General features: G+C 37.4%; 1 protein-coding gene, 1 long non-coding RNA gene and 1 pseudogene across 10 annotated transcripts; 1 reads left to right on the forward strand and 2 right to left on the reverse strand.

The window, feature by feature from the left end:
• Nucleotides 1-27,843: 27,843 nt before the first annotated feature.
• LOC144365442 (uncharacterized) lies at nt 27,844-36,523 on the reverse strand. Of its 2 annotated transcripts, none has more exons than XR_013423873.1 (4): nt 36,295-36,523; nt 34,650-34,726; nt 33,076-33,199; nt 27,844-31,447 (listed from the first exon to the last, which is right to left on the reverse strand). It is a non-coding gene; the product is annotated as an uncharacterized LOC144365442 (long non-coding RNA). The 2 variants fall into 2 exon arrangements; XR_013423874.1 differs by having other exon boundaries at nt 27,844-32,414.
• A 4,249-nt stretch (nt 36,524-40,772) lies between these two features.
• LOC101971941 (small ribosomal subunit protein eS12 pseudogene) lies at nt 40,773-45,163 on the reverse strand (annotated as a pseudogene).
• A 55,138-nt stretch (nt 45,164-100,301) lies between these two features.
• Nucleotides 100,302-230,044, forward strand: Ubr5 (ubiquitin protein ligase E3 component n-recognin 5). Of its 8 annotated transcripts, none has more exons than XM_078016838.1 (59): nt 100,303-100,435; nt 139,014-139,058; nt 139,522-139,603; nt 140,026-140,102; nt 141,328-141,447; nt 154,371-154,560; nt 154,743-154,902; nt 156,052-156,201; nt 158,006-158,217; nt 168,734-168,850; nt 168,935-169,045; nt 169,669-169,823; nt 170,544-170,661; nt 174,384-174,568; nt 177,300-177,409; nt 178,521-178,633; nt 179,917-180,060; nt 180,157-180,268; nt 180,509-180,663; nt 180,906-181,103; nt 185,843-186,053; nt 186,936-187,062; nt 190,974-191,125; nt 191,577-191,672; nt 192,038-192,161; nt 192,517-192,614; nt 193,280-193,428; nt 193,917-194,008; nt 195,128-195,274; nt 195,373-195,491; nt 195,593-195,719; nt 195,815-195,944; nt 196,885-197,045; nt 197,133-197,372; nt 200,249-200,387; nt 200,963-201,074; nt 201,900-202,031; nt 202,389-202,646; nt 203,175-203,443; nt 203,614-203,825; nt 206,642-206,872; nt 207,360-207,433; nt 208,395-208,567; nt 208,653-208,766; nt 209,739-209,959; nt 211,348-211,468; nt 211,553-211,657; nt 214,385-214,628; nt 215,989-216,100; nt 216,718-216,862; nt 217,177-217,307; nt 219,007-219,067; nt 221,175-221,350; nt 221,798-221,882; nt 223,550-223,705; nt 224,056-224,169; nt 225,275-225,419; nt 226,921-227,006; nt 229,414-230,044. In XM_078016838.1, the coding sequence occupies exons 1-59, from the start codon at nt 100,374-100,376 to the stop codon at nt 229,624-229,626; spliced, it is 8,418 nt and encodes a 2,805-aa protein (XP_077872964.1). In that variant the 5' UTR covers nt 100,303-100,373; the 3' UTR covers nt 229,627-230,044. The 8 variants fall into 8 exon arrangements, 7 of the variants coding, with proteins under 7 accessions (XP_077872964.1, XP_077872965.1, XP_077872966.1 ...); XM_078016839.1 differs by having other exon boundaries at nt 211,553-211,651; XM_078016840.1 differs by having other exon boundaries at nt 200,249-200,372.
• The last annotated feature ends 9,460 nt before the right edge of the window (nt 230,045-239,504 follow it).

Raw genomic sequence — 239,504 nt, forward strand, 5'->3', positions numbered from 1 at the left:
GGCAAGGGCATGGGTCAAGAGCAAGGAGCCGAGGCTATGGGTGGGTTGCTTATTTTACTGCAGGTCTGTGGGAAGAGGAAAGAGATAGGAATTTGAGGATACAGAAAAGGATAGACTGAGCCTCTGTGTTCAATTCCCAGTACAAAAAATAAATAAAAATTTAAAAAATGAATTTAAATTCAGTGGTTACTTTTAGAAACCTGTGAGAACTTCTTGGTTCCTTTGGTCTTTTCCTCTTCCAGTTGTACCATCTGCCTGGATGGATCAGAGTCTTGCTAACCATATGTGGCTTCCCTTGGAAGTGTTAGGACATTTCCCCTCTCCAATGACCCTCCTCTTTGCAGAATGCACACCGGTTAGGTTCCTGTTCTCTAGGGTCCTCCTGATACCCCTGATCAGGAGGTGGGGTGATTCACTTGAGTTGTGGGGACCCTTAGAGGGGTCCTGTAATCCTGGCTGAGTGTGGAGAGCAAGAGTCAAAATATTGGCTATTTTTCCATTGCCCTTTTATTTTCCTTGGCTTCAGTGTTCATGTATCAATTGACCACCTATAAGGCCAAGTCCACCAGTGTCGAAATGAGAATAATGCATTTTAACCTTTTTTTTTTTGTACTGAGATTGAATCCAAGGAAGGTCTACCATCAAGCTATTAAGTAGAAGTTCAGGATGTCAGGGTACAAGATGGTGAAGTACAAGAAAAATGTAGGACAAGACAGAGATGAGTCATCATGTCTGTTTATGATCAGTCCCATTACCATGACAACTCCTGCCACTGAGGACTTAACAATTGCCCATAACAACTCCTGCCACAGGTTCTGTGTTCTAAAATAGTCAATAAGGAAAATTAGATACTACTCTTTTTCTTTCTTTTTTCTTTTCTTTTCTTTTTTTTTTTTTTTTTTTTTTGTACCAGGGATTGAACTCAGAAGCACTTAACCACTGAGCCACATCCCCAGCCCTTTTTTGTATTTTATTTAGAGCTGGGTTCTCACTGAGTTGCTGAGGCCTTCTCTAAGTTGCTGAGGCTGGCTTTGAACCGATGATCCTCTTGCCTGGGCCTCCCAAACCACTGGGATTACAGGTTTATACCACTATTCTAATTAGGTATTAAAAGGTAAGCAATGGGAGCAAATGGGGTAAAGTCTTCAATCAGGTCTATATAGGAAAGAGAAGGCCTCACAGCTCAGCATGTAAGACACTAATTTCCAGATATCTGGGCCTTGAGCCTATCTCTCTCTCTCTCTCCCTCTCTCTCGAAGGGCCCATTCTGCTCTATCTTACTGAGTGCTACTTTCACCTTCGCCTTCAATAAATCTGTACTTTACCTGTTAATTCTGTGTGTCTTGCTCAATTCTTTGCTTGGGACCCTAAGGACCTGAACCCCACATGGATACCCCAACAATAACAGAGCTACAACCCCAGTCCCCTTTTATTTTTTGAGACAGGATCTCACCAAGGTTCAAAGAGTCTCACTAAATTTCTGAGTCTGGCCTTAAACTTGCAATCCTCCTGCCTCAGACTCACAGCTAGTCAGTCTCATATCCTATCTGTCCTATTATGACTTATTATCTCAATTTAATTCAGGTTATTCTGTTATAAGTTGTATTTCTACAAAACAGTGATAGTAAATAGTTATAAGTTTTACAAGGAAAAGACAAAATGAACAAAACAAAATTAATGAGCAAAACCATTTAGTTTGTATAATAGTTTTGAACCAAGATACATACTTTTAAAAATAATGACACTAATGTACCTTTAATATCTTTTAGCCTCTACAAAAACCCATAATTTGTCAACTCAATTGCACATGAAATCTTGTATAGGTTCGATTTCTTTTTAAAACTCTTTCGCAGGGGCTGGGGATGTGGCTCAAGCGATAGTGCGCTCGCCTGGCATTCATGGGGCACTGGATTCGATCCTCAGCACCACATAAAAATAAAATAAAGATGTTGTGTCCACCAAAAACTAAAAAAAGTAAATAAAAAATTCTCTCTTAAAAAAAACTCTTTCGCAATCCTTAAATATCTATAATTTACTCAAACCTTTATTTTCGCATTATCTTTCTATTTTGGAATTACAATAGTCTATACAACAAAAAAATTATTATTGTGAACAGGACTTGAAATTTTAGGCTACTTAGGGTTATCTTCACATGGAGAACCGGCAAAAGGCAAAGCCTTATTACAGATGAGGCTGAACTTGCTCTTTTTATTTTGTAATGAGGATTGAACCCAGGGTTGCTCAACCATTGAGCCACATCCCCAGTCCTTTTTATTTTTTTATTTTGAGACAGTGATACCTGAAGAAAGATTTAGTCAGGCAGTCAGTGTAGTTAGGTAAATGGAGTCAGGTCAGATCCAGAAGGCCAATTTTGAGTTCAGGAAGTTGGAGATTGTCCCTCAGGGATTGAAATGTTAATTCCTTCAGAGCCCTTCCTCCACCCTTATCCAGAACCTGCACCTGCTCCAACCTGTAGCCAAGGTAACCTGTCCTAGGAATTGCCCCTCTCTACAGGGAGCTAAAAGGTTGTTAATGTGTCCTGGGTTGCACCATCCTGTCCTTCCTCCTTCAGCCCACCTGTTTCCCACCTTTTGGCCAACCCAATGACCATTCCTGGGCCTAGTCATCTCTGGAGGAAGGAGAGAAATAAGAGGAAGAGGCCAGGAGAACAAGGGAAGCCTAGGACATATAAAAAGGGCAGAACACCTGGCTTCTTGGGATACTAGGGTACCAGCTATGGGCCCCTTCTCCATCCAGGAAGAAGTCTATGATACCCCCTTTTAAATAAACCCTGCTTTATATGCTTGCCTTGGGGTGCTGAGGAAACCAGTATCCTAACTTCTAAGATCATAGTTCAGTTTTGCAGATTGTTGATTTTGTATAGAGTCATGAAGAATGCTTCTTTTGTGTCTGGCTTATTTTGCTCAAAGTCGTGCTTGTGAAATTCATTCATGTTGTTATATATAGCAGTAATTTATTCATCTTCATTGTGGTATGTGTTCTATAGTATAAATATACCAAATTTATTAATCTATTCTGTTGATGAACATTTAGCTTGCTTCCTTGTTTTGACCATAATTATATCTGCTATGAACATTTTTATATAAGTGTTTGGTATACCTATGTACAAACTTATATTGGGTACATATGGAGAAGTAAAATACCTGGAACATAAGGTATGGACATGTTCAACTTTTGTAAGTGCTATTGAACAATTTCCCAAGTGGTTGAATAAATTTCTATTCCATCCAACAATTAGATTTTACAATTTTCCTACATCTTCTCCAAAAAGGATTAGTGCTTTTTGTGTCCTATGTCCTATTTAAGAAACCTTACCTAATGTCAAAGGCATGAAAATAGTCTCACATTTTGTCATTGAGAAGACTTACTCTTTTGTCTTCACATTTAGATCTATAATGTGCTTGGAGGCCATATTTATGTATGGTGTGAGGTAGGGGTCAAGATTAATGTTCTTCCATTTGGACAACCATTTGGCTCAGTGTTGGGTGTGTGGGAGACTCCCCTTTCTCCCGAGAACCTCAAGGAATCCCTTACCCTCCCCCTCCTCTCCAAAGGGCACTGGAGAACTCCAGATTCAAGGGTTTTCTCAACCAATCCCCACAGGAGACATGTTTTGCTCACTGGTTGTTCCTGAGTCACCCTGCCAATCAGCACCCTCCAAGTTCTCTGTTACAAGCTGAAACTTGTAAGCACAGGCTCTCTTCCTGTCTTCCCTCTGCTCTCTTCCTCTCTTCCTCTTCTTCTTCTTCTTCTCTGCTCTCTCTCCCTTTCTGCCCTCCTCCTCTTCTCTCTCTGCTCTCTGCCTCTCCTTCGGGCAGCCCCCCCAATAAAATCTCTTGGTTGAATCTCCATCTTTGGTGAGTCACTTGCCTTTCACTCAGCACCATTTATTTGAAAAGATTGCTTTTTCCCACTGTTCAACAGAACCATTTCTTCTTTAGATTATATTGAAAGGGTAAAGTTTCTAAGCTGCAAAGCCTGAGTTAAAATGTAAAGGACCAGGCATTGTAAACCTACTTCTAAACTGCAAAGCCTGGGTTAAATTCCTGAGGCAGTTAAGACAATGCCCTACTGGCCATTTAGTTGATTTATAACCTAGGACCCTGTGTAGCCTGGCACGTAGGTGTTCAAGGCCCGACCCAGTCAGTTTGAATGTGTATCCCACTTAGGAGTGACCAATCACCCCCACCGGCCCTGTTCCCGCCAATGAATGTACTAATCAAGTCTAAGAATTGTTGTTTGATTTTCCCGAGGTGTATGGTGATTTGTTAAAGGAGACTGTGATGTGTGTAAAGTCCTCGCCCTCCCCAAAAAGTGTACTTAAGCACTGCTCAACCCCTGCCCGGGGCTCTGGGCTGCTCTCCCTTCTTGAGTGGGCATGGAGCCCCAGCATGCTGGAACAATAAATCCCCTTCTGCCAATTGCATGAGTGGTCTCTTGGTGGTCTCTTCCTCCGACGCTTTGCCGGTCCCTTACAATATGTCCACATATATAAGCCTGGTTTCCTTTAGGTAAATGGGGGTTAATGAAGAGGAGTTAAGAGGGGGCTTCTAGCATGCTTGAACTATTCCATTCTTTTATCTGGAAGGTGGTTACTTGATTGTAATAATCCATTCAATTGTACATGTATGCTATACACTTTCAGTATGCTTCTCTATGTCAATTTTTATTTTTATTTATTTTTATTATTAATAGTTTTCGGCAGATACAACATCTTTGTTTGTATGTGGTGCTGAGGATCGAACCCAGGCCGCACCCTTGCCTATGCCAGGCAAGCGCCCTACGGCTTGAGCCACATCCCCAGCCCTCTATGTCAATTTTTAAAAAACTTATTTTAACCCAGGTGTGGTGGTGCATACCCGTAATCCCAGCATCTTGGGAAATTGAGGCAGGAGGATTCAAAGTTTGAGGCCAGCCTCAGCAACTTAGTAAAACCCTGTTTCAAAATAAAAAATGAATGGAAGTGGGGATGTGGTTCAGTGGTAAAGGGCCTGGGCTCAATCCCTAGGGCCATAAATATAATTTTATTTTAGAAATGCATTAAAAATGTTCTGTTTTATCCATCTAATGTCACTAATCATCACATCCAGTAGTCTCTTTCTTACTTCTCATTCTCTTTTAGCCCACCTACACGATTTCCTACCCCCATACACTAGAAATGTTTCCTCCCATAATTCCTCTGGCAACTTTATTACTCAATGAATATTTCTTGAGTATCCATCATGTGCCAATCATTGGGCCAGGCAAAGAGTTTATGATATTGAATAAACTTGGCAAGAAACCTGTGGAGCTTCAGCTTCAGTGCAAAAAGCCTCTTAGACCAGTGTTTTGTCTTTTTTTTTTTTTTTTTTTTTTTTAAAGAGAGAGTGAGAGAGGAGAGAGAGAGAATTTTTAATATTTATTTTTTAGTTCTCGGCGGACACAACATCTTTGTTGGTATGTGGTGCTGAGGATCGAACCCAGGCCGCACGCATGCCAGGCGAGCGCGCTACCGCTTGAGCCACATCCCCAGCCCCCAGTGTTTTGTCTTTGTTTTGGTTTTTGGTGCTAATAATAGAACCCCAGAGGAACTTTACCCCTAAGCTACTTCCCAAGCAATTTCTTAAAATTTTATTTTGAGACAGTTCTCACTAAGTTTGCAAGACTGGCCTCAAACTTGTGATCCTTCTGCCTCACCTCCCAAGTCTCTGGGATTAAGGGTATACACTACCATGACCAATGAGGTAATTGATTCTTAACTGACTTTTCTTTTCACCTCCTACAATTTAGGCCTCCCAAAGACCTAGATTTAAACCCATTTCCCAAAATCGATTGTTTTTGCCCCTTTAATGACTCTAGCACTTCCCTCAGTATCCCTGGGTAAAAACCTCAGTGTATCACCAACGGTTGTCGATGATGAGTTCTGCTTCCTCACATTGAAGTTTGAACATTAGAGAAGCATGCCGAGGCAAGCATATGAAGCAGGGTTTATTTTAAAAAGTGCTAACATAGAGTTCTCCCAGGAGAGAGAAGGGGGCCATAGCTGGCATCCTGCTATCTCAAGAAGCGAGGTGTTGTGTCCTTTTTATATGTCCTAGGCTTCCTTTGTTCTCCTGCCCTCTTCCCTGACTCACTCATAATTGGCCTCCTTGATCCACCCTGACAAGATTGACCTATCTATACTGACTGCCTGTCTAATTCTGGCTTCAACAGTGACTCACTAAATTGCTCAGGCTTGCCTATCACTTGTGATCCTCCTGCCTCAGCCTCCTGAGTTGCTGGGATTAAAGGTATTTATTCTTAAAAGACAAAATTAAATGAGGTTTTTTTAAATTTAATAATTCATTTCAGAGCTGGGGATGTGGCTCAAGCGGTAGCGCGCTCGCCTGGCATGCGTGCGGCCCAGGTTCGATCCTCACATACAATCGAAGATGTTGTGACCGCCGATAACTAAAAAATAAATATTAAAATTCTCTCTCTCTCTTTAAAAAAAAAAAAATTCATTTCAACTACCATCCAACTTAGTTGAACAAAGTAGAAAACTTACCTCTCAAAACACAGAATTATTTAGCATAAATTTTGTGGGCATAGTCAAGGCCCAGTGAAAGCAGAAGGTCTAAAGATGAAGGTTGGGGTTGTGGCCCAGTGGCAGAGCACTCATCTAGCAAGTGTGAGGTACTGGTTTTGATTCTCAGCATGAAAAACTAGCCTCTACCTCAGAGCAAAGCCTGTCCAAGGAAGGGACATCACCTTTGCCCTTGGAAAGACCCACAGAGTACTCCTAGGCACATTCCCACCCTGCTGAGTTGTTTATCTACAAATAACCAGGAGAGATCTGCTGTGCCAGGTGTCCCTGACTCAGTCAGGCTAGGTGGGGATCCATAGCAACCCCCTAGCAGCCACCAATCAGCATGAGACAGGGAAATACCTGGGATGCCAGATGACCCTCCCAGTAGTTTATGGTGGTTGATAACATGTTGGGAAACCATGCAGTTCAGCATGTACACCCCTCTTGGCTTAAACCAATCAGTTCAAATGAATACCCCTTTTGTACTGACCAATCACCCCTACCCAACTTGTTCCCGCCAGTGAATGTGCTAATCATGTTTTAGAGTTGTTTGATTTTCCCTCGGTGTGTGATGATTTGCTAAGAGATGCTATGATGTATGTGGGGGTCCCTGCCTTCTCAAAAGAATGTATAAAACTGCTGCAAACCCTGGGCTCAGGGCCTCTCAGCCTCAATAGTTGCTGTGTGTGCACGTAGGACCGAGCTAGCTCGCAATAAATACCTCTTTGCTGTTTACATCCATCTTGGTCTCTGGTGGTCTTTTGGGGGTCCCGAATTCGAGCATAACAAGCACTGCATATAAATAAATTAAAATAAAGGTCCATTTGATACCGCTCGGTACTGTGATGAGTCCTTGCTTCCCAGAATGCTAAAGTGTAACACCAGAGAGGCACACCAGGTGTAGAGTGGAAAGTGAAAGGCTTTGTTAAAGGATAGCAGAGGAGAAGGGGACCTGAAAGGCAGAATCGTGGGATGGGGAGGTCTGATCTTTTTTTTTTTTTTTTTTTTTTTTGTCTTCCTACATTCCTGTCTTTTATCTTGCTTATTTCCCTCTCTCCAGCATGTGATGGGGGATGCAGGTGGGAAGGCCAAAAGGTGGAAAACAGGTGGGCCCATGGAGTCTGGAGGAGTGATCTGGGCAGGAAGGGCCTGGGGTGATTTAATTAGCAACTCCCTATTTGCTGGGAGCTGCTGGGAGCTGCTTCACTGTTCTTTAGGATGGGCCCAGGCCTTGGGACATTAGCATTTCAATCTTCCAGGTGTAGTTCTGATTTCAGGACTCAGATCAGACTCCATTTTCTTTATTAGACTCGATTTTCTTTATTAGACTTAATAAATTTACCTAGCTACACTAACTACCTACCTTTAAATCTTGCTTCACATTGACAACTAAATATATATATATATATTTAAAAAAAATATTTAAAAGATGGGGCTTGTGTGGCTGGGGTTGAGGCTCAGTGGTAGTGCATTTGCTTGGCATGTGTGAGGCACCGGATTTGATTCTCAGAATCGCATATAAATAAATAAAAATAAAGGTCTATCAAAAACATATAAAGATGGGGCTTGTTATGCTGGCTTAATAGCTTTTCCTGTTTTAAGAGCTAATCCATGGAAGAAGGCACGCTTACAAATGGAAATTTCTTTTGTAAAGGGTTAGGAAAATCATATTTGGAGATTTAGTAGATAAATCCTTGTAATCTAATTTATTTTGTTTTTACTCAGATGTAGCCCTTCAGTGAGAAGGCAAAGAGCTCTTTCTATACCCACTCAAACTGAAAAAGAATCCTTTGAGTTTTCCAAAGCTTTTTAATATAATTTCTTTCTAATTGTTTTTGAACTCTTTGTCAGAGGCTGTTCTGTTGTTTGGAGCAAAAGTCAAAAGGAGGGTTACAAGGTTACTTTCCAGAGAGTCCTCAATAGAACCAAGTAGCAACAAAGGAAAAGAGACTAAGATGAAACTTTCAATTTTTTTTTTCCTACAGTTTGCGTAAACTAGGTGTTGGGTGTCCACAAGCAGGGGACAAGAAAACTACAGCTGCTCACCAAGCAAAGTGCATGCCAGGTTTAGAATTCCAGAAACCAAAACAGAGTCTTGCACAAGTTGTCTTTTGTGTGACACAGGAAGTAGTAGTGAAAGACCCCTGTTTCCCTATCCAAGGAGAATCACACCAAACACTGGCTGCAAAAAGCAAGAGGGGTTTATTGAGACACAGGCGCCTGCGGGTGCCCAGCAGAACCTCAGCTGGAGCTTTGGTGAGCTGGCACACCGGGCTTGGGGATACAGAGATTTTTATAGGGTAAAGGGGCAGTTTTCGCGCGCGGTAAACAATAGGTTAATTTTAAACCCAGCATATAGGCTACCTAAAGGGCAAAGTTGTTTTTCACTGTATGTTACTGAAAAAGAACCACATAAAAGCTCCATATTTGCACTCTGGTCCTCCTGTCCCTGCTCATTCAGGCATGCCTTGGGACCTGGTCCTTTGTCCTTTCCCAACCGGTTACACCTAACTAATTATCTGAAAAACAGGTTTGTGACATGCTTCGGTGGTTTTGCAACTAGGCCTGACGTTGTTGGGCTGGGGTCTTTCAGTAGATTATGGAATAGAGAACAGATATGGGGGAGACCTCTGCCCTTGGGGACAGCCAGGACAGCATGGACCAATCATGGCTGACACTGACCAGGTTCAGTTGCCACGCATTGCCATGAGGTAGATCCTAGTCAACCATTATCCCTACTGTGGGTCACCTCATTAGGACTCTCTAAAGGGAGAGATCTCTTTGACCTTTAGTCCTAAGTGACTTTGAGAGCTAATTCTTAAATAATTGCTTAAGGTAAGAACACTTGAATAACTGGACTTTTTTTTTTTTTTTTTTTTTAAGATAGTAGTGGGAAAAATCCATTTTTCTTCCCATTTGCAGGACAAATTTCTGTTCTCTAATTTATACTGGGGCCAAGATATATTTCCGAAAAAAATTTTTTTTTTCTTTTCTCCTTAGTCCTCTGCCTTAAAATAATCTCCAAAGGGTGAGCTCTCAGGGATAAACATTGAATTACCCATGATCTTAGAATTTGCACCTTTCAAAGGTTTTGTTGTGTTGAGATGAATCTTCAGTTATCTGATTCTTGACAAAGGTGTCAAACCACACAAGGGAGAAAAGATAGCCTTTTAAAATAAATGGTACTGAGAAAACTGATTATCCATATGTAGAAGAATGAAACTAGACTCTCTCTCACCCTGCATAAAAATCAACTCAAAATGATCCAAGACCTCTGAATTAGACCAGAAAGTATGCAACTGCTAGAAGAAAACAAAGGATCAACATTCCAGCATGTAGGCACATGCAATAAGACCCCTAAAGCTCAGGAAATAATGCAAACAGTTAACAAATGGGATGGCATCAAATTAAAAACTTCTGCACAGAAAAGGAAACAATTGGGAATTCGAAGAGAGAATGCACAGAATGGGAGAAAACCTTTCCTAGCTACTGTTCTGATAGAGGATTAATACCTAGAATATGTAAAGAAGTTAAAATATACCAAAAAAAATCAAATAACCCAATTAATAAGTGGGAAAATGAACTAAACAGATAATTCCCCAAAGAGGAAATACAAATGGCCAACAAATATATAAAACATCCTTTACAATTAGGGAAATGCAAACTAAAAGTACACTGAGATTTCATCGCAGACCAGTCAGAATGGCAGTCATCAAGTATACAAATAGTAACAAATGCTAGAGAGGATGCGTGAAAAAAAGGAACTCTTACACAGTTGGATTGTAAATTAGTACAATCACTATGAAAATTGATATGGAACTTCCTCAAAAGACTAGGTATTTCCATATGACATTGTGTTTGCACTGAACATATATAGAGGTGGTTTTTTGGGTCATTAGTCCCTAAACAATTCAGTATAACAATTATTTACATAGCATTTACATTGTATTAGGCATAATAAATGATCTGGACATGATTTAAGGTCTATGTGAGGATTGCCACACATTGCCATGCAGACACTAGACTGTCCTATATGAAGGTTGGGAGCATCCTTGGATTTTGGTAGCTTCAGGGTTTTGGAACCAATCCCTCTCAGATATCAAGAGATGATGATATAATTTTAATTGAACATAATTACTGTTGAATAGTATCTTTAGGCTCCACTCTGCCTATTCTATACCCTTTGAAATATCCTTTATAATAAACTGGTAACTTAAGATTTTCCCTGAGATCTTTCAGCCATTCTAGCAAATAATGGAATAGGATGGGAACCTGTGGGAACCCCAATCAGAGGCAGTGGGCAGAAGTCAGGAGGCCTTGATCTGTGATTGGCATGTGGAGTGTGGGTGTCTTATAGGACTGAGTCCTTAACCTGTGGGATCAAATATATACTAGAAAGAAATGAAGAGTGTGTGAGTATAGAGAGGAAAACAGTTTGTTTTTTCTCATTATTAAGCTTGTACATGGTGAAGTTGGGTCAAACCAGAGTGACTAGCCCCACACCTGTGCTCATATATCATTTTATATCTTTGTGTTGTATTCTATAAATCAACTTTTCAATCTATTTTTCCATTATTTAGTCCATTTTGAACATCTTAAAGGTGATTTTTGAAATAACTCTCTGACTTCATTTGAATTTTTTTTTTTTTTTTTTTTTTTTTTTTTTTTGGTGGAGGGCGCTACTGGGGATTGAACTCAGGGGCACTCAACCACTGAGCCACATCCCTGGCCCTATTTTGTATTTTATTTAGAGACAGGGTCTCACTGAGTTGCTTAGCACTTCACTTTTGCTGAGGCTGGCTTTGAACTCTCCATCCTGCTGCCTCAGCCTCCCGAGCCTCTGGGATTATAGGAGTGCACCTCCTTACCTGGCTCACTTGACGTCTTGAGTCAGGCCATGTCTGCCAAGGCTCAGGCAAGTGTTGATGTATTTGCAATGCTTAAAAGATGAATTTGCTTTAAAAGAAGAAAGAAAAGAAAAACAAAGAAAGCAGAGTCACATTCCCTACTTTGAAGCCATAATAGAGGACCACAAGGTCAGGCCATGCAGTGATTCATAATGATACTTATTGTCTAAAAAAAAAAAAAAAAAGTTTAAATATTTTAGCTGAGTGCAGTGGTACACACCTGTGATCCCAGTGACTCTGGAGACCAGCCTCAGCAACATAGTGAGGCCCTCAGAAACTTAGTGAGACCCTATCTCAAAATAAAAGGCCTAGGAATGTAGCCTAGAGGTAAAATAATCCTGGGTTCAATCTCCACTACCAGAAAAAAAAAAAAAAAAATATATATATATATATATATATATATATATAATTTTTTTTGAGAAGCAATCATATTCAATTTTTTCAATGGTTAAAATGAAAAAAAGTTGGGGCTGGGGATGTGGCTCAAGCGGTAGCGCGTTCACCTGGCATGCGTGCAGCCCCGGGTTCAATCCTCAGCACCACATAAAAATAAAGATGTTGTGTCCTCCGAAAACTAAAAAATAAATATTAAAATTCTCTCTCTCTCTTTCTTTAAAAAAAAAATGAAAAAAAGCTATAACTATATCTCTGGTTAAAAAGATAAGAACAGGGGCTAAGGGTGTAGCTCAGTGGTATACACATGCCTTGGATTCAATCCCCAGCAGTCCCCTAAAAGATAAGCATTAGAGGTTAAAAAAAATATAGTCTAAAATAGATTACAAGTTCTATTTATAGTCTTGTTGAAAGTGGCATAATTATAAAACAGAAGTGGCTAAGTTAAAATTTGAGGCTGGGTATGGTAGCATACTCCTGTGATCCCAGTGATTTTGGAGGCTGAGGCAGGAGGATTTCAAGTTTGGAGTCAGCCTCAGCAATTTAACAAGACTCTGTCTTAAAATAAAAATAAAAAGGGCAGGGGCTGGGGATACAGGTGAGTTGGTAGAGTACTTCCTTGGCATGCCCAAGGCCCTGGGTTCAATCCTCAGCATGACAGAAAAATAAAAAGGGCAGTGGATATACTCCATGGTTAAGTGACTCTGAGTTCAATCCCTGGTACTAAACAAACAACCAAACAAGAAATTTTGGAGTCTTATATATTATAACAAGAAAAAACACCCATAAAAAAATAAACTTACTGAAAGTATTTGAGGGAAATGAACCAACAATTAAATGGTTATGATAGAAAATGCTCCACAAACCAAGCAGAAAACAATGAACCCCACCCCGCAAGGCAAAGGCAAGTCACAAAGAAAATATAAAAAATATTTGACTTCACAACAAGAGAAATACAAAAAGACACAAGAATGGAATAATTCAGAGGGTGATAATATCCCCAACACACTCCACCATCCCTGGCTGGTTTCCTCCACCCAGCTATGTCTTTGTTTCTCCTCCCTTTATTAGACACCTTTCAATTCCTTTCAATTTTATGGCACCAGCTGTTTCCTGTCAGGCCCTGTCTGGTGCCAGCAGTATGCATCAAATCAGAGATATGTTTATAAGTTCTTTTAAATACATAAGTTAACTAGCACCATTATTTAAGATAGCAAAAAGAGCCCAAAATAACCAAAATAAGAGACAAGCAATTTATTGTAACCTCTGTGTAGAATATACAAATACATCAGACTGGTGGTGTAGCTTTATGGAAGAATACTTCTCCACTATGCAGTAGGCCCTGGGTTCAATTCTCTGCACTGCAAATAAATAAATAAATAAATAAAAATTAAAAAATATGTATATATAATACATACTCACATGCACACACATATATAAAGAATATCATATTACTAAAGCACATTCACAGTACATTTCTAAATAAAAAATCCCACAAAATTGCCTGCTATGCTTGTACATGCCTGTAATCCCAGCTACTTGGGATGCTAAGGCACAAAGACCTCAAGTTTGAGGCCAGGCTGGGCAATCTAGGGAGACCCAGTTTCAAAATGAAAAAAAAAGTCTGCACTGTAGCTCGGTAGTAGAGTGCCTCTGAGTTCCATTCCCAATTACCTGAACAAATACCCCACAAAATACTACAGTATCACATTTTGTTAAAATTAAAAAAAAAAAAAAAGAGAGAGAGAGGCATAAATCATATACAATATTGCACTTTAATAAAAATTATATTAAAATGTACTTGTACATCTTTAAATACCATATGTGTCATATTGTGTTACCTTTATTTCATGTTATGAATAATTTATATACTTGCCAAATGTACATACATGTTACATTTATATATTATATACTAAATATACTACATAATATATACATATATAGTAATATAATGCTACTTTTTATTTTTAGTGTTACCAGGAATTGACCCAGGGCCTTGAAGCATGCTGGGCAAGCAGCTTTATCACTGAGCCATATCCCCAGCTCTATTTTATTTTTTATTTTGAGACAGGGTCTCACTAAGTTGCTTAAGGTCTTGATAAATTGCAGAGGCTGGCATTGAACTTGGATCCTCTTGTCTCAGCCTGGTATTACAGCAAGTGCCAGCACTCCTGACTAATGTCACTTTTGGAAATAAAATTTTTACATATCTATTTGTATGTGTTTTATGTCATGTATGTTACATATAACCCAAAATATATGTTACAGATAATGTGTATGTATGTGTGTGTATATATGTATACATTTATCTCGTTCCCAGGACTCAGCTGAGGTCATTTTGTCCTTTGGGACTGAAATAAAATTGGTTGTATTCTCTGGCCCAGGTTTATGGACATTGCAATGTATAGTGTCCTCATTTTATCCAAATTCCCAGGGGCTCCCTCTCAGCCCAGCTAGACTTCTCTTTCCCCTGCTCCAGCTCAGCAGTAAGGATGAAGCTATTAGGCTTGATTCTCTAAAACTACTTGCACAAGGCCAGTGAGCATGTGGGGTTTTTCCCTCAAGTTGAGATGCTGAATGGTGATGCCTTTCCTGTCCCAATGCTGGTCCAAGCAAGCACACAAGACACGCCCCCTCTAGGCTCTCTTGCCTCCAGCATCATCTTGTGCTAGCTCTTCACCTTCAGGCACTACAAATTGGACCCCCTACTTGATTCTGATGGATGTCAGGTCTGGGACAGAAGAGAACAAGAGGAAACTCTGCTGCTCTCAGACTGGGAATTGAACCCAAGGATGCTCTACTACAGAACTGCATCCCCAGCTCTTGAGTATTTTGAAATAAATTGCTAAAGCTGGCTTCAAACCTGGGATGATCCTCCTGCCCCAGGGTCCCAAGTAGCTGGGGTTACAGGTGACTGCCCCACACTGGCTTTACAGGTCTCCCCACCCAAACCCCCAGTGCTAGGGATTGTACCCAAGGCCTCACATATGCTAGGCAGCCGCTCTATCACTGCGCCACACCCCCAGACCAAGGGGAAACGCTTACCAAGGGTTATGTCATTATCTCGGCCAGTTTGCAAGGAAGGTATGTTAGCACCATACGGCGGAAGCTTCCAGAGCAATTTCTGAGTGAATCTGGGCTGTGTGGAGTACGATTCTTTCTGTGCCTCAGTTTCCTTATCTACAAAATTAGAATGACGCTAATATTTAATAAGGTTGCTGAGCATTAAATGAGTTAAATATAGGAGAATATCTTTGAACCTGGTTGTAGGCATAAGTTTCTTAGAGTTGATAAGTATGAAGTGCTTAGCTAGTGTTTAGCTCAGAAATACTGTTAAAGGTTAATTATTTGTTCTCTTCACATACACGAATTGTGTCCTCATGCCACCCCTCCCGTGAACATGCAGAAGCAGCTACACAGTTTGGTTTTTGAATCACATGTTTATACTTATATCTAATACTCGGGTTTCTCTTCAGTGATATAAATCTTTGTCTTTATGTCTGAATTACCAGAAGAATGCATTTCAAGATAAAGTGGATGGGATTTTAGTATTTCTATTTATTTTTTTATCTATCTATCTATGCCTTTTTAAGTTTGTATATTGAGCATTTGTTCTTTTTGTAATTATGGAAAATACTTTTGGAGAGGAGGTGCTGGGGTGTGGCTCAGCAGTAGACCGCTCACCTAGCACATGTGAGGCCCTGGGTTCAATCCTCATCACTACATAAAAAATAAATAAAATCAAGGTATTGTGTCCAACTTAAAAAGAAAAAAAAAAAAAAATATATATATATATATATATACTCCCCCCCCCCAAAAAAAAAAAAAAGAAAGGCAAGAGAAATTTCACTGGGTAACACTGAGTAGGCTAAGAGAAACATGTTCCTTGTGCTCTGTGAGTTGATTAAATCCCCAAACCAGGCAGGACTCTGGCTCCTTGGGAAATGGGTGGACTTTAAAAATTAATGATTTCCTGCTGTTTGCATCTCTGAAGAAACCTGTGATTATTTCTTGCTCTTCAGACTTGCCATTTCAGCATCTTGATAAACCAAACAAAGAGAAATTAAGTGTAGGATTCCTTTCCTTCCAACAAACCAAATTTTCCCCTTCGATTCCCAGATTTTAAGAGGCTTAGATTTTAAGCAGGCTTCCTATCCCTAATTGCTCTATTAATTTAATCTGCTCAAAGTCTCCCAGGAGTCTAAGTCATTGGTCTTTGGGGCTAGTCTAAGCTGGTCTCTTCTGCAGAGTTGAACTGAACTGTTTTACATGCTACCCAGAGTTCTATTTTGCTGGCTTTCTCCTTCCAAGAGGGTTTCTCTTGACCTAATTAAATGAGCTCTGGTATTTGTGCAAAGTTGCACACTAAGTGAAATGATGTGAACTTATTTTCCTTTCTCTAGTAGAGACTTGGAGCTACATATTTGTCCTAATTTTCTTGTTTTGGCTCCTGATCATTTCTCTGGTGGGCACTTAGTAGCTTCATGTGTAACTAGTGTGAATTGGTTCTTTGCTTGAAAATAGAGTTGAGCAAATTTGTTCATCTTTCTGAGACTTCATTTTCTCATCTGTAAGGTGGGGGTAAATATATGTGTATTTTTTTCCCCCCTAACAACTAACAAATAATCACAAACTTGGTAATTTAAAACATTACAAGGAAAGCTGGGTATGGTGGTGCACCCCTGTAATCCCAGTCAATTAAGAGGGTAAAGCCAAAAGATCATGAGGTCAAGGCTAGTCTGGGAAATTTATCAAGTCCTGTCTTCAAAAATAATAAAATACTAGTAATTTATCCTCTCATTGTTTGGGGGTGGTGGTGCTGGGGATTGAATGCAGGGGTACTCTACCTCTGATCCTCACCTCTGGCCCTTTTCATTTTGTATTTTAAGACAAGGTCTTGCTAAATTAACAAGGCTGGCCTCAAACTTGTGATCCTTCTGCCTCAGCCTCCCAAGCCCCTGGGATTACAGGCACATGTCACCAGGCCCACCCCCTCTCATGGCCCAAGGTACAGAATGGAACTATCAGCAGTGCCACTTTCTCTCAAAGGCTCTAGGGGAGAATTCTTCCAACTATTAAGTAAAACTGAGGGGAGGTCATTGTTTCCTCTTGCACCAGGCCTCAACAGAGGAGCGAGAAACCAAAATGGAGTCCCTCTCACTAAAGTTGTACTTCTAGCTGAAACTGAGCGGTTTATCTGACCTCCACGGAATCAAGATTAGAGAAATGACAGCCAAAGTTCCCAGACAGGTCTGTTTTTGTTTTTGTTGTTGCTGCTGTTTCTGTGTAGTGCTGGGATGGAACCCAGGGCCTGGTGTTTAGGCACCGCAGAGCTACATCCTCCACCCCAAGCCAGTTTCAATTAGCATGATAGCGAAGTTCCCTCTGCCTTAATCCCTACATGGAAAAGCTAACCTGAAATCACCTGATGTCAACCAATTCGTTATTTTCCTATTGTTCTGTCTCCGTGTCCCTGCCTTGTGAGGAGAGCAACTTTGAAGTGATAAGTATGCTCTTCATTTCATGTTTCTGATGTGTTCAGGCCTTTTCTGTGTATAAAACTAACCTCTTCTCCTTGACTCATTGGAATACTTATTCTACCTTATGGAATGAAGTGTTGCACTATTCTAGAGTCAAAAAATGGCTAGGCATGGTAAATCACCCCTGGGTTTAATATCCAGTACCAAAAAAAAAAAAAAAAAGACACCAGTCCTGATCTCATCCCCAAATCTGTGATCTTTAATTATATCTGCAAAGACTATTTCCAAATAAGGTCCCATTCACAGGTACCTGGGGTTATGATTTGGACATACCTTTCAGGAGGACATTATTCAACCACTATAATATATCAACCTTGTTAAGTATTAAAATTGACATCATTTATGTTTTGTTTTGCCTGTTGTGTTTGTGGTTATTTTTGTTTGTTTGTTTGACACTGGGGATTGAACCTGGGGCTTCATGCATGCTAGGGAAGTATTCTACCACTGAGCTACACATTACCAGCCACACATGATAATTTATGTAATGACCTAGCCTGACACACAACTAGTCAATAATAATATTGGTCCAGCCAATGATCATCACCAGTAATAATTACTTCCAGTCTGACACAGTTGAGCATGCCTGTAATCCTAGTGGCTCAAGAGGCTGAGGCACTAGGATTGAGACTTCAAAGCCAGCCTCAGCAAAAGCAAGATGCTAAGCAACTCATTGAGACCCTGTTTTTAAATAAAATACAAAATAGGGCTGGGGATGTGGCTCAGTGATTGAGTACTCCTGAATTCAATCCCCGGTACTCCCCCCTCCAAAAAAATTACTTTTTTTTTTTTTTTAAGAGAGAGTGAGAGAGGGGGAGAGAGAGATAATTTTTTTTTAATATTTATTTTTTAGTTATCGGCAGACACAACATCTTTGTTTGTATATGGTGCTGAGGATCGAACCCGGGCCACACGCATGCCAGGCGAGCGCGCTACCGCTTGAGCCACATCCCCAGCCCCTCAAAAATTACTTTTATTAAATGGTTACTTCCCTTGGGTCAGGCCTTAACACCCAGTTCTGGGCATAGTGGCCCATGCCTGTAATACCAGCAATTTGGGAGGCTGAAGCAGGAGGATCATAAATTCCAGGCCAGCCTCAGCAATTTAGCTAGACTTTGTTTCAAAATATGAATAAATAAGTAAATGTGAGAAACATGCTCATTTGTCCAAACCCAAAAGAATGACCTGAGAGGTAAAAGGTACCAAGAAAGCAAGGCTTTTAATGATGGTCTTGCAAAGTTGGGTGTCTAGGTGAGCAGGCACAGAGCAGTGACAAACAGCATTTTATTCCTTACTGCACAAGATCCCTCCCCTAGTTCCTCATTGGCTGAGTACTGTGGGTGTGCAATCTTCCTGAATGTCACCTCTGGGTGACACCTACTGTCTCCAGTTGGGTTTATGACATGTACTTTTTATATATTCTTTTTTTTTTTTCCTTTGGTGGTACTGGGGTTTGAACCCAGGGCTTTTTGACATGTACCTTTAGTTGACCCCACCTCTCTTTTTTCTGTTGTGGCAGGAAGGTCCTCTGGGCTGAGTGCATCTTGCAGTTTATCTCTGTTGGTCACCTCCTAATTGTCAAGGGGCTGTGAATTTGTCCCACTCCAGTGTTAACTGCTTTTAACGGTCCATTTTGTTCTCCCCTCTAGCTGTTTTTTTTTTTTTAATATTTATTTTTTAGTTTTCGGCAGACACAAGGTCTTTGTATGTGGTGCTGAGGATAGAATGCGGGTCGCACGCATGCAAGGCGAGCACACTACCACTTGAGCCACATCTCCAGCCCCAAGCTGCTTTTCTTAAATCTCAAATAATTTTACATTTAAGGCTAAATATTGCATTCTGAAAATGGACCATGGAATTACTGTTTCCCACTATAAATACCAGCCAGCCTGTGTGTCCTTCAGCATGCTCACTCCTTACAACTTCTCCAAGGAGATCAGGCCCCATTTTACAGATGAGCAAACCGAAGCCTTAGAAGCCTAAAGAGGCTGGTGGTGAGAGGCTGAACTAGGGTCCAACTCAGGCTTCTCTGACTCTGGAGCCCATGAGCTGCTGCACTTCATTGTCTCGTGTCATTTCTGCACCTTGGCTGTCGCCCAGCACCTCCTCCTCACCTCCTTTCACATTTTGCTCCTTGACCTAGAGCTGTGGAGTTTGATGGAAATAGTTAGCAATGGAAAGAGGAAAGTCCGGGAGAAGTTCCTCTGGGCCCCAGGTCTCCACCTGCTTGAGCATCCTGGTGAGAGGAAAGCTGGGTTTCCCCAGGGTGAGTGACCTGAGAGAGGCAGGTATGGGGGGCGGGGATTTTTTTTGTCCTCAGCTGGGAAGTGACTTGTCAGTTCTGCTGCACTTTACTGGTTGGAATTGAGTGACTAAGATGAGCTGATGCTAAAGGAGGGGAAATAGGTGCCACCTTTTGAAAGAAGAAGTGTCCATGAATCAGTGGACACATTTAAAAACTACCATACTCTTCCACAGGGTGGGGGAAGCAGATGTCCTTTGACTAAGAACTTAATCAGGCTGATATTTAGCCAAGCCATTGAAAGTAATGCCTGGAGCTGAGTTTAGGGGCAAGGACTGAGATTGTTACACATTAACAATAAGAATTTGAATCCTTTTATTTTTTTATTTTAATTTGTTATATATGACAGCAAATGCATAACAATTCAATTCATATTACACATATGGAGCACAATGTTTTTATATTTCTGGTTGTACACAAAGTAGAGTCACACCATTCGCGTCTTCATACATGTACTTAGGGTAACGATGTCCACCTCATTCTACCGTCTTTTCTACTCCCATACCCCCTCTTTTCCCCTCCTTCCCTTTTGCCCTATCTAGAGTTTATCTAATCCTCCCATGCCCCCCCAACCTTATTATGAATCAGCATCCTCATATCAAAGAAAACATTAGCCTTTGGTTTTTTGGGATTGGCTAACTTCACTTAGCATTATCTTCTCCAGTTCCATCCATTTACCTGCAAATGCCATGATTCTATTCTCTTTTATTGCTGAGTAATATTCCATTGTGTATATAGACCAAAGTTTATTTTTCCATTCATCTACTGAAGGGCATCTAGGTTGGTTCCACGGTTTAGCTATTGTGAATTGTGCTACAATGAACATTGATGTGGCTGTGTCCCTGTAGTGTTTTTAAATCCTTTGGGTATAGACCAAGGAGTGGGATAGCTGGGTCAAATGGTGGTTCCATTCCTGGTTTTCCAAGGATTCTCCATACTACTTTCCATATTGGCTGCACCATTTTGCAGTCCCACCAGCAATGTTATGAGTGTGCCTTTCCCCCACATCCTCACCAACACTTATTGTTGTTTGTATTCTTAATAGCTGCCATTCTGACTGGAGTGAGATGAAATCTTAGAGTAGTTTTGATTTGCATTTCTCTAATTGCTAGAGGTGTTGAACATTTTTTTATATATTTGTTAATTGATTGTACATCTTCTTCTGAGAAGTGTCTGTTCAGTTCCTTGGCCCATTTATGATTGGATTATTTGTTTGTTTTTTGATGTTAAGATTTTTGAGTTCTTTATATATCCTGGAGACTAGTGCTCTATCTGATGTGCATATGGTAAAAATTTGTTCCCAAATTGTAGGCTCTCTCTTCATGTGATTGATTGTTTCCTTTGCTGAGAAGAAGCTTTTTAGTTTGAATCCATCCCATTTATTGATTCTTGATGTTATTTCTTACACTTTAGGAGTCTTGTTAAGGAAGTCATGTCCTAAGCTGACATGATGATGATTTGGACCTGGATCTAATTCCCAGGTCCTTGATCCACTTTGAGTTGAGTTTTGTGCAGGGTGAGAGATAGGGATTTAATTTCATTTTGCTGCATATGTATTTCTAATTTTCAACCATTTGTTGAAGAGACTATCTTTTCTCCAAAGTATGTTTTTGGCACTTTTTTCTAGTATGAGAAAACTGTATTTATGGGTTTGTCTCTGTGTCCTCTATTCTGTACCATTGGTCTATGTGTGTGTTTTGATGCCAATACCATGTCATTTTTGTTACTATAGCTCTGTAGTATAGTTTGAGGTCTGGTACTGTGATGCCTCCTGCTTCACTCTTCTTGCTACGTATTGCTTTGGCTATTCTAGATCTCTTATTTTTTGAAATACATTTCATGATTACTTTTTCTATTTCTATGAGGAATGTCATTGGAACTTTAATTGTAATTGCATTAAATCTGTATAATGCTTTTTATATAGTGGCCATTTTGACAATATTAATTCTGACTATCTAAGAACAAGGGAGATCTTTCCATCTTCTAAGGTCTTCTTTAATTTCTTTCTTTAGTGTTCTGTAGTTTTATATCTTTCATCTCTTTTGTTAGGTTGATTCCCCAATTTTTTTTTTTTGAGGCTACTGTGAATGAGGCAGTTTTCCTAATTTTTCTTTCAGAGGGTTCATCAGTGATATACAGAAATGCCTTTGATTTATGGGTGTTGACTTTCTATTCTGCTACTTTGCGGAATTCATTTATTAGTTCTAGAAGTTTTCTGGTGGAATTTTTTGGATCCTCTAAATATAGAATCATATTGTTGGCAATAGTGATAGTTTGAGTTCTTCTTTTCCTATTTATATCCCTTTAATTTTTTTCATCTGTCTAATTGCTCTGGCTAGAGTTTCAAGGACTATGTTAAATAGAAGTGGTGAAAGAGGGCATCCGTGTCTTTTTCCAGTTTTTAGAGGGAATGCTTTCAATTTTTCTCCATTTAGAATGATGCTGGCCTTGGACTTAGCATAGATAGCTTTACAATGTTGAAGTATGTTCCTGTTATCCCTAGTTTTTCTAGTGTTTTGAACATGAAGTGGTGTTGTATCTTGTCAATGATTTATCTGCATCTATTGAGATGATAATATGGTTCTTATCTTTAAGTCTATTAATGTGATGTATTATGTTTATTGATTTCCCTGTGTTGAACGAACCTTGCATCCCTGGGATGAACCCCACTTGATTATGGTGCACTACCTTTTTATATGTTTTTGCATTTGATTTGCCAGAATTTTATTGAGAATTTTTGCATCTATGCTCATCAGAAATATTGGTTTGAAGTTTTCTTTCCTTGATGTGTCTTTGTCTAGTTTTGGTATCAGGGTGATACTAGCCTCACAAAATGAGTTTGAAAGGGTTCCTTTTCTCTTTCATGGAATAATTTGAAAAGTATTGGTATTAGTTCTTCTTTGAAGGTCTTATAGAACTCTTGAGAATCTGTCTGGTCCTGGGCTTTTCTTGCTTCATAAGCTTTTAATGAACCTTGAAATTGACCTATTCAAATTGTGCATGTCCTCCTGATTCAGTTTGGGTAGATCATATGTCTCTAGAAATTTGTCGATGTCTTCAAGATTTTCTATTTTATTTGAGAATAAGTTTTCAAAATACTTTCTAATTATCTTCTGTGTCTATCATGATATCTCCTTTTTCATCACAGATTTTAGTAATGTGAGTTTTCTCTCTCCTCTTCATTAGCATGGCAGTTTTATTTATTTTTTCAAAGCACTAACTTTTCATTTTGTCAATTTTTTCAATTATTTATTTTGTTTCGACTTCATTGATTTTAACTCTGATTTTAATTATTTCCTATCTTCTACTAATTTTGGTGTTGATTTGTTCTTTTTCTAGGGCTTTGAGTTGTGATGTTGTTGAGATGTTATTTGTTGACTTTTTATTCTTTATTGAATGAGCTCAATATAATTAACTTTCCTCTTAGCACTGCCTTCATAGTGTTCCAGAGATTTGGATATGTCGTATCATGTTCTCATTTACCTCTAAGAATTTTTTTATCTCCTCCCTGATGTTTGCTATCCATTATTCATTCAACAGCATATTATTTACTTTCCAGGTGTTGAAATAGCTTCTATTTTTTATTTTATTATTGATTTCTAATTTTATTCCAATATGATCTGATAGAATGCAGGTTAGTAGCTCTATTGTATTTGCTAAGAGTTGTTTTATGGCATAAAATATGGTCTATTTTAGAGAAGAAAGTATATTTGTTTTTTTTTTTTTTTTTTAGAGAGAGAGAGAAGTTTATTTATTTTTTAGGCAGACACAATATCTTTTTTTTGTATGTGGTGCTGAGGATCGAACCCGGGCCAAATGCATGCCAGGCGAGCGTGCTACTGCTTGAGCCACATCCCCAGCCCTGTATTTGCTTCTTGATGGATGAAATGTTCTATATATGTCTGTTAGGCCTAAATTATTGATTGTATTATTGAGTTCTATAGTTTCTTTGTTTAGTTTTTCTTTGGAAGATCTACCCAATGGTGAGAGAGGTATGTTACAGTTACCCAATTTTGTTGTGTGGTGGTCTATTTGATTCTTGAAATTGAGAAGAGTTTGTTTGATGTACATAGAAGCTCTATTGTTTGGGGCGTATATATTTATGATCATGATGTCTTGTTGATGTATGATTCCCTTAAGCAGTTTGAAATGTCCTTCTTTGTCCCTTTTGACTGACTAACTTTGGTTTGAAGTCCACTTTATCTGATATGAGGATGGAAATCCCTGCATGTTTATGCAGTCATGTGAGAGGTATGTTTCTTCCCATCCTTTCACCTTCAGTCTGTGGATGTCTCTTCCTATGAGATGAGTCTCTTAAAAGCAGCACATTGTTGGGTCTTTCTTTTTTTTTTTCCAACCTGCTGGTCTATATCTTTTGATTGATGAATCTAGGCCATTAACATTCAGGGTTATTATTGAGACATGATTTGTATTCCCAATTATTTTGGTTTAGTTTTGCCTTTTTAACTTGATTTGGTTTCTTTTTGATTGGCTTTTCCTTTAGTGTAGTTCCTCTCTTTGTTGATTTTAATTGTTGTTTTTCATTTCCTCCTCTTGGAATATTTTGCTAAGGATGTTCTATAGTGCAAACTTTCTAGTTTAAAATTCTAAAATTCTTTTAACTTTTGTTTATCACAGAAGGTTTTCATTTCATTATCAAATCTGAAGCTTAATTTTGCTGGATGTAAGATTTCTTGGTTGGCATCCATTTTCTTTCAGAGCTTGATATATGTTATTCTAGGACTTCCTATCTTTGAGGGTCTGGGTCAAGAAATATGCTCAGATCCAAATTGGTTTCCTCCTGTATGTAATCTGATACTTTTCTCTCATAGTCTTTAAAATTCTATCCTTATTCTGTATACTAGGGCATTTTCACTATAATGTGCCTTGGTGTGGATCTGATGTATTTTTGTACTTTTGGCATCCTTTAAGCTCCTTGTATTTCATTTTCCATTTCATTCTTCAGGTTTGGGAAATTTTCTGATAATTTATGCAGTCCATGTGCCTTCCTCTGTCCCGATAATTCTTAAATTTGGTCTTTTCGTGTTATCCCATAATTCTTGGAAGTTCTGTTCATTGTTTCTTACCGTCTTCACTGTGTGGTCAACTTTATTTTCAAAATTATATATTTTGTCTTCATTGCCTGAGATTCTGTCTTCTAAATGATCTAGTCTGTTGGTGATGCTTTTCTATTGAGTTTTTAATTTGGTTTATTGTTTCCTTCACTTTAAGGATTTCTGGGGTTTTTGTTTGTTTGTTTGTTTGTTTTGTTTTGTTTTGTTTTCAGAATCTCTGTCTCTTTATTGAAAAATCTTTTGCTGCCTGGGTTGGCGCTCTTATATCATCCTTTGCTTCACAGATCATTTTAATTATGTACATTCTGAACTCCTTCTCTGACATTTCTTCTATGCTGCCAGTGGATTCTAATATTGTAGCATCTTGGTTTGTTTGGGATGCTTTCTTCCCTTGTTTTTTGTTGTTTGTGTGTCTTCCCCTCTAGCAGGGGATTTGAGGGATTATAGTTTCTACCCTATAGACTTATAGTGACCCTGCTGGGTTCCAAAACCTTGCCTTTAAGGGGGAGATCAATATTAATAGCACCTCATGCAAACAATATGCAGCCTGAAACCAAATAGCTTCATTTGAGAAGTTTAAGAGTGCTGAGCACCCGGAACTGAGCCCCTGTAGAGAGCTGTTCTGTATGAGACAAATCAGGACCAGGAGATGAGAGCTGCAAGCACTGGGCCAGGTTGGTGGCTAGAGGTGGTGTAATGCCAGATTTGTGGAACACCAATAGACCTCCAGGAGCCGAATCCCATGCAATCACACAAGAGTCTTTATTGCAAACTCGAGCCTGGACTCACAATAGTTTCTGATGCAGGGGTCCTGAGTAGTGAGTCCTGACCCTTACTTAGTTCAGTGAGGATTTATAGGTTTTGGGGGGATACTCCATGTGTCACAACATCACGCAGCAAATCATTTCATATCAAACAACAACTCTTAACATTGATTAATGCATTCATTGGTGGGAACAAGTCAGGTAAGGGTGATTGGTTAGTACAAGTGGTGGATAGTTTGAACTGGATTGGTTTAGGCCACAGAGGGGTTGCTAGAGTGTTTATGCTAAACTGCAGGGTGGCCTAATCATGTTATCCATCACCTAAACTTGGGGGGGGGAGGGCGCTTGGTATTTCAGGTATCTTCCCTGTCTCACTCTGATTGGTTATTGCCAAGGTGGGAAATTAGGCCAAAAGCATTCCTTTTGATCTTTTCAGGAACTTGCATTTGCTGAGTCCAAGACGGCTGGTACAGACAATGACTCAGCAGGGTGGCTATTTGCCTAGGAATGCTCTGTGTGGCACAAGGGTCACTCCCCCACCCCACCCCCGCCTTTGGACAGGCCCTTGATCTGAGGTACAGGCTGGTTTTTCAAAAGTGAGTCACATCAGTTTCTCATTGGGGGTGGGGGGAAAATTGTAGGTACCTTGATGTCAGACTTCTAGGCTCTGGCCAGTGTCCCAAGATGGAGGCTGCCCCCACTAAAGATAGTTGACAGCAGTAGTGGAGGTAACCCAAGATGGTGCAGAGGTGTCACAAGATGGAGGCAACCACTTTCAGAGATGGAGCAGTGAGGGCAGGCCATGCAGTGCAGCACTGTGGCACGAGGTGCCGTGTCTCGCAGCTACCTCCAGGACCTATCCAGTGTCCCCAAATGGAGGCTACCACGTGGAGGGGGCTAAGGTGGGCATTGCAGTGTCCCAAGATGAAGGCTGCTGGGGGAGCCCTGTGTTGGTCGATGGGGAGCTGGGCGGGGTTCTATGCAGATATGGGGTTCTGTGCAGGCACACTGGCTGGAGGTCCGGCAGCACAGAAGCGCTGCTGCTGCTGAAAAACCATCCCCTACCTCAGAGCAAATCCCTGGGGACAGGATTCCCTGTGTTTCCCCTTTGCCAGCAAAGCAATAAACCTCCTTTTTCCTTTTTTTCTCAAAACCATGTCCTCATTATTGGATTGGCATCAGGGACAAGGACCGAGCTTTCTGCAACCCTAGGAAGAGCCAGGGACATCGCCCAGACCTGGAAAGAAAGTCAATCTTGCAAGTGAGCTGCCCAGCGCAGTCCCTGTGAAAGGGTAAAGTTTCTAAGCTACAAAGCCTGAATTAAAATGTAAAAGACTGGGCGTCGCAAAGTTCCTCTTCTACACCCAGAACCTGAAATTCCTGAGATAGTTAAAACAACATTAAGACAACGCCCTACTGGCCATTTAGCCTAGGGCCCTGTGCAGTTTGTCACAGGGCCCGAACCAATCAGTTTGAATGTGTACCCCGCTTAGGAGTGACCAATCACCCCCCCACACCTGTTCCCGCCAATGAATGTGCTAATCATGTCTCAGAGTTGTTGTTCAATTTTCCCTCGCCTCATGATGATTTGTTCTGATGTATGCAAAGCCTCTCCCCCCCCAAAAAAAGTGTACTTAAGCTCTGCTTGACCTCTGCTCTGGGCTCTGGGCTGCTCTCCCTTCCTGAGCGAGCTTTGGGCCTCAGCGTGCTGAATTAGGATCCTCTTCAATAAACTCCCTCCTGCTCATTGCATGAAGCTGGTCTCTTGTGGTCTCTTCCTCCGACGTTTCGCGGGACCCTTACACGTACAGTGAAACTGTTACCAAGCAGGACCCACAGGAGAGCCCTACACTTAGGAGAGAAGGGACTGTCCCAATTTCCAAAAGCAGCCTTTGGGCAGAGGGGATCATCATTAGCCAATCTACCATAGTACCAGGGATGGATATTGGCTCTTTGGTGTTTTATCAACTGTCTTTGGAGGATACAGTGTTTTCTGACAAAACCCTAAGATAATGTTGTTTTGCAGTTTTTCTTCATTATTTCAAGTCATTTGCTTTTATCTTTCATCATAAAGGAGGGTTAGGGAGGGAGGCCATTTGTGAGATTTGGACTTACTTAAGTCTGAAAAATAATTTGAATGTCCCTCCACTTCAGGCCTGCCATCAGCAGGGCAGCAGTAGCTCTGCTGTGTGCAGCTGCAGAACTGTGCCTCTGGAGAAACCAAGCTGCTGAGAAACCTCTTAGGAGAAAAACACCCCTGAAATTTTAATATTTCACAAACAACAACAAAAGATACCTTTTATGTCTCATCCATTCATCAACATCATTTTATTTATTTACAGAAATGAGTATTATGAATCGATTTACTGTGAGTCATTTCTGATCACCATTTATTAGGGATAAATATTTTTGTTATTCTTGGAGAAAAACAGATGAGTGGTATTCTGGAGTCCTTTTTAACTTTTACTAGATGAAATAATTAAAATGAATTATATTCCTTTTATTCATAAAAATATAAAGAACAAAACTTTTAAAATGAATGATCCATAGACTCCTTTTTAAATTTTATCTTTCATGAGTAACACATTAAAATACATACAAATAATGTGACATTTTAATGTTATTGTTCATTTTATATTTTTAAATTTTTAAAATTCTAATTTGTTATATATGACAGCAGAAGGCATTTCCATCAATATTACACATATACAGCACAACTTTTCATGTCTCTGGTTGTACACAGAGTAGAGTTACACCATTCGTGTCTTCATACATGCACTTAGGATACTGATGTCCATCTCAATCCACCATCTCTTTTACCCCCATGCCTCCTCCTTTCCCTCCCTTTCCTTTGCCTTATCTAGAGTTTATCTAATCTTCCCATGTTCCCCCTCCCAGTCCCACTATGTATCAGCCTCCTTATATCAGAGAAAACATTTGGCATTTGGGTTTTTGGGATTGGCTAACTTCACTTAGCATTATTTTCTCTAACTGCATCCATTTACCTGCAAAAACCATGATTTTATTCTCTTTTATTGCTGAGTAATATTCCATTGTGTATATAATACCACTTTTTTTTTTTTTTAAATTTCTGGGTGGGTGTTGATGGTCCCGCTGAGGCACCTGATAGTGCTGAGTGGGTGAGTAGCTGGGACCTACTCTGATGCTGAGCCCTGGAGCCCTGGACAGGCATGGTGCTTCCTGTTCGGGAGCAGGATTATCACATGCAGAGAAGCTGTATTCTCACTACTTGAGTCCCAGGTCATGGAGCAACACAGAATGCTGCCTCCCTCTGGCCCGCCATTTTGGATCTCCAACAAAAAACTTTTTGTCAAAAGCAGGCACTAAAAGAAAGAGAGTTAAATCTAGAAAGTGGTGTTTTGAAGCTTACATGTTGAAGGTCTCTCCAAGACTCTATTTGGCCAGGCTATTGTATATTTAAAAATCTTGCCAGCATTCTTTTTGTTTTCACCAGTATTTTCACCTGTTACCAAAAGCTTGGTCCTTGTCCCCAATGCCAATAACAAAGACATGTTTTGTTGTTGTTGTTGTTGTTGTTGTTGTTTTGGTTTGGTTTGGTTTTTTTGGGGGGGAGAGAAGTTTTATTGCTTTGTTCGCAAAGGAGAAACACAGGAAACTCATCCCAGAGGCTGTGATTCTGCCCACCAGGGAGAAAAGTGGGGTTTTAAAGAGGTGATGCAATGGTGTTCCCTGTCTGTAGTTGTCATTCACTTGTTAGTTTAGGATATTTTCCTTTCTGACATCTTCTGGTGCCATTCACAAAAGTCTGGATTACTTCTTCCTATGCTGGGTATGTGCTAAAGGACCCATAACTCTGCCTAATATGGGGAAGAAAGGTAATTCTGTTTCCTCTGAGATTAGGGAGTGGGGATACTAGGGAGGAGCAGAGAGAGGAAGAGAAACATGACCTTTGTTAAAAAAAGTTGCAGTGGCAGAGCAGCAAGGGCTATATTCAAGGCATAAAGTGGACCAGTGTTACAAACCCAGGGCTCCGGCATGCCAGGCAAGAATTCTGCCACCAAGTTACATCTCCAACCCTTTTTTTAAAATTATATTTTGAGGGCTGGGGTTGTAGCTCAGTGGTAGAGCACTTACCACACACACATAAGGCCCTGGGTTCGATCCTCAGCATCACATAAAAAAATAAGTGAATAAAAATAAAGATATTGTGTCCATCTACAACTTAAAAACATTTAAAATAAAATAAAATTATATTTTGAGACAGGGCCTCACTTATTTGCTGAGGTAGACCTTGAACTTGAGATCCTCCTGCCTCAGCCTCCTGAGTCACTGGGATTAAGAGTATACACCACATGTGGGTTATGTGCAGTTGGAGGCTAGAGTTTTTAAACAGCATATTGTCTGTGTTAAAAACAAACAAACAAAAAGAACTTCACTAGGAAAGGTCACTCAAAATAACTAAATGGTGAATAGACTTTAAAATGGATCCACCACCCACAGGATGCCTCCCCTTGACACTGAATTAAACACCTTCTCAAACAGTCATCCCTTCTTTTCTACATTTGTGTCTCCAAATAGATGCTGAATTCCATGAGCAGAGCAATATCTTTGCCAAAAGCTAGGTCCTTGTCTCTGATGCCAATTCAATAATGAGGACATGGTTTTGGGAAAAAAGAAAAAGGGTTATTGCTTTGCTAGCAAAAGAAAAACATAGAGGACTCTTGTCCCAGAGGCTGTGATTCTGCCCATCAGCAGGAACCCCAGGGCTTTTAAAGAGGTGATTTAAAGGCTACATTCCATGTTCTCTGGAGTTATAATTCACTTGCTAATTTGGGAGATAGTCATTTCTGAGATCTTCTGTTGCCCTTCCCAAAGTCTGGATTACTCTATTTTATGTGGGGTGTGTACTTCAGGACAGAAGACTCTGCCTAAGATGGGGAGGAAAGGTAGTCCAGTTTCCCCTGAGATAAGGGAGGGGAGAGATTAGGGAGGAGGGGGGAAAGAAGAAGAGAAAGAAACCTGTCCATTTTAAAAATAAGTTGCAGTGGCAGAGCAGCAAGGGCTATATTCAAAGCATGAAGAGGACCACTGTTACATTTTTCCCATGACAAATTCATCTAGTTCTCACTCTTCTTTGACCCGGTGGGGGGAGAGGGGCTCCAGCCATAACTTCAACTGGCCCTTCCAGAGGTTCCTTGGGTTCAGACCTCCTGCATCTAGGTTCCCATTTCCTTAAGTAATGGAAGAGTCAGAGAGAGCCTTCCCCCAACCCCTTGGGGGGCTGGAGATGGAGCACAGGACCCTGTGCACCACTCTACCACTGAGCTATACCCCCAGCACTCTTTGTTTTATTTTGAAACAGGGTCTCACCAAGTTGCCCAGGTTGGCCTTGAATTTACAATCCTCCTGCCCCAGCCTCCCAAGTAGCTGGAATTATAGGTGTGCACCACCACACCCGGCAGCAGGAAACTTCTTGCCTTTTCAGATTCAAAGAGGATTGTCTCAAGTATTCCATTGCACAGATTTTGGAAAACCCAGTGCTCTAAAACTTCTGCAAATTCCCAGGAGAGGGAAGTTCTGGGTACCTCTTGTTCTGACCTTCTGCTTCTGTGCAGTAGCTCAGTGTATGGTTCACTCACATGTCAGACTGGGTCATTTTTTTGTTTTGTTTTGTTTTCTATAAATTCACTTTGACATATCTTTGTGTGTAGCACATTTTACTTTTACTAAAAACTCAGGCAGATGGGAAATTTACATCACAGAAAATTAGGCATCTTAAAATTGAACATTAGCTGTCCTTCAGAGCCTCCTTGGACACATTCTAGAAAACATCCCTCAGCCATTTCTGCTGTTTTCTGCCAGGTTATATAATCTTCTCTAATCTTGTTGCCTTTTTTCTTCTTGCTTTTTTCCCTCTCTCTGGAGAAAGAAAAAAAAAAAAAACAGCAAGTGCACACACACACACATATTCTCTCCTTTTTTCTTTCTCTCTCACAAATAAATTTTTTCCTGTGTTTTCCAGGTCTCCCTTACATATTCAAGAACCATACTGAAGTTTTGAAATTTCCATTCTAAGGGAGAGCTCTTAAAGTCTAGACAAACCACCCCCCATCCCTAGCCTTTGCCTGGGTATTAGTAGGGGACTGTGGTGATGGGTTAGTTTTCTAGTTACTGGCTCCCAGTTTTCCCATCTGTGAAATGAAGAGGGGACAGCACTTTGCTTCATAGAATTGAAGTGAAAATGTGCCCTGACATAGTGTTTGGCACATACCACAAAGAGCAATGTTGCCTATTCTTGCTTATTCATTTTTTCCTGCCTAGCTAGAGCCTGTTTCAACATTTAGGCCCTGGCTGAGTGCCAGCACCCCAAGGAGACTTTTGTGAGCTTTCTCAGCCAGAACTCATACTTCCCCTTGGGATTCTTTGGATGTTGTTGTTTTGCTTTTGTTTCAGTATCAGGAATTTTTGAACCCAGAACTTCACACATGCTAGGTAACTGCTCTACCACTGAGCTACATTCCAGCTCTTTTAAATTTTTATTTTGAGACAAGGTCTTGTCAAGTTGCTCAGCTGGACTTGAACTGGAGGTCCTCCTGCCTCAACCTCTGGAGTCTGGGATTACAGGGATGTGCCTTTGTTCCCAGCTTTCCTCCTGGAATTCTTGTGGCACTGGGTTTACATTCCTTTTTTTTTTTTTTTTTTTAAAGAGAGAGTGAGAGGGGGGGGGGACAGAGAGAGAGAGAATTTTAACATTTATTTATTTTTTTCTTAGTTCTTGGCGGACACAACATCTTCGTTTGTATGTGGTGCTGAGGATCGAACCCGGGCCGCACGCATGCCAGGAGAGCGCGCTACCGCTTGAGCCACATCCCCAGCCCCTACATTCCTTTTTTTTTTTTTTTTTTTTTTTAAAGAGAGAGTGAGAGAGGGGAGAGAGAGAGAGAGAGAGAGAGAGAGAGAGAGAGAGAGAGAGAGAGAGAGAATTTTTAATATTTATTTTTTAGTTCTCGGCAGACACAACATCTTTGTTGGTATGTGGTGCTGAGGATCGAACCCGGGCCGCGCGCATGCCAGGCATGGCGCGCTACCGCTTGAGCCACATCCCCAGCCCCCTACATTCCTTTTTGATAAAGAGGAATGTAACAATGAGTAAGATGAACCTCTAAATGAGTTTATAATTTGGAGGGAAAGTGGATATGGGCATATAGACAAGGGAAATGATCTTAGGAAGCCAAGGATGGGTGGAGAAAAAAAGAGGGAGAAGGTAAATATCAGCTTCAAGGTATTAATTCAAAACCAGCAATGTAAATGCCAGCCCAGAATACTACTAATGCCAGCTCTTCAATTTTTTTTCACCAATTAAAAATTTACCAGGTACAGTTTTATTCCATGTGGATTATTTCAACATGTGTGTGTCCAATGAGGTCCATTCAGGGAGGTAGAACCACTGTGAATTATGGGATAAGGAATTTATCACAGAAAATGTATTTGGGGAGGTGGTAAAGGTCTGGAAAAGGAAGTTGAAGAATCAGAAATAAGTCACTAACCAGCCATGGCTTGCAGGGAAATCTGGAACCCAGTCACATCCAGGCGGCTGGCTCTTCATGACTGCCGCCGCGTGAGTTCTCACAGCATTTGCTGGCCGTCCTGGGGTTGCTGTTGTTGGCAGAGCTGGTGAATGGAAAAGACAGCAGGACCAAGAATGGGGAAGGATAAGGGCCAACTGGAACCTACTGGCATGTCTGTGGTCTGTCTCACCACCTCTCACCAGCAACCTCTAAAGCCCAATCTCTAAATCTCAAACAAGTTCACTTTGGGGCCAATTCAACCCAGAATCATACAAAGAAAGGAATTCTAGGAAACACTGGTCCCAGTATAACAATCCCAGGATGATATTCATTATGAATCTCATGTTCATTGGAGATTGGGAAAGAGACTGGTCATTAATATCTATTTCAGGGAACAAAGAGTAAAGAATATTAAGAGGGAAAAATTTTAGAATCTGGATGAATGGCAGGGTCGAAATTTCAGACTTATATATGTGGATGTATAATCTAAAAAAAAGATAGTTCTGTTGAACAGCGGGAAAGAGCAATCTTTTCAAATAAATGGTGCTGAGCCAATTGGTTGTCCAAATGGAATAACATTAATCTTGACCCCTACCTCACAACATACATAAATATGGCCTCCAAGCACATTATAGATCTAAATGTGAAGACAAAAGAGTAAATCTTCTCAATGACAAAATGTGAGACTATTTTCATGCCTTTGACATTAGGTAAGGTTTCTTAAATAGGACACAAAAAGCACTAATCCTTTTTGGAGAAGATGTAGGAAAATTGTAAAATCTAATTGTTGGATGGAATAGAAATTAATTCAACCACTTGGAAAATGGTTCAATAGCACTTACAAAAGTTGAACATGTCCATACCTTATGTTCCAGGTATTTTATTTCTCCATATGTACTCAATATAAATGTGTACATAGGTATACCAAACACTTATTTTTTTTTAATATTTATTTCTTTTTAGTTATTGGCGGACACAACATCTTTGTTTGTACGTGGTGCTGAGGATTGAACCCGGGCCGCACGCATGCCAGGCGAGCGCGCTAGCGCTTGAGCCACATCCCCAGCCCCTACCAAACACTTATATAAAAATGTTCACAGCAGATATAATTATGGTCAAAATAAGGAAGCAAACTAAAAGTCCATCAACGGAATAGATTAATTAATTTGGTATATTTATACTATAGAACACATACCACAATGAAGATGAATAAATTACTGCTATATACAACAACATGAATGAATTTCACAATCATAACTTTGAGCAAAATAAGCCAGACACAAATGAAGCATTCTTCATGACTCTATACAAAGTTAACAATTTGCAAAACTGAACTTATAACCTTAGAAGTTAGGATACTGGTTTCCTTTAGGTAATGGGGGTTAATGAAGAGGAGTTACGAGGGGGCTTCTAGCATGCTTGAAGTATTCCATTCTTTTATCTGGAAGGTAAATAATTCATTCAACTGTACATGTATGCTGTACACTTTCTGTATGCTTCTCTATGTCAATTTTTAAAAAAATTTATTTTATCCCAGGTGTGGTGGTGCATACCTGTAATCCCAGCAACTCGGGAAGTTGAGGCAGGAGGATTCCAAGTTTGAGACCAGCCTCAGCAACTTTGTGAAACCCTGTTTCAAAATAAAAAATGAATGGAACTGGGGATGTGGTTCAGTGGTAAAGGGCCCTGGGTTCAATCCCTAGGACCATAAATATAAATTTATTTTAGAAATGCATTAAAAAATGTTCTGTTTTATCCATCTAACGTCACCAATCATCACATCCAGTAGTCTCTTTCTTACTTCTCATTCTCTTTTAGCCCACCTACACTATTTCCTACCCCCATACATAGGAAATGTTTCCTCCTATAATTCCTCTGGCAACTTTATTACTCAATGAATATTTCTTGAGTATTCATCATGTGCCAATCGTTGGGCCGGGCAAAGAGTTTATCATAGTGAATAAACTTTATCATAGTGAATAAACATAGTGAATTCCTGCGGAGCTTCAGCTTCAGAGCAAAAAAACCTTCTAGACCAGTGTTTCTTGTTTTTGTTTTTTGGTGCTAAAAATAGAACCCAGAGGGACTTTACCCCTAAGCACTTTGTAAGTGCTATTAAACAATTTTCCAGCAATTTCTCAAATCCAGAAATTTCTTAAATTTTATTTTGAGGCAGGTCTCACTAAGTTTCCAAGGCTGGCCTCAAACTTGTGATCCTCCTGCCTTGACCTCCCAAGTCTCTGGGATTAAAGGTATACACTACCATGACCAATAAGATAATTGATTCTTTTTTTTTTTTAATTTTTTTTTTGAGAGAGAGAAAGAGAGGGGCTGGGGATGTGGCTCAAGCGGTAGCGCGCTTGCCTGGCATGCGTGCGGCCCGGGTTTGGTCCTCAGCACCAAATATAAAGTTGTTGTGTTCGCCGAAAACTAAAAAATAAATATTAAAAAAAAAAATTTAAAAAAAGAGAGAAAGAAAGAGAGAGAATTTTTTAAAATATTTACTTTATTTATTTATTTATTTATATTTTTTTTAAAGAGAGAGTGAGAGAGGAGAGAGAGAGAGAGAATTTTTAATATTTATTTTTTAGTTCTCGGCGGACACAACATCTTTGTTGGTATGTGGTGCTGAGGATCCAACCCGGGCCGAACGCATGCCAGGCGAGCGCGCTACCGCTTGAGCCACATCCCCAGCCCGGTAATGGATTCTTAACTGACTTTTCTTTTTACCTCCTACAATTTAGGCCTTCCAAAGAACTAGATTTAAACCTACTTCTCAAAATCGACTGCTTTTGCCCCTTTAATGACTATCACTTCCCACAATATCCCTGGGGTAAAAACCTCAGCGTCATCTGTCAACTTCCTCCACCCCACATTCAAAGATCCATTGCAACTGGCCCATCTCTACCTCCCAAATGTGCTCATCCACTCCCCACTTTTTTGTGCTCTGGAGTTTCCCTCCTCCCTCTGTTGCAATGGCCTCCTCACTTAGGATCCATTTGAAGACACTAAGTCACTCAGAGCAAAACTCAGACTCAAGTGACTAGCTAATTGTCGAAAAATCTGGTGAAGATAATGGAAACAGAGTTTCCAGGAACAACCCCCAACTCTTGGAATCCTACTGTCTCCATCAAAAACTGGAAAGCTACCACTGCCACTGAATCAACAAGTGCCACCAGTACCAAGCTGTTGCTGTACCTTCCATGCCAGCTGCAGAGATCCTCATCCAGAGGTAGCTATGGAGAAGTGTGGGAGTCACAGTTTCTAGCTGCCAGACTTTATCAGTAAAGGTTGAAATGGACGCTGGGCAAGCCCGTCTTGCAGGTCTTCGTACTTCCCTGCTCTTCCCTACCATTCCAATTTCATTCTCCTTCTTGCTGCTGAGCCTGATCATGTTGCTCCCTCGTTCAAAAGCCTCCAATGGTTAGGTCCTCTCCACTGAATTAGGTTGAGTCATCTTGTCTGTCATTCAAGGTCCTCTGTAATCAGATGCCAACCTATTTTCCTGTTTACACCCTGTTCCACTCCTGATTTCCTCTACCCCAGCCATGCATCATTCCCCAATGTATTCTGCTTTCTGCCACCGACTACTGCTTTCATGTATCCTCAACCCTTCCTACCATCTTCTCCCATTAAAATGTGAAATAGCTTTCTAACCCTATTCCAAAAGCCACTGCCTTTCCACTTCTCCCCTGATGCTCTTGACCAAAGGACTCCACCCAGAGCCAATCCTACCATATCAGGGAACCATAAAGCACAGTGGCCCTTCCTATCTGTGAGTTCCACATCCACAAACTCAACCAACGGTGGATAAAGATATAAAATGTGTGTATGTACTGAACATATACAGACTTTTTTTCTTGTCACTATTCCCTAAAAACTAGTATAATAGCTGGGTGTGGTGGTGCACCCTTGTAATCACAGCAGCTTGGGAGGCTGAAGCAGGAGGATCACAAGTTCAAAGCCAGCCTCAGCAACTTGGCGAGGCCCTAAATAACTTAGTGAGACCCTGTCTCAACATAAAATATAAAAAAGGTCAGGGGATGTGGTTCAGTGGTTAAGAGCCCCTATGTTCAATCCTGGTACCAAAAAAAAAAAAAAACAAAACCAAAACCAAAAAACCTGTTAAAACAACTATTTCCATATCATTTAAATTGCATTAGGTATTATAAGTCATCTAGGGGTGATTCAAAGTATTTGGGAAGATGTACATAGATTATATGCAAATATTACACATTTTATAGAAAGAACATGAGCATTTGAGGATTTTGGTATCCAAAGAGGACCAGGAATCCCCTAGGGATACCAAGGGACAACCAGAGTTATTCAGACATCATATCTAGAAACAAAAAGATGTGGGTTCAAGTCCTAGGTATGGCTGGGCAAGTGAGATATTTCTGAACTCAAAGCCTCAGTTTCTGCTCTGTAAACTGAAGATAATAATAGCAGCTACTTCACAGGTGGTTAGAAGGACTGGTTGAGATAAGCTGCTTTGCATCTCCTGTGTAGATGAGAGCTGCTATGAGTATTGCGTAATTTCTTGGCCACCTTCCCCCAGCTGCTCAACGAATACTTGCATAATGAATGGATAAGCCAAAATACACAGCAACTTTGACCTTAGGTAATCCAAGGTCAAACCAAAGTGACGTAGGTAGCTTCTCAGTAATAGGTCCCTGGGTGAGGTCAGATTAGGACACAGGAGTGAATAAATAAAGTTTTCACTTGTTTTGTCAAGTCAAGGGGCTTATCAAGATAAGAGGCTTGCTTATCAAGTATTCTGGAGCACAAACCTACCATAGCAAGTTACCAGTGTTTCACGGATTGAAAACAGTTCAGGAAGCTGCGTGAGGTGGCACACACCTGTAATTCCAGTGGTTTGGGAGGCTGAGACAGGAGGATTCCAAGTTCAAAGCCAGCTGTAGTAACTCAGCGAACCTTGTCTCTCAAAAAAAAAAAAAAAAGTATAAAAAGGTCTGAGGATGTGGTTTACTGGTTAGGCACCACTGGGTTCAATTCCTGGTACCAAAAAATTTTAAAATGCCTTTATTTGAAGGGTTCTTATCTCCATGCCCATAGAAGTAGCTTCCTAAACACAGACAATGGGAAGGAAGCAGGTCTTAGACCAGGAGCTTTCTCATCTGAGCCCAAGGGGAAAAAAATCATGCAATCTCAGATGCTGCTAGAGAAGTGTCTGTATGATAGGGCACAGACAGATGCGAATGGTGGGAACATAAGGTTAAGGGGGTAATTATATAAAATGGGCCTCTCTCTCATGCTTTCACTATTAAAAAGCAATTTACCTGTACCCTGCCTGGCTTAAGTCAACAGGATACATCACATTCCTCAGCAAACTACCTGTTAACTGCAGGAGAAATTTAGGCCCTGAAATGACAGCAAGAAGAACACAAGTTACCCTGAAGGGGGGTGACTTTTGTTACCCTTACACAGACCAGATCCTGGAATTTGGGGAGATAGGAATAATTCCCTCTGACCATGAAATCTGTAAGAGCAGGTTCCAATTAGAACTGCTAAAGATACATACTAAATTCATCACTGTAATTTTTTTCTGGAAAGAAGAATTCAACTAAGAACCAAGACAACTTGGATTTTTCTCTGTCATTTTTTCTTTCTTTCAATGAATGAAAAAAAAAAATTAAAGCCTTGAAGGACAAATATTAACAACTGAATTTACAAGGAAGTTTGGGCTATTTTAGGTTAAAAGCTCACTTTCCTATATTAAAAAGTTGCTTTTCTCAGAAAGCAAAATATGGCCTGTGTACTTGGTTTTGGACATATGGATGTGTGTGTTGTATTGAATGTGTCGGATGGGAAGAGAGTAGTGAAAAACTTGGATCATGTCCTTCAGGAAGATTCCAATTGCAGGCAACAGAAGTTAATGAATGCCATGACTTTAAAATTTGAACAAATAGCTAAGTTGAGGGGTTTTTTGTTGTTGTTGTTTCTTTTCTTTTCTTTTTTTTTTTTTTTTTTGGTGATGCTGGGTATTGGACATAAGGTCTTATACATGGTACCACTGAGCCACATCCCAGCTCATGGCTGATGTTCTTAAATGTCTAGGCCCTCTTTGACCCTTTGATGAAAGCTATGTCCTCTAGGTTCTAGGGGAAATGTAGATACATACAATTTGGCATAATTTCAAGGAGTTAGTAAACCCAAGGTTAAGGCTCCACACTACTACCCTATGGTTGGCTACTTTTGGTCTTCAGAACAACCAAGTAGAAATGTGTGGCAGAGGTAGCTTAGTGGTAGAGCACTTGTCTAGCATGTGTGAAATACTGGGTTCAATCCCAGCACTGCAGAAATTTAAAAAAGGAAGAAAAAAAAATCTATGATAGAGCAACCAAAAAGACTTATTAAAATATTAAACACAATGCTACCTTTGAAGAAAGGTTTGGAATATGTATGTGTGTGTGTGTGTGTGTGTGAAAGCTCTTGAGTTTGCATCCTGCACTGTAATGTAACTAAATCAAATCAATCTGTGAAACTTGAAACTTGAGCCGAGGAAATCCAGCTTCAGTCAGCCTCCCTGTCCTCAGAATCAGCCTCTATCAGCCTGGAGCAGGAAATTTACAGAAACCCATTTGTTCCTGCAGAAGGACTGTGCTATGTGTTCTCCTGCAGGGACAGGAGAGTGGTGGGCAGACTGGCCAAAGTGTCCAGCCTGCTGGCTGTAGGACCAGCCTCTGTCGCCCCTTGCTGGAAGGCCTTAGGGTTTCTCTTACTTTTATTAATTAATTAATTAATTATACTGAGGATTAAACCCCAGGGTGCTTTACCCCCCTCACCTACATCCACAGTTCTTTTTATTTTTTTATTTTGAGAGAGGGTCTTGCTAAGTTGTTGAGACTGTCCTTGAACTTGTGGTCCCCCTGCCTCAACCTCCTAAATCACTGGGATTACAGACATGTGCCACCAAATGAGGACCCAGCCTTTCTATCCAGAGCAGCCCCCTTTTCCTCCTGTCCTCGGCTAGGAGTCAGGTGGCTTTGTACATGAAATACCAAAATCCATTTTGGTATTTCAAGTTTTGAATTTGATGCCTAGCAAAGGAAGAAAAATAGAGAAAATTTAACTAAGAAATGTGAACATTTTTAGAGCTGCTGCATCTCTTCCAGTCGATGCTAAATTCTGCTGGGTGGAGGTGACAAGCCACCAGAGTCTGGGAGCTGAGTTTTCTTGTCAGCAGCATCCTGAAATCTGCATAGTGGCCAAACCCCTGGAGAATGCAGCAGACATTTGGAGGAAATTTAATCCCTTCCAATGACCTAAAGTCAGATGTAGCCTTAAATATTTTATAAAAAAATATTTACCAAAAAAAAAAAATTGTGACTTGGCAATAAATCACAGAATAGTACTCATTAAGGTTGCTTGCTGACAGGGACAGCTGAAATAATGATCTCGCCTGGAATTATTTTCAGGCCATGAAAAATCTATCAAGTTTTTTTTTTTTTTTTTAACCTAACCTATTCTGTAACGGCCAGGGGAAACCGAAGGGATCCTAAAGCACAATCAGCTCAACTCTGAAATACAGAGACATGAAGCAGCCCAGGTCTTTCTCACTCTGCTTATGTTGAAACAAGAAATATTAACATCACCATCCCTACAGCAACACAACTCTCCTTAAAAATTCCACTTCCATGGAGAAGGGTGGATCTTTATCTATAGACAAGCTTCACTTCCTGGGCCTCCCCTGGAATCTTCTGCTTAAGTTCTTCTTCAGCATGCCTACTCTGTTTCAAAATTAAAAATAACAAAAAATAGAAAGAAAGATTTCTGGGAAATGCACATAACACTCTTATGTCAACTCTCTGGTGAAAACATTTATTCCCCAAAACTATGCATCCAGATGGATCAAGGTCAAGATGACAGGTTATGGGCCCCATTGTACTAAATTTGGATGCCATGGCAGTTATAGTGACTCCCCTCTAGAGCAGTGGTTTTTCCAATTTGACCTTCACAGTCACCTTGAGGGCTAAGCACAGACCACTCAGCCTGCTTCCCTATCACCTCAATTTCTGTTCAGAGCTCTCGGTCCCAAAATTTACATTTCTTTCTTTCTTTCTTTTTTTTTTTCTTTTCAATTCTAGAGATTGAACCCCGGGGTACTTTACCACTGACTATATTCCCAGTTCAGTTTTTAAAAAATTTGAGGTAGGGTTTTTCTTTGTGATTCTCCTGCCTCAGTTTCAGGTAGCCTGTATCACCTCTATGTCTGATTAATATACAATTCCCTAGCAGTGGTTCCTCAACCTATCTGTCATCAAATTCACTTGGGAAACTTTTAAAAAATACATATCCTGGGGCTGGAACAGTAGCTCAGTAGTAAAGCATCTGCCTAGCATAGGCAAGATCCAATCCTCAGCACCACAAATAATAACAAATCTCAAAAAACATGTACAATACAGAAGACTAAAAATGTATTTTTTCTTGATATATATACAGAACTCCTACAAATCAACAAGAAAAGACCATTAACACAATAGAGAAAAAGAAAAAAGACATGAATAGGTGGTTCACACACTCATTAAAAAATTCAAAATATTTATAAATACATAAAATACAATTATTCCTGGATGTGGTGGTGTGTGCCTATAGTCCCAGCTGCTCAGGAAGCTAAGGTACAAAAATTGCTTAAGTTCAGGAGTTCAGGCTTTTTAGCTGACATATGCTTTTTAGATGGCTCTTTGTTCATATCTTATATTCCTTTGGACACGTTCCCTTTGACCCAGTGATTCCACTGTTCTGAATTCAGCATAGCAATGTCTTTTTTTTTAAATTTTTTAATATTTATTTTTTAGTTTTTGGCAGACACCACATCTTTGTTTGTATGTGGTGCTGAGGATCGAACCTGGGCCGCACGCATGCCAGGTGAGCGTGCTACCGCTTGAGCCACATCCCCAGCCCCAAGCATATCGATGTCTTAACACCTGTATGAAAATATATGCCTAGGCTCGGCTCAGTTCTACACCCCTATTATCCCTGTGACTCCGGAGGCTGAGGCAGGAGGATTGTAAATTTGAGGCCAACCTGGAAAGTTCAGTAAGACCCTGCTCTAATTAAAAATAAAAAGGGTCAAGGGATGTAGTTCAGTGATAGAGTGCCCCTAGACTCAATCCTCAATACAGGGTGGGGCTGGAGGTGGGGCAGAGAAGACATTTGAATAAGAAGTTTGCAGCAGCTGTTGCTTAGAATGCCAAAACCCAGAACAATCCAAATGTTTATCAGTAAGGAGTGGGTTTGGGCTTGGAATGCAGTTCAGTGGCAGTACTGGGGGATGGAATCCAGGTCCTCTACCACTGAGTTACATTCCCAGCCCTTTCTGTTTTTTTTTTTTTTTTTTAATTTTCAGACAAGGTCTAGTTAAGTTCCTGAGGCTGGCCTCAAACTTACAATCCTCATGTCTCAGCCTCTGAAGTAGCTGGCATTATAAGCCTGTGGCATCATACCCAGCCAGGAATTTATGTTAAAAAAAAAAAAAAGATGGGGACATGTCACAGGGACACAGGAGCCAAGTTAGAAGAGCTTCCAAGCTAGGGACAGTGTTGCATGCCTGAAATTCCAGCTACTCTAGAGGCTGGCACAGGAACACTAAGAATTTGAGGACAGCCTGGGCAATTAATGGGATCCTGTCTCAAAACAAAATTTTTTCAAAAAGCTGAAAATGCAGCTCAGAGGCAGAACACCCCTGGGTTCATTCAATCCCTAGTACCACAAAAAAACCAAAAACCATAAAAGAGCTTTCAAAGGCCAACACTGGAATATTGGAGCAATAAATAATATGGTATTAGATTACAATGCAGAGTATAAAGTAAATATTCATGAATCCACATTGGTATATACAAATGATTGAAAAAATAAATAAAGGGAGGAGAGACACATCTTTCTTACAGAAGAATTCTAAAAATTAGAAATGATTTATGTAGATGTCCCCTTCTCCAGGAAGGCTTAATTCCCACCTCCTCTTTGACGGTGTTTTTTTCTTCTTGACTTGCTTATTGTTGGGGAAGGAGAGGGAGTGAGAAATGATAAGGAAGATTGGCGATCGAGGTTAGCTGAAAAACCAGCCTCTACCTCAGAGCAAAGCCTCTCCAAGGAAGGGACATCATCTTTGTCCTTGGAAAGACCCACAAAGCACTCCTAGGCACATCCCCACCCTGCTAAGTGGTTTATCTACAAATAACAGGAGAGATCTGCTGTGCCAGGTGTCCCTGACTCAGGCTAGGTGGGGATCCATAGCAGCCCCCTAGCAGCCACTAATCAGCATGAGACAGGGAAATACCTGGGATGCCAGATGACCCACCCAGTAGTTTATGATGGTTGATAACGCGTTGGGAAACCATGTAGTTCAGCACGAACACCCCTTCTGGCTTAAACCAATCAGTTCAAATGAATACCCCTTTTGTACTGACCAATCACCCCTACCCAACTTGTTCCCGCCAGTGAATGTGCTAATCATGTTTTAGAGTTGTTATTTGATTTTCCCTCGGTGTGTGATGATTTGCTTAGACATGCTATGACATATGTGAGGGTCCCTGCCTTCTCCAAAGAATGTATAAAACTGCTGCAAACCCTGGGCTCAGGGCCTCTCAGTGTCACCAGTTGCTGTGTGTGCGTGGAGGACTGAGCTAGCTCGCAATAAACACCTCTTTGCTGTTTACATCGATCTTGGTCTCTGGTGGTCTTTTGGGGGTCCTGAATTCTAGCATAACAAGCCTCATGTGATAAGTCATGTTGATAGTATTTGGGGTGGGGGGTATCTTGGGGATTGAACCCAAAGGTGCTTTGTTATGTGCTACATCCACAGCCCTTTTAGTTTCCTTTTGTTGTTGTTTTGAGACAGGATCTCACTAAGTTGCTTAGGGTCTTGATAAATGGCAGAGGCTGGCCTTGAACTTGGATCCTCCCGCCTTAACCTCCCTCTATGCTGGGATTACAGGTGTGGGCCACTGCACCCAGCAATAGTGTGCACTTTTCTGTACTATTATTCCCCTGATCATAACCCCAGTCTAACAATGAGAAAAATACCTGATGAATCTAAATAGAGGAACATTCAACAAGACACCTGACAAGGACTCTCTAAAACTATCAAGGTCAAACTGTCAAGCAAAGAAACACTAGGAGACTATCCCAGACCAGAGGAAACCAAAAAGATATGATGATCAAATGTAATGCAGTATTCTGGGTGGGATCCTGGGAAGGAAAAAGATATTAGTGGAAGAACTCGTGAAATCCAAATAAAGTATACAATTTACTTAATAATTATATTCAAAACCAAAACTCCAGGAAATTCTTGGGTCACCTGCTTGGCTCCAGGCTGCTGTGAAGCACTTTGGCCACCACTGGAGAGAGTGGAGATTCTCAAACTTTGGTGCCAGTGAAATCCCCCAGAGGGGTTGTTAGTCCAATAGGCCCCCTTATGAGATTCTCATCAGTCCCATGATGAACTTGGGGATGTACCTTGTTTTTTTTTTTTTAAGAGAATCAAATTTGTAATTTGGTCATTTCCTGCATTTGATGTACGCTATTTTGGTTGGGCCCTGGGGATTAAGTCCAGGGGCACTTTTTGTTTTTTATTTTGCAGCAGGGTCTCACTAAATAGCCAAGGATCTTGCTAAATTGCTGAGGCTAGTCTCAGACTCAAGATCCTCCAGTCTCAGCCTCCCAAACCACTGGGATTACCCATGTGCGCCACTGCTCCCAGCTTGATGTACTCTTAGCCTGGGATTCTCTGTCATAGTCCTTAACTACCACACAATTGCAACTGACCACTCTAGTAGATTTTCCATCTCTGCCCACGCCTATCATTCCCATAGTTTCTTGTCATCATCAACATTAATTAGACTCATTTGATATTCAGCTCAAAGGACTTTCACCAGCTTGTTACACATAGGCTGTTACAATGAGATGCAAGCACACAAAGAAGAGTTTGGTGCTTGTCCAAGACGGGCAGCTTTGAGGATTCCATTGTGAAAGGTGCCTTTCAGAGCCTCTCATAAAGCAGTGTTAAGGTCCTGACACCGCCAGCAGCATTGCCTTCCTCCGTCATGGCTGTGGGTTCCAGGTAGAGCTGAATCTTTTTGGGGGGAAGGGTACCAGGCATTGAACTCAAGGACACTCGATCACTGAGCCACATCCCCAGCCCTATTTTGTATTTTATTTAGAGAAAGGGTCTCTCTGAGTTGCTTAGTGCCTCATTTTTGCTGAGGCTGGCTTTGAACTTGGGATCTTCCTGCCTCAGCCTCCCAAGCCACTGGGCTTACAGGTGTGTGCCACCATGCCCGGCTGGAGCTGAATCTTGAATGTAACTGAGTCTTTGCCTCCTCCTGACTGGGCAAAAGCTGGAAAAATGAGTATACCCTGTTTTTGATTTTTGGTTTGTTTGTTTTGCACACAGGGATGCTCTACCACTGAGCTACACCCCCAGCCCTTTTTTATTCTTATTTTGAGTCAGGGTATCACTAAGTTGCCCAGGCTAGCCTTGAACTTGCAATCTTCCTGCCTCAGCCTCCTGAGTCATGGGGATTACAGGCTTGTACTGCTGAGACCAACAGGACATGCATTGTTAATAAATTCTACTAGGGTTTCTGAGATGTCACATTTTGAACACACTGTACTGGAAACCAAAATCTGATATTCTACTCATAATTACTATACCCATCAATAAGATGTGAGTTCCCCTGGAACAAAAATCTGAAGATAGAAAGAGCATGAACTTCCATTTATTATGTGACATCTCCAGTCTATTTGGGGCACTCAATGAATTTCTTAATAGAATTCTTACACCATCTGACATGTGATAAGTGTGAAACGAACAAATACTGAAAATAAGGAATTAATAGGAAACCTGCTGACACATTGTCCCTTCTGATCATCCTGATCTAATAGGACCAGAAGAATCTATTTCCTTTGGCATTCAATTCTTTTATCTTACAATATAGGCATAATGATACCCGTAAGTTTGCTTGCAGAATTAGAGCCATTTCAGGGTGTTGTGTACTTCTTCCAGGGGAATCCCAAGTTCTCATTCTTCATGTTCTCCCTGCTCACAGTTCCTCTCCCTAGGATTCTCCCCAAACCAGTCTACAATCCCCACTCCACTCCAAAATACACATTCCTGGTTCAATCTGACCTTAGTTTTGCTGAAGGATTGTTTCCTTGCCCTGTCTCTGCTACTGGTAAGGACTCCTTCAGCCTGCTCCCAGAGGGCACTGTCCTTCTCCATCAGACTCCCAGCACCTGCATTCTGCATCTTTCCATTCCTGCTAAAATAAACTCTGTGTTGATAGGAAATATATCTGTCACATTTCTCACTGCCTGTCTAGCTCATGACATAGAGCATGGAGACATTAGGCGCTAAATATAAGAAAGCTATAAGAATGTTGAATGAGCCAGGTGCTGTGGCGCACACCTGTAATCTGCAACTTGGAAGGCTGAAAAAGGAGATTCATGAGTTCAAGGCCAGCCTCAGCAACTTAGCCAGACTCTGTCTCAAAATAAAAAATAAAAAGGGATAGAGATGTGGCTCAGTGGTAAAGTGGCCCTGGTTTCAGTCCTTACTATCCTATCATCACCAAAAAAAGTGAAATTTGAGAACTCTGAGTGAGTCATTTCAGTTGTAGGAAATTGGGAAGGCTCAATGGAATATGTACCATTTCTTTTGGAAATTAAAAGATAATTTAATTTAATATGTAAATGTGAATGCATAAGACCACAGGAACTGTCCCTCAACATAACCACATAATCATTCCAACAATATCATCATGACTTAATAAAAAGAGAACAGCATTCCTTTTCTGCTTTATTATTTTTAAATTTTATATGCATACATAATGTATGTATATAAAATTTTAATATATATGTTTATAAAACTATGTATATATATATTTTTTTGGTATTGGGTATTGAACCTAGAGAGGTTTTTACCACTATCTAGTGCTGTCTGCTCCATCCAATCTGGACCTTTAGTCATTCCTTTGCCCCCTGTATCTATGCCGAGTATGATACCCATCTCCACTTTGGTTATAGATTGTCTAGGTATTAAGATGCTTGTGTTCAAGAACCCTTATTTTGCTTAATAATGGCCCCAAACACAAGAGCAGTAATGCTGGAAACTCAGAGATGCCAAAAAGAAGGCTTAAAGTGCCTCCTTTAAGGGAAAAAGGTGGAAAGTTCTTGACTTTTACATTGTTGGGGGGACCGTAAATTATTACAACCTCTATGGAAATCAGTATGGAGGTTCCTCACAACACTAAGAATGAAACTGCCCCATGTCCCAGCTACACCACTCCTTGGAATTTATCCTAAAGTCATCATACAATAGTGATACAAGCATACCCATGTTTATAACAGCACAACACACAATAGCCAAACTAAGGAAACAGCCTAGGTGTCCATCAATGGATGAATGGATAAAAAAAAATGTGGTATATATACACAATGGAGTTTTATTCAGCCATAAAGAAAAGTGAAATTACAGCATTTGCAGGAAAATGGATGGAACTTAAGAACATCATGTTACATGAAATAAGCCAAACTCAGAAAATCAAGGGTCACATGTTTTCTCTCACATGTGGAAGATAGAGAGGAAAAAGGGAAAGGAGGGAGGCAGATCTTATGAAAATTGATGGGAGATCAGGAGAGCAAAGGAGAAGGATCGGGTGGAGATGGGGGGAGAGACAAATGAAAAGGGAAATACTGGGGGTGACATTGGCCAAATTATTTTGTTATATCCTGTGCATGTATTGCATGTATGAATATGTAACAATGAATTCCACCTTGGTGTATACTTATAATGCAACAATAAAAAATATGGGGAAAAGGTAAAAAGTCTTGATTTAATAAGGAAAGAAAAGCATTGTGTGCGAGTTGCTAAGAATTTACAGGACATTTTGAGAGATGTACACATAATTTTTATTGTAGGATATTGTTATAATTTGTCCTATTTTATTATTAGTGATGCTGTTAATCCATTACTGTGCCTACTTTTTTCTTTTTTCAGTACTAGGGATAGAACCCAGAGCCTCACATACACAAGGCAAATACCCTACTCCTGAACTACATTCTCAGCCCTTTTTAGACAACAGTGTGCTAAGTTACTGAGGCTGGGTTACAGGCATGCATTACCATGCCTGTAGCATACTCTTCCTATTTGCAGGACCCCGGGGTACTGGGGATTGAATCAGGGGTGTTCTGGCACTAACTCATATTTTTAACCCTTTTAAAATTTTATTTTGTATTTTGAGACAGCGTCTTGCTAGGTTGCAGAGGCTAACCTCAAACTTGCAATCTTCCTGCCTCAGTCTCTGGAGTAGCTGGGATATAATCATGTGCTTTATGTGACTATAAGTCATACTTAATTTTTAAATTAAACTTTATTATAGGTACATATGTATAGGAAAAATAACGTATAAATAGGATATGATACTAGCTGCAGTTTTAGGCATCTATTGGGGATAAGAAGGGGACTACTGTATACTTGTTTGCATATTCATCTACTGGACAAATATTCACTGAGCAGTTACTTTGCACCAAGTGATAGGCTGGGCACAGCAGATGCCAAGTGGATGAGAGATGAGCTTTTTCTTGAGGAGGTGGTGATAGGCTGTAAGTTGAGATACATGTCAACAAACCATTATATACAGAGGGTAGCAGCTGTGGGTGTAGGTCCAAAGTGATATGGGGCCTCTTCAGCAGAAGGATGGCTCAGGTTGGAAAGGTGAGCTAAACTCATGGAAGAGGTGATAGTGGGATTTGAGAGCAGGTAAAAGGTGTTTTTCTGCAGAACAACAGAGGAAAGTCATGCAAATGGAGGGAACACCAGTAAACAAGGTCAGAAGCTCGAAACAGCATGACAAAGGACAGGTGGTCTCCCAGTCACTGCTGTCGCCACAAAGGACATAAAGAGAATTGGCACAGCTCAGCGGTAGACCACATGCTCAGGATGCACAAGGCCCTGGGTTCAACCTATGGCACCATCAAAATAAATTAATAAATATAATTTGTCAAAAAAAATTATTTAAGACGTGTGAAAAACTGAATAGAATTTGCTTGAAAATTACAAAGAAAAATTATAGAAATCAGGTACAGTGGTGCACAGCTGGAGTCCTAGCCACCCTAGAGGCTGAGAGGAGAAGGGATCGCTTGAGCCTAGGAGTTTGAGACTAGTTTGGGCAACATAGTGAGATCCTGTCTAAAAAAAAAAAAAAAAAAAAAGAAAGGAAGGAAGAATGAAAGAAAGAAAGGAAAGAAGGAAGGAAGGAAGAGAAAGAAGTTATAGGGTGTAGCTAAGTGATAGAGCATCTATTTAGGATCTGCATTGCCCTGAGTTCAATCCCCAGTGCCAAAAATAAAATAAAATAAAACAAAACAAAAATTATCTATATTGTTATTATATAGGTAGTAATTGTGAGTCTGCTCTAATTTTTAGAACCAAAAAAAAAAAAAAACCAACTGAATTTATGTTTTGGGGTGGTATACTTTTCCCCAAAACCCTGTCCAGTGGCTCATTTGGCAGCTCTGCTGAAGGACTTCATTTTCCCCAGTGGCCTCCCTTAATCTTTTTTTTTGTCAGTATTTCTCTCTGGAAGACCTTGTTCTCAGCCTTGCCAATTTCTTCCTTTTTAGTTGTTTTCTGGTTAACTCAGTGTTTGCCTATGATTCTACCATTTCTACATCATTTTCATCAACTGTCTGAAACCTGCACAAAGGTTATTTACATTATCTCAATTTTTGTATCCCAAACTAAACAGAGATGCTTGGACAATGGTTACCAGCTCTGATGATACAGGAAAGAAGACTAAGTGTCCTCTCCTCTCAGTCATCAACACAGAATACAGGGGCCTACCCACCACCCCTTCAGATGCCAATTGCAAGTCCCAGGGGGTTTTATGTGAACTTCAGACACACAGGCTGTAAATAGGGTCCCCCAGCCTCTTCCTCAGTTTCCATTAGTTTCCTAGATTGGCTCACAGAACTTAAGGAATCCCATAACCATGCTTTTATAAAGGGAATTAGAAAGGGTACCAATGAAAATGAGATGGAGAGATGGATGGGGCAAAATATGGGGTTAGGGGGACAGAGTGTCCACCTAGGAACCTCCAAGAATCTAGCTATCCAGAGGCTCCCAGAACCCTGTTTCACTACATAGGCATGAATTATTGGCCATTGGTGATTAACCCAACCTTTAGCCTCTCTGCCTTCCCCAGACTCATCCTGCCGTAATCTTCCCACTGTCCAATTTGCCATCACGAAGCAACCTAGGGAATGACAGCCTTCAGTCAGCTCATTAGTACGGAAGAATGTATTTATCACTTTGGACACTTTAAGGACTTTAGAATGTGTATGTCAGGACCAAGTATATACAGTGGTCCTTCAATATCCCCAGAAGGATTGGTTCCAGGACCCTCAAGAGTCCCCAGATCCTCAGATACTTAGGATTCTTAGGAAAAAAATGGTATAGGGCCAGGCATGGTGGCACTTAGGAGGCTGAGGCAGAAGGATCACTTGAGCTTAGGACTTTAAGGCCAGCCTGGGCAACTTAGCAAAACCTCATCTCAAAAAAAAAAAAATAATAATAATAATAATTGCAAAAATAATTAAATGGTGCAGCATTTACATATAACTTATGCACATATCCCTATTATGGTTTGGCTATCAGGTACCCCTCAATTGTGTATTAATGCAGGAATATTGAGAGGCAAAATGATTAGATTGTGAGAACTGTAAACTAATCAGGCCATTCCATTAGTCCTAGCTTGAATGGATTAACTAAGTGGTAACTGTGGGCAGGTGGGTTGTGGCTGGAAGAGGTGGGTCATTGGGGATGTGCCTTGGAAGGATGCATCTTCCCTTTGGCCCCTCTCCCTCTCTCTGCCATGAAGTGAGGAGCTTTCCTCAGCTGCTGCCTTCCACCACAGTGTTCTACCTCATCTCAGGCCCAAACCAATGGAGTAGGACCACCATGGACTAAATCTCTGAAACCATAAACCAAAATAAACTTTTCCTCCTCTAAGTGGGTCTTGTTGGGTACTTTTGTCATAGCCACGTACACCTGACTGACACATTCCCGTTATCTTATTTATTTTTGCGGTGCTGGAGATCAAACCTGGGAACTGTATGCTAGCCAAATGCTCTACTACCGAGCTATATCCCCAGCCCTGAATTTTTTAATTTTTATTTTTTATCTGAGGCTGGTTGAATCTGCAGATACGGAGGGCTCACTATATTTCACAATATCACACAGCTGAAGAAGAACTGCTAGAGTTCCATGTGGCTAAAGTATTGAACGTGAGGCAGGCACAGTGGGAAAACTCTTTTGACTTTTGCCAACCGGAAGTCTTCAGCTAGTAACTGCAACTTTCTGACTTTCAGATTCTTCATCATCTACCTTGAGGAAGCTGTCACAGGAGTTCAACAAAACCACACAAGTGAGAAGAGCCGAACTTGTATCAGGAATATGACTGTCCCTCAGGAAATATTCATGTTCTTTCCCCACAATGCCTTGGATGTTCTGCATTACATTTTATTGATTGATCGACTTGTACACTGATCGATTTTTATCTTATCACTACTCTGTCAAATAAGTACAAAACCGCAGAGATGAACTTGTTATGCTGCAGGGGAATAAAGAGAGGAACTCTTTGTTGATTTTTTAAGACAATGTTACCCAAGAAGTTAGTTTCCCATTGAATAGAGAGATAAAAGCTGAACAAGAATGCAGGACATTACATATGCAGAGGATGATACTGCTGAGACTAAACAGAGCTGGCATCTGTGAGACATGCACAGACTTTTTATTCCAAGGCCATGGGATTCTGGAATCCATCCCTTCCTACATGTCATTTATTCTAAAGAAGTAAGTAAATTAGACAGTGAAACAGGAGAATCAGCCTGGCTCATTACAGCGATAAAATTGAATTTATAAATAAAAATAAGAAATGGAGCACATCCTGGAATCTTCTGAGAAATTATTGATAAATGTGGGACTGGATTGACAGCTCATCTGAAATGCAATTTTCTGTTTATTGTTCTCTAAAATCACTTCTGAATTCATGTTTTAATATATTTGTTTTTGGAATGTTTTATTTCCCTCAAGAATGAAGGGGTTCTTATTTGAAAATGAGCTAAGTGGTTTGCAACCATTTACAATGGAAATTTATATGCTGTGACAGTAGCCTAAATGTAACGTTTACCTTATATTATTCCAGTTACTTCAGAGGTACCTCAGAGACTAAATCTCACCAGCAAGTAAAGAATAAGGTCCTGGTATTCTTATGAGAAATTGAACAGTATAATGGAATTTGTTATCAAATCAGAATCTTAAGATCATGAACAGCATGAGGAAACGGATTTGAGATTTTGATCTTTGTGATTCATGTTCCAGCTATACAGTTACTACATAATAACAGTAACTCAAGAGAAATTGCCTGTCACATCTCTGAGGTGACTTTTCAGCTATTTTTCTTTAGGGTTAATTTTCTAGGTATAAGTTGCAAGGATGAATTATCACATTTAAAAAAGAAAAAAAATGCTGATAAGCCATATATTAATCATATACACCCTTGGTAAAAGTTGTAACCAAGAAATGGTCATGTAAGCATTAAAGGAATATTTAAGGAAATTATTGATTTGAGAACATTCATTTTGCAGAGCTGGACTAGATATAAACAATGAGACCCATTTGGAAATCTAAATTTCTCAATATCACTTTCAGAAATGATCCACTTATCATCTGTTACTTCCAATTCCCCAATAGAAGAGCTTTCTTTTCAGTGAATTTTTGAATATATAAGGAAACTTCTATAAACACATTAAAAAGAAACTAACTCAATAACCAAGGACCTGAATCAGCAGTTCACCGAAATAGAAACACAAATAGCTTTTAAAAATGAAAAATGCTTAAACGAGGCAATTGTTAAAGAAAAAAAAAAGTTGTGTAAGAAATGCAATCTGACCCACAACTTGGATCAGCAACAAATAATATTTATGTAATACGAAAACCCTAAACGTAACTAGCTTACTGAACAAAATGGACTTGGGAAAGGAAGCTGCCAACCTCCTCATCACCTTACTTTTGAGCCTCATTGATGAAATAACAGATAGTTTTTGTAGCTTTTCCAAGTATTTTTGGGTTATTAATGAATAGTCTCTCCCCCCACCCCAGGGTAACCCAGAGTTAATTTGATGTCAAAATATCCAGCTTTTATTCAATTTATACTTTTCCTCATCACAACTTAGACCTGACACAGGCTTCAAGTTTGCAGTGTTCAGGAAGCATACATACGGCTTCCAAATAAATTCAAGATTCCTAATTAAATATGAATTGTGAAAAACAACAAATACTTCTGGTAGAATCATGTCTCCAATAATATGTGAGATGTACTCATATTTTAAAGCATTTAGATATAACTGGCCATCCAGTTATTTTCATTTGCTCAACCGGGTGACTCTAGGTATAGGGTCAATGTCACATGTTCTATCTTGCTCACTGTGCTGCCCCCACTTATAGGCACACATGGAAAGGGTAGAAATCAGAGGAAGAAAAGCTCTTGATTTGCATAGTTGTCATTTGCCCTGAGTTCCCTCTTGGAGTATCAGATGTCCAAAGCTGACTCAAGGGACCAGTCCCATCTCTGGGGGTGTTTTAGATTAGTGACCTGGACCATTGACAACTGTCTCCTCAGCACATAGCCTCTGGTGGTTCACTCTTTGTTGAAATCATTTTTCACCCTTCCAGATGGTTCTGTTGGGTGAGAAACTTTTGATAGCAACCCAAGGGCAGCTTTCTTCCACAGCATCCAATCTAATTGCTGAGCGCAGTGGTGCACACCTGTAATCCCAGCAATTTTGGGGAGGTTGAAGCAGGAGGATCACAAGTTCAAAGCCAGGCTCAACAACTTGGCAAGGTTGTAAGCAACTTCTTAGTGAGAACTTAACTCAAAATAAAAAAATAAAAAGGGCTTGGGATGTGGTTTAGTGGTTAAATACCCCTAGCTTCAATCCCTGGTTACAAAACAAACAAACAAACAAAATCCAATCTCATCCACAGAAAACCATGTCCTCACTCCCCACATCCTTGGAAATGTTCAAACTTGATCATTATTCTGCTCGCAGGCAGGTTGCTCTGGCCAGCTTCTGGCCTTTGAATTTTCTTCCTTTCCTTCCTCCAAATTTCCAGGAACACCCATTGGTCTCTTGGAACCCGGTTCACTTGGTCTAGAACAAGTGGGAAGAGTCATTCTCCCAGCCAGCATTGGAGTCGGGGTGGGAAATATAACCCAGATGACCCTCTCCAAAGCAATCCTTGTTACTCACCCCTTCAACCCTCCGTTAATTCTTGGCCTTCTCTTTTTTATTTTTTTGTACCAGGATTGAACCCAGGGGCAATTGCCACTACACCACAGCCCAAGCCCTTTTTTATATTTTATTTAGAGACAGGGTCTCACTGAGTTATGGTCTTCTCTTTTATAGACTGAAGGTAGTTAGTGGCCAGAGCTGGAAAAATCACTCTGGGGCCATCTCATTTGCAAATGCTACATGGATTATCTAGAATCTCTGTTAGAATGTGGGGCTTCTTTTTACCTATTGTTCTCAGATTTAGAGTCTTAATTGAATTTCAAAGACTGAAAAAAATCTATTTTAAAAATCTATTATATAACTAAAAAATGGTTATATAATCATATTGTGTAGATGATGAGAGGGGAAGTGTGTATGTGGGGCGTGGATGAGGGTGAGATAAACCAAGCTTCTCATTTATCTTAACAGGGAGGCAGAAGAGAGTATCTAATACTGACAAATCAAGAAGTAGCAGCATGGGGCTGGGGTTATGGCTCAGTGGCAGAGTGCTTGCCTAGCATGGGTGAGGCACTGGGTTTGATTCTCAGCACCAAATATAAATTAATAAATAAAGATCCATCAACAACTAAAAATTAAAAACAAGAAAAGAAAGAAAGAAGTAGCAGCATAAGCACAACCTTAAAAATATGGAGCTAAATAGCAATAGAAGAGCCAAGTAGTTAGAAATGTTTGCCTTTAAATCCAGGCATGGTGACCCACACCTATAACTCCAGAGACTGCTGAAGCAGGAGGATCACAACTTCCAGGCCAGCCTCAGCAACACAATTTAGCAAGACCCTGTCTCAAAGCAAAAATAAAAAAGGACTGAGGTGTGACTCAGTGGTAGAATGACCCACTGCAAATGAGAGAGAGTAAGAAAGAAAGGGAAAGAAATAAAATCTTTGCCTTTAGGAAGTGAGACTGGGTGGGGGTTTTCAGATGAGACAAAGATAACTGCTGCTTCTCAATATAAACTTTTAAATATTAATTTTGAGCACTGTATTATTTTGATCACAATAAAACTATTTAAATGACAATTTTTTTCCAATACCACAAATAAAATATACAGTTATCAAAACGAATGAGATAGGGCGTGGGGGGGGTAGTTCAGTGGTAAAGCCCTTGCCTAGCATGCATGAGTCCCAGCAACAATCCCCAGCAACACTCCCCTCCCTCCCAGAAAAGAGGCAAAGGTATTACAATAACGATAGCTAACATGTACATAGTATTTGATGTGATCAGTTGTTGTCTTAAATTCTGGGTTTATATTAACTCATTTAATCTATGTATCTTATTTTCCTAGGGTTGCTGTAACAAACGTACATTCAATTGGGTGGTTTAGAACCAGAGAATTCATTGTTCCATGCAGGTCTGCAAGCTAGAAGTCAGAAATCCAGGTGTTGGCCTAACTGTGCTCCCCCTGAAACCTTAGGGTAAAGACCCCTCTTGACCTCTTTTAGATTCTGGTAGCTCCAGAAATTCCTTGGCTTGTGGCAGCATAACTCCAATCTTTACGGGGAGTTCTTCCTGTGTGCATGTCTATGTCTCTGTGCCCAAATTCCTCTCTTTTATTATTTATTTTTTTATTTGTTTGTTTGTGATGCTAGAGATTGGACCTAGGACCTATAGCATGTGCTAAATAAGTGCTATATCCCTGAGCCACATCCTCAGCCCTACCCCCACCTCTTTTAAGGATATCAGTCATATTGAATTAGGGCTGACCCTAACAACCTCATTTTAATTTGATTACCTCTGTAAAGACCCTATTTCCAAAAGAAGTCAAATTCTGAGGTATTAGAGGTTATTAGCACTTTAACATATCTTTTTGGGGGATACAAGCCAATCCATAATATTATACAAGGAGGGCTGGGGATGTGGCTCAAGCGGTAGTGCGCTCGCTCGCCTGGCATGCATGAGGCCCGGGTTCCATCCTCAGCACCACATACAAACAGAGATGTTGTGTCTGCCGAAAACTAAAAAATAAATATTAAAAGATTCTCTCTCTCTCTCTCTCTCTCTCTCTCTCTCTCTCTCTCTCTCTCTAAAAAAAAATATATATTATACAATGAGCCAAGCACCATTCTTACTGCAATTTTATAGATGAGGAAATCAGAGCACAGAGAAATTAGGTAATTTACCCAAGAAGACATGGCTAGTTAATTTAAACCCAAGAAGTTTAGCTCCCAAATCCTGGGCTCTTAACATCTAGACCACACTACTTTCCTACATTAAGCACACAAAGCAAGATCTGTGAGTAGATTATGCTATCCTTTGTGTGAAAAGAAATTAGGGATAGTTGGCTTTCAACTTGCGCCACAGAGCCCAGCTTTGTTTGGTCAAGGATCAAATAAATCCATGCATAACTAAAGAATCAAGTGTCTTAATCTAATTCAGATAAAATGTGTGTTTAGGCCACGCATGGTCCTGTATTCCTGTAATTCCAGCAGCTCAAGAAACTGAGGCAGTTTGATCGTGAGTTCAAAGCCAGCCTCAGCAACTTAGCGAGGCCAAAAGCAACTCAGTGAGACCCTGTCTTTAAATAAAATATTAAAAAGGGCTGTGCATGTGACTCAATCCCTTATACCAAAAAAAGAAAAGAAAAAAAGTCTGTTTAACACCAAAGCCCTCCAAGCTGCTAGGATCACTTGTTCCTTTATCACTAAAGTGAGAAACCCAGTGACCTCCTCTTATCCTAAAGCTTCTTGTGGGGCTTACATGTCACCTTGTCTCTTCTGACAGTATTTATTCTTCCCATCTCATTCCCTTCCTAGACTGCCCCCTTTCAAGATCTCCACCCACAGTAGTCACCGCCTAATGTGTACCATCTCTCTAAGGGCCAGGCTGGGATGACTCAGAGATCTCGTGAAGGTTCAGAGCTATGCAGGGAAATTACATCTCAAGGAAACTCAAAGAAAAAATCAGAAATGGAGTATTCTACATCCTTGTTCCTCACAATTCCTTAGTCATTCCCTTCCACTTTCTCTTCCAGTGGGCGCTAGGCTCCTCTGCTTCTGATTCCCCCATCTCTTCCCTGTCAAACCATCTGCCCTTGTTATGGTTTAGATGTGAGGTGTCCCCCAAAAGCTTATGTTTTTTTTTTTTAAATATTTATTTTTTTTAGTATTTGGCGGACACAACATCTTTGTATGTGGTGCTGAGGATCGAACCCGGGCCGCACGCATGCCAGGCGAGCGCGCTACCGCTTGAGCCACATCCCCAGCCCCCCAAAAGCTTATGTTGAGACAGTGTGAGAAGGTTTGGAGGAGAAATTATTGGATTATAAAAACCTTAACTCAATCAGTGAATGGGGATTAACTGAGTGGTAACTGAAGGTGGGTAGGGTGTGGTGGAGGAGGTGCATCATTGGGGGTATATCTTTAGGGTATTTATTTTGTATCTGGGGAGTGGAGTCTCTTTCTCTCTCTCTCTCTCTCTCTCTTTCTCTCTCTCTCTCTTTCTCTCTCTCTCTCTCTCTCTCTCTCTCTTTCTCTTTCTCTCTCTCTCTCTCTCTCTCTCTGTCTCTCTCTCTCTCTCTCTGCTTCCTGATAATCATGTGAGCTGCTTCCCTACACCACACTCTTCCGCCAGGATGTTCAGCCTCAGCGCTAGCCCTGAGAAATGGAGCTAGCTGTCTAGCTGTCTATGGACTGAGACCTCTGAAACCATGAGCCCATAAATAAACTTTTTCTCCCCTAAAATTTTACTGGTCAGTCTTTTAGTCACAATAGTGAAAAAAAGCAGACTAAAACAGCCTTTTAGTCCTCCAAACAAACTATTCTTGCTATACCAGGAGAGGGGAATAAAGAGAGAAAGAAGGGCCACATCTTTCTTCCCAAAAAGACCCACGCAAAACATTTCTATCCAGGAAGAGTTCTTCCTCCAGCTTTCTGAAAAATGACTTTTTCCCCCTCCCCACCGATGCAGACTTTGAGATCCATCTACAGTTCAACGAACACTAGTTCCTATATCCACCCTATTTCGAATGGAGCCTGTTCCCAGGATTGAACACACCATCCCTCTGTCTTCAGTTTTGCCTTCAGAATGAAGGCGTTGCCCTAAGGAGGGATTCAGTTGCCACATGTAAATGGTGGAGAACGGAGGCTGGCCTGGGAGCTCTTGGGGGGCTCCTGCTGTTACTCTCAGCTATTAAACTTGAGACACCAGTAGTTTCCTTGGGCTCCCACTGCATAATACTACAAACTAGGTGCTTTAAGGAACAGAAATCTATAAAAATAAAATTCTATGAAGACAAAAAAAAAAAAGAACAGAAATCTATTCTTTCACATTTTAGAGGCCGGAAGCTGTTATCAAATGCCATCTTCCATTTGAAGGCCCTAGAGGAGAATCCTTTGTTGCCCCTTCCTGCTATGATGGTTCCTGGCACTCTTTGACCTTCCTTGGCTTATAGTTACATTCCTCCAAACCTGACCCTAGCAGCACATGGTCGTCTTTGCTGTGTGTGTCTATACATGTCTGTGTGTTCACTTTCTTCTTTTCTTTTCCTTCCTTCCTTCCTTCCTTTCTTTCCTTTCTTTCTTTCTTCTTTCTTTTTTTTTTCCTTTTTTTGGTGCCTGGGCCAGAACCCGGGGTCCCATGCATGCTAAGCATGCACTCTACCACTGAGCTATATGCCAGCCCCTCTCTTCTTATAAGGAAACCTGTCACATTAGACTAAGGACCCACTCTAATTCAGTGTGACCTCATCTTAATTAATCACACCAACAAAAACCCTCTCTCAAAATAAAGTCACATTCCTGCTCTGAATAGACAGGAATTTTAAGGAGACACTGTTCAGCCCAGCACAGTTGACAGAGCCATATCTGAGGCTTAGAGTTCTATGCAACTCAGGCCAGAGCTGTCAGGGTCAGGTGCTGTTAGAGACCTGCTGGGTGGACTTCTCCAGCTCTTCCCAGTGCTTCCTGCCTTCTGGGCTTCAGCTACTTGCTGAGGCGGGCCTTGAGATCCTCCTGCCTAAGCCTCCTGAGGCACTGGGATTATAGGCATGTGTTAGGCAAACACTAACAATTAGGAAATAAACAGAAACTACTTCTTGGACCCAGGAATATCCAGAAGCTGAAGATTCAAGGAGAACAGAGACTCAGATCCTGTTCACTGAGCTACAATCCCTGAATGACTGAAGTCAGGTCCTGCTAAATTTCAAGAATGCTAAACTCTAATCATACACAGAAATGAGGTGAGGTCCCAAAGGAAGTACCAAGCAGGCTGAGCCAGACCATTCAGGCAATGACAATCAGATGCCCAGACTGCTGGGGCCCGCGGGAGGTGATCTGCAGGCCAATCATTCTTCAGAATTTGGTTAGAAACCTTAAGAACTCTGGTGCAATGTTAGTGTTTTTGCTCCTTTCTCTTTCTATGGCTCAGTTGCCTTTTGGTGTCCTGTAATTGGTATACTTACGAGATTTAAGAGTGTGATTAGGCTCCGTCATTTTGCCCCAATGATAAACTCCTGTTGAAAACCGGTTTGCCCTTGTGGTTTATCTCCCCTCCTCCTGCCAAACTCTCACCATAGCTACCATGTACTGAATATGTACTATGTGCGTGCCAGGCAATTATAACTTCTCACCATGTGTCACGAGGGAAGATTTGCTAGCTTCATTTGACAGATTAGGTTCAGGGAAGGTAAGTTACTGGCTGCAGACACCATTTTCATGTGGTCTGTCTAGGTGTTAACTATCATATTCTACCCCGGTCCTCAGCATGAACATCAGGAGGAGATCACTAGAAAAGAAAAAAAGACTGGGAGCCATACGTATCTGCCTTGGAGGCCTCATGGTTGGTGGGTAAACACACAAATGGTGAAGGTGGAGTGCTGGGGTCAGGCCCTTGCTCTGCCAGTGACTAGCTATGAGACTAGGAACCAAAGTTTTATGTTGGTCTTTTCTCGTCTATAAACTGGTTTGATGATACTAACCTAGGTCATTGGAAAACTCAAAAGACATGACACATGACAAACAACTAGACGAGTATAAGAACATTTGGAGAGCATTTTGGGAAGCTCTGTTGCTTGCCATCATTATTATGACTTTTCTCTTTTAACTGGCCATAGGATGGAACTGACATGCCCATCCTCAGCTTATCCCCATAGGGTCTCTCACTAGTGACTGCTCATAGAGCACACTGCACAACCCACGATGCCTGTCATTCATGTAAACTTCGATATGACTACTGTCTTTAAGTGGGGTGCATGGGTTCAACTCTTATCCTAAAACTGTTTTTTTAGGCATCCATTTGTAAAGTGCTCTCTTAAGCTTTTCATTTTTTTTTTAAAGAGAGAGGAGGGAGAGAGAGAGAGAGAGAGAGAGAATTTTAATATTTATTTTTTAGTTTTAGGCGGACACAACATCTTTGTTTGTATGTGGTGCTGAGGATCGAACCTGGGCCGCACGCATGCCAGGCAAGCGCGCTACCGCTTGAGCCACATCCCCAGCCCAAGCTTTGCATTTTTTAAAATTTATTTTTATGTTTTTATTTTTTTTAGGGATTAGGCACCGAACCCAGAGATACTTTACCACTGAGCTATATCTCTCTCCCTTTTTATTGTTTTTATTTTGAGACAGGGTCTCTCTAGGTTTTGGGGGACCTTGCTAAGTTGCTAAAGCTGCCCTAGAACTTGTGATCCTCTTGTCTCAGCTTTCCGAGCCACTGGGATCCTCCCCAAGCTTACCAGGGTCCCTGGAGAGGTTTCCACTTCTTCCCTCTCTAGCTCATTCCACGCCACTGGACTGCTGAGGTCACACCCTAGTGACAGCTTAGCTTCACCACCAGGGATGTCTGCATGTTGGGCTTCCCTGGTGCCAGCTGGCACCTGACCCCAGACATCACCCAACCAATCATCAGCCCAGAACAGCACTAATTCTCCAAGGCCCTGGGGGTCAGGCCCTCAGATCAGTCATTGGCCAATAGCCCTCCCTGGGCTAAAAACTCTCGAAGAATTTTTTTTTTTTCATTCTTAAGTATGGCTATGCTAACAATTAGACTGAAATAATACCTGCCATGAAGTAAGGCAAGAGTCCTTCAGGGAGCAGAAACACTGATCCCAAGTCCACTCTCCCAGTGGGTCTGGGAGGTTCTCTTCAGCCCCAGTTGTTCTAATAACCAGAGAGATTTATGGGGTTTTTTTTTTTTTTTTGGTTTTGTTTTTTTTTGCAATGTACAAAAGGGCTGCTAATGCTCAGGGCATATAATGGAGCAGAAGAACTAGATTATAAAAAGCACTGAGCGCTTAATTCCATTTGTGTTGTAATAACCACAAATCAATATGTTGTCCCTAAATACGTGAAGAAATGTTTGAAGGAAGTTTTCTTAAGTATCATCAGTGACTGAACTCATGATTTTTCCAGTTTGGATTTTGCTGCAGAAGACCATTTTACAGGGCTGAGTAGGCTCTCTTGAGCCCTGAGAGAGTCACATGACCCTACCCAGATGAAAAGGCACAATTAAAAGTGGCCTACCAGCTGCAAAGCAAGAAAGAGCACAGGGACTGGGGAATAGCTTGTTTTGGCTACAGCCCTGGGAGAGTCTCAAAAATCTGAGTCACTGAACCTCTAAGGTGGGGAACCCCCAGGGAAATGGGAGATGCTGGGGATGAGGGAGCAGGTGTTAGGGCTTCTTGCACAGGTCAGAGCCTCTTGGCCAAACCTGCAGTGGTCCTGCTTTGCCTGCCTTGGGCAGGTCAGTTCAGCGCTGCCAACATCAAATCACCCCTAGCTCTTAAGCTCTGGGTTAAAAGGTAAAAGCTGAGCACCACTTTTCAAGAAAGGATCACTAGGACTATTATTCCTCACTCTTTCCCTCTCCTCCCACCTTCTGCGTTTGGCATTTTTCCATGTCAGAAAGCAGATTTTCATTTGGGAACAGGCACATATAATACGTGCTAGGATACCAGCTACAGTGCTAAGTGCTAAATGTACATTTTAACATTGAATCTGCACAGCAATCTAAAGAGGTAGATGCTGTTAATGTTCTCATTTTCACAGGAAGAAACGGACTTAGACATCAAAGTGCCCGTCTGTGTCTTTAGCTTGTCTCCAACAACTTAAATTGAATATGGCATTTGGCTTTCATGGACATAAAATGAAAAGATGGTATTACTTGTTAAAAAAGTATGAAAGTATTGTCAGTGGTTATCTCTAGGTGATAGAATTTGGTGTAATTCTTTTTTTTTTTTTGCATTGCAATTCTTAGTATTATAAGAACTTCTTTTAAAACTATAAGCATGCTTCACTTTCATAGCCTAAAAACAGAGAAAGAAGACTTTTTTTTTTTTTTTGTACTGAGGGATTGAACACACCACTAAGCCACACACCCAGCCCTTTTTATTTTTTATCTTGAGACAGGGTCTCACTAAGTTGCTGAGGCTGGCCTTAAACTTTCAATCCTCCTGCCTCAGCATCCCAAGTAGCTTGAACTACAGTTATTAATTTTTTTTATTTTTAGTTATTGCACATAACTAAAAAACTATTTTTTTGAATAACAATACACACATTTCTTTTGGTATGTTATAACCTTAAGGAAGTAAGCTAACCTCTTGTCCCTCAGTTTTTTTGATTATAGAATGAAGGTAATAATCATTTCTGTTTCATATGATTGTGAGAATTCCATATATAAAATACTTAGTGTATAGTTAACTGCTATTGAAAATTGAAATTTTCAGAGCTATTTATGTTACTCAGGGTTTCCCAGAGACATAGAACCCATAGGATATTACATATGTGTAGAAAGGGAGGAAGGGAGATTATAGGAATTGGTTCATGTGATTATGGTGGCCAAGAAATCCTAGCTGTGGTTTACAAGCTGGGGAATCCAAAGGCTGAGACCCTGGGGGCTAATGGTTTAAGTTCTAATGTGAAATCCAAAGACCCATGATCCAAAGTGCTGAAATACCAGCTCAGATAACATACCCCCACTTCCTCTGCCTTTTTGCTCCATTAAGGCCCACAATGGATTGGATGTGCTTACCATGTTGGTGACGGTGGATCTTTTTTACTCATTGTACTCATTTAGATGCTGATCTCTTCTAGAAACACCCTCACAGGCATACCTATAAATCATGTTTACAAGCTATCTGAGCATCCCTTAGCCCAGTCAAGCTGACATATATAATTAACCTTCACACTGTTATTATTATGATGGTGGTGGTGGTTGGTGTTACTTTTATTGTAACTCCACATCATGCAATGATGTAGGCAGGACAGGAATTACCCAGGACAAAAAAACCCAAATTGCTTTTGCAAGGCCATGAGAGATACAAGTGATAATTGGAAAGAAAGACATTGTAGCTGTGTTGACACATTTCCACTGAGAGCCAAATGGTCTAATATATTAGTACACCTAACAGTTAGTTGGCTACCACAACTAAAAATGTATCAGTGAGGTAACTTTCCAGGAAAAATATAGTAATTGTTAAATTGATGAATTTTAAAGAAATTTATAAAGGTCATATGAGACAAGAAATTCTATATAAAGTGCCTTCATGATATGGGTTACCTGCAACAACACTGTTAATGAGAATCTGAGAGGGGAGGGAGGGGAGAACAGGGTCGTGTATATTAAATCTTGGGTGTTTGTTTGTGGTAGGGGTTTCTCTCTGGCACACGTATGTTGCTAGTGGGTAGAGTTCAGGGTTCTAAACTCTCAACCTAGTTATGCTCCTGGAACTCAGCTCTGAGAAATACTTGCTTGAAGAGGCAGATGGCTCAGATACCTCTGGCTTCTGCCCTCAATGATAAGAGCACCTAGATTTGAATTCCTGGTCCAGGTTCTTTCATCTGATGACAACTGATGAAGAATATGGTAGCAAAGAGAAGCCCTTAACCGCAAATGTGGTTGATGTGAACCAGAGGACCCAGGCAAAGAAGCCAGTGTGTATCTGTATCATCACCAATGGAAAACCCCTGAGCAAGGCTGCCTGCCCATTAAGGATGTATGGCAACAAAGGTCCATTATCATTCCACTTAGAGAAACTCAGCATTTAAAATTCCATAGTAAATGTAAGCACTTTTCACGAGCGATGTCAAGACTGAGAAGAAGAATATTGTCAGCTACATAAATCGATAATGTTTATGAATCCAGTCATAGAAGGGTGTTCATGCTGAAAAACCAGCCTCTACCTCAGAGCAAAGCCTCTCCAAGAAAGGGACATCACCTTTGTCCTTGGAAAGACCCACAGAGTACTCCTAGGCACATCCCCACCCTGCTAAGTTGTTTATCTACAAATAACAGGAGAGATCTACTGCACCAGGTGTCCCTGACTCAGTCAGGCTAGGTGGGGATCCATAGCAGCCCCCTAGCAGCCACCAATCAGCATGAGACAGGGAAATACCTGGGATGCCAGATGACCCTCCCAGTAGTTTATGGTGGTTGATAACGTGTTGGGAAACCATATAGTTCAGCATGTACATCCCTCTTGGCTTAAACCAATCAGTTCAAATAAATACCCCTTTTGTACTGACCCCTACCCAATTTGTTCCCGCCAGTGAATGTGCTAATCATGTTTTAGAGTTGTTATTTGATTTTCCCCCGGTGTGTGATGATTTGCTAAGAGATGCTATGATGTATGTGGGGGTCCCTGCCTTCTCCAAAGAATGTATAAAACTGCTGCAAACCCTGGGCTCAGGGCCTCTCAGTGTCACCAGTTGCTGTGTGTGCATGCAAGGAGGACTGAGCTAGCTCGCAATAAATACCTCTTTGCTGTTTACATCGATCTTGGTCTCTGGTAGTCTTTTGGGGGTCCCGAATGCTTCTTTCAGGCAGATGAATGCTTTGTCACCCAATATCACCCATGACAAAAACCAAGACATCTAGAACAGGTGGGTAGAAAACAGATTCTTCAAAAGGGGAAATAACATTTTTTTTTCATATACATATATCAGTTCTTATAAAATAAAGAATATATATATATATATATATATAGAGAGAGAGAGAGAGAGAGAGAGATAGTCTTTATATATATATATATAGAGAGAGAGAGAGAGAGAAGAGAGAGAGAGATAGATAGTCTTTATATATATATATATATATATATATATATATATATATATATATGTATATCTTTTTTTCCTTTTTTGTAAAATTTGTTTTCCTTAATTTTTTGCTGTGCTAAGAAGAATACAGGGCCTTGTGTCTGCTAGGCAAGTGTTCTACCATGAAGCTATAGCCCCATTCCTAAACATACATTTGAAGTATCATCTAGTTTAAGGACCTACATGTGAAGGGTCAGTGTTATATCATTTTATTTATTTACATTCTCCTGAGGGTATGAGTCATTACTAAGAAAATGATTGGGAGCCTGGTCAGATACAGACCACCACAGACAAAAAGCCCAGGACCTCTAGCTTCATAACAATGCAGAAATCATTTTGACCTTGAAGGTTTCAGAGCAGTTATACCAATGGCCACCTGGGTCAACAGAAGAAAATCTATTGATTTCCACCACACAGCTTCTTGGGGTGGCTTCCAAGATAATAAGTTGCAAGATATTTGCTTGTCAGTATTTGCAGGCTACTGAGCATTATTCCAAGAGCTTGGAATAAGATGGTCCTCTGAGTTCTAAATTATAAAAGCAAAACATAATAGGGTGAAGTACAAATATTTAAAATCACTTTAAACAAAGAGAATGATACCCAGGCAGTCTTGACAATGTAGAAAAGGCAAGGAGGGAAATACCAGCAGGGCTCAAGCAAGCCCTCCCTGCCCAGGGAAGCAGAAATCCTAGCCAAGGGATTTTTTTTTTTTTTTTAATCTTGACTTTTTGTAGTTGTTTTTGTCCTGAAACAGACATTCCTAATGTGGGGGGTCAAAGCAGGAGAATGTCGTCAAGTAGCTATTAATCTAACTCCTCTTGTTCTCATTCCATGTTTATAAGCAATCTCCTCATTACTCTGGCTTCCCATATCAGTGTCCCTATAGAGAAATTTTGTATGGAGAATATCAATAGCCTGCATTCTCATCTTCATAACAATTAACTTTGACATTGTAAATGAACTTAATTGTTATTCAGTCTATGATTTGGTTTCCTATATAACTTGACTACAGGGAGAGAATGAGCTCTCCATGCCCACTCAGTCCATCGCATCCATTATATTTTGATTTTGTAGTGTTAGTCTAAATGCGCACCCTCATTTCCTAGTATTAGGATATTTTTTTAAGAAAATAAGTAATTATAAAAGAAGACATTAGAGAATACTTTATCATAGTCTCAAAGTATCCATCAGAGCATTACATAATATGTCTCTCAGAGATACACTGGTGTTAATGCATTGGTGCATTAGTGTTTTTGTTTAATATCTGATCTCACATGCCTCATTAAGGTAAGTGCAATTGATAAAACTGGGTTTCTAAGCTGTAAGGCCAAAGGCCACCCAGTGGACCATAGACTTACTTCTGGGTGAACAGTATATGCCCTTCTTCCTTTTTTTTTTTACCTTTATCTCAGACCAAAAGTGAGTTTACTAATCTTATGGGGTTATTTGAGATAATCTAGCAAAGTTGTGGGATATCTGCTCAAATCAGTGAATTTGGCTTCTGAATGGTTGACCTTGAGCTCTTCTTTTGGGCAATAATTAGCCATCACAACCAAAAGCCTATAAAAGCCACTCCTATACAATGATGACAAGTTCACATGTGTCATTTGCATAAAAGAGAATGCTTGCCTTTTCATTCTTCTACAGCAGGAAGTTGTGCTTCTGCTAACCCAAGAGTAGTAAAAATATTATCATTGCTAAGTCTAAAGGAAGAAGGGCCAAAGCAATTTCCTGTTTTGTCCCATTAGAGATTAATTAATCTGTCAAGAATCCATGCCTATTCTGACTCTCAAGGTGGTATAGGTTCTTTTGAGCATCACTAGTCAGGACATGCAACTTAGCTTGGACCCGATTAAGATCCATAAAGTCACAGCCCAGAGACAAGCTGATAAGACTACCAGTTTATGTTGGTATGGACAGATTTCTCCTCAAGGTAGCAGAACATGGGGCTGGGGATGTGGCTCAAGCGGTAGCGCGCTCGCCTAGCATGCATGCGTGCGGCCCGGGTTCGATCCTTAGCAGCACCACATACCAACAAAGATGTTGTGTCCGCGGAGAACTAAGAAAAAATAAATAAATAAATGTTAAAATTCTCTCTCTCTCTCTCTCTCTCTCTCTCTGTCCCCCCCCCCCACTCTCTCTTAAAAAAAAAAAAAAAAGGTAGCAGAACATCTAAGAGTAGCATATAATGGAATAGTAATACCTAAAACTTTGGTCTCCTATTGTTAAATATAGCTCTGAAAACCTCAGATTTTTATTTTATTTAGGTGCTAGGGATTGAACCCAGGGCTTCAGGAGAGCTAAGCACAAGCTCTACCACTGAGCTATACCCCCAGCCACATTTATATTTTATAAAGTAAAACCTGGTTGCCTTTGGCATGGAACATCTAACCAATTCATAGATTTCTAATCAGTCTGAGAAAATAGCTTTTTCTTTTTAAAATTAATTTTTTGTTTTGAGATAACTGTAAATTCATAGGCAATTATAAGAAATAACAAAGAGGGATTCTGTGTATCCTTTACTCCATTTCCCTCAATAGAAACTGGTTGCAAAATTATAGAATGAGATCACAACCAGGAGAGTATGGGACAGTGATTCAGGCCTATAATCCCAGCTACTCAGGAGGCTAAGGCGGGAGGCCAGCCTGGCAACTTTGGAAGACCCTGTCTCAGAATTAAAAATAAAAAAGGGCTGGAGTATAACTCAAAGACAGAGTGCCCCTGGGTTTAATTCTCAGTTTAACAACAACAACAAAAATTGAAAGAGACATGGGGTAGGGGAGACAGGGACCAAAGGAAGCTAATAATAATAATAATAATAATAATAATAATAATAATAATAATAAATGTAATAAAAAGAAGAAAAAGACAAGCTTGAAGACTTTGTCTAAGAAGGGACTTTGAGTATGGTGACTGGCGTATGAACTGTCTGGAAATAAAGAGATAAGAAATTCACATTTTTTAATCCAGGAACTCAGGCAAAAAAAAAAAAATGCTTTTAGCTATTCAAGCTTTGAACCCTTAATCTTGCTCTGTAGAAGAGCAGCCTTCCCAAAATACACTTCAGTTTTGGCCAAGGAAGATGAAGACCATACCACAGAGTGGAGCCAGGGACCACAGAAAACAATAGAAAGTTCCTTCCAGAGAGTAGAATCAAGGTCTAACTGAGGGTATGAACACCTAGAGGATTTCAAAATTTCCATTAAGCAATGACTTCTGTGTGTCTTCTGTTTGCCACATGTGAGTGATTAATGCAGTAATTCTATTTTCTGCCATTTTATCACAGGATGTGTGGGAGGCAGGCCTGGCTCAGAGTCAGAACTTAAGGAGGGGCTTTCCCTTGGGGTGCCGCGTCTCTGACTCTGCCCAGGAGGAGCCATATCCAGATCTGCTGGTGAGAAACGCATTACAAAGGACCTTGCAGGTCCCACTTTTTGAGTGGCATGTAGTCACTAGCCGAGACTTTGGTATCTTTTCCAAAGGCACTGGTAATCTAACTCAGAGCCTTGCACATGCTAGGAAAGTGCTCTACCTCTGAGCTACCCAGCCCATCTGACTGGACATTGGATTGGTCATCTTTGCAAGGGGAAGTGTCATCACTTTATGTGGAAGGAAAAAATGAAACAGAATTAGTTCCTGAAGCATGGACTTTGGCAGAAACTAGCAAGCTATTCCTCAGTCCCTGTGCTCTTTCTTGCTTTGCACACTGGTAGGCCACATTGAATTGTGCCTTTACATCCAGGTGGAGCCATGTGACTGCATTCTGCCCAGTAGAACGTAGGCTGTCCAATAGGATAGTGTGTGTTTTGGTCTGGTCCTTAAAACCTCCGGTGCAATCTCACCTGCCACCAGATACAAACAGTACAGTGGATCTCCCAGGCCCTGGAAGGTAACAGACCCACGAGATAGAAGGAGCCTTAAAATCTACCTTGTTGGAAGTGATACATTTATGAAATACTATTTTGTAAAAAGTGGTATGTGAGGGCTGGAGTTGTATCTCAGTGGTAGAGCACTTGCCTAGCATTGTGAGGCACTGGGTTCTATTCTCAACAGTACATATAAATAAATGAATCAAATAAAGGTCCATCAACATCTAAAAATATATCAAAAAAAATTTTTTAAAAAAATGGTATGTGAATAGGCTGTTGAGACAGACAGTTGAGAAAATTGGAGAACTAAGAAAAATTAAATATTATTGTCACAAATAGTTTCTAATTCATCCTCTCAGTTAGACAGGGTTGTGCTAATGAGACTATGGCCACGGATGAGATATTACAGGCCAGTTAGTTTTCTTGTTTTAAGCCATGGATAAATCCTACCTAAGCCAATTTTCACCAAATGTACTGTTAAAACAATACCTCAAAGCATATGTCCTATTGATGGTATGTGGGTAACGCTACCTTCATGTATGAAAGACTATTTTGCATAATAATTTCTTTTCAATAGATGAATCAAATGTAATTTTTCATTGAGCTTGTTTCAACAGGATCTAAGTGGGAAGAGTTTGGTCATTGTCTATATATTGAATAATCCTCAAAAATACTTTCTGAAAATGTCTGTATCTGTTCATCACTCTTCTTTAAAAACACATCACAGTCTGGGGTTGTGGCTCATCGGTAGAGCGCTTGCCTTGAACGTGGGAGGCATGGGGTTCAATCTCAGCACCACATAAAAATAAACAAATGAAGGTATTTTTAAAAAGGTTAAGTAGTTTAAAACACACACACACACACACACACACACACACACACACCAATGGCACATGCCTGTAATCTCAGCAGCTCGGGAGGCTAAGGCAGGAGGATCGTGAGTTCAAAGCCAGCCTCAGCAAAATCGAGGCACTAAGCAACTCAGTGAGACCATGTCTCTAAATAAAATACAAAATAGAGCCTGGGATGTGACTCAGTTGTAGAGTGCCTCTTCAATCCCTAATAATCCACCCCCCCCAAAAAAATGAATAGAGCTGAACAGCTTATATCTCTTGTTCTTATTTAAAAGTTATCTTTAGGAGCTGAGGTTGTGACTCAGTGGTAGAGCACTTGCCTAGCATGTGTGAGGCACTGGATTCAGTTCTCAGCAACACATGCAAATAAATAAAATAACAGTCCATCGACAACTAAAATATATTTTTAAATTCATCTTTAATGCTAAATAAGAAAAAGAAAGCTAACACCAGCTAAACAAAATTGGCTTAAGTTCCCCAATCACTGACAGAAACCAAAGTTGAATATACTAAAATGCAGATGCTTGGGAGGAAGTAGAATGAGGTTTGAGCTGGGCAAAGTTCGTGTCTTTTAGGTGCCTAAGTGTATCCACCCGAAGATTTCAAACAGCAATCTTGATTCCTGCTTAGATTCTGAAAACTGGAATGTAATCTCCAGTTATGTCTGTGGTTCAAAACATTTCTTTAGTCGTGGATCACTCAGAGTCTAATGAAAGCCATGAAAAAATGCACACAAACACATACATAAAAGTTTGCATGTAATTCACTTTATTACCTTGGAAATTGTTTTCCTTCTCTTAGGAAATTAAAAAAAAAATAATCCTTCCATTTCATTCTTTCTCTCCTTCTTCTCTCCCCCACTCCCTTTCTTCTTTCTGACAGGGTCTCATTAGAAACCAAGTTGGCTTCTAACTCCTGGGCTTAAAGTATCCTTCTGCTTAGACTCCCCTGTACCTGGGATTACAGGTGCATACCACCATGCCTAGCAAAATAATGCTTTTCTTATTTGTTTCTTCAAGCCAAAACTAATGACCATTTCTTTTCTTTTAATATTTATTTTTTAGTTTTCGGCGGACACAACATCTTTGTTTGTATGTGGTGCTGAGGATCGAACCCGAGCCACATGCATGCCAGGCGAGCACGCTACCGCTTGAGCACATCCCTAGCAACAATGACCATTTCTTGAAATTTTATTTTTTGCTTTGTTTTGTTTTGTTTTCTGCAGTACTGGAGATTGAACCCATGGGTACTCTACCACTAAGCCACATCCCCAGCCCTTTTATATTTTTAAACAATTAATTGATTGATTGATTTTATACTGGGTATTTAACCCAGGGCACTTTACCATTGAGCTATATCCCCAGCCCTTTTTATTTTTTATTTTGAGACAGGATTTCACTGAGTTGCAGAGGGCCTTGTCAAGTTGCTAAGGCCAGCCTCAGAATTGTGATCCTCCTGCCTCATTTTTTTGGTACTTCTTGAAATTTTAAATAAATAAAAATTAAAATGAATTTAAAGAAAATAATGAAAAGTCATGCATATAGAATAAAACAGAACAGAAAGGAAGGTTTAGTTCTGATCAAAAATAAATTCAACAACAACAACAACAAAAAGATGCCACCCTTTGGTTTCATAAGTTGTAACATTAAAAAAAATAAGACAAGCATTATTATGATCAAACAATTGACTTTAACTTGTGCTTTGATGGAGAAGAATGTCAAAAGCCTGACTTGCTAAGGGCTTGAGTTAGCAAATGGAATCAGGGCTCCCGTGGTCAGTTAAGGATGGGTTTGGATCTGGAACACCAGGATTCTCTACAACTCTTCAAGTTGGGTTCCTGATGCTTCATTTCCTTTGTTCCCAAGTTAATGAAATCATTTTTGGCAAGGAGCACCTCATTACTGCCATCTTTGTCAACAAGGAAAGACTGCAGTTGCTCTTTCCCCTGGAAGGTTATTTGAGTTGAAGTAACACTTAAAAGGTTCTGAGGCTTTGGGGTCATTATAGTTTTCTGACTGTGGAGAAATCAAGAATGCCTCTTTATTACTCTCAGTTCCAGCCTGTAGAATCATTTGCTTTGGGAATGGAAAATCTGAAGCTCTATTCCTCCAAATTATTCCTCCAAGTACATAGGATTGGTCAAAATAGCTTGTAGTTTTATTTTATTTATTTTCCAGCAGAACTATGAACTATGGATGGTGAGTCCAGGACCCTGAACTGAAGATTCACCTCATTCACAATGATGAAAACCACCTGTCTAATAAGCCAAGCAGGGAGCAACTCATCCTGGTAGAATTGCTTAGAGAGGTAGCTTTTCTTTTCTTTAAGTACACATGCTAACTTCTGCACTAAGCACTTTATGACCTGTCTTATTCAGTGAAGTTTATAATATTCTGCTATCATGAATTAAAAAACAAAAACAAAAAACTGAACCCAAACATTTTGCTGACATTTGACAAAAATGTCTTGAAAAAAATGGTGACTGCAGGCCGTGGCTTAGAGGAAGTTGAAGACATTCACAGCAAAGCAAAGCTGTTGACAGGGTCTTTGGCACTGAGGATTGCTGGCCAACATGCAGAGCTGCTTTTCTCTAAAAGGCAGCATCACGGGGTGAGCTGCCAAGCTTCTCAGGGTGCCTCCTAGGGCTGGAGCTGGGAATTTCCTTTCCTTCCAAGTTTGCTTGGCAAGGGCTGTTCATAGTTTTGAAATTACTGGTATCTGCATTTTCAAAACTGGGCCCAGAGAATACTTTTTAAAGGCCAATCATGCACAAACCCCAGAAGGTCACAGAGAAATCTTGGTGATTTTATTCTTTTCCATGAGAAAAGGAAGAGGTGTCACTCTCAATTATTAAGATCTATTTCAAAATACAAGCAATGAATATCACATGTTTTGAAAGGGGTGACATCAGTTGAAATAATCTGCTTTGGCTTCAAGTCCCCAGGTAGACCAACATCAAGATGTACAGTTTCGCCAAGCCCTCCTCCAGCACACAAAGATTGTCGGACTTGGTAATGGGATAAATATTTTCACAAGGTGCTTCAAAATAAGGCTTTTCGTTGATGAATCCATTTGACAATATTCTAGTCTTTCCAAGACAGAATTCCTCTTATGAATCCATGCGGGGCTTGCTTTAGATGTCAAGTTCTCTCAGGGTTTGTCAGCCCCAGGCTCACATTGGCAGGATCTTGTCTCATCAAGAGCGCCAAGTCTTTGTATCCAATCACATTTACCAATCAAAGTGGATCAAGAGGCATAAAGGTTTGGTCAGACCATACTTTCTTTCTTTCAGCATTTCTCAGTTAAGCTAGATCCAACAAAAGCAAAGGCAAATATCTGACATTCAATTGATGATATTTTGTTTAATTCTCATCAGTAGTTAACTATTTTAAAACTCTTAAAATGATGATAACAATTGTGAATTACTCAACCACATATTTATGTGATAAAAGTAGAATGTCAAATTTAGACATCTATACCAACAAATTGCTCCACAGGTAACCAAACTAGTTACCTGTGTAATTAAAAAAAAATAGATTGCAAAAGCTTTGGAGTCTTTCAGTAATCTCTAGATAATTAACTATGATAACCAATTTTATAAGCTTGAGAAGAATTTGCTGGGCACAGTGGTGCACACCTATAATCCCAGCAGCTCAGGAAGTTAAGACAGGAAGATCACAAGTTCAAGGCCAGCCTCAGCAACTTAGTGAGACCCTGTCTTAAATAAATAAATAAATAAATAAATAAATAGGGCTGGGATGTTGCTCAGAGGTGAAGCACTCCTGGGTTTAATCCCTGGTACAGAAAAAAAATTACATTGTTTCCAGTGTGCTACATTTTTAACCACATTTATAAATGTTTTCATATTGCCAGGCTTTTTCACAGATACAAGAGTAGCAGAATACAAAGAATTGAAAGTGCTGTTCTTTCATTTCCTTCTAGACTTTATGTGACTAATGTAGAGGATGAACATGACAAGAGCACATGAGGAAACAGTATCAGCTTTTCTTACACTTGGCTCCGACTGTGTTCCCTTTCCGTTCCCTTTCCATTCGTGTTAACAGCAGTATCTAGGCATAATCATGTATGCTATTCTTATTGAGTATAATTTTCTGCAAATAATTCTACAACTACAGAAAGTATCTTGGCTGTGTCTTCATGATCCAAGAAACTCTCTTGAAAAGGGGAGGACCTGGGTTCAATTGCCAGTACCATAAGTAAATAAATAAATGTTAAGCTGTGGGTTGAGGGTAGAGTGCTATTATAGTTTGGATCTTGAATGTTCCCCAAAGGCTTATATGTTGAAGGCTTGGTTCCCAAGGCAGCTGATTGAACTGCATTAAAAATTTTAAAAGTCAGAAAACAAACATACAATAAAATAATTTGACTAAGCTGAGGAAAATGATCTTACTTATGATATCCCACGACCATCCTGTCTTTATCATTCCAATGACTGTGAATCTGTATATTCATAGAAATCAGCTCATGAACACTAAAAAACCATTCTTGGATACAGATGAAATAAACTCCTACAAGTAAATGCTGAGTTCTACCAAAAAAAAAAAAAATTCACCCAAGAATGTCAGGCATATTTTATCCTTTCCCACTCATCTTGAATGAGTGAAGATAATGTATTAGCAATGATTTTGCCTCAAAAATCAATATGCACTCTGAAGTTACAATGTTTCAAAATATAATTCAACTGTGCTATGCTTTCTGAAATTTGTCAGTGCTTCCTAAAAAATTTCAAGGTGATTCTTCATTAGAGGTTTTTCATGGCTATTTTCCCCCCTAATACTGAGAACTAACCTTGGGGTGTTCCACATCTAAGTTACATGCCTAGCCCTTTTAAAAAAAAAATTTTTTTTTTAAAATTTTGAGACACTCTTGCTAAATTGCCAAGGCTGGCTTCAAGCTTGTGATCCTCCTTCTTCAGCCTCCTGAGTAGCAGGGACTGCATGGTCTGCACCACCCTTCCAGGATTCATGAGTAATTTTTTTTTTAATATTCATTTTTTTTTTTTTAGCTTTTGGCAGACACAACATCTTTGTTGGTATGTGGTGCTGAGGATCGAACCTGGGCCGCACGCATGCCAGGCAAGCGCGCTACGGCTTGAGCCACATCCCCAGCCCAGTAATTTGTTTTTTAGGCTAGGGGAGAACAAGAAGTATAAATAACAGAATATTGCATGATTTGTAAACCATATTACAACCATTAAAAGTTTCCTTAAAGCTTTGTAAGTTAACCTACAATTGATATATGTGAATCTTTTTTACAAAGCTTTGAAATTTACCTAAGAAGTTTTATAATCTGAGATAAATTTGTATTTATACTATCACATAATTTTATGAGCTTCATGCAACATGCAGAGCTCCAAGTGGAGGCTGACACACTCTGTACCCAGCAGATGAACCCTGATCAGTGATTGGTGACAACATGGCCCTCATTGCATGCTGCCATCTCTGGCATCATTCCTCAATTCACAAGGAAAAATTAGTTCATTTTGATAACAGACTTTTGTTTGGGTGATATTTTAATACAACCATAGTTCCAAAACAAACAAAACTTACATTGGCATACAAAACTGACAGCAGTTGAAAAGTCACACCACCAAAGGAGAACAATAACAAAAAACATGTGCCCCAGATTTTGCAAAACCATGTAGACAGGAAAAAATATGACTACGTGGGGCAACGGGCAAAAGACTCAATACAGAACAATGCCAGACTTATTTCCATTGTAGGGGAAATGCTCAGGAGTCCCCCTAGTTTTTCTTTGTTTCAAAATTTTGTGTACATGAGCCCAGCGCAGAGACTGGGGAGGCTGTGAAAGTTCAAGGCCCACCTCACAATTTAGCAAGACCCTGTCTCAAAACAGAAATAAAAAAGGACTGGGGATATACTCAGGGGTAAAGCATTCCTGGGTTCAATCTACAATTATATATATATATATATATATATAGTGTGTGTGTGTGTGTGTGTGTGTGTGTGTGTGTGTGTGTGTGTGTTGTGTGTGTGTGTGTGTATTTGATATTTTATGTTTTCACAAGCCAAAAGAACCATAATTTGTATTTTATAATTTACACAGTTTTGTTTTTGTTGTTTGTGGTGTGAGGCTTGAACCAGGTCCTTGAGCATGCTAGGCAGTGTTCTACCACTGAATTACATCCACAGCCTTATGTGTCATTCTTAAAAAGATTTTGTGATGTAAGTACTTTTTAAAATTAAGGCAAACTATCTGTCCTGATTGCCTCTAAAAAGAGAGCTATTTCTGTAAAGAGTGAATCAAATGATTTTCAGAAGTTCCAAAGCCCTGTTGTTCCAGTCTCTACTGGATTTGTGCAATGCTTTCCTTGTAAGCACTCTGCAGAACAGTGCCTGTTACTGTGCAGGGGCTTTGTTTTCTGGAGACTGACCTGTGACTCTCCACCTGTGGCTCTCAGCGCTGTACCTGTGAGAAGATTTAACTAGTTGTCAGTTTGCCAGGATTTTTTTTTCTTTTTTTGTACTGAGGAATTGAACCCAGGGATGCTTAACCACCAAGCCACATCCCCATCCCTTTTTTGGATTTTATTTAGAGACAGGGTCTCACTGAGTTGCTCAGGGCCTTGCCAAGTTGCTGAGGCTGGCTTTGAACTTGTGATCCTCCTGCCTCAGCCCCCCAAGTCTCTGGGATTACAGGCATGAATCACTGCACCCAGCTTGCCAGGAATTTTAACAAAAATTTTCAGTTTCCAGGTTGGGTGGGACCTGAAGTAGTGGGACCCCCAAGGCATAGACATCCCTGAATTGTTACATTGATCCATTCCTATCTTCAGCATCTCTAATGTTGGCTGTCTCAAGGGCTGCAAACTGAGATGCTTGAAGGGTGAGGCATGTAACCTGAATGAGAAAAGAAAAGCTGGAGAAAGGAAGTGGGCTGCCATAAGCAACAGGGAGTGGCAAGTTCAGTGAACAGAGTGCCTGCCAGAGAAATGAGTGCCTGTTAGTGACCACAGATACTAATGCCTGCCTAATGCCAGCTGCTTTTCACTTTTTTTTTTAATTTGAATTTTTAATGGCTATCCTCTGGACAAAAAATATACTCAATTTTACAGATAACTACAAGGTTATTCATTGCAAGCAGCTGCCTAAGGGAAACGCATTTGTGATACAACAAACATTCCTTTCCACTTCCTAATGAATAATGGATGTGTTATTTTACAATCGCATTGTGTTGCTATACTATAAGAAGGAACCAGAGGGTCTGGGAGAACCAGTACATTTTTCATGGACAGAAAGTTGAGAAAAGAAAAGGGATGAAGAAGATAGAAATGAAAAATTAAGGGGGGAAAAAAGAGCAAAATAAGAATTCTGAGAAGCAGGAAGAAAAGGCCTTTGAAATTTTAAATCACTGACTCAGAAAATATAGTTTTCTACCTTGGAAGTACATGTCCTCCTCCAAAGTAAGTTCAAATAATATTCAAAGCCTTTTAAAATACAGTTTTATGCCCTGCAGAGGGTCATGAAAATTTTCCATATACTTTTGAGGAATCCTTCATGCCAGATTTTTCTCTGATCGTTGCTGGGAAATTGATTTTAAATGACTTCTGAATTCCTTTGAGAAGAAAGTTACATATATTCCTTTTCATTGCTCCATTGTATTACAGGATTAGCATGGAGATTTTTGGCAGAGCAAAAATTGAGTGTATTTTGACCATTTAAGTGTTAACAGTTTTAGGACAATGTTTCACGTTGTTCTTTGAAGTCTGCCAAATTCTAAAACAGAGCAAATAGGCCATCACTACAAAATTAGACACCAGTTACATGTCTTCTTCCATGAGACCTATTATGAGCAGATAATTGTGTAAGAAAATTATAGCGTTTTCATGGTGATAAGAAATTAAAAATGAACTAACTATAACTCAGAACCAAAAGCCCAGAAAGAGCTCTGCTTTGTGGGTCAAGCAAATGACAACCAAAAGGTAGAAAAGTTAATTCTCTGATTACATTAAATTTTGGAAGGTTATTGAAGCTGCTGAAGCAAGATTAAAGGTGTTCTGACGGTTATAATTTCAGAGACTGTCTTGCAATGTTACGTAGTTTGAGGCAGGATGTGATTAGGAGGTAATTTTTCACTAACAGAAAACAGGAGCAGAAACATCTGGAAAGAAATATTAGAATAATTGCAAATCAATTCAGCTCTATATAATTCATGGGTTAATTATTAATATTAAGGATAAAAATATTTGATAGCACAACCCTGGTAACTAGATGAAAAGAAAATGTAATATATGCTAGGGAAATTTTGTTTTGGACATTTTATGACTTGTGTATACTTAAATCAAAATGTTTTGCCATAAGTATTGAATTTTTGAGGAATTATTATAGGCGGAAAGCCAGAACAGCAAATAAAAGATCAGAGTAGCATCAAAGCCAAATGTCTATAAGGTCCAGGCAGAAGACATAGTAAATGAGGGTGGTCCATTGTAAGAACAAAGGGAGGCAACAACTGGGAGTGCAAATTCTATCTGACAGGGAGGGGCCAGCTCTTGGCATATGGGAATGTGAATGATGGGATTTAAAAACTTCGTAAGCAATTTTGGATATTGGGATTTTATGTGATTTTTAAATTCAGCATAGAGTTTAATTTAAAAAAGGAAAATCTGAGCCACCATAATCCCAGCGACTCCAGGAGGCTGGGGCAGAGGATGGTGGATTCAAAGCCAGCCTCAGCAACTTAGTGAGACCCTGTCTCAAAAACAAAAAAATAAAAAGGGCTGGGAATGTGGCTCGGTTCAATCACGCTGGGTTCAATACCCAGTACAAAAAAATAGAAATAAGAAAGGAAAGAAGGAAGGAAGGAAAGAAGAAAGAGAGAAAGGAAATAAATTTTTGTGTCAAACAAAACTCATACCCTTCCTGGATTCAGTTTCCAGACCATCTCTAGATTACCAAAAGAGGGAGGACATTCATATTAATTGAGCACCTATTAAGAGCTAGGTAATCTATACAAATCAATTTATTTAGACATCAGGGAGTTCTGTGCAATAGGTATAACCATATTTATGAGATAACGAAGAAATCAAAGCCTGTAGAGGTTAGGATACTATCAACAGCAAAATGTCTCCACAAAAAAAAATAAATTAATCAAGTGACAAATGGGCCACAAATGATGTATCATAGAACTATTACTTAATTATCACTGGGAGGGAGGAGAGAAGACGAAGTTTATCTTCCTCTGACATATACTCAGAAGACTGCATGAATAAGGTAATGTTCTTTGTTTTGTTTTGTTTTATTTTGGTTTGGTTTTGCTACTGGGGATTGGATCCTGGTGCACTTTACCATAGGGTTACATCCCCAGTCCTTTTTTTTTTTTTTTTCTAATTTTGAGACAGGGTATTGATAAGTTTCTGAGAATCTCCCAAATTTGCTGAGGCTGGCCTGGAATTTGTGATCCTCCTGTTTCAGCCTCCTGAGTGGTTGGTTGATCTACAGGCGTGCACCACCCTGCCTGGCAAGGTAATGTAGCTTTCTTTGTGCCACTTGAACAAGGAAAGGGCTCTCCTCATTTGTAAACTTAATTTCCAGTTAAAAATGATCATCCTCAGCGGGGCTTGGTAGCACACACCTGTAATCCCAGCAGTTCATGAGGCTGAGGCAGAAGAATCAAAAGTTCAAAGCCAGCCTCAGCAATTTACGGAGTCCCTACAACTCAGTGAGACCCTGTCTCTAAATAAAATTCAAAAAAGTATTGGGGGTGTTGCTCGAGGGTTAAATCCAATCCTTGGTTAAAAACAAACAAAAACAAAGAAAGAAAGAAAAAGAAAACATGATCATCACCTGAGTTAAAACCCTTTGTTTTTCTGTATTTCATACTAGAGGGGGGGCTGGACCTCCAGGGACAAGTGGAGTTGCTGTAGGAATTTCCTCCTCTGAGCATCTGAACTCAAAGTTCCATGGGAAATGGATTTCAGCACCTATTGCTGAGTTGTACCTGAAATACAGTAGAGATGCTCTAACAACCCAGTTGCATTAAGAAGTTGCATTAAGAACTGTTCTTTATGTCTGAATTTTTTTTTAATGTTCTACATGTGACCTGTATTATTTTGAAATCAGAAATAAATGTCATTTTGAAGTTTAGTGAACAGAAAACGGACTTTAGCATGTTCAATTCAAGCAATAAATAAGTAAATAGGCTGGAGACCGGGTTCTCCTAGACAACCTCTGCCATCTTTGAGCTCCAACATTTGTGTCTTCATTTGTAACAGGCACTTAGAGAAAGCCGTCTTTAACGAAAGGACTATTTACTTAGACCTGAAGATGCCCAATGGGTAACTAAAAGCGAGATAAAGCTCGGCATATCTGCCTTCATTTTGTATCTGTCTCCTTTATTACCTTAAATTTGGGGTGAGGTCCCTCTCAGCTCTTTGTATGAGCATGTTAATCATTTAAGGGGTGTCGTCTAAAAATAGCAATACAACGGTTATTAGCCCTAAATTTACCTAGTCTATCTTGTCCCCTTTGAAGACTGAGGCAAGATTTTCAGCATCCTGTTTCAGCCCCTTTGAGTGGCTCCTAGGAGTCATTGCCCTGCACCTTCCAGATCACTCCCATGATAAGATTGCCCCCCTGATCAGGAAGAGTCATCTCATGGGAACTGAACTGCCCCCTTCCAGGATCACAGGTCTGATAGATAAACATCCTGAGCAGCAAGTGGAAATTACCCCTGTCAGTGATAAAGTCGTGAGTGACCTGCAGAACCAGAGCTGAAATAATGATCATCCAGATCATACTTTGACTGCTTAATTATGCACCCTTCTGGCCCCTGTCCCTTCCTCTATTTCAACCTACAGCCCATGTCAGCACCACAAAAAAAGGCTAGACCTGATCTGTTGGGACCCCCAGAGTCAGGCCTCCAGGCTAGGACTCTGATAACTTCTTTGGGCTTCCCAGCTTTCTTGGATTTCCATTTACTTTGATTTCTTGGAAGAGCAACTCTGGACACATTGTCACCTAATAAGTTTTCCCTTTTCACAGACTCTCAGGAACACTAGCCAGTGTAGCAGGGAAATTCCTTTCCAGATCTGACCTGGTGGAATTCCTTTTCTACTCCCTGGGACCACCATCCACGTTCTTCTCTTCTGTTGTAAGGGTCCATTGTGGTGGTCACTCTTAAATTTTTACTTGAGCATTTGTAACTTGAAAGAAGTCTAAGCTACCATTGCCACATCTTTACCCCTGTTTCAGAAGACACCAGGATTGTCCAGGGCTTCACTCTGCTCATTCTCCTAGATTCCATATTTGTTTGGTATTTTAGTCTCCTTTTTTATATTTCCCAGGTGAGTTATTATTGTTCTTGTTTTATGCAATCAATGCTTGTTTGGATTTGCCCAAAAATTTATTAATATCTGCATTTGCCATTGTTTCTTTCTTTCTTTTTTGAGGGGTGGGGTCCAGTTCACAAAGCCACCTTGACAGACTGCTTTGATTTGCTTTATACTTGTTTTGGATGAAATTTACTTTAAAAGCAGACTTGACAATTGTTTGTTCAAGGGGATCTTTGGTCTTGTTAAAGGCAATACATATTGCCTTAGGGAATATTAACTTTCTTATCATTAATTGAAATGACCCAGATGAGTGCCAGAGGGATTGGTAAGGGAAAGTATTGATTTGATAGAATGAGGAACAGAGGGAAGAGGGAGAGAAGTGAGAGGATCCCATCCCAGGGGGTGGGTCTAGAAAGAGAGAGGTTGACCCTTTGAGACATGTGATGGGTTGGGGCCTGTCTGAAATCAGGTGGCACTCTCCAAAGAGGTGATTGAATAACATTTCATGGAAGCACTCTTGAGAAAAACCAACAGGACTGGTGAAGCCACAGCGGGAAGCTGTTATCATCCCCCATGTTTGAAGAGGAGAAGTGTGTATGTACATGGGTGGGGTGGCCTTATTGGAACTGCAGAGACCCATAGCTGGGGCCTTCAGTTGGGATTGTAATCCCTGTGAGACATTGACCCAGGAGGGAAGGTGCTGGAGGGATTTGGGAGAAAAAAATACCAGATCTCTTTCTGCTCTGCCCACTAGCCTAATAGAACCAGAAGGTGAAGGAAAAGGGAACCCCATGGATGCAGCCCAAGGAAGTCACCTACCAGGCAGGGCAAGAGCCTGTGGAGAAGGGAGTGGAGCCTATCTGGAAAGGCAGACAGGTTATCCAGTACAGTGGGGCCTGCACCACGGGTTAGAGGGCATGTGTACTAGTGGGGTGAAGGACAAGTGCATAAAGCGTTGACACTCCTTGTCAACCTTCCTTTCATTTGTCACAGTCTTGTTTTCATCTTGCTTCTGTGAATGACTCTCACTGTCAATGTCACACCTTCATGATGGTTGAGAAGGCACTAGTTTGGAAAACTCTCCAGGGGGTGGGAATGCTCTCCTCATTCCCAGCTTGCCCTCCTAGGTATGCTTCTCACGGAAAAGTGACAAAAATCATCTACCTCCTGGTAAATTGTTCAGCACCATCCTGATGGCAATCAGAGTGAAGCTGGACAATAGGAGCAGTGGCAAGTTGTCCTCTCATGGTTTAAAACATCAGGGATGTGATGGTTCAAACCTGGAATCCCAGCTGCTGAGGCAGGAGGATCGTGAGTTCAAAGCCAACCTCAGCAACTTCGCAAGGCCCTACGCAACTCAGGGAGACCCTGTCTCTAAATAAAATATAAAAAAGAGCTGGGAATGTGGCTCAGTGGTTAATCGTCCCTGGGTTCAACCCCTAGTACCAATAAAAATAAAACATCAGAGCAAATCTAGAACTCCAGAAACCTTCATTTCTCCTAATGAAATCCAGTCTCCCCAGGCTACCCAGCTCTACCCCACCCTCTCCATTTCAGTCTCAAGGGTCTCCATTTAATTGTTGACTTTCCCTCATTGGGTAAGAGAATATAAAAAGAAGGCAGAAGTAAAGAAAAGATGTGTGTGGCCTTCTCCTCTTCTCTTGCTTGTTGAAATGCATTACTGATTTCCGTATGCATGGAAACTGGAGAATTTGAATGGGTTCAAGGGAGGGCAGCAGAGCCAACCTTTAATCATTGGTTGAGTCAATAGCCATGGCCCTGTAATATTATTCTCAGCATCTGAAGATGACATTACTCATAATGATTGGTGTCTTTGTGGGTGAACAAGGCTTTTAGATTGCACATGTAAAATCTATTTTCTAGTCCGTAGAAACAGCCACTAATTAAAGCATCTGGTGCCATTTGTCAACCTGCCTTTTCTGCTCTGTGGTAGGTCATTTCCCTTCTGTAAAACTTGTCACCCCTTTGCAGATCAAAAAGTACCAGTTTAATCGATCCCCAGTAGCACTAGGAAAAAAAAAAAAGAGCACCAGTTGAGACTGCCTTTGCCACTTCTTGGCTTATCACAAAGACACTGTGCTGATACTGGTACAGAGAACAAGGAAAATGTAGAGCACAGAAATCATAGGCTCTGGCCATAGTAAATAAGTGCAGGCTCTTACACATAGCTGTTCAAAAAGATCTTTTGAATAAATAAATGGATGTTCTTGAGAGTTACATCTATTGCTCCAAGGTAAGAGGATATAGTGCTAATATAGCAGAGAGTTTAAAAACAATGTTGAATCATTAATAATAGCATCACCTACAGAAGCAGTAAAAGATTAAATGAATGAATATTTGTGAAAATACTTGGCATAAATTTAAAGCCTTACATACAGGCCAATTATTATTATTAATACAGATATTGTAGATATCTAGTCTTTGGGGAAAAAGCATAGATTTGGAGTTAGAAGATTCCACCACACTAACAGCCCCAACCCATTGTGATCTGGAGAAAGTTGCTCAGAGTTGATCTCTGAGTTATTTTTCTTATCTATGAAGTGAGGATACTAATATTGTTATTTTCCTTCTGTGTAGAGCTCTAAGACTTGTTATGAAATGCTTTTAAAGTTGTAAAGCAAGGCACAAATATTGATTTTGGTTGGTTGTTTGGGTAATCAGTACACCATAATCCAGCAGCCAGAATGTCACTAGTGTATACACTACCACATCAGCAGTGACAGTACATCTGAAAAAATATACTTCTCAGAACTTGTGTCCATCTGGGGCTGAGGCATATGGTTGTTGAAGCTGTGGACCACTCAAGGATGGGTGCCATAACCTGGCTGCCAGGCTGGAAGGTTCTAGCCACAGAGGCTGACAGAAATAAATCTGTAGATAACTCCAACTTTGAAGTATCAGAAAAACACTGTCCCAAACAATCCTTCCCAGGACTTCTTATGGATAGCGGAATCAGGAGATTGCCTTCCCCACTGGTTTTAATAGTAACAACCCTGGACCAGGAATTAAAAACTGGTTTCTAAGCCTGGTGATTGTACGTTCTGACTGTGTGATCATAGACAAGTCATTTATCATCGCTTAGCTGGAAAAAGAATAATGAAATCTACTCTGCAGGACATTTAGGTGGCTAAAATAAGCTTGTATATGTAATGTCATTTTGTAGACTGCAACACACTAAACAAATGAAAGTATTAGTTTTCTTCACAGATGCTGAAGGAAATGTTACTGAGTTATAATATTTCCTCACACATACATAGCAGAACCAAAGAAGGGGGCAGATAATTCACAGATTGAAATAACCACCTCCTGAATCATATAGATGTGGCTGGGCTGGGTCTAATGTATTGCCATTCAAGTCCAGCCATAGTGGCTGGAGAACAAGGCTGTGAGGAAAAGCAGAGGGAATATTTCCTCTACAGAAAAGATAGATGAAAGGGAACCCAATGAGTTCCAAGTCCTCATAGAGCAATCATGGGAAATACAGCAAGCCCTTGTATATGCCATTTTGAGAAGGGGACCTACAGGCGGCTGGCTGGAAGAGGGTCTGTTTGGATCAGCAGGGTGGAGGGGTTCTGTTCCAGGGAGTGATGGGTCAGGCCAAAGCCAGGGCCAGGGCCACTGTGACCTACCTGGAGATGACTCAGCTACACGGCAGCTTGATGGGGCAGTGCAGTCATATGGCAGCCAAAGTGTTATCTTTGTGAGTTGGAGCTAAAAGGTGCCTGTGAGAACCTTACTTTGGGAGGTCCTAGAAGGTACTTTAATCCCTGAGTGTGCTGAGTAAAGAAGGGTGTTGAGCCCATAAAGTAACTGTTGTCCACAGCAGAGGGAGAGAGAAGTACGAAGACTGAGCCATGGGTGTCCAGGAGAGGCCTGACTGGCCTGACTGTTAGGATGAGGGGTAGCATTTATAGGGAGAAGCATTGGGGTCAGGGACTGAGGTTGGGCACTTTGTGCAGGGGAGCAATCAGGGGAAAGAAGGTTTGGGGTAGTGAATCTTGCATGAAACTTCATGTATAAGTGTTTGATTTTTCTGTTATTCATGGTGTTTATTGTGTCTTTGGTTAAAGTGTAGGCTTGTTAAGAATAGAACTGTGGCTATCATGCTAAGTGAAATAAGCAATCCCCAACACCAAATGTTCTCTCTGATAGGCGGATGCTAACACATAGTGGTGGGGGGAGAATAGAAGTTCATTGTATTAGACAAAGGGGAATGAAGGGAAGGGAGGGCGGATGGGGATAGGAAAGAGAGTGGAATGACTTTCCTATGCTCACAAATGAATACATGACCAGTGAAACTCTACATCATGCTCAACCACAAGAATGGGATCCTAATTGGAATAAATTATACTCCATGTATGTATTACATGTCAAAATACACTTTCCTGTCATGTGTATCTAAAAAAGAACAGCAACAGCAAAGGAATAGGACTGTGTAGCACACTTCTTTTCTGAGCTGTGCTGCTACCAGTTTAGTGTTTTGTCCTTATCTATGGAATGAACATCCCTTTCATTCCTTGATTTTTTTTTTTTTTAATTACTCGGGATTGAACCCAGAGGTGCTGCTCTCCTACTGAACTACATCCCCATCCTTTTTTATTTTATTCTTTATTATGAAACAGAGCCTCACTAAGTTACCCAGACTGGTCTTGACCTCGAAATCATCCTGCCTCAACCTCACCCAACACTGGGATTACAGGTGCGTGCCACCGTGCCTGGATCTGCCCCTTCTTTCCCACTTGTCCTCCACAATATCTCCTTAAACCAAACCCTGCTTCTAGACTTTTATCTGTCAATCTCCTGTTCAAGCTCTACCCATCTTGTGAGGTCACCTTCCCTCTTTATCCTGGGGGAAAACAACTTCTTTTTAATTTCTGGGTATCAAGCAGAACCACATGAAATTGTTTCTCTAGATTAAATACATTTCACATGGTTCACCTTCACATACTCCCTCTACTGACTGGGCACTCACTTGGTCTTACTTTGTAGTCCTTTTCATTATTAGAGTTCTAGATATCTGGATTCTTTCTTGTCTTTCTCTTTATATCCCACTCCTACCTCTACCAAACATGAGCAGAAACTATACTGGCTTATTCTTTGCTGTATCCTCAGCTCCTAGAGTACTGCATGGTGCATGGTAGGTAATAAGTGTTTGTCTAAAAAAAGAAAGGAATCATTTTCCCCTGAATTGGGGTTTTAAACAGATTTGATCTGTTTGTGGGATTCGGCAAGTCTCTCCCTATCTTACTTTTCTTCATCTCTAAAAGTTGTATGGTGTACTAGGTCTGTGGTTCGCAAACCTGGCTCTCGCTAGAATCACCTGCAGAGAATGTAAAAAATATTCCAAAACTGACTCCAGACTAATGGAATCACAGTAGTAGGGAGGGGCTCTGATATATGTGATATCTTCACCTCTAGAGTCTTAGATAGCCACTGAAACAGCAGTTAAACCTGCACTTGGGAACTCTAAGATTCCATGAAGACACAGGGCAAGGACTGCATCTGTCTTGCTCACTGCCAGGTTCCCAGTCATAATGCCTAGCACATGGCAAATAGTAAAGAACAGTTGTTAATGCATCTTGGAAGTCTTTTTTATTTCTAAGAGCACCGTAAGCTGCCCAAACCCATTAAGCTAGAAATCTTACATGAATTGATTTTGAGAATTTTCCCCTTTTCTTTTCCTTTGGCAGTTCTGAGGATTAAGCCCAGGGCTCACACATGCTAGGCAAGCAATCTACCACTTACATTCCTAGAGAAACTTGAGAGTTCTCTAACATCTACTTTGGTTCCCAAATTTGACATGTTTGTATATTTTGGCAGTATGTAACAGCCATGTGTCTCTAGGCAACATAAACCTCTGAACCTCAGATTCTTTTTTGTGAAAGGAGTCATTGGGTTAAGTGACCCCTAGGATCCTATGGAACTTGAACATTCCATAATGACTCTATTACTTACTGTTTGACTTTGAGGAACTGACAAAACCTCTGTTGAGGTATCTGTAACTTCATCCCTTTCACTTCTCACCACTGGATTATAAACCCTTTGAGCACTGAAACCTTACCTATCCTATTGTATGATTCTCCAATACTTAGTGTTTGGTATATAATAGTCACTCAATAAATAATTTTTGACAAATCATAGAGACTTCTTGAAAATACAATGAGGGAAGGGCTAAACATAGTGGGCGAGCCTGTAATCCCAGTGGCTTGGGAGGCTGAGGCAGGAGGATTTGTGAATTCAAAGCCAACCTCAGCACCTTAGCCAGGCCGTAAGCAACTCAGTGAGACCCTATCTCAAAAAACATATATATAAAAGGGGTAGAGATGTGGCTCCGTGGTTAAGTGCCCCTGGGTTCAATCCCCAATACCAAAAAGAGGGGGAGGACAGGGATATAGCTCAGTGGTAAAATGCTTCTGGATTCAATCCCTAGTACCAAGTAAAAAAATAACATAACAACGAAGAATTGGTAGTGTAGCTCAGTACTAGAATGTGTACTTAGCATGAGTGAGGACCTAGATCTAATCCCTAGCACCAAAAAAAAAAAAAAAAAAAGAAAGAAAGAAAGAAAAAGAAAATGGCAAGTAAAATAAAAATTAAAAAGAGAAAGTAGAAGATAATTAAAAATTAGATAATTAAAAATTTAGATATCAACCTGAATTCAATATACTGCTGGTGAGAGTAGAACATCAAACAACCACTTTCCTTTTTTTTTTTAAATAATAAATTTGTTGAGATAATTCACACACCATAAAATTAACTCACTTAAAGTGAGGAATCCAGTGGATTTAGTGTATTAAGATTCTATTTAACCATCACTGCTATCTAATTCAAGAGTATTTTTGCCATAGTTTAGATAAGTGTCCCCCAAAATCCATGTGGTAAAGGCTTGGTCACCAGCCTGTGGCACTCCTGGGAAGTGATGAACCTTTAAAAAGCGAGGCCTAGTGGATGAAGTTAGGTCACTGGGGGAGTCCCCTTGAAGGGAATATTCAAACTCCAGTCCCTTCCCTTCTGTCTCTCTGCTTCCTGGCTACTCTCGGGTGAACAGTTTGCTGTACCACACACTCCTGCCATAGGATGCTATGCCATCACAGGGCCAAAGCAACAGGACTCAGCACCCCTGGACTGAAACCTGGGGAGCTGGGAGCCAAAATAAACCTTTCCTCCTTTTAAGTTGATTCTCTCAAGTATTTTGTTGGTGATGGAAAGCTGACGAACACAATTTTCATTGCCTCCTTAAAGTAAAACAAAACAAAACACATTCATTGACAGTTCCTTCCTAGTTCCCCCTCCTCCCAGCCTCTGGTGACTACTAAACTGCTCTCCTTCTCTATGGACCCGCCTGTTCTAGATACAGCATATAGATGGTGTCATACAATAGTTGACCTTTTGTGTAGGTTTCTTTCACTTATCATGTTTTCAAGGTTCACAAATGTCATAGTGTGCATCAGTAGTTCATTTTTTAAATGGCACATGATGTCCCATTGTACGGATATGTCACGTTTATTTTTATCTAATTATTGGCTAATAGATATTTGGATTGTTTCCACTTTTTTTTTCACTTATTTATTGATTGATTGAGATGGGGGTCTCACTGTATTACCCAGGTTGGTCTTTAACTCACCATCTTCCTGCCTCAGCTTCCTGAGTAGCTGGATTACCACCATGCCCAGATACATGGGGTCCTTTGAAGTGTTACATTTTGATGAGGTCTAATTTATTTATTTGTTTTTTAATGTTTTTAAGAAACCGTCATTTAATCCAGTGACATAAAGATTTATTAATTTGTTTTCTTCTAAGCGTTTTCAAGTTTCAGTTCTTTTCTTTCTTTTTATTTATTTATTTTTTTTAGTAGTGGAAATTGAATTAAGGGGTGCTTTACTACTGAGCTAAGTCCCCAGCGCTTTTTATTTTTTATTTTTATGTTTTGTTTTTGGTGCTGGGGATCAAACTCAGGGCCTTGTGCATGCAAGGCAAGCACTCTATCAACTGAACTATATCCCCAGCCCTTTATTTTTTATTTTGACACAAGGTCTTGCTAAGTTGATTAAGGCCTGACTAAGTTGCTGAAGCTGACCTCAAACTTACAATCCTTTTGCCTAAGCCTCCCAAATCACTGGGATTACAAGTATGCATCACTGTGCTTAAAATTTTAGTTCTTACATTTAAGGTCTATAGTTCATTTTGAGTTAATATTTCTAAATGGTGCAAGGTAAGGGCCTCCCTTCTGCTTTAAAAAAAATTTTTATAGTGAAATTTAGTACACATATAGAAAAATACAATAAAAATTCAGAGCTGTGTAAGTTATAATCAATGAAAGGTACAGTGTCACATGCTTATAATCCCAGCTGTTTGGGAGGCTCAGGCAGGAGGATCAGCAGTCCACTGCCAGTCATGACAATTTAGCAAGGACCTGTCTCAAAATAAAAGTACAAGTCTTGGGTTGTAACTCAGTGGTAGAGCACTTGCCTAGCATGTGTGCAGCCCTGAGTTCTATCCCCAGCACCACAAAAATATTCAAAAATTAAGAAAAGAATGATAAGAGGGGGGAAGAGCACAGTGTAATTAATAGCCAGGCCAGGAAATGGGACACAGCACTCTAGAGGCTCTGCTTGTGCTACTTCCTGATCAACCTTCTTTTCTCTTCAGGAAAGAATCTGCTATCCTTTAAGGGAACTCTTGTTTGCTTTTCCTAGTCATACATGCATTCCTTACAAGCAGAGTTTCATTTTGCAAGTTGTGTGTGTGTGTGGTACTAGAGATTGAACCCAGGGGCAGTCTCCCACTGAGCTACATCCCAGCCCTTTCTTTTCTATTTTATTATTATATTTTGTTTATTTTATTTTATTTTACTTTGAGACAGGGTCTGGCTAAATTGTCTAGGTTGGCCTCCTTCTGCTTCCACCTCCAGAGTTGCTGGAATTACAGGTGTGTGCCAACATGTCTGGATCATTTAGACAATATTTGAGTCTCATAGTAATGAAAGTGTACAATTTCTGGCTTCTTTTTCTGAACATTATTTTTGCAAGATTTTTTACCCCACGTTTTGCAAGTAGTTGTACTTCATTCTTATTTGTTGCTGTATGGTATTACATTGCACAAACATACATGATGTTCTATATTCAATGGTTGTGATGGTTAATTTTAATACTTAACTGTATAAGGAATATCTAGGAACCTGGTATTTGGATGTGTCTATGAGGGTATTTCCAGAGAAGATTAGCATGTGTGTCTGAATACATTGGTGGGGGGAAGATCTGCCCTCACTGTGTGCAGCAGGCACCATCCAGGAATGGAAAGGAGGGATGGTGTGGACAGAATAAATAAGAGGGCAAATTGGTTTCTTTTCCAAGAGCTGGGATACACTTTTCTACTATCTTTGAACATTGGAACTCCAGGTTGTCCAGGCTTTGGGCTCCAGGATTACACCAGTGACCCCCTGCAGTTCCCAGGCTTTTGATTGGGGATTGATAGTTAAGGTAGCACTGTCCCTGGTGCTGAGGACTTTGAACTTGAACTGAGCTTTACTACTGGCATTTCAAGGTCTCCAACATGCAGATTAGCTGTCATGGGACTTCTCAGCTTCTATGATTTTATGAAGTGATTCCCCTAATAAATCCCCACTTATATACCTGTACACATATCGTATTGGTTCTATCTTTGTGTTGAACTCTAATATGATGATCACTGGAATTATTTCTACTTTGGAGCTTTTATAAATAATGCTGCTAGGAATATCCTTTTCCTTGTCTCTTGGTACACAATACATGCATGCACGTCTGTTTGGTATCCCTTGGGGTGGAATTGTTGAATGAGTGTCTCTTAATTTAAATAGAAAATGATAGACTATTTTCCAAAGTGTTTGTTTTAGCTTAAGCTCTCACCAGCTATAAGAGATCTTGTTCCAGTGCCAGCGTGGTGGGGCACGCCTGTAATCCCAGTGATTTGGGAGGATAAGGGAGGAGGACTGCAAGTTTGAGGCCAGCCTCAGCAACTTAGGAGAAGCTATTTCAAAGTCAAAAATAAAAAAGGACTGGGGATATAGCTCAGTGGTAGAGCATTCATGGATTCAATCCCTAGTACCAAAAAAAAAAGAGTTCTTGTTGCAGGTCCTGGAGGAGTATCTCATTGTGGTTTTAATCATCAGGGAAAACCCTGATGAATAAGGAAGTCAATCATCTTTGAAAATGTTTATTTGTCTTAGTTTTGGTGAAATACTTATTATAGTCTTTTATCCATAAAAAAAAAAACCTGGTTTTCTGTCCTTCATAGTTTCTAGAAATTTAAAAATATAATCTGGATATAAGTCTTTTTTTTTTGGTGGTGGTATTAGAGATTGAACACACAGGTGCTGTGTACCAATGTGTGTACCTCCAGGTTTATTAATTTTTAATTTTAATACAGGGGCTTGCTCAGTTGCCCACACTGGCCTGGAATTTAGATCCTCCTGCTTCAGCCTCTGGGTATCTGGTATTATAGGCTTGGGCCACCACACCCAGCTGGATATGAGTCCTTTGTTAATAATATGGGTTGCATATATCTTTTTCCATCCTGTGCTTTTATTTTAAGTGTCTTAATTATTTTTTGTTTTGTTTATTTTTTTGGCTTTTTATTTATTTTTATTTTTTTATAGTGCTGGAGATTGAACCTAGGGCCTTGTGCATGCGAGGCAAGCATTCTACCAACTGAGTTATATTCCCAGCCCCTAATGATTTGTTTTTGATGAAAATGAATTCTGATTTGTGAAAATTTTATGTCCATTTTAAAAAGTTTTTTCCTATTCTAAGGTCATAGAGATATTCTTCTATATTATCTTAGAGATTTTATTATTTGCCTTTTATATTTAGATCTACAATCCATTTGTATCTTTTGTTTGATATAGGTAGGGATTTAATATCTTAAATAATGATATCCAATAATTCCTAGTATAATTTATGCAAACACCTTTCTTTGCAAATTGTCCTGAAGTGCTTTTATGTTGTCATAAGTCACATACATATTTTTTGAGCCTTATTAGCCTAGGTCTATGATCCTTATTCTATTTCACTGAAGTTTATGTCTCTTTTTACATATCCGTATAAGCCTGAAAGTTCTACTCTGGTAGATAAGTGTTGGAATCTTGATTGACATTGCACAAAATCTACAGAGCAGTTTAGGGAATTTTTTTTTTTTTTTTTTTTTGCAGTACTAGGACCCTGCACCTGACTGTTTAGAGAGTTTTAGTAATTCCATAATATTTAGATAATTTTTGCTTTCTCTCAAAAATGTTTTAAAATTCTCTGTGTAGACCCTTTACATATCTTTTATTAGATTTGTTCTTAGGTATTTGATAATTTTTAATGTTATCTGAAATATAATTTTAAAAATCCCTCTTTCCCCCTCCCCCTTTCTTTTTCTTCTTCCTCCTCCTCCCCCCTCCCCTTCTCTTCTTCTCCTCCTCTTCCTTCCTCCTCTGCTCCTCCTCCTCCTTCTTCTCTATTTTTAGGAGCTAGGGATAAAGCTTGGTGTAGAGCTAGGATGTGCAATGCCCTGGGTTTGAAACTCAGCACCACACACACACAAAATCATTTTCTAATTTATCTTTTGTTTTTTTTTTTTTGTATATAAACACAATTGATTTTTCTTGGACATTAAACTTATTTCTAGCTTTTTTTTTTTTTTTAATTGGACCATGGCCAGGAGTCAACAAGTTCTGAAGACCTGTTTATTTGTTGGTTTTCTTCCCTATATTCTTTTTGGGCTCTGTGAACTAAGTTTTGCTTTGTTGTTGTTGTTATTATTATTATTATTATTATTATTTTAGTTGTAGATGGACACAATACCTTTATTTTATTTGTTTTTATTTTTATGTGGTGTCAGGAATCGAACCCAGTGCCTTATGCATTCTAGGCAAGCGCTCTACCACTGAGCCAAAACTCCGGCCCCAATTCTTACTTTATAATTCTATTTTCATATATTAAAATATGTCCTGTAAAAATAAAATTTTTATTTCTTCCTTTCCAAACTTAAATTTTTTTTCCCACTTGGGATTGAACTCAGGGGCACTCAACAACTGAGCCACATCCCCAGCCCTATTTTGTATTTTATTTAGAGACAGGATCTCACTGAACACTTATTGCCTTGCCATTGCTGAGACTGGCTTTGAATTTGTGATCCTCCTGCCTCAGCCTCTGGGCAGCTGGGATTACAAGGCATGTGCTACCATGCTTGGCCCAAAACATAATAAATAAATATATACGTGTTAATTCTGTATATGTGTTAATCCTATATACATATTAATCATATATATGTGTTAATTCTGTATATGTGTTAATAGTATATATGTTTTTTTTTTTTCAATTGGACCATGGCCAGGAGTCAACAAGTTCTGAAGACCTGTTTATTTGTTGATTCTTTTTGGGCTCTGTGAACTAATTTTTGCTATAGTGAATCTTGATCTTATTTCACTTCCCCCTTCTCCAACATGGTGCTTCCAGCAATTGGTGCTTCAGGTAGGCAAACTTGTGTATGCATTTCAGACACACAAATCTGAGTAGAAATTATCATCTGTTTTCTTGTAGTTGTTTGTTTGGTCTTGGTCAAATACCTTTAGGTGCACTAAAATGCCTTGGCATACTTGATCCTATGGAGCAGCATGTCTCCCACAGTACACCTGAAGATGTGTCTGGGGACATGGATTTGGTATGGACTAATTGGAACACAGGATTGGTTGGTATCCATGTACAGCTCAAAGCCTGATACTTCACTGAAATCTGTAGAAGTTACCAGAAATATTAGTGTTCTCACAATGTATGACCATCACCTACCAGCTTGGTCCCTCTAGCCTTCAAGCAGCCCTAGAAATTCAACCACTGAATGCCAGGATCTGCTCTTCCACCAACTTTGGCAGCTGCCTCAAAAAATTAATTCTTATATTAAAAATTCCTTTTTCTTGTCCTATTGCTCTAGCTAGAACTTTAGTACAATGATGAAAAGGAGTAGCAAGAACGAACATCCTTGGGGCCAATTTTATGAGAATTTTAGCATCAAAATACCATCACAGTGGTGTTTCCCAAGGCATGTTTTTTTTTTTTTTGCGATGAGATCTTTCTCAATTCCTGGGCTTGGGTGATCCTCCTGCCTTAGCTTCCTGAGTTCTAGGACTATAGATGCACACATCACTCTGGATCTTATAAGGTTTTTATAATATCCTTTACCAAATTGAGGAAGTTCCTTTATATTCAGTCTTCCAAGATTTTTTTTTTCATGAATGGTTATGAAATTTTGTAACATGCTTTTTCTTCCTTTGTTGAGATGATTTAATGATTTTCTCCCTTATTCAGTTAATATGGTTAATTATAATTGTTCAATTTTTTTTTCATGTCAAATCATCTAACTTTTTTATGGACTACTATATTGCTATATATTAGTGAATTTGTTTTGCTAATATTTGGTTAAGATTTAACATTATATTCATATAATTTTTCTTTCTCCTTATGTCTCCATCAGATTTTGATAGCAATGACATGCTACTATCATGAAATAGACTACTACTACTACTACTATTCTCCCACATTTACCTGAAAAGTTTATGTAATATGGGCATGATTTTCCCCTTCCCTTGCCTTGTACTGAGGAATGAGCTCCAGGTTTTACACATGCTAGGCAAGCACTCTACCACTATACTACTTCTCCAGCCCAACAAATTCTTATTTTTGAGACAAGGTCTTGCTAAGTTGCCCAGCTGGCCTTGAACCTGCAATCCTCCTGTCTCAGTCTCCTGTGTAGCTGGAATTACTAGTGTGGGCCACCATACTTGGTTCCATTTTTCTTAATTATTAGGTCTACTTCATTAATAAAATTATGTCTTCCTAGAATTTGGTAGAAAGGATTTAAATTAGGATTTAAGTTATAGGACTTGTCAGGTTTTCTATTTCCTCTTGTGTCATTTTTCCAGTGATATTTTGTCTCTTGATATTTTAAACCCATTGCTCCCTTTTCCCCTTTTTTGGGCTGCTGGGGATTCAACCCAGGTCATTGTACATGCTAAGCAAATTCTCTTACTGCCAAGTTACACTCCCAATGCAAGGCCCATTGTTTTCTTCAATCAACTTTTCCTTCTTTGTTCATCTTCTTCTTTTTTTTTTAATATTTATTTTTTAGTTGTAGTTGGACACAATACCTTTATTTCACTTATGTATTTTTATGTGGTGCTGAGGATTGAACCCAGGGTCTCGCACGTGTGAGGAGAGCGCTCTACCACTGAGCCACAACCCCAGCCCTTCTTTTCTTTTTTATTTAAGAAATGAGGACTGTCTTGCCCAGGCTGGTCTGAACTTCTGGGCTCAACAATCCTCTTGTCTCAGCCTACCCAGTAGCTGGGACTATAGGCATAAACCGGCATGCCTAGATCCACTTTTTTATTTCTTTATGCCTCTCTGAGCTCATACTGGGGAATCACTTTCCTTTTGCCTGAGACATACCTTTCATTATTTCTTTCAGTATAAATTTGCTAAAAATTCCTCACATTCTTGTCTTTTCTTAATGTCTTTATTATACTTTGATCCTTGAAATTATTATTTTTTGTTGTAAAATGACAAATTATAGTTCTATATGCATTCTTGAAATTTTTTTTTCTTTTAATGTTTTAAAATATTTATTTATTTTTTTTAGTTTTCGGTGGACACAACATCTTTGTTTGTATGTGGTGCTGAGGATCCAACCCTGGACAGCATGCATGCCAGGGAGCACCTACCATTTGAGCCACATCTCCAGCCCGCATTCTTGAAATTCTTGCTGCTATTCTTTGACTGTAGGACTGTGATTTTTGTCCATAGGTAAGGAAGGCTTATAGTGTCAGGTATGTTAACGCTCAACTACTCAGAAATGAATTGATGGTTAAATACCCTAGTTTCCTCTCTCCTCAGTAGGTTAATTGTGAGGTGTGTCCCACATAGTCTCTCAAAGGATTCCCAGTGAGACTGAGTTCCAGTTGTCCAAGATGGTAAAACATTTATCAGCTCACCTTTTCTTGGATTTTCTCCCTTCCCTATCTTACTTATCCATTTCTACATCTTGCAATCATTTTCTAAATAAGGTATTTTTATCCAAATCCTTGTCTCATACCTGCCTATGAGAAAAACAAATGTAAGACCTGGCCATTTTCAAGAATTCAGTCCTTTAGGGCTCAACACAAAGTAAGAAGGGTTCTCAGCACTCCCCACTGCCTTGGGGGATTCTAGACTTCAGTTTCTATTGTCTCAATTCTCAGAGCCTGTCAGAAGAACTGTTCAACCTCTTGGCTTCTTAGTTTGTCTTTGTGGAATTGGCATCCATTCCAGAGGAAAAGTGTCTCCAAACATAAATGCAGGACATATTTTCCTGAGTATCTGGATCTTGATTTGGTTATTATTCATTCTTTGGTAATTTTCTTGGTGCCTTTAAGCAGATTATTATTATCATCATTATTTTTGGCACCAGAGATTGAAACCAGGGTGCTCTACCACTAAACTACATCCTCAGTTCTTTTTTTATTTTGAGACAGGGTGTCCCTAAATTGTCTAGACTGGTCTTCAACTTGTGATCTTCCTTTCTTAGCCTCCTGAGTCCCTGGAATTACAGGTGGTCACTATGTCTGGCTTTTAAACAGATTTACAGAAAAATTTTGTTACCTTTTTTGTTGTCTTCAAAGGGAGAGTTAGTCCAAATTATTAAAAATGATACCGCAGCTTTTATATATATACACACACACACACACACACACACACATACATAAGATACCCATAGATTGTGTGTGTGTGTGTATACATACTTTCATACTTTTTTGGGGTGCTAAGAATCAGGCCTCATACATGCTAGGGAAATGCTCTACCACTGAGCTAACCCCTAGCTCCCTTCTTTTTTTTTTGGCTCTTAATTCCTGGGCACATACCATCAGGATACAAGTTTCCTTTTATAGGTTGGTATCACATTTTGATCTTCAAAGAGCTTGTTTGAATCCTGGCTTCCTTCATTCCCCTAGCTCTATTTCATTCTCCCTTATTCATGTGATGGACTTTCACAATTCCAGGCTTTTGCCTGTTCCTCTGCCCTCTAAGAAGATAATTTTTCTTAAAGTGTCCTACAAGACCCGCCCCGCAATGAATAGAAAGGTTCCAATGCCAAAATGGGCTGTCAGTCAAAGATCATTCAGATAATTTGAGTGGGTTGCCTAGAAAGAGATCAACCTTCAACCAGGGGAGAGTCTCAGTAATGGGAACTAGGAGTGACTAAATCAGGTTGGAAGCAGGATGAAATGAAAAGATCAAGAAGGGCAAAGTTGGAAGAAACAAACAGGCAAAGTAAGGACAGGGTGTGGTCCGCTCAGGAGCAAGTCTAAAAGGAAACAGCCAGATACTCTTGCTTACCACATTCTTGAAGGCTCTGCTTAAAGGACTTTTCTTAACTCTCTTGGCTGAATTACTTCCTCCTTTAACTTTTATAGCATTCTTACTGCATTTATTATATCATACTTTTTTTTTCTATTGGCTTTGAATAATCTATTTCTTCTAAGTTATTACTACTAGATGGCAGCTATAGTATAGTGGAAAGAGCAATGGAATCAGAGTCATAAGACCTGGGTTTTAGGGCTGGGGATGTGGCTCAAGCGGTAGTGCGCTTGCCTGGTATGTGTGCAGCCCAGGTTCGAACCTCAGCACCACGTCCGCCAATAACTAAAAAATAAATATTAAAATTCTAAAAAAAAAAAAAAAAAAAAAAAAAGACCTGGGTTTTAGTCTCAGCTTCAACATTTACCTAAGGTGTTTGAGCCTCAGTGTACTCATTATAAAATGGGGATATTATTTACTCAATACTGTGATTTCAGTATAACAAGATATAAGATGTATAAAGTGGTATATAGTAAGCACATGACAAAAACTTGCATTTGCCTACGTGTTTGACACATATTTTCTTTTGCTGTTTTGTTTGACATACATAATTTTATTTGGATTGTACCCATTTATTTAGGCTGTTATTATTATGGAATATTAAGATGCTATAATAGGAAAATAATCAAGGTCACATAGTTAAATAGCAGAAACAAAACTCAAATCCAAGTTTGTCTTTCCCTAAAATAGTTGTATACCAACGTCCATTGGTCTACTTAGCTTCCCAAGGCCTCACAGAGACCTTTTTTTTTTGTGGTGCCTTGTGCAAGCAAGGCAAGCACTCTACCAACTGAGCCACATCCCCATCCCTTCTCAGAGGGGCTTCTAAGAGTGATGTTGAAATTACTTTTTTAGTTTTAATTAATCTGAGACAATGTGGAATATGATGACAGAATAAAGTTTTCCGTTCTCTGCTTTACAAATAAATTTTCATATATTTTGTTCAATATAACTTCCTAAACAAAAGTGTGTATAATGCATTAACAGAGGAAAAGGAGATACTTTTACTTCCTTAAGGACATTTTACACAATCCCTGATTTAACAAACATCCATAGCCTGGAGAAGAGGCTTCGTGTTTTCAGTTTTTTTACCTTGAAAAAGGGTACCTGAGTTTTCCAAGGGAAAAACCTTTGAGAAGAAAGCTATGAACTGGTGCCCCAGAAAAATCCAATGGATTCATTCAACAATCTGCCCTTAGGATCTCACTGATCATAAACTGAAGAACCTCTGTAGAATAGGAGAATCATTTTTTCATTTGAGAGTAATATAACAATCATGAATCACTTAAACAGAAAATTAATGGAAATTTCCACATTTTGTGTTTATGTGGGTACTCGGACAGTGGTGAAGAGGAAAGAATGATTACAGAAGTTGCTGCAAAGTCAATTCCATAATCCTACCATCACCTTTTGGTTAAGGGCCTTACATAATTGCCTTAAAACGCTGGGCATTTCTTGTCCCTTAACTGATTTCACAGTTCCACTTTAAATACAACTGCGGATGAAGGACGAGAAACAACAACAAAACCCCCTAAGGATCCAGGAAATAATTAGGGTTGCCCCAGGGAAATCAGAATGAGAGAGCGAAGAAGCCCCCTCTCTCCTCCGGGACTCACTCTCCCTCCCTCTAGGACTCCCCCAGCCCGGCAGGCTCACCCCGCCGCCTCCGCCTTCCCTAACACGTGCTCTCCGGAACACTCACTCGGAGACACCCCGCCCTCTGGAGGGCTGGGCTCGGGAGCCGAACGCGCCAATCGGCGCGCGCCTTACAGCGTCGTGGCCCGACAACGTTGAGCCGCCCAATCGAAAGGGCCTTACCGCCCGTTTCCCGGAGCCCCGCCCCCTCGCGGCCGTGCCCCCGCCCGCCGGTCTCCTCCCTCCTCCTCTCCTCCCGTCCGCCCCTCCCCCGCCGCTCCGGCGCGGAGCCTGCGAGACGGAGAAACTGGGGCAGAAGTGAAGATGGCGGCGGCGGTGCTGGCGGCGGCGGCGGCTTTTCGCCAGTGACGCGCGGTGCGGGCTCCTCTCCCTCCCCACCTCCCCTAGTCCAACCCGTCCGCCGCCAGGACTACACAGTCCCCGCCGCCCGCCCCTCGCCTTCCTCCCCAGTGGTCCTCTCCCGACGCCTGGCTGCCGCTGGCGGCGGCGCGCCCCGGTCCCGGCCGCCAGCCTCGCGCCCCTTCGCGCAGTGGCTGGGCGAGCGAGTGGCGCGTTGATCCGTCCTCCTGCCTGCCCCGCCGGACCGCCGGGCCGCGGACACACGCCCGGCAGGGAGGCGGCGGCGGCCCCTGCGCATTCGCTTCCCTCCATTTGGGAAGTGGGAGGCTGCGGCGGCCGTGGGTTTTGGGGAGGGGAAGGGGCTTCGGGGGGCGGGCGAGATTGGGAGGGGGCCGTCCTCAGTAGGAGGACGAGAAGGAAGCACCATGACGTCCATCCATTTCGTGGTTCACCCGCTGCCGGGCACCGAGGACCAGCTCAATGACAGGTAATAGGGCCGGCCGGCGGGCGGGCTGGCGGGGGAGGGGCGCCCTCCCCTCCCCCCACCCCCACCGACCTCGCCGGGGCGGGCGCGGGTGTTTACGCGCCGTCCGACCGGCTGGGTCAGGGGGTCCTCACTGCCCCCTGTAGGCCCCTTCTGGGGCAAACTTCTCGTCCCGGGGGTTAGGGGCCGCGGGGGGTGGGCGCAGTGTAGACCGGGCCCGCGGTGTAGACGGAAGAGCGCTCTGCAGACCCCCTTCCCCCTCCCGCAAAGAGCCGCGTTGAACTCGGAGGAGATGGGGGGGCTCCGGCTCCCGGGGGGCGGGCTGTAATTACCGCCCGGCCCAGGCCCGAGGAATCCATATTAGTCAAAGTTGAATTGAGACAGACAATGCGGATGGGGGATGGTGGAGGTAAAAAGAGAGGGAAGAGGAGAAGCGAGGCCAGAGGCCCGGGGTAGGCTGGGCTGGGTCCTCTAGGACTCCCGCGAGCTGTGTCCGGTGGGGTAGTCTGGACCTGCCAGGTCTGGGGATCCCGGGGGGGTGGTGTTGCGATTCCCGGCAGATCCGGAGAGAGGGGGTTGGGGGAGGGAGAAAGGGAGGTAGCGCCATCATTATTGTTATTATTATTAAATTTGAGCCCCTGCCGTGAGGTTTGCCTGCCCCCGGGTGGGGATGAATTTGGGCGGGGGTGGGGAAGTGGATTGGATTCCCTTTGCTCTCCTTCCCTTGAAATGGTGTTGGCAGCTCCAGCTCCCGGCCCCTGTGGTGCGAGCTTTTTTGTTTCCTTTTTTATTCTAATGATAGTGTTTTCCTGAGTTGTAATTTGACAGCTGAAAACCGTGCGTAGAGTGTCAAAGGAAAACTCTTACGTTTGCAGTTCGCAATGCTGCTTTTCTTAACACGCTGTAAATTTCTGGGTTGGCTTTGCTGTGGGAGGAGGAGGGATTTTGATATTTAAATTTTTTTTTTTTTTGTCTTTCATAAGGCTGTTTTGCTTTGGCTTCCTCCTCTTTCCTCCGCTACTGTTCTTTGCCAGTTTAGGATATTGAATTGCAGGGCCACATGTTCTAAGGGAACTGAGATAATGCAGGAAAAGTTCCTTCACTGTTGCAAAACAGACTCAGAGGAGGTTGAGGGAGGCCTCCATTAAAGCATGTCTTAGAATCTAGGACTCAGAGCTAATGATGGGCCAAATGTTTACGGGTCAGAAAGTGGAGCATTTTATTCTCTCTCTAGTCTAATCCTTTATTGCTATGTATATTTCTTTTTAGTATAGAAGGCCATCTGATCCCAAGTTTGCAAGTTAGGAGTAATTTTTGCTAAGTGACCTGGTGACTCAAGTTGTATGACGCCCTGTTTGTCATGCGCTTCCCAGACAGAGGTAGAGGCCTAACTTGCTGCTAAGATATTGGCTTCTGTCTCAATGTATCTAACCGCCTCAGGTGGGGCGGATTGCTTTTGAATCCGGAGCTGGCGGCATAGTTTCTCGCACTGGGTTCGGATTTGTTTAATCTTTGCTCTAGCCATATTGTTAAATACCTATTTGTGAAACTTTTGGAATTACTTTTGAAAATATTAACCATTTGGAGTTGTCTTATAGCTCCTTTACATACGGAAATAACCTTTAGGTTATTTAATATTTTGTTATGTGATCCTTACTCTATTTCATTAGATATCTTTTTATAAAAGACTTCAACATAGGGGTTTTTGTATATTTTAGAAGTAGGCAAGTAGTGAGAATAGCTCTGCTGTCATTCATAGAAGCATGCTTGTCGTGTAACTTGTCTTTTAACTTAGGAAATTGCACCAGGGAGGAAAGAAGTAGAGCGTGTTTTCTTAGTCTTGACTTTATGTACCAAGTACCTGACTAGCTTACTCAATTGGCTGTGCATGCCAAAACCTATTTTGCTGTTTTTTGGGGCACTTTGATTCATTTTTTTAGTATCCCTTTTGCTTCAATTGTTTCAGAAGTTTACAAGTCATATCTTCTTAAAACTAGCCCTCCCATTCCTAGTATAAAAAAGTAATACATTTTGTTTTTCACTGTAGCATCAGTACACAATATTAACATTAAATCATTTTGGGTTTTCTCATGAAATGGGAAAAGGATAAGTGGATTTGAATTATAATTAAAAGTTTCACATAAATGAGAAAATAGAACAGCTGTGTAGGTAAAATTTTTAAGAGGTAGCCAAGGCACTGTATGTTTTTTGTCCTGGTTGACTTGTGGCAGAAACTGTTCTGTGTCTACCCTTCAGAAAGAAAACTCCTCTTTTTATACCTAGTTGCAGAGTAATTAGACCAACCTATTGCTTGAGACAAATCTGCTTCCAAAAACAAAACAAAATAAAAACCACAAAACCCAAAACAAACCCCAGCACAAGCTTTTTTAATTAAGTTATGGAATTAGGAAAGAGTGTGCTTACATAGCTTCATTTTAATATGAAAAATATGCCTGTGGGAGTCGAAAATGAATAATGAATGATAGTTTTGGAGGAAAAGGGGTATAAATATATCTATTTTATTCTTTACACTAAAAACAGTAAGATTACATGAGAATTGAGGTACTACAAAAATTGCTCAGTTAAAGAAAACTTTTGGCCTTTGCCTAGCATAAGGTCCTGGGTTTGAATAACCCCAGCACTAAAAAAAAGAAGAAAAAAATTGGCCTGAAAGCATCATTTTCTACTCGGAATTTTCTTTTGTGACACTTTGGCTTTCTTTTCAGTGCATTTCTTGAGTTAGTTTCTGAGAACTTGGATCTGCATATTGAGATTGAGGATAGAGTTGAAGGCATAAGCTCACCAATACCTGGAAAGTGTCCCCAGAGTCATGTAGACCAATCTTCTCCCCAATGAGTTGAATTTATCAGGAGATACATAGTGAGCTACTGACAGACATGTGAGCTCCACATAATGAGTCTTCTGACCTTTTTTTCTTTTTTTAAAAAGTCCAGAGTTCTTTCTACTATTCCACTTGGCCTGTATTCCAGAATATTTCTACTGTCTCTGGCATGCCAGCCTTAGCAGCTAACCACCTGTCTTAGTTTTCATTCTCCTTTTCTTTTAACTCCTCCTCCAGAGCTCCAGATTGACGTTTACCTTTAGTCAGGGGGCTGAGCCTTTGAGCCCTTTCCTAGTACCAGGTTAGTAGAAAAAAAAAATATTTTTAAAATTATGAGTTGCAAATGAACACAGTACCTTTATTTATTTTTATGTGGTGCTGAGGATCAAATCCAGTGTCTTACACTTGCTAGGCAAGTGCTTTACCACTGAGCTACAACCCCAGCCCTAGGAGAGGCCTTTTTAAAGTGATGTGGGTGCAGCATGGCCAGTCCCTGAATTAGTCCTCAGGGTGCCGGTTAGTTACTCCAGTTCTCTTTGTCTATATGTGGAATTTTCCTGTGAGGTTTGCCTTTTGGCATTGTAATGTGTTGTGCAATCATAAACAGTCTTGATTGAGATTGTTATATCAAAAGAGTTTTTCTGTTTCCCCTTTAGGTGCTGTAAGGCTACAGGGTAAGATAGTATAGATAGGAGTTTGGAAGCATGTTCTGGTAGGCATGTCATTTAACTGCTCCGAACTTCCTTCTCTGTACTTCCCTTCCACCTCAATCTCTGAATTAGGCATAGTATCCATCTCAAGGTCAATAGTTAATAGTGGATGGGAAAACAACTATTATAAATTATAATGTGAGTTCTGTAAAATATAAAGAGATGGTTTTTTTTAACTGCCTTTATGTGTTGCCTGGTTTCCGTATAGGAAAACAGGAACTCAAATCACTTTTGTCTTAGAATATTCTTATGCTTAAGTGAAGAATCTAGACTCTTAGTCCTAAGTTTGTGATACTCAGCTCATATGCCACAGGGGATATTTGGCAGTGTCCGGACACTTTTTTTTTTTTTTTAAATTTTAATGTTGAGGGTTAAACCCAGAACCTTGGAAATGTGAAGCACATGTTCTGCTACTGAGTTGTATCCCCAGCCTGGAGAAATTGTTTGTCACAGCTGTACATTGCTACCGGTTTCTAGTGGTTAGAGGCCAGAGATGATGTCAAACATCCTATAATGCATAGGATAGCCCCCCCCACCAACAGAATTATCTGGTCCAAAAGGTCACGTGTGGTAAGGTTGAGAAACCCTAGCCTAGTTTTGTTCAGTACTTATAAATGTAAAAATAAGTGAAAATTACGTTATGAAGAAAATTCAAGCAGTATTAAGTTCTTGTTAGTCTCAAAACATGACGATTTAAATCAAAGTTAATTAAAGTTAAAATTTAAGTCAGTTCTTTGGTAACTAGTTATATTTCAAGTGTTCTAAGGCCACATGTAGCTACTCACCATCACACTGGACAGTGCAGATAGAAAACAGTGCCATTATCACTGAAAGTCCTCTTGGAGAGTATTGTCAGAGAAAGTGTGATTCTTTGCATAGAGCATAGTATTTAGTAAGTGCTCATGATTGGAAACTGTTGTATTTAAATACGCAGGAATATCCTTGCGCTCTCAGTAGGAACCAGAAGATAGGTATTCTGATGAGTTGAACAAAAGTTGTGGGGGGTGGAGATTATCATAATTGAAAGCTGCCTGAAATTTAAGTGGGCGGCACCCCCCCAAAAAAAACAAAAACACTCAATCCTGAAGTCAAAACAAAACACAGAAAACAAACCCAAAACCCACCCCAAATAATACATATTAGGCTGTGTGGGATAGAGCATCATATCATCAGTGGGAAATCTTAACTCTCTTGATTATTTTGGGATTTTTACCTAAAAACAGTACTGGAAACACTATTGGAAAGGCAGAGCCGTGCTTCATAAAGTGATTGAATGAAATTGCTGAAGAAAAGATTAAAAGTTTGAAACAAGGGCAGATTAAATTTACATTTAAGAAGTTGATTACTAAATCATAGACCTAGGAATAAACAGGCACTTGTGAAGGAAATCATATGGTTCACAGGAGTACAACTGAGAGAAATGGGATGGAATTAGGAAGGGTAGGATTTTTTTTCTCTTCACAATTAATTTAGGAAATGATCTCTAAAGGAAGTTTAATCATTGAAGACTGTTAAATTACATTTAAGTAGACCTTAAAGGGCATATTGAAGGGAGCAATTTTATGGTGAAAGAGGATGTACTTATTGCCTTCTTTTCCCCCATTTTATCATACTTCTAATAAAGAAAAGGTCCAGTTACTGTCCCCCTCCCCCCATTTTGGTATTGGAGATTGAACCTAGGGGCATGCTTAATCACTGAGCCACATCCCCAGCCCTTTTTTATTTTGGGACAAGGTTTGCTAAGTTGCTGAAACTTATTTCCAAGTTGTGATCTCTGGCTTTAACCTTCCTAGTTGCTGGAATTATAGGCTTGCACTACTGTGCTTGGGCACCACCTGTGTTTCTGTTATTTTGATACCTTGGCATTCTGATAGATTCCTGGGTCTCTATGATTATGAAATGTTGATGTAATTTTGTTGATTTTTTTTTCTTTTGTGGTACTTGGGATGGAACCCAATCTCTCACATAACTCGAGAGTTAAGATTTTCCATTGATGATATGATGCTCTGTCCTACACAGCCTAATCTCTCTCACAAAAGCAAGTACTTTACCAGTGAGATATATACCCAGTTCCAACATTTTATTTTGAGATGGATCCTTGCTAAGTTGCCAGGGCTGGCCTCTAATTTGCCATCCTTCTGCCTCAAGACCCTCCCTAGTAGCTGGGATTATAGACTGGGATTGTAGGCATGGGGCATGCCACCAGAAAACTTGTTTGGCTTGTAACTTTTTAGAAGAATGGGCAGGATGGTGGGATCACATTGGAAATCATAATATTCTTGACAGCTCAATGCTTTGGGGTGTCTTTGTGAGTGTGCGCGCTCGATTGTGCTGAAGCTGTTACCCAGGGCCTCTACTAATTATGAGCCCTACTATTGAGCTACACCACCAGTTCCAAGGTTGTAACTTCTTAATCTCCAGTATAATGGCATTTTATTAACAGTCATTTTGTAATTTTACAATTAATGATGAAATTAAATGATTTTCAATGGGGATATACACTGAAGAATAAGATAAGGTCAAGTGAAAAGTTTGTGATATTTTTCTAAGTAATATATAGCTGTGAGTATTAGAAAATTGAGTTTAAGAATTTATCTCTAATATTTCATTTTTTAAAATATAATCAGTGTAGTGGTAATAAATTCAGAATGAGAAATATGTTAAATCCTTAATTACCTATGCTTTGAAACTTTTTTTTTTTGGTACTGGGGTTAGAACACAGGGGGTACCTGACCACTGAGCCACACCCCCAGCCATATTTTGTATTTTATTTAGAGACAGGGTCGCTGAGTTCCTTAGTGCCTCACAGTTGCTGAGGCTGGCTTTGAACTTTCGGTTAAATAAAGTGTTAATATTGAATGTTATCTCACTGGTAAATTCAGTTTATCTTTTTGCATAGCAAACATATTTATCTGGGCATGGTAGTACATGCCTTTAATCCCAGTGACTTGGAAGACTAAGGCGAGAGGAACACAAGTTTGCAATTAGAGGCCAGCCTCAACTTAATCAGATCCTAAGCAACTCATGAAACCTTGTCTCCAAAATAAAATAAAATAAAATAAAATAAAATAAAAGGGCTGGGGATATGGCTCAGTTAAATGCCTCTGGCTTCAATCCCCAGTATCAGCCTCCCCCCCCATAAAAGGGTATTCCCATTAATAATATATTTTCAGTATTTACATCTTACGATTATACTTTACAACAGTATAGTTCATTCATTTCAAGTGTACCATTTGATCAAGTTTTTTGAGAAGAATGTACATTTGCATAGCTACCCCTCAGTCAAGATGTAGAACATTTCATCACCCCAAAAAGTTACCTTTGTATATTAAGTCCATTCTCCCTACCTCTTCTGTCCCTTGCAGCTACTATTCTGCTTTCTTTTACTATGGTTTTGCCTCTATAGGATTTCGTAGAAATGGAATCATGAGTCTGGTTTCTTTTGCTTAGGACAATGCTTTTGTTATGCATTGCTTTTGTAGTAGTTTCTTTATATATTAATGGGTAGTAGTATTAAATTGTGTATCTATACCATAATTATAAAATCTGTTCTGTAGTTGTAAATTTGAATTTTTCTATTTGGAGCCATTCCCTAGTATTCATATTCTTAAAAAAATTCCTTGTTATAAAAAAAATTCTTGTGGAAAATAGAGAATCTCAAATTTGAGATGAAAAGTTTTGGGCTGGGGATGTGGCTCAAGCGGTAGTGCACTCGCCTGGCATGCGTGCGGCCTGGGTTCGATCCTCAGCACCACATACAAAGATGTTGTGTCCGCCGAAAACTAAAAAATAAATATTAAAAAAATTCTCTCTCCTCTCTCTTTAAAAAAAAAAAAAATTCTGGCTCTCCCTGTTAACATGTTGGTGACTTTGCAATTTTTCTTCCTCTCTTCCTACCTTTCCTATTCTCCTTTCTCTGTTTTCCTTCCCTCTCCTTAAATTTCCCACATCCCCTGTTCTTTTTTTTTCCTCAGGGATGAGGGATACTCTACCATTGAGCTACATCAGCTACATTACCCATGTGTGTCTGACTTTAAGTTTTTTCTTTTTGTTTCTTTTTTTTTTGGAGGTGGAGTGGGGTGCTTTACCACTGAGCCATATCTGCATTACTTTAAATTTTTTTTTTTTTTGAGACAGAGTCTCCTAAGTTGTTGAAGCTGGCCTTGAACTTAATCCTCTTGCCTTATCCTTCTAAGTCACTGGGTGTGTGCCACTGTATCTGACTATAATTTTATATACCTGGATTTTTTCTTAACTAATTTATTAAGATATTTTTTATAGGAAGCAGGCAGAGTAAAACATTATGTGTATGTGCATGTATATAATTTTTTTTTTTTTTTTTTGTATTGGGTGTTGAACCTAGGGGTGAGCCACATCCCTATCCCTTTTTATTTTGAAACAGGTTCTTAGCTTAGTTGCTTAGGATCTCACTAAGTTGCTGAGTCTTTCCATCCTCCTGCTCTAGCCTTCTGGCCTCCCAGTCTCTTAGCCTCTTGGGTTGCTGGAATTATAAGCATGCACCATCATGTCCAGCAACATTGTATTTTTATTGACAGCAAATTTGCATGTTAATTAAAAATAATGTTAGCATATGTAAAGATATATTTTAAAATTTCATTAAATCTAGTGATCGTATTCTAGATTGGTGGTTACAAAGGTTATGATTGTGTCTAGTCTGTCAAGTACTATAATGAATGAATCAATAGAGTTACTTTCCCCCACATTAGTTCAGGCCCCATTTTTTTGTAGTATAGGAGGAAAAGGGATTGAAGCTACCATTTTATGCTGGTTCTGCTCCAATGTGAACCTATTTCAGAATTCAGGTGATGCAAGGTTCCAGATCTTTTCCCGAGCATCTCCAAGACTCTTACTCGGGCATGGTGGAAATTCATTTGGTTGTTCTTTGTGATAGCCTGCTTGATGTGATGTGAGAAGAGGTTCTGTGTTGTGTAAACTTTAAAAGCCAAATTTGAGATTAGCCAAATTTGAGATTTGATAGAAAATTTTAGAAAGCAGAGATAACATGGTAGGGTTATCTTAATATCTTGATGAGAACAAGGTTTTATATAAAAGGCTTTGGGAGCTGGGTGAGGTGGTGTGTGCTAGTAATCCCAGTGACTGAAGGCTTAGACAGAAGGATCATAAATTTGAGGCCAGTCTTAGCAATTTAGTCAGATCTTTAGCAATTTAGTGAGACCCTGTCTAAAGAAAGGATTGGGGAAATGGCTCAGTGGTAAAGCACCTTGGGTTTAATTCCCCGTGCAGTCCCACCCAACCCCCACCCTGCAAAAAGGCTTTGGGAAGAGAGGGCTATTGGGTTAGTGTAGTTGGTTGGTTTCTTACATTATAATAGTAATTGTTTCTTATTGAAAGTGTGTATGTGGGGATTTAGAGTTTTTTGGGAGAAGGTATTGAAAATTTAACCCAAGGATGCCTTACCACAGAGTTACATCTCCAGCTCTTTATATTTTGAGTCAGTCTCTCCTTAAGTTGCCTGGGATAGCTTCAAACTTGAGATTTTCCTGCCTCAGCCTCTTGAATCACTGGGATTACAGGCATGTGCCACCATGTCTTGCTCCAGAAGTAATTTGAATTTGTCCAGTTTATTGTTCTGTGTCATCACTTGAATCTAGAAATTTCTATTTTAAGTTTGTAAAGGAAGCACCAGTTTGATTTTTTTTTTCCTTTAAACAATTGATTTCTTACTCTTTCTCCTTTCTTGGTGCTAGGTGTAAAACCCAGGGCTTTGCACATGCTAAGCACATACTCCACCATTGAGCTATAACCCCTAGCCATGGATTCTTTTAAAATCCTGCTTAGAATTAAGTATTCATCTTTGAGAAATTCATCGGTGTTTTTTTTTTTTTAGAGAGAGAGAGAGAGAGAGAGAGAGAGAGAGAGAGAGAGAATTTTTTTTTAATATTTATTTTTTAGTTTTTTTTCGGCGGACACAACATCTTTGTTTGCATGTGGTGCTGAGGATCGAACCCTGGCTGCACGCATGCCAGGCGAGCGCGCTACCGCTTGAGCCACATCCCCAGCCTCATAGGTGTTTTATCTAAGTAATTATGCTCTGCTTCTCAGGTGTCTTGATTAGTATAGATTAGGGAATAATTGTAGTATAGATTAGGGAATAATTGGGGGGGATGGACTATTTTCTTGATAATGAGCATTTCAACCTTTTGTTTCTTTGGTTGGTCCTTGGAGGAGTATAGGAAGTACTTTTTCTTTGCCTCCTATTGTTGCTACAGGAGCATGAGTCCAGATAACTGGCACAGGATCCTAACAATTCCCTATTCAGAATTCTGTCAATGCTGTAGATGTAGAACTAGGCAATATGTTGACTTCTAAGAGCCAATGAAGGGTACATTCAACACTTGCATCCAGAGATGGGAGTCAGTAGATAGTTAGCAGCTACCCCATACACCCAGAATGTTTCTGGCTTCATAAAATTTTTGAATTGCAGCGATTCCAGGTCAATCGGTACTTTGTTTTTCTTCTCTATGACATCTCTACTTTTCTTTGGAAATGTGAACTGACAGTTGCTGGAAGCTTCACTTTTCCTTTAGTAAATTCTAGGACATTCTTGAGAGGTGATAGGTTTTTTTTTTGTTTTTTTTTCCGGCCATGATATATTTATTTTTGTTTGTTTTTTTATGCTGGAGGTGAAACCCAGGGCTTGCACTGGCTATAAGCACATTCTCTACTACTGAGCTATGCCCCCAGCCCCCTCATAGTTGTTTTGAAGTGGAAAGTTTTTCCTGATGAGAATATTTTATATGAGTAATGTAGCTTAACCAAATTGAAATAAAATCATTAACTGTGTTGGTTTTGTTTTCTTCCAGTTAAGAGGTTCTTTGATTTAAAGTAGGAACTACAGGTTCTTAGCTGTCTTTTTTGAGAATAGAGTGTTTTCTTGCTCCTTGATTTTTGTGTGCCAGGGATTGAACCCAGGGCCACACACATGCTAGGTAAGCACTCTCTGTAACATTGAGTTTCCTCCAAAGCCCTGTGTGCATACATTGAGTAAAACCAGAAAGCGGGGAAGTCATTTGCAGTAGTTTGTTTTGTTTACTTATTTGTTTTTACCATGAAGTTTTAAAAATTCAAGTTAAATTTACATAGATAGTAGCTCCACCCTGGTACTATAAGACACTGGAAGTGTAGTTTTTAAAAACACACAGCAGGACAGGCATGGTGGTCCATGCCTGAAATCCCAGAGGTTGAGGCAGGAGGATCTTAAGTTGAGGACCAGCTTCAGAAATTTAACAAAAATCTGTCTCAAAATAAATAGGGGGTAGGGCTCTTCCTTGGTGCTAGAGTGCCCCTAGGCTCAATCCCTAGTACCTCATAAGGTTACAGTCTAGGCAGGACAGGGAAGTTGGTCTATAGGCTAGGCTGGTAGCAGATTATGAAATACTGATGAAAAGAGGTAGTCAAGTTTGGGCTGTGTCAATATTTGCCTTGCTATTGCCTACACAGTTTGAGAACAGTGTTAAGATTAACTTTCCTTGTTCAGCAAATGTGTGTCTCATGTGCAAATGTGCTTTGCTAGGAATGGCTTATGTGTTTCACTCCTGCACCAGCACTTCTTGGAATTCAGGATTAGGAAGTGCTTGGAACTTCTGGCTCATTGGGAAAGTTTAAAGAAGAGTAAGGTTGGGCTGAGGATATAGCTCAGTTGGTGGAGTGCTTGCCTCTAATGCACAAGGCCCTGAGTTCAATCCCCAGCAACATACACACACAGACACACACACACATAGTAAGGTTATAGATTAGTGGGCTCAGGGAGTGACTGCAGGTGATTATGCAATTTACTGTTTTTCTAACTTGATTTGGAAACAATTGTGGACTCCCAAGAATTTGCAAAGATAGTACTGAAAAGTCCATGTATCCATCACTTAGTTTCCTCCAGTGGCAACTTCTTTATTTTTGTCAAAGTACTGAAGCTAGAAAGCAACATTTTCCCCACTTGCGTTTAATTTTTTAATTTTTATTTTTTCTTATATGCATTTTGAGAAATATTTCCCTTGAAATAAATAGATCAGAAGACTTTTTAAAAACTTTTTATTTTAAAAATTTATTCATTTTTGTGTTACTGGGAATGGAATCCAGGAGTGCTCTACCACCAACCTATATTCCCAACCTTTTTTATTTTTTGAGAAGGGTCTTGTTAAATTGCTCAGGCTGGCTGGGAATTTGCCTTTCTCCTGCCTCAGCCTCTGGAGTTGTTGGGATTTTAGGCATATGACACCATGTTGGCATGATGTAACTATTTTAATGGACATAGAATTTTATATCACACTTATTTTCCTAAGAGCCCAAGGTGAAATGAAATAGTAAAAACTGTATTTCTGAATTCAGATGTATCTGTTTAATTCTTAAGGTTTGTTTTCTAATATTGACATTCTTTATCAAGTGATACAATTGTTACAGAATTTGGCAGTGATATCTGAAAGATTCTGTGTGCCACAGGCACCAGAACTCTTGAGAACTGGAAGGACTCTGGTCTGAGTTAAGAGGTTTGTCTGGTCTCTCTGAACTAGTCACGGAGTCTCAAGGCTTATCATCATTTTCCTGCAGTCTCAGTTTACTCGTTTTGTATATGAGGAGGTATGTGTAATGTTTGAAAGTTCATTTTAATTTGAATCTGTAGGCCTGAGATATTATTTTACAAATTGTATTTGATATATTTTGGCCAGCTCTGCCATTTCAAAACTTTGTTTTTTATTTCCTGCCTCTTGCTTCTCTTCTCCCTCCTAATCCTCCTCCTCCCTCTCCCTCCTCTTGCTCTTCCTCCTTCCTCCTTTACCACCACCACCACCACAGTATTGTAGTAGCAGTAATAGTAGTAGTAGTAGTAGTAGTAGTAGTAGTAGTGATTGAACCGAGGGGCACTTTTACCATTGAACTAAATCCCAGCCCTTTTAAAATTTATTTTTGAGACAGAGTCTCACTGAGTTGCTGAGAGTCTTGCTGAGTTGCTGAGGTTGGCTTCAAACTTGTGATCTTCCTGACTCTGCCTCCTGAATTGCTGGGATTATAGGCGTGTACTTGTAATCATTCTCATCGATATTCAGGAGTGTGGATGAAAATAGTGGATGGAAAATAGAGTTTTTTAAACCTTTTCCACCTTATTTTAATTGAGTTTTTTAAAATAAACAGCTTTAATTCTTTTGCATTATTATTTTTAAAATTTTAAACTAAGGCTGGTGCATTTAATTTAACATGAATAAATGCAGTCCATTTATATTATATGTTAATTATGTTTTTCATATAAATTTAGTAGGGGAAAGTTCTGTGTGGTTAAAAACAAAACAAGAGAAAAAAAACCTTATTTGAAATAGCATGTGATAAAACAAAAGCACACTGACAGTGGTATCTCTTAGAGTTGGGAGTGTTTGCTCTCCTTTGATTTCTCCTGAATTGAAACAGTTGCTCTGCTCTTTGGGAAAGCTGTATAGGAGGTCCTGGTATTGCCAAGTACTCAGAAGCTTTTCTATTTTCCAGGATACCTATTAACATTCTGAATTTTAGAATAATAATTGATAATGCTTTATGGTTTGACATGATCAAATATGTCATGTTTGAGGTGTTATTCAAAATTTTACACAAAGAAGGAATTTAGGATTTTATTTTATAGCTAAGGGAAATGAGGGTTGGAGTGCTTAGATCAGTTAAGTGGCAAAGGCTAGAGCCTACATTAACTTAGCCATTTAATTGGTTTTCCTTTGGAAACTTGTTAACAAGCACATGCTTTTTAAATAATGTGTATATGTTAAGATATATGTAAATGTAATTATATGTTAATATTTACATACCTGTTATATGTATTTGTACACAATATTCGAAGCCATTAATATACTGTCTTGGCTGGGCACAATGGCTCATGCTTGTAATCCTACCTACTCAAAAGGCTGAGGCAAGATTGCAAATGTGAGGTCAGTTTATGCAACTTAGATAGACCCTGTCTCAAAAAAGAAAGGGCTTGTAATTAATTATTCAGCAAGATATTGGGGGGAGTGTATTCAGCTCCATGTCATTTCTAGTCTGGGGTATATTGTGGTGGATCTTAGTCTGTGGGAATGATAGACCATGACATGACAGGGCATTGTGATAAGTTCAGTGAAGGAGATGTTTAAGATTCTTTATCAGAGCCCCTGGCTTAGTCTTGGGAAAGTATTGGGGTGGTGTTTTGCCCAAAGAAGAACAGTTGCAAATGCATATGGGATAGTGAGTAGATGGTAGGCTGAAGGGCTTATGTGAGAGCTGTGGGAGGCAGGACAGAGCATTAAGAATTGAAAAGCTTTCTAGGCAGAGAAACAACATGTGTGAACACCCCAAGGTAAAAGTGTGCAGTGGATTTGAGGAATTAAAAGCCCAAAATACTTAAGAGTGATGAGTAGGGTTTCAAATCAGTTTAATAGTTTCTTGTAGAAAAGAATCCTTTATTAACTGTATTCAATAATGATCTTAGTATTATCATAAGTTTGCTGTGCTTGGTCATATTTAGCTGTAACTGGTTTATCTAGGTGGTTAAATCGAGAAACTGAACCAGTACACTAAGAGGTGTGTCAGTTCCATCCCAGTTTAGGCCACTTGCTTGATTTCTTGACTACAAATAGCATTCTTCCCCTCTGTTTGACCAAGTTGTTGGTGATTTACTATTTCTGAAGATAAACATGCCTTACTGCAATTGGGAACAATGTGAATTCTGCTTACAGACCGGTATCACTGAGACGAATAAAAGACAATGTGTTTTTCTAAGATATTAAAATGGTATTAACCATGTTAAAAGTTTCATTAGAAATATTGGAAAAAAATGACAAGTGTGCTTGCGTGTGGAGCACGGTGATTATTTTTGATGTTATTAATGTGTTTCAATATTTTATATATTTATAAATGTTTTTTTTTTAACAGAAAAAGTAAATTCCTAGGCAAGTACTTCAGTTTTTTTTCCCCTAAAAATAAGAACATCAGAAGCATTGAATAATGAATAACTATTTAATTTCTTCTAAAGATTTTTTCTTTGGGGATGTAGCTCAGTGGTAGACTACATGCCTAGCATGCATGAGACCCTGGATTCCATTCTCAACACTCTTTTCTTAAAATAATGTTGAGTTTATGGAATTATTATTTCTAAAAATCTTTTTGAAGTTACAAATGGAAACTTACATAGAAAGATGAGTATAATGCTAATTTTTAACAGATATACAAATTTTATACATGCAGTAGAAAATTTTCTCAGAAATGTATTTGCAAACATTTATTAGAGTAAATCCCAGGATCAAAACATTCACTATTGGGCTGGGGATGTGGCTCAAGCGGTAGCGTGCTCGCCTAGCATGCGTGCGGCCCGGGTTCGATCCTTAGCAGCACCACATACCAACAAAGATGTTGTGTCCGCTGAGAACTAAGAAAAAATAAATAAATGTTAAAATTCTCTCTCTCTCTCTCTCTCTGTCCCCCCACCTCTCACTCTCTCTTAAAAAAAAAAAATTCTCTCTCTCCTCTCTCTCTAAAAAAAAAAAAACAAAAACATTCATTATTCTAAGATCTTGCTATTTATTGTTAAAACATTGGCACCAACTTATACTTCCCATAATCATTATGTACTCATTTCCTTTATCAAAGCCATGTAATTAGATTTCCAAAAATCTTTTGGAGTATATTAATTTAAGATAGCATTTCGTTAGGTTTTGTTTTTGGATTTATTATTTTTAAAAGTTTATTGTGAATCTGGGAGCAGTGGTGCATGCCTATAATCCCAGCAGTTTGGGAGGCTGAGGCAGGAGGATCGCCAAAGCCAGCTGCAGCAAGAGCAAGGTGGTAAGCAACTCAGTGAGACCCTGTTTCTAAGTAAGTTACAAAATAGGGTTGGGGATGTGGCTCAGTGGGCAAGTGACCCAGAGCTCAATCACTGGTATCCCCCCCCCTCCCCCGCCCCCCCCCCCAAATAAGTTTATTATGAGCTTTGATTTTTAACAAATCCCATGAGTTTTAGATACAGGGGCCTAATTTTTACTTGGGTTTACAAAATATTCATATCCTTGCTCCAAAGAAGGGGTAAGTAATGAAAGTCTTTTGGGTTTCAGTCAAGTATTTATTGTTTTCATTTTACATTCAGAATACAGTGATAGAGAAGATAGTTTGTAAAAAAAAAAAAAAATTGTTACAAAATTGAAGCAATTTTTTCCCTAATACATTCACCAGAATTTTTATTTTAACTTAAATATAAATGAAGATCCCCAGAAAATTTTTTTTAAAAAGTGACATTGTTGGCATCTGGGATTGTGGCTCAGTGGTAGAGCACTTGTCTAGTATGTGTGAGGCACTGGGTTTGATCCTCATACCACATAAAAATAAATAAAATAAAGGTATCATGTGCATTTACAACTTAAAAAAAAGTGACTTTTAATATTTATTGAGGGCTTGTTTGGGATTAGATATTTGTACATCAGTAAAGAAAAGAGGCAAAAATTAAATATAATACTTTCATTTATTTGAAATGTATTATTAAAAACTAATTACTGACATGGAAAGGCCCTCTGAATTGACTGTTCTTTGTAATATTGCTAAATGATCTTTTAGACATTCTTATCATTGGTACAGTGCCATGCTTTAAATACAGTGACTTTCTATGTGAGCTTATGAGTGCCACCCAGGAGCGTTGAGGGGAACCTCTTTGAGGACAGGCCTATTGGTGCCTTTGTATCCTTAGTATCATATATATACTAGTATGTATTTTTCTTAAGTTAATTAGACTTCAAAAATAAGCAATTATTTTTTTATTCTTTTGCAGTACTGGAAATTGAACCCAGTGATGCTTTACTCTTGAGCTGCATTCCCAGCCCCTTTAATTTTTATTTTGAGACCGAGTCTTGCTGAGGCTGGCCACAAATTTGCAATCCTCCTGCATCAGTCTCTTGAGTAGCTGGGATTATAGACTTGTGTCTGGCAGCAAGATATTTAATAAAATTTAGTTCTCACAACTATATTTAATTTTTTTTTTTTAGAATAAAGGCTGAATCAAGTGTTTTGTGTTTTTGTAAACAGAATATTCTGGCTAACATTGGAGTTAGCACATTGTAACTTCAGTTGACACCCCTTCCCATTAAATGTGATGATCCTTGATTCTCATATATTTGTGTATTTTGGGGGAGATTGATTTTTTTATTTATTTAAAAAGTTGTTCAACATTGTGTTATAAGCAATTTCAGTTATGCAGAAAATTTGAAAGAATAAAAGCATGAATTGTTTCATTTTTTTACTTTGTAGTCTCAGTAATTAATGTTTTGCTGTATTTGCAAAATAATGCATGGATATATAAATAGCTTTGTTGAAGCTGGGCATGATGGCATGATATAATTCCAGCAATTCCTAAGTCTGAGGCAGGAGGATTACAGTTTGAGGCCAGCCTGGGCAACTTGGTGAGACCCCTGTCTCAAAAAAGGGTGATTTTGGGGGATATAGCTCATTGGTAGAATGCCCTGTTCAATCCTAGTACTGCAAAGGATCCTCCGACCCTCAAAAAAAAAAGGGGGGGGGGCCCTTCATTGAACTATTGAAAGTTGCAGTTTTCATGATACTACTTCTTTAAATGCATGATCATTTAGATATAGTACATGCATTATACCTTAGAAAATTAACAAAAATCCAATAGACAATCACTTTTCTTTACCTGCCTCAAAAATGTCTTATAATAGTGGAGTTTCTCAAGCCAGAATTTAATTTCATTTTAAATTTTATAATGATTTTTTTTGGTGGGGAGGCGTGTACTGGGTCTTGAACTCAGGGGCATTTGACTACTGAGCCACATCCCCAGTCCCAGTTTTTGTATTTTATTTAGAGGCAGGGTCTCACTGAGTTGTTTAGCCCCTTGTTTTTTTCTAAGGCTGGCTTTAAATTTGCTATCCTCCTGTTTCAGCCTCCTGAACTGTTGGGATTATAGGCATTCGCCACTGCAGCTGGCTGTAATGAAATTTTTACAAAAGTATTTTGCAGTTTTTCCAAGGACTACACACGTAACCATTTGATATTCAAATCATTCTATTTCAAAGCACAATTGTGTTTTCAGTTTTCCTTAATTGATCTGTATATTATATTTTTGATTGTCAGAGGTGGGTATATTTTGCTGAATTTCCCAATATTGTTTTGCCTAGTCCTCATGAAATCTGGTGCCTTTTGTAACATTTGGAATTTCACTTTGCAGATATTTTGATTTGAACTATGGTGAATTGTAAAGTAACACCTTTATGATGGCAGTACCTTGACTTCAAAAGACATGGAAGTCACGGGCTGGGTTGTGTGCTTGTTAAATTTGTGGGATGTTTAGAGACCATTTTTGTTTCTTGTTTGGTATGGGGGATTGAACCCAGGGTACTTAACCCCTGAGCCACATCCCCACCCCTTTTTATTTGTTATTTTGAAAAAAGATCTTGCTAAGTTGCTGAGACTGACCTCGAACTTGTGATTCTCCTGCCTGAGCCTCTCAAGTCACTAGGATTACTGGTGTGTGCCACTGTGCGCAGGTCATAGACCATTTTTTTTAAAGAAATTAATGATTGGTGAAGGTTTTGGTCCTTCTGTTTTTGTTTTCTTATACAGTCAGTCCTTGACTAGGGATGAGGAAATGAGAGCATTCTGTCAGTATATGTTACCAGGTGTATTTGTTTAGGATTTGCCTGTCAGTGTTGTACTAGTTACTAGGGTATATAAAAATGTGGCTTTTTTTGGTTGGTGTTATGCAGGGACTGGCTTTTTATTTTGAGCAAAGATTTACCATTTAGGTGAGTTTATGGGTGAATAGATTTGTAAATAAGATATTTGAAATGAATGTATAGGAAGACTAATGTTAGCTTTTACTTCCTTCCTCCCTTCCTCCCTCCCCCCCCTCTTGTGCTTACTAGACAAGTGCTACTCCACTGAAGTATACCCTTAGTCTGTTTTTCCATTTTTAGATGTAGTACATTAAAGGAATGTGGTAAGGAAGATGTCAAAGATACTATATTACTGAGGCTTTTATTCATATACCAGTGAAACCAAAGCCAAAGAAATGGTGAGGTTCTCTTTGATCATCGTTATGATTTTTTTTTTTTTAATTGCTAACAGCAGTAAACCACCTCAAACTTACAGGGTAAAACAACAGTCATTTTTTTTTTTTAAGAGAGAAAAAAGAGCTAGAGAATTTTTAAATATTTTTAGGTGGACACAACATCTTTATTTTTATGTGGTGCTGAGGATCAAACCCAGCGCCCTGTGCATGCCAGGTGAGAGCGCACTACTGCTTGAGCCACATCCCCAGCCCTTCAATAATCTTATTTATTTAGTTGTAATTAGGCACAATACCTTTATTTTATTTATTTTTATATGGTGCTTAGGATCAAACCCAGGGCCTTGCATGTGCTAGGCAAGCACTCTACTACTGAGCCACAACCCCAGCCCAGTCATTTATTCTTATCTCTCAGTTCTGAGTAATTAACAGGATTCAGCTAGATGTTTCATATTCTGGGTTTTTAAAAAAAAAAAAATATATATATATATATATATTTTTTTTTTTAGTTGAAGTTGGACACAATACTTTTATTTATATATTTTTATGTGGTGCTGAGGATCCAACCCAGGGCCTCGCACATGCTGAGCCACAACCCCTGCCCCTCATACTCTGTTTTTTTTTTTTTTTTTTTTTTACATAGTTGCAATCTTAGAGTAGGTAGCAGAAGTGTCTTCACTGAAAACTCAAACAGAGGGGTCTTAGGCATCTGTGTTTATCTGTGTGATGTCTTCAACATGGAGGCTTCAAGGGAAATTGATCCTGGAGGTGCTCTACCACTTCAGACTTTTTTTTTTTTTTTTTTTGGTGCTGGGGATTGAACTCAAGGCCTTGTGAATGTAAGGCAAGCACTCTACCAACTAAGCTATATCCCCAGCCCCTACTTCAGACCTTTTTGTTTTTATTTTGAGACAGGATCTTACTAAGTTGTTCAGTGTGGACTAGAATTTGTAATACTCTTGCCTGAGCCTCCTTAGTTGCTGGGATTTACACGCAGGTGCCACCACACCTGACAAGGTAGCTAAAGTAATTACGTGGTAGTTCAGAGTTTCAAAGACCCAAGAAAGAGAGCCAGGCTGAATGCCCTCTGTGCCCTACCCCCCTTACTAGGGATTGAACCCAGGGCCTCATGCCTCATGCCTGATAGGGAAGTGCTCTACCACTGTGCTGTATCCCTATCCCTGTGGAATGCCTTTTTATGACCTACGCTTAGGCAACTGTATAGCAATAAACCATTTTTGCTTCATTCTGTTTTTGAGAAGCTAGTCATAAGGTAGCCCATGTTTTTGGGGAAAGTAATTAGACTCTACCTCATAATGGGTGGAGTGTCAAAGAATTTATGATATTTTAAAAGCCAGCATTAAGAAAGATGAAAAACTTTTATAATAAAGCATAATTACTCTGATTTTTTTTAAAAGAGAGAGTGATAGAGGGGGGGAGAGAGAGAATTTTTAATATTTATTTTTTAGTTATCAGTGGACACAACATGGTTGTTTGTATGTGGTGCTGAGGATTGAACCCTGGCCGCACGCATGCCAGAGGAGCGCACTACCGCTTGAGCCACATCCCAGCCCCAATTACTCTGATTTATGTGCCATGAAAAGATTGAAACTGTATATTTGAAAAATAGAAGCAGTGTAGGCTTGACATTATAGCACTGGACATTGTTCAACTCCAGGGCTGCAAAAGTTCATCATACTGTTTACTGATACCAAAGAAAGAACTTAGAGGATTTAAGAAAGAAGGCTTGGACACTTTTCTTACTCATGTGCTCCCTGGGTAGCAGGCCAGGATAAAGTGGAGGGCTACACCATGCCTATGAGCTTGGGGAATATGTATGCACGTAGATGGCATGCCAATTGCATATAGATTTCTTTGGGTGTTTTATGAGTACATGACTGCTATGCAATCAATTTCCTTCTGCTTTAATATATATATGTTTAGTTGTTGCTAGACCTTTATTTTATTCATTTATTTGTATGTGGTGCTGAGAATCGAACCCATGCCTCACACATGGGAGGCAAGCGTTCTACCACTGAGCCACAATTCCAGCCCCAGATTCCTTCTGCTTTGATCCCCACTGAAAGATTGGAGATAAGAGAAGTGGCCAGTTTTCTTTCTTTCCACCCAACTCATTTTTGGGAGTCCTTTTTAATTGACCTTCAAGAACAATAAGTCTAGGCACTGATGGGTGTTAAACCCCAACAGACATCATAATGCATTTTGTGTAAGTGTAACTACTAATGAACATATATTTGTAGATAGAGGTGTTGAACTTGACAGTTAAGCAGTTTAACATCACAGAGATCCCCCAAAAAAGCATCCAGGGAAGAATTATAAAAGGAATCAATGTAAATGTGTTTCTTTGACTTTATGGATATTGCTCATGCAATCAAGTGGATGATCAGTCACATTATTAAGGAAAAGTCAAACATTTTATGTATTTTGAGATTTAAAAATTGAAATGTGGGCTTGTGAAGAGTTTTTTTTTTTAAATGACTGCTCAATCTCAGGGTGTATTTCCTGTGAAATAGTGTTTTCTTTGCCTTCATCAATCATTTAATGAATCAGCTTTAGGATAAATGTTTTCTGTTTTCATAGTACATCTGTCCTGAAATAACTAAATTTTATTGCTATTTTGTATAGTTATTTAATCTTTTGCGTGCTTACTGTGTGCCAGGCACTGTATTAGATATTGGATGTGTAGTAGCATTCAGAAGAAAGCTTAAGTCTGGTTCCCAAAGGAGAGTTCTAGAAATCTTTTGGTTGGAGATATTAGTGTTGAAATAATTATGTAACTTGTGAGTGTAATTAATGTGAATCAGACATTTGTTGCATGGAAGATTTATTAGAAATAGGGCTGAGGTTGAATATAGCTCAGTGGTAGAGGACTTGCCTAGCATGCAGGAGGCACTGAGTTGAATCTGTACCATCGCCTAAAAAAGATAAGAAATAGGCTTATTATTTCATTGCTTTGCCTAAGGGGATATTTTGTTATTAATGAGACCAGTGATATTAGTCATATATGCTATTTTCCTTGATGAATAAGAAATTTGTGTATATGGAATAAAGAAATTTGTGTATATGTGAAAAGAAACACTATTGGAATAAGAAATTTGTGTATATGTGAAAAGAAACACTCTTTTGCACACCTACATAATCCTTTGTTGTTTAGTTTTCTTTTTTTTAATATATTTTTTTTAAAGATAGAGTGAATTTTTTAATATTTTTTAGTTTTTGGCAGACACATCATCTTTGTTTTGTATGTGGTGCTGAGGATCGAACCCGGGCCGCACGCATGCCAGGCGAGTGCGCTACCGCTTGAGCCACATCCCCAGCCCATGTTGTTTAGTTTTCTAATTACAAAAAAAAAAAAAAAAGCCTTATCTCAAAGATTTAGTGTTGCCATTGTAAGATGAGTATACATGTCTAGACGGTTTTTAGGGGCTTCTAGGGGCTTACATAGGTCTAGGTCTAACTTTCAAAATCTAACTGGATGGGAAAGATGTTAGGAAGCATCAAGTGAAATGTCAAATTAAGTAGAGTCAGTTTTTAAGACTTTCTGAAAGTCGAGATCTGCCATGCCTAATGTATTAATGCTTACTACGTGTCACAGAGAACCTTTCTCTTAATCATGGTCAGAGATAACTTTTTAGTTAATCTTTTACATTAAAGATACTCAAAAAACCCTCATAGTGAGTTTTATAATTGATTCACAGGTTTTCCTTCTGTGACTGAATGGAGCACTGGTAAAAACTGAAATTATAAAAACTCATTGTTTTGTAGAAGCCCCTCTGGTGACTGAGGGGCGTGACTTTCTGGGCTAAAATTAATATTTAGAGGCTAATCAGGGAAATCATGAGGTTTGTTCATTTTAAGTAATATCTTAGCATTGTTACTCCCTTGTATTTTGGAAGCACTGAATTTTCCAAAATTCCTTCATTTAAACCTTGGGGAGGAAATTTGAATTGAAGGAGAGTAAGTGTGGTTTTTCAGTGCATAGCTGTGAAGTGGTGAGTCTGAGCACATGCCTTTGGTCATTAAGACAACATCCTCAGGCTCTGCTGCTGAGGTGCTTGGGCACATTTTTGTGAACTAAAGTTGAAACATTTATACATAAAATGTCATAGTAAAAGGAGTGCTGTAGACTTTAAAAGCAGTACATTAACTGTTATCTTGATTACATGACTGCATTTAAAAAACTGCTTTAAAAATGATCTATTTGTAGAGGACAGGATCATTATCATGTATCCTTTATCTTTCTTAACCTGAGGGAAGGTAGGACCATGTATAAAGTGACAGTCTTGTTTACTTGGTTGTTAAAACTAGGACCATTTCCAAAGTCAGTATGTTATTACTTAGCTAGGAAGCTTTTTCTTTCCATCCTAATATGATAGGGTATAAGAAGGTGGACTGTAGACATCAGAATCATTATCATAATAATGCTGAATTGTTTCCATCCTTTATGTATTTGTAGTTGGTCTTTGGCTTTGTATAATATCCTAACCTTTTCAGTCCATTTAGTACTTTGTACTAAATATTACATCTACAAAAAAGCCTTGTCCTTGAGGAGCTTAGAGAAGTGTAAAAAAATAGGAGTTTCAGATAAAAAGTTCAAAACAGTAAATTATTAATAGAATGATGAGAAGTTCTGAGGGAGGTAAAAAGAGGAAATAAATACTGTACTGTGGTATCCTAATTATACTTTTTGTAGATATTTGATATGTAACTTGGGTTGAGGTCATTTTATATGTAATTTGAATAATATTCCCAGGGTTTTAAAAATTCTATTTATTTATTTTTTAGTATTTATTTTTTTGGTTGGTCACAATATCTTTATTTTTATGTGGTGCTGAGGGTCAAACCCAGGGCCTTGCATTTCCTAGGCGAGCGCTCTACTGCTGAGCCACAACCCCAGCCACCAGAGTTTTTTTTTTTAATATTTATTTTTCAGTTGTAGATGGACACAATACCTTTATTTATTTATTTTATGTGGTGCTAAGGATTGAACCCAGGGCCTTGCACATGCTAGGCAAGTGCTCTACCACTGAGCCATAACGCCCAGCCCCAGATTATCAGGATTTTGATAGATGACATGACCTCACATTGTTTTTATTATAATTATGAACTTAGTTTACCCATCATCTTTAGTTATGTCTTAGTTTTTATTTTATTTTATTTTATTTTTTTATTTTTTTTTTTAAAGAGAGAGAGAGAGAGAGAGTGAGAGAGAGAGAGAGAGTTTTGATGTTTATTTCTTAGTTTTCGGCGGACACACATCTTTGTATGTGGTGCTGAGGATCGAACCCGGGCCGCACCCATGCCAGGTGAGCGCGCTACCACTTGAGCCACATCCCCAGCCTCATGTCTTAGTTTTTATTATGTGTTAGTTCTGAGGTCTATTTTAAATATCTTTCAGTTTTTTTGCGGGGAGGAGGATGGTGGGGACAGTGCAGGGTATCAGATTCAGGGCCTTGTGCATTCTAGGCAAGTGCTCTACATTGAGCTATGCCTCTAGCCCCTGGTGCATGTTTTTGTGATGAATTCACCCTTTCCTCTCTTTGTTTAGAGTGTGATACTATCCCTAAATAATAGCAGTTCTGTGTCCCCAGATTTCTTTTTTTAAAACTAGTTCCCTGTTAGCATTTCCTTTTCTTTCACTTAGGCAGAAATAGCAAGAGCAGCTGAATTTCTTACTAGCCTCTGTACTAAGCATATTGGTGTTTCAATACCCCATTAGTTCAAGTGTCTAAGTAAACTTTGCCATAATAGAAGTGAGTTTATGTTAAATTGTCTATTGGTATGTGTTGAAGGACTCAGCCACTCTTTGTCTGTTCTCTGAGTATTTCAGATCAAAACTCTTTTAATTTGAAGGTCAGACTTTTAAATCCTGGTTGTTGTGGTTAGAGTTTTTCTGGCTTGTTTATATTATAGACTTGGGCCAAGCCAATAACTTCAGAAACTAGGAAGAGAGTTTTGAGAAGTAAGATCAAGGCCCTTGGTTTCAAGTAGAACTTGTTAGGAGCTCCTTTGCAAGCTCAGCAGAGCTCTTCCTTTAAGTTTATAATGAGACCTTTGTCCATGTGTGTATGTATATGTGTGCATGTTTTATTATTTTGGTCTTTGTTCCTTCTCTTCCTCACCCCAAACTCTTCCCTGTGCTGTACAGTGATTTACCCATCTGTCTGTCTCCTTCTTTTTTTGGTAATGGGGATTGAACTCAGGGGCACTCTACCACTGAGCCATATCCCCAGCTGTTTTTTGTATTTTATTTAGAGACAAGATCTCACTGAGTTACTTATTAGCAACTCCTTTTTGCTGAGGCTGGCTTTGGACTCATGATCCTCCTGCCTCAACCTCCCAAGCAGCTGGGATTATAAGCGAGCACCACTGCGCCTGCCTTACTCCCATCTCTTTATTCTCTGCTGGAATATTCTGGGTGTTACACGCTCTTCTTTTCAAAGTATCTTGGACTTCCAATTCTGTCTCAGTCCTACTGGATGTTACTGTTCTTGAATGATTAATAAAATTACTTTTAAAAAAAATGTCTTGGGTTTCTCATGACTTCACTGACACTGAGGATCCTGTAATGATGGACTACCTTCAGACTTAATAATATATACAATCCAGATTTTAAAGGCAATCCTCAGAGGATTTCTGTTGATGTATAGCAACCTTTATATACAGTTATATGTATACATTTTAGATAGAAATAGCTTTAATTTTTCTATCACTTTTGTAGATAAGACCAGAATCACAATTGTGAATTTGGTTGAACAAATACTATGGGTTTTCTTTGTACAAAAAGGCAGGAGGATTGACAATAAATTTTTGTTTTTAACTTAGTTAATTATTTTAGTGACATTTTAAGGAATTTTGGATCTAGTTTAGCTTAGATACCAAATTTATATGATTATACTAGGAAGAGCGTTTCATATCCAATTTCAATTTGGGAAATACAAGATTCAGCAGAATTAAACAGGTTTCTATATTACAGGACTTTATAAGAGGTTTTAATGAGGTTTGTGAATTGTGAATTTGCGAGGAGGCTACCTTAATCAACAGTTTCCAAACTTGGAACAATATGCTTATTTAATAATTTAATATCTCTCTAAGTGGACTGCTAATCTGAATATTTTAGATAATCCTTGTGTGTATTTGTGATATTTTAGAGTACTGAGTCCTAGATTTAGGGGCTCATCAGGATCACTTTACTTAAAAAAATATATATATTTTTTTAATTTTGAGTTTGTAATACGTGGTCAAAAATTGAATAGTATAAATTTACATACACTGAAAAATGATTCTTCTTGCTCTGTTCCTATGTGTACCAATATTTGTTCAACCAGAACACAAATTATTGAACCTTGTTTTGGTTTTTCTTCCTTGGGGTGGGGGAATCTTTGATTTTATAGTCTTATGTAGGTTCTGGTAATGTTGTTTTAAATGTTCCCCAGAGATTTTGATGACCAAGTAGATTAGGAATTATGATTTTTAGATGATACCTGTTATCTATTTCTTAAAACAGCTTTGTGAAATGTAGTAACTTCCATTTTTGGCCAAAGTGAAAAATTAGAGCAAGAGAATATTATATTAAAGGATGTACTCAAGAGTTAGAGTGGCAGAATCAGGACTCAAAACCCCAGGCTTCTTTTGGGTATCTAGGTAGGATCAGACTGGCACAATTTTTCTTTCCCATGAAGCTATGATGTTTATGAGTGACCAAATCAATAGAATATAGTATGCATATTTTTATCTGCATGTTCTTATTTTTACTCAGCATTAGGTATTAGAATTTGTCTTATTGCATTATTACCAACAGAAGATGTATAACAAGGGACTTTCTGTTGTTTGAATTTTAAGGCAGTTTGCCTATTAGACTTTTATCTGTAATTTTTCTTCCTAATGAGCTCTTTGCTTCCATTATTTGTTTGTTTGTTTGTTTATTTTCACATTTCCCTGACACTAACCTAGGTTAAACCAAGCAGGAGGGAGAGAGGAGGAGAAGACGGGGAAAGTATTCTATGACAATAACAGTATTAGATGTATTTTCCTGTCTTTCTAGTCAACTTTTTTTCCTGGGGCTAATTATCCTCCTCCTGTCTATTGCAGTGCTGTTTGAATTTTAAAGTTGTGGACTCCTGGAGGATTATTTTGCTGAATAATATCTTTGTTGTGATTTAAGAAACCCAGTCTTGTAATATTGGTCACAGAGCAGAACATCTGAAAAAATTTTGAAAATGACTAAACAGAAAACACCATGACTCCACCATTTTTAGGCAATGTTGGGCCTAGAACTAAGACATATGACTTTCATTCAGTCTCCATTTAGTATTAACTGTGTTTCAGGTATTGGGGATTTAGATATTAATAAAGCATGGCTCTTGCCTTCGTAGAATTTGTTGGGCACTGAAAATCAAACATAGTAATTGTAAGAAATGCTGTGGACAAAGTAGGCACTAGGTATATTGAATTTAGAAAAATACCTAGCTTAAACAGTAATTTAGGCTGAGTTAAGGTTTCTTATTACCTGGGTTTGCAGAAGTCAGTTGGAGATAGTTATGTTAGGCTGAGGGAATAGGTGTGTTAAAAAAGAGTAGTTTGAGCTAGGTGCGGTGGTGCCTGTCGGGGAGGCTGAGGCAGGAGGATCACCAGTTCAAAGCCAGCCTCAGCAAAAGTGAGGTGCTAAGCAACTTCGTGAGACTCTGTCTCTAAATGCAAGCAAAAAATAGGGCTGGGGATGTGGCTCAGTGGTCAAGTTTAATCCCCAGTACCAACCCTTCCCCCCCCAAAAAAAAAACAACAAAAAAGTAGTTTGAATATAATTTTGTGATAAGAAGGGATGTTTGGAATGGTGGACTGCTTATCAAAGAAAAGGTGAGATTTGAAATAAGGACAAGAAAAGAAGAAATCTCTCTATGTGAGATTGAAAACTCATGCACAAGAAACCTCGAGTTATAGGGCATTTACAGATATCTGTTTCCAGGAAATCCCAGACTTAGCTGTAATTCCCTGGATCCTCAGATTTCTACCAGATATTAGGATTCAGATTGGGCCCTATTTAGTTTGGCAATCAATTCAAGCGAGAACTTGGCCGGTTTGAAGCTGCAATATAGCATGCTATCCAAGGTTGAAAAATATGTTTGAAAAATATTGGTAATAGATCCCATTTATTGAGCATTTAAGTGCTCAGCCTTTTCCAAGGTCCATTACATAATTGTTTCTAATCCTTCTATAAGCAACATTGCCAGATATATATATATATATTTTAAATTTCCATTTAACAGATTGAGAAACTGACTAAGCTCTGGAAGGTTAAAGATACTCACCTAGAGTAAGCCAGGTAGCAGTAGGGAAGGGCTCAAACCAGGCTTGTTTTACACCGCAGTGCATTCATTCTCTTTCCCACCATCACGCTGTCCCTCATTGACGTGTAGGTGTGGTTCCTGGGGCAGGTGGGATGGCAGCTTAAGAGGCAAAATTTCAAAGGCAGTGAAGCAGGTGCTTCACTTTTGATATAATAAAAGAATAACAAGAAGTGAATCCGGGTAGCTCTTGTTCAGAGAACCTTTTTAGATAATGGCAGTCGAGATCCTGAGTCAGGTGTATAACTTCCTAGTTGTTTTGTTCATGTAGAAAAATCAAATTTCGGGCTGGGATTGTGGCTCAGTGGTAGAGCGCTCACCTAGCACGAGCGGGACCCGGGTTAGATCCTCAGCACCACATAAAAATAAAGGCATTGTGTTGTGTCCATCTACACCTAAAAATATAATAAATATTTTTTTAAAAAGAGAAAAATCAAATTTCATTGCAGATTTTTTTCAGTTTATAGTTCCATCTCAAGGATCGAAGTGCTTATCGTATGAAGTGCATCAATTATGAGATATTTCATTCATATGTAGAGTTGAAATTGGAATTGTAACAATTTGAATGCATTATCTACATTTGGTGGAAACTTTAGTGTGAATGAAGTTGTGGTATTCAGAAATGTGGATATGGCCTAAAGGTGAAGAAAACCAACTATTTTCTCTTGAAATTTTGTGTGGGTGCTATAGTTTTTGGATGGGACTTCCAGAGACATCATTTTCTTATTAGCACAGTTCAATTCTTGTATGTTTGTGAAGTTTTATTGTTGGAAAAAAAAATTATCTGGATTTGTTGGCACATGCCTATAATCCCAGCTACTTGGGAGGCTGAGGCAGGAGGATCACAAGTTTGATGCTAACCTGGGCAACTAAGTAAGACCCTGTCTTAAAATCAAGAATAGAAAGGGATGGGGATATAGCTCAAGTACCACAAAAGGAATAAAAGGAAAAGGAAAAAAAAATAAGATTAGACAGAAGGACTTATCAAATTATAAAGAAGAATGCAAGAAGGCCATACCTTTTAAGTTTAACCACCAAATTTCTTTTTGTCCATTTGGCATGTGTATTCTTTCCCTTTTCCTGTTTTGAATGGAGTTGAAAATAACATGGTTGATTTTGCTTTAGAGGAGAATAATTTTCTGTGTGTGTGTGTGTATTCAGCATTTCATTTCCCAGAGATGTGTTTATCTTTCAAATGGCACAGTAGCTTGGGATTTTGGTCTCCTTTTCACTCTAGTATGAAAAGGAGATTATTCATGACATTGTGTAGGAATTTCTAACCATAATATTTTCCAGTTTGGGGGAAGAAATTATTTGCAGGTTTAATGTAATTTTTCTCTTGTAGTTTGCAGAATGTTCCTTTATAATCTGAATTTTCTCAGTTTAGTAGAAACCTTTTACATTTCAATTGAAAACCATCTTGGAATAGATTAAAAAGGTTCACATTTAAAAAATTAAATCACTTTATAAATTTACAATATTTAGAAATGTCTTCATTTGATTTTGAATGGATTTTTGAAGGTGAATGTACCACATCATTCAGGGTAAATTGAAGGCATTATATTATATACACTAGCATTTGTCATCTTCTTAAGTGTAAGTGCTACCTATGGACAGTGATTCAAGAGGCTGACAGGTGGATTTTCCCCCTATAAAAGCCACCATTTAGGTGACTTGAGATCATTTAAGAGAAAGTCAGATGTTTGCTACTTGACAGTTCTTTGGTTAGGCAATAAGTGAGAAAAGTTAGACTGCTATTTTAGACATTGTCAAGCTAAATTTAAAGAAATAAAAAGTAGCTTAGCCTGTGGCTGCTCGAAGATATATTAGGTCTCAATGTACATGCTGATAATTTGAGGAGTTTATTATAAGATTGGGATCAGATTACTCTTCCACCCAGGAAATACTCTGTTTTAGAGGGTGGAGGAATAATATTTTCTGTATTAGCTCTTATAACCAGAGATAGCTAAGGGCACAGCTGGTCACCACTAAGGAACTAAACCTAGTTTCTAGATCTCATTTTTCAAGAGAAGCCAGAAATCTGAAATTCTTTGTAAAATTGTCCAGTTTTAAATGTTGGCCAAGAAGCTTAAAAATATTTGAAATGCCGTGTGATTCAGTTAAAGTCCATCTGAAGGCTGGCAGTTGGTTACGTCTCCTAAACCATGCCTTTAGCTTTTGCCTGTGCACCTTAAAAGAGATTCTTCTGTATCTTTGTCCCTACTACCTGCCTTCCCCTCTGTTATTGTAAGTTCATGATAGATACTAGTGCCTCATGGAAGTTTAATATTGTCAGTGTGGCCATTATGCTACTTTGCTGTATCATTTTATATCTGAACAATCATATATAGGTAAGCAGTGTATTCAAAGTATAAGACTAGACCAGTGGGTTTTAGTGCAAGAGTACAAAAAGTTTATTGATAAGGTTTCAGATTGTATGTTGCAACCAGCCATTAGAAAACTGACTTGTTGAATTTTGGTGTAGTATCAGAGAATATCCTTAATTTGAAAATCATTTTGAAAGAACACGAATAGGAGGTTATTTTGGCTGACATTTGGGGCTGTAAGAAGAATGAATAATTACCCTCGCCCCCAACATTGATTTGAGTTCGAGGCCAGTCTGGACAATATAGGCCCTGTCTCAAGAAATAAAAATTAAATATTCTTCCCTTTTTCCAACAACTTATTTATGTAGGGTCAACTTTTCTTTATATACTTATTGTTGTTATTACTTTGTACTGGGATTGAATCCAGAGCCTTGCTCATTCTGCTCATGTGCTTAGAACTGAGCTGTACCTCATCCCCAGATACTGTTGTTAACCAAAACAACATACTGTGTAGATTGAATGCAAAAACAAATCTGAGAGAATCTAACTAATTTAAGCCTGATAACAAAGAGGTTTGCAAAAACAGTTATCAAATTTTGGGGGGGAAAATAGTTTTTTTTTTGGAGGCCTTGTGCATGTGAGGCAGGCTCTTTACTAACTGGGCTATATCCTCAGCCCTGTAGGTTTATAATTTGTGTCAATACACAAGTTTATTTTTAAAAATATTTTTCTTTAAATTGTAGATGAACACACTATTTTTATGTGGTGCTAAGGATTTAAACCAGTGCCTCACGAGTGGTAGGCAAGTGCTCTACCACTGAGCCACAATCCCAGCCCTAACAAGTTTATTTTTTAAACATTTTTTGTTTTTAGTTTTAATGTTAAATGTCTATGACCCACATAAACAGAAGTTTCTTGGGTCTTCAATAATTTTTTAGTATAAAATCGCCCTGAGATCAAGAAGTTTGAGAGTTGCTAAAGTACATCATGATGAGTGGGGAAGGGAAGCTGTTGAGAAGGTTGTTAGACTATTATATAGATTTTTCACCTCAGAACTAGAGACTCAGAAAATCCTTTTATAGGAGATATGAATAAACAAATCTTTATAGTCTGCATTTTTTTTGGAGGGGAGGGGGGATGTGTGTAACATTTTTAGTTCCTGTTTTACCATTGCAGTAACTAATTTGATTCCTTTTCTTTCTTTCCTGTGTGTGCCACCCCTACAACCCCCACTTGGGGATTGAACCCAGTGGTGCTGTGTCATTGAGCTATATCCCCAGACCTTTTATTTTTTATTTTGAGGCAGTATCCTTCTAAGTTGCCAGACTGGCCTTGAACTTGGGATTTTCTTTCTTCAACCTCCTGAGTTCTTGGTATTATGGGTGTGCACCACCGAGCCCAGCTACATTGGTTCATTAATGTTAAACTTTAAAGTTTTCTGTTGTTAGCTGTGATATGAGAAAGAGTAAGGGAAAAATGGAGAATTTTAAATACAGGTAAAGAGATATTCTCAGATTGTGGTTTTCCTACAGTTTTTGTGTGAAATGAATTGTAGTGAGTGATTTTTTTTTAAACGTTGTGTGTGGTTAAAATGACAGTACTGCCTCTCCTTATTTTTCTATTTATTCATTCATTCATTCATTCATTCATTTTTTTTGTGGTGCTGAGGACCTAACCCAGGGCCTCGCATGGACTAGGCTAGCGCTCTACTGCTCAGCCACAATCCCAGCCCCTCTCCTTATTTTTCTATGCTTAATTTATTCTTCTATGAAATCATGAAAATGGGATACCATAATCAGGGTTAAATTCAGAAAAAACCATTGCAAATTGGATTTCTAAAAATGTGTCTGAAATTGAATGTCTAGGATTCAGATTCCACATATACAGTTCTTCATACTTAAAGAGGTGAAGAGAATCATTCCTAACATTGGTGCTTCTTGCTTTGATGAGGCATTCCCCAAAGGCTGATGTGACTGTTTATTTCTTTTTTTACAAAAATTTTTATATAACAGTGGAACACATTACAATTCTTATTACATATATAGAGTACAATTTTTCACATCTCTGGTTGTATACAAAGTATATTTACACCAATTCATATTCATACATGTACATTGGATAACAATGATCATCATATTCAACCATCATTAATTACCCTTCAGAATTCATCTATTTCTCCCTTGCTCCCTCTCCCTATCCCACTGTGAATCAGCCTCCTTATATCAAAGAAAACATCCGGCATTTGGTGTTTTGGGATTGGCTAACTTCAGTTAGCATTATCTTCTCTAACTCCATCCATTTACCTGCAAATGCCATGATTTTATTCTCTTTTATTGTTGAGTAATATTCCATTGTGTTTATATGCCACATTTTTTTTAATGCATTCATCTATTGATGGGCATCTAGGTTGGTTCCACAATTTAGCTATTGTGAATTGTGCTGCTATAAACATTGATGTGGCTATGTCCTTTGACATCCCATTTACTCTCCAACTCCCTGAGAGAGAGTGTGTGTGTGTGTGTGAGTGAGAGAGAGAGAGAGAGAGAGAGAGAGAGAGAGAGAGAGAGAGAGAATGATTAGAATCTGGTTGGTATATTATCCTGCTAAAGCTCTTTACCGGCCTCTTTGTCAGCCTCAGCTCCATGGGTCAAGGTAGTGCCTAAGTCACAATACAGAGTGCATAGGGGGAGAAGCTTTATTCCCTTTACCCAAAATCCAATCCACAGTGCAGCATGAGAACACTTAGTGATCCCTTCTATCTTATACTAAAGATTCTCACGAAGGCAATCCCCATGAGTCTGCCTCAGGCGATTTGCCGTTGTTTGTTCCAGAACTGTGTGAAAAGGAATTTGGGGTTGGTTAACCTCTCTGGACTGGATTGAACAAGTTAGCTCTAGGCTCTCTGTTTACTAGGCGAGGGATGTGGGGGTGTTGGGGTGTTGGGGATGTGCCTACTAGATGCTGGCACAAATTAATAGCCCATCTGAAAATGCCCTCTGTAGCTTTGCCCAAAATATAGCCTTTTCCTTCAGTTGTAACAGCTGTTAGGTGGTAGGACCACCATGTGGTAGTTTGAACTTATTGTTATCAATGGGAATGTGTGTTGGCATGTGAAGAGGCCACAAAGAGGGACATAGTGTAAATAGGATGACAGAGTAGTTGTATAAAAGAGCAGCTTATGAAAGTTGAGGACTGATTACACTTAGAAAAGTGCCTAGTGGAAACTTGAGTTCTGTGAGAGATGGGTTTGGAACCTGTCTTTATCATCTATCTAGTAACAGTCGCTCCAGAATTTTAAAAGTTATGTACAGTTTCCCATATTTCGAGCCCTAATCTTTTGAGAAACATGAGAAATGGTCCTACAGTATTGATTTTTCTATGATGACAATCTGTGTGGTCACAGATTTTTAATGAGTATTGTGTTTGTGTTTTGGTAATACCTGTCTTCTGATAACAATAACAGGATTGAATTTTAAGGCATTGTTTGCAAGAGTCTGTGGTGTAGTATTGCAGATAAGCTTAATGACTTATTGTCTCTTCAGTTTTTATGTTATTTTTTAAAACCTTACTCCAAAACAAAATGATATGGTTAGACAAAAGTTTTAGTACTTTGATAGGTGATATCCAGAGGTTAGGGTGAGGTCATTTTAAGGGTGGTTTGCTAAGGTAATTATTAAGGAAGTGGTGATTTACTGAATGTTTCTTCCATGTTCATGGATCTTCTAAATATGGGCAACTATCCTAAAATAAATCCTTATATTCATTTGAATTTGAAGACTTGGGGAATTAGTTTTGTTGAGTTGAATGTGAGGAGCCTTATCTGCCTCTGTAATGTGTTGTATACAGTAACTTAGATTTTTGACCCTTGGACCTGTATGAAAAGAAGTAGAGGGATAGGGAAAAGACTAGGCAAATCTTTGCTTAGAGATAGAATAACATCTGATTACTAGGATATGAAATGGACAGTAAAGGTCGAAATAAGATAGAAACTATAGACTTTTGTAGAAAAAAAAAGTAGGACCACCAAGAAAAATTCATGGAGTAGGTAGCATTTGAACTGGGCATGAGTTATGTAGGAATGAGACTGGAGGAAATGTACTGGTGGCAGATTATGCCACTTCTACCATTAAGGTGATTGCTGGTAAATGTGAAACCTGAGTGGGTGCGTCTTGTGTTACAAGTCCAGATATATGAAAGTCATCACTTTGTGGATGGTGGGATGTGAAGAATATCTTTCTGTCCTTAAAGATTAAAATAAACTTAAAAACTTTTTTTTTTTTTAAAGAAATTAGACAAGAAAGATGCATCAAGCTTTAATTCAGTTCAGATATGTGCCTGAACATGAAGGCATGTTTTGTGGTAGGAGGTAGGCAGAGAATTTTAAAACTGAAGCACCTGCACTAAGTAGTATTGCCAGTTGAGGATCAGTGAATCAATGAATGATCTTTGAGATTGTAATGTTAAATTGGAGAAAATGAGATTGAAATCACAGGGGTTTTCAAGAGTAACAATGATGTATGTTAATTTCTAGCAGGTACCATTCTACTTATCTTGTCTCTTTACATCAGTTTGAATGTTGCTGCTTTAAAAAAATTCTAGCCTTTGGATCTGTGAGATGATCTATAAATCTTAAGAACAAAATAGGTGATTTAATCAGAATATAGAATACATCTTTGCTGTTGGAGGATTCAGCAACTTATATTGTTATAGGCACCTTGCAAAGACTTGTATGGCTATGCTTGAGTGAGATTAAATGCTGAGTTATGAGATTATTTGTAATATTATGTTGTTCCATATAAAGGTTTATTTAGAGATGAAATTTGGTGAGCACTAGCTGGTTGTCATTTTAAGATGGAAAACTTGTTAATATTGCCAGGAGAAGAAATCTACTTAATAACTTTTTCAGCATTGGAAGTTGGTGGACCAAGATTCTTTAAAGTGGATGAGTGTTCAATAATTATATAAGGGGCTGGGGATGTGGTTCAAGCAATAGCGCACTCCCCTGGCATGGGTGTGGCCCGGGTTCGATCCTCAGCACCACATACAAACAAAGATGTTGTGTCTGCCGAAAACTAAAATGTAAATAAAATGTTTAAAAAAATAATTATATAAATACATTCAGTAACTTAGTAAATTTAAACAGATGTGTTCTTTGGCCTGTGGTAATTCTGTGATTTGGGTGTCTGCATCCAAAACTATAGAGAAGATATACTCCTTAATATAATTCACTATTTGCCCGAAGAGTTTGCTCCTATTACCTGGACCCATATAAACTAATTTGTTAGGAGTCCAGTTTTGTTATCATTGGAGATTTGAAAGAATGATAACATTTTATGTGAATTTTGGGATTGCATTTAAGAATTAAATTTTGAGGAAACCTTCTAGATATCCATATAAAGTCTATTTGTATATGAAGGTTTCAAATGGGTAGGTAAAATTGACTATTGAGAGTAAGTGCTATTTCTTATTCTTACATATATATCTTTCACTGATGCATTGCTTTTCATACGCTGATAAGAATTTTGAGACTGAAAAGATCCAAAGATAACTACTAGTCCTTTTTCACATAGGTGAAATATGAATAATAGAGGAGCAGGAGGTAAACTCCAGATTTTTTGCTACTTGGTGGGCATTGTTTTCAGTGCAAATTGGTGTTCAGATAGGGTTAGGGCATTATGATTTTGAAGATTAAAATTGATAACAGGAACCATTTTCACCATCTCTTTCTATCCTGGAATTTGCTGTTGATGTCTTATTAGTTTCTAGAGTTTTATATTCTCACAGCTTATTTTAGTTTTATAAGTAATATCTACTTGGAATGATATTTGAAGCCAAGGAAGAAGCATTTAATTCTCACTCTCAATTATTGTTCATTTTGGAAAAAAACTTGTCCCCCCTCATCCCCTCACTTTATGAAAGTTGTAGAGAAAAGTTTTGGGTTAACAAAAAAGGAATGAAAATGAATGGGGTTTGTTGTATTGTAGTGAACAAATATCTTCTGAGTGTGTCACTACTCTGGTTTTCATACTCGGGCTCTTAGTCTGATGAAAAGTTTTGTAAATTGCTCGTGGTAAATTTGTGCCTAGGAAAGTAAGAGTTCCTTCTGCTTCTGTTCAGGGTCTTTGAAGGCTACTGTTATTCTCTGAAACATGATGTTTAGTTTATTTTCTCCTCATTTTCTAATAAGCCTTCTCAGAGCTCATGATTTCCATAAGGCATTACTCTTAGAGAGTGTTTGATTTTGTTTTCAAACACAGAAGTATGCTTTGTAAATGAGCAAACTGAAATTTGTTGTGAAAACTCAACTTTCTAGGACCAATAAAAACATGTTTTGTTAATGAAAGTGAATGCAGTACTGGGTTACAAAAATGAAAATGTATTTTATGGGGGCCAAATCACACATGATCAGACGCTGTTCTTTAGGAGTGAGAATAAAGTCATCAGTGAGTGTTTTGCAAGGAAAATTACCTGTGGCATTATTTGAAAGTTGTTTTAGCTGCCAAATGTGATTTGGTGTTGGATTTTGGTGATTTTTTTAAAAAAATTGTTTGAAAAAGATGCTCCTCATTAGTGAATAGGGAGGATAGAATTTACAAGAATTTCTAAGTTACAAGACTGCTGGCTTAGAATCTCTTGAAATAATTAGGTTATTTGTTCGTAGATAGATGATTTGTGGCAGTTTTTATATCCTAAACTGTACAAGATTAAAATCTGACTTCACTTTTGTCCCTCTTTTTTGCTGTGTTCCCTTTCTAGGGGTACTGTTGTTTATTTAACCAATCCTGCACTTAGAAGACATCTAAGTCTCCAGCTTGTGCTATTATAAATAATGCTACAGTGAACATCTGCTATATTTCAGATGCAGTGTCAGAATCAACTTGAAAAATAGCTGTCCGTCTCTTTCCCCCAAAATGATTGACCAAGGGGGTGAGAACTGTTATAGGTCACTTTTTAGAGAGCAATACTTGTGGAATTTTCTGTTGATACAGTGTTCTGATTTTTTTTCTCATTGTTTTCTAAAATCATCAGTTTGTAAGAATTATTTGTGAAAATATTTTTAAATGATGAGGCAGTTGTTTTGGTGACTTAATAGAGAATTAAACCTTTAAAAATCAATAATTTATTACATCTTTTAAAAATATTTTTTAGTTGTAGATGAACTCAGTGTCTTTATTTATTTTTAAAATATTTACTTTTCAATTTTCGGTGGATACAACAACCCCATTTTATTTTATGTGACGCTGAGGATCGAACCCAGCGCCCCGAGCACGCCAGGCAAACGCGCTACTGCTTGAGCCACATCTCCAGCCCTCAATATCTTTAATTTATTTAATTTTATGTGGTGCTGAGGATTGAACCAGTGCCTCACATGTGCACTGAGCTACTACCCCAGCCCTCTTTTATTACATCTTAATGTTACATAATTTCTTTCTTAGCTTAACAGAGTACCTGGTTTAAATTTTCTGAGTCTGTATTAAAATGTTTTATATGAATTTAAGCTTGTTTTCTTGAGGTAAACAGTAAAATCATAACAGACAATACAAATTTAATCTCTTTGTTGTACTGCTTTTTTTTTTTTTGAGATATTTCTAAGCATCTTCAATACTCTTTTAGAAATGGGGTGGCTTGTTCTTTTCCTTGTTTTTGAGCCATAAGTCCCTTTAAGAGCTCTAGACTGAGCTTTAAGTCAGCCTTTTGAATATTTTTCTCCCCAGTTATATTAAATTCTTAAAGGACCTATGCTTTCCAGGTATTTTCATTTGGTGATATTCACAAACTTCAAGAGTCTCTTGGCAGGGCAATCCCCAATATAAACAAACCCCCAAATCATAAAAATAGAAAGGGCTGGGAATGTAGCTCAGTGGTAGACCTCCCAACTTCTTAGTAGAAAAACAAAACAAAGCTCTTTTGGGGCCGATAGCAGGGTCCCTCCCCCCAATTGGTTTTGAATTGGGTGTTGGTTCAAGTACCGCATCTATTGCCAATTTTTTGATAAATAGACTCTAGAAGCCTCAGCTTCCTCATCTGTGCAGTAGGATCGATAAGATTATTGTTACTGAAGTTGCTAATGGGGTAGAAAAGGAAGGGAACTTCAGCCTCTTATTTGTTTATTTATTTATTCATTGGAACAAAAGTAAAAAGAATACAAAATACATTCTTGCCACAGCAATTGTTTTGTGTACTACTATTGTGGATCACCCAAATAATGAAACAAGTACCTATCAGAACTATTTATTTACAGACGATTTGAACATGCAGTTTATTAACTTTTTTTTTTTTTTAAGGTTACGAGAAGTTTCAGAAAAACTCAACAAATATAATTTAAACAGGTAAGAATTTTAAGAAATAAATCTATACTTTGTTTTCTTTAGTATTGGGGATTGAACCCAGGACCTTGTACACAGCAAGTGCTTCATCCCCATTCTAAGATATTTTAAGTCTTTTTTTCAAAAAGTAATTTTTTCTTCTATTAGGAAAAAGAACTCTGATCAAGATAAACATTCTTATGATTAATCTTTTACTCTATCATTTGTTTATAAGGTTGGTTCATTTGAATTACAGTTTTTATTCATACTGATTTTTTTAAAACAGTACAGCATACCAAGGAGCTATAGTGATTACTGGACATAAATATGTTTAAATGGTTGCTTTAACATATGTTGATTTTTAAAAAACAGATTTTGCCAGTTATTTCTCCTATTATTAATGAATTTAAAAAAATCCTATAACGTATTTACCATTTAAAAATAATTTTACTAACATCCTTTTTTGTTTGTTTTTTTTCCCCCCTAGCCACCCGCCTTTGAATGTATTGGAGCAGGCCACTATTAAACAGTGTGTGGTGGGACCAAATCATGCTGCATTTCTTCTTGAGGTAGAGAAAAGAAAAATAGTTGAAATACAACTCTGTATCATTTCTTCCTTTTTAACCAAGGAACATAGGAGCTACTAGATAGAGTTACTTTGAAGATCACCCAGTTCTCTTTCCTTGTATAAATCCTCTGTTCTGGAGAAAGTTTTAATGATTTACTAGTGTTTGAAACTAGTTAGTGACATAATGGGGAGGCTCCTAATATCTTTCCTCCCTTTAAATTCTATCAAATTGAGATGTTTTAAAATTATTTTCTGCTGGTTTCTTGATTATGTGTGTCAATTTCTGTAACTCTTTTTTTCTGTAAAAGAGCATATTGGGTGTCTTATGAATATGATAGCAATAGGCACAGAATCTGTTGAATAAATTCAAATTTTAATGCATATTTTTACTTAGAGAATTTCTTCTATTTTCTTTGCTTTTAGGATGGTAGAGTTTGCAGGATTGGTTTTTCAGTGCAGCCAGACAGATTGGAATTGGGTAAACCTGATAATAATGATGGGTAAGTCCTTATGTTCTTTGTATATATGTATGTATGTATTTTTTCTGGTGTTAGACAAGTACTGTTATTGAACTCTATTTTCAGCCTGTACTTTTTATTCCATATAGTATTTATATGTAGTATTTAAAAGGTATTATTATTAAATCCATGTTTTGATTTTGATTATTCTCAAATTAAAAAGGCACTGTAGAAAACCAGATGCTCAAAATAAATGGTAAAGTTTATAGTTCAGATTTAAATTCCGAGGAAGCGAGATGATTTGTAAGTGGAGGAATCAATGATCACTTTATGGGAATGAAGAAATTACATGTTTGGTAGGTTCCAAGTCAGATCTACTCTTTTTTTTTTTATACTTTAAATATATATATATTTTTATTGATTGTTCAAAACATTACAGAGCTCTTGATAAATCATCTTTCATACATTTGACTCCATTGGGTTTTGAACTCCCATTTCTACCCCCAATACAGATTGCAGAATCACATCTGTTACATACTCACATTTTTACATAATGGCATATTAGTGACTGTTGTATTCTGCTACCTTTCCTATCCCCTGCTATCCCCCAGATCTACTCTTTGAAATGGTTTCACACATGTATTTTTCTCTTTAATGTTTCCAAACCAGATAACTCAATTTGAATGCAACCGAGGTCGTTAGCATTTTGGCCTTTAAAAATCATAGTATTTCAAATGATGCTAGATATAATGTAAGATGAATTTCAGCTAATCCACTTCTTTTTTTTTTCTCTTAAAGAGAGAGTGAGAGAGGAGAGAGAGAGAATTTTTAATATTTATTTTTTAGTTATTGGCGGACACAACATCTTTGTTGGTATGTGGTGCTGAGGATCGAACCCGGGCCGCACGCATGCCAGGCGAGCGCGCTACCGCTTGAGCCACATCCCCAGCCCATCAGCTAATCCACTTCTAAGGAAGACATTGATTTAAAAAAAAAAATCTAAGAACAATCTATTATTTAACATTCATTTGTATTTGAAATGTGATAATTCTTTTTTAACTAGGAAAGAACACTGTATTGTTAGAAGACCACAAGTTATTAGGTTTGTTCTTCGATATGAAGAATAAATTTTAATAGGAGTAATTAGGGAATTAAGTAGATACTTTACTACAGGAAGTCCCAGAGCAGTTTAGTTTTGGAATTCCGGGTATGTGCCTTAGCATATTGAGACTGTGATGTGATTATTCTATATCTTGTTTTTTCCTAGGTCAAAGTTGAACAGCAACTCGGGTGCAGGGAGGACTTCCAGGCCTGGTAGGACAAGTGACTCCCCGTGGTTTCTCTCTGGTTCTGAGACTCTGGGCAGGCTGGCAGGCAACACCTTGGGGTAAGTTGTGCTCAGTTGAAGGCATCCACTGGTCTGTCTCATTGTCCTGTGACTGTTTTCATTGTGACTGATTATCTTCATTGTTTTCTAGAGAAGGGGAGAGGGAGTTTCCCTAAATTTTGGGTGGGGAGTTCATGTTGCTAATGGTGAGCCACCATGATAAAAATGATTTAGCTAAGCTAATTTTAATTTACCTGAATTCCTTGACCTATTAAACATGTAAAAAGGTATATATGTGCTTGCGTTACTTGTACCATTTGTCTTCTAGAATTTTAAATGGCTTTATCTTTAGTCGGTTCTTTGGTTGAATCTGGTAGTTTCTAATTTTAACACTAGAACTCACCTCTTCTACTACTTTTTCTGAAGTTTATATACTGTCAAAAAAAACTTGTACAAATTCAAAGCCAGGTGTTTTTGTATATTTTAATATACTTTGATTCTTGAATGTCCAGATTTTCTGAAAGTACTTGGTTAATGATTAGATAATGTCAGTCCAGTCAAATCATTTGTTCAAAGGCCAATTAGAGAAAGATAACTAGAAGCAATTTAAATTGTTTCAAAATATAATCAAGGGTAAGAAATTTATTTTTATACACTGACTTGGTAGGTGAAATAAAAATTAGATTTTAAAATTAAGATTCAAAAATGCTTACTTTTTTCCTATGTTGTTGTGCTGAACTGAATTCATTTTGAGCTGGAAATGAGGTCATTTAGTAAGTGCATTGTTTAGATCATTCTCTGTATCCCTTAACTTATTGATAGGAAATATAGTTCCATTCTTTATTTGATTTTTCGTTATATATTATATAATTCAAAACAGTTGTAGGAATCATGACTTAATTACAGAGTAAATGTCAAAATTTTGTCCGCTTGCAAGTAATTAAAAAACAAGAGAGGGGCTGGGATTAAGGCTTAGCTCTATATTGCTCTTCTGGCACATTGGAGGCCTTGGGTTCCATCCTCAGTACCACATAAAAATTATTTAAAATAAATACAATAAATTGTGTCCAGTTACAACTAAAAAATAAATATTAAAAAAAGATTTTTTTTTAAATTCTCAGGATAATTTAGAAATTTACTGGAAGCTAAAGTGAAAAATAGTTATTTTGAGACTTATAAATAAAACACACACATAGAAGCAACTTATGTCTTATAGTTAAATAAGGTCTCTTGCATGACAGACCAATAAAGGCAGTGTGTTAATTTGAAATGTCACAGTGCAGGAAAGAAGATGTATTTAAATTGTTGAGGCCATATGCATTTTCTAGGACACCAAAATATTTCAGTGTTTGAAATGAGCATTTCCCCTTTTCACCTGCTCATGAGATGATGCATATTTATTAAATTATTTTTAATGAGCCAAAAGGAAATTAAAGAACACATGTATCCTCCTCATTTGTGTATCCTAAAATTCTCTGTTTAGTAAAACAGTAACCATTGAATATATATAATGAAGCCCATGCTTAGCATTCATTTAAGTCAGATCCTAGAAGTTGCCTACTCCCCAAATAGCTATCCTGCCCTTATTTGGAGGAATTAATTTGGGCAACCCAAGAAAATTGCTTAAGTAGAGTTCTTGCTACTAGTCCTAATGAACTAAGTGGAAGAATGGGCCTGTGGTATGCCTAGCTGCTAGCTTTGAGTTATTCTGGATTTTTTTTTTTTTTAATGTCTGCTTTTGGAATTTCTCTATCTTTGTGTTAATGATAATAATAGAATCATTGCTCAGATATGGAAAACCAGTTTCATCAAGAATTCTAAATAATCTTATCATTATATATGCAAGCCCATTAATTTAGGGTATGTTACCAGCTTTAAGGAAAGGGACCTCCACTTGTCTCTCTCCTTGGTAAGGGTTGAAAGCAAACCAGATAGACACAGAAGTTTTAGCCTGTCCAGTGGTATCCCAGACTTCATTTGGGAAGCTCATTTTAAATTTTATCTTATCAGTATGCCTAAGAGACTGAGTGTACACTAGTGTCATATTAATAGGGAATAGCCTTCAAAAGCTGTCCTTTATTTTATGGGACTCAAGGTATACTGGAGCACCTCCATCCTTGGAACAGAGTATAATATCCAATGAAGAGAACTTTCAGGGCTGTGCCCATATTTCGGTATGATTTGAATTACAATTAAATAATAACAACACAACTCAGTATCATTAATAGTATCTCTGGGTGGTAGATGAACTTTATTTTCTTCTTTTGTCCTTTTTTATATTTTAAAGTTCCTTAGTAACAATAACAAAACAATAATTTTGAAAGACAGTAGGGTATAGTGGTAAGGAGTACTGACACTGGAGCCAGATTACCTGGTCCAGATCCTTGTTGAAGCCCTTACCAGCTGTGTGACCATAGGCAAGGAAGTTCTCTTCTTTGGTGAGAATTTCCTTATTCTCAAAGTAGGGATGATGATGATAATAGGATTCAGTAAGTTAAAATAGGTAAACATTTAAAATAATGCTGCCATAAATACTTCAAAAATGATAATGGTTAGTTTTTAAAAATATTTTCAACAATGATGTTGTTTATCCAGAGGATGATATAATATTGTCTTTCATGGTATATTTCAGACTGTATCAAAACAAAATTTCTCTAATTTGAATAATAGTTAGAAAATTGAAAGTCAATGTGCCACTAGTTACAATACATTAAGTGGAGTCTTGGAACTAATTTTGGAGAATAGGGCAGCATAGATCAAAGAACCTTGAAACTGGAATGGGGACACCTCATTGTTGGTATTCATTCCATTACTGAGTTTACGTAATGATCTTTGGCAAGTGATTACTTTTTCTGGGTCTTCTCAGCTTTATCCGCACAGTGTTCATTCTCTCATTTCCTTTGCTCCTTTATTGATAAGATGGAGAGAAAAGTACTGACTGTTCTGGAAGCTCAGTGATGGGGGGCGGTTGTCACCAGCATCAACTTGATTCTGATGAGGGGCCTGTTGGCTATGTCACATGGCAGATGACACCATGAAGGGAGTACATGCAAAAGGGAGACATCATAAGATTTCAGAGGTCTTAGTTCATAGACAGCCAGCTTTTGCTCTTGGCCTAATGTGAGGTGTAACATCACAGCAGAAGAGTATGGCAGAGGAATGCCCTCAGGATAGGACAATCAGGAAGCAGAGAGAGCTTTTTAATCTTATTTAATTTATGTTATTTTATGTTAGTAGTGCTGGGGACAGAACTAAGGAACTTGGCATTGCTAGACAAGCACTCATACCACTGAGCTGTATCCCCATCCCTTGTATGACTTTTTAATGGTCCTTTGCATATAGTGTGTGATAAGAAATTTGGAAAATAGCATGTAATAAAAGTAGCATATAGCAAATGAAGTTTAATTCACTAGATAAGCCTGGATATTTTTTATTTTTATATTTATTTAAGAAAGAATAATTAATGTCTGCTATGGCAAAGAATACTTTCCTTAAATATAAGCATTTCTTTGTTTACCTGTGGTCAGCAAAGTATACAACCTGAAGGTCAAATTGAGTCCCATGCACCTGTGGCTGCTTTTGTGCTGTAATAGCAAAGATGAGTGGCTACTTACTAACTGGTTAGCTCCCCAAATCTAATTATTTAGCCTTTGTTTGCTCTTTACAAAAATGTTTGCTGATCTCTATTTTAGTTTTCCATTACCATTAGTTCCTAATCCTGTGTTCTTTTATTTTGAAATTTAACTTTTTATTTTGAATTAATTTAACTAATTAAAAATTTTCAAAAATATTACAGAGAATTAGTGTCTGTACCTTTCACTCAGTTTCCTCACATGTGAACATCTTATATAGCCAAATTCTACAAACCAAGAAATTAACGTAATCATTGCTTATGCTGTAGATCCTGTTCGAATGTTGCTATTTGGCCACCAGTACCCTTTCTCTGGTCCAGGATTCAATACAGGGTCCCAGTTGAATTTAAGCTGACACCTTTCTTTAGATTCCTCCAATTTGGGACAGCTCCTCAGTCTTTGTCTTTTTAGATCCTGATGAGTTTGAAAAGCTGGTGGGTGTATTGTACAGTATTTGGATTTTCCATTGTTTTCTTATGATGTGTTATTGGCAAGAATACTGCAGAAGTGGTGATATGCCCTTCTCTGAGCCTAATACCGCGCTGGTGTGATGTTGATATCTCATTGCTGTGGATGAAATTACTTTTCTGTTTATTTAGTTAAGGTGGTATCTGCCAGGTTTTCCCACTGTAAAATTAATGTTTTCCTCTTTGTCATTAATAAGTATTTTGTGGGAAGTCAATTTTTGTGAATTGTAAATATCTCATTTCTGCTCACTGATTTTAGCATCCATAGTTGCTTTTGGTCTGAATTAGTTGTTACTTTGGGGTTGACTGATTTTTAACTATTCCCATCATTTAACCAGGCTTGTTTACATAAGCCTGTAATTCCAACTGCTCCAGAGACTGAGGCAGGATATTGCAAGTTTAGATCAGTCTGTGCATCTTAGAGAGTCCCTATCTCAAAATTAAAATAAGGTCTAAGGATATAGTTCAATGTGAGGCCTAGGTTTAGTCCCCACTACAGCCAGAAACTTGTCCCCATCATTTCTTTTATACTTAAGGAATAGTTTTCTCTCATCTTTTTTTTTTTTAATATCCACACTATCTTTTTCTATTGGTTATTTATATAATCATTGTAGTCTCATGAATATTTGTCTTATTTTGTGTATTATAATCCATTAATATTATTTATTATGTTGCTCAAATTATCCCATAGATTCAAGTCCTCTTTTCATAATGAAGAAAGCTTTCATGGAACCAAGCTTTATTATAGAATGTATTACAGAAATACTGAAATAGAGCAGTGGAATTTTATGAATTTGCTATTAAAATATGTAGCAGATACAATGATAAAATAATTCACTCAAGCTTGAATAAAACCTCTGTAGACAGACTCCAAAGATGATTAGGGCCAATTTTACGACTCTTTTAAAATGCAGAAAGAAGCATTAGTTCTTGGAAATCCTCCCCTGCCCATGTTTGACTGTATTCTTCTAACCCCCTACACAAGTTTCTTCTCCATTAAACTCTCTTTAGCATTGGATTCATGGATCGCAATATTGAAAAGTGTCATAGGTGCCCACTGACTAACTCAGAGACAGTCTTTTTTTTTTTTTTAATTTTTTATTTGGGTATGTGGATGTCTTATGTGTAAGCATTTAAAGGCATGTTTCTCTTAGGCTTTATGAAAATTCTGTTTGTTGATTGTGATCATGTTATTTTGTAAACCAAGAAATTTTAGAGTCAAAAAATTTTCATTTGTATTTTTCATTTCCCTTTGTGTAGTTTTTTTTTTTTTTTTTTTGGTGTGTGTGTGTTTAAAGACATTTGAAACTTATAACATGTATTAAGAGAATCCAGAACAGGCAGATCTTGAGTCCCCAAAGGGGCCTTTTTAACCACAAATGTACCAGATATAATCTAATATGAAAGAGACAGTCCTTGCTGATCTTGGTCTTTAACCCCTTCCTACAGAATTTAGGGTTGCTTATTTTGGCTCCTGGGAGATATGTTGAATCAGGAAGTGAATTGTCTATTTGAAAACTGTGTTTGACAGATTTTGGGATAATCCATACTGTTTTTTTTCCATCATTATGGATTATTGAGAGGTGATTATTTATTGTGAATGAGCATAATTAGGAATTATTGTGTGTGTGTGTATGTATATGTGTGTGTGTGCACGCGCTAGTTGTCAGGTTTGTGTGCTTATAATTTCTGCCTGTTGTTGTCTTCTTTATTTAATAATCACTTCACATATATCCTCTAGGATACTTCAGCAGTTTCCTAGATATTTTTGTTAGTCTCATTTCAAACCAGTTTAATGATAAGAGCACCAGATTTATATGGGAGAAGACAAGGGACTTTATTTGTGTTTAATAATAAGGTTAAAAGGAGGTGTTATTATTCAAAAGTCTCTTCTATTATTTGTTAACACTGGACATAATAGATGATAGTTGTAATCTGCTTTTCATTGGTTTTAGCTACCATGGTTCTTTAAGATTTAATTTGAGGCAATAATTAGTACAGGATTTAAAATCTAAAAGCCAAGCAGGTACTTGGAAATGACAAATAGTTGAAGCTGACCAAGTGCAAAAGATGCTACGTAGCAGGATTCTGACAAACTGTATGCCTTCTTTTTTTCTCTGTCATGATACTGGGATTGAACCCAGGGCATTGTACCCCTGATATATACTCCCAGCCTTTTTTTTTTTTTTTTTTTTGGTTAATTTTGAGACTGGGCCTACTTAAGCTGCTGAGGCTGGCCTCAATCCTTCTGTTATAGCTAATATTACAGGTATGTTCCACCATGCCCAGCTGAATGTCTAATTTTTAAAGGAGCTGATTATTGTTGTGGGAAAATACAGGGCCATTGTTGCCAAATCCAAATCTCTGTGGCCTGCTACACTTTTTTTTTTCGGTCTGAAGAAAATGTACAGATCTGCATTTTGGGGGGCAGGGATACTACTGAGCCACATCCCCAGTCCTATTTTGTGTTTTAGAGACAGGGTCTCATTGAGTCACTTTTGCCGGGGTTGGCTTTGAACTAAGGATTCTCTTGCCTTAGCCTCCTGAGCCTCTGGGATTACAGGTGTGCGCCATCAAACCTGGCCAAATCTGTATTTTTAATGAGATCTCCTGACTTAAATGTTGAGACTCATTGTGCAAATAAATACACAAATGTACATAGTTGCACATATATTAGTACATGTATGTGCATATGTATGTGAATTTTAAAAATAAACTTTAAGAATAAACTTCCTTTTAAGGAGATGTAGACTGAGAAAAAAATTACACAGGCAGTACTGAGAGTTTCCATATACCCCATACTCAGTTTTTATTATTACAACATCTTGCATAGTATAATATATTTGTTATAGTTAATTAATGAATACTAATATGTTTTATCAACTAAAGTCTTTTTTTAAGTATTGTAACTTCTTTTTTAAAATTTTATTTATTTATATGTGGTGCTGAGAATAGAACCCAGTGCTTCACACATGCTAGGCAAATGCTCTGCCACTGAGCCACAACCCTGGCCCTCAACTAAAGTTCTTAACGTTATTCACATTACCTTATTTTTTATCTCATGCCTTTTTTTTTCCTCTTAAAATCCCAGTTTTTCTTACACTCCCCTTGACTACGACAGTTTCTCAGTCTTTTCCTTGTTTTTTGATTTTATATATATATATATATAAAATATATATATTATTTATATATATTATATATATATATATCCATAGGTCATGATTTTCTTTTGATTTTGAATCATTTTGTGTGCCTTGGTCCTATATAATGGAATCAGAATCGTAGGATTAATTTGGTAAGCAAACAACAGAAAGCAGACCCAGCCAGGGTCCTCTGTGTGTGTGTGTGTGTGTGTGTGTGTGTGTGTGTGTGTGTGTGTGTGTGTATGTACAATTTTACCTTAAGGTTAAAAATTATGTAGTTCTCTTTAATCTGTATTAAAGGAATACCTATTCCTTTGTGATTACCAATGGATCTCAGTATTGCATGCTTATCTTAACAGATTAATCTTTATTTAGACAGCAAGCTGGTTAGATGTTTAGATCTAGGGACAGGTATTTGGTTTGAATTTTTTGGTTTGTTTCCTTCTTTTTAGTTATGTATTACAGTAGAGTGTATTTTGATATATTTCTACAAACATGGAGTATACCTTACTCTAATTAGGATCCCAGTCTTGTACATGATGTAGAGATTCACTGTGGTGTATTTGTATGTATCAAAGTTATGTCCAGTTCATCCCACTGTCTTTCTTATTCCTGTCCCCTCCGCTCCCTTCATTCCCCTTTGTCTAATCCGCCGAACTTCTCCCCTTCACTTGTGTGTTAGCATCCATATATCAAAACACTCAGCTTTTTTTGGGGGGGAGGGGGATTGGCCTATTATTGGCATAATAGTCTCCAGATCCATCCATGTACTGACAAGTCTTAAAGTCATTCTTTTTTATGGCTGAGCAATAGTCCATTATGTGTATATACATTTTCTTTATCTATTTATCTGTTGAAGGGCACCTAGGTTGGTTGTATAGCTTAGCTATTGTGAATTGAGCTTCTGTAAGCATTGATGTGGCTGCGTCACTGTAGTATGCCAATTTTAAGTCCTTTGGGTATAAACTGAACAATGGGATAACTGGGTCAAATGGTAGTTCCCAAATGGTAGTTCCATTCCAAGTTTTCTGAGGAATCTCCATACTGCTTTCCAGAGTGGTTGTACCAGTTTACAGTCCTACCAGCAATGTATGAATATACGGTTTTCCTCACATCCTGGCCAACATTCATTATTACTTGTATTCTTGATGTTGCCATTCTGACTGGAGTGAGATGAAATCTCAGTATTATTTTGATTTGTATTTCTCTAATGGCTAGAGATGTTTTGGTTTGATTTCTGATAGGAGAAACATGGCATAGTAGGTGAGAGTGGGAAAACCTGGTGTACTCCGGTGGTAGCACCCATATAAGGACAGGTCAGATGTATTTTATAGTTGTCTTTTCAGTGAAACTCAGTCTAGAATTTGTGTAGCTGAAACTGCAAGCTGGCAGTTGGTGGAAGTGTGACAGATTAAAACCAGCAGTGCTTAACAAATTTGAATGCTTAGATAGGCAGATATGTTCTCCACTCTGCTGTTACTTTGGCTTTCCCTGTTTGTGTTGTCTGTTTACCTCTCATAGAAATTTTAGTTTGTGATACTTACAAAGTATGTCCAGGAGTGCACTTATATTTCAATAATATATCTGATTGGGTTTCTAGCATTATTTGCTTGGGGAAAAATGATTGGCATTACTTGGTAGAAATATCAAGTCATATTCCTTTTATCTCATTGGTTATATAATTTCTTGTCCAAACTGGGACCTTTTAGAGTGAAATCAGTAATTGGGCTCAGACAATAGGGTTAAACTGGCACTATCCCAGGCAAACCGAGGCTTAGAGTTATCCTAATTATTTCTTTTTAAGATTCTTTGGTATGGTTTTCTTCTTCTCCTCTTCTGCCTTCTTGTCCCCTTTTCCCTCTCTTCCTCTTCCCACCCAACCTCCTCATTCCCTCTTCAGTCTTAAGGTAGAATCCAGAAGTACTCTTCCACAAGTCCTAACCATCTATACAACCTAGTAATGATAAGTATATTCACATTGTTGTAAAACAGGTCTCTGAATCTTCTTTTTTTTCAAATCTGAAACTGTATTCATTAAATAGCTATGCGCTTTTTCTACCTTCCCTCCTAGCAGTCACCATTCTTTTTCTATGAATTTGACTACTTTTTAAGTGGAATCACTTTTTTCTTTTTGTGACTGGGTTATTTCAGGTAGTAGAATGTCCTCAAAGTTTATCTGTATTATAGCTTTCAAAGGGTTTCCTTTTTTAAGATTAAATAAATAACATTTCATTGTGTACTACATCTAGTTTATCCATCTTCCTTATGTGGATATTTGGATTGCTTCTGCCACTTGGCTACTGTGAATAGTGCTGCTGTGAATGTGGCTGTGTAGATCTTTCTTCAAGACCCTGCTTTCGGTTCTTTTGATGTATACCCAGAAGCGCTGTTGCTAGATGATTGTAGTAGTTCTCCTTTTAGTGTTTTGAGGAACCTTTGTACTTTTTTCCGTAGTAGTTGTATCATTTAAAAATTCCTACCAAAAGTGCATAAATGTCTGAATTTTAACCCATATTCACATTTATTAGTTTCTATTTTTCTACAGTAGCCATCCTAATTAAATTTGTAAATTTGTGACAGTGAATTGCTTGTTAGCCATCTGCATATAATCTTTGGAGAAATGTCTATTCAAGTCCTGGAGATTGAAACCCAGGGACACTTTACCACTGAACTACATCCCCAGGTTTTTGAATTTTGAGACAGGTTCTCAATAAATTGCTGAAGCTCGCCTTGAACTTTCGTCTTCCTGCCTCAGCCTCCAGAATAGCTGGGATTACAGGCATGTGTCATAGCCTATAGGATTTCTCAATATTTCCTATAGAATAACCTCTTTTTGAATGATTTGCAAATATTTTATCCCATTCTGTATATTGCCTCCTACCCTATTGATTGTGTCTTTGTGCACAAGATTTAAAGACCATTTGTCTAATTTTGCTTTTGTTGCCCATGTTTTTGGTGTTATATCCAAGAAATCATTGACAACTCCAATGTAGTAAAGCTTTCCCCCTGTGTTTTCCATTAGTAGTTTTATAATTTGTTTAGAATATAAAGCCTTATGTTTGCGTCTTTGATCCCTTTTGAGTTAATTTTTCTATGTGGTCCATTTCCATTTTTTTAATTTTATTTTTTAGTTTTAGGTGGGCACAATATCTTTATTTTTATGTGGTGCTGAGGATTGATCCCAGTGCCTCATGCATGCTAGGTGAGCACTTTACCATTGAGCCCTAACCCCAGCCCCCAATTTCATTTTTAACAATTCATTTTCATTCTTTTGCATGTGGAGATCCAGTTTTTCCAGCAGTCCTTGAAAAGACTGTTGTTTTTCCATTGATTAGTTGTGATGCTATCTGAGATCATTTCACCGTATACTCAAATATACACTGTATATTTCTGGGCTCTCTGTTCAGTTCATTCAGTATATTTTGTCTTTATCCTAGTATTGCACTCTTATGATCATTGTATCTTTGTCATATGGTTCAAAAATATTGGATCCTCTAATTTGTTGTTTTTTCCCAAAATAGTTTTAGGCTTTTCAGAGTCCTCTGAGATTCCATGTGAATTTTTTTTTTTTAAAATTGTTGAAGGACACAATGCCTTTTTTATTTTTTTAAATTTATTTGTGGTGCTGAGGATCAAACCCAGAGTCTGACACATGCTAGGCAAGTGCTGTACCACTGAGCCACTACCGAGGCTCCATGTGAATTTTTTAAAATACATATATTTTTTTAGTAGCAGTTGGAAACAATACGTTTATTTTATTTATTTATTTTTATGTGGTGCTAAGGATTGAACCCAGTGCCTTGCACATGCTTGGAGAGCACTCTGCTGAGCCATAACCTCAGTCCCCCCAATGTGAATTTTTATGATGATTTTCTTCATGATTCTATTTATTTTATTTTTTTTAAAAAAGCTGTTGGTACTTTAGGAGTAATCTTGGCTATAGAAATAGTGGTAGGTAGCATTGGGTAATATAGATTTTTTTTTTTAAATTTTTTTAGTTGTTGATGTACCTTTGTTTTATTTATTTATATGTGGTACTGAGAATTGAACCCTTACCTCGAACATGCTAGGCAAGCACTCTACCACTGAGCTACAACCTCAGCTCCAAGGGTAGTATAGACTTCTTAACCATATTAAATCTTATAATCCATGAATGTAGAGTATTTTTCCTACCTACTATAATTTCTCTTTCTCTCTTTTTTTTAGGCAATGTTTTGTACTTTTCGATCTATAAGTTTTCAGTTTGGTTAAGTTTATTCCTAAGATTTTTACTCTTTTTGTTGCTACTGTAAATGGCCTCATTTTCTCAATATCCTTTTTTTTTTTTAATACAATGTATTTTTAATGAAGCCCCTTTGGTTTTTTTCTGACCTACTAATGGTTATTTAATATGACATCTAAAATCTGTTACTTCGCTGAAGTAAGTGCAGTTTTATACTATAGTTCAAAGGATGCAAAATATTACTTTTGTCCAAAATTGTCTTGGACATTTCTTGAACTATAGATGCATATTCTGCAAAAATGTGAATGGATAATGTGAATTGATAATGTGCAACAACAAGTATCACACCAGTTTTTCTCTTTGCTCCCCTCCCCTCCCTCCTTCTTCCTCTCCTCCCCTCCCTCCTTCTTCCTCTCCTCCCTTTCTTTTAGTGCCCTACCAATAAACTACACCCTCAGCTATCCAAGCAAAGCTCTTTGAGTTCTTTTTTTTTTAATTTTTTTTTTATTGAGAGAGGAGGGGGGGGAGGAGAGGGAATTTTTTCTCGGCGGACACAACATCTTTGTTGGTATGTGGTGCTGAGGATCGAACCCAGGCCGCACGCATGCCAGGCGAGCGTGCTACCGCTTAAGCCACATCCCCAGCCCCCGCTCTTTGAGTTCTGAACTGAATTTTACTTCTTGTATAACAGAATGTTGGTAGTTGAGTTTGATGGGACTTTTTTTTTTTTTTTTTTAATTTTCGTGTTTGTAGATGGACAGAATCCCTTTAATTTGTTTATTTTGCGAGATGTTAAGGATCGAACCCAGTGCCTCACACATGCTAGGCAAAGTGCTCTGCCACTGAGCTACAGTCCCAGCCCCTAATGGGATTTTTAATGCTAACGCGAGATATGTTATCTTAGGGTTAAGACAAGGAGTGTGCATGCATATAATTTTTTTAATCAAGAAAAAATATGATATTTATCTTTCTAAAAAGTGAATTTACATTAAGCATTAAAGAATTGGATGGGCTGGGCATGGTAGTGCATGTCTGTGGTTTGAGAGGGCTTAGACAAGAGGATTGCAAGTTCAAATCCAGCCTCTAAGCAACTCAGTGATACCTTGTCTCAAAAAATGGTGAGGGACAGGGAGTGGATAGAGAGGGCTGGGAATGTAGCTCAGTGGTAAATTGTCTCTGGATTAAATCTCCAGAATCCCAAAACAACAACAGTAAAAAATTGGGACAGCTATTTTAAAGCTCCAGTCTATTACCGTTTTCTTTTGTCAAATCATTGCTATAAAATATAACAGGGACTGGGTTTCTGGCTCAGTGGTAGAACACTTGCCTAGCGTTTGTGAGGCACTGGGTTCAATTCTCAGTACCACATAAAATAAATAAAGGTCCACCAACAACTAATAAAATATTTTAAAAATAAAACAATTAGTACTTTAACATAAAAGAAAGAAAATGAGATTGAAGTCATCTTTTCAGAATGGATTGTTTAATATGCTAAATTTACAAATTCACCAATATTTAGAAGCCGTTGGAGTTCTGGAGTGGGTGGAAGTGGAGGAGGATCCTCTGGAAGGTCATCAGCTGGAGCTCGAGATTCCCGGAGACAGACTCGAGTCATTCGGACAGGACGGGATCGAGGGTCTGGACTTTTGGGTAGCCAACCCCAGCCAGTTATTCCAGCTTCCGTCATTCCTGAGGAACTGATTTCACAGGTATGGATCTTAAATTTAATGTAAGACAGTGAGAAAAGGTGAGGCTTAACTGAATGTTGTGGGTCATCTCTATGACTTTTAGCATGAATTTGATTTTTTTTTTCTGTATTGTTTGTAGAAAGCTGATTTTGACAAAGAATTTAAAGAAAATAAGCATAGTATTCTTCATTTTTGAATTTTAGGCTCAAGTTGTTTTACAAGGGAAATCCAGAAGTGTCATTATTCGAGAACTCCAGAGAACAAATCTTGATGTAAACCTTGCTGTAAATAATTTACTTAGCCGAGATGATGAAGATGGAGATGATGGGGATGATACAGCCAGTGAATCTTATTTGCCAGGAGGTTGGTGGATTACTATCATGGTTTTCTTATTTCTAGAGTGCTCATTCACTGAAGAATGGAATTTTAAAGTACAACTGATTTTCTGACTATTCCTAAAGGTGGTGGATGGTTTCCCTGTAGAGCTGTTTAATTTTTTTTTTTTAAAGAGAGAGAGTGGGGGGGGGGAGAGAGAGAGAGAGAGAGAGAGAGAGAGAAAATTTTTAAATATTTATTATTTTTTAGTTCTCGGCAGACACAACATCTTTGTTGGTATGTGGTGCTGAGGATCGAACCCGGGCCTTACGCATGCCAGGCAAGCGCGCTACCGCTTGAGCCACATCCCCAGCCCCGAGCTGCTTAATTTAATTGCAACATTGCTGTAAAGGGAAAATGGGGAAATATTTGGCTCAGTGGACTCGTACTTGGTTCCAATAAAGACATGGTTATTTATGTGCTTTATCCTGGTTGACATGTGACTCTGGAATGTTGGTGCTTGATAACTTATTAATGAAAATAGATTATAAGCTGGTGATGTAACTCAATGGTAGGATGCTTACCTAGCATGTATGAGGCTCTGGATTCATTCCCCAGCAGTTTGCTAAAAGACCCCAACAAAGAAACCTTTAAAGATATATTAGGGTCCTGAAAATAGATAATAATCAAACTGTGCTTATTTATTTATTTTTATGGGGCAGGGATGAGTGGGTGATATTGGGGATTATTAAGCCCAGGGCTTTGTAAACACTCAGGGTTGGCAAGCAGTTCACTGCATTTGTAGCCCTTTTTAATTTTATTTTGGGATAAAGTCTTTCTTAATTGCTCTGGTTGGCCTCAAATTTGGTATCTTACTGCATTAGCCTCCCTTCTAGGTGGGATTACATGTGTATGCTACCTTACCTGACTTTCATTTAGATTTTGACTGTATTATCTCTGTATCTTAAGCAGTCCTTTTTTTTTTCTGGTGATAATTTAGTAAGTAGAACTGGCAACAACTACATCTCATGTTCCTTAAAGTTTGTTAGTAATATAAATTTCATTTCCTAGATAGTTGTTGTTTTTTCCCCCCTTAGATAATATTAATCACTGATTTAAATTTTACAGATCGTTCAGTGTTCTATAGATGTACTTTCTATAGCTGCTTCATTTTTATTTTTTTGTTTCTGCTTGTAGAGGATCTTATGTCTCTTCTTGATGCTGACATTCATTCTGCTCACCCAAGTGTCATTATTGATGCGGATGCCATGTTTTCTGAGGACATTAGCTATTTTGGTTACCCTTCTTTTCGACGTTCATCACTTTCCAGGCTAGGCTCATCTCGAGGTAATTTGCATTTATTTCATTTTGATCATGGACTGGCTGCATAGAGAGAGATGGTAGATTCTCTGTATTTGAATTTGCAAAATTACAGTAGATGATGTCATTCCTTATTAGTGTTTTTGGGTACTTTGGCATTAAAAACTAGCTTTTTTAAAAATTTTTTTATTTTGAAGAGCCACAGTAGTATTTTAGAGATGACCTTATTTATATTTTATAGTGCATATCAAGGGTACAACTTACCGAACTATATTTTTAATTAGGAATTTGGATTCTGAACTAAAAGCAGAATTCTACTTTACAGTGACATGCAGCATTCAGAAAACAAGTCTCCTTGATTAAAATGACATGATTTTTGTGTTCATTTTTAATCCTGGTTAAATGGAAAAGTAAAATGTGAAAAACATTAGAATGAGATTGAACAGTATTAAATGTATAGGTAAATGTTTAGCTTGTTAAAATGCAATTTTCAAAAGTTTGAAATCCTTAAAAGATACAGTATGTGATAAAGGTCAGAAAGATAACTCTGAAACTATTAAGCTGACTTCTTTCTTGTATACATTTTTAGCAAATTTACCTTATAATATAGATTCTATATTTTTATTTTCTAGAATTTAAAACTGATTGATCAAATAATAGGCAAAAATAAGCTATATTTACTGATCATTAATAAACAGGAAAAGATACCATGTTATATTATGACTTTGCTGCAGATACCTAATTTAAATAACAGACCTATGGGTGATCTTTTAACATACTGAACATATTATGTAGTAGCTTTAAAAGTTTTTTTTAAAGTGTACTTTATTATCTTAGATATATTAAGTATTACATTTCCCAATATTTTTCTGTGTTCATTCTGTATAGGCATTACTTTTAGTTTAAACCATGAAAACCAGCTGGTATTAAACCACTTTTGAACTGCATATTTGGCAATTTTTTATGGTGCAACTATGTATTGTTCCTAATCCTTTTATACAAATCTTAGAAAGCTTATTTTGATTCCTTTATTTAAAAAGTAATGTGTGAGCAAATGGGAAAAAATGGCTTTAAATAGTTTGTAGACCGATTGCAGGGGAAGCATTTTGGTCAAGGAAATTCTTTCTATAGATGCTTAAAACAAAACAAAACAAAACCTGTTTTGTTCTTCAAAAATTTTAAAATAAAACATTCATAAAAATCCAGCCTATAAAAATTACCCCAAACAAGGGCTTGATTATCCAAAATTTTATAATTAGTTTGTTAATGGGGTTTAACCTATTCAAGTATTTTTTTTATTATCATCATCATCATCATCATCATTTTTTTTTATTGGTATTGGGGAATCTATAAAGTATTTTTTTCCATCAGCATTTTTTTTTTTTTTTAAGTAACTGAAGACTTTGCAATATTCTCTTTTGGTTTGCTTCTTTTTTTCTAATGTGTTGAAATTTTAATATGTATACTTTTCTAACTTAGAAAATTTATACTAAGCATTTCTAATGAAAACCCAAATTTTAAATCCCATTTAATAAAAACGCAGTCAAACTTAAAATAAAGCCATTCTGCTCTAAAATCATATAGTTGAAATAATAGCTGGTACTAGACCACTTTTGAACTATTCCTCTATATAGGTTTAAAAAATACTTAAATAATTTTCATCCATCACTTGAAAAGGGTTAATGTTTTGAATGTTGCATGTCAGCTTTATTAGATATACATTTACATAAATTTTTGTGAGTAGATAAACTGCTATTAGTTGCATCCTAAAGGGTCTTTACTAGAGAGTGGCTTACTTTTATCCCACTGGTGTGACCCAATTGCATACCAGTTCTCCTTCTTCCCTTAGAGAGAGACTCTGAGCTGTTGCGTGAACGTGAATCCGTTTTACGTTTACGTGAGCGAAGGTGGCTTGATGGAGCCTCATTTGATAATGAAAGGGGTTCTACCAGCAAAGAAGGAGAGCCCAACTTGGACAAGAAGAATACACCGGTTCAAAGCCCAGTATCTCTAGGAGAAGATTTGCAGTGGTGGCCTGATAAGGTATTTGGAAAAACATTCGCATCGTTCCATTTAAATGAATTCCTGTCAAGTACCTCTTTTTCCCCTCTAAAAAGGCTTCCGTTTTATTTATACTTTGTGCGCCCCCCCCTTCCACTGCAACAACAAAAAACCCCAAGCAAACCCACAAATATAAAATGATAAGTGTCCTTTAAATTCAAGTAGTACATCTTCATTGTTCTTGTGTGAGTCATCTGAGTGATTGTGTTCACTGGTGCTTTTTTTTCCCCTACTTGATGAATGAGATCAGAGAAATTGGGATGGGGGAGTAATTTTAGATAACATATCAGCATTCTGTTCTAGGACTTCTTTTCTAGTTATGATTACTCTAATAATGGTCATATTCCTTAGTAGAAATTTATTTTCCCAAATTTGAAATGTCAGGTGGACTCTGAAGGGCAAGTTTGTGGTCTTTGATGCTGCATGCCTCAGGACAAGATGAAGGGACCTGTTTTTCTTTGATTAGTTAGCTGATCCATTTAATGATGATGAATTCCGAGAGAAGCTTTGCTGTGAATGCTGTGGGAGATGAAGCAGCAGTCTGAAGTAGAATGGACTGGGAGAGTTGTGCTTGGCATCCCGAGGAGTAGAATAATGAATAGATTTCAGAAAGCAACTTGGATTTGTTAAGTGGATTTGGAATCTTCAAAAAGCCATCATCACTACAAGTGAGATGAGCAGATGCATCCTATTGTTGGTGTATATGTTTCATTGTTTTAAGTGTTGGTAATTTTCTTGAGAGCGTTCTGCAGGTGTCCATGTACTTTCCATACATTTTTGTATGCCCTGTTTGTTCTTATTTCCAGAACTAGTTGGGTAAGAGATTTTCTTAAGCAGAAATAAACCAAATGAGGATAAAGAGAGTCTGACATGGATTTCTTTTCTTTGAATTTGGGAAAATATTAACTTTATTAATTTATGTTTTCATAGTTTTTGGTGAGTCTTGATGTAACTCATTTATTTTCCTTTACATTCAACTTGTGGAAAACATGAGTGTAAGAGAAAACATGAATTTTTATCAGTTTCTTTGGAAGCAAACGGTTATTCTGTTTTCTCTGGCAGCTTCCAAACTTTCCCAAATTGCATTATTTCCATAAAACTGGAAATGTCCCCAGTTCTACTCTACTTCATATGGTGGACAGTGATTTAAACCCTTGAGCCTTTATTTTTTTACTTTTTTGGTATATCATTCATTATTTAGTCTTTTCATTGCCTGGATCATGTTAGAACGGTGTTTCATATTGACAGAAGGTAATAAAGGACTCATGTATCATTTACTAGTGCCATCACATATTATTTGTCTAGGCTTCTTTTTTTATGTATTATTTTTGTTAATGAAAGTGTTTTTGAACAGTATGAATTCAGGAATCATTACCATTCTTGTGTCGCTTCTTGATTTAGTAGCTAGCCTTTTTTTTTTTTTTTTTTTTTTTGGTCTTTACTGATAGACATGCTTTTAGATACCACTTATTTCCATAGATAGTTACTATACTAACTGCTTTATGAAATCTTGAGACTATATACAATTTTGGTTTATTTAGACATTGAATTAATGGAAAGAAGAGCAATTTGTGAAACAGAGTTTAAATCCCCCCCCCCCACTTAAACAGTCTACTTAAAATGTATCATTTTAAAAGAAATCCTTTATTTAATTTTTTGGGGTGGTAGTAGGGATTGAGCCCAGAACCTCACATATGTAGTAAGACTACTACTAAGCTACACCCCAGTTCTTTTTTTAATTCTATTTTTTCTATTTATCTATTGATCAGTTGTACTGAGAATTGAATGTAAGGTTTAGTTCTACCATCCCTAGTCTTGTTTTAATTTAATTAATTAACTATACTGAGTTAATTTGTGACACTGATGATTGAACACAGGGGCACTCTATCATGAAATGTATCCTAGCCCTTTCAATCTTTCTTATTTTGACAAAGTGTCTCCCCAAGTTGCAAGGGTGGCCTTGAATGTTTATTCTTCCTGCCTCAGCTTCCCGCGTAGCTGGGATCATAGGGTGTATCACCATGCCCAGACAAAAACACTTCCTATTAGTTCATGATTGAAATTTAGTCACAAGAAATTTCAGTTCTGGGAAGGAAAACAGATCCAGTCCTTGTAAACTTTTATGCTTTATCATAGTCATCAACAAATACCATTAGATGCTTTTTGCAGGGCTTGATGATATATACTTAGATTGTAAAGAGCTAAAGACCCTGCTTTCAGCTAGCTTTAGTAAAGTTCATAATAGGTGGGCCATATTGGTTTTCCAAAATTGGTTGGGTATAGTGAATACTGAGAAGGGGAAAGGCTTGGCAGGGATTGGAGAAGTAGGAGGAAAAAGCAGGAAAATAGGATATTGAGTGTACTTGCTGCTACTGATGGTGTGAGGAGAAACTAGCACTGTAAGAGACAAGTCTACCAAGAGCTGAGGGTCTAATGAGGGGTCTTGAAGGAATTCCAGCTCAGGACAGTTTATGCATCATGTTTAAGCCAACAGTTAACACAGCAGTTAATGAGCATGTACCCATTGTTTTATTTCCTCTTAAGATGTAGATGTGATTGTGCGAAGGGACCTGGTGGGATAATGATTTTTACCTTACAGGATTATTGTGAGAATTCCATACTGAATTTGTATAGATTAAGCATAAAGAACAAGGAGAAGCATTGTCCTATTTCAGAAAGAGAAAACAGGCAGTTCCTTGAGGTACAGAGAGCTGAGAGAGACAGTAGTAGATTTGGGTATTCCCACGTAGGTTCTATGTTGCTGAATATCTTATATATAAATAGTAACTATGTATGTAATTATATTAACCTACTTCCAACAAGAATTTAAATTAAACACATTCTGTGAGGTCAGTATCACCTTGATTCCTAAGTCGATAAATATACTACTAAAAAGAAAACTAATGGCTAATATTCTAATGAACATTGATGCAGATCCTCAATGAAATAACAGCACATGAAATAGAAGATAACATCATGACCAACTGGGATTTATCCCTGGCATGTAAGGCTGCTTTAACATATACAAGTCAGTTCTGTGTTTTTACATCACTGTGATATATCACATTAACCAAATGAAACATTAAAACCACACGATTGGGCTAGGGCTATAGCTCAGTGGCAGAGTGACTGCCTCACACTCATGAGCACCACATAAGAATAAATAAACAAAATAAAGATAAAAAACAAACATAAACAAAAAACCACATGATTGTCAATTGATGCAGGCAAAGCATTTGACAAAATTTAGCATCCTTTTTTTTTAAGAAAATTTTTTTAGTTGTAGATGGACATGATATCTTTTATTTATTTATTTTCATAATAAATAAATTGGGAGGATCGAACCCAGGGTTTTTCACATGCTAGGCGAGTGCTGTACCACTGAGCTACAACCCAAGCCCTTAGCATCCTTTTTTGATAAAAATATTTTAACAGTTTAAGTGTAGAAGGAAAAGTTCCTCAATAAAGAGCATTTTTGAGAAATCCACCGCTGACATCATAATTAGTGGGAAACAACTGAAGGTTTTTCTAATAAGATCTGGTATAAAGCAGGGATGCCTGCTTTTGCCACTTCTATAAAAACAGTACTAGCAAGCACATTTATATAAGAAAAAATCTTTCCTGAAATCTAAAGGGAGGAAGTAAAATCATCTCTTTGCAAATACTGTAATCCAGTCTGTAGAAAAATGTGAATGATTCCACAAAAATCTGTTAGAACTAATAATTTAGTAATGTTGAAGAATATACAACCATCATACAAAATTTAGTAGCATTTCTGTATACAGGTAACTTACAACCTGGCTAAAAAGAAACCAAGGAAACAAATAGTTTATGATAGAATCAAAAGGAACAAAACAATGGGGTGAACGATTTACAAACTGAAAGCTATAAAACCATAGATGAAAGAAATTGAAGAAGATGCAAATAAAAGGTACCCCATGTTCAGGAATTTGAAGAGTTAATATTATTAAGATGTTCTTCCTACCCCAAAGGATACACACATTTAATGTAATCACTCTCAAAATTCCATTGGCATTGTTCAGAGAAGTAGCAAAGACAATCATAAAATATGTGGCTCCACAGAATACTTAAGTAGCCAAAGCAATACTGATAAAGTAAAAGTTGAAGGCTTCCACTTTCTGGTTTAAATTATATTATGTAGCTATAGTAGTCAAAGCAGTATGGTATTCCTTTGTATAAAAACAGAAACAGCAATGGAACAGAATAGAGAGCCCAGATGTAAATCCAAGCAAGTATGGTCAGCTAAATTTTGAAAAGGGCATCAAGAGGACACAATGGGGGAAAAGATAGTCTCTTCAGTAAATGATGCTTAGAAAATTGGATTTTTACATATAAGGAAGGAAGGAAGGAAGAAATTGAACTCTTATCTTAAGACTATACATAAAAAATGAGTGAAAATGGATCAGAGACCCAAACAAACAAGTGAGGGTTTTTCTAGTAAGATCTGGTATAAAGCAGGGATGATAATTTACGAATGATAATTTTTTTAAAATATAAGACTAAGGATTACAGACATCAAGATATGTGCCCATCCAGCATGGGCACATATCTTCACTAGGCAGTGAATAACCTGAACCCAGAAACTCATAGAAAAGAATATAAAATCTCCTTGACATTAGCCTTGGTGATGATTTTTTTGATATCACACTAAAAGCTTAGGTTATACAAGCAAAAATAAATAAATGGAATTGTATCAAACTAAAAATCTTATGCACAGCAGAGGAAACAAAATGAAGAGGCAATCTATGAACTTGGAAATATTTATATACCACTTATCTAATAGGGGTTAATATGCAAAATTAAAAAAAAATCTTACAACTCAACATCAGAAACATATTCTGGTTCAAAAATGGACAAAGAATCTGAACAGACATTTCTTCAAAAATATAAAAATGGCCAACAGATATATGAAAAGATTCTCAACATCACTAATCATCAGGGAAATGCAAATTAAAAGTACCATAAAACATCACCTCACCTCATATGTTTTAGGAGTGACTATTATCAAAAATAAAAGAGATGAATGTTGACAAGGGTATAGAGAAAAGGAAACCCTAGTAGACTTTTAGTAATATAGATTGGCACAGCCATTATGGCAAACAATTTTGAGTTTTGTGGAAAGGGTAAAAATAGAACTACCATATGGCTCAACAATTAATATTTTGAGTATATACACAAAGGAGATGAAGTCACTGCCTAGTGAGGATATGTGCCCATCCATGTTCATTGCTGGATTATTCACAATAGGCAAGATTAAGAAGCAATTTAAGTGTCTGTTGATGGATGAGCGGATACTAAAATACATGAACCTACTGGAATATAATTCAGGAGGAGGGAGATTCTGTTATTTGTCACAATGGACTTGGAGGGCATTATGCTAAGTGAAATAAGCCAGACATAAAGAAAAATATTCATTGCATGATCTTACTTATATGTAGACTATTTTTTAAAAAGCCAAATATATAGAGAATTAACACTGATTACTGTAGATGGGGAGGAAATGAGATGCAGTCAAAGAAAATAAATCAGCATATGTAAACATAGGATAAAAAGTCTAGAAATCTAACGTACACATAAGGATTATAGTTAATAAAATTGTATTAGGGATTTTTTGTCAGTTTTTTAGATCATAACCCCCTGTGTCACACACGCAGAAAGAAAGATGATTGATACATTAATCTACTGCAGTGTGGTAATAATATTTGTATTGTATAATGTCATGTTACAAACCTCAAATAGATACAATAAGTTTACAGAAAGCCATGTTAGGTAAATTTGCTAAACATAACAACTTTGTGCTTTCTAATAAAACATAATCTGAATTTAAAGGATGCACATGTTGTTCTGTATTCACTAAGTTCCCAGGAATGGTTGGTTATTGTGTGGTGGAAGAAAGAAAAATGATCCAGCAAGTAGGGACTGTTAATTAATAGTCATACCTCTTACTGTTCTGGATCTATTTCATGTAATTTAGTGGAAATAATAAATTTATTCTCACCTGCCATTTGAATTGTTATGTTCTAAGGTATTCTGGTTCTTTGAATGGTATTGAAAAGAAACAGGCCCATGGTATTTGTCTCATTAGTATGTAAATTATTTTCAGCAGCCTTGTTGTTAGAATGTTCAAACTTGTTGGTTATATTGCTTCAGTTTTATTTTGGTTTCCATACTGATGAGAGCTAAGGCAGTGTTCTAGAACTGAAAGTTGGGTGGAGGAAGGTTTTAGCTGTTTTTTTTTTTTTTTTTTTTTTAATTACTGATAGTTGGGAAGCAATGCAGTTTAGTAATGAAATGAGCAAAATGAGAATTGATCAGAAAAAAGAAAATAAGCTAGGCAAAAGGAGAATAGGGAAAGGAGAAATGAATATGAACATGCATGGTTTACCAAATTCAAATTGCACAGTATAACCTTTTGTTGTTATTCTTTTCAGTCATAGAACACAGTATATTGCATTGAGTGACAGGACTTGGAGCTGGAAGTTAATAGCAAAACTAGTGTTTGCTGATGGTAGAAAATCAGGCAAACAAAAAAAGATGAAAACTAAGTTTTATGGGAGAAAGTTTAGGAAGAGTGAGATCAACTTTTTCAAATAATATTTTAAATTTAGATATGGTCAGTAGGAGATCCTGTTTCTAGACTAATTGTTTCTTCTTAAGCTTTGGCCACTAACTTATTCCCATTGTTTTTAATAGTTACTCTCTTCTCTTTGTGGAGGGACTCATGCAGTTATTCAGTTTTAAATTTAATAATTAGATTTAACCTTTAATGATGCAATTTTTGTTTAAAACAAAACAAAACTGCCAGTTGTGGGGGGTAAATGCCTGTAATCTCAGTAGCTTGGGAGGCTGAGACAGGAAGATTGTGAGTTCAAAGCCAGCCTTAGCAACTTCAAAATAAAATATGAAAAGGGCTGGGGATGTGTCTCAGTGGGTAAGTGTCACTGGGCTTAGTTACCTGTACCAAAAACAAATTATACTACTGTTTTTTAAAGAAATAGGGCCTATCTACTTTTTTCTAGTTGATATAAGCAGACCCAACTTACTCAGAAACAGCAAATAGTATTTCATTAAGACAGTAAAAGTGTTGCCTGTGATGTTATGAAATGAGTGAGCTGAGATATATTGTTATTTTTTGTATATTTGATTGTTTTATATTTCTCTAAATATAAATAAATTTCTTTTACATGGACAGATTTGAAGCAGCAAGAATAGGTGTCTAATTTTTGTCATCTTTCCTAGACTTATGATTATATCATCTATGCACACTTGTCCATAGTGGGTTTTCAGGGCTTCAGAGACTCTACTGGCTTATTCAAAATGTCTCCATTATGGGGAACATTGACCTTTCAATTGACCAGTCAATTCTGAGAGGACCTCTGGATCCAGGGATGTTTTGTTCATGACTTTTGATGTAACAAGTCCTTTAATTGAAGTTGGGAGTTAAGATTCAATTGTTCATTCAGCACTTGGTTGGTGTACTTTTTTGTGTGTGTGCTGTGTTCCAAACTGACCTGTAGTAATGTAGAGGTGACTGTGATGTGGAACTTCCCATGAGGAATGTAGGGAACACAAACATTCATGTAGTGTGATGTGTTCATAACATGGTCAGTACTAAACTAAAGGTGTGCATAAAGTTCCACAGGGCTTTACAGTGGGGAATGACTATACTATCTGATAGATTTGGTAAAGACTTCATAAAGGAGATGACATTTAAGCAGTAAGTTTTTTGTTTGTTTTTCTTTTTCTTTTGAGAAAGGGTCTTGCTAAATTGTTTAGTTCTTGCTTGGTTGCTGAGTCTGGGATTGCAGGTGTGCATCACCATGTCTGGCCAAGCAACAGTTTTGGGGCTAAGTAGGCATTGTCCAAGAAGCAAGGGTATTCTAAACATCAAGCATGGACCTGGAGTCATAAAAGGTATGTTTGTGGAACAATGAAAAGTTCAGAATTACTGCTCTATGGTAGGGAGTAGAAGAGTAGGATGGAGCAGGATTATAAAGTGACCTAGGTAACTGGCCAAGGAGTTAAGATGTACTCTGTAGTAACTAAGAAGCTAAAAGAGTGATAAAGTTGTTTTCAAGGAAGGGAATTCTGTTGGCATCATGAGAGAAAGGTATGTAAAGGAAGAAACATCTAAAGTCAGCTATGAATATGGTAAGATTGTTAAGAATGAATTGTGAAGATTTCAGAATGCAGGGGCAATGGTGACAGGAAGGAAAGAGTCTGAAAAGAATTTGAGACAAATGCAATGCAACACTCCTTTACTAGTGACTTGATTGAGAGAAAGGGAGGAGTTGAGAACTCCCAGGTTTCCATGTCTCTAGTACAAGGTAGGTGTTGGGTGTTACTCATTTATATGGGGGCTACAGGTGAGGTACAGCTTTGCTGGTGGTGAGGAATTTGTTTTGGAGCCTGTCTATCCAGGAAGACATCTCTAATAGATGAATCTGGGGTTATGAGATAAAGACGTGTGTAAAAACATGGTGCTTTAGTGGACGTAGTCACTGAGGATGAGAGTGGAGCATAATTTGAATCAAGGGACAAGGGCAGAATCTGTGGTGTAGGGAGTGCATTGTCGTATAAGGGTGATGGAGACAGTAGCCACACAGGTAGGAGGAAGACCAGTAGAGAGTACTGACCTCTACTGGAGACCTCTCCTCTCAAAGGAGACTTTTCCTCTCAAAGGAGAGAATAGCTTCCAGAACAAATACCGAGCAGAAGCGAACATGGTGATACCAAGTGAGAATTCACTTGATCATGATTTCTGAAGGAAAGAATAATTTGGATGGTTGTTGGGGGGATATGGTCAGGGGTTTCATTTAGTGTGTATATGAAAAGGGAGGGGGATTTTTCTTTCTCTAAGAAGGGAAAAGGTGAGAATGGTACTTTCATTAAGTAAATCTAGAGGTGGGAATATTCAGGAAGGCTATATACAAGAGCTGTTCTTTCCTTCCTTTTGGGGGAGGCATGAGCAGGAGATGAAGTCAGGGGAGTGTAGTAATCACAGTTAAATTTGAACACTTATTTTGCACCTGTCTCTGTGTGGTGTATTTGTCCTCCCTGTATGTATTATAATATCCATGTTAGAGGTGAAAAGTAGGTTCAGAGAAATTACATAATTTACTTGCAGCCACTAACTTAATATGTGTTGGATTCACATTTTGAATTCATTTAATTTATTAAATGAATCTGATTATTTTAACCATGGGATTGAGATAGAGAATGAGGAAGTAAGATTCAGTGCAGCTGCCATAGAGAAAGTAAACAGTGATTTTTCAGATACCCATGGTGAAGGAATAGAGGAATTTAATAATTATTTCAAATTTAATCTCTTTACTGTGCCCCCATAGAAGTACTTGAAAACAAGACCTGTTTGGTATAGGGAAAATAGAAGATTAAAATTTAACATTTTTTTCTGTACAAGGTATAATCCATTGCTAGAATGTAATATAAATCTTGGTAGACCTTTATCTGAGATTTATCTGAGCACTATAACCCATCTAACAAGTGAGATTGAAATTTGGCAGAAAACTAGAAAGACATGATTAGTTTAGTATATAGAAATCCAAGGAGAGGAAGTAATGTATAGACCAAAAGGAAAATACACAACCTAAGATCTGTTATTGGCAAGTTTTGCTCTGAGATTACTGGTTAGCTTCATGTCTGTAATCCTTGGTCTTATATTTTAAAATAATTAACATTTGTAAATTATCATTCGTGTTGATTTACTTTTATTGTCCAAATTTCCAAGCTTTTTATAATTTAACTGTATCCCAGTTCACTGCATGTATTTTACCTTAAAAGCTAGTGAACTTTATACCTTTAAAAGCAAAATAAAGACATTTGTCTAAGCATGTTGAAAGACTCAGGAAGAAATGGGAGTAAGGAATTTAGGAATCTTCTCTTTTTTGATTCTGAATTTCCTTGCTTCTATTCCTTATTCTGTTTTGTTTTTTCCCCTTAACATTTATTGAGCACCTACTTTGTGAACATTCTTGAGTATATGATGTGGAAAAAGACAAGTTTATATTTGTGAGATAAACAAGTAAACACAATAAATCATGAAGTGTTATCTAAAAAGCAAAATCAGGAACCAGAATGTGAGAGTGGTGGTTTTTTAGATAGTATAGTTACGGAAGTCTCCTTTGAACTGACTTGATTGGGGCCAGGGGTTGGGGTGGGGGGATGAGTTGCCTGAGAAAAAGTAATGTAGGCAGAGATAATAACAGCAACAATGGTCCTAGGATGGGGTTCTGATGGACATGGCCTAGGAACAGGACTGTGAGTTGTGACCTGAGTTCATGGAATGAACCAGAGCCTTATGTGGGGACTTTGTAGGCTGTGCTAAAGATGTTGTGATACCTGTGACTTATGTGTTCACATAATGAATCTAGATTTGATTTAGTGATTATACTGACTGTCCAAATCAGCAGATTTGGTAATTTGTATGTTTATAGTTGGTCTTATTTTTCCTTTATAGGATGGAACCAAATTTATTTGTATTGGAGCTCTGTATTCTGAACTTCTGGCTGTCAGCAGTAAAGGAGAACTTTATCAGTGGAAATGGAGTGAATCTGAGCCTTACAGAAATGCACAGGTATTTTATTATTAAATGTTGCATTGAATAGCTCTACATATCAACATATAAAACAGTAATCATTTTTCTTATATGCTTTCAAAGAATCCTTCATCACATCATCCACGAGCAACATTTTTGGGGTTAACCAATGAAAAGATAGTCCTCCTGTCTGCAAATAGCATAAGAGCAACTGTAGCTACAGAAAATAACAAGGTAGGAGTCACTTTGCATTAATAAACATTTCATGCTTAAATTCTTGTTTTTTTTTTTTTCTCTTCTTGCCCCTTTTCATCTTTTCATTTTCTATCCTTCTGTCTAACTAGGTCCATAAATACAAAGTGTCTCAAACCCTAAGAAAGTGATCCAATGTTTTTTTTTTTTTTGGAGGGCTGGGAGGTTAGTTTATGCTGTAATCCAACTTTAAAAGTAGTTTTCTACTTTTAAAGGAAAGGAAAAGATTCAAGAAAAGTGAAAGACAAGGGAAATAAGGGAGGTTAAAAAAAAGGTATAGTTTGAGAAAATATAGGTATTATGCTTCAAAGGATCGGTTTGACTTTAAATTCTATTAAAAATTGTTGGAGCAAATGTATAGTTTTGGTTAAGTCTTAAAGATGGCATTAGACATTCATTTCAATAGCTGCTATTTTAATTTACATGTGAAGAAAGTATTTTAATATCCAGTATTACGAAGAATCTGTTCTATAATACTATATTATTTAGCTCAACATTTTAGAATTCTAGGCTATAAAGTATGTATGCTTTACTCCAGTTTTGATCACACTTCTTTTGGAAGGTTTATTTATTTTTGTTTAAATCTCTAACCTTTTATTCTTTAGGTTGCTACATGGGTGGATGAAACTTTAAGTTCTGTGGCTTCTAAATTAGAACACACTGCACAGACTTACTCCGAACTTCAAGGAGAACGGATAGTTTCTTTGCATTGCTGTGCCCTTTATACATGTGCACAGCTGGAGAACAATTTATATTGGTGGTAAGTATGTAGGGAGGAGGAATTTTTTTCAGTGAATATTTTTATGTGCATGGAGACCTGCTTTGGGGAATGGAATACTAATATGAGAAGGTCAATACTTTGTAGGGACAGAAATTTCAATTTAGAACATTGTTACCTTAAAATAAAAGCGCTTAAGATAAATTTATAAAAGTAATGCGTACTTAGTGACTATATTTTAAAATTTATAATAGTATGATGTAGAATAAAAATCATCTAGAATTCTATGTCCAAAGATATCTGCTGCTAACATTTGGGGAATTTTCACCACCCCCCATACATAAATATGCATTTTGTTTTTAAATAATTGGAAGTATATATAGAATATTTAAAATTTTTAATAGCATGAGTATTCTCTTTTATTTAATTATAGTTTTAATGTTAGAAGATACCTAAATTTATTTTATTTGTATCTTAATAGATACAAATATATAAGAGTCTCCTAATGAAATGGAATTATTTCGAAGGAAAGTATCCACTGATAACATTTTCTATGAAAATTTAATCCTAAAAGTTTAATTAAAAACTAGATCCAGTTATTTATTGAATTTAAACAAGTTGCACATGTTAAAAGTATTCTCAGGCAAAAAATATGGAGAAGAAATACATCAAATTTTAAATGACAGTATGTGTGTAATTTCAGATTTAATTTATAGGCTTGGTTTCTGCTTTATTTGATCATTTTATGATTTTCCTTTCCAGGGGTGTAGTTCCTTTTAGTCAAAGGAAGAAAATGTTAGAGAAAGCTAGAGCAAAAAATAAAAAGCCCAAATCCAGTGCTGGTATTTCCTCCATGCCGAATATCACTGTTGGTACACAGGTAAGGGGTTAGAATTAAGAATAAGCCTATCCTAAGGACATAATTTCTCTTAAAAATCACTTCCTTGTAAGCAATTTCTATATAAGTAGTTTGGTAGATGAGCATTATTTGAAGGACAAGGGTCCAGAGTAGCATCATACATTTTTCTTCAAATGAGTAACATTTTACAGATTCTGGTCTCATGTTAGTATTTTTCCTATGGGACATAATTTCTATATTTGCTGCATTTTTAGAATTAGCTGGTACTTTGAAAATGCAGAACCTGTAGTCATCCTCTACCAAAAGTTTTTCAGTTTATCCTTATGTTTAACAGATAGGCTAGGTGATTCCTATGATTGAAAAAATTTTTTGAAAGGTTTTTCTTGAAAGATATTGCTCTTTTGCCTCAGCAGGAGGCACAAGTCTTTGTCAAATCCCTGCATTTATATGAGTTTCTATTTTGAGGTTGTGAGATGCTTTTAGGCTCCTTTAATTATTTTCTGGTGGGTGATTTCTATTACTCCATTGGTTCTCAAAGTGTGGTTCAGAGACTACTGCTGATCCCTTGCCCTTTTCAGAGAGATTGGAAAGCCCTTTCTTTACCAGTTTTCTGTCTCATTGAAGGTAAATTGTCTCTATGTACTGAAGTCAGAATAACATTGAAACAGGTTGAATGCAGAAGCAGTAGAGAGAATCCAGCAGTTCTTGTATTCAACATGACATTAAGAGATTTGCAAAAATGTGAACGAGACCATTTTCCTCATTCTTATTTTTGAAACTCTATTTTTATGTTTGCATGTTTTTTTTTATTAAAATGGGTTTTTATTACTGTTAATAAATTCTTTTCTACTACCTGCCTGCCTGCCCACCCACCCACCACCAAACCTACCCAGGGCCTCACACATGAAAGACAAGCATTCTACCACTGAGCTATCTCTTTTATTTTGATACAAGATCTTGCTAAGTTGCCCAGGGTGCTTTGACTTGAACTGTGATTATAGATGTGTGCTACCTTGCCTGGCATAGCAAATATTTTTCAGTTTTAGTTACTAATACATTATATTATTGATTATTTAAAACTAAGTATTAGCCACATAAACAAGGGACTTGGGATACTCATTAATATTTAATAGTGGAAAAGGGTTTTTAGAGTGGAAGCTCATCTTGAGGGTAAAACAGTGTTTATATTTGTTATAGCAAGTGCAGTAATGAACATATTTATAATCCTTAAAACTTATGGTGGATTTTGTTACATAATGTGCTAATTTCCTCATGTAGCATTTTTAAAAAAATATATATTTTTTAGTTGTAATCAGACACAATACTTTTATTTATTTTTATGTGATGCTGAGGATTGAAACCAGCACCTCTCACGTGCTAGGTGAGGGCTCGACCGCTGAGCTACAACCCCAGCCCTTTCTCATGTAGCATTTTAAAAATTTTGCTTATTTATTTTAGTTGATGGTCCTTTATTTTTTTTATTTATATGTGGTGCTGAGAATTGAACCCAGTGCCTCACACATTCAAGGCAAGTACTTTATCACTGAGCCACAACCCCAGCCCTCATCTAGCATTTTTATTTCAGATTTTTTTCTCATCCCAAAAGGTACAATGACCTCTATCCCCTGTTTTAAAAAGTAGTTAGTCACTATTTAAGTTAAGTTTTTCTCCAAACTCAGCTTAAATATACATAATTCTTTTTGTTTCTGGCTGTTTTGAATTTTTTGTTTTTGTTTTTGTCCTATTCAGCAGTTGTCTTTTTCTGATTCTTTCTGGCCTTCCAACTAGAAAGTTCTTAGTTAATTAATTACCCACTATTCTAGACATTATTACTCAGGTTTCATTATTTATCTAAGTTACTTTGGGCAGGGTGGTTGCCCTATCCCCGATATGATCCCCTCTTTCCCTATTTTGTTCAAATACTGATTTCTGATGTTCTCAGAAGTTCCTTGTCAACTGTACTCTCATAACAGTAAGATATCATAGCAGCTACTTTATTAGTAGGTTACACTAATACTCTGTTAATACTGCAGGCAGAGAGGGCAGGAAAAATAAAGATGCATTGCAGAAAGAAAAGCTTTAAAGAAAGTAGCTTGGCACTACTACATTGCTGAACGATAAACCGTATTAAAACACTTTGGTGAATGATGGATTTTCCTTTAAGCTTTAGAAAACTGGGTTAAACAGCCACAACAAAAGGAAAGTACTTTATGTGTGAACATCAGAAAGAGTGTTGATCACTTAAGGGTATTCTGTTCTTTCTCCATTCACAGAAAGTAATTGTCAGGAGTAATGTATATAGCATATATTCATTGTATATCTTGATATGGTAGGCTCCACCAACATTCCTCCTTGTCTTTAAGATGCCTTTATTTTTATAGGAAGACATTAGTAAATAACTCATTATAGAATGCTACATTTCTATTTTAGTTACAGTCTTATTTCTTATTGAACCCTTTTCAGGCTTTAAGCTTTCGCTAGTCTTTTCTAAAAAATTCTGAATGAAATTTCCTTTGAAATTACTAAGTTTTTCAGAACATACTTTTCCCAAGAAGCCTGCTTTTAGGAACTATTCATCTATGCCATAGAGCTATAGTTAGTGACACAATACTATTTTTTTTAAAAAGAATATTTCCAGCCTTGTAGACAGCATCACCAGAGCTATTTTATTTTATTTTATTTTTTTGAGAGAGAGAGAGAGAGAGAATTTTTTAATATTTATTTTTTAGTTAACGGAGGATACAACATCTTTGTTGGTATGTGGTGCTGAGGATCGAACCCAGGCCGCACGCATGCCAGGCGAGCGCGCTACCACTTGAGCCACATCCCCAGCCCCACAATACTATTTTTTGGTAGAATTGCAACTCTAAGCCAATGTTTACACCTCCCATACTTCTCTAATGTACCACCGTTATCCTGTCTCTCTATCCAAAAATATTTGACACTGGTCAAGTATAAGATCATCATTAGTTTCTGGACAACTGAAAATAATATAGGTAAGGTTGGATGGCTGGAGACCTTATAAGAGGAGCTATTTCTGTCATGTTTTAACAGTGCCATGTGTTTTCAGTGTGTAACCTGAGGTTACTCCTGACAGAGTTTTATAGCTTATTGACTCCTATACTTAAATTCCTGATACTAACATCTTCGTGTAATCTTTTTCCACATTTTTTGGTACATTATAATGATACATCATGATGGGATTTGTTATTACATATTCATACATGCCACATAGTATAACAATATCTACATATTATTTTTAAAATAAAAATTGCAGTGTCCACTAAACTTTTGGCTAGTACAGAACAACGGTCTTGGGTGAAGCCAACATCTTATAGGAATGAAGCTAATGGAGCCTGTGTAGATTTGTGAATTAAGGAGGAAAATAATTTGAAATTAGGAAACAAAATATAATTATTTTATTTACAATTTTATATTGATAACTATGTTTAGTTTCTCTGCAGTTGCTGTTTAGTTTCGTTTTAGTAGAATTGTTATTTGTTGCATGAATTTTTAGTTTTTTAGCAAACATGCTGAAATTTCTCTTGCACCTTAGTTTTAGAAACAAATTTTCTTAGAGATTATTAAGTTGTTGCTTTTTCAACCTTACTGATTGTGTAAGATTGTACCAGAAAACGAAGGAAGCAATCCTTTATGTATTGCATTTTCATACATTTATGACAGTTATTTCAGTTTGTTTTAAAGTTATACCATCTTTATGGTAGTTTTCTTTGATTTGCTAGGTATGCTTAAGAAATAATCCTCTGTATCATGCTGGAGCGGTTGCATTTTCAATTAGTGCTGGGATTCCTAAAGTTGGTGTCCTAATGGAATCAGTTTGGAATATGAATGACAGCTGTAGATTTCAGCTAAGATCTCCTGAAAGCCTGAAAAGCATGGAAAAAGCTAGTAAAACTACTGAAACTAAGTAAGTATTATACTCTATGCTTTAATATCACTTTCTTATTTGTTGTGAATATTAATGGGGTTAATCAAAGGAGATCTAGAAGTATATAGTGACATAGAAATCAGGAATCGCTAACAATTGCTGTTTCTACTTTGCTTAGTATTTGTATATTTGCTCTTGATGGTGGCCAGAATGGCAGAGTGGTGTTCTCTCTCTCTCTCTCTCTTTTTTTTGATGACTTTTTGTCATTAGATTGAGCTATATTAGTAGCAGTTACAATGTGTTCACCCTTATGTTTAGGCCTCCCCTGTCCCTTTGAATATCATTTTAATTTCTATTTAATGCTTTGCCTTAATCAGGATCATAGGAAAAGTTTTACATGTGCTGGGGAGGAAATTCTGTAAAAGATTTGTAAACTTTTTTTGTGTATTAGAGGGATATGTGAACAGAAATACCACTGATTTTTATCTAGTTCCCTATTTTGGGCCTGGTTTATTATTTAGAGTGCTATAGAGATTTTATTATCTATGCTTTAAAAAACATTCACTCATCATTTAGGATATGTGTATTATAATTTGGTGGTTTAGTACATGAACTAAAAATCTTTAATGAACTTGTTAAATAACTTTTAACCCACCGTCCCACCCCCCATTCTAGGGGCATTCAACCACTGAGCCACATCCCCAGCCTGATTTTATATTTTATTTAGAGACTTCTCACTGAGTTTTTTAGGGCCTCCCAAAATTGCTAAGGCTAGCTTTGAACTCTTTCTCCTGCCTCAGCCTCCCAAGCTTCTGGGATTACAGGTGTGCCCCACTGTGCCTGGCAATAACTTTTAATCTTAAAAAAATCTGGGGCTGGTGTTGTGGCTCAGTGGCAGTGCGCTTACCCAGCATGTGCGAGATACTGGGTTTGTTTCTCAGCACCATATATAAATAAATAAAAAAAAATAAATGTTCATCAATAACTTAAAAAAAACCTGACTATTAACATGGAAAGAGTAGGATTATCACATTCCATAAATTACTTTTTTAAAATATAGGCAGCCATTCAAAAATTATTGGAGTTATATGGTATATAAAAGTTTAAGACGTGAGTTTTTAGTTTGCTCTTCCTTTATGCTCAAACAAGTGTAATGAGTATAAATTTATTAGCTTTATCACCGCTATTTTTCCTCTGATATTAAAAATGCAAACTAAACTTCAGAAACAGGGATTTCTGTTAAGTTAAAAGCATAATGTACAACCAAAGTTTTGTACTGGAAGCCTAATTGATCATTTAAGTGCTTTTCCTTTTCCTTTTTTTTTTTTTTTTAAGTTTTAAAGATTTAGGCTACTCTACTACTTATATTGATTATTGTCCTAAAAAGTAACAAAGTACATTTTAATTGTTTTATGATTTGGTGGGGGAGGGTGTGCTGGGGATTGAACCCAAGACCTTTGTGCATTCGAGGCAAGTATTCTACTAACTGAGTATATCCCCAGCCCTATTTTATGAATTTTGTAAGAACATTTGATGTGAACAAATGTAAACAATAAAAAGATTAGACTGAAGTCATGTAACTTAATGAAGTTTTTCAAGATTTTCCTTGAAATTGGCCGTTTTTATTAGTGAAAGTTGTAATAGTTAAGTGAAATTAAATGCCAACAGCATGCTGTTGACATGTCACTAGCACCTACTATTCAACAAAAGACCTTCACTTTAAGGTATGCTAGTGACAAATCAGTATTGGCTTTGTCCCGGCATCACAGGATTTGTGGTGCAGCCAGCATTGCTGACAGCATGCATATGTTACACACTTCTGGGGAAAATAATATTGATTTTCTTTTGGATTATTTCTAAATTCAGGTGAAATTCCTAGTGAAAGTAATAAGAGGTCGGAGGGTTAAGATTATGACCCAGATTTTAATATATGTGTCAGAATGAAATAACATGTTTTTAACAAGTCATTTTTGTGATTAAAAACTGATCTCTGCATTTTAATAAATAAAAACATTTGATTTTTCCAGCTGTAGAATATTATATTGTTGCTGTAGTTAACTTCTTGGTTTTCTTTTGTGTGTGTGTGTGTGTGTGTGTCTATCTACTGGTGATTGAACTTAGGGGCATTCAACCACTGAGCCACATCCCCAGCCCTATTTTGAATTTTATTCAGAGACAGGGTCTCACAGAGTTGCTTAGCACCTCGCTTTTGCTGAGACTGGCTTTGAACTGCAGTTCTCCTGCCTTAGCTTCTGGGATTACAGGCATATGCCACCGACTGTAGTTAACTTTTTATTTGAGCATTAATGTAGTAGTTCATTGAAGAGGCATAGTTTTCTTAATCCTATTACTAGTTGGCTTGAGTATGGAGTTTTATAAACTGGTATAAGTAGTTTCTTCTTCAAACTAAGAAATTAATGACCTTCTAGGCTTTTTACTTATTTGAATTTACCATTTATTGAAGTTAAATTGCTATAAACCCTTTTCACTATTATAGTATGAAACTTCTTTGCCTATCAGGGTTATTTGATAAAGCTATGCTGATAAATTAACAACAATACTTATTGTTCTTCCTAGATCAGCATCATTGTCCTAAGTTATTTATAGGTTTGTATGATATAGTTTTTCTAAAGTTGAGAGCCCGCCCTGTGTACCTTTTGAGTCATAAAATTATACCATTTAGTAAAACTTTTAATTATTTTATTCCCTTACATAATAAGCTTGTCTTAATACATATAATTAGAAGGCAAATCTTTGTTTCTTGCTGTAGGCCTGAAAGTAAGCAGGAACCAGTGAAAACAGAAATGGGTCCCCCACCATCTCCAGCATCCACCTGTAGTGATGCATCCTCAATTGCCAGCAGTGCGTCAATGCCATATAGTAAGTTTTATATGTAGTCTATATTGGTCAAAGTCAAGTCCCAGGTAGATAGCTGTGTACTCCGCTTATTTCTGACTGGAATTAACTTGTGTGAATTTTTAAGTCTTAAAGTATCTTTTTATATGAGGTGTGTTTTCACTAGTGTATGTATGTATATATGTATGTATGTATTGCACAAGTTTATTTAAATGGAAAGATAGTATTTATAGTATTGACCATTTCTGTTTTTGAGAATTACAGTTTTAAAAAATACACAAATTTATTATAAAATAGGGCTGGGGATATGGCTCAAGCGGTAGCGCGCTCGCCTGGCATGCGTGCGGCCCGGGTTCAATCCTCAGCACCACATACCAACAAAGATGTTGTGTCTGCCGAGAACTAAAAATAAATATTAAAAAATTCTCTCTCTCTCTCTCCCCTCTCTCACTCTCTCTTTTTTAAAAAAAAAAAAAATTTATTATAAAATAAAGGTAAATAACTGCCTTTAACCAGAATATTTTGACTCTTATTTTTTTAATATTTATTTTTTAGTTATAGATGGACATATATCTTTATTTTTTATTTTATGTGGTGCTGAGGATCGGACTCGGTGCCTCACGCATGCTAGGCAAGTGCTCTACCTCTGAGCCACAACCCCAGCCCTGACTTTTTGTAAGTTAGTTATGGCTTGGTCATAAGGGATTTGTAACATGTATAAATATAGACTTACCATGGATTTAAAGGATTTTTAAAAAGTCACTCAAAATTTAAGATTCCTATATTTATCAAATAGTTTTAACAATAGCCTAGCAGATCTTCCTTTTTAAACTTTAGTTAACCCTAATTCTGAGAGTCCAAAATATACTCTTTTGTTCTTTATAGTTGTTTATAATTTGTAGTATCTTTAGGATAATTAGACATTATCGGTTAACAATTCTTTATTCTGAATTTATTTGAAGTATCATTTGGTCATAAAACCTTAGTTCAGAAAGGGGTAGTTCATAGCATTTTTGTTTAGAAACCTCAGTTATGTATCCCTTTAAAAATGATCATTCTTCATATATTTAGATGAAATCTATAAAGTCTCTTTTACATTTTCTTTTTGGTACTTACCATTTTGTTGTTGTCTAAGAACGACGTCGGTCAACCCCTGCCCCGAAAGAAGAGGAAAAGGTGAATGAAGAGCAGTGGTCTCTTCGGGAAGTCGTTTTTGTGGAAGATGTTAAGAATGTTCCTGTTGGCAAGGTTGGTTCAAAATAGCTAAGAATTAGTACTATCAGAAGCATAGCATAGTTGGTTACCCAGGGATTTAAGGTTGGTGTCTGTGAATCCTTTCTTTAATGCTTTTTTATTCATCACCTTTGGTGGTTTCTTTTATCCCATTTCTGAATCCAGTATAGGAATAGGTCTTCTCTGTCCTTGACTGATGAAGAGGTGTTTCTTTGCCTTGAGTGTTTTTGGTGATATGTTGCTTTTCTTTCTTTTTTATTTTAACATATTATTTGGGGGTATTTTTACATTTACCGAATACTTGCTTTCAGAGATATACAACTTTGATATAGTTAATTCTTTCTCACTGTTAGTATAAATGGCAATCTTCTGTTACATTGAAAATTCTTCCTTAACACAGAAATGTAGTAAAGCTTTCACTGAGTGACCCTCCACTTTTTCCTCTCTCCCTCCTGAAGAGGGTTTTTCCTTCCAAGAAGCCAAGTAGGTAGAATGCCATTAATTTCATCTTTTCCCAACATTTACTTAAAATGTACCCACAACTGTGGAATATCTGCAAAGTGAAGGTTTTCCTGATTGCTTTTTAGTTTGTAAAATGTTCTTTTCATTTTACTTAGGGAAGAACAGATATACCATGCTTTGCAGTTTACAAAGTCCTTTCTTATTCGACCTTTTTATCAACTATAGTTTATGAGCAAGTATTTTTTTCTAAGAAGTTCACACTGCTCAAAAGTCAAAATCAGATGTCCTGGTTTCAAGTCCTGTGCTTGTCTTTGTGTGCATTGCTGACCTCCTCCCAGTGTTGATGACTACAGTAGCTACTAGTTATGTATGTGGCTATTTAATTTATTCATATTAAGAAACATTAAAAATTCAACTACGTTTCAAGTGCTCAGTAGATACTGAGGGCTATTAGACAGCACAGATGTAAATCATATACTATCATCAAAGACATTCTGTTGGACAGTGTTCCTTTAAACTAATGAAGAAGGAAGATGAGAGAATTTTCTTGGTTCTACTTTAGGATGTTTTTTGTGTGCGTGCACCCCACCCCCCTACTTCTTCAGGCAGTTGATAAACATTCAGACTGCAGTCACTATATGGGTCAGTTTTTTGAGCTTTGAATATAGACATCAAGAGCATAGCTTTAGTGATTCTGTCCAAGTTAATTTTATAATTTATGATTATTGAAGAATAAAGAATTAATTGCTATGTTAAATTAATTCAGTGAGTACAATTTGTGCCTTGGTTTTATATAAACTATTGTTAATTTACAGTGTATTTGCCTATACTTTTAGGTGCTAAAAGTCGATGGTGCCTATGTCGCCGTAAAATTTCCAGGAACATCCAGTAATACAAACTGTCAGAGCAGCTCTGGTCCAGATGCTGATCCTTCTTCTCTCCTGCAGGATTGTAGATTACTTAGAATTGATGAACTGCAGGTAAGTATAGTGGATTTGTAAAGAAGGTGAATATTGGGACTGATTCCTTGAGTATGTTACAGTGTTTGAGAATGGAATTCCTTTTGTGTGTTGTAGGTTGTCAAAACTGGTGGAACTCCAAAGGTTCCTGACTGTTTTCAGAGGACTCCTAAAAAGCTCTGTATACCTGAAAAAACAGAAATATTAGCAGTGAATGTAGATTCCAAAGGTAAAGATTGTAACTTTAATTTAGCATGCTGTGTATCGTATTAATACTTTTGTAGTAAATGGGAATAGGATAAATGATGAGTGATGTTTTTTGTTCCTTATTTATAGTTTATGGAATAAAATGGTGTTGAATTGATTCACAGATGTGGTCTGAGAAGCCAGAATTTGGTAAATATTTACAAGACGTGTGTGTAACATTTTTTTTTTTTTTCCTTTTCCCCCCACTTATGTGTTTCTGAAGGTGTGCATGCTGTTTTGAAGACTGGAAACTGGGTACGGTACTGTATCTTTGATCTTGCTACAGGAAAAGCTGAACAGGAAAATAATTTTCCTACAAGCAGCATTGCTTTCCTTGGTCAGAATGAGAGGAATGTAGCCATTTTCACTGCTGGACAGGTAAGAGGCTCTTTTTTGCTCTTCAGAAGTGAGATGGCACACTGCCATTTCTGTGCATCATAGAATTTGTCTTTGGTTTGCTTATTAGTAAACTTTCTAAGTATTTAAAATATTTTAGGATAAGCATTCTAATGTAAGGTTTTTTTCAATATTAATACTAACATCCAATTTGGAAATAAATATATGTATTGTAAAGTCATTTTTGATTGGGAGCCAAACTTTTATTTTTCCCTTTATTATAGGAATCTCCTATTATTCTTAGAGATGGAAATGGTACTATCTATCCCATGGCCAAAGATTGCATGGGAGGAATAAGGGATCCTGATTGGCTTGATCTTCCACCTATTAGTAGTCTTGGAATGGGTGTGCATTCTTTAATAAATCTTCCTGCCAATTCAACAATCAAAAAGAAAGCTGCTATTATCATCATGGCTGTAGAGGTAACTTTTGAAACTGCTTGGCATTTTAATTCAGGGGATTTTTCTACATTCTAGAGAAACAGTCTTGAATAATCATTCATTGCCTCTTCCTTCCCTACAGGAGCCAATAGTCTGTTAGAACACTGGCGAAAAATAAATCGGTGATTATGGAATAATATTATTTGAGAGAGGCCTGCACAATATTGAGGGAATATAGAGGAGAGGCACAGAAATCAGACTAACTGTGTAGGAGGCTGACTTGAAGAAGTGACGTGGGGCAGAGCTTTGCTCATATAAGGGTGAAGATTGGAGGCCAAGAGTGATCTTTGAGGATTTCATTAATAGTTTGGGAGAACATGTGATTCTTTTTTTTTTTTTTAATATATATTTTTTTATTGTTGGTTGTTCAGAACATTACATAGTTCTTGATATATCATATTTCACACTTTGATTCAAGTGGGTTATGAACTCCCATTTTTACCCCATATACAGATTGCAGAATCACATCAGTTACACTTCCATTGATTTACATATTGACATACTCATGACTGTTGTATTCTGCTGCCTTTCCTATCCTCTGCTATCTCCCCTCCCCTCTTCTCTCTCTACCCCCTCTACTGTAATTCATTCCTCCCCCTTGTGTTATTTTTCCCTTTCCCCTCACTTCCTCTTGTATGTAATTTTGTATAACCCTGAGGGTCTCCTTCCATTTCCATGCAATTTCCCTTCTCTCTCCCTTTCCCTCCCACCTCATCCTTGTTTAATGTTGGTCTTCTTCTCGTGCTCTTCTTCCCTAGTCTGTTCTTAATTACTCTCTTTATATCAAAGAAGACATTTGGCATTTGTTTTTTAGGGCTTGGCTAGCTTCACTTAGCATAATCTGCTCTAATGCCATCCATTTCCCTCCAAATTCTATGATTTTATCATTTTTTAATGCAGAGTAATACTCCATTGTGTATAAGTGCCACATTTTTTTTATCCATTCGTCTATTGAAAGGCATCTAGGTTGGTTCCACAGTCTTGCTATTGTGAATTGTGCTGCTATGAACATCGATGTAGCAGTGTCCCTGTAGCATGCTCTTTTTAGGTCTTTAGGGAATAGACTGAGAAGGGGAATAGCTGGGTCAAATGGTGGTTCCATTCCCAGCTTTCCAAGAAATCTCCATACTGCTTTCCAAATTGTCTGCACATGTGATTCTTTTGATATGATCTCTACCTTGTTGTTATGTCACTGAATAGTAACTAATGAGGCTGTAAAGAGTTACTAGTGAACCTGTGTGCTAACCTAAGGAACCTAAATTTTTCCATGAATATCAGAGCAGGAGGATTTTAAGTTGGTAAATAATATAATTTGGTTTTTAAGAAAGATTAGTGATTGCCAGGCAACTCAACAGGTTGGGTGAGGCTGGAGAGTCACAAGTTTGAGGCCTGCTTGGGCAAGACCTTGTCTCCAAATGAAAAATCCTGGGGTGGGAGTCTAGGGATACAGATCATTGGTAGAGTGCTTACCTCACATGCACAAAGCCGAAGGTTTGCTGCTGCCTGCACCCCTTGCCTCCCAGAGGTGGTGAGGGCACGTGTGCATGTGTGCTTGTGTGCTTGGCATCAAGGGCAGCAAAGGGCAGTTTTTTAGGGAGAAGTTGATAAAGAACAGAAGTTTACATATCACATAGACAGATATTAGAGTAATCCAAGTTAGAAACAAGTGAACTTGGAAGTGAGGAAGGAGGGGGTAGATTTGAGAGAAATCTTAAGGAAGTAGAAGCTGCAGAGCTTGGTTACTGGATATCAGCATTAAATGAAAATCAGCTGTTTTACATTTCTGATTTGGGTGTGGTGATATTAGACAAGAAATATAAAAGGAGTAAAGGAAGAGGATGAGTTTAGTTTTCAATGTGTTGTGGTTGAGCATTTGTTAGATGTGGATGTGGAGGTACTATCCCTGGAAGGTATTGTAATTTTAGCTGAGGTTGACTAACATTTTAAAAGGATCACAGCTTATGTGCTAAAAGTAGTAGGGGCAAGAGTTGCAAGAGGGAGGCAGATTAGGAAGCCATTAAAATAACTCGGGTGGGAGATGATGGTGACTTGGCTCAGAAGACAGCTATTAACGAAAAATTATTCGATTCTAGATATGTTTGGGTCAAAGCAAGGAAATGAGGGCAAATGGTTTTGGAAATAAAAAGCTGCCATTTATGAAGATGCAGACTGTAGCGGTGTGTAAGTTCAGGAGTTGGGGTGATAGAATCAGGATTTTGGGTTTAGACATGTGAAGTTGAGAATATATCAGATATCTAGGAAGAGATGGTAAATGGAAAAATATGTAAATCTGAAGTCCAGAAAATAAAGGACCAAGGTGGAGAAATGTATGTGGGAGTTGTTAATTAAAGGAATTATATTGAATAAGCTTATCAAGGCCATGGAGAAAAGTTCTAAGAACTAAGCCACAATAATAGTCCTAGCACTTAAATGCCTAGGTGATAAATGAGAACCAGCGTAGACTCCTAGGAAGGAATATCCATGAGGGTTGGGGGAAAACTAGAGTGAACAGTGTCTTGGAAGCCAAACGAAGAGCTTATGTCAAGCAGAATGCACCAAACAATTGTCTTCAACTTTCAGGTGAAGTGAAGGACTGGCTCTTCTCTGTTGTATTTTGGCCATTGTTGGTAGTGCAGATGAAAGTCTGTTTAGATTTAATTAAGGAGAAAATGGGAGATGAGAAACTGGATATCAAGAACTGAGATTTACTGTAAAGGATGGAAATAGAGTCTAATATGGGAGCTTATTCATCCCTTATTATGTTAGAGGTGATAAGCAAACTTTTGGAACTGCATGTAAATAGACTGAATCTCGTACTCCTGAAAGCTAACTGTAAGCATTTGCTTAGAGACACAGACACATACATTTATTTAGGTTTAGCTCTGATTGTAATCTACTAGATTAGTGGTTCCAAACTGTAGAATGTCCCAAGAAATAGCCTTCATATTTTAAAATTGTCATTTGGTTGCCAACATTTAAAAGTCAACAGGATTTATATTTAAAATCCAGATTTTCGTGGGATGGGATTGTGGCTCAGCAGTAGAACACTCGCCTAGTGTGTTTGAGGTCCTGGTTTTGATCCTCAGCACTACGTAAAAATAAATAAATAAAATAAAGCTATTGTGTCCAACTACAACTAAAAAATAAATATTAAAAAAAATTCCAGATTTTCAGCCATTCTTTAAAATCAGGTGTTCTGGTTTAATAACTTTATCATGTGAACAATAGACTGCCCTTTTTAGAGCCTATTGTGCATGATCTCTCCAATTTATTGAGGTCCCCATGACCTACAGTTTGCTGCTGAGTCCAAGTGTTAGTTGCCATTTATTATATAGATTGTGTGATCTTTTTTATACTTAGCCCTCTTCACTCATTTATTATTAAATGTAGGCATTTGATTCTATGACCTCTGCACTTTGTCAGCATCTCCAGGGCAGAGATAAAATGTGTCATCATTACCATGGTAGGGATGAAGTGGTCATTTATCTTTTATCTTAATGAGTAGGGCTTGGCATACAGTAGACCCACAGAAATACTTCACTAAACTAACTCCCTATGCTCTTTGGTATAAGCGACAAATACAATATACAGTGATAGTAGAATGATTTTTTTTTTTTTTTTTTGGCTTGCAACCTGCTAAGTGTGGTATTGATAAGTCTCAGTGTGAGAGTCCATGTACAGTTCAACAGGTTGGAAATGAGCTTCCTGTAGAGTAAATGACTGGCTGGCTGCTTGAAAACAGTCTGTAACACAGCAGTGTGCAGCAGAATAGCTTGGTTTTAGTTGCCTTTGAAAAGTATTGTGCTTTTTGTCCTTTGGAGAGACTTTGATATGTTCTCTCAATGTATTGATTAGTGCATAAGTTTCTATTCTTGGGCAAGTTTAGTGTTCTGTGACCTACCTCATGAACTGAAGCTTGCCATTGATGGGTTTCCTCGGGGCTCTATTAGCTGAGTCAAAATGGCCTGTCTCATGTGATAAGTACAGAAATAGGTTTTTTAAGATGTATTTTCTTATATGAATACTGCTCCCCCCATCCTCTTTACCTTCTTCACAAGGTTGTGGGAAGGAGAGTTTATATGGAAGTTTCTGGGAGGTTGCAAGTTGTTGAGGTGCATTTTTCTTCTTCCTTTTGTATTCTCCACCCCCCCCCATTCTTCCCACCTACTTCTTTCTAGTTCGTGTTAAAATTAAAAGGTTTATTCATTTTGCAGAATTTGTGTGCTTTATATTTTTCCATTAAATATGCTGTAATTTTATTTTTTCTTAAGGAAGTACATTTAATAAACCTCATGACTTGTTCATGATTTTATTAGATAGTTAATGACGCGTTCTGTACACACATTATCAATACTACTATGTCTTTGGGAATTACAGTAGTCCTCACCTTTGGAAATTATACTATAATAATTCTTTGGGAGTTAAAGGTTTTGTATTCATTTATGCTTTTCCATTACAATTGTGAAGTTGAGTTAGTTGTGAAAACTGAAAATATTTACCGGTATTTTACAGAAAAGTTTTCCACTGCCTTTTCTGTTCTTGTCAATTGTATATTATGTTTCAGGGTGCTTCTAAGTTCAACACCTTTCTTTTGTCAGGCCATGTGCAGTTGTCTTTACTTCTTTGAAGATCTGATTATTGTGTTGGTCATGAGACATTTTCAACATACAATATTCGATTCCAATTTGCTGATGTTTTCCCCTTAATTTGTCTGAGTACAGAAACAAACCTTAATGCAACATATTCTTCGCTGTGACTATGAGGCATGTCGACAATATCTCATGAATCTTGAGCAAGCCGTTGTTTTAGAGCCGAATCTACAGATGTTACAGACATTCATCAGCCACAGATGTGATGGAAATCGGAATATTTTGCATGCTTGTGTATCTGTTTGTTTTCCAACCAGTAATAAGGAAACTAAAGAGGAAGAGGGTAAGATGAAGCACTATACAAGGTGTTTAAAAAAGAATTTTAGGCAATTTGGAAAATGTGACTGTAAAGAATTTGCATGTATTTTTACTTTGTTTTGTAGATCCTAGAAGTTTTGACTTTAGAAAATAAAAATTTTCATAATGTGTTTTTATTGTTTAGATTCTTTGTGATAATATACAAGCTGGATACACAGTAGTAAATTGAGTTTTATTGTTTTTATAATTATAGATGATTTTATTACCATAAGGGAATTATTTAGCATGTTAAGCCAAGTTATATTAATGTCACTTTTATCTCAATATTTAGGATGTAGAGGGGAAGATAAGCTTAATGAATTGGTAGATATGTTTGGAAAGTTAGGTAATTTTTTTTTTTTTTTTACCATGATTGTAATTGGCTACATGGAAGGAAAAACTGACAACCTAAAGTACAGCTACATAGTTCACAATGTTTCTCCTTATTTTGAATTCTGATAATGATATTCTGGTAGCTATATCTTTGAATAGTGGCTTGCTTATTTCTAACCTTTATATTGTTATTGAAATCACTAGAGGGTTGTAGTATGTAAACCAAAAAGGAGATACTGATAAGTGGGTCCCATTCTTCCTTGGTACTAAAAACTAAATTTAAAACAACCTAGTAACTTTTTTGATCTGTAAGAGTTGAGAAGTAAGGCAGAATAAATAAGTCTTATATTAAAGATTGTAGTTCAATCTCTCCTAAGTGCTTATTACTTTAAGAAGGGGAACCAGTGGTTACCTAGCATGTAAATTGGAACACCAGTATGCCTAGCAATTAGTGTTTAGTGGTCTATACATACTAAATGTCAGGTTTTTTTTTTTTAAGTTCAAATTGATCCTAATTTTTTCTTTTATGTTTCAGAAGCAGAGCGCTCTGAAAGAAATACATTTGCAGAAAGGCTTTCCGCTGTTGAGGCCATTGCAAATGCAATATCAGTTGTTTCAAGTAATGGCCCAGGTAATCGGGCTGGATCATCAAGTAGTCGAAGGTAATGTGATTTTTACAAGGAAAGTTTAATTGGAGGAAAAAAAAAGTCCAAGTACAGAAAGCCAGTGTATCTCTTACCTATCATAAGCATGAATTGGTGGGTCCTTTTTTGTTTTGTTTTTGATTCTTCCTAGTAACGCCCTGGGGAAAAATATCTAGTAGCTAATTAGAGTTTAAATGTAGAATGATAGGATTCTGACATTCCATAAATTGGAGATAATTTAAATAAGTAGTTCAAACTTGAATCTTTGAATTTGTACTAAATTCATCATTCTTCCTTCCTAGAAAAATATTTTCTTTAGTTGGAGATGAAGTAATATAGTATTTAAAAGAACCTCAATCTTTTAATTTTCAGACTGCTAATGTAAAGGTCAGTTTCTCAGGTGTCTTAATGATCTGGGAAGAAATGAAAGGTTGGTGTGTATGATAAATGTTGATTATTTAAATTTTCAGGTTTTCTGGGTTATAAGATGGACAAATCTTTATAACATTAAACACTGTTAGAATTCAGGGTGTAGTTTTCTTTCTATAGCAAACACACACACACATGCACATACACACATACACATTTATTCTAGATATGAAAGCCAAAGTTCTTGGTTACTGACAGATTATGAATGGAAGCACTGCTTACTGTGTGGTAATGTGATAGGTTGTAAAGTCTACTTAAAATGAAGACTCTCCTTGCCTATTTTCTGTTCCATATTCATCTTTCCCTCTAAAAAAGGTTATTCTTAAATTGGCACCAGGAAGACTACCAAGTTGATAGCTTCCTGAGTTCAAAAACATCCAGGAAAGAGTTTTGTCAAAAACTATTTGTGGGTGACCAAATTATACTTTAAAACTGTACAAAAACATGTAGACAACACAGAATGAAAATTATCGCCAGCTTATTTATCTAGGACCATGCTAGGCAGACAAAGTGTTTGGTCTAAAATGGAAAGCAACTTAAATTCTTCATGAAGAAATTAGTGTCTCGATTATTTCAGGTATTTCATTTCCTCAGGGAAATTACAGGTGCAAATCAAGTTGGACTCTGATATGGTTGGTCCAATGCCAGTGCTGCCATCTTTTTTTTTTCAATGTAAGGATTATTTTGAAGGCAAAGACTAAAAGGAGCTTCAAGAGTGGGTGATGTGTTGCTCACAGAAATAGTTTGCAGAGTAAGCTCCTTTGAGGAATTTGCCGAAGATTTCACTGCAGTGCTCTTAACCAGTTCAAACTCAGGGCTGCCGATTGAACAGATGAAAGCACAGGAGTCTTATTATCTACGCCGGGCAGTAGGAAGTCCACAGACTCTGCTTCACTGAAGTGAAACCCTCCTCTAGCCTACAATGGATTTTCTAGGCGATGCCCCTTGATGAGTATGCAGGCTGGGATTCATGAGCTGTAAGCTCAAAACTGATGCAATTTCACTATTGAATGGAGTACTGTTAAATGCCTTCAGATGATGATTTGACTCAGAAGTTTTATTATGTGACTCAATAGTTCCTGAGTACAAAGGGCAGATTTAGTGGAAAGCTTGATTGATGCATCTGATTGCAGGTGTATGTACTCTAGAGATTGTTAATCTGGAAGACACATGACCTTCGCTTTTTTGTCACAGTGTTATGTTTGAACATGACTGGATTCTAAGGCTTCTGTAGCATGGATATAACGTGCTTACAAAGAGGAAATTACATCATCCTTGAATTCTTCCATATTGTCAGAAAATACGATGACTCCAGGCAAGCCTATACGAAGAAATGTCAAAACTCTGAATCTTAGCAGCCAAGGTGGTATCTCCTCAGTATTGTCCTCAGCCACTGAGGATTCAGGTGAATCTTCATGAATTGTGTACAACATCTTGAAGAATAATTTTCTTTTTTTTTGTTTTTGTTTTTTATTTTTTAAGAATCTATATGAGGAGCTGGGCATTGTACTTAAAAAATGTTCCCAAGACCCAATGAAGAAAAAAAAGGTTAAGGACAATTTTAAAAATGACAAGGAATGACCCCCTCATTTAATATTGAATTGACTACATCACAACAACAAAGTTGGGAATTTGCAAGTTCAAGATGAGACTATGGTCTCAATTTATCTTCATTTATTCTTAATCTACTCTCAGATAGATGTTGGAGAATAGCCCACATAAGTTTTTTTGGCCTGTGCAATGTTCAAATTTTCTTTTTCTTTAATTTGAATTCCTTTAGATGAGCATGTATGCCTCTAGTTTGCTACCACTCCCCATTTCTTACACCTGCCTGCCCTTTACTCATTTATATTTTACCTTTCTGACCTATAGGTATTTCATTTCATTTGTGACCTTATCACTTCTTGATAAGCCCAAAACATGCAATTATTTTCAGGTTATTTGCAGTGCCTCCCAATAATTGCTGATTTTTTGTTTTTCCTTCTGTGTTTGAGTACAACACATTAGGATACTAAGTGTCTGTGTCGGGCTTACAACTTAAGTTGTATAGGATCATCACATTGAACAGTCACTATGTTGTGTGCTGTTACTGGTAAGGAGCCGACCTTTTTCTGTGGGTGATAACTTTTGGGCAGGGAAGTGACCTTGATTGAAATGATCACTGTATCCTGCTCCCTTCTGTATTATAAAAGCTCTTTAACTCAAATTTCTAAATTGGGGAAAAATACTGATGTACTATAGGTATATTTTAGTAGTGACTATTATAAGAACTAATAGATTATTTGAGACAATAAAATTTATTTTACACAATCTTACAAAGAGTGTTTCTATTTCAAAAAGTATACCATAAATAAGCTTTATAAAATATGTTCCTGAAAGTAGCCACTTGAATGCTTTTTTAAAAATAAATTTTCTTATAAAGTTGAAAATGTGTTGATATGGGAAAACACATTTACCCTCAAGTAGTTATTACAATTAGAAATTCAAACATTAACAAAAATCTTTCAAAATTACTTATTTATAGATGTATTATGCTTACTAATAAGTTGTTAGGTCTTTCACATCAGAAATGTTTTGTCTTTGGGATTAAGTCTGCATGGGAGGATGAAGTCCCTTATGTATTGTCTTGCCCTTAAAGTTTTGTTTTTACTCTTTATTAAGAATCTCTAAAATTGTGGCCGAGTAAGGGATTTGTACTCTTTTAATTGTTGTTAGTCCTAAATGTGTTAAATTTGTAGTTTCTGTAAACTTTTATTCAGAGGTAAAGTATAGGTTTTTGAATAGGCAGTCACCAGTTCCCCAGTAAGGTCTGCATTTGTGACTATTTCTTTTTCTTTTTAATGATGTGCACACAGGTACAGTACATTTTTTCATAGCAGGAGAAAAAAAGTCACACCCATACATTAATCTAACAACATATTTTACAAACTCTAGTTTCATTCATTAAATTCTTTGGGTTATAAGTTGTAATGTTAAAATATTTTTTTTTGTATGAAAGAATCTAAATTGATCTTTGTTTTAAAACTACTCTGTGTGGATATTTCTTTGTTTTTGCTATCACAGAAAAGGGACTTAGTAGGCTAACAGTATTGGTTTTGTGCTAATCAGTATGTTTGCTGATGTCTATTAAATTTAATACTACTTACTGACTATAAACAGGGGACAGAAAAACGTTGTTTAATTCTTCATTTATTCTAACTGTATGAAAGATTATTTCTAATCTTATCTCACGGCAACTTTTGTTCCCTGTGCTTAAGTTTGTAGGGGAGCGTAACGTAATGGTTTTAGTGTTGAACTGGGTACTGGGATCCCCTAGTTTCATTTCTATCCCTTGCTGATTTTCCTGTGATTTCCAGAATTGGCATTTGTACTTCATTTCCTTTGCCTGGAGTGTTAACTTGTAGAACATACTTTGATCTTCTCAGATGAGAAGTTTCTGTACACCTTTTCATTTTGTTTAGATGTGGTAGTGAGCTCTGATTTTGTCCATGTTCTTCTAGTTTGAGATTACGGGAAATGATGAGACGTTCATTGAGAGCAGCTGGTTTGGGTAGACATGAGGCTGGAGCTTCATCCAGTGACCATCAGGATCCAGTTTCACCCCCTATAGCTCCCCCTAGTTGGGTTCCTGACCCTCCTGCAATGGATCCTGGTAAGATCTCATATTTTATTTATTTATTTTTTTAACAAATTGACAAGGATATGAAAGAAAAAATACTGAACATTTTAATGGAATATTTAGAAATTTCAAATATATTAAAGTAGCATTAGTATTGTGACTTATTTAGTTAAAACTTGATTTATGGGATTTGTATTTTAAAAATTAAAATTCTAAAAACTTGTCAGATACTATTCCTCTACTGAAATATTTATTTTTATACTGGTAAGAAGTTAGATAATCCCTTTATTAGTACCATATCAAGGTAAATGAATAATTTGTGTAGTGGATTCCTTCTCTTATAGTTTGGAACAGAAGTTCCCACTTAAACTTCTGTCTGATCTCACCTTCGGCTTTCAGAGAAAAGCCTTAAGGCCAGTTAAGAGAAATGTTAGGGATATGTCGCCTATAATGATATACATCCTGCTGTTCTGTTTACTGAAAGATGGTGACATTGATTTTATCCTGGCCCCCGCTGTGGGATCTCTTACCACAGCAGCGACTGGCAGTGGTCAAGGACCGAGCACCTCTACTATTCCAGGTAAGAATCTATATATTTATCTGTCTCAACATTTGCAAGAAAAAGGAACATACTTTGAATATAGGATTCCATACACTCACACTTTTTATCTCAAGGAGACTTTTCATTATTTGAAAAGCATCTAATTCTCAGAATTACTTTCAGTATCTGAAAGATTTATGGTGTGTATATACATACATTAAGAAATCAGTTGAGATTTGTATACTAATATGTTTCAGTTCTTTGTAATGAAATGAATGAATTTATTATTAATACTAGAATATTCTTTTGTTTTTTACTATATGGCTGATATATATTTAAAAACATTCTTTTACTCTCTCACATCTACTCTTGTTTTGGTACCAAATGGATCTGTTTAATTACAGGTCCTTCCACAGAGCCTTCTGTAGTGGAATCCAAGGATCGAAAAGCGAATGCTCATTTTATATTAAAATTACTATGTGACAGTACAGTTCTACAGCCCTATCTACGAGAACTCCTTTCTGCCAAGTAAGTTTTAGTATATTTTTTATGAAGATTTAGCTTATTGGATTTTATTGTTGAAGCTAATCTTTTGCAGTATATAGTTTTATGTGAATTTAAAACAATTTACCAGAATTCAGCATTGTATTCCCTCTGCATTCCTAAGGTCTCTTTAGTGCAGAGGCCACCTCAACATCATCATATAGATATCTAAATAGATACAAACCAACTTTTACATTAGCTTGATCAGGGTCTATTTTTGTGTTAAAAAGATTACAGAATAGTCTGTGACTGAAAGAACATTTAGTTGCTTTGTCATGCAGACTTATTTTTTTTAATTTCAAAAGAAAAAATATTTTTGATATAATTTTTCTCATTTTAGGGATGCAAGGGGAATGACCCCATTTATGTCAGCTGTAAGTGGCCGAGCTTATCCTGCTGCAATTACTATCTTAGAAACAGCTCAGAAAATTGCAAAAGGTAATAAATATATTTCAAGGTCTATGAGTTGCTTGGTTTTCAATTTGAATAGTTTCTCTTGTACATATAATATCATTCAAATCTTATTTTTGGTACATATAAACGATAATTGATGAAAACATCGAGATAATTCTTGTAAATATCATAGAATCTTTTGAAAGATGAAGATGGATTATTAATAGAACCTTCCAGTGCTTAATGGATGGTAGTACTAAAGTTTATAGAAATAATAGGTAGATGTCTTACTGTAGTACTTCTAACTTGGAATTCCTGCTTAATAGAATGCAGTAAGAAATATCAATTTCTGCTGTCCAGTATTTAAAATATTAGTTACCTTTAAAAAATACTGATAATAAATAATTTATGAGATGGTCCATGGTTTGCTAAATTGAGCTAAGGCTGCAGCCTTAATTGCCTGGCATACTGCTGAGGAGTCAGGTAGTCATCATGTTTGGTTATAATTTTGATTTGCTTTTCTTTGCTTTAGGATTAGCTGGATTTCCATCCTTATTGACTTTGTGCATCAATTTTTATAAATTAATATATAGTAGTTTCTAATGAATACTACATAGATATTAAGGCTTTTCCATTTGAAGAACGTATAGGAGATTGTTATTAAGTCCTCCTTTTTTGAGAGATAATTACTGTATTCATGATTGTTTTAGATGAAGGATCCTCAAGTGAAAAAGAGGAAGATGTATTTATGGGAATGGTTTGTCCATCAGGTACCAACCCTGATGACTCTCCTTTATATGTCTTGTGTTGTAATGATACCTGCAGTTTTACTTGGACTGGAGCAGAGCACATTAACCAGGTAAATTATTTTTTGTCTGTATTTATGGTGTCTTTGGGTTTACGTTTGAAAAACTGTAGAGTTTTTGGCTTTCAGATTATAAGTATTTTTCTTTTTACTATGAGTTATAAAATTCTCTAAAGACAATTAATGTTGATTTAATTCCTAAATAAATGAAGCCAGGAGTTCATTATTAACTTAAATATGGCAGATTTTAAGAATTGAGTGTCTAAATAGGTTCAGTAGTCTGCAAATCTTGATACAGATTTTTATAATTATAATGCCTTTCTTGAGGCGATATAAACTATTTTTATCATAACAATAGTATTTGGTTTTCACTTGTATAATTTATAAATTATATAGTTACTATAATCTTCTATAGCATCTTTTCTAGAGCATTATTAGTTTTATTCTGCTATCACTGAGATTGAATTATTTTAGAAAATAACAAACAATTACTATGTTGATATATATACATAATCTTTTTAATTGTAATCCTTTAATTTTAGGATATTTTTGAGTGTCGAACTTGTGGTTTGCTGGAGTCACTATGTTGTTGTACAGAATGTGCAAGGGTTTGTCATAAAGGTCATGATTGCAAGTAAGTACAATTCTAGTTTAATTTTACAAGCTAGATTTATAATGTAGTTTATGCTGCCATGTTTTATTGATGTATATAATTCAAAAAGTATGATGTTTTTTCATGTTTCCCTCATAAAGCCAGTGTATGTATAAAAATGTGATTCTTGATTTAGATTATACTGTGAAATGCTAGTCCTGATGTGCTACAAGTAGGCTCATGTGCTAAGGAATATATGATCATACACTGTGACTAGGATCAGATTAATCTTTTCAGATAAATGTGGGCAGAACTATTTGTATTCCGCAAAGACACCCCCTACCCATAGGGTCTATTAGAAGAAAATTGCTGTAGGCATTGAGTGAATCATGGTGAATAATTGGACTGTCCCTTATTTAACTTTTTAAACTAAATGTAGTAATCTTCCTTTTTAGCAGAATTAGTCATTCCAGCTAGTTTTATTAGCTTTCATAGAAGCAAACAGTAAAATACCCTAGCACTAATATCTACAATGTTATCAACAGGAACATCAGCTTAAAGTTGTTAAAGATGTGTAGATGTTATAGGTAATAGAGATTTGGATTATAAAAGCCATCTATTATGTGTCTAAAATAGGTAGCCCTGTAGGATGAGTGGAAATTTGTTACATTGATGCTTAGTTATAATATTTGCTGATATTCTTACTTTTCCTTATTTTAAGCATCTAAAAGTGGTAACCTGTTTATCGTTTAACTTGCTCACCACACTGATGCTAGGATTTGGGTGAACAAGGCGATCCCTGTCCTGACAGGATTTGCAGTCCTGTCATATAAGACAACACATGAGAATAGCTGTCTGTAAAGTCATTAGATGCCTACAGGAAGATTACTTAAATTAGATTAGGGGTGTGCAGAATTCAGGAAAGACATTAACAGAAATGACTTTACTTGAGTCATTAAAGTGTACTTTAGGAGAATTTTGTGTAGTTTTATAGACTTCATCCATAAAAGTGATCCTTCCTATTGAATATGTTTTAACAGTTAACACTTTACATTTAAATATTAATATCTAGTGTTAGTGAATTGTGCTTTAGTAATGTCAGTAAAGATCTTTGCAAGTTTTAAAAATTTTAGTACTTAACTTTTGGTAAATTCTTTCTAGACTCAAACGGACATCACCAACAGCCTATTGTGATTGTTGGGAGAAATGTAAATGTAAAACTCTAATTGCTGGACAGAAATCTGCTCGTCTTGATCTACTTTATCGCCTGCTCACTGCTACTAATCTGGTCACTCTGCCAAACAGTAGGCAAGTGGATTTTTGGGACACAAAATAAGTAAAATTGAAGGATCATGGCACTTTTTAGTAACCTTCCCCCACCCTTACCACACTGTTCTGTTTGGCAGGGGAGAGCATCTTCTGCTGTTTTTAGTGCAGACCGTAGCCAGGCAGACTGTGGAGCATTGCCAGTATAGGCCACCTCGAATCAGGGAAGATCGTAATCGAAAAACAGCTAGTCCTGAAGGTGAGTAAATTTAATACTTCTGATTTTTTTATGAAAAGCAGTTAGGTTGTATTTTTATCTTACTGTTTTGTTTCTTTTCCTCTCTCTCTTTTCTTTTTTAGATTCAGATATGCCTGATCATGATTTAGAGCCTCCAAGATTTGCCCAGCTTGCATTGGAGCGTGTTCTACAGGACTGGAATGCTTTGAAATCTATGATTATGTTTGGGTCACAGGAGAATAAAGACCCGTATGTATTCATTAAGAAAACATTTTTTAGATTTGTGTATTTCCCATGTTAGTGTAGGTTTTTACAGTGCATTCTGTCTTTCCTTCCCCCTCAAGTCTGAGTGCCAGCAGTAGGATAGGCCATCTTTTGCCAGAAGAGCAAGTATATCTCAATCAACAAAGTGGCACAATCCGGCTGGACTGTTTCACTCATTGCCTTATAGTCAAGTGTACAGCAGATATTTTGGTAAGCTTTTTGAGTGTTTATTATAAGTATGTTTTTCTTAATTTGCATTGCATGGTTTTTAAAGCCAAATCCCTCTTAGTATTGATAGGCTCTGATTAAGCAGTACATTTAAGGGAATCAAATTTTAGGGTGATTTAAATAATTATTTACATAACAGCAGAAGCTCCTTTCATTCGAAATAAAAAACCTAAAATGTGTTACAAATCCAAATTGGAACTAAATCGTAAGACTCAGTGCTAGTGAGGTTATAGTAAAAAGAACATACTGAGGCACTGATGAGGTGGCATTGCATTGAGGACTGTATTTGGAAAACAACCTGTCAATGTCAAGTGCAATAAAAATAAATTTGTTTTGAAATTCTGAAAACTTGTCGTAAAGAGCTGGGCACAGTGGTGCATGCCTGTAATCCCAGCTACTCAGAATGGTAAGATAGAACAATTGCAAATTTGAGGCCCAGCAACTTTCCTGAGATAGGGTCTCAGTTGGAGAGGACTCCTTGGATCAGTTCCCAGTATCTCCCCCCACCCCCCCAAAAAAGTGATAGAGAAATAGTTACATGGAATTGGATGTTTTTTTCTATAATTAATATCTGTGTGGTAAATCACACATGAAAAAGATTAGAAAGTGATATCATTTGAATGAGGGACATGGGATTATGAATGTGACATAAATATTTGAATCTGCTGTTTGTGAGTACAGTAAGTGAAAAAGTTCTTTTTAGTATTTCTGTTCTGATTTACATCAGATTATGGAACAAAAATAAATCATACAATTGGTTCCTATTTATGGAACACAGTGGTAGAGACTGAATGTTTTGGTTAAATTTATTTTGAAATTCTATTATGAAATGTTAACTGAAAAATGTTAGGCTTTTTACTTAATGAATGTTTTACTATCTTATGAAATATCTTAATAAGAACAATTACAATTATTTTTAAAGCTTTTAGATACTCTACTAGGTACATTAGTGAAAGAACTCCAGAACAAATACACACCTGGACGTCGAGAAGAAGCTATTGCTGTGACAATGAGGTTTCTACGTTCAGTTGCAAGAGTTTTTGTCATTCTTAGTGTGGAAATGGCCTCATCCAAAAAGAAAAAGTAAGCCATCCTTATATGTTTTGGCTTTTACAACATTTTTTTCTGCAGGACTCATAAAATATTTCTTTATTTCCCTTTTTGCCCCAGCAACTTTATTCCACAGCCAATTGGAAAATGCAAGCGTGTATTCCAAGCATTGCTACCTTATGCGGTAGAAGAATTGTGCAACGTTGCAGAGTCATTGATTGTTCCTGTCAGAATGGGGATTGCTCGCCCCACTGCACCATTTACTCTGGCTAGTACTAGCATAGATGCCATGCAAGGCAGTGAAGAACTATTTTCAGTAGAACCATTGCCACCACGACCATCATCTGATCAGTCTAGCAGGTAAATTTCTACTATAAGAAATTATGATTAATTTATTCTCTGTTGATGTCATGTTTGCAGAAACATATAGGTGGTATGCATGATTATTTGTGTAGCAAATATTTTATTTGGGGACATGTGAAAGTACTTTCAAGATATTTATCTTCAGACTTGTCAAATCTACCTCCTTATCAAATGTTTTTTTTAGTGAAATCTACCTGGACTCAAGGTTATGCTACTGATCAGATTCTCTGTGAGGGACTCATCAGTACTTAAGTGGTATTATTACCTTGTGAAGTTTTGTCTCTGTTCCCTTGATTTTGTTCCAGAACATTAAAAAAAAAAAAAAAAAATGGTCATCAACTCATCTCTAAGCACTGTCCATTAGCTTTTTTACGGAGTTTCAAGTTTTATGTCATCTTGTCCTTTTTCTTAGTTTCATTATTAAAGCATTTTACTCCAATCCTTTTACTTGATTCTTGTCCCAAACTCTTCCAGATCTCCTCTGATAATTGAGATAGTGCTAATGTTTTCTGCTGTTATGATATTACAAGCCCTTCATCTAATATGGTTATAGTCAACTCTTCCCATAAGGGTGTATTTTCACCAAGTGTGTAAAAGCACACACTTGACCATATGATTGCATTTCCCTTGCATGACTATTATGTATCATCCATTGAGTATGAAGTGTTGAACACAGTGGCTTTACTTTCTCTGTTCCTGCCCTCCAACTCTTCAAAACTGTTATGCCCCCCACCCCCTTTTTATGGTAATGGGATCAAACCCAGGACCTTGCATATGCCAGACAAGTGCTATACCACTGAGCTACATTCCCATCCCTCTTATGGTCTTATTGATTCACCTGTTTTCTACTCTGTCTCCATACCTGTCATTTAATAATAACTAATAGTTACTGAAAATTTAGAATGTACTAGGAACTTTTACAAAGATTGTACAGAAATTTATACATTCTAATTTTCCTAATAACATATAGATATCCACTGTCATTCTAAAAATTAGAATCTGTTATGACTTCATACTCTGTTGAGACCCCAGATTATTTCCTATGCAATCTATGGTTCTCTGAAAGCCTTCTAGCCCAGGAGACACCATAGATGCCTTTGAGGTAAACAGTGGCACTATTGATCTCCAAGTATATATGGTATGATGGATTTTCCTTTATTACTAGCATAGCCCTCCTTTTCACAGTGTATTTTATGTTCATATATTTTATATTGCACATATAGGTGTTTAGCCTGGCAGATTACTGGAAATAGAAATCCCCAAAGGTTTAACATTGCTTTTTTAGACTAGATTTGAGGCCTGTGGTCCTTCACTGTGTCAGCAAGTCTCTGGTGGGGAACAAAGGGTGAAACTCCCATTTCTAAATGGGCAGTTGTGATTTGAGTATTGGTAGTATCGTAATATGAAGTACATAGTTTCTGTAAGTGGTTACCTTGAGGAAATATAGTTTTGCTGCCCCTTTTTCCCAAGGTGTTTATTTTAACAAAGAAAGTACTTATTAGTTGTGGTTTCACAGTATTGATTTTGGTGGGGAGGTACCAGGGATTGAACTCAGGTGCACCCAACCACCGAGCCACATCCCCAGCCCTATTTTATTTTATATTTAGAGACAGGGTCTCACTGAGTTGCTTAGTGCCTCACTTTTTGCTGAGGCTGCTTTGAACTTGTGATCCTCCTGCCTCAGCCTCCCGAGCTGCTGGGATTACAGGCATGTGCTACTGTGCCTGGCATGACTTATTTTTTAATATTGTAGAAATGTTGTAGTCTTTTCAGTGGTTAGAAATATCCTTTTCATCTCTTAGCCTCTCCTACTTCTTTGTAATTTACAGTCTGTTTTACCATTAACGTTTTTGTGTTAAACACAGCATCAAGACTACTTGGTTGATTATTTAAAGGCACAGTTGTGTCGCAGTTGGCTCTCACATGTAACTGCTCTAATTTTCATTTCTTAGAGATCTAAGGTGAGGTGAGAACACTAATGGCACAACCACTTAAAATCTTTTGACTTTAACCTTTTTTTAATTGAGTTTCTTAATTGCTAAGGTATCGTTATAGTATCATTTAACAACTGTCTTCAGATCTCTGGCCTACATTTAAAGCATTTTTTCTCTCCTTCACTTTATAATGGAGGCATCTGTCTTTTGGATATTTCCACATCAGGTTTTGAGGGAAGTGAAACTTTCACCACCCCACTTTTGGTTATTACTATATTTTAAAACTTTTTTCTCTTTAAAGATTTTATTTATTTATTTATTTTTTTAGTTCTCAGCAGACACAACATCTTTGTATGTGGTGCTGAGGATCGAACCCGGGCCGCACGCATGCCAGGCGAGCGCGCTACCGCTTGAGCCACATCCCCAGCCCTATTACTATATTTTAAAGCCATACTTTTAAACTGACATTTTTCGTTACATTAGCAACTCAGTGGTTAATGCAAAATAGAAATTATGTCAGGTTTCCTTAATGTGTTTTGATGAGCACACTTTCTGTTAATGAAGTGTTATCTTGAAAGCCTTTGGAAGCTGCAGAAAACCAGTGGAAAAGATTTTTTTCCTTCGTATAATTTTTCAGTGGGAAGGATTTATGCAAATATGTCTATCAACAGATTTAAAACGGACTTATTTAAAAAGTAAAAGCAAATTATGAGAGTTGTAATTTAAATCTATAGTAAAATAACTTTTTTTGAGTTGATATTTCCTAATGTACTGTAGATTAATGTTTCAAGAATTCTCAAGTTAGACTTAAAATAATATTCTAGGAAGTGTCTCATATGCAATGAAATGAACTAAACTCTTAATGAGAAGCATGAAATTATGTGCATCAAGTCTGAGATGTGGCAACAGTATACTCATAAACCTGCTGATTCCTTACAGCTCCAGCCAGTCTCAATCATCTTATATCGTCCGGAATCCACAGCAGAGGCACATCAGCCAGTCCCAGCCTGTTAGGGGCAGAGATGAAGAACAGGATGATATTGTTTCAGCAGATGTGGAAGAGGTGGTTTTAATTGTGGTAGATGAAAAGCTTGTATCTGGGAAGGATATATATATATATATATATATATAGTCATTCTCTGCATTTGCACTATATGCTCTTTAACTGTTTCCATTTGCATCTAGCCTGTAGACTTGTGTTATATATTAATGTATAACTTATGGTTACCTATTAAAATGATTTTAATAATGCTTGATATACTAGATATTAGGAAATTGTGCACATAAACTATTTCTACGTAAGGGTTAAGAGTTAAGGTATTCTCACTGTTGAAAAAAATTGAGTAGTTTTGGGCAATGTATTTGAATGAGAGGATATTCAATTTTATAATGGCTGAACTATATAAAAAACCCTCTTCCCACCCCCAGAAGAATTTACTTTATACTTTTAATTTTAGGACTCTGCATAAACTTTGGGATATGTCGACAGTAGTTTTGGTAACAAATTGTTGCTAGCAAAAAAAAATTTAAAACTGCTTTTGTTAGAGATCTTTGTATTTTATTTTAGTTTACTAGTTGCTGCAGAGGAGTACTAGTTAGAGGTATGGGTTTATTATATACTTTCATTGTCTACATATAAGATTCTGGATTTAGGTTGAGGTGGTGGAGGGTGTGGCTGGAGAAGAGGATCATCATGATGAACAGGAAGAACATGGGGAAGAAAATGCTGAGGCAGAGGGACAACATGATGAGCATGATGAAGATGGTATGCAGGTTATTTGAGAAATTATTCACTATGAGTTAACCGGGTACCTTAAAGGGAGAGAAGAACCCCATTTGATGTACAATTGTCTGACTTGCTTTCTGCCAAGGGATTCTGAAACATATGTTTCAAAATTTTAGGAGGTAGCTATATAGATATATAAAATAATCCTCTTCTCCCTTTTTCTTTTCATAAAAGACTTCTAAGAATTAAAATAATTTTAGTTACATTACACAATATTTGGAAATTAGAGCGTTTTATCAACTATAATCCCACAGAGATAATAACAATCTTAAACTTTCACTCTTCTCCTGTAATGCTCTATTCTCATGCATGTTTTTTTTTAAAGATTATATATATAATTTTTGTGAATTTTATTTTTCACCTAAGATAGTCAAACAGCACATTTTTAGAATTTATAGATTTTTATTTATTACTATGAAATACAAGGAATGACCATTTTTAACTTCTCCTTTTGGAAGTCCAATATATAAAGCAGACGAAAATGGAGAAGGGGAACCTAGTTTAATCTTCTGCCTGATGTCCCCCTAGTACTTTTCTGCAGATATCTAAGACTCTGCAGGAGAGATTTTGAATTGCTAGTAACAGTCCACTGACCATAATAATTTCCCTCATCGCATTTCTAATGCGTATTAGTCACTTATTCTCAATGAAGTAATTATCGCTTCTCACTGCCCTCCCCCCACCTCCCTTACCAGTACGACTTTTTTGTTCCTACCCTTATGATATTGTGGCTTATCAAATGCTGTCTTGATCCATAATGAATTTATGCTTTTCTCCTTAATATTATTTAAATATATTTTCTAGGGAGTGACATGGAGCTGGATTTGTTAGCAGCAGCTGAAACAGAAAGTGACAGTGAAAGTAACCACAGCAACCAAGACAATGCTAGTGGGCGCAGAAGTGTTGTCACTGCAGCAACTGCTGGTTCAGAAGCAGGTGTGTTGCCTTACTTGGCAATGTATGTTCAATATGAAATGGTTAATACTCAGTATAATGTATACAAGGGTGGTTAAAAACTTTTTAAAATAACTTCATCTTTTTTCTCTATAGATGCTGAAGAAGGTATTATTTTAATGCCCCCCCCCCCCCCCCCCCCGTGTTTCTGGCTTTTAAATAATGGGTTATTTAAAAGAGTTCTTTCTAATTGAGCTATTTCAGTGGTGGGTTTTGTGGACTATTACATACAGCCTGGCATTGTGCTTAATATGCATATTTTCCTGATTGAGGGTGTACATTGTAATTTTAACTATCAACAAACTCACAGTGTTTTGGTTTTAAAAATACAAAATTTAGGAGCGAGCAGTGTTCCTGCCTTTTTTTCTGAAGATGATTCTCAATCAAATGACTCAAGTGATTCTGATAGCAGCAGTAGTCAGAGTGACGACATAGAACAGGAGACCTTTATGCTTGATGAACCTTTAGAAAGAACCACGAATAGCTCCCATGCCAATGGTGCTGCCCAAGCTCCCCGTTCAATGCAGTGGGCTGTTCGTAACACCCAGCATCAGCGAGCAGCCAGCGCAGCCCCATCCAGTACATCCACACCTGCAGGTAAGTCTAAAAACTCAGTTTTTCTAAGAGTATAAATAGTGTTCTAAATTATACATGTTCATCTCAAAAACAATTAGTTTTGTGGTTTTATTATTTGTTGAGTTTCAAATATTATGTGGTTATCGCAAGTTTCTTAACCTTTGCACTATTTCTACCTTGTACTGGGTAATTTTTTATTGTTAGGAATGTTAAAGGGCATCTGTATCCCGGGTCTAATAGCTGCCAGGAGCAACCCTCTCACCCCACTTTCCTCATTTCCCCCCAGTTGTGATAGTTAAAAATGTTTGCAGACATTGCCAAATGCCCCCTTTTGCCAGGGGATGGGAAGTATGAAGTTACCATTGGTTGAGAACATTATATTAATTCTTGTTCTTCCTAACACTTTCCTCAAATTAGTGTATGTTTAGGAAAAGGTTTTTGCTCACTATTAACAGTTGACCATTTAGATTTACAGAAGTATATACAGTGCCACAACAGCAGAGTTGGCAACTGACATTAGCTCATTTTGATTGTCCTTTTTCCTTATAGCAAGTTCCGCGGGTTTGATTTATATTGATCCTTCAAATTTACGCCGGAGTGGTACCATCAGTACAAGTGCTGCAGCTGCAGCAGCTGCTTTGGAAGCTAGCAATGCCAGCAGCTACTTAACATCTGCAAGCAGTTTAGCCAGGGCTTACAGCATTGTCATCAGACAAATCTCGGACTTGATGGGCCTTATTCCTAAGTATAATCACCTAGTGTACTCTCAGATTCCAGCAGCTGTGAAATTGACTTACCAAGATGCAGTAAACTTACAGGTATGAAACTATTGAAAAGTTGCTCAATATTTTTTTTGGGGCTATCAATTATGAGAATTCCAGTTTAATGGGTATTAATATCACAAATGTTTAAAATGTTGACATACTACTACTACATCAAATTTAGCTCTATTTGGATAGTTTTAACTATTTTAGTTTGGTCTTCATAGAACTATGTAGAAGAAAAGCTTATTCCCACTTGGAACTGGATGGTCAGTATTATGGATTCTACTGAAGCTCAATTACGTTATGGTTCTGCATTAGCATCTGCTGGTGATCCGGGACATCCAAATCATCCTCTTCACGCTTCTCAGAATTCAGCGCGAAGGGAGAGGATGACTGCGCGAGAAGAGGCTAGTTTACGAACTCTTGAAGGCAGACGGTATGAAATTCTTCAAGTACTTTGTGTTGAGACCATCCTTATATCTAGAAGGTTTTTGTTTTTTGAGTGCTATTACATTTGATCTTATTGTGAAGGAGAAAGTAAATGCCTGATATTACTCTTTTAAAGCAAAATAAGTTAGTTATAATTCCAGTTATTTTTTTTAACCCCATTTTTTATTAGGGTCTGGTACTAAAGTCTTCATTTTTGAAGTTGATGGCTCATAGCCTTGCCTTATTGTACCTAAGCCTCCTTGCCTCTGCAAGGCATATATTTATGGAAAACCTTTTTTGAATGTGAATGAACTTTGTACTTTAGATGGGGAATGTGTATGTAATCATCAACACTTCTCTTTAGGTTTTTTTTTGTGTGTGTGTCTGTCTGTCTATACTTTTTAAAAAAATGTTTAAGTTTGTTGTAATTTGTTGTACATGACAGCGGAATGCATTTTGACAAATGCACAAATGAAGCACAACTGCTGCTTCTTTTGGTGGAACATGCTACAGAGTCACACCAGTAGTGTAATCATGCATGTATAAAGGGTAATAATGTCCATCTCATTCCGCTATCTATCCCATCTCCACACCCTACCACCTCATTCCCCGCTGCACAATCCAAAGTTCCTTCACCCCCTCCCTCCAATTATGGATTAGAATAATTAGGAGTTTAGAAGACAAGCCTATTGTTGGAATCTTCAAGAGAGTTAATAGTTAATTACCAAGGGACGAGAAGCATTAAAATCATACATACAAGAATTTAGGGCCTTATTAAGGGAAGAGCAGGTCGAGGCAGTATTTATATTTAGACTTTGATCCTGGATAACAGGAAAATTAGAGAAAAATGTAGAGTGGAATGGACACATGCCTAGTATGCAAAATTGAATAGATGTTTGGACTAGAGATACAGATTTGGAAGGCAGCAGCTATTCTGTGTCCTGGTAAGCCTGCTCCACAAAGATTAAAAGATTTGTCTTTGTTAGGCTTGGGTCACTACTCAGAGAACACAGAATTCACTGGGTGCAGTGGCACATGCCTGTAATCCCAGTGGCTCCGGAGACTGATGCAGGAGGATTGTGAGTTCAAAACCAGCCTTAGCAATTTATTGTGACCCTAATCAACTCAGTGAGACCCGGTCTCTAAATAAAGTGTCAGAAAGGGATGAGCATGTGGCTTGGTGGTTAAGTGCCCCTGGGTTCAATCCTCAGTATCAAAAATAAACAAATAGAATTCTTCATGGATCCTGATTGGTGGCAGTATTGTGTGTTCTTTCTCCCTCCCTCCCTCCCTCTCCTCCCACTCCCCACAGCTTTATTATGATATAAATCACATACCGTGTAATTTACTCATTGGTTTTTCAGAGCTGTGTAACTGTCATCACAATCAATTTTGAAATATTTTCTTTTCTGTAAGCAATCACATACCTATAAGCATGTGCAGTCATTCTCCATTTCCCCTTACCTCCCCAACCCAGTTTCCTATTTCTATATGTTCCAGACATTTCATGTTATTGAAATAATAATATATACCTTCTTGTATCTAGCCTAAAGGTTTTGAGATTTATCATGTCTCAATAACTTAATTCTTTATTACTTCCTGAAATTTCATTGATATCACATTGTTTATTCATCAGGTGATGGACATTTTGACTTATTTTAGCCTTTTCACTATTGAGCATAATACTGCAGTTACACCCATTTGTATATAGATTTTTATACGGACATGTATTTTCGGTTCTCTTATATATATTCTCTACATCTTTACCAACACTTGTTATGTTTTTGATTATAGCCATCTAGTGGATGTGACATAGTATCTTATGGAATTGGTTTTGTCCTGCATTTCTTAATATGGCTAATGGTGTTGATCATCTTTTCATGTGTTAATTGGCTGTTTGGCAAAATGTCTGTTTAGATCTTTCACCAGTTTTGTTCTGCTTTTTGTTTTGTTTTGTTACAGGAAATTGAACCTAGGGACAGTTTGCCACTGAACAACATCCCTAGCCCTTTTTATTTTTTATTGAGACAGGGTCTCACTAAGTTGCTGAGGTTGGCCTTGAGTTTATGTCCTCTTGTTTCAGCCTCCCAAGGTGCTGGGATTACAGGCATGCACCACTATGCCCCGCTTTCACCCAGTTTTTAATTGGTTCGTCTTTAATTGGTTTTTTTTTTTTTTGAGTTGTTTAAGCTCTTCATATATTTTAGATACAAGTTCCTTATCAAATGTATGTTTTTGCAAAAATTTTTGTCCTAATTCTCTGGGTTATCTTTTCGTGTTCTTGATGTTATTCTTTGAAGTGCAAAAGTTCTTAATTTTGGTAAAGTCCACTTTATCCATTTTTTTTGTTGTTGTTTATGATTTTGTTATCATTTTAAGCAATTAGAGTGTGATCCCTAGAACAGCAGTTTTGAACCTTATCTGGGAGCTTGTTAGCAATACAGATATTGGGGCCTTACTCCAGACCTACCAAAAACTATGGAGGTGGGGTTAGCTTATCTGTTTAAATAAACCTTCCAGGTGATTTGGGGTGGCAGTGGTGGTGGGGGGTGGGGGGTGGGGGTGGGGGGAACCTTGCAGTTTGAGAATCCCTGTTTTTAGGGAAGAAGTTCTTCTGCCATTCTGAAGGATACAACAATTCCTTTCTTATACAATAATTATAGGACTATAAATTGTACACAGTTATTATATTTCTAAAGCAGAGCCACAGGCTTAATGAGTATTATGAATGTTCTCAGTTCGTAGTTTTGCTTGCTTATGATAGTGGCAGATTTCACATTTCTGTTTATTTGTAAACTTGTTTAATTTTTTTTCCCCTTGTAGACGTGCCACATTGCTTAGCGCCCGACAAGGAATGATGTCTGCTCGAGGAGACTTCCTAAATTATGCTCTCTCTTTAATGCGGTCTCATAATGATGAACATTCTGATGTTCTTCCAGTTTTGGATGTTTGTTCATTGAAGCATGTGGCCTATGTTTTTCAAGCCCTTATATATTGGATTAAAGCAATGAACCAGCAGACGACATTGGATACTCCTCAGTTGGAACGTAAAAGGTATATTTACTATGAGGCTAGTTTAAGAAATACTTGCTTGGTATGGTCTCTGCAGGGAAATTCTAGAGTAAAGGAGAACAGCAATGCAAAAGAAAAAAAGTGTAGGAACATTTATGTAGGAAAGTTTAACTTTTTTTCTGTTGCAGGTCCTGACTTAAAATGGGAAACCTAAGAATGCATTTAAGCTTCATACTTAAATAGTTGAGCCTGAGTACTTACTGTGTTTTCTATTTAGTGTGTTTACAGGTACTCACTATTTCTTGGGGTGATTTTTGCTTCTCTTTTTGTTATTGTAATACATTAGGCTGATTGGTAAATCATTTTCCAGAATCTGAAACTATACCATAGTGTTAGAAATCAGATATCAAACTGACCTCTTCAGTGTTTTTTTTTTTATTTTTTTTTATTTTGGGTTCCCCTTGCCTTTGTTCCTGTTCAGATTATACAACTAATTTCATTTAAAACGATTCACTTGTCTTTTTTAAAGGACACGAGAACTTTTGGAACTGGGTATTGATAATGAAGATTCAGAACATGAAAATGATGATGACACCAATCAAAGTTAGTGCACAGAAAATCTGCTAATCTACTTCAAGAAATGGCTGCCTCAGTATTTCCCCTTCAAGCTTTTTAACTTCATTATTTTCTGTCTGGGTGGGAATTTCTCTTTTCTTCTCTATGTCCCATTTCTTATCGCTTCTGTCCATTTTTCTTTTACACATCCTTGCATTATATATTTCATAATTAAGGATTAAAGACCTGTTACAAACTTTTCAATATTGGATATTTTTCCTACTGTATTTCTTCTTTTTTACATTTGTCTCAGTTTTGTATTTACTAGATGTAGTAAAGAAAATTAAAATCACTTCTGAATATCAAAACTTTTTATACCACAGTACTTGGGGATCTTCTATAGCCAATTTATAGTTTTCTGTTACTATTTCAGTTAGAAGCTTCTTATTCTCAACTAGTACTTTTATTTAGCCTAACAGCTGACTACTATTTTTGAGAATCCAGTCATAAGTAACAACACACTAAGCATTGCCCAAATTTTCTTTCATTAAGGAGAGTTGTTCCCACTGTGTCGATTGATTGTTGAGATACATGAGTTGCCCAAGTTTATTTTACTGTGGTAAATAAATACTCAGATTACAGCTCATGGGTATCTTTTCCTTTTGGAGTCATCAATGAGTTGGGTCCTGATATGCTTAGGAATCTTGTTCTATATAGAAAGATACAAGAAGCACTAACCAGTACAGAATAAGAACAGTGTTTCTGTTAAATTTTTTATTTTGCATTTTTAAATTTTTGAAATATACATAAAATTTACCACTGTAACCATGTCAAACTATTATATTTTGAATTATAACTTTAAAATATCAAAATTATGGACTATTAACTTGCTTTTGAGTTCATTATAATTTTTATAAAAAGATCAGGAATTTTGGATGCAACAGATTAATGGTCTTTTATTCTTCCCTAATAATTATTTTTAAATAAAACATTTTATTTTTATATTTAGGTGCTACTCTGAATGATAAGGACGATGACTCTCTTCCTGCAGAGACTGGCCAAAACCATCCATTTTTCCGACGTTCAGACTCAATGACTTTCTTGGGGTGCATACCCCCAAATCCATTTGAAGTGCCTCTGGCTGAAGCCATCCCTTTGGCTGATCAGCCACATTTGCTGCAGGTGAATTAAACTGGTCTTAGGTTTCTTTCTAAATGCCATTTGTTTTAAGTGTTAAATATAACTAGAATATCTATTAAAATTTCAGCCAAATGCTAGAAAAGAGGATCTTTTTGGCCGTCCAAGTCAAGGTCTTTATTCTTCATCTGCCAGTAGTGGGAAGTGCTTAATGGAGGTTACAATGGACAGAAACTGCCTTGAGGTAAGATATAAAAGTCTGTGTAATAGAATATTTGTTAAGAAGAATTTGTCTCAGTGTCTAGATTTTTAGAAATGCATTAATTCAGAATATTTTATTTCCCTGAATAATAGAGGTGTCCAAAATTCCTGCCTTACTTAATAACACCATAGAAGGAATTCCACCACTGTCATTAACTTGCTCTGTTAGGTCAGTTTTATTACATGCTTTCTTTCACAGAGTTGATCATTTCACAGTACTGACAATTTTAATATTCACATATATAATACAAGTGATTTGGGAGGCTGAGGTAGAAAGATCATGAGTTTGAGGCCAGCCTCAGCAATTTAGTAAGACCCTGTCTCAAAGAGGCACTGAAGATGTAGCTCAGTGGTAAAGCATACCTGGGTGCAGTCTTCAGTATACACAAAAAAAGTTGTAGATAAAGAAGGTCACATTAGCGATATCTAACATTTATTGAGTAATTCTGGGTCTTGGGCACTATTTTAATATTTATAACCATGGTGAGTAGGAAGTGTTGTTATCCTGGTTTTATGGATAAGAAATTAAGACGTGAGAGATTATAAATAGATTTCATGTGAGAATGTCTGTTTCACATGGCAGATCTAGTTTACAGATTCAAGTCTGAATTTAGAGCCGAAAACATTTTTTGTCCTGAAAAAGTAGTAACGTAGAAAAAATGTAGTTGAATAGCATTTTAAAATTATCCTAAATGGTGAAGGAGAATGCAATACTAAAAATGTGCAAGAGACTTAAGTACCAGAGGTATTGTAAAGATTCCTTCAGAAGTTCTCTTTACTTTGTCCTGGAATTGATGGTCAGCCAGAGGAATCACACAAGACAAGACAAGGCTGTATACTTTATAGGCAAAGCTCCAGAAAGATTAACTTCTATGTGATTTCTATGGAGCCCTTACTAAGTTAAAATCTTAATTTGTTTTCTTAATGTATAACATTGAAATATAAAAATTCACAGGTTCTTCCAACTAAAATGTCTTATGCTGCCAATCTGAAAAATGTAATGAACATGCAAAATCGGCAAAAAAAAGAAGGGGAAGAACAGAATGTGCTGGCAGAAGAAACAGAGAGTTCAAAACCAGGGCCATCTGCTCATGATCTTGCTGCACAATTGAAAAGTAGTTTATTAGCAGAAATAGGACTTACTGAAAGTGAAGGACCACCTCTTACATCTTTCAGGTACTTGATAAGTGAAAGTTTTCTTTTTGTTGCATTACTTTCAAGCTATTAAAATTCTTTTAAAGAATTTTTATTTATAAATGTTTTATTTCATTTTTATTTTATTTCATTTATACACAAATTTTTCTTGGTTTTCTAGTTTATTAGATATTTACATATTAAAATTTCGTTTTCCAGATTTGGGGTGTGACTTGTCATTGTTTTTACTTTATTGAAGAACTTATAGTACCTTGGGTTTTTTTTTTTTTTTTTGATATTTATTTTTTAGTTTTAGGTCGACACAATATCTTTATTTTACACTGGGTGCTGAGGATCGAACCCAGTGCCTCATGCATGCTAGGCGGGCACTATACCACTGAGCCACATTAATGTTTAATAATTAGACTTAAAATATATATCCATGTCAAATTGCCATTTATAGACTTGTGACCAACAGCTTAGCTAATGGGGACATATTGATAATTAGAAAGTAGAATATTCTGGATGCATGACTCGTACTTACTTGGGCTACTCTGCGTGGTTCACAGATTGTGATACTCTAGCATGAGGCAGGTTTTGTTTACTTAAAAATTCATTAGTATATACTGTAGGTCAGTATGGGAAACTTCCAAATGATTTGTTTACACTTGGTTTTATGCTTTTTGGTTACAAGATAAATTTTAGAAGGAGTTAATGAGCTGGCGAATGAAAACAAGATACAACAGTCTAACAGTCAGTAGCTAAGGGACAGTGTGTAGATTGGAGTGGGATAATCTTCCCAGAGGCAATATGGCTGGAGCTGAGAGGTTTAGAATACATAGAATCAGATTGGAGGGGAGACCAGTTAGAAAGCTCTTATTATTCCACTTAGTGAGGAAAAGGAGGCTAAGGTAGAATACTGGCTTTGGGGATGGGAAAGAAATCTTGTAAGGAAGAGAAACTCAGATAAACTTTTTTTTACTCTGAAGAAACAGGAGGAAGAACTTGCTTCAAGTCTGTGCAAAAGGGGAAATAGATGGTAATAATGAAAAAGATCAGGAGGAAATGTCATTGCCTTGAGTCCAAATTGACTTGTAGACATGTTGAGTTTGAATTGAGTATCACCGATGTAGATATATTTAACAAATCAAAATTCTGGTTTATTGTGAAAATTTTCTCTGGAGAGAGATCTGTGAATCACCTAAGTGGAGATGGACATTAGATTTTAAGGAAAAGAGGTAAAATGAAAGTTGAAGTTAGGAGGCACCCCCAGGATGATGTTCCAAGTAGTTGTGGAAATGTTCTTATTAGAACATAATTTGTAATACTTAAGACCTTAGAATATTAAAATACAAAGTAAATTACTAATATTGACCAGAATTTTGGGCAGTAGTTAAATTATTTCCTCTCTCCCCTTAAATTCCTTATAGGCCACAGTGTAGCTTCATGGGAATGGTTATTTCGCATGATATGCTGCTAGGACGTTGGCGTCTTTCTTTAGAACTATTTGGCAGAGTATTCATGGAAGATGTTGGAGCAGAACCTGGATCAGTATGTATTTTGTATATTTTAAATTTTTTCTGCCTGATCAGAATATATTGCAGAAAGTAATTTTGTCATCCCCTTCCCCTTTAGATCTTAACTGAATTGGGTGGTTTTGAGGTAAAAGAATCAAAATTCCGCAGAGAAATGGAAAAACTGAGAAACCAGCAGTCAAGAGATTTATCACTAGAGGTAAAGGTATTTAGATTTTCTTACTATACTTACAGAATGCCATTTATATGAATTTAAAAATATCCAAAATAACAAATAGATCTTCTTAGGAATATGTATTTACAATTAAAACTTTAAAGAAATGGAGAAAAAAATTAAAGAAATATGATAATCCCCAAATTAGAATGGTAGTTTTCTGGGAAAATTTAGAATCCTTTAGACCAAAGAGTGTTCAGGTTTTTTTTGTTTGTTTGTTTTAATGTGCTTGTGGATTTAAACAGTTTTGATATATTTCATTCCAGTGAGATTATTCTTATGTGTGTGTGTGTATGTTTGTGGTGCTGGGGATTGAACCTAGGGCCTTGTGCATGGGAGGCAAGCACTCTACCAACTGAGCTATATCCCCAACCCTCCAATGAGATTATTCTTACTGATGCTCTAGTTGTCTCCTTTTTGACTGATTTTGAGTCCTTTTTAACATTATCCCAATAGTCTTTTTTTTCTTATTTTCTAGTATTTTTTTAATGTGCATTTCTGTCACAAACCTTAAAATCATCCATTTCTTCTAGAAGCCCCTGAATCTGTTTTGTAGGAAACTGTATTTTGAGATTGCATGTGGGTAGTTGGGTTGCTCATTTATATTTGGTTGATCATTGTTTTAAGGTTTTTAGTGTAAGGAAATGCGCCCCCAGCTCCAACCTCAAGTCAAAAAAGAAAAATCACATTATGAATTCATAAAGATATTACCAATTCAGATTCAAGATTTAGGACCACAAGGTTGTTTTGCTTGTTATTTTCATCTCTTACACCTTAAATCTGTGTCGCCTTTGTTCCAAAGGGAAAATCCAACTTCTCAGCAACATGAATAAAATTATACACTTCCTTCCCCCCCTCCCCCCCACAGTATATACACAGCAGTCTTAGAATTACAGCATCTACACTTAACACCAACGGAATGGTTATTGAAAATAGTTTAATTTGTGGTTGTTTGTCCTTAAATCATATACAGAGATAGACAAATTGGTTTTACTCACATGAAATAATTCCTCTCTGTGGTTTTTAGGGCCTTTTGTTTCATTTTGATTTCAGTTTTTATGAATTGCCTTCTCTGTTGGTTTAAAAAGTAAAGTATAAATATAAATAAATATAAACAGTTTAATATAAATTATATTTTATATTATACTAATTATGTAAAATATATATATAATGTTGCAAAGTCAACTTTACAAGAAGGTATATTCAGAGATGTCTAGTTTCCATTGTTCACCATTTAGAAAAGTATATTCCCCCATTTAAAAAAATTGTGTGTATGTTCATTACTCATTTCCCCTTACATCCCCAGCATACTATGTTTTTCCCCCAGTTAATAGTATATCCAGTATAGCCATAGCTTTATACTGAGAAGTGTTCCCCCTTTTATAAATGCTTAATCTAGTGTATTTTATGGTTTCTAACCAATGTTTCTAAGCAAGCCCCCTATGACTAGACATTTGGGTTTGTTTTCTAGTTTTTTGCTATCCCAGATAGTGTAGTCAACTCAACAATCGTCATACCTTGTGTTTGTTTCTCAGTTTTGCTAACGTGTCTGTGAAGTATATTCCTAGTCAGCATTGCTGGGTCTACAGCATATGTGCATTTATAATTTTCCCAGATATTGGCAAGTACTTCTGCATAGTGGTGTTTTTGTTTGTTTTTGTTTTTGGTATGTGTGTGTGTATGTATGTATGTGTATGCATGTATCTTACTGTTGGTATGAAAATGATTGACACACCATAATCTTTCTGTCAGTTTGTTGAGATTTTTGGCTAATCTGATTAGGTAAGGAAGACATTTTAGTATAGTTTCAATTTGGATTTCTCTTATTTTAAGCTAGGCATGGTGATACATGCCTATAATCCCAGTGACACAGGAAGCTGAGGCAAGAAAATCACAAGTTCAGGCTAGCCTCAGCAACTTAGCAAGACCTTCTTTCAAAATATGAAAAGAACTGGGGGGTGTAGCTCAGTGATTAAGCACTCCTTGATCCAATCCTCAATACCCTCTCCACCAAAAAACTTTTTGTATTTAGGATCAGGTTTTTTTGTTTAATGAATGCAATGTATTTTGCCTATTCTACAAAGTTTTTTTCTTAACACTTTATACATTCTTTATGTATCTTTATTTTTTTATTTTTTATTTTATTTTTTTTAAAGAGAGAGTGAGAGAGGAAGAGAAATTTTTAATATTTATTTTTTAGTTCTCGGCGGACACAACATCTTTGTTGGTATGTGGTGCTGAGGATCTAACCCGGGCCGCACGCATGCCAGGCGAGCGCGCTACCGCTTGAGCCACATCCCCAGCCCTCTTTATGTATCTTTAGAATGATATACAGTTGCTCATGAATATGTATCTTTTTGCTAGAAGGTATACATGTTTTTCCAATTGTCATTTTACTCCACTTTGCTTGTTTTCTTTTATTAAGGAATTCATTTTTTAAAAAATTCATTTGGAATTTATCCTGGTTTATCCCAAATAGAATAAATTGTTTTCCAGTAGTTTTGAAAACAAAATGTTCAAATTGAATTAAATTCTATTGTCCTGATTTAATGCAGAACATTCTAATTTGCTTTAGAATGTATAAGCTTCTAACAACCCAGTACTTGTAAGTTGAAAAACTGTCAGAGAAAATGTAAAATTCATTTTTCAGATTTTACATAGAAAATTTCAAAGTGATTTCCAGTGATGGATTTACTACTTTTGGGCATGTTTTAATAGGTTGATCGGGATCGAGATCTCCTCATTCAGCAGACTATGAGGCAGCTTAACAATCATTTTGGCCGAAGATGTGCAACTACTCCAATGGCTGTCCACAGAGTAAAAGTCACATTTAAGGACGAGCCAGGAGAGGGCAGTGGTGTAGCACGAAGTTTTTATACAGCCATTGCACAAGCATTTCTGTCAAATGAAAAGTTGCCAAATCTAGATTGTATTCAAAATGCCAACAAAGGTACCCACACAAGTAAGTACAGACTAGTGTCATAACAAGCAAAAATTACTTCCTTGTTCATCAAAATAGTAATAATAATGCTTATGAATCTTTTTCGTGAATTTTAATGCACATTTACAATTTCATATAATTTTATTCTAGATTAATTGCTTATTTACTGCCACATTTGTTAGATGTTTATGATTGTAGTGGTTTCTCATATCATATTGTAGTGGTTTCTCAATAAGTTGTTACTTATTTCAGGAGTTCAGTGTGGGTGTGAAAAATATAGTGATATAAAAATTCAGTAAGCAAACTGCACTTAGTATTCCCTATACCTCCTGTATTAATTGATACAGATATTTGAGAAGAAAATGCAGTTTTCTAGATAGGCTATTCTAAGTATGATTTACAAACTTGTTTCTAGTCCCCCATGAGTTAAGGAGCTTGCACCCAAATGTATACCAGCATGACTTAGCTCACTATTTTAATTTAAAAAGTGCCCCCCCCCCCCCAAGTAAGGCTTTCTGTATTAACATCCTTGAGAAGAGTTCAAGCTTTTTACCTAATTGAGAAACAACACTTTGGAGTGAGGGTTCTTAACCTAATTTCAAGATTCCAAATTTAAAAAATCAGCAAGATTACAAAAGCTTCATGAGTTGATAGTTGCTAATTCATGTCAAGTATGGCAGAAGATTGTCAGCCCTGTCAGTGGACTGATAACAATAATTGAACAAATAAAATTCTGAATTTTACCTGTTTATCACTAGGGTTCTGTAAACCACCACCATAAAAACCGAATGAGCTGTTTAAAGGAAAGAGAGTGAAAAAATGGGAAGAGTTCACCAGATTTTCATCATCATTTTTATCATCTGACTTTCTATAGTCTCATCATAAAAATAGTTTAACAGATTTTGAATATGGAAACTTAGCAAATGCCTTAGGAAACCATACTCTAGCTTGGGGTTACAAATTTTAAAATAATTTAGCTAATGTTCTAGTGGCCTATAATGCTTTAGTGCCAAAAATTAAGAATAAAGAAGATATTTAAATTACTAATCAGTAAGACATCTCAAGATTATTTGTAGTGAAATTAACATAAACCTAGTTGCTATATTTTATTTCACAGCTTTGACATGACCAGGGGAAGAATACATTTCACAAATACTGAAATGAACTTCTTTGTGCCAGGTGTATTCGGTACAATCATCTGCAACCCTCAAAATCAAAGGGACAGTGGGAGAAAGGCACTAGCAACACAGATAATTAAAAGGAAGATGGTGTTGAGCTGTCATGTCTTCTTGTATTTGACTTATTTCTTTGCATTGCCTGAAATTTAATGTATTCACATTTACATTTATCCACATAAGCTGTATTTCACCTTTTCTCCTAGGTTTAATGCAGAGATTAAGGAACAGAGGAGAGAGAGATCGGGAAAGGGAGAGGGAACGGGAAATGAGGAGGAGTAGTGGCTTGCGAGCGGGTTCTCGGAGAGACCGGGATAGGTATGAAGATTCTGTATCTTATTTTGAATACCAGCATTTTAGATGAATTGAATGTTGGCTTATAAAGGAAAGTATCTATGTACTGTCTATTTATTTATTTAAGAAAATCAGCTTTGATATTTGGACATAAGCTAATTATCTGTCTATTGCTAAGAAGTTCTGAATTAAAAACCCAGAGGCAGTTGAAATTAAATTATCCATTTGAATTCTTAATTATTTGACATTTTTACTACCTTTAATATCATTCTCTTTTTACCTCTCTTAAAATCTTATTGTGGCAAATTGTGCTGCTTAAATCCTTTGATTTTTCTCTTGTTAGATGGGTCACATTTTACTTTGGCCCATAATTTTCAGGAATTATGATTGTGGATGATTTCTTGACTTCTGGTCTTTGCAGATCCTACCCCCCTTACAATCAAATTACACATTGCAAATTCATAGATTTTTCAAGTGACAAAATGTAGACAATTTTTATTTTCCAGCTCTCATGTATTTAGGTATCATTCCACCTTGGTACCACAGCTGGAATAATTTATATGCTCTTGTTTTTTCATTGTGCTGATAATTTCACTTGGCAGTCAAAGTAAGTGAACTCAAAAGCTTTCTTCCTCTTACAGAGATTTTCGAAGACAGCTTTCCATTGACACAAGGCCCTTCAGACCTGCCTCCGAAGGAAATCCTAGTGATGATCCTGATCCTTTGCCAGCACATCGGCAGGCACTTGGGGAGAGGCTTTATCCCCGTGTGCAAGCAATGCAACCAGTACGTAATGTGCAGTTAGCTGACTCTTAACTGGTTGTGGCTTTTTTTTGCTTTTGAATTGAAATGGCCATTTAAAAGAAAAACTGTCAACTACTACCTTTATTTAATTTGTATGAAGTGCTGAGGATCTAACTGAAGGCCTCACACACACTAGCTGTGTGTGTGCTCTACCTCTGAGCCACAACCCCAGCCCCTCCTCTTGTTTTTCTTTAAAGCACATGCACGAACACACATTTCTTTTTGTTTGGCTTGACTGTAGATTTTGACAAGCAGTTTTAGAGAGTAGGCAAGTAACATTTGTTTATCATTTATAGGCATTTGCAAGTAAAATTACTGGCATGCTGTTGGAATTATCCCCAGCTCAGCTGCTTCTCCTTCTAGCAAGTGAAGATTCTCTGAGAGCAAGAGTAGATGAGGCCATGGAACTCATTATTGCACATGGACGGTAATGTGTACAATTAGGAAGGCCTATCTATCAGTTTAAACATCAACTGTTTTTAGTATGTGTGTGCCACCATATCTTAAATCTTATACAATAAAGTATGATATTTTAATAATTTTTATTAAGTGGTGGCTTAGAATCTGTAAGAGCTTGGTTCTCTGAAGAAAAAATAATGGAAATAGAGGTATATATTTATGGAATTTAAAAACTTAAAATTTAACATGCAGCCTGTAAAGTAGTTGTGTTTTATTTGTGCATGATTATATGAACATATTTTATAGCAAAAGAATAAAAAAACAAAGAAAGCTAGTTTAGTTAAATTTCATGGATTTTAAAAACCCAATCATGATTTTTGTTTTAGAATGGTAGTGTTTTATTAGTCACTTTGGTTCTAAAAGGTCTTCTATATACTTGATGTTTAGGAATTGCTTCCAAGAAGTACATCTCAAATTCTCCACCAGAATACCCCTTGTGGCAAGAGGTCATATTATACTCAAAGAATCTTGGAGTGTAGCACCTAACTTCTTGCCATAAGTATGAAATTTATTTTAGTCCCCTGATTCACATTAGAAATTCATGCAGGTTTTCCTTTCTATTTTGTAATATGTTTGTTTGCTTTAATATAAATCTAAAATATTTAATAGTTAAATTACGTACCCCTCTTTTTCCATGGTGACAAGTAAAAGTGATATTAGGAAGATGTACCATATTTACTCTGTGACTTCTATCCTAGGCCTACTCTTAATAGTTGAAGCTTTGAAGATATGATTATTTTATATGAAATTTTCTGTGCTGCTGGGGATTGAACCCAGGGTCTCATTCATACTAGGCAAATACTATGTCATTAAGCTACAAGTCCCAACTCTTTAATAAAAAATTGTTATTTCTTCCTAATCATGATTTTGAAAGAATGAAATTAGGTACATTGCTACAGGTGTATAAGCAATCAGGCTGAGCACTGAACTGAAACAGCCACTTCAAAAGCTTTGAATGGTCCAGGCCAGAGACTGTTGGTTAAAGTTTATTTTTTTATGTATTCTGCATCTCTGGACTTTTATGTATATTTTCTTTATTCCTTTGCCTTGTCTCTAGAGCTATCAGCGCACACTATTATAGTTTAGCCATTATGGGAAAATTTCAAAAGAATGTGCATTTTGGTTAAAAAAGATTTATACATATTTTATGTATATATATTATATATATGTATATATAAATGTCACTAAATTAGTAGTACTTTTCTGATTGAGTAAAACTAACACATGGTATCAACTGCTTTCCTCCTGGCTTTATGGAGCAATGAATTTATTAATAGTATTCTAGAATTATTAAATATGCTATAGAACTTGAGTCCTTATTTGTGATTGCTTCCTAAACAATTCTTCTGTGTTTCTGCAATGCTTGCTCTGAGCTTAAGTTCCAGCTCTTTGTGAAGACAGCGTTTATTTTGACTTAAATCAGGTAGTCTTTAGCCCATTATCATGAATTATACATGTAACATCACATGGGTTTTTAAAATATATATTATTGATGTCTCTGCTCCTCAGAACCACATTATGAGAAGTAAGTGTCTTGGATACTTGTTAATCCCAAATCTTAAATTTAATAATGAATTCTTGGAAAATTTTTTATGTGTTCTCCATACCATACTAAATTATAAATGTTTCAGTTGTCTGGAAAATGAAAGGTTCTTGTTTGTTTTTAGGGAAAATGGAGCTGATAGTATTCTGGATCTTGGATTATTAGACTCCTCAGAAAAGGTACAGGTAAGAGCTGTATTCTTTACATGCTAATAGATACTTTGAATTTAAATTATAAGGAAATTGGGAGAAAAGTAGGATATAGGAACTAAATAAATAATTTTGTAAGTAAAATACATGATTACAGTAGAGAAAGAGAAGCCAAGATAATTATATAATTGTTATATATGCATTCGATATAATGAACTGAATAACAGAGAAGGAGTGAGGCAGACAAAATTCCAAGACTCATTCCTCAAGGCCCCAAAGGTGCAGAGATACATGTAGTATCATAGCAAGGGAAGCTTCTTAGGACATGATGTATTTCATTGCATATATCTTACTCTAAAAACTACTGGAGAACTTACAGTGCCAACTAGGAGAGCATACCCATTACAATCAATCAGTTAATCACTGTGTGTGGGTATGGTAAAGTTGATCCTGTTACGTCATTTTACCTGGAAACAGACTTTGAGACTAAAGTATAAACCACTGCCCAGCTCTCAGACTATTCCAAGTGGTGCATATGAAGGATATGTACAAACATCTTAGTAAAAGCTTTGAGAACTCATCGTTGGAATCCTTATAATACTACCCCCCCTCATCAAACAGCCAGTCTTCCATATTATTTTAACATAACCCGTTTTCACAACTTGATATTAGAAACGTTCAATATAGAAATATTCAAAGGCTCTAAAATTAATTATTCAGCATATAAATAACCATGAGACTGGCTACGTGTCCCAGGAAAGGAACCCAGTAGATGGCATCTGTGAGGTGATTCATTTGTTGGGATTATCAAAGACTTTATCTCATGTTGTATAAGATAATGAATGAAAAGATACAGGAAATAGAAAGTATAAAACTGAGAACCAAATACATTTTTTTTTTTTAAAGAGAGAGTGAGAGAGGAGAGAGAGAATTTTTAATATTTATTTTTTAGTTCTCGGCGGACACAACATCTTTGTTGGTATGTGGTGCTGAGGATCGAACCCGGGCTGCACGCATGCCAGGCGAGCGCCCTACCGCTTGAGCCACATCCCCAGCCCCCCAAATACATTTTAAGATTAAAAGTACAATACCTGAAACAAATTTTAAGTTGGATAGGTATTCAAAAGTAGAATGAATGTGACAGTCCCTTCTGAATAACAGAAAAAGATTTAAAACAAAGAATAGTTTCAGAGCTTTTGGAACAATATCAAAACATATAACATTCATGTCTTTGGAGTACTCCCAGAGGAAGAGGAGAAAGAAATTGCTTTGGAAAATTTTTTTGAAGAAATAATGGCTGAAAATAAATTTGGTATAAGACATAGATTTACAGATTTGAGTGAACTTCAAACAGTATAAATATAAATATAAAGAAAACTATGTCCAGACACATCATAATTTACTGTGATTAATACAAAGATAATTATCTGTAAAGCAGCTAAAGAATGATGTCCAAGATACAGGGAAAAAGTGCATTGAAAGATAATAGGTTTCTTACCAGAAACTACAGAGGCCAAAAGGCAGTGCTAAAAACCGGAAATTCAGAATTTTTTTTATCCACTGAAAATATCTTCAAATATTAAGGTGAAAGAAACTAACGTGAGTTGCACTAAGTAGTTTTTATTTTTATAACAGGTGAAAGACTTTATGTACATAAGATTTGTGTCCCACAGTTCTGAAAAAGTGAATTAAGTTTACCTCTAATATTGTTAGACACATTTAAATATGAATGTTCTGCCTTCCTGACTTTGAAAGATTTCAGAGAACCAGTTCATACATTTCTTTTTCTTTTTTTCCTCTTTTGTGGTACTTGGAATTGAACCCAGGGCCTCATACTTGCTAGGCAAGTGCTCTACTGTTCAGCTATATCCCCAAGCCTTATATATTTCGGGATAGTGGTGGGGTAATAGGAGTTGAACCCAGGGGTACTCAACCACTAAGCCACATCTCCAGCCCTTTTTATTTTTTGAGATGTGGTCTTGATAAATTGCCTAGGGCCTCACTAAGTCGCTGAGGCTGGCCTGGAACTCAGAATCCTCCTGTCTCAACCTCTGGAGGCACTGGGTTTACAGCCATGCACCAATACATTTCATTTTTAAAAAAAATGAGTATTGAGGCTTAATCTGTAGCATTCTGTTTTTAGGAAAACCGAAAGCGTCATGGCTCTAGTCGAAGTGTTGTAGATATGGACTTAGATGATACTGATGATGGTGATGACAATGCCCCTTTGTTTTACCAACCCGGAAAAAGAGGATTTTATACTCCAAGGCCTGGCAAAAATACAGAAGCAAGGTTGAATTGTTTCAGGAACATTGGCAGGTAAAATCTCTCTAAAAATTATTACATTTGAGGGGAAGAAGGGTGCTGGGGTTTGGACCCAAGGCCTTGTGCATGCTAAATGTGCTTTCTACCACTGAGCTACATCCCTAGCCTCTTAAGTTCTTTTAAAAACTACAGTTGAATGAGATTTTCTAAAATATTAATGTGTGTCAGCCCCACTCCTCCAGTGGAGCTGACCTCTATCAAACACAAGATCCTCCTGCCTAACCTCCATAATAGTTGGGATTTTAAGTATGTGCCACTGTGTCTGGATATAACACATTAGTTTTAAAACTGGGCTTATGTTCTGTTTCATAGTGGATAGAAATAAAGCTGTAGAGAATTTCTTAATCATATGAATGCTTATGTATATATGTGTGCATGCAGTAGTGTATTCTAAATATATTTTTAAATTAAAATTTATTTTTTTTCTGTTTTTGTTTTTAGGATTCTTGGACTATGTCTGTTGCAGAATGAACTATGTCCCATCACATTGAATAGACATGTAATTAAAGTACTACTTGGTAGAAAAGTAAGTAATTTTGATTAACATAACTGTTTTTACAATTACAAAGATTCTTTTTATAAATAATATTCCAATATGACATACGTAGAATCTTTTGTATCTGGAGGAGATGGCATAGTAGAGTAGGATACACAGGTAGGTAGCTTTGGGTTTGACAGATTATGGATCCTATTGCAGATAAATCCCCTGACACTTTTTGGCATATACATTTGTAAAGTGGTAAAGAAATAGCATCATGACTAGCAAAGAGTAGTAGCCAGTAAATTTTATCCACTATAATTAGTTGTAGCAGGTGGCAGTGGAAGAGAGTAGCAGTATTGAAAGAACATTCCAGTTTCAAAAACATATGTAATATTTACGTGGGGGGGGCGAATATAAGAAAACATAGTATAACATGCTTAGTATTTATTTTCAGGTAATGGAATTAGCCTATTTTGTGTTTTGATAGTTTAACAGCGTGTACATTTCTTTGTGATGGAGGCAGAGGGGAAAGCCTTTAAAATTGATGTATAATGCTAATTATGCAGCTTTTGATTTACAATAGCAACAGAAAAACTGTTTCTAAAGGTATTGTAAATTGACACAAAATAGCAAATATCAAATTCTTTTTTAGATGCATGTCACATCTGATAAATTAGAATCATCAAAGCTGTAATCTAATAATTTAATCAAACCCACTGATGAACATTGTTCTCTATTAAATACAAACATCCCATTACATGTAATGAAATTTGGTGTTGTTCCCCACCCCCTGTAATTTGTGCCCCATTCAAGTTCTTTTGTGTGTGTGTGTTTTAATATTTATTTTTTAGTTGTAGTTGGACACAATACCTTTATTTTATTAATTTATTTTTATGTGGTACTGAGGATCGAACCCAGGGTCTTTCAAGTGTGAGGCTAATCTCTACTGCTGAGCCACAACTCCAGTGCCCCCGCCACCTCCCATGAAGTTCTTAATAACTGTTATTGTTCTTAGAACTAGACTGAAATCTCAGTAACATGGAGAGGTTAATATGTTGAGTTTTTAATAATGTATACTGAATAGCTCATAGATTCAAGTTTAACTCAGTGATTTGACCTTGTACAAGTTACTGAATTTCTTTGAGCATCAGATTTATCAACTGGATTTGATAAATCTGTATTTTTTAAAATTTTTATCAAGAACATAGATGTATAGTTAGTTGAGAACCAGCTGCTGCACATAATCATTGTTCAGTAAATAATACTGGCTTTTCTTTTTTCTTGTAATACTGGGGATGGAACTCAGGACTTTGCATACCTAGGCAGTACTGTACCACTGAGCTACATTCCCAGCTCTTAAAAATTTTTGAGACAGGGTCTTGCAGGTCTTGAACTTAACAATCCTCCTGCCTCAGTAGCTGGAATTATGGCATGTGCTATGGTGCCCAACTAGTGGTAGTTTTTTAAATCAAATTTTTAAAACTTTATCATGCTGTTGACACCCTGCTCCTCACACACACTTTTTGTACTTTGACTCTGACAATATATTTCATTTTCAAAAAACATTAAATTTTACCTCTTCAAAGTAGTTTCATATATTTAGTGGGAAATTCTTTATCAGTATATCTTCAAATTAATTAAAATTCTTTATCACAGATAATAATTTACTAATGTTTCTTTCATAATTTGAGTTTCATATGATTACATCTTAGGTCAACTGGCATGATTTTGCCTTTTTTGACCCTGTAATGTATGAAAGTTTGCGGCAATTAATCCTCGCTTCTCAGAGTTCAGATGCTGATGCTGTTTTCTCAGCAATGGATTTGGCATTTGCAATTGACCTGTGTAAAGAAGAAGGTGGAGGACAGGTAAAGCATATACAGTTTTCTGATTCTGGCAAGAGAACTGGGTTAATTTGTTGTGCTGCTGCTTCATACAGAAGCAGTTTAGGAAGAGAGAGAAAGATGTGTGCACACACTGAGAAAGAGAAGCAAGCATAGCTGGATATGAACAGAGAGATGACTTAGGAATTAGTGATACAGACTGAGAATAGAAGGGGATTTTTCTACTTACTCAGGTCTTAAAACTCTTAGGTAACCTTTTTTTAGATAAATACTTATCTTTAGATTTAAAAATTCTAGGAAATTAAGATTTTTGTCAACTGTTAACTTACTATATTTCTTGGATAAAATTGTCTTCATTGTTGAATTTTTCACAGGTTGAACTCATTCCTAATGGTGTGAACATACCAGTGACTCCCCAGAATGTGTATGAATATGTGCGGAAATATGCAGAACACAGAATGTTGGTAGTTGCAGAACAGCCATTACATGTAAGTGTTTTCTAGAAAGTGTTAAGTCATGTGATAAAGCATTTTTTGTCTCATCAGAGTTTGGAAAGGGTGCTTGTGGGGTTGAAATGTAGTTCTTTCAGGGTCCTATCACCAATAATATATATTGAGTGATCTGCTAGAAGTATTTACAGGACTCGGGCTTATTAGTAGAAGGACCCACAGCAAGATTAGGGGAAAGGATCCATTAGGCAGATTCTGGCGGAATTCAGGTGCAAGCTTCCAAAGTTCTCTGCATGGGCTGTCACACCACAGCTCTTCCTTAGCTCTGAAATGCAGCAATGTGTTGTATAGTGTGTCTGCTTTTTGAAGCCTGCCTAGATGTCAGACCAGAGTTTTTATTGGAGGTTATTAGTCCTGTGGCTTTTTTTTTTTTTTTTAAACTGTGCAACCAGCCATGATTACTAAAGTTCCAGACTCTTAGAGGAAAGCGCATGTGAAATCACATTATTTGCACAAATACTCTGTGCAAATTCTTACAGCTGGGTTCATTGAGGGACACTCGAAAATCCAGGTTCTTTGATATCAGCCAAGCCCAACAGGCCCTTCTAAAATCAGGTCTCTTGGTAACTTTTTCCATTTCCAGGGTAAAATGTTTATGTAAATTTATTATTCATAGTGTCATATTTTTTTATTTTTTATTTATTTTTTTAGTCATATATTTCTGATCTCAAGAGTTCAGGTTAGGTCATAGTTCACTATCCTCCAGATATTAAGTTTGAATATGGAAGGTTTTTTGTTGTCATCCTCATCTAAGATGCTGACAGGAGAGAACACTTTTGGCAAATTGAAGCTATTCTTATTTAATGACCAGCTTATTTGTTATTAACTAAAATTATTTTTAAAATTGTGTTAACTGTTAGTGTCTAAAAATACTTATTTTTTAAACCTGTGACCTATTCACTTGCCTTTCTGCCCTTCCTTTTGAATCTATGAAATAAATTCAAAATACAAAACTTTTTTGGTTTAAAATGGAAAGTGACATTCTTATAGAAGTTGGATTTTTTTTAACAGTTCAAACATGTTATGTGGAAAATAAAGTACTTATTGTAACAATAACAAAAGGATAATTTTTAAAATTCTCTAGGCAATGAGGAAAGGTCTACTAGACGTGCTTCCAAAAAACTCATTAGAAGATTTAACAGCAGAAGATTTTAGGCTTTTGGTAAATGGCTGTGGTGAAGTTAATGTGCAGATGCTGATTAGTTTCACCTCTTTCAATGATGAATCAGGTAGGAATTTCTGTAAATGTTTACTTAAGGAATAAATTGTATAAGTGTGTGGTCAGCATTTTCTGAGTTTCTGGTTCTTCAACCTTATTACAGGATCTGGGAAATACAATGTTATCCATTATTTTTAATGGTATGATTGCACTAAATAAAATTTTGGTAGCTTAGCATTAGGTTATTTTGATTCTAATGTGGAATAACTGTTTTAGGTTTTAAAAAAAATGTGGTTTAAAGAATGCAAGTAAAAATTCTTTGTGGTCAGCATAGGATTTGTATATACTGATGTTCTATTGGCCCTTCCTGATTAATGTGTCTTCAGATCTAAAAAATTGGATTGTACAATGTTTGTTTTGTAGAGCCGGACCCATTCACACAAAGACATGACAGCACACAAATACATGGAGAATCTAGAATGAAGATTAGTGTAGTGATAATTTTTCTAGAATAAACTTTATCTCCAGTGTTTTATTCTACAGTTCAGAATAAAGGGACTTAGAAAGTCCCTAGACTAGCCTTGAGTTGTATTTCCCCTCCATAATTTTTATTGATGCTTTATACTTAAACATGATAGTGGAATTTGTTGTATATCCCCACCCCCATAGTCCTGAGTTTTTAACTGCAACTATATAATAAACATTGGAAGCTCTTAAGAAGTTTGCTGTAAAAGAATTATATCTATAGGGGCTGGAGTTGTAGCTCAGTTTTAGAGCACTTGCCTAGCACGTGTGAGGCACTGAGTTCAATCCTCAGCACCACATAAAAATAAAAAATAAAAGGTATTGTGCCCATCTACAGCTAAAAATATATAAAATATATATATTAAATATATATATAATATATATATATATATTTTAAATATATATTTTAAAAATTTATACCTACAGTCCCAAAATTATTACATACATAAAGATAACCAACTTTTTCCCTTTTATTTTTCAGTTTTGCAAAGCAGCTTTAGCCAAATTATAAAAAACTAAATTTGGGTACATTTTTTCTTCATGCCTGGAAATTGTTTTGTGCTTTTTAGTGTAGCTCTCAACACATTAAGAATTTGTCTCATTTATAAACAAAAATCTAGGAGAGAGACAAAATTTCTGCCCAAGGACCAGATCAGCACTATAGGCATCATTCCAAAGCTTTAGAAATGTAGACTCTTTTGTTCCCTCTACTTACCCCCCAGACTCAGTGAATGACAATCTGCTTTTCAGAAGATCTATGTCATTTATAAACCCATTCATCTAAGAAGCTTAGGACATGAGAAGAATCATGATTTACAAACAGATTTTAAAGTCTGATTATCACTTTTGAGAATAGTGGTTCATTTTTCTTGTTTTGGTCGTGTTAAGGCTGGATTGGCTAATCAACTACAGAGCTTTTTACATTATGCATATGGTCCTAATTTGTGTTAAGAATTAGACCTCTCAAATGTTAAATGTTAATTTTCGTATTGTAAGAAGTTTATAGTACTGATATAGAATATTGAATTTATATTCTTCATTCTTAGGAGAAAATGCTGAGAAGTTACTGCAGTTCAAACGTTGGTTCTGGTCAATAGTAGAGAAAATGAGCATGACGGAACGACAAGATCTTGTAAGTTAAAACCTTCAAAATTTGTACAAGGAAATGTAGTGGTTTGTTGTTGCAGCTTTTTTTTTTTTTTCCTCTTTTGTTGGGGGCGGGTGGAATGGGTGCTGGGGATTGAACCCAGTCCTCAGACATGGTAAGTTTGTGCTTTCTATTGTGGAGCTATATATCTTTCCCCAAATTTTAAAATACTGTTTGTATGAATGATCATTTTAATTTTAGGTAGGGTGGAGAAATTATAAAAGGTCAGAAATAAAAGGATATTTTTTATTTTTCTCTTAAACTCCAAAGGTATGTTATCTCTTAATCTTGCTGTCATTGTCCCAAAAGATAATACAGCTTATTGTAGTGACACAGTTAATGCCCACTACCCCATTTACAATATCCACCCTTGTCCGTCCTAAAATCCTCAGTAGAAGGCTAAAACCAAGGAGAGTACCAAGCCCCACAATTCTATGCCTTTTTCATCTTAACCAAGCATTAATCATACACTGTGCTGTAATGTTTACAGTTTAAGAGTCAACAATAAAATCGGCATGGATTTCATTTTCCTTCTTCAAAATTTAGCAATTGTGACCTTACTCAGCAACATTTGCTTTTCTTAAGCTGAGCAGGCTTCTCTTTGGCATGTACAAATTGGCTAGCATCACTGTTCTTCCACTTATTAAATAAAATAATTACTTCAACACAAGCATTGTGGCAATCAATCTGATAACTGAGATGGCTACTAAGTTACTCAGTGGTTAGTACATACTATATGGGTAATGTTAGACAAAGAGATGCTTTGACATCCCTACTGGAATAGTGGCAGCCAATTTAGAGTTTGTTTTCCCTTAAGTTTATCATTTAATATTTTTGGACACAGTTGGCCACAGATAATTGCAGTAATGGGAAGACAAACCACAGACAAAGGGGAACTATCATGTAGTGCTTATATGTGCTATTTTTCCTCTAATTTATTTTTCTGGGTTTTTTTTTTCCCCCTGTTATACTATAGATTGAACCCCCAAGGGTTTTCACTGAGTTACAGCCCCAGTCCTTCTTATTTTGAGATAGGGTCTTAATGCCCAGGTTGGCCTTCAAACCTGAGATGCTCCTGCCTCAGCCTCCCAAGTAGCTGGCATTACAGTTGTTTTCTACCATGCCCAGCTAAATTTATTATTTCTGTCCTACTTAATATTATCACAAAGCCCAGCCAACTTAGAATTATAAATTAGATAATAAACTTTGATTTTAATGGAAAGTCTACAATCTATATCTAGTCTCAAGTGTATTCATAACCAGATCAGCTTGCTCATTATCATTAATCTTGAAGGTTGTAATCTGTTCCAGACTTTCTTGTAGAAGTTAAGGCATTCCTTATCTGGTAAATTCCAGGGATCCCTACTATTAATTCCTCAGGGTTTCCTGGGACATTTCCCTTGTCTAATCAGCCTTAATTCTTAGTTATCTAAATCAGACCACTCACTGTTTAAAAATGATCATTTCTAAGTGTATGTGTCATTTTATTTGTCATTTTATTTAATTACTTGTTCAGGAAAGCACAAAACCTACAAATTTCTAATTACCTTCAGTTTAATCAGGAGCTGCTTTTAGCTCTCCTGAATATATGGCTCTGGGAACCTTGCAGTATTTTTCCACTATTGCAAGACAGCTTGTTCAGGGGTCCTAGCTGCTACCTGGTTTTGTTGTTGGCTTAGCCTTTCTAGTAATTTGACTTAAGTTGTTGTTATTCAGCTAGATTTGAGTTCATTGGTCAATGTTTAATTTTCTCTGTCTTGTGGGTTCTAAACAGTGTCTCAATTTATCTGTCCCTGTGGTTTCAGGATCACTTGAATTGTAGTCAGTCTCTGAATTCAGGGTACCTTATTTCTCTAAGGCAAAATTTGTATCAATTCTGTAAGATCTACCAAAGCTAGAAATGATTCACCATCTGATGAGTCTGACTTAAACTTATTTTTTTTAACCTATTCCACAGTTTTAATTTCTAACATTTTAAAATTAAAATGTTAGAAAATTGACCATTTTGCTCAGTAGCTTCATGTTATATATGAGAAAACTGAAACCCTGAAAGATGAAATTGCCTTTAAAATAAAATACTTATCTCTCTCTTAATCTTGGACCATACTACTTCTCCCTGTCTTTGGGTGTGGGGGGATGCTTTTTATTGAGGTGTGATTGACTCCTTCCTTTAATTCTTTTTATAGTCGTAGATAGACAGAATGCCTTTGTTTTGTTTATTTTATTTTTATGGGATGCTGAGGATCGAACCTAGTGCCTCATGCATGCTAGGCAAGTGCTCTGACTTTGAGTTACAGCCCAGCTCCAGGAATGGGGCTCTTATGTTGCCAGAATTAAGGGTTGAACGTTAACCTATAAAAGTCAGAATTGTAATTATCATATTCCTATTTAGGTTTACTTTTGGACATCAAGCCCATCATTGCCAGCCAGTGAAGAAGGATTTCAGCCTATGCCCTCAATCACAATAAGACCACCAGATGACCAACATCTTCCTACTGCAAATACTTGCATTTCTCGACTTTACGTCCCACTCTATTCCTCTAAACAGATTCTCAAACAGAAATTGCTACTCGCCATTAAGACCAAGAATTTTGGTTTTGTGTAGAGTATAAAAAGTGTGTATTGCTGTGTAATATTACTAGCTAATTTTGTAGATTTTTTCCATTTGTCTATAAAAATTTATGGAAGTTAAAGCTGTCATATACCCCCCTGGTGGTTCCTTAAAGAGACTAAATACAGACATTCCTTGCTGAGTTTGTAGCTTAAAGGCCTGAGGAGCACTAGCAACATTTGGCTATAATGGTTTGCTAGTCAACAACTTCTGGGTCTAACCCCAGCCAAAGATGACAGCAGAACAACATAATTTACACTGTGATTTATCTTTTTGCTGAGGGGGAAAAATGTAAAATGTTCTGAAAATTCACTGCTGCCTTTGTGGAAAGTGTTTCAGCAAAGGTTCTTGTATAGAGGGAATAGGGAATTTCAAAATAAAAAATTAAGTATGTTCTGTGTTTTCATTTTAACTTTTTTATGGTGTTTAATTTGTGGTTGGCTGCAATTGTGTATCATGTATATGGAACTTGTAAAAAGTTCTTGACATTCAGATCTTCAAGATGAAATCACTTTTACCGATAAAAAAACACTTTTATTGCGGTTTATTTCAGCTGCATTGAGCTCTAGGATATTAAATGATATCACTAATATTTTGCATGTAATTTGTTCATTTGAGTGAGGGCACTTTTTTTTGTACATATGATGGGGCCAATGCACAGTACTTTATCACAATCACCTATTTTTCTTTGTATTCCTATTTCAATGCAGTCAGTCAGGAGGTAACTGCACTTCAGTTCTAACTAGACATTTGTACTAAGGTATTTCAGTTATGTAAACTCAGCCTGGGCACTTTCTGATAACTGTAAAATGTTTTATAAGATCATGATTATTGAAAATACATTTTGGAAAATTTTAAATGTTCGTGAGCAGCTTAACTACTTTTGTATCTAGCCTTTTTTAAGTATCTTGTTACATTTACTTTTTTAAATAAATTATAGAAGAAATGTCAAGTAACACTGAAGGAACAATAGTTTTTATTTATATAGTTGTACATTTTTAAACTAAGGGCAATACACTGATATGGTTATGAGTATAAAAATTTTTTAGTTAAAGAATGAAAGTTTATATACACATGGACTATAAAAATAGTAGAAAATCAATCACATTTTACAGTTAGCAGAGAATCCTGAATGGCACCTGGCCAGGCCACCTTTTCTTTTTACAAATGGGAGAAATGAAATATGATTGTTACTTGGCATAGAAAGTTAACTTACTCACTTATAACTGACAGGTTCTTTTTTGACGAGTCATGAATTATGTAGCCTAGGACAAATATCCCTAAATTCTTGTGGTTTTAGTAGCTTAAAAGAACACATTATTTTCAGTGGCATAATATGGAGCGCTTTTCTTCACTAAGTCTTCATGGAGGCTTAAACTAGTCACTTTACATATTAAAAAATGAGAGAAAGTCTTTGAACTTTCTCCTTTTTCTGTTCCTATATAGACCTTATGGCCTTGGGGATAGTTTTCAGGTTCAAAGGCATTATGCTTTTGTTATATAACTTCCTTTAAAAGACTGAACCACATGATATTCTCAATCCTGTTGACACTAAAAATATTTTAAAGTGAATGAAAGTAGTGAACCTCATTGTATTACTTAAAACACATAATAACACGCTGTATTAGATGTGTGTAAATTAGCCAAAGTGAGACATTGGTTTTTATGTCTAAATGCTATTTCTGAATAAATGAAATAGTAATTAGATTAAGAGCTGATTAGCATCAATGTGTTTGAAAGATACAAAATTTATATATCACCTTAACCTCTGTATGCACATGATGGGATTGATAAAATATTAAATGAGAGCAAACTAGAGATGATTAGGACATTTGAAACCCTAATTGTGAACTTATTTTTAGTAGTTATTGAAAGAATGAAAATATTTAAAGTAATGCACAATGTCTTAAGTCTTCCTAAATCAAGATTTGGGTTAAAATGCTTTTAGAAAAAAGCAAGAGTGAGTCTTTTTTTTAAAGTAAAGCATAAAATGGTTCTAAATGTAAAATAAAGTCATGTAAAATAAAGTTCTCTTTTGGTCTTGTTTAGTGATTAAATCTAATAGAGTTGGAAACAAATTTAGGAAGCGAAGACCAAGAATGAACTTTACTGAGGGATTTCAAAATTTTGCTACTTCTACTCCCCCACACCCAATCTTCTGAATATCCATTGGGCAGACTTAAAAAAGTTTTTCAAAAGAATGATTTCACCATTTAGTACATGCCTCCCATAAGGATGTGATCATTTTTGTTTAAAAGTAGGCAACAGTTTCTCGGCTTAAAGTCAAAAATTTGAGATCTTCTCTTGAGTTCTTGAGTAATATTCACCTGTATGGGTTTTGGGCTTGGGCTGGGGCAGGAGCTCAGTTGTAGAGCCCTTACCTACCAGGAGCAAGGCTCTGGGTTCAGTCCCCAGCACCACAGGAGATTGGGAACTCACCTGAGATAGTCGATGCAAATTCTAAAGCACTGCCCTTACTAACTTTTCCTTGGTGTGGAAACCAGCATTTTTTTTTTTTTAATGGTTCCAGAGATTAAACCAGGGGTACTTAATCACTGAGCCACATTCCCAAGCCCTTTTTGTATGTAGTATTGAGGATCGAACCCAGGGCCTTGCATGTGCTAGGCGAGCGCTCTTCTGCTGAGCCACATCCCCAGCCCCCAAAATCTTCATTCTAACACAGCACTCTAGATGATTCTGAAATATTACTCAGAAGCCCCCCCCCTTCTATTTTAAAAGATTCACAAATGTAAATCCATTTGCTGGGAAGTTCCTTAAAATTAAACCTTTCCTACTTAAGATTTATGGAAATGTGCATCTGTTGATTATCAATTCCTGGACTAGATTCTTTTTCAATGTAAGGGCTGGTTGAAAGTGCCTTCACTAGACTGCCTAGGTAATGATTAAAATTAGTGTTACATCAACTTAAGTAGACATGAACATAGAGATTAATTCTTTAAATACCATTCGATTAATGCAGAAATATATTTAAAATGTGGCTTATTTATTTATATTAAGTTATCTTGCATTAAATGTAAGTCAAGTTTCTTCTGATACCTTGCTTATAATTCAAAAGTATCAGATTGTTGGCTGTGCAACATGACATTTCTATTACTCATATTGAATATTTAACTATGTGCAGGTACTTTGTCAAGTGTTTTACATTTTATTTCATTTAATCTTACTTCCTCTTGACAGGAACTAAGACACAAGGTTGATCCACTTGTGCAAGGTTTCACAGCTAGGGAGTGCTAAAAGTGTTACATCTTTAGGCATTCTGATTTGTATTCTTAAACATTTAGGCTATACTATTTTGTGGAAGGTGTGATAATTATGAATAGATCATAAAATAATGAAATTCTCATATGATAGTCTGGCTGCATTATTTTGAAAAGGCAGTGATTCACGTGTTTTTGTTAGATTTCTAAACATTTTTCTCCTTCATTAGCTTTCCCTAAGGGTGATAATTGGAACTCTGAAGCTATGGGGATTTTCTAAAGTCAACAATGGTACCTACATTTAAGTCCAAATGTCTTAAAATGAAAAGCACATCATGAAAAACTAACTTTCTTTCCTAAGTTTCCTTGTAAGGTGTAAAAAAAAAAAAGCAGTTGTCTTTGATGATAACTCAATTCCCTGTATCTTTTTCAGAATATGTCTTTGCTTTTAATTGCTGAACTTTAATTGTTTTTAATACAAGAAGTACACCTTCAGGAAAAAAATATTATTAGACAATATTCTTGTATTGGAATGCTTTCTTCAGTGGTGAAGATGAAGTTTGGCTATTAAATTTAAATACACTTAGTCTGATTAGCTTATGGCATGGTTATAACAATTAGATGTGTTTTGAGTATTACGAATTAGTCTTTAGTGTCTTTGTAAACAAAATGTGTCCTGCTAGGTAGCCAATGATACTTTAAAATTTTTAGTTTGTTTAATGGAATCATAGGTACTTTTGTGCTTTTAGAAATGGAAGGCTTATGAGGTGATCACCTTTACCATATTCATTTAGTACGTAAAGAAGAAACATTTAGTTTTGTTTCATGTTTCCTTCCTTTAAAGTTCTGCCCATAGGGCAGGAAATATAGCATGGTGGTAAGAGAACATGCCCAGTATGCAGGGGTTCCTGAGTTCAATCCCAACATCAACAAAAATAAAATTCTTTCCACAGAAAAATCTAATAATCTCTTTAACTACCAAGAAGTGGATTGGGGTAGGGGAAGGGTGAGAGGAAATAAAATAGTCACAATAATGTGTCTGCTTCACAAGGATGACAAACCTGGTTTGGAAATCATTTCTAAACTGATTAGTCCAAATGTTTGTCCTGCCAAACATTGCCTCACCTCCCATGCTTTGAGATTCTAGTGAAAGGTTCCATGACCCTAAAATCCTATTCAATTTCTTCTCTAGCTCCTTCACATTCAAATTAACTATAAAGCCCTATAATTATTAAATCCTAATTTCTTGAATTCATCTACTGTCTATGTCCACTCTAAGGGAATGTAGTGGAACAAAGTTCATGGTAGCTGGGAAGCAATGAGAGGGTAGGTGCTAGGATCCCAATATCCCCTTTAAGGCATGCTCCACATAACTTCTAGGCCCCATCTCCTAAAGTTTTTACCACCTTTCATAGAGTCATAGGCTGATAACCGGCCTTCAACACATGGCCTTTGGGGTGCATATAAGATCAAAAGCATATCCTTCACCCCTGACCCTGAAAGAAACATATCCATCTCCCATTACAAAATGAATTTAGTCCATCTCCAATCTTCCGTTTTGCTCAAAAGCCCAAGTCCAAAGTCAGACTCCAAGCAAGCTCTGCTGTAAGTGCCTATAAAAAGTTACATACTTAACAACATAAAACAGTGGGGCAGCCTAAACATTCCATTCCCCAAAAGGTACAGGAAAACAGCAAGGAGAAACCAAGTCAAAGTAACACCCAAATCCAGCTGTAGCTCCTTATCTGGCACCTGGGCACATGATGGCAGGATATGGGGCCCCAAGGGCTTGGACTCTCAACGCTACCATCTTTCAGGCTGCAGACCATGTGACTACTATATTGGGCTGATTGTTCGTTGCCTGAGACTTACCTTAGTAGGCATTCCATATGTGTGGCATCTCTAACATCCTGGGGTCTCCACTGCATCTTCAACTTCACTCGAAGCTTCCCAATCACATCAGTTTGCTTGCAGGGTCTACAGTCCTGCCAAACATTGCCTCACCTCCCATGCTTTCCTTTGAGATTCTTCTTTTTTTAAAAAAAAAAAAAGAGAGAATTTTTAATATTTATTAAAAATTCTCTCTCTCTCTCTCAGGAAGAGGTAAGATGACAGGCAAGCACTGATAGGTTTATGAAGTAAGGGCTACTTTGCGCCTTTAAAAAAATCATGGTATTATTCCTGACTTTTTTGATTCTGACCAAACATTCTTGTGACTATTAGGTAAACTTTCTGGGATGTATGTTTGACATGTTTAACTATCCATAGCTTCACAGAGAATATACCCATGACTTAAGCAATCTTCTAAGAATGCAATAAGATATGATCTCAGTCCAATGATCAGACTTTTCCCACTTTCCCTTTGTAGTGCCCCTACTACTATATTCACTATGATTAATGATTGCCTTTGTTCTCTGTCTATAAAAATTCTTACAACTTCTTCTTTTTTTTTTTTTTGAATACTCTTTCAGGTCAATTCCTGGGCCAAGATTACTCATATCTGGCTCAGAATAAACTACTTATTTTCCTTTAAAGCAGAGTTGTTATTTTGTGTCAGGACCTCTATGAATTGGATTTGAAAGTCACGTATTCTATTTATTAGAAGCTAGTCAGTCACTAGTGACAGTCCATATTCAAAGAGAGGGTATTAGACTCCACCTTTTTGATAAAATGTGTATCACAATTCTAGAATGACATGTGGGTCTAAATATAGTTGTGACCATTTTTGGAAAATACTACTTGCCATCAAGACTACATAAAGGTGTAGGATCCTCTTATTCCCAGAGATCTTTTGATTGCACATTTAATTTTTGTATTTGTTCTCCCAATTACTTTAAACATCTGGCGGAAATATATACTGTCTATGCTATTATAAGCATTATAATGTTTTTAATGTATTATTTATGAATATTCAATTTTGCTATAGAAATTGAAAGAAATGTAGTATTATGGTCTGAATCTTAAATGTCCCCCAAAGATGCACATGCTAAAGACTTGGTTGACAGCTGTGGCACTACTGGGAAGTGGTGGAACCTTTAGAGATGGGATCTAATGGAAGGAGGTTATAGGACCCCTGACTCCTCCTCCTTTCCTTTCACTTTCTAGCAGCTGGGGAGGTGAGCAGCTTTGCTCTACTACACATTCCCTGGCATGAAGTTCTTCCTCACCACTTGTCCAAAAACAATGGAGTCAACTGAACCTCTAAAACCAGGAGTCAAAATGAACATTTCCTCCTTTAAGTTGTGTATCTTAGGTATTTTATCACAGCAATGGAAAACTAATGTAGTAAATACGGGAGCAAATAGCTTGTGAAACATATGAGATCTTTAAGATACATTAAATGCAAATAGTGAACAAGTTATTGATTTTGGGGGCAAATCAAAGACAGAATAAATGGAACATATTTATGTTGAACATAGATAATAAAAATGGGACAAATTAGAGTGCCATTAATATTCAGAAGGACCAAATCTTTTTTTTTTTTTTTTTTAAACTGGGGGCTGGGAATCAAACCTAGGGCCTCACACATACTAGGCAAGCAATTTACTGCTAAACTACACCTCTAGCACCTTAAATATTCACAAGGACCATGTCACTTTCAGATTGACAACCACCCATTGGTGAAATCCATTCTGTCCCACATGTGCTCTGCCTAGGAAACAGATACAACCCACCGCTGTTTAGCAGGCTAATTTATGGCAAGCTGTGACCAGGCATACTTATCTCTCCAAAAGAGCAAGAATGTTGGCATCACCTTCTGTCTGCTGAATGCTCTTGCTCATGCTCAATTCTGGTCCTCATAATTACACCACCAGTAAAGAAGGCTGATTTACCAAAGATAGGACATGAAGAGTAGCAACAAGATTCAGACATAATGAAAAGAAAACAAGATTCAGAAATTGTAATCCTTCCATTCCCTACAGGCCCCTTAGCCTGCCCCATATCTTTCCCCTTGCTATGTTTTGATAGGGTGCTGCTTATATCCTTATTAGATGTTGACCTGGTACCTCTTTTGTCTACACTTTTTTTTTTTTTTTTTTTGGTATCAGGGATTGAACCCAGGGACACTTGGCCACTGAGCCACATCCTCAACCCTTCTTGTGTTTTATTTAGAGACACGGTCTCTCTGAGTTGCTAAGTGCCTCACTAAGTTGCTCAGGCTGGTTCCTCCTGCCTCAGCCCCCACTGGGATTATAGGCATGCGCCACCACATGTGGCTGGTACCTCTTTTGTGAAGCAGCAGCTGAGGATACTCTGGTACTGGTCATATCTGACAAAAAGCCCAAGGAAGGAGTCAAGACTGAGAACTATGATCATACTAATTTGAAGGTGGTGGGGCAGTATAGTTCTGTGGTGCAGTTTAAGAGGCTCAGTAAACTGCTTAGTAAACTACAGAAAGCCTATGTGAATGACAAGGTTTGTCAATGAAGCAGATTAGAATGGTGGACAATGAAATAGACACACCTGCACAATTAAAAATGGAGATGGAAAAAAAATAAATAAAAATGGAGATGGAAGATACAATTGATGTGTTCCAACAGCAGACAGGAAATGTCTACTAAAAAGGGAATCTCCTGCTTTATTCCAGAATTATGTTCCTGCAAACCAAAAATACATTCTCAGTTAGATTCTACTATAATTCAACTACAATTTGGTTTACTTCAGCTTGACTACTAATGATATAGTTTTCTCTACTTTTTATTTCCCCTTTCCCAAATCATTAATGAACATAAATAAATTGTTATATGTGCATAAGCATATTACTTTTTTAACATTTAAAAAATTTATTTGATTTTAAACTGATACATAAAACAAGAACACTAAATATATATATATATATATATAAAAATGGGATCTGTGTGATATTTTGATATATGTATGCATTGTATAATGTGTCAGATTGAATGTATATATCCCCTCCAACATTTATAATTTATTTTTTTGTCTATAAAGTAAATGTTTTGATCAACATCACGGGGGAAAATATTGGTTCTGTTCAAAACCCTTGTTAGTGAGTGTCATATTCACTTAACTCTTTATATTCCAAATCATTTTGCTCTATTTTCATATACACACCCACCCCAAAATCCTTACACATCTTGTCTGGAGGGTTTTTGTTGTTTCATTTATCATTGCAAAAGCAAGTTTATTTATTTATTTATTAATGTTCTGGGGATTGTACCCAGGGACACTGTACCACTGAGCTCTTTTAAAACTTGTGGTTCAGTGGTAGACCACTCGCCTGACATGTGTGAGGCCCTGGGTTCAATCCTCAGCACCAGATATAAATAAATAAAACAAAAGATTCATTGCAACTAAAAAAAGAAATATTTAAAAAAACAAAACAAAAAACCTTATCCTTAGCTCTTTTTTTTTTTTTTTTGAGACAGGATGTTGCTAAGTTACCTAGGTTGGCCATCCTGTTGCCTTAATTTCCTGAATAGCTGGGATTACAGGTATGGACCACCATGCCCAGGAACAATTTTATGACTTTTTTTGTATGCAACTGTTAAAATGTAGGTCAATTTGTCTATAAATAGGGATAAGTTTTTAAAAAAATCTTAATTTCCATACAAGTGTAGCACACCTGTAATCCCAGAGGGTAGGGAGGCTGAGACAGGAGGCTCATAAATTGAAAGCTAGCATCAGCAACTTAGTGAGGCCCTAAGCAATTTAGCAAGACCCTGTCTCAAAAATAAAAAGGGTTGGGGATATGGTTCAGTGTTTGAGCACCCTGGGTTAAATCCCCATTTAAAAAAAAAATCCTAGTTTCCCTTCAAGTCAATGTCACCTTCTTTAAAATTAAAAAAAAAAATTAATGAACTGTGACTCAATATCTCAATTTGATTTGAGCCTTTCTGTTCCTTGATCTCTGGGATGGCCTGACTAGTAGGGTACTTGGAAACTTCCGCTGACCCAAGATAATTTCCTATCCCAGGAAGTATTGCATAAATGAGATATCATTAAATCCACACAGTCTCAAAGAGGTTAAGTAACTTGCCCAAGGAAACAGCTAATAAATAAGGGAACTAGAATTCATACCCATGATGATACCGTTTCAGTGTCTATGTTTTCACTGAGTTCATTCATTTTTGTATTTTCAATAACCTAACATGATGCTTGGCACATAGTAGACAAATTCTTTGATAACATTAAGTAAATGAATGAATCCTCCTCTTAGTTTGTTTGTCATGGGGCCTATGTCTCCTTTTCCTAATAGAATTTGTTTGACTATAATTTAAAATTAATATCTATAAAAATTTTCACCTAGCATTTAATCTCTACTAGTTGCTTTTAAGAAAGGTTTTCTTTCCCCATTCTAAGCTAGGTTTTAGAAGGGACTTTCAAACCATTTTCAAAGTTCACATAAAACTTCTACATTACTTTACCTTACTTCAGACAGCTATTCACAAAACAGGTGTATGCATTTCGGCTTCAATCTACTTAAATCTCTTTCACCTTAATTTTGTTAAACCAAACTATTTTTTTCTTTCTGTTGTAGTTATCTTTAGATAACTGAGAGCAGTAATTAGTAATTCAAACAAATTGTTGTCACGGTCAGTAGCCACTGTCTATTGCCCTTACAATACACCGGAGTGTTGCCCTCTCCACCACTTTAATCATTGGCTTTGAAAAAAGCATGCAGCAGGGAGA

This window comes from Ictidomys tridecemlineatus, chromosome 7, assembly GCF_052094955.1.
Source record: "Ictidomys tridecemlineatus isolate mIctTri1 chromosome 7, mIctTri1.hap1, whole genome shotgun sequence".
Taxonomy (NCBI): Eukaryota; Metazoa; Chordata; class Mammalia; order Rodentia; family Sciuridae; genus Ictidomys; species Ictidomys tridecemlineatus.

Bases quoted from the DNA above. Each gene is read 5' to 3' on its own strand.
- Ubr5 (XM_078016838.1), top strand. From the start codon at position 100,374: ATGACGTCCATCCATTTCGTGGTTCACCCGCTGCCGGGCACCGAGGAC. The intron at 197,373-200,248 runs GTAAATTTCTAC...GATTCCTTACAG, and splicing joins TCATCTGATCAGTCTAGCAG to CTCCAGCCAGTCTCAATCAT. The intron at 206,873-207,359 runs GTATATTTACTA...TCTTTTTTAAAG, and splicing joins CCTCAGTTGGAACGTAAAAG to GACACGAGAACTTTTGGAAC.